At 35.1% G+C, this 246,327-nt stretch overlaps 10 protein-coding genes across 24 annotated transcripts; 6 read left to right on the top strand and 4 right to left on the bottom strand.

The window, feature by feature from the left end:
- Positions 1 to 39,039: 39,039 nt before the first annotated feature.
- ImpE1 (Ecdysone-inducible gene E1) lies at positions 39,040 to 88,320 on the top strand. The gene is made up of 8 exons (XM_014233872.3): positions 39,040 to 39,448; positions 50,194 to 50,652; positions 67,503 to 67,695; positions 70,073 to 70,204; positions 81,470 to 85,996; positions 86,058 to 86,254; positions 86,337 to 86,868; positions 86,934 to 88,320. Exons 2-8 carry the CDS (start codon positions 50,593 to 50,595, stop codon positions 87,002 to 87,004), a joined length of 5,712 nt encoding a protein of 1,903 aa, XP_014089347.2. The 5' UTR covers positions 39,040 to 39,448; positions 50,194 to 50,592; the 3' UTR covers positions 87,005 to 88,320.
- A 5,821-nt stretch (positions 88,321 to 94,141) lies between these two features.
- On the top strand, positions 94,142 to 142,732 carry LOC106616981 (uncharacterized). 7 transcript variants are annotated; one of them, XM_036365925.2, is made up of 7 exons: positions 107,983 to 108,147; positions 108,227 to 108,553; positions 122,726 to 122,910; positions 122,964 to 123,284; positions 125,292 to 125,805; positions 138,220 to 138,532; positions 140,595 to 142,732. In XM_036365925.2, the coding sequence occupies exons 3-7, from the start codon at positions 122,784 to 122,786 to the stop codon at positions 141,828 to 141,830; spliced, it is 2,511 nt and encodes an 836-aa protein (XP_036221818.2). In that variant the 5' UTR covers positions 107,983 to 108,147; positions 108,227 to 108,553; positions 122,726 to 122,783; the 3' UTR covers positions 141,831 to 142,732. The 7 variants fall into 7 exon arrangements, with proteins under 7 accessions (XP_036221849.2, XP_036221838.2, XP_036221818.2 ...); XM_036365956.2 differs by lacking the exons at positions 107,983 to 108,147; positions 108,227 to 108,553 and adding an exon at positions 94,142 to 94,317; XM_036365945.2 differs by lacking the exons at positions 107,983 to 108,147; positions 108,227 to 108,553 and adding an exon at positions 95,259 to 95,406.
- LOC106616982 (uncharacterized) lies at positions 126,708 to 133,174 on the bottom strand. 5 transcript variants are annotated; one of them, XM_036366162.2, is made up of 6 exons: positions 133,080 to 133,174; positions 132,994 to 133,017; positions 129,324 to 129,599; positions 129,086 to 129,246; positions 128,621 to 128,909; positions 126,708 to 128,542 (listed from the first exon to the last, which is right to left on the bottom strand). In XM_036366162.2, exons 1-6 carry the CDS (start codon positions 133,117 to 133,119, stop codon positions 128,142 to 128,144), a joined length of 1,191 nt encoding a protein of 396 aa, XP_036222055.2. In that variant the 5' UTR covers positions 133,120 to 133,174; the 3' UTR covers positions 126,708 to 128,141. The 5 variants fall into 5 exon arrangements, with proteins under 5 accessions (XP_036222055.2, XP_036222059.2, XP_014089406.2 ...); XM_036366166.2 differs by lacking the exon at positions 132,994 to 133,017 and having other exon boundaries at positions 133,080 to 133,171; XM_014233931.3 differs by lacking the exons at positions 132,994 to 133,017; positions 133,080 to 133,174 and adding an exon at positions 132,746 to 132,986.
- A 2,637-nt stretch (positions 142,733 to 145,369) lies between the features above and the next one.
- On the bottom strand, positions 145,370 to 148,569 carry mkg-p (monkey king protein). Of its 2 annotated transcripts, none has more exons than XM_014233920.3 (4): positions 148,423 to 148,569; positions 147,178 to 147,622; positions 146,415 to 147,118; positions 145,370 to 146,321 (listed from the first exon to the last, which is right to left on the bottom strand). In XM_014233920.3, the coding sequence occupies exons 2-4, from the start codon at positions 147,620 to 147,622 to the stop codon at positions 145,467 to 145,469; spliced, it is 2,004 nt and encodes a 667-aa protein (XP_014089395.2). In that variant the 5' UTR covers positions 148,423 to 148,569; the 3' UTR covers positions 145,370 to 145,466. The 2 variants fall into 2 exon arrangements, with proteins under 2 accessions (XP_014089395.2, XP_014089394.2); XM_014233919.3 differs by lacking the exon at positions 148,423 to 148,569 and adding an exon at positions 147,700 to 147,835.
- Tpt (tRNA 2'-phosphotransferase) lies at positions 147,730 to 148,377 on the bottom strand. Its single transcript, XM_070111879.1, is given in 1 exon segment — positions 147,730 to 148,377. A coding segment is annotated over 1 exon segment (633 nt). The 5' UTR covers positions 148,363 to 148,377.
- A 409-nt stretch (positions 148,570 to 148,978) lies between the features above and the next one.
- Hsc20 (iron-sulfur cluster co-chaperone protein HscB-like protein, mitochondrial) lies at positions 148,979 to 150,194 on the top strand. The gene is made up of 4 exons (XM_014233922.3): positions 148,979 to 149,046; positions 149,096 to 149,436; positions 149,499 to 149,611; positions 149,667 to 150,194. The coding sequence occupies exons 2-4, from the start codon at positions 149,116 to 149,118 to the stop codon at positions 150,052 to 150,054; spliced, it is 822 nt and encodes a 273-aa protein (XP_014089397.2). The 5' UTR covers positions 148,979 to 149,046; positions 149,096 to 149,115; the 3' UTR covers positions 150,055 to 150,194.
- Positions 150,195 to 150,312: 118 nt separating this feature from the next.
- l(3)72Dp (lethal (3) 72Dp) lies at positions 150,313 to 178,012 on the top strand. Of its 3 annotated transcripts, XM_036366196.2 has the most exons (7): positions 150,313 to 150,693; positions 150,933 to 151,018; positions 156,279 to 157,018; positions 173,836 to 173,886; positions 174,014 to 174,350; positions 176,814 to 176,911; positions 177,432 to 178,012. In XM_036366196.2, the coding sequence occupies exons 3-7, from the start codon at positions 156,690 to 156,692 to the stop codon at positions 177,802 to 177,804; spliced, it is 1,188 nt and encodes a 395-aa protein (XP_036222089.2). In that variant the 5' UTR covers positions 150,313 to 150,693; positions 150,933 to 151,018; positions 156,279 to 156,689; the 3' UTR covers positions 177,805 to 178,012. The 3 variants fall into 3 exon arrangements, with proteins under 3 accessions (XP_036222089.2, XP_014089423.2, XP_014089422.2); XM_014233948.3 differs by lacking the exon at positions 150,933 to 151,018 and having other exon boundaries at positions 150,313 to 150,498; XM_014233947.3 differs by lacking the exon at positions 150,933 to 151,018.
- Positions 178,013 to 179,842: 1,830 nt separating this feature from the next.
- Positions 179,843 to 198,337, top strand: LOC106616950 (gamma-glutamyl hydrolase). Of its 2 annotated transcripts, none has more exons than XM_070111878.1 (7): positions 179,843 to 180,470; positions 195,602 to 195,769; positions 195,881 to 195,931; positions 196,654 to 196,940; positions 197,519 to 197,625; positions 197,720 to 197,811; positions 197,864 to 198,337. In XM_070111878.1, exons 2-7 carry the CDS (start codon positions 195,639 to 195,641, stop codon positions 198,117 to 198,119), a joined length of 924 nt encoding a protein of 307 aa, XP_069967979.1. In that variant the 5' UTR covers positions 179,843 to 180,470; positions 195,602 to 195,638; the 3' UTR covers positions 198,120 to 198,337. The 2 variants fall into 2 exon arrangements, with proteins under 2 accessions (XP_069967979.1, XP_069967978.1); XM_070111877.1 differs by lacking the exon at positions 179,843 to 180,470 and adding an exon at positions 188,922 to 189,022.
- A 30,983-nt stretch (positions 198,338 to 229,320) lies between these two features.
- On the top strand, positions 229,321 to 231,446 carry LOC106616963 (integumentary mucin C.1). The gene is made up of 7 exons (XM_014233899.3): positions 229,321 to 229,390; positions 229,448 to 229,547; positions 229,623 to 229,924; positions 230,025 to 230,431; positions 230,489 to 230,815; positions 230,873 to 231,109; positions 231,166 to 231,446. The coding sequence occupies exons 1-7, from the start codon at positions 229,355 to 229,357 to the stop codon at positions 231,278 to 231,280; spliced, it is 1,524 nt and encodes a 507-aa protein (XP_014089374.1). The 5' UTR covers positions 229,321 to 229,354; the 3' UTR covers positions 231,281 to 231,446.
- A 2,391-nt stretch (positions 231,447 to 233,837) lies between these two features.
- Positions 233,838 to 237,234, bottom strand: LOC106616936 (mucin-2). The gene is made up of 4 exons (XM_036365823.2): positions 236,702 to 237,234; positions 236,217 to 236,618; positions 235,657 to 236,120; positions 233,838 to 234,049 (listed from the first exon to the last, which is right to left on the bottom strand). The coding sequence occupies exons 1-4, from the start codon at positions 236,750 to 236,752 to the stop codon at positions 233,935 to 233,937; spliced, it is 1,032 nt and encodes a 343-aa protein (XP_036221716.2). The 5' UTR covers positions 236,753 to 237,234; the 3' UTR covers positions 233,838 to 233,934.
- Positions 237,235 to 246,327: the final 9,093 nt, after the last annotated feature.

Raw genomic sequence — 246,327 nt, 5'->3', positions numbered from 1 at the left:
TTTTATGCACCGTTAGAGGGAATTAAAACCAGGGATATTTGTCAACCAGCTGCTTTGTGATTTCAAGGGCATAGTCTGCAAATTTTGCTGAATTAATCTTGTAACACGAAGATATGGCTTGCAACAAAGTTGAGGCTCTGAGTATTAAGTCTTTACCAATTCCCGTAATATCGGCATATGTATGAGGGTTATTGAAAAACACAACAACAGGACAAAGCAGCGGCTTTGCAAGGCAAATTTTACTTTGAACGAAAAATATGACTTTAGCATATTGCTGATTATACGCATATAGGCTAATTTGGGCAGCTACACTTAACTTTTTTATTACCTTAAGACATACAGAAAGACTCCCAAACAATGCATAAAATACAGGGTAAACTAAAGTATCGATTTAAGAATAACTACAACATAAATTAGTATTTCTTAATTTTGTTACATAAAATAAATACCTTTAATTTAAAAATCCATTAAATATAATTTCAATTCGTAAACGTAATAAATCGCCTGACCACTTTGTACTTCGATTTTGTAGTGAAATATTCACTCTGCGTGCACTTGCAGAAAAACTCGGTTTGCCATTAAGAAGCTTGAACTTTTTTATACTCTCGCAACCTGTTGCTACAGAGTATAATAGTTTTGTTCCCCTAACGGTTGTTTATATCACCTAAAACTAATCGAGTTAGATATAGGGTTATGTATATATAAATGATCAGGATGAAGAGACAAGTTGAAATCCGGGTGACTGTCTGTCCGTCCGTCCGTCCGTGCAAGCTGTAACTTGAGTAAAAACTGAGATATCTTTATGAAATTTGGTAGACATGTTTCTTGGTACCTGGAGACGGTTGGTATTGCAGATGGGCGTAATCGGACCACTGCCACGCCCACAAAACGCCATTAATCAAAAACAAATAAATTGCCATAACTGAGCTCCGCAATAAGATACAAAACTGTTATTTGGTACACAGGATCACATTAGGGAGGGGCATCTGGAGTAAACATTTTTTTTTAAAGTGGGCGTGGTCCCGCCCCTAATAGGTTTAATGTGCATATCTCCTAAACCGCTAATGCTATAATAACAAAATTCACTGGAAGCAAATGTTTTTAGAACCTCTACCTACAGTGTGAAAATAGTTGAAATCAGGTGGCAACTCCGCCCACTCCCCATATAACGGTACTCTTAAAAACTACTAAAAGCGCGATAAATCAAGCACTAAACACGCCAGAGACATTAAATTTTATCTCAGGGATGGTATGAGACGACTTTATAGGAACCGTGTTCAAAATTAGACAGTGGGCGTGGCAGAGCCCACTTTTAGCTGAAAACCCATATCTTGAGATCTGCTTAACCAATTTCAACCAAATTCGGTACATAACATTCTTCATATATCTCTATGTTAAAGTGCGAAATCGGATAACAACCACACCTATTTCCCATATAACACTATTTTGAATTCTATTTGATTCTTTCACTTTCCAGTACGCAAATCAAGCAACAATGATTGTATCGAGGTAAAACTTTGCGTGAATAATGCGTTTAAAGTATGCCACCTTGTGACCAAAAATTGTCTAAATCGAACGAAAACTGTTCAAGCCCATAAGTACTAAATATGTGGACCCCAGTGCCTACAGTTGACCTTCTACCGAAAATATCAGTCAATCCACAAAGATATCTCAAACGAGTATACCATTTGACTTTGCGAGAGTATAAAATGTTCGGTTACAACCGTACTTAGCCCTTCCTTACTTGTTTAAAATTATTTTTTTTATTTTTGGCCCATTGGCATGTCTGCGGATTTCAGAACAGTGGAAAACGAGTCATCAGACCGTCGATTGAAAAAGCGTGAGATAGCTACAGCCGCGTTTTCTCACTTCGACAACAACCGCAGCCGTAAGACCACATCACAGCGGTGTTTATCGCTGCATAAACTACCCACCGAAGACAAGTCAAACGGTACCGATTTTATTCGGCTAAGGCAGTCCAACCCTGTTTTGATTTCTAAAAAAAAAACAGTAAAAACAAGGGGACTACACCGGGGAAGCCTGCTCCGAAGAAGAAAAAGAAGACAATCATATTGACCGGAGAGGTGATGGCAATCGTTTTCTGGGATGTACAGATCTACAATGACTTCCTGGAGAAAGGCAAACGCTCATAAAACCATAATATGCCGATTTAGTGGGCCAATTCGAGGATGAATCGCAGGAAAAACGGTCCCATTTGACAAAGTGCTCTTTTACTAAAAACACGAACCGCTTAATAACAAAGCATATAATATTTTGAAGAGTCCATGTTCATGTTCTGCAGATTCCTCTTCAGCCAACAGTTGCCTTTAAGTACCTTAGATTCGTCTATGAAGATTTGATTTGTCTTTGTACAGCAATCGCCGCTGTAGAGTTGTTTAATTTATCCTCCTGTCGTTGTGCTTCGCTACCCAGATTAGGTCATTGCGCGATCAATTCGCTGAAAACGAAGTTTAGTTTTTTGCCAATTCACATATGTTCAATTGCGATCACTTCCGCGTACAATTCGGTCAGTTTTTTCGATCTTCTTAATGTACTGTAAAATAAGAAATGTGAGACACGTTTTGAAGCAACCTTTCTAACGAAGCATCCTGGAGGTCGCTTCCTGTGATATACGCGGAAAATTTAGTTACAAGTTGCTATCAAAGATGACGTCGATTATAACTCGAGTGATTAGAACAAGTATTGAATAAATGTCAGCTATTACAAAACAATGTATTTTCTATAATTCCAACATTTTTTCCAATAAACGCTCCCTACACTTTGGAAAACGAAAACGTTATCTTTTGAACGCACTGTATATCATATCGTATGAAATTTAAGATGGCATGTTACCGACAATAATTGACTAACGCGAGCATTTTTTCAATAATATTCATTAAAAGTTTTATGTGAACATTAAGCTTTGATATAAAATTTAGGTCTGAATTTTGTGCTAGCTAATTGGAGGCTTGGCATTGATAACTAAACACATAAATATTTAGATTCCAAGAACCCATCTGTCCTTTAGAAATCGTCTATGTTTCACTTTCCTTGCGATCATACGTATGTATGTATGTATGTATGTGTATTATGATGATACGTTTTGTATTCCAAAAGCCAATAAATGTTGCATAATTTTCAAGGCATGGTAGAAATGTTGTAACTATGCAATACCGCTTACGAATATTTATTTGTTACACATACTAGCTCGCATTGCATGTGTTTATAGATGTATGTACGTATGTACATATGTATTTATATGCTGTTGTCATTGCGTGCCTTGTCTATAGTAACTATTATATTTCATTTAAATTCTATGCAGCCGATGCGTCGCGATTTTCACCATTTATGTAATTACCCATTATACAAGTACGACTGCATTAATCCCCGAATGTAATATAATGTTGCACACCTATTCATAGCTATGTAAATAAAGAAATTTCGAATTTAATAAAAAGTGCATACATAGCATTCATACTACAAGTATGTAGACGAATGAATATTGATGTTGAGGAAATAACAGCAATGCCAAACCAAAGTCATTCCATCCAACTGGCAGGCGAATGCAGAGCCTTTTGCCATAAAATCAGTAGGCAGTAGTATGTACATACATACATACATATGTATGTGTGATAAGTGATTAACTTGAGCAGTGCGTACGGATTTGCAGACCGGTGACATATTGCTACTCGGTGTAATTCACAATTGTCCCACGTACAGCACTTTACACTATCTGTAACATACCATATGTACATTTATGCATCAGTACAGTATTGTGTTAATTATAAGCTGTTGTTTGAAATTGATGTAAGGAACTTTGATATTAGATCTACTCGTTAACAAAAAATTTACATGTTAGCGAGTTCAATTCAATACAATAGAGTGAGCGAATATCTCATTAACGAGTTAGGTCAGTACAGTATTTCAAACAAATCGTTGTCTTTTGGCTGGAACTACTCCTTATGGTCCTAAATTTAGCATTTTTCACAAGTCAATGCAACTTAATTTTGTTTTCTATATGACAAATGACTGTCAAAATGACATACAGAGTTTTCTATAATACAAAAATTTAATTCTTAAAATAATCTAAAAAATAATAGTTAGTATGTATGAAGTTGTCCCAAAATATTCTGGATCGTCTTTTTTTCATTCCAAGTAAGCATTTTACTTAACAATTTCAATAGCAATGCTGAGTATATTGGATTGGAAGATGTGAACAGAGACCTGTCAGCATAAATCCCATGCTCTATATAAGGGGTGGTCACGCCATAGCTTACTTCGATCCGTTGGGCTAATAGCATCTCATTCACTTAGCTTTGGCAAACATTGCTTTGTTGTTAGTTCAGTAGGAATATAGTTTTAAGTCGACGTATTATTTGTCATACAGAGAACTGCAATTTTTATTGATGCGGTTGTTGTGTGGCTCCGGAGTTAATTTTTTGGTTATCTCTGATATAGAGCAGCCATTGTCAGCCAGCGATTAATGAATGGCGATTATCCCGTTAGGTTCGAGCGAGCTACCGCGATCCAGACGTGCGCAACGGAAGTCTACTTGCTTGTTGTGATCGTTTTAAGTGCTGCTTTTAAAAATCCTGTTTTTGTTGTAAAAGATGTCCTGAGCCAAAGGGAGCCAATTGATTTTGCTGGTAGCCAAACGGACCCAAGTGAGCTATGACGTGAGTACCCCTGTTCTAAATCTCACTTTGGATAAGCTAGTTAGTGTTACCACAGCTGGATAGTAGTACAGGCCCTTACAGGTTTGGATGAGAAGATACACATACGCAGTTCAAAGTTAACAATATTGGCATTCTAGGGGAACTTAGCTTTTAAGAATTCACTAATCGGGAACCGTAATAGCTTAGGTTATGTGCTCACCAGTGCTCAATTACAATAATTGCAGTGGAATTTATTTTTTAAAACAGATATTGTTTTAGTAAAATTCACATAAAAACATGATATAACAAAACATCAAATATATTTTTATACACATATTTCTATAGTAGCACAATGTTGCATAATTTCTACACAGCACAGTCTGCTTAGTTCTGTGCGCACGCACACGCTTTTGTATCCATTTGTGTAAGCTTTTTTTGGCATTGTGCGATATGTCCATAACAATAAAACACACATATATACATAAGTATATAGCTAAAAATAGGAAAAATGGAAAAAAGTAAAAGTATTTGAATGCTTTTATTTATTATGCGTTTGCGTGCGTTTTTATTTCATTTTTATTTCCTCAACACGCATTACAATTCTCCGGTGACAGTTTTCGTTTTTAATTGCATTTTGTTTTTATTTTTTGTTTGGCGCCACGATTTGCGCTGGTTTTTTCGAAATGTCAATGAACGTGAAATTTTGGTCATTATGTATCCGAATGTACAGTGTTGCATTTAAATTATAGATTTGGTAATCGAGTGCACTTTTTCAAAAATTCAATTCAATGTGAATACAAGTTTACTCTTTGCATACATATTTTTCAAGTTCTTTGAATGAAATAGTGGGAGAGAAAGAAAGATGATTTGTTATAACGACAAATCTAACAAGTAAGGAAGTGCTAAGTTCGGGCGTAACTGAACATTTTATACTCTTGCCATTTGCAGGAATCAAATGTATTCAGGTGCTGGCAAAACTTTATATTAACTAACTAAGGAAGAGCTGAATTCGGGTGAGCCGAACATAACATACTCTTGTAAATTGCAAGGGTCGAACCGTTGCACACCTTAAATCCACTATTCGTTCAAAATTTTATCCGGATATATTGATTGGTTCTATATTTGTATACTGAAAAGTGAAAAAGTCAGAAAGAATTTTAAACTGCGTTATATGGAAAGTAGGCGTGGTGTCTGACTTTGCCTATTTTCACACTGTAATGTAGGAATGTCAGGATAGTATTACCGAACAAATTTGGTTGATATCGGTCGAGTACGTCTCGAGACATGGGTTTTTTAAATTTGGGCGGTGCCACGCCCATCGTCCAAATATTATGTTATTGGACTCTACAAAGACTTCTCGTACTATCTCGGGTGTAAAATTTTATGTCTCTGGCGCCTTCATTTATATATTTACCGCACTTTTAGTAGTTTTTAACAAAACCGTTATATGGGGAAAGGGCGGGGATATAATCTGATTTCATCCATTTTCGCACTGTCGCAATAGGGCCATTCTGTCTTGTCATCCCCATCATTTATATATATATATATAACTGTATTTCCATTTCGATTAGTTTTAGGTGATACAAACTACCGTTAGGTGAAAAAAACTATTATGTTGTACTTTGTAGCAACATGTTGCAAGAGTATAAAATTACAAGATTTAGGTTCAATCTGTTGCAGATGTATACGTGCTCTAACTAGGTAAAATTAGCAGAAAGTGAAAATAAAATCATTATGATTTAATGACTATGTAAATTATGCAGTTTGATATTAAAGATATATAGCCTTTCATGCTATTGTTGCATAGAGGCAACAAAAATTTAAGGTAGACTGAAGATATTTATAATTTGTATTTATATATAAGTACATACATAACTCGTGTTATTGCAGTTAAAGACCCTATGCCGAAGGCCGTATTAAAACTAAAACGAAATTCGGAGTAACCGAAGCCTTTTTTCAACATCTATACCACGCCTCTTACTGTAAAAGTTTAGAGAGTGCCAATTTGAATAAACTCTATTAGTTGCTCAAACCGACTGGTAGTACTTGTGATACAACCTCGCGCTAATATGCTCTTATAGTTTATTTTAAATAAAAAAATAAAAATTTGGCTAGTAATCGAAATAGTTAAGTTACACCACCAAATGAAGTGCCATATTGTATCAAATTAGACTCGCTAACTTTGTTGTTGCTTTCACCTGTAAAATGTTTGCTGAACTTTGGAAAACATTTGGTAATGTTTTATATTTATAATATTATAATTTATAATATATTTGTTCATTCGGACTTCAGAAACGTTAATAGAAATTTCTGGTAACGCTTTTGAGTAGTTAACCAGTGATTTTACCGATACCTGGCTTGCAGGTACTACTAACTTTAATCCACTGTTGTTGGACCCATAACTTTTTGTTAAAATATAAGTTCGTACGATACGATAAAAAACATATTTTTTATATTCTCGCAACATGTTCCACAATGTTTAATAGGTTTGTTTAGGTAACAGTTGTTTGTAATACCTAAGACTAATCAAGATAGATAAAGATTTTTTTTACAATATATAAATTAAGCACCAAAAAGACATCGGAACAAAACTTTACGCAAATAATGCATACAAACTGTGATACCTCTCATCTCTATAGTCAAAATTGTACTATGATTTTTAAATTTCTCCGATTTCAAATAGGTACTCAATACAATTAAAACAAGTGTATCTTTGGGTCGTTTACTGACTTTGCTGCTTTTTCTATTCATATGGTCAGTACGGATCTGTATTCGAATTTTATAAACCAGTTAAGAATAGCACTCATAGCATAAAGTACGAACGGTACAAACATTTCAGACTGCCTGGTTTTAGATGTGCTAACGTGTTTTAAAGAAGCCAAGGACTTATTTGGGTAAACTTCGACTTAAACTATTAAGGTGAATTTGTGAGAAATTCGATGTATTAGACCACTGATCCCTTGCTTACGAAGAGTGTTTGCTCTAGTGGAAGTCATTTTGGCAGACAATTCACAATGTTGACGAAAAGACAACTTTCGCTTTCATATTACTATTTATATTCCATTTCTTTTTCTTACTTTAGCTATTAAATGCTTTCTAATTAGAATGATAATACTTTTATACGATATTCAAACCAAAAATGACTCTATCGGAGACCTCTATGAGTGACAAACTTGGTTGTTTATTTTCCACAACGATTTCTAGTTTACTACTTTTACTGCTCTATTTCATTTAAGTATTTCTTCATTGTGAGTTTTTATTATGCAAATTAACTTTTATTTTCATTTAAACCATCAAAGCGCGGAGCTAACACAAAGCTGTCCGAAAGAAAAGGTTTAATTCCTTTGGGTGGCGACCGAAGAAATACCATATTTACACAAAAGATTTCTTAGAGAAGGTGATGACTAAAAAGCTGAATGAATAGAAGCACACCGTAGAACCAGTTGTAAATATATATATATATATATACATATATGTACGAATACATATTCGCGTTAAAATGAAAGAAAGAAAGAAGTTATTTGCGAAAGGAAAGGTCGTACGAATAGTTGATATGCAAGAAGGTGAATAATTAACGGTGAAATGACATAAAAAAGAGCGTATACTAGTTGTTGATTGTTAGTATGTATAGTAACTTAAAAATGCAGAAATGTAAACAACAATCGTAACTATAAAGTTATTAATCTTACAACAACAATAGACAGCAACGTTTAGGAGTATTAACCGTAACAAAATGCGCGAAAACACGATTTAAAACCTTATATATTGTCATCTCATTAAGCTATTTCCGAGTTGAAACGACAGTCAAAGCCAAGAGAAACTTGTATTATTAAAATTACTACAGATATAACAATACCAAAAATTGCTTAGAAATTTGAAAGTGCTAGCGTTTATAGACATTAAACAAAGCAGGGCCTTGGTTAGCAGTTGCTCTTTTTAACAACTATGTTAATGTGCATATGAGTTTGATGGGTGTTGTGGTAATGACCTATGTGATACAATGTCCTTCAAGGTATTTACTTGGTAACAGAATATAATTGTTAGTCTTGAAGTCCATTGATGCCACTAGGGAAAACCAAAGCGGAAATAACCTCTTACTTATTCTAAAACTATTGTACGTTAGCTACAAATAAGTCAAGTTTTTATGAAACTACCGATTAAATTTGTATGGAAAATGCCAAAAAATGATTGAATGATGGTTTCTAGCAAACTTTCAAACAAAATTTCTAGACCAATCAATCAAAAATAGTACGCAAACAGTGAGTCCTTGTCAAATGCTAATTTTTTCCATTTGTATATGACATTAATATTACTTAATTTTCAGTTGGCCTAAAAAATCTATATTACCTTGCTGATATGTCATCGCTCTTGTCACAGTAAGTCTTCATGTTACCAAATTATTTCACAAAGTAACAGAATAAACTGTCAGAAGTCTTCACGTAATTTGTGTGGAGAATCGGTTGCTCTAGAAGCCACAAGGACTGACTTTCCAATTTAAGGGAGTAAGTAACAAATATTAAAGCAAAGGAGGTAGATTGTGTATTCAAATCATGGTATATTACTACGTATGTATGTACATATGTGGAATATTCAGTATAAATAGTTCAGATAATACCTTACGGCACGTTATATGAAAGTTAATTGTAGAATATAATCGATATATAGTACATATCTGGTTTTAGTTTCCACGTTGTTGATTATCTTTCTAACTGCATTTGCCGTATGAAAAATGTGTATTATTTAATTAATGCAAAAGTTTGTGGAGATATTCGCGAAAGCATACCTAAATTTTTTTTATTAATACCTACTGCTCTAATTTTGTTTCCGATCTTCCGCTCGCTTACCGATTCATTTGGCTTTAATCAACTGACTGTTAACTTTTGAAGCGATAATAAAATGTTTCGTCTAACAAGTGCAAATCAATACTTCTTATTGGTTGGCATACATTTAGTTCTTTTGTTCAATCAACGATCGATCTGCTTTAAATGTCTGGTGATTTGCATAAATTGGTTCGCGCATGTGTATACTAAATCCTTATGAATATAAGCAACATTTGTTTTTGTATTCCTAAAATAGTTCAAACGATTAAAACTTAAATACGGTATTTGTGTAAAAATTTACATTTTTATTATGTTTTAAGTGATCGATATGGAATATGGGGCCTATTGTTAAATAAAAAATCTCACTAAGAAAAGCTAAGTCGATGGAAGTGAAATTTTCATAAACATTGAGTTTAAAAAGAAAGGCGAAAAGTATTAGGGATATATTAGTTTTAATACCCTGAACAGAGTATATTAAGTTTTCCACGAAGTTTGTAACATCCAGAAGGAAACATCGGAGATCCTATAAAATACAGTATATACATAAACGATTAACATGATGAGCTTAGTTAATTTACCCATGTCTGTCTGTCTGTATATATACAAACTAGTTCCTCAGTTTTTAAGTTATCGGTCTGAAATTTTGCCCCTGTCCTTTCCTGACCAAGAAGCTGCTCATTTGTCGGAACGGCCGATAACAGACCACTATAGCATATAGCTGCCATACAAACTGAACAATCGGAATCAAGTGCTTGTAAGGAGCCTTTATATTTGGAAGGGTAATATAGCTTCGGCGCAACCAAAGTTAACGTTTTTTCTTGTTAGAAGCTGAAATATATAATATTAATCATTTCTGTTAATATATTAAGGATAGAGATAATGTAAGCAGCATTGTATAAACCTACAAGTAACCAATCGTGAATTTTTCACTAATACATACGCAAACTAATGGCATAAAATAGGCATTCGGTACGGGTTGCCTCCAAATATTCTAATACTAAAACGTCCAAAATGCCTCAAAAAAAGGTCAAATATGCTACAGCGGTTGCCGCATTATGTTTTACAATTTATAACTTTAAGTATGTTTTTGCCACATTTTAAAATATTGTTATTATATATTAAAAGTATGCAAATCGATGAAAATATGGAGATATATGAAATCAGCTATATAAGAAGTAAGGAAAGGCTAAGATCGGATGTGACCGAACATTTTATACTCTTTGAACTTGCAAGAATCAAAGCCCAGCTGCTGGCAAACTCTATACTAAATAACAAAAAAAAAAGTTGCGAGAGAATTCAATAATTCGATGAAATCGTGAATAAATTACAATCAAATTTGGTATCCTCTTGACTTATTTTGAAGGCACGAAACTTAGACTTAGATTGCATTATTGGCTTTGATAATAATCCATACCAAATTTCTTAAGGGAAAACATCAAATCTCGTCATATTAAAAAGTTTTCAGTACCTTCACTTGTTTCCGATCATTCAGTTTGTAAGGCACCTATATGCTATAGTAATTAATTCGATCTGAAAATTTCAAATTTCTTGAAAAGATCTCGTCAAAGAAAAAAGTTTTCCATACAAGCACTTTATTCCGATCGTTTATATAGATATCGTCAGTTCCGACAAATGAGTAGCTTCTTAGGGAGAAAAGAACGTGTGCAAAATTTCAGATCGATATCTCGAAAACTTAGGACTAGTCCCTTTTTTAAGTCCTTTGAGGATTGGAAAAAACACTGGCATAAGTGCATAATATCTAGGGGTGGTTGAAGGGGACAAAATTGATATTCATGAATAAATAAACACTTTCTTAAGAAATAAAAAATTCGCGATACTTTTTGAAAATACCTCGTATACAGACAGATGGACAGACGGACTCATTTGTTTAAATCGGAAAATACTACAATATACAAAATCTGAGGTTGATTTCTGGTAAAGAGTTTCATCAGCGCCGCAGAAATGGCTCAGTGTTAAGAGATAAAATCAAAGTAAAGGACTAATCGTTGAGAAGAGTGTATAAGAAGAATATTTCGATTCAATAATTGTCAGTACATCAGTAGTTTTAGAGGACTCTGACTAATCATATAAGAGTATCATCTAGTAGGATCTGGTTTTAAATTACCGCCCGAGCAATATAAATAATTAATCGTTTATTTCATAGCGATAAAAACTGGGACAGTAATACCAAACACCTGAGTACATTTATGATATTAATGGTTTCTCACAAAGTTCTTCTGAGGTCAACAACCACTAAACGGCACTTTAAGTAGTTGTGGATATGCTTACAGGAAAATAGCTTCTGAAACTTATTGAAATGCTCATTCGGATGATACCATTAAGACTAATATAACTTATAATTACTAGTGCCATGGAAGAATGTACACTAATTATGCATCTTCAGTGCTTAATGTAACTAAATCTTTGATATATACCGTGATTTCCATGAAACTCAAATTTAGGAAACATTTATTTAAAGAAAGCATAGCAAATTCAACGGAATGGCCTAAGCACATAACCGGCGAACTCGAAAGCTTTAATTTAATTTTTGTACGCACAGCATCGATATATGCATTGCTATATATAATTATATATATACATATGTACATGCGCAAGCATGTACCACACTCAGCTGGTAGTAGATTTTTGATCGGCGGCTTTTCTGCAAAAAACCATTATTTGATTTAAAAAATCGCACATTAAACACCAACACTCCAATCTCGGTCACATTCATACTTGTACACTATATTCACACATTTTGCTGTTGGCAAGATGCCTCAGCACATAATCTTTGTAGGGATGCGCATGCTTGTCTTACACACCAAGCCGCAACAATGCCTGGCAATAATTAGTATTTGCCAGTGTGCCGGTTTTATTGAAAACTTTCAATTAATTGAAAGTGTTTACCATTGAGCATGCCGACTCACAACTAATGACATACATCAACAATGACTTCTATATCAGCTTCCTATGCCGCAAACAATGCATACATTTATACCGACATACATACATACATTTGAAGAAATATGCGTACCGTGAGACTAACATGCAACGTTATATTAATACATATGTACATAAGTATGTGTGTATGTTGGCTGTTTGTCTTCTGTTTTATACAAACTTTCACTTGACTTTATATATGTAATTTGCCATAAGCATATCTTCTCTTCTAGATTTCAATTTCTTTCTTCTGATAATATCGCTGGCAAAGTATGAATTAAATATTCCATTTGACTGTGTAGACGAATTGCAATCCAACCGTACCAACAATGAGCGAATGCATGTAAATAATGGGGTTTCCATTAGGTACGCACCGATCTCAAATGGGGTTTTTTTGGACATTCGAATGGCGTTTAAAGTTGCCACTGAATGATGCTGGCTTTAATTGCTGTCCAATATTTAACTAGAGAAATAATAAACATTTCTTATTAAAATCATTGTTTAATTGTTAGTACTCTTCGAAAATCAAATACAGATTTAGGTCAATAATTATAAAGATTTTATACTATGTGGAATAGAATTCCATCACTTTTGATGTTCGAGCCAAAAATTTAGCTCATCTAATGATGTCCAGTTAATGCTTACGTGGAATCTTTGAGGATTGAATTGTTTCATAACAAGCTATAAAGATGTTTTCTTAACTAAGCTATTCATGAATTTCTACAGCAACTATCATTTAACAAAATTACAGCATTTCTTTTGGAGAACCCTGTATATTTCTATGACTTTAATTAAATTTATGCAAAGACTAAAGTGGGTCGATTGCGGAACGTCTTATACTTATCAAAAATCAGAAGCTGAATGTTTGTGATTCTTCTGAAAACCCATGATCAATGAATGTACGATATATGGAAAAATTATTAAATCAATCTAGTATGGCCTACATTTATCGAAGAATAATTGCTGTCTCTCCATAAGATATTGACATTTTGAATCTGCAAAGCTATCCTGAAATACATAAAAAAGTACATATAATAAGTTCCTGTGTAATCCCATTCGAAGTTTTCTTTTAAAATTAGGTTGGATTAAATTTAAGGTAGAAGTCTGGTAATTTGCATTTTTTGGGAATATTTTATTTGGAAGAAATAAAATTCGATCAGTTTCACTTTTGTTGTTTCGTAGCACTGAAGTGAGTGAAGGAAGTGGGTGACCTAGGTAATTTGGTCGCTTGAGGACATCTGAAATACAAAAATTAAAAATATTAATGTTCTCTAAACTTGTCAACTGGTTGAATTAAAAAATTTCGTTGAAAAATAAAAAAATGGTTTACTTCGAAAAAAGTGATATTTTTTAAAGTAGAAATTGGGACGTAAAATGGAAAGTTAGCGATTAAAAAAGATCCTAGTTCCTGGGAGAGCTATTGATGAGTAGAATAATATATTCAAAATATAAGATCAATAGAAATTGTGACCAATTATTTGCTGTGGGTTCTTATAGTTATTTACTTGGTATTGTCTTGGTATATGACTTTAAGTTTCAGAACTAAAAGAGAATAACGACAATAGAATTTCTAAAACTTATATATATCAAAAATAAAAATTGTCGGGTTTTTTACGTAGAATTCGAATATCATTTTAAACTATTTTGATCTTTAATTATAATATAAATTATATAATAAATATAAAAGTCTAAAAATTCATATTAAGAATTCCTTTAAATTTTTTATCTTTTCGGATTTCAGGCGGATGAAAAAATAATAACTTTCATGAATGTATAACAGTCGGTATTGCTAAACATTAACGTTTTTGATGTGGTAAGATAATTTTGATAACCTGAACAGTTTGCCACGCAGTTTGTAACACCCAAAAGGAAACGCCGGAGCCCCTATCAAGGGTATAAGAATTATCAGCGTGAAAAGCTGAGTCAATTTGGGTATGTCTATCAATATATACGTGATCAAGTTTTTCAGTTTTTGAGATATCGATCTGGAATTTTGGACACGTCATCTTCTTCCAAGAAGCTGCTCTGCTCATTTGTAGGAACCGCCGATATCGGACCACTTTGGGAAGCAGCTGCTAGACATACAAAATATCTTTATGAAATGTTTCATAACATAGATTATTGCCCAAAGTACAATCTCTGAACAAATTGTTCAGATCGGATCACTGTCGCGAATAGTTCCCATACAAATTGACCGATCAAAATCAAGATTAACATCTTCTTATAATATTTTCTTGTTTTAACTATCAAAAGGAAATTAAAATAGTTATATTTATATTATGTTCCTTTAGAATTTATTATGTTCTAACAGAAAACACTTATAATATTTTAATAAGCAGAACTTTATTGGGCAGTGTTAGAAAATGTATATAGAGAAACCGATTTGAAATCAGAAATTGGTTGATTGATTTGGTGGCAACGTGGGTGTTGAAAAAATGCAAAGTCTCTTACTTTTAGGAAAGAGAGCATCGAATATATGACAGGGGTAGCCACACCTACACAGCGTACTTACTATTAAGCTCAATTTAGTGGAAAAGTGAAATTGGCAAAATATAGAGCAGACATTTATGAAAATTTAGCACAATACCCAGCCTTCAGCATATTGTAACGAAATGTAATCCACGGCTTCTAACGTGCAATTCTAAATTTGAAAGAAATTGAGCAAGTAACGTAAAAAAAGCTATGGAATTTTATCAAATCCACTGAATGGTTAAGGGTGCTTATTTGGATACCAAAAACCAGGGTATTCAAAATTTAATAGCTCGGGATAACTCTATACAACACAGGATGTAGAAAACTATTGTAATTTAAAATATTTCGAATATATGCAGCGAATAGACAGACTATTAAGAGTTCAATTGTGGGTCAAACAAAGCTATGTTCATGTACTGTACTTGTATTTTATGCGAAAAGCACAATTCAGTTTAATTTGCTCTTCCGTTCCCACTTCCAAACGACCAATTCCAAATTGCTGTACTTATGTAAATACACATCTTTGCATGAATGTATTGTGCATATAATTCTATCTGTGTCTAAAGATTATAATTGGAAAATTTTATGTGAAATTTTTATTGTGAAAATTTCCTTTATTCGCAGAAAAATTTCCTTGATTACAGCAATACGAAACATGTCAAATTTCTCCATATATACATACAACCACACATATCTTCAAATACATAACTCATTCACTGTAGCAGAAAGATCGAACAGCAGGCATAACATTAGCAAACGTTACCAACCGACCAACTCCCCCCGCGCAGCGCACTCTTAATAAAGACGTTTGAGTGTCGGAGACGTGTGCACCTCGCTAATATCACTGATCATTAGTTTTTAAATTCGATTGTTTTCACAAATTCACAATTGAAAATCATAACTGTTGTTATAAATGTACAAAACATACACACACACATCGGTAGAATAAAAATTGCAAATCTGTTATTTAGCTTACACTCTTTACTTATTATCTTTCTACGTGTATGAATAAGGTGTAACAATTCGAGTGAAATTGAAAAATTGAACTCAGTTCACTTTTATATTGCAAGAATAACAAAATGATTTACGAATATGCAAACGATTCGGAGTGGTTACGATAAAAATAAAATTGGGTTACACTATTTTTGTTGGTAATTTCTCATTCTTCCTCTTCTGCTGTTTCTTTTTCAAAAGTCAATTAATGTCCACACATTTTTATGTAGTAACGATTAGAATTTGGAAATGACTAGTCCGAAAAAGATAACACTTGTACAGTTAAAAAGCGATGTATTAATAAATTAGTTTAAATGAGCTCAGCGTCAAGCAGTTCCAACAAAATATATCTCGTTCTTGAGATATTTATTTTCTTAATAACTTAGAACAGAAAAATACCCTTGATTACCCGAAATAAATTTGGCATTGTTTTCATTGATTTGTGATACTGTGCACTGGCTGATTGCGAGCTTCCGCGGTATTCATTCCGCACGGAGATTTTGATATCTTCTAAGTATTTCGTTCAACTTTACTTTTAATGCTGTATACATTTTTATACAAAATGACGGATGTCGTGATATCTGATATCAAATAAAAACGGGTGCTTAAAGCACATAATAGTTGCTAGTACGTACGTTTTACCTTTATATAAAATGTTTAGCAAAATTTCGGATTTGGAAAAATGTTAAATTTTTTACAAAAAAAGTGACTCCAACTTGAAGTGAAAATAAAAAATTTTACTACAGTTAAAATTTTAAAAGGTTACGTGTGTATCCTCTGACAACCATCTTCGCCTGATTTGGAAGATTTGGCTTTGCGTAAAAACGTGTTTAAAGTTTTACGTGCTGAATTTATTTCACCCAAACGTCAACCAAAAGATCGGAATTGATGATATAAGGGATATGAGATTAAGACCAAGGTCTAGACCAACTTTATTCACGTTCAGCACTAAACCATTAATATAATCAGGTTTGTTATTCTAACGGAAATTATTATAAGTAGTATAATATAATTTCACATATTTTCGGCATTAAAGTATATCCAATATTATACGTTCAGTTATTTTGGCTAAGATATCTTACTTATTGACCGATGTACATATACAGAACGAACTCTGAACACCCCGTTGTTTTAAAATTCTTCTGTTTGTATTTTGACTTGTAGGTATATTGATTTGCCGGTCTTTTGATTTTCGGAATTTAAATTTCTAGATTTTGATTGTCGGCATTATGTTATACACCCGGAAGACAAAAAAAATATGTATAACAGATTCATAATAAAATTTAATATGGCATATATCAAAATATTATATGTATATTCCGGAATATTAGCAAAAATGAAGCTTGCTAACGAAATAAAAATGAAAGTCAACGATCAACCTTAATTCCACTTGAATGATGATTATATGGAACAACATGGCTAGAAAGAGCGGCCAAAACATTTTTAAACGTTGCTATAAGGAATTCGTCTTTGAAGAGTACGCAGGTTGCCTTTCAAATTTCAAATTTTGGCAACCCTAGTGTTGCAATATTTTAACTTATAACTCTATCGAAAATTTTGACATTTTAACTCAGCAACATCGATGAACTTAGTTCAAATTTGGCGATGAAGCTCCATCAAAGATCATTGTTTATTGATGGTATGGTGAATACAATCGAGGTCATTGATCGCCCGAAAACTATTGATGCTGTGCGCAAACTCATATTGCAAGTTTGTCATGTGACCTACCGTGAAATTGAGCCAACTATGTTATAGGCATTAGTGGGACCAGCATACATTCAATATTCCATGAACATTTGGTTGTAAAAAAATTTATTCACATTCGTACGCATACAATTTGTCAATCGCTCAAAAAAAGGCTGATGACGATTGGTCGAGAGAACAATGGGAGCGCTCCCACATCGATTGAAACAACTGCATTTTTGAGAACATCGATTTGATTTGATGAGTCATCAACCGCATACTAGTCCTGACTTGGCACCAAATGACTTTTTTTTATTCCCGTACGTATAAAATAAACTAAGAGGTCAACGGTTTTCGACGCATGTTTTGGAGATATCTCAATCAGAGTGGCAAAAGTGCTTTGACAATTGGTTTAAACGCATGCAAAAGTGTATACATCTAATAATAAAGTTTCGGTGATTAATATTTGTTTTTTTGCTTTCATCCCGAAATACAAAAGGAAACCCTCGCATTATAGCATCGGTGCAGCTGAAGTTAACCTTTTTATGTTTGCTTTTTATGTAATCAATATCGCAATATACTTGTTATCGTCATATATAACATATGGTATATGTGAGTTAGATAAAAGTTTTGAATTATACCCAAATTTAATTTTCGTCAAAGCGTTTTTGCGTTTCAAAACGTCTTAGAGGCCCAGTTCTTCAATATCGGTATTAAGTAAAAAGGCCATTGCGTACACATATTTGCAAACACTTGTGTTGCCGAATCGTTAAAGCTGACATGTGTGTACCGAACGAGCAGGTGGTTAGGACACAACCAACTCATTCATTCATGAGTAGCACGTAGGAGTGGCAGCGACATGCGCTCATACATATTTACATAGATAAACGTTGAATGGGCGTAGGCGGCAAACATTTTCAAATAAACATACATTAGCTGAAACCAAAGATATTGGTTATCGAACATAGATCTATTACTACTGTTGCTGCTGTAAGCACGCATAGCAACCTACAACAGTATCGGTAAGCGATGGCTGGCCGTCGCACAAGGAATGTCAGCGCGGTGGAGATAAAATATCCATTGCCGGCAATGTGAAAGCGGCCTTTATCTCTTTGCTGCTTGTACAAATATGTGTGTGTGTATCCAGCACCCATTCTCTGTTGCTGCCACTTGGAGTTAGGTTCATCGCCAACGGCGAAACACCAGCCGCTGTTCGCTGTCATTTGACAATTTTGCTATCGTTCATAAAGAATTAATGGTTGTCTTGTGAATTTGTGGCATTTTTAATGATCTTCGAACAAACATTGAAGCGCAATTTCTGTTGTTTATTTGTAATGAGAGTATTAGGTTTTTGGTATGCAAAGCGCCATTCCTGCATTTGTTGGCCTCTTGTGTATGTATGTGTGTGAATTTGGCTTAGCTTTGTTAAGCATCTTTTGGCACGTACCATCATTATGCTGGTAATTTTGTATCCATGAGATACGTACCCAATACTAATAGCATCAACACACTTACACTTTTGTTTGACATGTGTGTGCATACATATCTACACATGTAAATGGCATACAAATGGGAGTAACTAGAAAATATAAAATGCTACTATCAACTCAAAAAGGGAAAACATACAATACTTGCACTTTCATTTGGCATTTTTTAGCATTTTGTTTAGCCATTTCCAAGTAATATTGAAAAATAACTGTAATGATGATGAAAGTGTTGCTCGTCTTGCTTATAATGCTAATTAATTTTTGAGGTTTGCGATTTGAACTTTAAAATATATGAATTTGTGCGGATGAGTTTGTCTGTATTTGTGTGCCACAAAGTAAATACATATTGTGAACGTTTAAAATCGAAAAGTGAATTTTGTTTTGTTAAACAGGCTATTAGTTGTAAACATGTACATACCTATGTTATATATCCTAATATTAAGTTTTCCACAAATTTGCAACTACTGTAAGGAAACGTCAGACACTCTTTAAAGTTTACATATAAATGATCAACGTGACGAGCTGAGTCGATTTAACCTGTCTGTCTTTATGTATATAACCGAAGTTTTTGAAATATCGTCCTAAAATATTTCACATGTCATTTTCTTTCTGTCGGAACTGCTGCTATCGGATTACAATGTAATATACCTGATATACGAACTGACAGATCAATATCAAGTCCGTGTAGGAAAAATTTTTTTTGTTTGAGAAGATGTCTTCACGAAATTTTGCATAGATTATTATCCAAGGTAAGACTACATTTCCAAAATAAATTGTTCAAATTCGAATACTACAGGCTATATCTGTCATACAAAATGTCCGATCAAAATCAAATTAAAGGTCTTTGTATATCGTTTTATACTATAAGAAATGTACTTGAGAAGGTTAATATAGCTTTGGACCAACCGAAATTAACGTTCAATAAATAAATTAAGTTTGGGCAGGTGTTAACCAGAGATCGTTTTTATTTATTCATCATATATTATTATTATTTTAATGCCAAGTATCATAACTGTATCAAAGTTGTTTCTATATGGTTTTAGTGATGGAAATATATCCAAATATTTTGTAATTATATTCACGCAACATGTTGCACAGAGTATATTAATTTTGTACACCTAATGATTGTTTGTATCATCTAAAACTGAATAAACACAATCATTAGGTGAACAAAACTGTTATACTTTACTATATACATGCATATGTATATAAATGTTTAGGGTGGCGAGAGGAGTTGAAATCCGGGTGACTGTCTGGCAGTCCGTCTATCCGTCTGTCCTTGATGAAACTAGCTACATACGTTCTTGGCACTTAAGGGAGTTCGGTATAGCGTAATCGTACTACTGCCATGCCCACAAAACGCCATTAAATAAAAACCCATAAAGTGTCATACCTAAGTATTATTGTAACTTAACGAAACTGGGAAAAAGTATTTTTTAGTATTTCTTCATACAATCTGAAAATCGAGGAAATAAGATATTTACCTCGCCCACTCCCCATATAACGGTTATGTTGAAAACTACTTAAAGTGCGATAACTCACTTAATAAATGCGCACACAATCAGGATGGTAGAGAAGGGCTTTATAGGAGAGGGAGTAGAAATTAGACAATGGGTCCACCTAAAGGTAAAATTCTATGACCCAGGAACTACTTGACTAATTTCAACCGAATTTGGTGTGTGGGGTTACTCAAAAATACCTATCATACCCTGTCAAATTGGTTGAAATCGGATGACAACCACTCCCTCTTCCCTTCTCTTTTAAATTTCATATAATTTTTTCCCTTTACTGTATACAAATCAAACATCAATAAAGTTATCAGAATGAAACTTTGCACAAATAATGTCCTTAAGGTGTTCCATCTTACGCCCAAAAATTGTTATAGTCGGCTTATATCTTTTCAAGGAACCAGGCACCAAATATGTGGACTCTAGAGCACATGTCTAATTTTTTACCGAGCATATCGGTCAATCTGCGAGGTTTGCTATTGAAATTCGGGTCAATAAATCCCTTAGCCCCCCATATATCTAATATAAATATTTTGAAACTTTCGGTTGAGTTTTTACCGCATTTATTGGTCAATATGTAAAAATCTTAATGAAATTCATAAAGAATCTATTTCTAATAACAGCGTATTCTCTTGCTTGGATAAAAACGGGGCAATTCTTCTTCCAGTCCCCATATACTGAATATATATTTATTAGCAACAATTTTATACTCTTGCAATATGTTGCTCTAGAGTATAATAGATAAACCATCAGGATAACGACTCGAGTTGAAATCCGAGTGACTGTCTGTCCGTGCAAGCGATAACTTGAGTAAAAATTTAGATATCTTAAAAATACTAGATACATATATTCCTTGGCACCCAAGGGAGATTTGTGTTGCAAATGGCGGAATCGGACAGGTGCTTCACCCACAAGACGCCGTTAAATAAAAACACGTAAAGAGTCATAACTAAGCACTAAATTAAGGTACAAAACTGAAATTAGAACAGGAGATTGCAGTAGCTAGGGACACCTGTGGGATACAAAATTTTAAAAGTGAGCGTAGCCTTGTCTAGTTTATTGTATATATCTTTCAAACCGCTAAAGTTATATAAACGAAACTTATTGAAAGAAAGTAATTTGGCGCTTCTTTAACTCTGTGAAAATGGATAAAATCAACAACCACGCCCACTCCTCCTACAACGGTTATGTTGAAAAACACGTGTGCAATAAATCACTAAATAAGTGCGCCAGAAGCATAAAATTTCACAACCATGATGGTACGGAGGGGCTTTGTGGGATAAGTTGTAAAAATTGGACAATGGTCGTGGAACCGATTACTTTTAAGTTTAATCCTTTATTTCAGGAACAACTTGACTAATTTCAACCAAATTAGGGTTGAAAGATTACTCAAACGTTCCTATTAGACACGGTGAGAATAGACGAAATCGGTTGACAACCACGCCTACTTGCAATATAACAAATTTAATTCCATATGATTCTTTCACTTTCCTGTTTACAAATTAAACGTCAGTGAATATATTGGGATAACTTTGCACAATCGAAAATCTGTAAAGTGTCATAACTTAGCCCCATAATAAGATCCATGTGCATAAGACAAAGCTATCTTTAATTTAAAAAAAGTTTATCAAGTGGGCTTGGCCCTGCCCTGTAATAAGTTGAAAGTACATATCTCCTAAACTACTAATGCTATATCAACTACATATTTGTTCTAAATGTTTTTTGTCCTGGATTTACTATATCAATTTCAATCAAATTTGGTACATAACAGTGTTCTGACATTCCAATTTTACCGTGGTTGTATGACAAAATCGGACAATGACCACGCCTACTTCCCATACAACACAATTCTAAATTTTATCTGTGTCTTTCACTTTTTCTAGTATGCAAATTAAGGACCAATGAATACAAAAAATTGCCTCTAAGGTATGTCATCTCGAGCCTAAAATTGTTAAAATCCGACCATAACAGTTCAAGCCCCCAGATACCGAAGATGTTGACCTCAGTGCCTGACTGTCTGACTGACTTTTCACCGAAAATATCGTGCAATGTGTGAGATATATAGTTGATATTCGGAGAGAATCGTTTCCTGATAATAGTATTGGTGTATGTCAAAAATGGGTTGAATCAATAAGATATCGAGTTTGATTGTATTTTCGTTGAGCGATGGGTGTTGAATTCTTTCTTTTTCTAACCAACACCAGTGGTTACACCCGAACTAAGCTCTTCCTTACTTGTTGTTTTTCGTTTTTACTACTGATACTGTCATTCACTTGGCGCTGTTAGCGAAATTATTGCCATAGTCCGTTGATTATTTACGGTTATAATTGGAGCGTTTAAGAATATTGTCTTTTCTCACCAAATTTTTGGTTTTATTTCCACATACGAATGTGAGCTCAAACATTATTTGAAGGAGGCAATTTTATTTGGTTATAAAATATGAATTGAATTATAAAAATTTTTATACTCTCGCAATATGTTGCTACATTGTATAACAGTTTTTTTCACATAACGGGGAAATGGGATCAAACATTGTCTAAGCAAATACCAATACCAAATGAAATTTGTATCAAACATCAAACAACCCTTCCTATTAATAATAACTTCCTAATTTGAGTTGTTGCAATACTATAAGCATTTCTCAGAAATAAATTAGATACATGCGCGCATCATTATAATGCAATGAAATATTTAATTTCGCCACCAAACACCTTCAATCAGCGCCAATAAATAAGAGAAAGACAGTTCGAAAAGAAACCGAGATATATTGTTACTTAGCTACGAGAAATGCCAACGGAAGCGGCGTACTATAATTGAAAGAGATGAATAAGTTTGCGGAAAGGTTGTGCGAAACTACGAGCAAATCAGCTTAGTTCCATTGAACCCAACAAGTCGAGCAAGTCAATGCCCTGCTTATTCAATATTAACTCTTTAATATGACTTAGTTTTCACGCCACACACATATACTCAGTTTTATACGCACACACATACGCTCAAACTTGTTCATTGTCTATCAACAACTGGTCAAAGAATATAATTGATTTATGTTTCGTAACAATTAAATAACAACTTAACACTTTAATTTGGTCTGCTTTTTTATTGACAACAATAAACTGAACTGCTTTCTACCTTGTACCGTAATTATATATATACGACTACATACACACGCACACATTCGTGCATAAGTAAATATCTGCATATCTGCACATTAATTTATGGTCAGGGGTTATACAATCTCTGCCGCAGAAAGTTCGTAGGAAAAGTGTGATCCAATTTGTTCACAAAAAATTAAAATTCACTATAAACTTGGCTCATTATATATAATTGGACTTGCAAAGCAGTTGACGTGAAATGCCGAGTAAAATCAAAAGCCTCCATTATGCCAGGCATACCATATTTTATATACTCGTATATGTGTGGATATACCATATACAGACATCTACTGTATATTATTATGACACCAATTTTTTTGTAATTTCTTTTAATTTAATTTGTGCTATCATGTTCTCAGCATGCCTAATTGTGTTAAGCTACTCTCTTTGGAGGAGAAATGCTTCATTTACTGCCAAACAGCATTTTAGTAATATCTTAAAATCCACAAATAAGATCTTTGTAGTTTTATCGACACCCATTGAAATAAACACTGCACGGTGCATATTTGACCTAAATCGGATCATTGTAACTATGCTAAATAAAACGTTTAATTTAATATAAACGTAATGGATATCCTTTTACTAGACCTTACATAAGTACCTACTATACAATTTTCAGTACGATTTGCGAATTACAATATAAACGCGCTGTTTAATATAGCTCAGAATATTATGCAAACGTCCACAAGAATATACAAGTAGATTAATTTGGCGTTCTAAGAATTTTGCAAAATTCAGTTCGATATATGAAAAGATCGACATTAATATTTAATTAGCGTCAATATTCCATTGAGACCTAGTACTATTATTTTTAAGAGAATCGTTGTGTTAGTATCCTGGTGGACTTTATTTTGAAGGATAATAGCTAAAGATTTTATAATAAATTAATTTTTTCCGCGAAAATATTTTATGAATAACTAGTATAACCTACATCCGGTGTCCTCCTTATGCTTTACATACAATAAATAATACTTTGGTCAGTTTTACAACTTTCGATTGGCTTTTGAAAACCTAAAACTCTTCTTTACTTCCCGGAAGGCTTTCATCTAGGGGTTACCAGGGAAGATACCCCGTGAATAGGTATCTTATTTTAAGTTTCCCACGAAGTTTGTAAAACCGACGTAGGAGCCCTATAAAGTATATACATTTGTATATGATCAGCGTAACCAGCTGAGTTGATTTAGCCATGTCCGTCTGTATATACGCGAACTAGTCCCTCAATTTTTGATATATCGATCTGAAATTTTAGACAAGTCCTCTTTTCTTCAAGAAGCTGCTCATTAGTCGGAATCGCCAATATCAGACCAGTGTCATACAAACTGACCGATTAAAATCAAGTTCTTGCATGGAAAATTTATTGTTTGACAATATATCTTCACGAAATTTGGCACAGATTACTTCTCAAGGCAACCGTATATCCTCCGAACATATTGTTCCGATCGGAATACTATAACATATAATAGCCATACAAGTTAACAGAAAAAAATCAAGATAAAGATCTCTTTGTACCCATTTATGCTACATCAAATGCACCTGTGAATGGTATTATAGCTTTGGTGTCAAAGTTAACTTTTTTTCTTGTTTTTGCACACATTTCGCAAAATTTTCGGCATTATTTTTTTCAGAGGGGGAGTTCAAAATTTTATATTTTTGTAAAGATTTTATTTTACATGTTTGTCAGAGTGGTAATTATATTTCAAATCTGTCTGGTCTAAACATTTATAGATTTTACAATTTTTTTTATACAGCTTTTTCCAAAAGTTATCATTTTATAATAAAATATTTTTGTTCTTGTTGCTTTTATTTGATCAAAACAAATTTAGTTCTTATACATATTTATAAAACTACATTTAAATTAAAGCTGCATCCATAATTTCATTTAACTGTATAGCACTTATGCAAAACTCTAACAATTTCCAGATAAGCAAAAAATCCTAAAATATATTTCAAAATGAAAACTGAAATTTACTGCAAACTTGTCCTAAGTTGAGTATGTGAAAATCATCTGTCACACACTGCCACAAAAAAAAAGTTAAGTAAAATTATTTAATATCCAAAGAAAATCCATTTTCTTCCACTTTCATTTCCAGCCAATACCGTTACACCAATGAAGCTCGAAGCAGTCGACTACTGTGAGACGCTGAAACCAAGCACGCTCAAACGACCAGGTGCAGTGCGAACGAACGGGCAAGCAAACGAACGAAAGTTTTCAAAATTCTTTCTTTTGTCAGCAGCGAAGTTGTGATGCCCCACATGCGTACGCCGTTGCAGGTATAAGTGTGTGCGCCATTGGTAGGTGTAGTAGCAATATCAGCACAGAGCTAAACAAAGAAATGCTGCTACGCCTAGACAGATTCTTTACTATGGCCATTGCAGCAGTTGCGATTGCGTGCCTTCTCCACCAACAGTTAGCAATTGAACGCGCAGCAGCATCAGCATTTACAGCCATAGACGAATGTGGCACGTGTAGCCCCCGACGGCAATACGAAAATAATACATAAATACATGCTGTATATACACACATTATGTGCTTTGGTAGCACGCTTTGATTACCCACTGATACCAACTTTTGCTTTTCACTTTAACAAACAATAACAACATCAACAACGCTATCGCAATATCATTATATCTTCATAGCTCCAGGTAAATAAATATGTTCATTGATGTATGTATGTATGTATACATATGTGTATATCTCTCAGTGCACATATAAATATGTGCATAAGACTATGAAGGAATGTAAGTATGTATGACATTTTTTGTGTAACATTCGACACGTTAACGGCAGCAATTGCAAATTGCTGTTGTCAGTTTTAGTTGTTACAATTGCTCTTGCCGTTGCTGCTGTTGCTTTTGTTGCTCGCTGTTGTCTATTTATTTATAACCTGTAAGAAAACAAATTACATTTAAACTTTGATTTTTTCAATTTAATTTCATTTCGGTTTTCATTCATTTCAGCTTTCTTATACTCATTGTTGTTATTGTTATTAGCTTATATTGCATTGTTTGTTGTAGCAGTAGCGTTTTTTTTCTATTTTCTGTGTACGGCATTCATGTTTGCGTTTTCATTGTCCATTTCAGCAGTGGTTCAATTAAATCCGTTAAATGTTACACTTTTATTTCTTAAAAATGCTGATACACAACAACAACACACAGAATTATTTATTTACTACATATTTGAGTACAATAAAGCCATATTTTGTTGTGCATCAGAAGAAAACGTACATACATACATATACATATACATGTATGTATATACACTCTTCGCTGGTCTGTTTGGTACAAAGCTATTCGAGTAGTGTAACCTTACGGTGTTTACAATTCATAGTGTCTACTAAGCTTTGTTTGAAGCCTAAGTCAAAGGTATGTTAATAAGTCCATTCTTACATACGTAAATTCATACATACAGATAATCTCTAAATAGTTTTTCATTGTTTGATTGGAATTTCTAGTTTCAATATTATCTTTCAATATCTGAGGTTGTAGTTTACTTTTAGTGTTGAAGTGTGTGCATTTTGATTTCAGTTAAATGTTTCCAAGCGGGAGGAAGAGGGATGAGTTGAAACACCTTTACGACTTTCTTTAGTGGCACGAATATGCAATATTAATTGATAGAATCTCATAAGCAGAGATAATGGCAGCGGAAAGCCTGAGGATAGCTATAATCTTTGAATCGGTAACTTTTTTCTTCATTTTGAATTGTGGTGAAACATTTTACTATGGTGTAAGCAAATTTTACACTTTGTTGCGGAAAATAGAAAATAAAATTTTAACAATTGAGCTTCAAAGTAAATAGACCTAGATAGATCATTTCTGAAAAAAGAAAAACAAGAAAAAACTATATAATACTAATATGTTTAATGTATATATCTCTTAAACCGCTAAAGCTTAAATAACTAAATTTGCTCGTGGCAAATACTTTGGCACTTTTACCGACAACTTAAACATGGGATAATTCGGTTTATAAGCCCGCTCATACTTATAACGGTTTTCTTAAAAACTACTAAAAGTGAGATAAATCAATATCCCAGAGAATTAATTTTACACCCGAATGTATAGTACGAGTGGGTTTTATAGGAGCCCGGCTCAAAATAAAACGATGGGCGGGGCATCGCCCACACTTAAGTGAAAACCCATATCTCGGGACTCGTTCGACCGATTTCAACCAGGCTTGGTAGGTGGAATTATTCTGATATTCATATGTCGCAATCTGAAAACGAATGTATCGGGGGAACCCTTTGCACGAATACTGCCTTTGAAATTTGCCACCTTGTGACCAAAAGTTATTTAAATCAAACTAAAACTACTCAAGCCTCCAGGTACCGAATATGGTGACCCTAGTTCTGATAACGAACTTTTTAACGAAAATATCGGTCAACCTGGGAGATATATTATAAAAATTAAGGGAGAATCCCCTTCTGATAATAGAATGTCTGTGTGCCAAAAATGGGTTGACTCGGATCAATATTTTCTTTAGCCCACATATACCTAATAGAAAAATTTCGGAACCTCCCGTTCACTTCAGTTCAGTCAACATGTGAGTTATTTAAATGATATTGAAAGGGCATGCTTTTTTAATAACGATTTATATTTGTGCATAAAATCTGGTGAAAACTTGCCCTCGTCAAAACATCCGGTTGACTTTATTCCGTATATATTGGGGAAGTTGTTGTTATTGTTGTTGTTGTTGTTGTAGTAGGGGACCGTGGAAACGGATATTGGTGATGTAGTATGTGATGGTTTCGTCGAACAATGAATGTGGAATTCTTTCGCTTAATTTTTAATATAAAGCATCTGAAAGTTTCCCGGATAATTAATGTTGAATTCTTTCGTCACATTTGTATACTCTCGCAACATGTTGCACAGAGTAAAATAGTTTTGTTCAACTAACTGTTTAGTATATCACCTAGAACTAATCGAGATAGATATGGGGTTATACAATATATATTTATAATGTATATACTTGTATATAAATGATCAGGGTGAGAGGGGGAGTCTTTCCGTCCGTGCAAGCGATAACTTGTGTAAAAATTTAGACGCCATTAAACGAAAACCTGTAAAATGTCACAACTAAAAACTGAATTAAGATACAAAACTGTTATTTGGTGCAGGTCTTCGCAATGGCGGGGGTGCACTTGTGGGCTCAACATTTTTAAATTAATTATGATATTAATATTTTCGAATTTCCGGTTGACTTTATATCGCGTCTATAGGTCAATATGTATCGAAATTTCGAAAGAATCTTTTTCTAGTAACAGTTTATGTTCTTGCATGTGATTGTAATTAATGGATGCAATACTTCCTAATTTTATTTAAAATATATGGTATACGAAAATACTGTATATCACTTTACCTTTCGAGAATATAAAATGTTCGGTTACACCCAAACCTAGCCCTTCTTTACTTATTATTAATTGAGAACTTTAGGCACAGTGTTAGTCTTATACGCTACTTGCATTGGGTATAAATTCATATGTATGTACAATATGTATACATTTATATTTTCATACTCAGTTTTGAATGAATCTTTGCAGGATATAGTGTCTTCACCCGACAGTTACACCTTTCCAGGATCTCCACCAGCACGTTTACAAAATTTGTGCAAATGTCATTCTTTCGGCAAAACGAAAATTTACCCACATGAAATTTTAAAATTATTTTTTTTTGAAATGTTGATTTCAAGTTTATTAACTTTTTTTTTATGACATATTATAATTTTTACAATAATTCATGTAAAATTTTATAAAGATATCTTGCCAAATATAAAAGTTTATCATAAGAGGACTTATTTCCGATCGTTCAGTTTGTATGACAACTATATGCTATAGTGCTGAGATATCGGCGGACAAGGATGTGAGAAATATTTCAGATCGATGTCTCAAAAATTGAGGGGCTAGTTCGATTATATACAAGGACAGACAGTCATGGCTAAATCGAGTCAGCTCTCATGATGATCATTTGTATATTTATTTTATAGGATCTCCGGCGTTTCTTCTGTGTCTTACAAACTTCGTTACAAACTTAATATACCCTGTTTAAGGTATAAAAAATTAATAATTGAAATTGGTTTCTTCGTGAATGCATATATGTATTCACATTTATAAGTTGTCTAAATTTTACCAAGTTTTTGAGCCAAGTAAAAGTTTGACGTTCAGGTTCACCACGAAAAATGTCATATTTTCACTTTCCCCTGTCAGAATTTCCATTTGTCAAAATTTTAACTACCACTTAAGCTGGGGTAAACTCTAACGTTTAGGTTCATCTGTCAGAATTTTAAATTTTTTCCCGTTCGGCATCCAGCAATAAAATTTTTTCAGCGCTACGGTATAAAAAAAGGTTATATTTAAGTTTAGACTATGTTGAGCAAAGCAATTTTGACACCTACGATACTAATGTAGCAACTTATTCATTTGGTTTTAGTTTCGCCATGGCGGGTGGTACCAATAATTGTGTATATATACATATTTATCTTAATATTTATCAATTAATGTGTTACTATAAATATCTTCAAAATACAGTAATATAATAGTTTTTTTTATCGGAAATTCTTTCTAATATACATAAAGGTTTTAGTACTTGGGTGTATTAGTTTGACTTTTTAAACTCTGAAAAATCAACTGTAGAGAATTTTAATCGTGTATTCAGCTAGATGAGGTTAAAGTTTTAGGCGTCATCTTTGACAAAATTACGTTAGATCGTCAAAATAGCCATTTAATCCTGTTTGGATCAGTAAATGGTAAGTAGTACAAAAATTATCCCTACGATATAATTACAACAACCAAAGTGATTTACATGCCCTTTTATTTAAATATCGTAATATCACGCGAACCGAATAACAAAAATTATTAGTTAAGTTATTTTTGTGAGATTTGCAAATTATCAGTTTTTGAACTAATCCGCTTCTAAGCTAGCTGTATCACTACACCTTGAACAGGGTATATTAAGTTTGCCAAAAAGTTTGTAACATTTAGAAGAAAATGTCGGAGACCCTATAAAGTATATAAGCATATAAATGATCAGCGTGACAAGTTAAGTCGGTTTAACCATGTCTGACTGCTAGTTTTTGAGATTTCGTTTTAAATTTCGCTCATTTATTATTTCTTTAGAAGAAGCTGTTTATTTGGAACCGCCGATATCGGACCACTATAGGATATAGCTGCTATACAAACTGCTCGATCAAAATCAATATAAAGATCTTCATAAAAGATATTTTTCTTTATTATGTAAACTTAAGTCTACTTGAATTTTGTTTATATCAAACAAAGGGGCTAGAAGAAGCTATCAAAGTGTTTTTCGTTGGATGCAAATCGTTGCCCGGTTTCGTTTTCATATTTAGTTATACATAAAGTTGTTATAAGAAGTGCACATATGAAGTGTATTACAGCTTCGGTTCATCCGAATTTAACGTTTTTTTTTACAGTAAAATCAATTATTTATACACTTTCATTTTTAGTAATTAGTTATTCGATTTCGTCTATTATAACATTAAATACTCAAAAGCTCACTGTGAGCCTCTATTCCACCAAATTGTTCATAGACTGACAAAGATGACATTTGCATCTATTTTAATACAAATCTTTATTATTGCCTTCAAAATCTGCTCCTTTTGAACCAATACAAGCATGCTAATGATTAATCCAATTTTCCATACACTTGTTGTAAGCCTCGATTGGGATGTCCTTCAGTGCCTTTAGCGAATTTTGGTATTTTTGTTTTCGACCCAATTGCAGCGATATTCGTTAGATTTTTGGACAATTTCGACGTCATATTCATTAACCTACATCTTTTGGTCCATTAGGAAGATTTTCAAGCACTGTTGCTTTAACTTTTTGGATGCTACTGTCATTAACAGAGATGGATGAACGACTCGTAGCAGCAAGTTTTCGATGACTTCACGACTTTCATAGAATTCTTTATGCCACTCAAATACTTGTGACTCTTTTGCAATATTTTCAACGATTCCGTAGCCGTGATTCCATTGAATACACAAAATTTCAAGTAATCTCGATTCATTTTCAAAGTTTACTTTTACTTTAAATTTAAATGAACTGTTAAAAGTATTCTGTTATGTGTAATATCACTTTGTATCCCACTTCCATAGTCTCTCTTTCCAAACACGCTACGCAGAGTTCGAAAGAACATCTAATGGTATGGTATATTAACCTAAGAACCTCAAGTCAGTATTAAATAAATTCAAGAGAGTCATAAATTTGTATAAAAACATTTTGCGTCTGTATTTTTGTAGACAGAATTTAAATTTGGATATAAATTATATTGCATTTATTGTTGTTGCTCCTCAATTGATGATTGTACGACTTTATTGCGTAAATCTTACTTCCGACAATTATTGTGTAAAAAGTTTTCGTCTTTAAGCACCAGCAAATCAGTGGAGGCGAACCAGGAGAACTACATGTGCGCGAAGCAATCAACAAATAGATACAAAATAAATTAAAATTATGTTTGGGCGTGACCGACCCTTAAATACCTACTGAACGTTTATATATAATAAGTGGCCTCGGATATTGGTAGTTACTTTCTTATCATACTTATTTCATGTAAGGTATATTTACTTTCAAATATATGTATATATACTCTTGACTGTAATGGGCATAGAGTGAGCAAGGCGGATACCCTTAAAGTATATACATATGTACATATATAAATGATCAGTGCGACGAGCAGAGAGAGTATATTAATATATTCCTGTAGCTTCAATATATCGATTGTATTAATTATTTTGTCTGTCTAGTTAACTTTAAAGTTAATATTCCGTAGACTTCACAACCTTGCCTAATAAAGAACCGACTTTAAGCCTGTTAACCTGTACTTATGTTAAGTTCGAGTTTTGCTTCGAGATAAATTTCAATCAAATATTATTCACCGTTTCGACTGTGGAAACCAAAATCAAAAATATGCTTCTTATTCATGCCCTGCATAAGTGGGTTCAAGCTCTCCCTCATTTATCATGGCGCACACACTTACTGCATACAACGCAGACAACATTAATGAGAAAATTGCGGTACTTACTTGTTTGCTAATGATGTTGATGCATTTTGTGCGATTCCCTGGGATCTGAAACATGAAAGACAAAAGTTTTTTGCAAAGCGAGGAGCAGCAATCAAACGCCAAGCGAAAGGGCTGAGTGGACACAGGACGGTTTACTCACACAGCCGCATGAATTGTCGAAGGAGCATATGTATAGATATGTGTATGTACCACATGTACATACAAATTCCCAAGCTCTTGTCTGCATGTACGAGAATATCTGTACATAAAAAAGCCTCCGCCAAGAACAAACAATAAAGCAAATGTGGCATGTGGTTGAACGCCCACTTGCCATTGAGCGGCTGTAAGCATACCTGACATACAATTGAAACGAAGAAAGCTGCACTTTATGCGATGGGGCAATGAAGACATGGCGTTGCGATCGTTCGTCGGACCAAAAGGAAAGTAGTAGCAGTGGTTGAACGGGTGGAGAACGGCATGCCGATGTTAATCAAGTAAATGTGAATGCGAATACGAAAGCGAACAAGTGGATCTTAAAGTATTTACCGTTATTTAAACAGAGGGTACACATGCGCTAGCATGCGATTGGAAAAGGGAGCAGCATCGAAGGCAACAGCACACATAAGTATAATTCTTGGTAATTGTTCGTTGGCTTGTTTTATCGTTGCTGCTATCATATTTGCCAAAAAATACAAAAAATTACTGAAATGGGTTTTCAAAAAGAGTGGTAAGTTTTCTGTGTGCTTTCGCTTCGACAGTGGTTAGGGGATGAGTTCAGAAATTTTAAAGGAATATCTTATTTGGCTTATAAGTGTTTCCATGTCTATGACTGTTTGAGCACAACAATCAGACAGAAATATTTAGAATATTTTACTAAGCAGCGTCTGACATGATATGACCGGCTAATACTCCGACGAAGAAAAGTAAAGACTTTTAGGGCAGTATTAGCGATGTAGATGCTGTATAAAATATGATTAACGGTCGTTGTTACTCTGGTAGCAAGCTTTTAGTTCAGGCATGGTTTGAAGTGTTGAGAGAACTAGTCCTTTTAACGAGATATTATTGTCATAATTGAGATAAGCTAGCTCAACTTAAAAAATAAATTGTTACAAATATAGAATGCGAATATGTCTAACTTATAAAATTCTACTTGTATATTAACAAGGTTTATTCCAAGATATATCTTGTTAACGAATAAGGCTAGAAGCTTTACAAAAAAAAAAATTGTCAAGGAAATCGACTGGCCGACTGTTGTTTTTCGGTCGGTTTGCACAATTTTCACAATGCAAGAATCATTCAGCGGACTGCCGATTAGACTCAAGGTATATTGATGTATCCATGTTTCATCCATTGTAACAAAAAGATCCGGTACTCGTTCTTATTTGAGCCGTTGGTTTTTAATTCATGTTCAAAAAACGCAGCATTCGACGCGCGTAAGGCTTGATTCAAGAATTTTCGTTCTTTTCTTAACAGAAAATAATATTTTTTCAGACCGCGAATTAACTTTTTCCCATTGCAAACAAAATAGCGACAGGCGCTAGTTAGTTATTAACTGCCTATTGAATTAATGGTAAAATTACAAAATATTGAAGTAATTTAAAAATTGATTATATTAAAATTTCACATTATACTAGTATCTAGAAACCATGCGTAAATGCCCCAAAAACAGTTTAAGTTTGAAAGTAAAAATTTAAAATTACATTTTCTGTTGTTTTTTTTTTTAGAAATTTTTCACACTTTCGCTTCACAGTATCTAGAAGCTGTACTGCTACTGTGTTTCTGTGCCTTCTTCGATCGCCGCTTGCTGCTTTTTGGGTCGATGCGTTTTACTTTCTGCTTTAATTTAATATTTTGAGTGTTCTCGTCCATGCTCTGCGAAAACATTAGCGGTGGTTTCCATTGAACATTAAGGTTGTCGCCTGTTTACATTGTATTTGTGCGTGTATTGAAATTTACAACTACTTGTTGCAGATGTAAATTATTTGGAGCATTCCATTTCAGGGAAATAGTTATGCCACAAGTCATTATGTGGCAGTAATAGACTTGGATGAATTGAGTTGCATTCATTTTCTATACAACTGAGAAAAGTGAAATATATCGATACTCACTTCGAGAAATGTGGATTAAACATTAATTAGTAACATGGCATTTATTTATAATGGATGAAATTGTAGCCGTCTTCATAAATTTTATATGTTAAAAAAAGCAACAAAGTTAGTCAAGTTAAGCTATTTAATATTATAGCATATAATACAGGGACAGCTCAGCAAAGTGGTGCAACTGCTTATTATTCCATTTCTATTTAATTAACCCGCTAACTTTACCACTGTTCAAGATTTAACAAATTGGAAACCGCTGTTGAAAAAGAAAATTTTTGTTACTTATTGAGTAAGATTAACAATTCTACAAAATTTGATTTCTTTTTGAAAATGAGTGACGCTAATTTAGAAGATCTTCGTAAAGATAGGATTTTAGGTCCAATTTGGCACCTTTAAACATCTCATTTATTTGTGTATGGAAGCATTTTTTTGAAACCAGTGTACAAGGCAAGTTTAAATATTAGTAGCATTTCTAAAAGAGCACGAAGTGAATTCAGATATTTTGAAGTTAGACATCACCTACAAAAAACACGTGTATAAATTTCACAGCTGGCTGTCGCGAGCTTATAATCGAGACAGTGCAACGTCAATGATGATAAAATTGTTTCACATTGCATTCGCATACAGCATATTTCCCAGATCTCGACCCCAGTGACTATTTCCTGTCCTCATACCTTAAGAAAATCATCCTGGAAAGATGTTGAGCTACGTTGAAGTGATAGTCGATGAGTTGGACATATTTTCCGGATCTGGTCTCCTGTGACTTTTTCCTGTTCTAAGGTATAACCTCTAGAAAGAAATTGAGCGTTAAGAAGTAATCAAATATGTCTTTTATGATATCGGAAAATTGAAAGACTGCTATAACCAGTGTATCGCTTTCCAGAATTGATAAAAAAATGCGTGGTTTTTTTAGAACCCTATGAATTTTTGAGGCCACTTGTTATATATAATATTGTGTTTAAATGAGCTAAGCCTTCCCCTTGTAGTAGTAGAAACAATATAGGCACACCCTAGTAAAATGCGAACACTACTCCCAATCACACCATGCACGACCATATTACAGAGGATATCACCACAGAAGATACCACCACACACGATGACATCACCAAATAACAAAAAGGACGAGATCATGGCCCCCACCGCATTTGCTTAAAGACAATCAATTTGTCAACCTATTTCGACTATTCTACAATCTGACGCGCTACAACATCTTTCCTTTCGTCAAAGATTCGGAGAGCCACATGATTTTATTTAGAACCGTCCCGCACGCGATGAGGCTCCATTCAGCGACTCCCATTTCGATAATTTATTATATAATATAAATTTATATATTTTGGATTTTTTTGTGTAATATTGTACTAATTAAATTCGAAACACAAACTCAGTTGTGCAACAAAATAAACGCGAAGTTTTAGTTTTTTTAGGGGTGATCCCTAATATATTGGGTACAAAGTTATTCATATTGAATTGTTCACACCTCTATTGTATACTTTTTTTAAACTATGAGGGTTCAATTAAAAGAAAAAATCAGCCGCTTTGAAAGTTCTTGATGTTGCTTTTATATTTAACTTGTTGGAATATGCTGCATTATTATACTCTTAAAAGGGTATACTATGTTTACCACGAAGCTTGTTGCACGCAGAGGGAAACGTCTGTGACCCTACAAAATAAATATATAAATGGTCAGCTTGACGAGCTGAGACGATTTAGCCATTTCCGTCTGTTTATATATACGCGAATTTAGTCCTCAGTTCTTAAGATATCGATCTGAAATTTTTCATACGGACCACTATAGCATATAACTGTCATATAAACTAAGGAATCAAAATAAAGTTCTTTTATAGAAAACTTTTTTGGTAATAAGTTATCTTCACAAAATTTGGCATTAGTCTGAGGCAACGTTATAATCTCCGAAAAATATGTTCAAATCGGGCTGCCATACAAACTGAACGTTTAAAGAAACGTACTTTTTTATTTGTGAGGTATCATAGCTTCAGTGCAATCGAAATTAATGTTTTTTCTTATTATATATAAATTTGTAACATTAAAATTAAATTCCAACCGATATTACCGTTAGTAACAAAACCAAAGAGTACGGTAATATTAAGCGGTCTTCAGGCTCAGAACTTCGTTCGTTGCATTTCTGATTACGAATCGTTATATAATATTAAGACATCAATTCATAGGAATTGAATTTTATACTACAAGTAAATTTATCAAAATATTTAAATTTAAGCGGTGACAGTGCCTGTAGTTCATATGTATGTACAAACAGGTATGTACATATGTAATAATTTTTTAAGTTAAAAATATCATTTTCTTAATAAGAGCTCTTTCAAGAAGACTCACATTGATGTTCTAACGCATGTAGAAATAGTATTATAACAATATGTGTGTAAATATGTAGATATATGCAAATTCTAGCATATATATATGTACATACATGTGCAATACTGAGCAAACGTAATACGGTATGATTTAAAACTACTCGAGGCTCACTGTGACTAAGTGGCGGCGTCGATGAAGTTAAAGATTTGAAGAAGTGCTGTCGCCGAAAGAGCGGAAAATGAAGCTCCACATTTAAATATACATATGTATATGTATACAATCGTAAGCATATATGCACGATGGTATGTCTGTAACTATATGTATGTGAAATTACAAATCTCAATGTGTTCTGAATGTACCTGCTCATAATTGTTGTTGTAGCATGCAATTTTTATTACTTTAAATCTGCGAAGTTAAGGATGCAGTGAAAATACATTTCAAACGTGTTTTGCATATTTACTTGTTTATCTTGGCGGCTGTTGATTTCAAAGCTTCTTTCAATAGAGACGAGATCAGCAGCAGCAAAACATAGCGGTAAGTGGCGAGTTCACATGCATTACATACGCACATACTTGTATGTAAATGATATGCGCTTGTGCCTCAGTCAAAAAGCAGGCATCTATATTCTCGTGTGCTCATGCGCTTTGTGAATTTCTGAGTTCGGCTGCACTTGCTTGGCAAATTAAGCGAACGCGGAGGAACTTGCCATCGCAACGCTCCGAGCCAACGTAGACGATCAAACTAAGCCAACAGCAAAAAGCTAACAGGTAACAGCTAGCAACTAACCAACGGCCGAAGCAGCAACAACAGTAAAATCGGCCGCAGCAACTATTAACAGCAACACCAATCGCAAAACCAACAGCAGAAAGAGCAGCAACAGTAGCAGCAGCAACTATTTTCTTGCGATTTGACTTAATATACTCTCTGTGTGCTTGCTGCTGTTTCTTCATACACTGCAGCGTTTGCTGATCGATATTTTACTTCCTTCACTACCTCGATCGGATCTCACATTAATATGTATGTGTGTATGTACATATACAAATATATATGTACCTTAAAATGAGATTTGAATTTTTAAATCTGATAATAAGAAAAAATAGAAAACTGCAAGACGGTGGACCTGCCCGTTACAATTAAGAGCTTATACTTGACTTGACTTTTTTAGAGGTGTCTATAAACCAATTTTATAGAGTTCCAAGCAAGAAAATATTCTCTTTTTTTTAACCCACCCTAATGTACCAGTGTGCGCTGGTATCTCATTGTAACTTCTCCGCTTTTCTTTCTTTCTCTACGCTTTTGACTTACTTTTTTGCGTACGCTTCCAAGTCTTTCTTCGCTTTCTGTGATATCGACTTGTTCCAGGCGCAGCTGTGGTCGCTACTACTGCTTTTCTTCGTTCTCAGCATTGCTGTCGCAGTTTGTTTCGCTGTCGGCGTCGCTTTGAACTTTAACGAGCTGCGCGCTCGTGAGTGAGTGGTGAGTGCAGCGTTGACGGCCGCTACGACCATGACTTTGGCTTTGACTCTGAAACTGACTCTGGCTCCGGCTCTGGTTATGTCTCTTGACTGTGACTGTGAATCTGATTCGAGTGCCGCCGTCGTCGTTGGCTTGCTGTTTCGCTAGGCTTTTACAGTGCTCAGCACAACTGTTGTTGCCTCTTTATTGTTACTCAGCGCTGGTGTTTCTTTTTTATTTACTCGATGAATTGTTGAGTTTCGCTTTGCTGTTGTTTTTGCCGCTGCCGCTATTGCCACCGCTTAGTGGACTGCTGATTTGCCGCCGTCATGTTGTGGCATCTTCTTCAGCCAACTAGCTATCCACCCAGCCAGCCAGCGAGCCGACAGTCTTCAGCTCCAACAAAGCCGTTCTTAAATCCGTTGATGGTTGGCTCTTCTTCAGTTTGTTGCTGACCATCATATCGGTCGGACGTGTTAACGCATTGGGACATTTTCAAGTATGTTTGTAACGTGCACGCACATCTAGATGACTTGAAAAAAAAAGAAGAAAATTAAATATTTCTATTGAAATTTCGCAACATTTTCATTTGGAAATATTTTGACTGTAGCGAATCTTTTTATTTAAATTTGAGCTAGATCGTTTACACTAATATAAAAAATATTTCAGAAATTTATGCGATTTGTGTTTGAAAGTAAACTTTCTGAAAAAGTGAAATTTGTGCGAATTTTTTTGTGCGAATTAAAAAACACGGTTTTGAAATTTAAAAGTGATCTTTGCAATTGAAAAATTACACTGAAAACGCTTACGAGGTTCGTGTACAGAAAGACCGACAGCAGTTTTGCGTGCCGTAAGTTTTAAGCATTTTGTGGATCAATGTGTTATTGAAATAATTTCACTAAAAGTTAAGACCTAATTTTAAAATGAACGAACGAACATATAATACTGCAAGTATTCCGCTGATAAAGAATTCGATATGGCTTTAAAGAAACCAAGGATAATAGCAAAAAAACAAAATATTTTAGTATATGTATTGGCAGCAGGACGAAAGAAAAGAGGAAACAATTTATGAATACTCAAATAAATGCAAAATACAATTTTTAAAATGAAAAAAATTGTATCAATTCTGTAGTTTTGGATGATTGTTGGATTGATTTTGAAAGAAACTTTAATTTCTGGTATTTTGCACAAATGACAAGGACATTAGTATCGTAAAACTGGATGTATGTATGTATGACAAAACAAACTTGCAAAGAGAGAGTGAAGTATAATTATATGTCTATATAATTTGGGGAAATAAAAAAGTTACTTTTTAGAAAATCTCTACTGTGATAACTCTTGCTAAAAAAATATATATATGTTGGAACTCAACGCAGAAATAAGAAAAAAGTATCTATCTATTCAACATAAAGAATAAAAACAAAGTTTTCAAAATTGTAGGTATTGAAACTTGAATTAATAAATTTAACAGAAGAGTGCATATACTTCTTAAATGAAAAGTAATTTTCAATGCAGAATTACCAATTCGAAGTTGATATAATTAATAAATTATTGGTACTAAATATACGTTTGAACTAAGTAAAAAAAATATTATATAATTTTATCACATTATAGAAATTTTGTCAAGATATCTAAATTTTTACTAAAATTATCGCTGCACAAACGGAAGGACAGACGGTTACCCGGATTTCAACTCGCCTCGTCTTCTTGATCATATAAAAATATTCATATATTTTACTTATAAAAACAAATTTTACTAAAGTAGGTTTCTACGTAAGCATAGTTTAATTTGAAGTTTTAAAGCTGCAAGCCTCTAGTCATGATTCGAAAAGTGGGTGATATTAGATTGTCTCTCGAATCCTTAGAATAAAATGTGTCTGGTATGAACATATCAACACAGAATTATTTCACCTCCATATGTTGATCAATGATGTGTTGGCGCACTATTTCGATTGGAATACTTTTATACTTTGACCTGGGTAGTCTAAGTTTGTCACGTAGGTTGTTAATTTTTTGTTTGATAAATAAATGATGAGCGCGACGAGCTGAGTCGATTTAGCCACATCCGTCTGTCATTATATACGCGAACTAGTCTTAGTTTTTGAGATATCGATCTGAAATTTTGCACACGTCCTTTTCTTCCCAAAAACCTGCTCAGTTGTCGGAACCGCCGATATCGCAAGACTATATCATAAGCTGCCATACAAACTAACCGATTAAAATCAATATCTTGTATTGAAAATTTATAGTTTGACAATATATCTTTACGAATTTTGTCATCAATTATTCCTCAAAGCAACACTTTAACTTCCGAACGAATTCTTTAGATCGGACTACTATAGCATATAGCTGCCATGCAAAGTGAGCGATCAAAATCAAGAAAGAGACCTTTTAATTCCCTCTTATGCTATAGTAAGTGCGAAAACTCCACTTCGATATTATATCGTTTTCATAATTTAGTAAACCTCTTTCAATTTGTGGCACTCAAAATGCTATATCCAACGAATCCTTATCACAGTTACTCACCTCATATCGTCAAAAAGTAATTTTTAGAAAATTTTCCGATATAATAAAACATCCCGTAGAAGAAAGAAGTAGGTTCTAATAGCATTATTGCATTCTTCAGTAGCCGAGGTGGGCAATTTGCAACAATTCACTGCGACAAAAAACTGAAGTATACTTTTTTTATATATTTACTTATATCTTTTATTTTTTTTATATATTTTTGTAAATGTAGCTAATTAAAAACATATCTCACAAATACAAATGTTTATCAGTGTTAAGTCATAAATATGTATGTGCGCATGCGCACCTTTGACTGCAGACATAATTCAAGAATCGTTAACACTCGTCATTTCACCTTACACGTTTTGGCCCACAACTGCAATGTGCAGATTTTCGTTTTAATTTTCGTCTCTTACCAACTAAATATGCGCATTTCCTCAGAATAGCATGCGAATGGAGCGGATGAGTTGCCTTTGTGGCGAAGCACAAGGTATCTTGCCGCCACAGCGCCAGTGCAAGGCATGCAGAACTGTATTTAGTAAAACCTCTATGTATAGTGCAGCTGAAATATGTATGTACAAGTGTATGAGTGGCTGCAAAATCCACTTTTGGAAAGTGGTTAAACCAGCTACATATAGACATATGGTATATGCATGTGTATACATGCCTATGCTACTGCCAGTGCGGCTGTCACTATGTTTGTCAGTTAGTTTCTCGAGTATTGCGGTTCTTTGCCAAGGGTCAGATGCCACAACCACCACTATCGCCAATAAGGCGCTAATATGTGTGTCGTTTGAGGTTCCGTTGAAAGTGCTGGTGGCTATGCTTGGCCAATTGGTTGACTAGCTGACTGGCTGGCAGACTGTTTGACTTGTTGAATGACTAGTTGGTAATTTTATATCTTTACAATTTGTTTTTGTTTTTGGCATAAATATACCGCTAGTATAAGTAGAGTATTTTATTGTTATAGAAATTAGTTAGAAAATTGACAGCCAGATACATGGGATTTATATCTAAACTGCAATATTTATGGCATTATATACATACATACGCCTCGGAATGCCACTTCCAGGCAGCAAATTTAGACGCATCAAAAATATATTACATTGCCACCAACAATGAGAGAATGCAATAACTAACCACACTGCAAGCCATTGCCAAGGTAGCCGCTTGGGATGTTGCACATGAGCAGCGTCATTGCCATATTGGCCACCTAACGGTGTTGAAAATCACATATACCACTCCAAAAATACTGGCTGGCAGCACATAAGTAAGGAAATTTAGCTCTTAGTCGATGTTGTGCTTTTTACTTAGTCAGCCGTAAAGTCGGGTCAGTCAGTTAGTCAGCCATACACCAGCTCCTAGAATACTTGTGTGTATAAGTGGACAGTTGGCGGGCTGGTGAACTTGCTGGCAATTCATTAAATTCTATTTGTTGAGCTTCCTAAGCAACGAACAATCATGTAAGGAAACGAGCAACCTATCGACTACATAAGCATTTCCCCAACCAGTTACTCGCTGGCCATCAACTCATGTAAAATCCACCTTTTCTATCAGCTTATTTGTGCAACACGCCGTTTGCACTCGACGATTTGTCTGTCGCTTTGCCATTTTGCTTGGGTGACTCGCCAGTCTAAGTGCATGCATAGATGTGCATACATACAAACTTTGGTGCGAGTATGCGAATTTCGCTGGCTTACCTTTGTCTTCCTGCAATTGCCTTACATTCAAAACTTAGTTTAAGTGCTAAACTGTGAGCGTATACCGCGGGTGAGTTCACAAAACACGGCAGCACTCCATTTGATCTGTCCACCTACCTACTCAGTATGGATATTCGTTTGCTTAGCTGTTATACTATTTGTGGCTTATGCACCCTTCGCGCCACTGACCATTCGCCAAGCGTAAAGCGCACTTTCGTACTGCCACTCCAACTCTTCGCAGCATTCATTTTAGCACGAATATTCGAGTGTCTATGTGTGGTGGCAAGCATTGCAATTCATCGATCTGTCAGTTCGTCTGGTCATTACTTTGGTCATAAGACATTCCTCGCATTCTACGCCGTTGATTTGCATTCGTGGTACTTGTGTTGCTGCGCCGTTGTTCCAGCGGTGGTGCTTTTTGACAGCTTCCATTAAAATATTTTCTGCAGTCGACTCACGGGGAGCGACACGACAACAAGAAAATAACCAAATGATTGCCCGTTGCTGTCTGCGGTTTTCCTGTAGACAAAGACACTTCTTGAATATGCAAATGCAACAAAAAGGTGTATGTATTGTATATTTGTATTGTATATATGTAATTCAACTTCGAAAAAAATATCGCAGTTTTCGTATTTATGATATATGTAATTGTAATTGCATATCAAATTAATTATTATCATAAATGATCACATGTTCAATATGTGGCACAGAGAGTAATAGCAGGAAAGGATTCTCTCCAAATTATAATTATATATCTCACACATTGACCGATATTATCGATAAAAAGTTCGCAATATGAACAGGGGTCCACATAATCGGTACCTAGGGCCTTGAACAGTTTTGGCTCGATTTGGACATTTTTTAGTCACAAGGTGACATACTTCGTTTTTATTTCGTTATATTAATTGGTGCTTTATTTGTACACTGAATTGTGAAAGAATCAGATGGAATTTAAAATTGTGTTATATTGGAAATGGGCGTGGATTTAGTTCGATTTGCCCATTTTCACATAAGACAGGAATATCAGAATAATGTTATGAACCGTATGTATTTGGTTAAAATCGGTCGAACAGGTCCCGAGATATGTGATTACACCTAAAAGTGGGCGTTGACACCCTCATCGCTCAATTTTTATACCGGCTCTTAAAAAGCCCTCTTGTGTCATCTGTGTGGGAGGGATATTCACCAGATTTCACCTTTTTTCACACTATCGTAAGAAGGGTTGAATACATTTGTGCTGTGCAAATTTGAGTGATATAGCTTTATTGATTTGGAAGATACATATATATAAAAGAAACTTATTAGGGGAGGAGCCACGCCCACTTTTTACAGATTTTCAAATCAGAAGTGCCCCTTCTTAATGTGAATCGTTGGTCCGATGGGCCTATCTCTACTAGTTTTTACTTTCTTGCCAAGGAATATGTGTACCAAGTTTCATCACGATATCTTAATTTTTAATCAGCTTGCACGGATTTCAAGTCGTCTCGTCATCCTGATCATTTATATATACATCACTTTATATCTATCTTGATTAGTTTTAGGTGAAACAAACAACCGTTAGGTGAACGCAACTATTTATACTCTGTAGCAGCATGTTGCGTAGGCGCCAATATATTTGAGTACTTGTGATTTTTTCCTGCTCTCTCAATTCTCAAATGCATACAAACTCTCTTTTCATTGGTGTAATAAGTCGTTTACATGTTTTTTATTGCCAAATACAGCTTTCGAAGAAACTACATATGTAAAATTTATAATTCTACAATTGTTATAACATTTGATAAAATCAATTGAAATTATTATAATTAATTTTATTCAAATGAAAATTTCAACACATCCGCCTTAGAACTGTTGACTTACCGAGTGGCAATTATTTCATAAAATTTGTTCATTTACTCTGACTTTTCTACTTAAAAAAAAAAAAATAACGGCATTAGCGTTGCCGTTGCATAAAACATATTAGTTTGAGGAAGTATCCATGTGGTACTGCCTTGCAAACACTCTATGACTGACAATGTTGACATGATATTTGCAATTTTTTATAATTTCGTTTTAATTTCGTTTATAGTAAAATTGTAGCATGAATAACAAACAATATAAAAACTGAACCAAATTTTTGCAGTGCTGGTAAAATTTTTTTGAAATTATGATTATGTAAATATTTATAACTACCAATGCAATGTAATTTGTAATGTAAACGCTTTAAATACTTCTAATCTCTATCGAAAAAGAATACAACTAAAAATTTTAATATTTTTAAAATGTGTTTGTTTGTTAAAAATTAGCTGCATACACTTTCCAACTTCCAACTTTCTACTGTTACTGTTACCACAAACGAAGCGTTTTTGTCTGCTTTCTTTCTTCCAAAACAAAAAAAAATAAATACAAATACAAAATTTGTGAGTGACTTGCAGCAATTCATTGACTAACTTGCAACATATTTCAAGCAAATAATTAAAATAGTACTTTTTCACTTTTTAACGGAATTTCGTTTATTGCTGCTTCTGCTTTGGTCTTCAATTAGTTTAGCTTTTGCCAATAGCTATACATTTCCACACATACAAAAAAGTAATAAAAAGAGCTATGTTTATATAAGTGCCACAATTTGCTATAGTACAAGTGCTTTCCAAATTATACGATATTATAAGAAAGTCATTTATGCGAAAAGGTATATATAAATGATTTTTTAAGGGCATTTAACTTGATTTGACCTATGATCTATCAATGAACTCTTAAAATTTTTGGAGTTGCTTCTACTTTTATTAACATTGAAGACACACGCTTGTATAAATAGAAATGGTGCTTTTTTGCAAGTAATTTAAATTCCTCTCTCACTGAGCACTTGGGATTACTCGTGTGCAACTTTCTTTAATTGGAAATTATGACGAACGTGAGGTGGTGTGTTATCTAAAGTAAAGATTTTGTAAGAAAATAATGAAATTGCAAAAAACGCGATTTTGTAATTAATTTCAATATCGATTTATAAAAATATATATAACATAATATTATCATGTTAACATATACAATATTAAGTGAAGCAAAATCTTAATAATTAAATTATCTGTTAGGACGAAGGTGTTCTCTTTATAGTTGTCAACCTTTAAATTTCAAAAAGCACCAACAAACCGTTTTTTGACGAAAAAAACATTTAACGTGGAAATCAATAACTATATCTATAATAATAAAAATCACTCTAACACTGTTATTTCATCTTATTGCATATCTATGAGTTTAAAAAAGCCACTATATTTTTATCGTATTAAATAGTATTGCTTCAGGTTCGTTGCTTAAGTCTTTTGTTTACCAGAATATGCCATGTCAGCCTGAAATAAACCCATTAAGCTAGCCATGAAGTTTGTAACACCCAGAAAAAACTTCGGAGAGGATATATAAATGAACTGATCAGCATTAAAAGCTGAGTCGATTTAGCCATGTCTGTCTGTCTGTCTAACCGTCCGGATGTCTATATATACGCGCACTAGCCCTTCAGTTTTTGAGGTATTGATCGATGAAATTTTACACATGTGCTTTTTTCCCCAAGAAGCTGCTCATTTATTGGAAGTGCCGATATGGGAACACTATAGCATATAGCTGCCATACAAACTGAACGATCGGAATCAAGATCTTGTATGGAAAACTTTTTTATAAAAGAGCTAAGTTTAAAATTTTTAACACTTATGATTATGAAATATGTTCCTGCATTACTAAGAATATATGTACATTATGCATTATCTGCCCGATGGTCAGAATAACTGTAACCGAAAGCATAAATTGTATGCACTGAACTTAAATCCAGCAGATAAGTTTAGCCCTATGTGTGGAAACATGAGGTGAATTCAATAAAAACATATTTTATGAACGATCTCCAGTTTGATTTTATCTTTATCAGCTTATTCATTTACCCCAATAGGATATATATTTATAAGAGATACATACGTAGTATCGCTAGGTACCAAATATTGAATCGCATAGCAACTAAAAACCAAATTTTCAACATTTAATTTTCCATGAATTGTACTACTTTACAATATTCCTGAAGTCCAGGGCCTCGTTGTCATTACGTAAATCTTTGGCAAAATTAAAAAGGTAGGTAGGTTACACTATCACCACATAAGTAAAAATCGCGACTAGAAAAATGGCAAAGTCTATGGGTATGCCATATAAACATAAATCAAAAAAAGTACCGAAATTAGATACAAAAATATTTCACAAATTTCTAATTGCTTACAATTTCGATTATTTAAAATTTAACATGCATTTAATTATACAGAGAAATTCATACGATGATTAGAACGTAACAACATTTCTACAAACACACATAAATATAAACTTGAGTGTATGTAGCGTTGTATAATCAAGTAACGGTAACACACGCGCACATAAATATATATATAATATTATATACATACAAATTTATGTTAGTGTTTTCCTATAATTCGCTTAAGAAGTACTTAGTCACAGAAGAAAAATCAAGTTAAATTAAAACGTGTTTTGTTGTACTTTTCTTTAATTTTCACTGCACGAAACAAATTAAAATCAAACGGCTTGTAACTATAAAACATAATTTAAAAGCTTTGGTACAAGCATAACTACAGACTCACAGATAAAAATGTGCATATATGTTGAGGAATATTGTAAAAATTTGTTTACAAAAAGCCTTTTGTCTTTTGTCTTCCAGAAGTATTTTCACAAAGTTCACAGCAGATGGAAGTGCAAATAAGAGTGCAAGGCGAAAGAGCCGGTGGAATAGTGCGGTGAGAGCTGTTGTGCGGCGAGCGCGATCGCGCAGCCAGAGAGACGCAACCAACATTTCACTGCACTTCGTTACGGTACGCCTTTCACTTGAAAGTGGAAATTTTCACATGCAGACTATCAGTGTGCCACATTGGCCACCAGGCGCAGGCGCATTCGCCCGGGTGACTATTACAGTTTAACTGCCTAATTGAGTAACTAACAGGCAACTGCAGCGTAGCACAAGCTGATTGGTTTGTGCACTGACTGACCGACTGACTGACTGTATTTCGAACTGTATATATACATATATGTATACAAACACATACGCTTATATGCATGTGGCTGTTTGTGGCAGTGGAAGCGGATTGACAGCTGTACAGCAATGTGATCGGCTTGACCTCGCGTGGGTTAGGCTAATCGAAAGAAATGTGTCAACTAGTTGGCTAAGATGATAAGCGCAGTGTAACGGCATGTAAAATAGAGTAGCGTAAATAAATCTGGAATATTAGTGGCAAAATGCAATTTCCAGCACATTTACTCGAAACTTAATTAAGCTATAAAGATGTTGTCTGTGGCAGTTGCTTAGTTGGTACAGGGCATACGGTCACTTGTCTACTAACTTTCAGTCCCGAATATATGTATATATTTGTAAATATATGTATATAGTTACATATATGCTTAACTGTGTTAGCCTTTGGTTGCTGTTCTCACCTTTTGGGCGGGTAATAAAAGTCGCAATTTCAGTTTATTGCTCTGACCGAAACTAGTGTGCTCCAAATACCGCAGTAACTATAAAAAGTTGTGGTCACAAGACACCATCAAGTCATGGTCGGTGTTGAAGTTTTGTACGTCGTAGTAACTAAGAGACATAAACAATGAGTCTACTAAAAAAAGTAAAATTATTTTTTAAATAGAAAACAAAATCGTAATTCATAAAAAGTTGAACAAATGAGAAACGAGTTGAGAAAGTCAAGCGGGAATGATAATAACAACATAAAATACTAGCGAGACGAGTTGTCCGGTTAGCTGATGTTTAAGCTTCTATAAACACATACTCAATCATATACTCGTATATGTAGGTGCTGGCTTTCAGCTCATCACTGCTGTTCAAACGGTTTGAAAACCTAAACGGATATTTCAATGAAAATGCTTTGGCGGGAAAATTTTAAGCCTCAAATATGCATTTACACTCACAAAATCTAAAAAAACTGAATAAATCAATTGAGATGGTCGGTCCCATTGACGATAAAACACGACAACGTTTCCTTAAAAATTTTGTAATAAAAACAAAAAAAATACATTTAAAATATTTGTTTGCGTGTTTTTGAATTGAGAATTGCCTTTTTTATTTTAAACCATAATTGAAAATGTCTTACTTCATGTTGATGAAAATGTGTAAAAAGATTCTAATCCCAAATATATAATTAAGAATTCTTTATATAATATATTTCTTACCTTAATTTTTATTTACAACTTAATATTTTGTTTACTTTCCGATATACTATTCTAATTTTCCTTCATCCTTATCAACGAAACGTCGAAAAAGATTTGTTTGTGTGTGTTAAGGGATTCCGTTTCTTTCGAATAAAAATTATTAAAGTAGAAATAGTTTCGAATTTATGCGGTTAGCAAAACCTAGAAAAATTTGAATCGAGTTCGTTCCTTAAGTCTTTTGTTTAAATATGGAAATTGTGGTTTTCACTTAGAGAAAACGAGAAGGTGGCCTGCTGTGTGGAATAATTAAAAGAATAGTAGTTAATAAAAAACCAGGTCATAACATATAATTCAGATAAAATTGCAAAATTTAAAGAAACCATAAGCGCTTTTCAAATTTTTAAAATGTTCTCAATAAAATTGTCTGCTTTGCATAATTGAATAGACCTTTATGACCTTTAGTTAAAAAAAAATGATTTTAACAAGAAACCCAGCAGTTCTTTCTTTACGAAAATATACATATATACAAGAATATGCCACGCGTGTACCCTTTTGGGAGTTATTTTAAAAGCTCACAGCTGAAAAATCATTTCTAGCGTTCACCATCCAATGTCGACAGTTAATTAACTTGTTTGACTTATAGATCTTTTTAGATGATTTACTGTCTTCAGAAAAGACTGCAAATAATTGGCAATATAAAGGGTGTGCCATTTGACATTTAACTTGCTTCTTTCATTTACATTTTCAATTTGGCATTTTTTGCATTACTCAGCAACCTGCGCTTGCTCCTTTTGTCCCAAATACAAAACTAATTTCTTTGTGCGGAAAGCACTCTGCCGCGGCACTTTTGTAGTTATAAGCTTTTCTCAGCGTTTTCATTGCATTTAACAACGTTTTTTCTTGTAAATTATTTTATTTACTCGCTAAAAAAGAAAACAACATTTATAGCAAGACAAACTTTTTAAACGTACCGCTACGGTTCAGCTGAGTTCACTTCAGGTGAAGTTCATGTGAAAGCACTCAGCTGCATGTATGACCGTCTCTTTAATATGGATACATGTGTAGATTCGAACACAAACACATGTGCATTCATTCATTAAAGTGTGCAAACCTCTGACTAAAATGATAATATTTTTTTTATATGTATGTATAAAATAGCTAAATACATATTTGTGCATAGTCGAAAATTTCTCATTTTATTTTCATTATTTTCACACTCGCACAGATACCGAGACAAAGACATCGACGCGCCCCTATGTTTGCTGTCATCGCCGCCGTAACGCATACGGATCGTAACATAACGTGCTAAACTGAAGTTAACGTGCGCTTCCAAACGCCTCTACGTCCCTGCGATCTTTCGCTCATTGCCCAAACAGTTGTTCTGCGAGTGAGTGTGTGAAGTGATAGCTCATACAACGCCGTAAACACAACAAACAACCAAGCAAACAACTCAACAAACTGCCTTAAAGACATAAAATCCTACGAGCAACACCGAAATAGTCAGAGTAGCATTACCGCTAGCTGCAAACATTTGTTGAACATTAAAAAACAACACACGAGGAAATATTACTTTGGTGCAGTAGAAGCAGCAACCGTGGCCGTAGCGTAGTGTGCGCATCTCGATATGGCGTACACACGACAACAACCTGCTCGAAATGCTTTTACGGTTAAGCGAGTCTTAGTGGTAAGTGAATTCTACCAGCTTTATTGCTTGCTATTAAACTTTTATGTGTGTATGTAGTTTGTTTACAGGCTAATATTGTGTACGCAATCAATAGTTCTGTGAGTAATGCTTTTGATGTGTGTGCGTGTGTATATGCTACCCGCTTGTTTGTAAAGATAATTTAAGCTGTTTTCTAAATTTATTTTGGAAAAATGGATTTTCCGAGAATATAAAAAATAGCTAAAATAGCCAGACATTTAAACAAATTAAAGCTAAAGTTCTTTATCTAAATACTACATTTTAGTGAGGTTAGAAAATTCTATTTTATTAGTAGTTTAATCAGAATCTCAACCGAATATTCATAATAAGGAAATTTGTTAAAGAAGATTAAAATTAGTATAATACAAGTATGTGTATATATCAGAGTCTGTTTGGCATAACTTGCTACGGCCAAAAATATTTTCACCACTTTTTTATGCAGTTTACTGAAAATGTGAATTTAGAGTGAGTTTGAAAAATTTCAACAATCATTAGCATGTAAAAGAAATTCAAAATATATGTGTTCTAAAATGCTTGTCTTGGAGAAGTTTGAAGGTCGAATATACGAACTATAGGAATCTATTTAGCTTATAAAGAATTTAGACAAAACTCATACTCGTTTTCGGCATAAGTTAGCCAATATTTATAAGAGAAGTGGCTTGCCTTGTCGGATGAAACACAAAATTTTGAGGAAAAATCCATGTTTGTAAGAGTAAATGCATTTTTCCATGCTGATTAAGCTTAGACGCATAAATAATGTTTGCGTTAAGAAAATAGAAACATTTGCTAAAAATTTATTAGAGTGGTGTTTCCAGTGAAAATAATATAACCAAATCTTGATTTAAGACAATATTCACGTAAACATACTTGATAATATTACAATATTATTACCATACATACAACTATTTTTAAAAACCAGTGCACCATATTCGAATTGTTAAAATTATTCGAATTTTAGTCCTAAACCTTATGGCTTTTATACTATACGTTTTTTATACGAGTATATAAGCATGCCTTTAATCGATGAAATAGAACGTAATTTTTATTTAAAATGTATATAGTCAATTGAATGATTTTCGTATATCTGGCAAATCTCTTGCTAACATCTTAAATATCTCAATGAAGAGTAGACTGAAACTTTTATATAGTAAATCTCTAGAGGACAAAAATAAACTTCGTTATATAGGAAACTAGTAATATAAAAGTTTGTTTAAAAAGAGTGAGTTTTTATGTACAGTTGTATTTAAAATAATAAATACAGTGGTCGTACAATATAACGAATTTTATGATGTACTCGTACACTTAATTCGTAAAATCGAGAAGTTCTTTAAATCAAATGATTTTTTTTGTTTATAATAAAACTATATTTTCAAATAAATAACGAAATACATTCATCCAAGTATATATAGGTTACGAGTAGCATTTTCAAAGGTCTCCGGGTTTGATAGTTTCCAATAGCTAAAAATGTTCAACTTGATTTATTGTTCTTTCTTCCTTGTGCACATGCTTCTTCAGTAAGAACGTATGTGTTTTCAGGAATCAATTTTCAATAAATACTTCTTTGAACTGCATTAAAAATTGTGTAATGGAAGAGGTTATTATATTTAATTACGTTCCCACAAGTATTAGGTATCAACGTTGAGTCTTAAACCATTTGTAGATTGCCCGCTCCATTCATGCAATGCGTTTTATGAACGTATTCCGTGATTTCATTTTTTATAGTACCCAACGACTTTGAAACTTCATATTTTGCGAAAATGGTCTTTACTGAAAGCTCGTTAATGAAATCAACCATAAACTTTAGTTTATTTTCCAATGATAAACACTTTCGATTTCACGTTGTTCTTTAAAAACAAAAAAAAAAAAATATAATCAAGCGCACGAAAAAAGTATTTTGAACGAACTGTATTAAATTTAATTCAAAGTCAATGAAAACTTAGAATCAGTTTGTCGTTGACCTTCTTTTGATGCGCCGTGCAGTTATCAACGAAAGTAAAATATCTCTGTTTTGAGAATTAAAATTTCTGTCCAGCTGCAAAAGCCATTTAAAGTAAATTTTACTTGTTATCCATGTTTTTTTTTCTGAAATAACAATTTATATTTAAAGAGTTTATGTCCCTCATCCTTGCTGTTTTTTTGATTTCCAATAATAAGTAATTTAAGTTTCTACGACCTTGTTATGGCAGTTGTGATAATATTTGATTCATAGATTTTTATTATTTTCACTTTTAATTTTTTCCTTTTATTTTATCAAGAAATAAGGATGGTAACAAAAATTCGTTAGAAAAATGCGAATAGAAAAATTCGCGATAAGGAAACTCAGAGAGCAAAACATACGGTAAATATTATATAATGGAATTGCACTATTCTGCAAAGCTTTTCGTTAAAAAGAAAACTTCGTTGTACACAAGTTCGACTGTGTATGTGTGTTCAAGTAAAATTATTTTACTTTGTTTCTATATATCCTCAATTTATTTGAATGGGGGCAATACCCGAAGGCATTTGAAAAAATAAATTTTTTTAGATAGGAACATTTAGTAAGAAAATTATTACAAAATTTCAAAAGGAGTTCTTAAAAAGTGTAGAAGATATGCAACTTGAAAGTGATTGCGGTTTCTCTTTACACTGGCGTAAGAGGTTATGTAAAAGAAATACAAAATTTTACAAAGAGAGCCAAACTTTCGAAGGGTAATTTTTATGGTTAATGTTCGAATTTCCTGAACATCGTAATCTATCTGGGATAAAAAACCGTTTTGAGTGAAATAATGTTGGATTTTATGGTTTCAGATAAAAATTGCGGTGAAGATCTTTTACCAAAGTCAATTAATTTTTGACTTTTCATAACTAAGTTTAATTTTATTTCACCGATCATCACCTACATATTACATACATTTTGCGCTTTTTGTACTCTCGCAACTTGTTGCTACAGAGTATAATAGTTTTGTTCACCTAACGGTTGTTTGTATCACCTAAAACTAATCGAGTTAGATATAGGGTTATGTATATATAAATGATCAGGATGAAGAGAACAGTTGAATTCCGGGTGACTGTCTGTCCTTCCGTCCGTCCATCCGTAACTTGAGTAAAAATTGAGATATCTTTATGAAACTTGGTACACATGTTTCTTGGTACCGTAAGACGGTTGGTATTGCAGATGGGCGTAATCGGACAACTGCCACGCCCACAAAACGCCATTAATCAAAAACAAATAAATTGCCATAACTAAGATCCACAACAAGATACAAGACTCTTATTTGGTATACAGGATACCATTAGGGAGGGGCATCTGCAGTTAAATTTTTTTTTTAAGTGGGCGTGGTCCCGTCACCTAATACGTTTAATGTGCATATCTCCTATACCACTGAAGCTATAATAACAAAATTCACTGGGAACAAATGTGTTTAGCGTCTCTATCGACGGTGAAAATGGATGAAATCGGGTGACAACCACGCCCACTCCCCATATAACACCATTTTAAATTCCATCTGATTCTTTCACTTTCCACTATGCATTTCAAGCAACAATGATTATATCGGGGTAAAACTTTGCGTGAATAATACGTTTAAAGTATGCCACCTTGTGACCAAAAACTATGTAAAGTGAACCAAAACTGTTCAAGCCCCTAGGTACTGAATATGTGGACCCCAGTGCCTATAGTTGACTTTTTACCGAAAATATCGGTCAACATAGAACAAGGCGGCAAGATCCACAAAGAAATCTTAAACGAATTTACCATTTGACTTTGCGAGAGTATAAAATGTTCGGTTACATCCGAACTTAGCTCTTCTTTACTTGTTACATTTACATTTATACATATACAATACATATGTATATAATACTTATTCACAATTCTAGGAACTGCTGCGTAACTTTGTGTCAGATATGTGTCTATATAATAAGTTTAACCCACTGTCAAAAATTCGGGTTGTCAGTATTTCTCTTGTCACTTGTTTGTTCTCAAAATTTAATTGTGTTTTTACTGTATTTTAAGACTAAGTTGCCTCATTAGTTTGTAGAAATTTTCTTGTTGGTTTTAATTTACCGATTTTTCGCCTATTTTCGCGCATCTTTCTCGCCGCAAACTGTTTTTAATCTGTCTCACACGCATTCAAACTTTTGTTTTGTTGTGCTTGGTTTTATAACGCGCTTTTAAATCCACTTAAGCGTAGCAAATGGATTTGCACAAAGTTCACAGCATGAGCACACCTCTTAGCCACAATTTCGTTTCAGCCATTCATCTGCCGGCCGGCAAAACCCCATTCATTCAACATACCGGCATTATTTCTATTCAACCAAAAGTTCTCAATACGCAGCATTCTTTGTACTCACTGCTCACTGCGCAACATTAACAATTCATGTGCACTTCTTTCCTTCTGATTGCGTGTAATGATATTTTTATAAATGTGTGTATGTACTAAAACTTCCATATTCTTTTCATTTTTTCACATACATTTTTTGTTTAAAAATCCATTTAAGCATTAAAGTGGAATCTAAATAGATGACCTCAAAATTATTAAAACAAAATAATTTGGAATGAAAGTAATGTTAGTGGTGGGAATTTGGCATATCCACCCAGAAAAATACATCCGGTATTGGGTACAAGCGGAAATAAATGAGATCTAAACGTATACATGTAATTGGATATTTATTATAATCGATTATAAACTATTACAAATCATTTAAAATTTAAAAAAATATTAAATTAAATGAAGAAATTAATGTCTCTAGTCTCATTCCGATGACAAGTTCGTGAAAGCTCGAAAGGAGTCTAGTCTTTCGAGTAGAAAAGGGTATAATAAGATTATTCATAGAACATGCTGAACAAAAAGGAAGCTCCATGTAAAAAGATAAAATATCACATTATTCAAACATTCCTTTGCAACTAATCGCGAACTACTCCCGCACTTGTCGCATTTTTTTACAGGGTTATAAAATTATATATCCCCAATTCATCCTTGCAGGACAAAAACTGGTCCAAGTGGTTTTTGACGTCCTGATTTGAGGTGAAGGTTCTCCCATCCAAAAAATGTGCAGAGACCGGAGCAAGTAATACCAAGTCTGGAGAATATGGTGGGAGTGGCAGCACATTCCATTCAAGTAGCAAAAGCGAGTCATCAAACTTGTATGTCAACTTTTCTATTGACCAATTTTGGCCTCTTCCATTTGAGTGCATCCCGCAAATTGTGCAGCTGATCACAATACACTTCAGAATTAATCGTGGTATTGGCCGCCGCCAAATACATGATATCCCACTAAACATACAACATACATTATTTTTTTGTGACTATCGGCCTTCGATGTGGTTTGAGCTGGCTCATCCTTTTTAGACTATGATCTCTTTCGCTTTACATTTTTGTAAACAATTCACTTTTCGTCGCTAGTTACAATGCGCTTAAGAAATGGATCACTTTGATAAGTAAATCACAGTCGTTAATGCGACGAAGCAAATTTCGTTCTGTAAGAAGATAATGAATCCATAAACAATTTTATCTTTCAGTAATCTCTCGAGTTGTTATTCGACAATTTGCATTTTTGCATTTGGTGCAGTCTCAAGATCGAAACTGCCGGAACGAAATTTTGCAAACCAATTTTGGCATTAACGTTCAGTCAACACATTTTCTCCGTACACATCACATAATTTTTGACTAGCTTGAAGTGCATTTTTACCCTTTTCTTAATAATAAAACAGTAAAATATGCCGAAAATGCTTTCGATCTTTTATCTTTGATAGGGCACCAAAAAAAAAACTATTCTAAACACGTAAGAAAGGGCTAAGTTTGGGTGTAACCTAACATTTCATACACTTGTAACTTGCAAGGGTCAAAGCCGGCAATATACCTTCAATAAGGGTAATATTAAAAAATGTAGTGAAAGAGTTCAACTCGAGAGTTCGATGAAATCGTGAATGGATTACAATCACATCTGGTATCATATCACCTTATTTTGAAGGTCATAGCCTCCTTTAGTTTTATGACTATATTTTAGTTACCGTCAGTGAAAATTATGCAAGTCAGCCGGACGTTTCAAAATCGTGAATATCAGTTATATTTGGAGTAAGACAAGTTTTCGCCCGATTTTATCCATTTTCTCGGGTGTAAAATTGAATATATCTGGTCCATTTAGTTATTGATTTATCGCGGTTTAAGTAGTTTTTAACAAAACCGTTATTTGAGAGAGGGCGGAGTTATAATATATATTATATTTATTCATTTTTACAATGTCGATAGTTGTTCTTAAGGGATTTACCCCAAGCTAATTTGAGTGATATATAGTTGGTTTGGGAGGCATGCACATTAAACTTATTATAGGGTGGGGCCACGATTATTTTTAGGTGATACAAACAACCGTTAGGTAAACAAAACTATTATACTCTGCAGCAACATGTTGCAAGAGTATAAAATATAAGAGGTGTTATATAACGGTAAATCGGTTAAGTGTGAAGTTGCCCAGAAAAAGCTTTGCTATGAAAATAAGACTCTACACACATTTCACATTTAATTTAACCGCTAATTTTCTCAATAAAAGAAACAAAAAGATAGTTGCAAAAAATTTTTTTTTTTTTGGTAAAGTTCATAATGTGGCACAACTAATTATTTTGAACTGTGACGAAAACTTTTTCAATTGAAGGAAGATTAATCTAAAATTTTACGGGCAAACATAAATTAAAAATTCATTAGTCAACTAATTTGGCGTATCAATTGGATTTACCCTAAATGTAAAGAGTTTGTATGTTACAAATTTGAAAGTGATGGTGATCGACAATTTTTTAATTTATGGGTCAAGCTATTAATAACAGAATTTTTCGCGGCCAGTTAAAGTAATTTTTCGCTTTTAGTCAGTTGCTAATAGTTTAGTATAATAGCCATTGTATTGTTAGTGAAATTTAATTAAATATCAGAAATAACTAAATGGAATCAGAAAAAATATATTGTGGGACTTTTTTGAGTTAAAAGATAAGATGAGAAAGATAAGCTGATAAATTAAACGAAAAGGAAGGAAATGCAAATGATTTGCTTCAAGCTTATTTGTACATCATTTTAGATTTATTTATAATTTAAGTATTTCAAAATATGTTTACCTCCCTATTCACCTTGCTAGTGTTAATTTCTAATATAACTGTGTCAGTTATAGTTTATAAATGATAAGATTTTGTTATTTGCCTTTCTTTTCTGAAATAATAAACAATGTAAGTATTTTGTTGTCGGTATTATATTTATTATTAAAAGTGTAGCGGAATGAAAAACGGAAATGTACTACAGGTTTGTCCTGACTTTCGATATCGTCGAACACACACACACACACACAGAAACTTTTGGTCAGTTATACTTCCGAGTTAGCGACTAACTATTTTTAGAACATCAATAAGGGTCATAAAGAGTATATTAGTGAAACCCTATTTTACCCTGCACCAAAAGCAGGTGGTCCTGGGAACGCTTACAGAATACATGGCAGTGAATTTATTTCTGCGCATTCTTCTACAGTGTTTTATTACATAACAACTTATACTATTACAAAAGCATTAAGGTCCATACAAAAAATCACTACCCGACAAATACATCAACACAGAATTGTGCAGCAATTGAGTTGTCGCCAGCCTGATATGTGATGTCATTCACATTTGTTTTCAATCTTACCTCTACAATCGCGAGATAACGATATCAAAAATATAAATTTAATTGTATGGAGCAAAAGGTAAAATTTTTGAAATCGGAAAACAATTTATGTTAACTTCTTAGACTGTAAAAATATTGCTTGCTATTGCCGAAGAAATTGAGATTTAGGAAAACTGCTTTAAAAATATGTTTTCTAGTTTAAGGACAAGTCTAAACGCATGCATGTATATTTGTGGCAAAATATTTCAATAATGAGCACAGTACCAGTGGAAGAGAGTGGACCGCAAGATGGCAGCCATATCAGCAAGAGCAATCGCAATGGCACATAATCAGCAAAAAAGACGGACAATCGGGTATGGTGAGCAGATTGCTAAAACCCCGACAAATTGCGGTAGCTTGCATGCACCAAATGCGTTAGGAGCCCAGGCCTGCTCGAAGGATGATTGCGATGGCGTTGATGTTGTTGCAGCAATACATTGAGCTGCTGGTGATATTGCTACAGCCTGTAAGTGGCATGCGAGCCAGAGTCGTTATAAGTCATTTAGAGTGCAGACATGCGAGGCGAAGTCGTTTTGGAACCACTGCCATTTATCTGTTTCAATCGTCGTAAACAGTGTGTATGTGTGTGTGTGGATTTTATTTTCAATTTGCGTTTCTGCAATTCTACTGCATGCAACAATTTAGTGGCCTATGTTTTTGGATGATAAGCAAACATAAACCCAAACACACACACACACAGGCACAAAGACACAAAGCCGATGTTGTTAAGATCAAAAATGCCATAGGAAGCAGCAGATAGCAGGGGTAAGAGCACCATAAAACACGAATGTAATTTAAAAATGTTTTATGTGCCTTAATTATGTCTGACTGGATGGCTGTATATGTGTGTGTGTGTGTGTGCAGCATACGTGCAAATGTAGCTCAATAGCTAACTAGCTGACAGCGCGCCAGCTTCCAAATAGCCACCTAAAGCGGTTGTGTCTGCTGCATTACCCTACCTGGCTGTCAAGCTGGCAGGCAGGCTCGCTGCCTGTCTAACCAACTAACTAACTAACTAAGTAAGAAACTTAAGTGAGTTAGCTGCGCCTTGTTGGCTAGCTTTTATTGTTCTACTGCCGATCGTGAGACTCGCTTTGCATTTCCTGCTTATGCACATTCCCAGCAACGGCACACACATACATGAAGTACATTTTTTTATTAGAATCCTTCGCTTTTCTAGCATGCGAATGCAGTTCCACACACACACGCACACAATATAATGTATGCCGCTTGTTAGTGCGCTGCTGAGTGGTTTTATTGAATGTTTGTTGCAATTTGCATTAACTCCTTTAGCTGCGTTGTTCACCACTCGCACCGTCTAGTTGATTTTTTATTGCTGTCTATAAAAAGAATTGCAACACCTTAGAAGATAGCTTCAACAATGGCATCAAATGGCCGATCTGCATATTCGTATCTGTACTCGATTTTGCCTCGGCTGCAATCTGCTTGGCACAAAAACTCCGTTCGTTGAGTGATGTCTGTGCGTTGATTTGTTGTTGCTGTGTACAGTTTGAGAAGCTGTCACAGCCGCCTGTTAGGAGATGGGTAAAGGCCGCACTTGACGAAACGAACAAGACTTTTTCTTGAGTCAAATGCAAGCAATGGGGGCGGACAGCTCGCAGAAAGCGCCGACTAATGGGCGACTAGACAGACAGATTGCTTTATACCGATGTTGCTGTGGAATGCTTAGTTACGTCTTATGAGTACTTATAATTGCATTATGTTTAGCTGTATGAGTATTTACAAAAACTGCAGCTATTTTCTTTTTGCATTACTGTGTGCGCTAAGAGGAGCCTGCGGGAGCTGGGATTATATTGAATTATATTTGTATTTGGCTCGTTTGGGTGGTATGCAAATTTTATTTATTATCTTTATGGCTTTTCTAATGTGAAATCGTTTTTACAGGTATTAGATTGGCAATATTGCACAATTGTATTTTTTCTATAGCTTTTTTTTTTTAGTAGAGAGTGGTGTAAAAATAACCCAAGATGTTAAACTGTTTAATTACTCTCGTACTCTTCATTTAACAGCTTAAATTTTGGTCGTCAATCAGGTAAAAAATGTAAGATATTTCTAACTAAAATTATTAAGATCGATACAAATGTTAATCTACTACAGTTATCTGCAAATTGGCAACGTAATCTCTTTGCTAACAAATAATTATAGGTCTAGTTTAGAACACAATTTTAAAAAAATATGAAGGGATTCTACTAAAGTTCTGCAAGCATCCTCGGACAAATTGACATCTTACTTCTTTATCTTAATTAAAATAAATTGTTAATTACAAAATATATTAAGTTTTCAAAACGGTGGAACTAATTAACCATAAATATATACTATTGTGTGTAAAAAAAATTAATACTTTGGTACTGGGTACTCTAAAAAATTGGTTGATAAACTTGACCTTTTAATTGTAACGAGAAGGTCCGCGGCGTTATAGTTTTAATTTTTTTTCTTTTTATCAGATAGAAAAACCCGTACCTCGTTTCCAACTACTTGTTATTTTATTTCGTTTTCTAGATTTTGTGCGAAATTAAATGCTATTTAAAAAAGATCTTATACGATTTTTTCGAAAACCCAATCGTTTAAAAAATATTAACAGTTGAAGTTTTACTAGTTTAAGTCAAGCTTTACTTCTTTAGTCTTATAACTCAATAAAAAAATTGCAAACTTCATAGTCTTGTGGGAAATTTATTTTTTCTATCTGATAATAAGCTAAAAATATAAAACTGTTAGGCGGCGGACATTCTCGTTACAATTGAAAGCTCACAGCTGAAGTGAATTTCTTAGACGTGTTAATCAACCAATTTTTCAGAACACCAACGAACGAAAAAACCATAACCAACCCACACTAATGTATATGTAAATGTGTATATGAGTAGATTTAGTTGCATGTAGTCAATCATTTTCATTATCAAAGCCTATTTAACAAGCTTTTTTATTTATTTTTATGCCACCTTCTCTTCGGCCGCCTTTTTATTTCCCAAATATTTAACGACTTCTCTACAAAAACTTCACAGCTCCAAGTGATTTACACGAGAGAGTGAAAAGCAAAACAATTTGATCGCGTCAAAAGTGCCATCCAGATTGGCGCCAGCGACGCTGACGTTGTCGACTACACACGTAGAACGCATAAAGAGCGACTTTGAAAAAAAAAAATAATTTTAACACTTAAGTGTCTAAATAGAACCACGCGTCGGTCGGATATCGAAATTTCCAGGTATAATAAAATTTAAATGAGAAGAAATAAAAAACGAAAACACAAGAAAGCCAACACTGAGAGCCAACGCGTTGACTGCGTGGGGGTCAAAATTAGGTAAACAGAAAACTTCATCAGCATCGACTTTATTGGGTCAAACTGTTCACAGCGTACAGATTTCACACACACTCATACATACATACAATATGTATGTACGCTCTAATGTACATACGAATGAGTAATGGAACAATTAGTATGGCCCACACGTACAAGCTACTTCAAAATATCTCCAGAATTTCATCGACACTAGATTATGTTGCTTTCGGTTACTTTCTTCAATTGTTGCAGAAAGCTGCTCGTTTTAACATTGTTGGTGCATACATATACATATCTATTATATTGTATATAAACAGGCAATTTGTGGTGCCTATTTCAAATTTGTTGCTTTAAAAAAGAGTCATAAAATAAATTAAAAAACGTTTTTAAAATCATTTACAGCCTAATTAAAAACGAATGATTCACAGAAGCAAGAAACACACCTCTACATACATATGTGTACATACCTACATGGACGCCGGCTATGGCCTAAACACTTATAAACACAAAAGGTGATTAAGCAATTTAGACAACAAAAAACACCATAAAATGTACTGAAAAGTAGACTAATTAGAAACAACACAGGCATTCAGAACTGTCAAATCATTGGTTTTTAATTTATTTCAAACCTAGAAGATAGCCACTGGTGCAAAGCTTTAGCTACCGTTGAAATCGATAGTAGGTGCTTTAAACAGATGAGATCAAAGTGCGGTGGCATTAAGATGAATAAATTATGATATTTCTATTGAGATTGATGAAAGTTTAAAAATGTAATGAGCAAAGCGGCAGGTATGGAGATGGTATGGTATGGAAAAAGAGGTATAAGGTTGTTTGACAATACATTTCAGCAATTATATTCAAGGAAGTTCTAAACTTCTCCAGTTCAAAAGTTTGAATCAATTTCAATATTTTCCATAATTCTTTTTGCGCTCTTGTAAAAACTAATTGAAAAATTTGCAGAAGGAAATTAAAATGAATAAAAAGCAAAGCAAAAAAAGTATTATACCCTGAACAGGGTACAACTTTCGTTGTTGATTTAAGTGAGAACCTGCCGGCGACGGCCTTACCTCACGATGCTCCAAAGCACAACGTATCAATACAATGCGTTGATAAGCGCCCCAAATAATACGAGCTATTTGCAAGTATTAATTTGGTTACCAGTGGCAGTGTGTCTGGGCTCACACTACCATCTTGGTAAGATTCGAGGCCGACCTAAGACCTCTTCCGTTTTCGGGTACGGAACCCAGTTGCTTTTTGCAACTTCTTTTTAGAACTGAAAAAACAGTTAGGCTGAATTTTCAGTTCTTCCTGCATTTAGGTTTCAACCACAGCCACCACGAATCTCTCCAAAGGGGCCATAACCCAATGAGCAGATTGGACCGAAGTCCAAGGGATTTCTGCTGCCCGTGGTACCAGAAAGTCTCCGGTAAGACTGTGTAGCCGAAATTACTGCCAGTTGAGCAACCCATTACTCAATGACTGGTGACATTTGTCGCTTGAACTTCAAATGTCTTTTTATTTAGAATCTCATTTAAAGTCTATAATATCAAACATTAGTCGGATCCGCTTACACAATCAAGTTTGGAAAACAATGTGTTGAGAGGTAATATACCATACTCTTGGACCACAATATGCTCAGTTTTATGCACTATTAAAGGAAAATTAAAAAGGAACTTGTTTATATAGATAATACGTTGGACGGATTAAACCCCAACCAGCACATTGCTGGAGCCACGGTCCTAAAGATATGATTATAGTAAGTTTGGGTTTATTTTCGAAATTAAGATATGTTATGCAGCACTTTTTCGATTTTCTGTTTCGATCAGTGATTTTCTTTAGGTAAATACTAATAACTCTATGTGTGCACCAATAGTTTGTGTGTATATGTCTACAGCTCTATTATAAGATCTGCATAGATTCGTAATAGAAAATATTTAATAAATTTGTTATTTCTTAAATATTTAAATTTTGCCCCAACAAAATATTTATTGCACTTATTGCTGTGATCCAAAAATAGCTACCAGTTCGTATTCCGACCAATTTTCCCAGGATACTATTTGAATAAAATTTATTTGGTGGGCATACATTTTAAGCTAACTTTAATTAGATTATCGGGTTTCTAATATCAAGCAAACGGTAAAATGTTACGCAACTTGAACACAGCCCGAACAGGTTGACTGATTGCGTCGGCATTTGGTCAAGCAACCAAAACGTGGCGGCTGCGAACGGCGTGAGAATTCATTAAGCGAACTGATTTTTGCCGCTGGGAAGCCGAACAGACAGGTAGTACGTATGTGCATACACACAAAACTAGATGAAGATTTACATATTTACTATGTTCACAATTCACATATATTACGCCGGACAGCTACCGGGCGATGTAAGATGTTGCACACGCGCAGCACGTACATTTGTACATACACAGATATGAACCTGCTTGTGGGGCTAGTTGGCTGTCGGTTAACTGCCACTTTGTAATACTTAGTTTGGTGTGGCAATTTGAATGGAGCGAACAAATAACTTAGAATTAGTAAATTAAAATTTTCGTACGTGCATAGAGTACCCACAACCGCAAACATAATGCTCCGAAGAGTTCATTGGCCGATGGCGTTTTTCGCGAGCTTTGAGATTTTCGCTTCATTATGGCCGCATTTAAAGATTTCAAGCTGCCGTGCAATTTAAGTATGTATTTGTCTGACTAACCGAGTGGTTGGTAGGTTGATTGAATTTACGTAATTATAGCGTAAACGAAGCGAGGTGAACACATGTTACATAGATATGTATGTACATATGTATGCATGTATGTGTGTATATGGAACAGCCACTAAAAGAGGTAGTGATCGAGACACACGTGAAGCACACATATGTATGTATGTAAGAATAGAGCTAGAGCGGAAAAGAACAGCGGCGTGACTGTTATTTTCGTCACAGTTGCTGCCGCCAATCTCACAGCGATGCCAAGTTTATTCTAGACTTTATTCTTCAAATTTATTGTTATTGTTGAGGCCATTGACGCTTTTGGGCGTGTCCAATTACCGTTAATTTGCGCTGTTATTGTGTTTCATACACATGTACTCGGTATGCACATGGCAATTTGCTTTTTAAAACACAGAAAAGCAGAAAAAACGTTTCATTCATAAAATCGAAAGCCAATGCATACATAAGTATATAACGAGCGTCTGGCTGAGTGATGCTGGGAATATGCCGGTAATAGCTCAGTGAGAGAAATAACAACAAGCAAGCATACATTGACCGAAGGCCAAATATATTTGTTTGTGTATAAATAAAATTAATATCGTATAGTCGCGATCAGAGTTTCTTTTGGTTCATATTCCTGTAAGTCTGCCGACTTATGGAACATTTTTGTTTAAGTCGGATGTATAATCATCCACTGGCTTAAAGTGTTTTGTACGGATTTTTTACATATTGTATATGTGAGGACGTTTGAGGACGAGATATTATGTGTCAAGTCCTTAATTGCTTTGTGATTCAGAGAAGTCTCACTCTTTAAATTTTTTTAGCTCGAGTTCTACCCAGTGTAAAAATTTTAACTTAAGAACATTCTTATATACAATATGCTCTTATGTAAACAATTATTATCTGTATTATAAAACACTTATTTTATTAATTTGTGTTTATATCTTATCTAGGAACAGCAGATGGTGGATATATTTCAGACGTTTAACATCAGTAGAGAGTGTAGTGCCAACTTTTAAAAGCTTAAAATAGTTTAAACGGTTAAAGTAAGTTTAACCGTTTGAAGATGGCTAGAAACTATTAGTAAAATCCTTTATTTAAGTTGAAAACCACAATCGGACGGTGCGTCTACATATGTATGATATAATACAATATATACGCAGTATAAAGCTTTTTCAGACCATAAAATCAAATTTAAATAAATCGATTGGTTTCATAACTATCACATATATACATATGTACGTAAGCCAACATTATGTTTTTTAACATTTCACAGTATCATAGTAAATGGCGCAGGCTCTTAATGTGTGTGATTGCATTGAGTCAGAGTATTGATGTAATTAATTATTATAAATCAAGAAAAATACCTAAATATAATACGAGTAAATACTTACATATGAGTATATACATATGAATGTACCCATCTTTAACTGACTAAGATCTCATAACCATATGGAAACAAAATGGTAGCGAACTTTGCTGTTCTCGATCATTATAGTCATTCTACCATGAAATAACCATACATACAAACATATGTGTATTAAAGTAGTATAGGTACGAAGTACATAATTAACTAAAATACAGTTAGTTGTAACGCCCAAAAATTAATTACGGTATATTTTAATTATACAGCGATAAAACCATTTCGTGAAAAAACTTAGTTCAGCTAGAAGAATTGAAAACTCTATGTACATATCGACATAAGTATACATAGTATAAATACACATGTGAGTAGAAACATGTGTGGAGAGATTACAGGAACGTATTTAATAGAAAGCATACATAGATATGTCCCTGTCATTTTACTTACACACATACCATTTATTAGTTTATAATAATATCGCTAGAGAACGCAGTCTGTAAATGGATTTGGCAAAAATATTATCAGACTAGCTTATTGTACTGACCTGTTCCCTGTTCAAAATAGAACCTACAGATCTTAATTATGTACTATGCAAGTAAATGTACATATATATATGGCTAAGCAACTATGTAGATGACATTAGAAACAAATACAATGGTCTACGCCAATGGTTCAAAACAGAAGTTGAGCTCATAAGTACCGGGAAGATGGAAGAACGAATAGGGCCACAACTGAAGTATCTAATTGTAATATTAGAATCAAGACTTAAATTCAATGAGCACCTGGCGTACACGTCAGAAAAAGTAAATAAAAAATATAAAGTTTTATCAAGAATGATGGCAAAAAGCGGTTGCATGCGTTTCAGGCGGCGATTTCTAATCACAAAAGTAATGAGCTCAGTAATATTGTATTCGGCTCTAATATGAATCCAGACTCTAGACATCAAATGCTATGCAAGACTAATAATCACAGTACATCGACTTTCTACAATAAGAATAATTAGTGCTTTCCGGACTTTATATACCGACGCTGCTGCAGTATTAGCCATTATGCCGCCTATTGACATCCAAGGCGAAGAACTCGAGCGAACTCAGCTATCAGCACCTACAACTGTATCAACAAAGGCAGAGAAGATCCTCATCCAAAGGACGGTGGATCTCCAGACTAAAATGACTTCCGATCATAGATAGATAGACTGTCAGCAAAGTGTCAGCTTTAATAATGACAAAACTGAGAGTTTTTCAACAGATTAGGCGTCCGTCACACTCCGTCTTTCGATGTTTCCTTCTCCCCTCCCTATCAGTTGAACTGTTATACATATATATGTTTACATCATAGGCATTCTGGAAATAAGCTAATTATTACCAGGGACTATTTTGTAGAGTCGAATACCTCCTGTTCAAAGGTTTTTAAACATTTTCTGTGCACTCATTTCACGACACAATCTTCCGTATTTTATCTATGAGAGTTTTCGCATTAACCGGTATTTAAGTCTAATATTGGTGATATATTAGACTAAATTAGATTTTTACCATTCCTCTGAACTTGGCTAAGAAATTTCAAGGACGTTAGACCATTCGTCCATTTAATATAACAGCCTACCTTGAATAGGCATATACATTTATTTTCGATATAAATAATAAAAGAATACGCTTTAAAAATAAATTTTTTGGCAGCCATTTAAATTTTGTTTAAAAGGCGTCTGAATATTTATGAGCATTTACTCTAGCTATTGTAAATTTTTCAAATTTTCTACTTATGTACGTATTTAAGTTTTAGTTGTTTTTAATAAAGTATACATACTTTGTTCGTTCCTTATTTGCAGATATTCTTGTGTGTGGCGCTAAATGGTGCGATGCTCACCCAAGCACAACCGCATCGTGAACCTCGTTTGGGCTCCAAGTGTCAACATGATATGGATTGCACGGATTTCATCAAGGGCAGCGCCTGTTCGGCGAACGGCTTTTGCGAGTGCGCCCCATATTATGTGCAATATAACGCTACCAGCTGTCTATCGTGTAAGTATTACGATAACAGGTTCGCTATTCAAGCAATTTTGGTATTCCAATCATTTATATAGGTGCGAGCTCTTCAAGTGGCCGATAGCAGTTGATCTCTTATGCCAACTAGAAAATCAGTCAAGCAGTCAATCACAGTCAAATACAGACACGCGAAAAGCTAAACTTCCAATCCCAAGCGAGTTCATATGATATCACATGTCTTTCATCTGCAAACCCACACTTAGCCTTGTACTTTATGTGAGTTCTGCATCTAATGCACTTACAGCCGACAGCAGAAACCCAGCCAGCTAATGCACACTTTTCTCAATATAAACATATATGACCAGGGCGATGTTGCATGCAGCCACTGTAGTCAATCCTAATGCAGTACATTTATTTCTCATATCATTGAGAAGTCGTCGTAAATCATATAGTGGTTTATATATATAAAAGTATCAACAGATATATACATATATAATGGAGAGCTCGCTCGGCACTTTTCTGCGTTCATAGACTACAATGTATAGGTACATATGTAAATAAGAACATGTACCCAAGACAAACAAACTTAGCTGATAGCTAGCTGCACAAGCAAAGAGCGAATAATGTGCACATGGCGTGTGTCCCCGATTTTCATGCAACAATGTTGATATGCTGCAGCAACATCGTTTACATTAACATTGCTATGCATTTGCTGTTGTCGATCGTTGCAATTGTCAGTGCTGCGATTATTGTGTTGCAGCACTCATTCAGTTGTTTATTGTTTTTTATTACCTCTTTGGCAGTCGGTACATACCTGATCTGTTGACATACGAGTGGCTTTGGTTATCTGCTGTTGTACGGTGTGTTTTGTTGTCTGAATGCCAGAAAAGGCGTATTTACTTGAACATGGATATTTGACCCGCTTTTTGCAGCTGTGATGAATGATGATTGTCAGCGAACCTAACGATCGTCGGATTCATTATCTACTCGATATATTGATGATGCCACCATGTAGGAAACTAAGAGGTGACAGCAGCAAAGTTTTGTTTTGTGATATATAGAATTTTACTCTAATACAAAAGGAGATCAATAAAAATATCAAGCGTTATCTAGTTGCTTCTTTCATGCAAATTTGATGTAAGATCCAGTGTTTTAAGCTAAAAGTGAATTTCTTATTTCTCTACCAGTTCGCGGTGTTAAGGAATGTTTAGTTAGGCGTCAAACATAAAAACGACAAATTAAAATCCCTAAAAAATCAGTAAATCCTTAATTATATTTATGCTAATTGAATGATTACGGCTATCGGTAAAAATAAAGTATGATTGCAGTCTTCAGTTAAAAGGTTGCAGATAGTTTTTACTCGTCTTACTAGCACTCAAGATGAGCTTTAGTGATAACAAAAAGCGTAATCTTATCCGCATAAGACATCTGGTAGCACCTCAGGGCTGTCTGAAAAATGGGAATTCTTCTAAGATTCGCTAAAACTTTGACTATGTCATGTCCAGTAAATACAAAACCGCATTGGGTGCAGAAGTCTGTCTGAAATTTTTAAGGTAGACCCTCTTTATAAATCAATAATTTAACTCTTCTTCCGCTGTTTTGGCAATTTAACTGAGTATTCAGTTAAAAACTATTTCAATTTTCAATAGTACTCTCAGGATATTTTGCAAATTTTGCGCGTTTATGTAATAGTTCCAACTCTGAAAGAATCAACACAATATATTACTCTGCCTATACCTATGTATGTAGAATGCGCAAATATTTATTTTTATTGTTGGTATAGCTGTAGTTGGGTTGCGTTATTTGCTCGGTTATTCCAACAGCGCTGCCCTCGGAATGCTGCATTCCTTCCCTATTTGTCATCAGTACATATATGACTTTCTCACTGACCGCGAACCTTTCGCAGCAACAGATGCCGTTTTCTTCACACTTCAACAGTGTGCATTCTTGTGTTGCGTGCAACATGCCTCAACACATACCACATACAAGCGCACGAGTATTAGTATGCGACCGTTTAGCAGAAAGCTTGGCAAACACACCTCTGTATGCACTACCAAATTTTCTATTTGCATTCGAAATGCCTTCCAACACACCTAACTCCACGGTTGCATATCGACAAGTGCATATACTTGGGCATACAAAAGTATATAGATATATTTATATATTTTATGTATGTATGTATGTTTCACACCAAATATTTGTATATGCGCCTGCGCTTGGGTTTTTGTGTGTTTCTCCTTAATTGCCTCACCAGTCAAGTCGGCCTGCATCCCTGCACTCTCTTGACACTGTCGATTTTATTTAACTTTTCTCTGGTATTTGCTCTTCTAAGTAACACACACCATTAATTTTTTTTTTGCTAAACTTGTATAAGCATATGAATGCATTTTATTGTTCTTCTTCTTCTTTACAGCGCAACTTCTGGGTGGTGACTGCGTTCTGAACGATCAGTGCACAATGAAGGTGGCCAACAGCAGTTGCTTAGATGGCGCCTGTCGTTGCGTCGAGGGTTTCCTGCAGTTCCGCAAGCATACCTGCCTTGGACGTAAGTACGCTGAAAATACTAAGCACCATACCAAATCCAACTAGTATCACTAGAATATACTCATACAACACTACAGTAATCATGCTATCTGCACTTGTTAACAATAATTATTGTATTTAAGTATTAAAACAATTGATTCATTGAAGAAAATTTAAAAATCTTATTTATGTTGTTTTTAAAAACAAAAAATTCATCTGTTCATGTCAGAAATTTATTTTCAATAAATAACGTATTGAAAACTGAGAAGGTTTCGTTATTTATATCTGTGTGTAAATGTGGATATGAACTAGGTAATATGTTTTCTTGAAATATCAGAAAATAATTGGCTGCTTTTATATTTGAAGCAAATTAATCCAATATATAATATTAAGTTTGCCACGAAGTTATACATATGTATAAATGATGAGCGTGACGAGCTGACTCGATTTGAGATTTTGCACACTTTCTTTTTCTCTCAAGAAGCTGCTCATTTGCCCGAAATTAAATGGCTGCTAGTGGTAGTATTGCAACGATTTTATTCATGTTTAGCACCAGAACATATTATTATCAAGAAGAGAGGACACTAGTTTCCATATATTGCTCACAAATATACCGATATTTTCGCTGCAACGTCAGTAAAAAGTATGAAGTTTCTCATATACGGTATCTGGGTGCTTCAAATGGTATATTCCGATTTCAAGATGAGAATTGCCGTGCTAATTTTATTTAATAATTTATTTATACTTTATATAACATAAAGTGAAAGAATCAGTCGCGTATTTCTCTCCTTTTCACGTTTTCCACGCACGTTAGCAATTTTTAAATTCTAAACATGTAAGCTTGTTAAAATATCTATGCAGCCTTACCTACTTTGGACACAAGTATTACGTTTTATGAAGATATCTCAATTTTTACTGGCGTTAACGGGCAGACAGACATCCGGAAATCAATATTTAAATATATGTAGCACATATATATATTAGTCTATCTGGGTTAGGTTTTGGTATTACAACTTTGGTTCAAAAGGGTAATTTTGGATTGAAATTTTAAATGATTAATAAACACCAATATGGTTAACTGAAATCGTGAAAAACCTTAGACAAAAACCTACAAAGATTACACAATAATTCGATAGCAATCTAAATATAGGTTTGAAATGTATGTTTTTAATTTTGATATAGGTATATGTAATAAGACAAAGCAATATTACCTAAAAACATACCTCTTCTCTGAAATAATATGGAAGTAAGAAAAATATGAAGTCGCATGCATTGAATGACACTTAAGTGCGAACCTCTTAATTGGAAAAGCCGCTAATTGCATAGCAGACGCTTAAAGCTATTTCCGACATTTCTGTAACTGTCGGCATTACATACATACATACATATGTATACACATTATCTCAACTGTGGTACGATTGCTATCAAAAGGGGAGCTAGGAAACACGTTGCGTGTCACACGCATGTGCCTGTCAAGAGCTACTAAAGTATATTCACAACTGTGCGGAAAGAAATCTTGTATGTATGTATGCAGTCTCACATATAATTTATTCACAATAATTATTTAAATAATAGGTTAATTAGTTACCAGATAAATTCTCTAGGAATAACAATAATTTGTGTGATGTAAATGTTGTACATATATATAAAAATACTATTGAGTTTTAAAATTACTGTCACGATCGATACAGTAAATAGATGATCTAAAAGTATTTTTCGTCTTATGTAAATATGTACGTTTTTTTTGAAGAATAGCAAAAGTCAACAAGCCTATGCTCTGCAACCCATTTATGACGCCGAAGTAGGTGTTAACTGTTCACTTGATTCAGATCGCGATTCAAAGTGACGATAGAACAAACATACAAAAAAGTCATGTACACAGATATCACGACTTCTAAAAGCACTAATTTTTTTTACTTAATAAAATGTAAGTGTCAACAGAGACTTCATCACTACCATTCTAATGGGATTTGATTATAAAGAAAATGGTAACTGGACTAGTAGGTGCTTGAATTACTACACATACGAGTACTCATCCTACGCAGAGTAGAAGCTGCTAGCGCACGAATAGTTTCAAAGAGAAAATGAAAAAATCCCTATAGGAAATGTGTCTTATCGTGTGTCATTTGTAATTGATAATACAGCCTTAAAAGTTCGTATTAGGGTTATTTAAAACTATTCAGCGATTTGTCCCGCGGTAAGGCATGCCTGTCGTAAGAGGCGACTAAAAGCCAAATGCACTATGACTGTTATTTTACCTTGCCTAGAAATATCAGCATAGTAATGATGTTAGAAATAGTGTTATAATACTCAGCTTGAACTGATATTATAGACTTTAAATGAGATTCTAAATAAAAAGACATTTGAAGTTCAAGCGACAAATGTCACCAGTCATTGAGTAATGGGTTGCTCAACTGGCAGTAATTTCGGCTACACAGTCTTACCGGAGACTTTCTGGTACCACGGGGAGCAGAAAGCCCTTGGACTTCGGTCCAATCTGCTCATTGGATTCGGCCCTTTAGGGAGTATCGTGGTGGCTGTGGTTTAAACCTTAATGCTGTAAGAACTAAATTTTCAGTTCAAAAAAAGAAGTTGCACAAGCAACTGGGTTCCGTACCCGAAAACGTATGAGGTTTTAGGTCGGCCTCGAATCCTACCAAGATAGTCAGTGTGCCCCTACACACTGGACACTGGTAACAAAATTAATAGCTCGTATTATTTGGGACGCTTATCAACGCTTTGTTTTGATACGTTGTGTTTGGAGCACAATGAGGTAAGGCCGTCGAGGGCAGGTACTCACGTAAAACACACCGGACGTTGTCCGTCCGCCTGTCTGTATATATGCGAACTAGTCCCTCAGTTTTTGAGATATCGATCTGAAATTTTGAACCCGTCCTTTTCTTACGAAGAAGCTGCTGGTACTTTCTCGGATTGGCCGATATCGGACCACTGTAGCATATAGCTGCATTACAAAATAACGATCGGAATAAAATGCTTGTATGGAAAGATTTATCATGTGGCGAGGCATCCTCACGAAATTTGGCATGGACTAATGTGTAAGGCAACTATTTAATATCCGCAGAAATTGATCAGATCAGAAAACTATATCACACAGCTGCCATACAAACTGAGCATTCAGAATCAAGTTTTTGGTATTAACAAGAAACACCTGTGGGCTAAAGATTTTGAAAAAATGGACGTGGCCCCGCCCTCTAATAGGTTTGCGGTACATATCTCCTAAAACATTCTTATTCACCACTACCGACAATGTAAAAATTGATGAATTCACACTTCCCATATAACGGTTCTGTTAAAAACTACTAAAAGCGCGATAAATCAATAACTGAATGCGCCAGAGACATTAAATACATTTACAGCCAAAATGATACAAGAGGCCTTTATAGAACCAGCGTTCTATATTGGACGATGGGCGTGGCACCGCCCACAGTGAAATCACATATGTATATTTGGACATACTCAACCAATTTCAACAAAATTTGGTACATAAGATTATTTTAATATTCCCGTAGTACAGTGTGAAGTAGAACCACGCCTACTTTCCATATAGCCAAATTTTAAGCTCCATATGATGCTTACACTTTCCAACACACAAATCAAATGCCAATGAATATAAAAACTTTGCACAAATAGTGTCTTTGAATCAAAAAATTGTCAAAATCGGACCATAATTGTTCAAGGCCCCACGTACCAAATATGTGGACGACAGTGCGTATGATCAATCAATCAATCTGTGAGATATGTTATTGAAATTTAGGGAAAATGTTTCTTTTATAATAATGTACCCTTGTGTCGAAAATCGGTAGAATCGGATCAATACTTCCCTTAGCCACCATCTAATATGAAGATTTTCGAACTTTTAGTTGACTTGAAATCGTTTAGATTCGGTAAAATGTGTGATATTTTAATAAAACGTGTCCAAATTTAGCCTTTCTTACTTATTTGTTTAATGTTTTGTTCTCGATATTTTCTTATACTTGTACTACTGAAAATATCTAAATAAAATATAATTATATAAAAAATCGAACCTCTGATCCAAAAGAGGACATATTTTGTAAAGTTCAAAATTCATCGTTATAATCTTGTAGAGTAGCATTTTTAATGCACCATTTTAGTTCCGGTTAACTAAATGAGCCCAATTATACCATACAAGGCGGTTGGTATTTTTTCGTGTTTATGTATTATGAGATGAAAGTTTTTGAAGACGATTAGATAAATACTATTTATTTATTATTCAAGTACACGATATACATACACATAATAATACATATGGGTTATTTTATTAATTTTATACTACTTTAATGCCTCTAGAGACAATGCTATTAACAGTACGCTCCTTTGTACCTCATAAAATATGAGCCGATATAGCCTTTTGTTGACAAAGTTACCCACAGTTTGGTGATGGGTCGTTACTTTGATAGTACTCGACACATTCTGAATATGTATAGAATGTACGTATTTAATAGAGTTATGAAGACCTAAACTAAAACAATAAAATCGGTACTGTAATATATAGTTATCATACCTGTTATCGTTAGCTTCGTTGCAGATAAGCTTATATTCATAATCTTAAATATATTCTATATGTAGTAGTACCTCCTTTCCTCTTGCTAGAACCAGGATTGAACAAATCCAAACATGAAAGGAACTTTTTTGCATCCATATTCCAAGGCTTAGTAGGCGGAACAGACACACCTTTCATTTATTTTTTTAATGTTGTTGTATTAATACACAATCGACCGTCGTTTGACAACAATAGAGGCTGACCGTAAGCGCCACTACGCCATATACATATGCTAACGTAGCACTTCTGTACTGCTGCCTGAGCGGCAGTGCTGTCACTTGCAAAGTGGAGAAAGTTTTTATTAAATTAAAAAAGAGAAATGCATAACTCCAAGAAGCAAAGTTAAATACAACTGCAACAGCATATAGTTATGTATTGGCAGTAAGAATAGTAAATGCGCAATGTAAGACTCAGCATAGGATGTCGATATGAAAAAATCGGCACAGCAATTGCTGGCTCTGTTCCAGGAATCGCATGTACTTAAAATAACAGTGTAGCCTGTAAGTTGCAGTGCAAGCAAAATTATTGAACCTGGTACGAGCTGGCGCCAGCTGTGGTTATTACTTAGCAGCAATCGCAAATATATTTGTAAATATGCACATTCTACCATTCTAATATTGGTCATTTGGCTGCTGGTTGCACATGCACACAGGCTCCATAGATTGCCTGTTGTTGCAATGAGAAGCAATAGTCAAATGTAAATTATCACATTCGCTTCCACATACCAATGTAAGTATGCTTATGCCTACGTGCCACTCCTAAAAATATAATATATGAATGTAGGCTTCCACAAAAAAGTATGTTTCCGTTAAATGCCATTTAACGCCATTAACGCGCTGTCTGCTAATGCGAATCTTATAGTATTTATTTTATATAAATACATATGTATGTATGTATATATCACATTTATGTATGTTAGTTCATATGAATGTATGTGAATCTCATGTGTGCTTTCCGTGTACCTGCTTTTCCAATCTCAATTTAGCATGTAATTTCTTCTACGCCAATTGTTGCAGTAATCGGATGACAGTCAACGGCTCAAATGGTAACAACTTCCACTTTCTATTTGTGGCAATTACAGTTTTTGCATTTTCTCTTAATTTTCAACCGTTATTGTGATGCTGTCGCTGATGCTGCTGTTGCTACACACGAGGTAACAATCGCTGTTGCCGCTTTTGAGGTTTTAATTCCCACTAATTAACTTTGTGACTGATGTGACTACTGACTGATTTATTCATTTGATTTGTATTTGAATGAAATATAAAATACATACAATTCATAGTATTTCTCATTTTGCAATGAATCACTTCGGAAAAAATATGAAATAGTAAAGTTTTTGAAAAAATTTCTTAAAAATATTTAAAAAAAAGAGAGAAAATGTAACTTGCACCGCAACAATTAGTCTGTCTGTATGGCAGCTATATGCAATAGTAACTCGATCTGAACAATTACTCCGAAGATTACAGCGTACAGCATAATAACCTATGCCGAATTTCGTGTAGATATTCCATCAAATAAAAAAGCTTTCTATACAAGCAATTGATTCCGATCGTTCAGTTTATATGACAGCTATATGCTATAGTAATCTGATATCGGCGATTCCGACAAATGAGCAGCTTCTTGGAGCGAAACGAACTTTGAAAAATTTCAGATTGGCATCTCAAAAACTAAGGGACCAATTCGCGTGTATACAGACGGAGATGGTAGATTGACTCAGCCGATATTTATGTTTATACATATTTTATAGGATGTCCGACGTGTCCTTCTTGGTTCGAGGTATAAAAATGTTGCAAGAAAATTTAAAAAATTAACTGTGTACCGACAAGCAATAGACATTTTTGAAACCGAACGATTGGACAATTGTTGGTATCTTTCACTTTTATTTATGTTTAAATTTTTAAGCTCACATTTGTTATTGAAGGTGGAGACGAATTTATCAAATCGGTGATCATTTAAAACGGTATTCGTCCTTGAATTATAAATGTTGTAATTAACCAGAGATATATTTATTTTTATATGTGGATTCTTATATTGTTATTATGTTTAATTATTAGATTTCTAGCTACACTTTCTTCAAATTGTGAGCCGTAATGGTCTTCATTGCCAAGTTAGCGAGTATCTCGAAGTTATTTTATTTAATGATCTGACACAAGTTCTCATAATTTCAGTAAATTCAAAAATTAAACGGGAAACAATTCTAACCAAATGAGACCCATTAGCCCCTTGAAGTTGACTCAATTTATTACAGAAAAGTGAGAAATATAGCTATGTTAAAAAATGTATTTTTCAAACTATTGGAGCTTAAATGTAACGGTTTGCTAATTGATGATATTTTCAATCGATTCTCACAGCCGATTAATCGATTATCAATATTTTTAAAACAAAAATAAATAATAAACTAATGATTTTTATTCGTATGTCATTACATGAAAACTTAGCATAGAAACCAAGTAATAATACGTAAGTATGTATATGTAGTACACATAGATACTTACTTATATCCACTCTAAACTACAAGAATGTAACAAATAGGCAGCAAAGTGAACTTGAACCAGTTCACCTGGATTTTTTCCATCATGTGCATATGTTCACATGAATGTATGTATACCTCGTGACATATTTGCACATGGAATGACTTCCAACTGTAAAGTGTGTAAATTGCTCAACGAAGACGCACAGAAATGGCAACGCTCAACCAAAGGTGTACCGACACACACACACCCATATGAACACGTGCAGTTGTATTTAATAGCATACTTGACGGCAAACCCAATTGTATCGAACTAATACCCGGCAATTGAGTGTCATTGCTGCCGGTAAATGCGGCATTGAAAACCGATGCGCGAACATGCAACACATTGTCGTTTCAAAGACCGCATTGCTGCACGCACATGCGGCAACAAGTTGTTGCATTTATTGCTATGCTCGTGTGCATCATGCCCGGCGACGCTACGCCAAGTTAGGAAATGTATGCTATGCCACTTGCCACTGCCACATCTACCCGCCGAAAATGCATAGATACTTTTGTGAATTGTTGTCGATCTGCAATAACAGTCAGTCACATGACTGCTACTGCCGTGCGTGTTGCCTTTTTTTTCTTCGCCAGTTGGTGCCGTCGGCATTTACTGTTGTTATCAACACTGTCCTCATTCAGCCACATCTGCGTTTGTCGATCAGCTGTGTGCTGTTGCTCATCGGCATTGCGTGTGAATTACTTACCGCTTGTCTCTTCCGGCCGCCTAATGTGGTTTTGCTTTGTGGTATTATGCTTTTTCTTTGATCTCTTGCCTTTCTTAAGCCACAAAGCGGTTAGCATTGATCTCGCATGCGCACGCGACCGGAAAACGAAATTGAATCTGTGTCAAAAGTAGCGCGTGCGTGAGTGCGTGCAGCAGCGCAGTTATGTTCAATTGTATACGTTCATTGCGGTACGTGTGAGCTTTTAAGCGGTTATATAGGCAGCTAAGCAACCTCTGGGTGAAAAGCTGAATTGATGCTTGTGCGATTGGAACGATGCCAACTGTGTGGTGGTGTTCTAAGAAAAGCATGATTAATTTTCCTCGAAGTCATCTTCGTCAGTGGGTTAGAGGAAATGCAAAGTGGTCGTTAGTACCATGCGGGGACTATTTGCAAGCGGAACATATGTTGGGCATGACGATGTCTAGTCCGTTTACATTTAATTATTTTAGGCATAAATCCCACATTCCAGCATCGCTAAAGGTAAGACTTAGGATGACTAGGATTCCAAAAGAATTGCTTAAGCCTGTATAACGCACAAATACCTATAACCTATATCTTAGCTAGCGTAATCCTTTTCCAACATTCATCTCAACTTTTCCCTACATGGCTATTTAATCTGTCCCCAGATAAATGCTCACCTCCATATTCGACGGTCACTTGATTGACTGCTGCACTGTGCACACTCGCGCATTTGTACAAAAGTAGCAATGAAAATTGTTGCAACATACTTTCATGCATTTCCCGCAATCACAAGCATAATCGCGAACGCAATAAAAGCCGTAATGGCAATGGTAATCAGTATTGCATTTGCTTTGAGTATATAATTAAAGCTAGTTGTGTGAGTGTGCAACTGGAGGTGCAAACATATGTGTGGGTAATTTATCCATAACTTGTGAGATTAACTGGCAAGACAGTGTCGGGTAGAGAATATTTGTGTTCCATTTTTTGACACAATAAAAATGGCGAAGATTGCAGCTGACAGCGATTACAGTGCTATCATTTCCCGTACTAATTACATACTACTGAACATAGAGAGCTGCATACACGCCCCTATTGATGGAAAGAATTTTCAATGTGCTCACTTAAAAGTAGACGTCTTCAATTCTTTCTAAGCGCTATTATCTTTTAAAATATTTTAAAATTGTAAGCAACTACAAAACTAGCGAGTTGAATTCGAGCAAACGGAATATAATATATATACAAATAAGTAGATTTCTTCAATGCTATCAAGTTTTGTTTTACATACTTTAGATCAAGGGGTTAATAAATATTTGAGCATTGTTAAAAATAGCGCCAGCTGACATGCCAGCACTAGGTTAAGCCGGAAGTTTTTCCAGACATTTTGAACTCCTTCAAAATATCTTCACCAAATGTGGCATAAATTATTGTCTAAATCAGCATTACAAGCTCTGAAAACCAAAAATTTTCAATCGGACTACTATAGCATATGGCTGCCATACAAACTGAACGATCAAGGTCAAGTTCTTGTAGGGACATTTTTTATTTGTGTAGGGTATTATTGTTTCGATGCCACCGAAGCTAACTAAGTTAACTAGTAACTAAGCTAGCTGAAAATTCAAATTCTCTTGATTACTTCTAATATCAACTAAAAACGGTGAAGTTGCTCATATTTTCCCAGTAAGACCAACTTGATATTTTTTTAATCTCTAGAAAAACAAGAATAAAAGCAACCACTTTTTTCCTCCATCCCCATTAAGTCATAGTTAATGTTGAAAAGTTTGCCAATACGAAATGGCGCTAAAGACATCGATAATCTGCCATACACCAATCGATGCTTCATACGAAAAACAAGTGATCAGACACACAGCCAACGGCTGGGACGTGCCAATGATGCACGTCTGCGTCGTGGCTTCGTTTAGCTGCTGACTCGTCGTTGACGCTGTAAGGTTCGTTGACGTAAACGGCAACATATTGGCGACTAAGCAACAATATAGTCACAAAAATAACAACAGCAAAATAAAGCAACTGAAACTAAAGTGCGACGAGCACTTCAGCACATCAGCATTTGCCATTTACCATTCACCATTCGCTACTCAACCGCGAACTGCCAGCCAAACAGTCAATTTGCCCTAGTCTCCGGCTTTGCTCTTGAATTGCTTTTGTCGCCGTCTTAGCTGTGATTGTTGCTGTTGTTGCAGCTGCCCGCGGTTGTCGCTGTCTCGCCGCAATTGAACTTGCCACAATGAACCAATAACATTAACCACAACAATAATAATATTAATAAAAATTAGCAATGAAACTTAAAAAACCGATTGAAGCATAGAATAAAGCAACAAGAGGAGATTTATTGAACGCTGCACTTGAGCTGCCGTGGAAAACAGGTTGTTTCGGTTGACTGTCGGAGCTGTTGGAGCGGTTAGCTGTACGGACGCAAAGTGGGTCACCACAATGACGTACACACATATATATAAATGTAAATGCCTATATGCTTACGCTAGTATATATGGCGAATTGCCACATATGGCTCTGGTTGTTTTTTCTTTGCGTTTTGTATTATTGTTACGGTGTGCTGCTATGCAGCATTCCGAGATGCCTCATTGTTGCATTCACGCAGCATCCAAAAGCAACCACAATCCAACCACAAATACCAATAATATCTATGTATATGTGTAATGCAATTCTGTGTTAGTAAACATATTTTCCATGCAGGTGCAAAACGCCTTTGTAGATTTCAAATTCTTTTGCAACAATAAAAGAGAAGAAACACATAAGCTAATTTCGCATTTCCCTAATCTTTACCCTCGCAATACGCAATAACGATACGATAAAAAAGTAGATATCTAACTCTCTAGCCATATTGGCTACCAGCAGGTATAATTTTATAGAGTACCACAGCATTTAGAAATACCACAGATAGAATGTTTGAAGAAGTCCATCAATCGATATTTGGTATGATCATGAGACCGTCGTGTTTCTTTTTCAATGTAATATGATTAAGTTCGTTGGTTCTGATTCGCAAAGTAGAGATTTTTTTTGAATCAATTACCAGTGCAGAGTGAAGTCGTTCCGGTAGACTTCGGTTGATAGTGATTTTGTCCGAAAGAAGAAATTTGTTTGATTGTTTATTTTCTTACACCTGAGAGCAAGTTGTACATAACATGTAACAGGACTTTCATTCGAAAGTAAGCAAGTTGTCCACTAATATTACAAAAAACATTATAGGAACGCCTTGGTACTTGGAATAGCAGCAATACAGAGCCTATCACAAACTATCTTAGGGTAGTGTGAAAAGTGAACAGACCAAAAGGAATAATGTTTTATTAAAGTGCGAATGAAGTAACGTTGTAGAGAACATTTACCCCTAAAATACACGTTCTGGAACTTGGTAAAGTGGAATCGGCAGACTACAGATCAAATTAAACACTATTTATGCTCATATGCTTAACCAAATTAATTTTTTAATAAAATACAATAATATCTATTTTTACTTTGTTTTACTTCCAGCGGCTCTGCCTGGTTCCGTATGTTATAGCCATGCCCACTGTCAGATGTTTGACTCACGTTCCCATTGTGATTTTCTCATACCAAATCTGTTCGGTCGTTGCCAGTGCACTTCACCTGCCAAGCTTGTAGGTGGATTTTGTGTGGAGGGTATGGTTGTAGTGTCAACCGAAGCAGCAGCACCTGTGCCATCACCAACTACCACCACGACTACTACCACAACCACAGCTGCACCAGTTACCACAACAACAGCGGCCCCAGCGGCTGAACCAGTGCGGTACGACAGTGTTGAGGAACAATCGACTTTCGATGACATTGTCGAATCTCCAGCTAATTCTGACGCTGATATGGATTTGCCAACAACTACAGCACAACAGTTATTAACACCTGCCGCAGTTGAGGAGCAATCACATGCAATAGCAGCTGATGAAATATTGCCACAAGAAACCACTCCGGTAGTAGATGATTATCCCTATAAGATCGATGATGAGTATGATGGTGACGATGTAGAAAATCAACAACAGCAGCTGCAACAAGTTGATGCTAACGAACAACAGCAACAATTAGAGGATGAGCAAGGAGCACATTTCCCGATGAATGATGTGCATATTGTAGAAGAAGAACATGTGGAAGGAGACGAACAACCAGATCGTGTGGTAGACGATCATGAGCAAGCTGTTGAAGAACCATTTAAGGAGACTTCACAGGTCATACAACAAGAGCAACTGGATCATGTAACGGAATCCCATATAGAAGCAGATTTTGTAGAAACAGAGCCAATAGATGAAGCGGCACACGTCGCGGAGCAAGAGCTGCTGGATCATGTAGCAGAAGACCATAAAGAGTATGTGTCAGAAGAAGAAACCCCAGTTAAAGTGGTACAGTCCGTTGAAGAACAAGATCACATAGAACATGAAGATCATAAGGAATCGAACCATGTAGAAAATGAGCCAATTGAAGAAGTTTCAACCTTAGAAAAACAGGAAAAACCTGTTTACGCACTAGAAGATCACAGACCAGCAGATTCAGTAGCAGAAGAGACAATTAAAGAAAACTCAAATATCGAACAACAAGCAAATCCAGTCGAAAATGCTTCTGATGATAGTAATGTTGTTGAAGAACCATATGTTGCCGAAACATCCTTCGACAATGTGGATATCGCTGCGCAGGCTTTAAACGAACATGAATTGGAAAAAGAACCGGTGGGAGGCCAACAACACATAGGAACGGTACATATTGTTGAAGAGCAAGAGGAAGGTGATGCTGATAAAATTATCGAGGACAAAATACCAAATAACGAAGCACCACAGTTGTTCGAGGAACATGAGTATGTTGCAGAGCAACACACAACTCCTACACAAGAAGAGCGCAATGGTGAATCGGGACAGAATATAAAGACGGAGCAACCAAGCTTTGATAAAATACCTGTAGCGCAAGACTATGAAATTGAACAAACTACAGTGGGAGCAACGCAGTTAGATGTAATGGGGCACGCTGCCGAGGAAGTGCCTGAAAATATTCCACAGAACCCTCAAAACATTGAAGCATCTAATGTTGCCGATGATGTGACTGAAAATCTTTCTCAGGAACTTGAAAATAATGGCTCACCTGTTGTTGCTGAAACGGAGCATATTGCCGAAGAAATGCCAGAAAACATTTCACAAGAGCATCACAATATTGAGGCGCCAAATTTAATAGAAACGGAGCACATAGTTGAAGAAGAATCGCAAAACCTTCAACATAATAAAGCAACTAATGAAGCTGGCAATCAATATGAGCAACCCGCAAACGAAAAACCAAATATGGAGTCAAATCCAGTACCGCAAGTCGAAGAGGAAAGTTCATCTTCCGTTGGGACACAACCGCACAGCGAACAAAATCAATATTATGCTGTTGAGATGTCAGCGGCCACATTGTTGCCTCATGACGCCACCGATTCGCCAAATTCAATGTCGTCGGAACAGCAATATGTTGACTTTCACCCCGAAATGGAGATGTACGAAGATGTGGAGCATGAAGACGAGCATGATATTGCCGATGATACGATGAAATTTGATTATGAGACAGCACAAGATGAATTCAATAGTGAAAATACTGAAGCAAGCACTGCAGAAGAAGAATTCGCCGCAACTGACTCTCCTAATTGGGCTCAACAATCTGAGAATGCGCCAGTTATTTCATCCATGACATCGGAATTCGAATTGCAGCCTCAAGCGCCATCGCTTGCTGAGCATGAAAAGCAGAAAGAAGCGGAGGAATTCAGTCAACAGCATTTGGAAGAAAACAAAGTTGTCGAAGCACATGAAATTGAAAGTGAAGCACAACTTGCACAGCTACAGCCGCCACGTGCAGATGACAATACTTCGGCAATAGAAGCAGAGGCAATCAAAAATGTGGAAAATGAAAGTTTTACTGCTAATAATGACTTAAAAGAAAGTAATGTAGACTCCGAGCCTACACTAGCAGAACAAGAACATAATGACAATGCGCAGATTACCACTAATGTTGATGAGCCGGAGAAAGTATCAGCAGCAATAACGGAACGAATTGCGCCAGAAATACAGGCGGAGAACATTTTTCAACCTGACGATTTACAAGCTGAACCAAGCAACGATGAGGAAATTGTAAACGAACCACAACTGGCAACGCACGATTTTGTTGTAGAAGAAAATTTAGACGAGCAAACCAACAAGCATCAGGAAGGTAATTTTGCAGCCCAAGACGAACAGCATAAAGCTGATGAAGCTGCTTTTGAATCTACTGGAGCCATAACTGATGAAATTACTTCACTAGACAATAATGGAACTGCTAGTGAATTAGTTCATCAAGTTGCGGGACCTACGCAAGATCATCAAGACAACAAGCTAACCCCGGACACTGTAGACATTTTAAGTGTGCCGAATGCCGCTGAAATGACAATTGCTCAAAAAGAAAATGAAGCTGGTGCTAATGACCAAATAGATAAACATATTGAAGAACTTGCAATTGTTGACGAAGTTGTAGCGACGACCCAACTGCCGCTGATCCAAGAAAATGGCGTTGAAGCTGAAGAACATAATGAGATTATCACGTCCGCTGAAGATAACAAAGAAAACATAATGGTTTTGGGAAATGGAAATGAGTTAGGAATGAATAACGGTGATGAGATGAAGCCAACTGAGCAGGACTTGAAGAATACATTGTCAGAAAACGCACCGATCACTGAGGCTGGTTTAGTATCTGATAATGAACACGAACCTTTAAGAGTTGTAGAAAATGGAGATGTGGTTGATCAAGCACAACAAGCTGAGCAAACTACGCCAGATGATACTGTAATGGCAGTGCAAAGCACTGTTGACGTTAACAAGGCTGTTAAAGATCCAAGCAAATTTGAACAAATTACAAATGTTGAGGAAAATATTCCACTGGAACCACCCAGCCAAACCTCCTTAGAACATATCGACCCCATAGAAGCAGACAATTCTATTGGTTCCAATGAAGAAACGGCAAATCTCTCAGAAACCTCTTTAGAATTAGCGCTTAATGAAAATTTAGAAAAAAATACCGCGACCTTGTTACCCGAGATAGACTATGCGCCCGTTGAAAGTTTCGAAATGCTTAATAATGCACAAAACAAGCACACCGACGAACTGCTGGCTCACATTGATGACCAGACCGAGACGAATTTCATCGACTTTAATGATCACGATGAGTCGCTTCCACAATCGGTGACACACACTGACATTTATAATGAATCATTTGAGGAACACGAATCGATTGCTGATATACTAAGCGATCTTATGTCCGAAGATGTAACTACAGCGACACCATTAGAAGCCGTCACAGAGGAAGAAGGTGTTATGTCACAAGAAGATTCTCACGGTAATGAAAAGGAATATGTCAACGCACAGCCGGACGACACTGTGCATGCATCCGACGTAATTGCAGCTGACACGAATATTGTTGAAGAAAAACTGGCTATGCCGCCACAGATCGAAACTACAGAGACGCATGACGACAAATTAACCTTTTACCCTGAAGCACAAGACTTGAGCGTGCAGGCAAGTAATGATATTGAAGTGCCACAACAATCAGAACATGATACACATTCAACTGAGCTGAATGCTGAAGGCAGCACCAAAGTAGAAAATCTTGAGGAAACTGACCACACATTATCTCCCGAAGAGATGCCTTTTGATTTAACTTCTATTGACGATATTCATACGCAAGAGTTACAATCGGACAGTTTAATATTGGAGACTACCACTGCCTCGAATGCGGTATACAACGTGGAGGAAGAAGCATCAGGCGACGGAGTACAAGAAATCCTCAATGAGGAAGCAACCGCAACACCTGGTGATATCGTTGAAATTACCACACAGACTATGTTGGGCTTGGCTAGCCGTGTAACGTTAATGGAACCAGCGGCGCCAATAGTCACAACACTGAAACCACTTATGACAGAAGTATCGTCAGAGAGCGAGGCAACACCCGATCCAGTAAAAGAACTACCAGGCACAGAGAATATCTTGAGCGTCAAACCAAATACAGGTGAGTGAGGAGAAGTGATATTTCGCTTTGGAATTTAATCCGAATAGTTCTCTTTGCACAGAAATTCGTAAGCGTGTTGAATTGGGTACAGAAGCCGTTTCACTCGGTCTAACTTGCATGAATGACAGACAATGTCAACTGGCCGATCCTAATACGATTTGTAACACGCGTGGCGTATGTGATTGCGCATTGTCCAACACAGCAGCGGAATCGCAATGCAGTTCCCAGCGTACAGGTTGCGCTCCAGGAACTTTCCAGGTAACTCAAATTGGAAATATCAAACTTTTAAGAGTAAACAATCTAATAATGTCAAATACTGTTTTTCTTCTCAATTACGCAGTGCCGTTCCAGCGGCGTTTGTATCTCCTGGTTCTTTGTGTGCGACGGTCGTCCTGACTGCAATGACGACTCGGATGAGGAGTGCACAGTCAACGCGCGTTTAAATCAAACTTGCCCGCAAGAGGCGTTCCAATGTGAGCGTAGTGGGCGTTGTATTTCGCGTGCCGCGAGATGCGATGGACGCAAGCAGTGCCCGCATGGTGAGGACGAGTTCGGTTGTAATGCTGTGAAAGCGGGCGCATGCCCGCCACATACCTTCCGTTGCAAGAGTGGCGAATGTCTGCCCGAATATGAGTACTGTAATGCGATTATCTCCTGTCGGGATGGCAGTGATGAGCCACCTCACTTATGTGGCTCGCGTTCCATGCCGACTTTCTTCCTGCGTTTGTTGAATGCCGGAGGCCTGCTGGAGAACGAGGACGCCTATTGCCCGCATCGTTGTAGTAATGGTCGCTGTCGCTCAACAGCAATCGTTTGCTCGGGTCGTGATGGTTGTGGTGACGGCACTGATGAGCAGACCTGTTCTGTTTGTAGTAAGTTTTTTTTTTAGTTTTATAAGTTAATGGAAAATATTAAAATATTTGTGTGCGCTTTATAGGATGTCCGGCGCCAAATAGCAGCAGTTTTCCTAACTATCTTGCCAAACATCGCCCAATGCCATTGTGGTAGACTAGCGCCATCTCAGATATGCCCCTGCTACCCCAGCTCGTTGTATGATTCGAAAGCTGAAATAGTATGGGGGGCAATGTGACAAGGTTTTGAGCGACAACTCTTTCCAATGTTAGTGCTGAGCAGCATGGATCTTTGCAACAAACTTTACCGCCGTTGTAACCACTTGCGCGTACATTCATATTAAACGCGTTTTCGATATTCCATGCGGCTAAAATTAGTTATTAAGTTTATTTATTCTATACATAAAACTATGTCTTATCATTACAACTAAATACTTCGAAGCAATTGCCGCCTTGCTGGCGAGGAACAACGATTATGAAGTAACAAGCCATAGATTTGCACTTTAGCGAGCAAAATTTTGTTTATATAAAAGGCATGTAATGTTTATGCGCATGCGTACAAATTCTTTGACCCAGTGATGTTGGCAATTGCTCTCACACCCAAATACTACCACAGAAATTAACCATTCATGACACTTTTATTTATTTACAACTATTTATTCTCATCTCTAATTAAATGTATTTCATTTTCTGCATAAATTTTAGTATGTAGAATTAGGTTAAATGATGACCGAGCAGTTCGAAAATAACAACAATTATAAGCAATTTAAAATATTTTCCTTAATGTTAATAACGTAAAAAGAAATTGTATTAAAAAATCTTAAAAATCAGACGAACTAAAGTAACTTATCGCCAATTAAAGCAAACTCTTATCTACATTGTATTTGTATCAATTACCTTTTTTATATAATAGGAGTTGCCGTCATCTAAAACTACCACAAACAAAACAACGGTTAATGAAATGCTTTTAGTAATACAATGCTATCGATTCTTTTCTAACGTGTTATATGCGTTTTTTTATTCAAAGTACGGCAGATTTTGAAAAAAAACGAATCCCTACTAATATATAAATCTTAATTTGTAAATACACATGTAAGTAAAATATATTAAACTACTAAAAACTGTAAAAGCCGCTAGGCAAAGTGCTGACAATATATTATATATACAGACACACACAAATAATACATATATACATATGTACATGCATATGTGTATGTAAAACATATACATACATGTAATAGGTACGTCTAAGAACACAAAAAAAAGTATGTATTTAAATTTTGAAAACGTGCATTTAGTAAACTGAGTAATCTTCCAGGCCAGTTGCCAAGCAGCGGCGAAAACTGGTGAAATAAATTTATGTAGGTATGTATTTAAAATTGAAAGTGTTACATGGAAAGTTAGATAATAAATACGAATTGCATTTATTAATAATTAAAATTAAATAAAAGTGAAAACTTCAAAAAGTTTAAATACTTCGTTTTATTATTTTAAATTTTTTTGCATTGAAGAGGGAAAGGGTATGTTTTGCTAAACATTATTATACATTTGCTCAAATAAATTCTATTTTCGTTACTTGGGTCTGTAAACAGAATCAGATGAAATAATTTAGGTCAGAAATATTTTTATTGAAATATCTCCATCACCGGTCGACATAATCGTTTAATTTTATTTGATAGCTTAAATATTATATACAAAGTTCTTTACGGTTTCTAGCGACTAAGAGAACTAGTGGATTTTTCATTTTGAGATCAAATAACTTTACAATAGGTCAACCAGAAAGAAAGTTTTTGTTAAGTGTTATGTTGAGAAGGTATAGACCAATTACGATAACTCTTGTTACATAATTGAAACATGTGAGGACTATAAGGAGTGCTAAGTTTTGATGAATACTTGAACCACTTATTATACAGTTATTGAATATAATAAGAAATATACATGATTGTTGCCAGTTTTAGGTACAGTTGAATTCCAAAATAACCAATATTCGTTTTAACGAAACCCCTAAATAGAGAACAAGCAACTTTTTTACATTGAGTACCTTAAATATCGAACAACGTGGATTTACCATATCAGCACTCGGTTTAACGAACAACTTGAAGAAGGCTTATGTAGAAAAGGGGCGGGGGAAACATTCAAAAGAAACAGTTACTATGTTAATGTTTCTTTACGTTTTGTTTGACGAAATTGAAAATGTAAGCCCAAAAACTGAACATGAAGATGCAGTGAAAACTTTCGAACCATATATCCAGTGGACAAAGAAAAACAATGCCGATTTCACAAAACTTATTGGTTTGATTGAACTTCAGGAAGAGCCATCAAATGTAGTCTTCGTATTCTAACGAAGCAATCGACGATTTATTAATTTTTAAATAGCTGGATAAGCCTAATTACTGATATACAAATATTTTGATCTCATGAATTTGCATTTTAAGCATATTACTTCCTTTAAGGTAACATGCATATGCGCCATGAATTTTTGCTTATTTGTTTTTTCTTTTTAAACGCTCGCAACCTGTTGCGATACCTTATCTGAGGATAATATTGTAGTTTTGTTCACCTAACGGTTGTTTGTATCACCTAAAACGAATCGAGTTAGATATAGGGTTATGTATATATAAATGATCAGGATGAAGAGATAAGTTGAAATCCGAGTGGCTGTCTGTCCGTTCGTCCGTGCGAGCAGTGAAACTTAGTACACATGTTTCTTGGTACCGTAAGACGCCCACAAAACGCTATTAATCAAAAACAAATAAATTGCCATAACTAAACTTTACAATAAGATACAAGAGATCTGTGTTATTTGGTACACAGGATCAAGTTAGGGAGGCGCATCTCCAGTTAAACGTTTTTTTAAAAGTCGGCGTAGTCCCGCCACCTAATAAGTTTAATGTGCATATCTCCTATACCACTGAAGCTATAATGACAAAACTCACTGGAAACATATATTTTTAGCATCTCTATCGACGGTGTGAAAATGGGTGAAATCGGGTGACAACACCGCCCACTCCCCATATAACGGTACTGTTAAAAACTACTAAAAGCGCGATAAATCAAGCACTAACTAAAGTTAATCTCTAGTATGGTATGAGATGACTTTATAGGAAACGCGTTCAAAATTAGTCAGTGGGTGTGGCACCGCCCACTTTTAGGTGAAAACCCATATCTTGGGATCCGCTTAACCGATTTCAACCAAATTCGGTACGTAACATTCTTCTTATATTTCTATGTTATAGTGCGAAAATGGGCGAAATCGGATTACAACCACGCCTTTTTTTCATATAACACCATTTTAAATTCCGTTTGATTCTTTCACTTTCCAGTATGCAAATCAAGCAACAATGATTACATCTAATGTGTAAGATATATAATTGAAATTCATATAATAAAACAAATTACATGAAACTCTCGATAATACAATAGTATGCTTTTGTGTCAAAAATTGGCTAAATCCGATCAATACTTCCTTTAATATAATATTTTGCCAACACCTGAAATAATTTCTCGGGTTTTGATCCTTGCAAGTTGCGAGAGTATAAAATGTTCGGTTACACCCGAACTTAGAGCTTCCTTAGTTGTTTAATAAAAAATTGAAAAAAACCAATTATTAACTGCATTGTTCGAATATTTTACATATTTTTATAGAAAAACATACCTCGTTAAGCGTGTAGTCGAATTAACGAAAAACTCGATATAATGAACTAGCCTGCCAATTAATATATTCGCTATTTCGGAATACTGCTGTATTAATATAAATAATATATAAAATTAGCTTTACCGGCGGCTTCGCTCGCATAAATCCCTTCATACAATAAAATCAAAAAAGATCAGATGCTCCAACAAGAGTTAGAACATATTTCAACCGAGTTTTATTATATTTTTGTATACTATGTTGTTAGTTTTCCGTCTTGTGAAAAATGCGTGAATTACAGTCTTTTGACACTCGCGAACAGGCTGCATATAGATGACCGTGAGAGAGGCATTTTTTAAATGCACCCCTGCTTCCTGTAATGTCTGCCCTTATGCTTTGTTTATAGCAGCAGCAAAGCTGAGCTTAACGGGAAACTGAGCAGATTTTTATCTTTTTCTATATCTGGATTAATTCTTCTCGCCTGCGATTAATCTTGCGCTTCTATCGCTCTACCAGCTGCCTGTTGCTCAGCTTGCCTTTTTACACGAACTCGTGTCTGAAAAGGCGTTTTCGCTGCGCTCAACACATTTTGTCGCATTTCTCAGCTCTCTGTCAGCTGAAGATTCTCGTTTTCGTGTAACTTTTGCTTCACAGGCCCGTAACGAACTTCTGAACAGATTTTATTTACCTCCTGCTCAAATATAAACGAGACTTTATCCATAACTCGACAAGGACATGACATATGGCCATACCTTTTTTTGCTTAGGTTGGCAGGACTGTTATATGATTACATGTCAAATTTGAGCGCGATCTCTCCCATAGTTTTTTTTTTACGGCACTATAAACAAGTCAACCTCGAGTGTGTTTTTCGAATTTTACTATGGAAATTAACGTTGAGCAAAAAGTGTTTGTTTGAAATTTTGTTATTCCAATGGAATAAGTGCGACGAACGCAATGAAAATGTTGCAGAAGGCATATTGGGAGTCTTGCCTATCACGTGCACGTATTTTTGATTGGTATAAGTCGTTCAAGGACGGCTGTACATCGCTGGAAAACTTGCCCCATGATCGTCGTCCTGCAACGTCAATAAACGAAGAAAACGTCGAAAAAGTAAAGAAAATTCTGTTGGAAAATCGTCGTGTGACTGAAAGAGAGATAGCTAGTGAGCTCAACATATCAAATGGATCCGCTCATAGCATTATTCACGATGTTTTGGGCATGAGACGTGTGTCTGCTCGACTTGTTCCAAAATCCAGCTCATACGTCTCGTCTTGTACGCGATTATTTGACCAAAAACAACGTAAATATTGTTCCGCAAGCACCGTATTCACCCGACATGGCACCGTGTGACTTTTTTCTTTTCCCTAAACTCAAATTGCCGCTTCGTGGAAAGCATTTTCAGTCGATTGAAGTCATAAAAGAGAATTCGAAGAAGGAACTGAAAGCCATACCTAAGGATATAATAGGAAGATTGGAAAAAAAGGTGGCATATGTGTATCGCCCCTAATGGTGACTATTTTGAAGGGGATAAAATAAATATTGAAGAATAATTAACCGTTTTTGTTTTATTGAGCCAGTCTCGTTTATGTTTTCATCGCTTCAATGTTTTGATAAAATGGGAAGATGGCGTGATTATTATTTAATTTTGCCTATTTTCACACGGGAACATGAAATGCAATGAAAATCAACAAATCGATTAATGCAGAATTTTGTGAAGATATCTAGTCAAATATAAGAAATATATAAAATTCTATACAAGGACTTGCTTTTAATCGTTCAGTTTGTATGACAGCGATATGTTCTAATGGTTCAATAATGGCGGGGCAACTTTTTGGGGAGAAAAGGAAAGGGTTGCTGAGACAACACAACAACAACCATTGCCTCGCACAGTAATGAAAATCAACGACGATAGTTGAGTAAACAATCATCCAAAACAAACGCCAAGTTACGTAAACAATTCTGTAATCGTTCGATCACTGTGACCGCTCAATTGCGCTGTGTAAGCACTTTGTTGTTTCTTCCAGTTAGGGTAGACTAAGTATAATTTTAATTTTATAAATCACTTCATATATTAAAGTCAAGTCAGCTACACGGCTGTGAAGATTTAACTTGTACCAAGTTTCAGATATCGCGTATATACAAACAAACAGACTTCAAAGCTTATCTCTGGGTGTTGCAAACTTCGTGGCAAACTTAATATACCCTGTTCAGGGTACATATAAAAACGGCCGTTAGGTGAACAAAACGATTATATTTTATGCAAAATTTTGCGAGAGCTTAAAATGTTATTCTTGTAAGACTCGGTGTACCGGTATGAAAATGAAATACTAATTCTGAATAGGAAAGTAACAAAATTTATTCAAAGTATTGACCATTGACATTTTACACATTTTAACTGGCGAGTTGGGTAGTAGTTCCCAGCAAAGTACTTTGATTGTATCCTGAAACGATTTTGCTTTGTGTGCAGGTGCATGTCCGTGACTTCTCGCCCATTCTTTTAGTTTTTCAATCAATGAATGGTTTATATTGATCATCTGCTATTTCAGCAGGTTTTAGAAGCTCATGGTATACCACACCCTCCTGATCGCAACAAACACAGAGAACTGACCGTCGAAACCATCTTTTGCATGTTGCTGCTGATAGAACATTATCACCATATGCCTCGACAAGCATTCGGTGTGACTCTGCAGCTCTTTTCTTTGAATGGAAGCAAAAAAGTAATGTTTTCCGCAAATCCTCACTTTCCACAACAAAAATTGACATTTTCAACACAATGAAAAATTTTATGTTGTTCAATGACTGTAAAGTTACATATTGTATTTATATTATGCTTTTACTTTGTATAGTCAACCAACCGATAACCGCTAAATGAATGCATATATTTTAATTATTAAAATTATTATACTCCTTCTACAAACATACATACATATTAATATGGTATGGATTTATGTGTGCCGCATGTATGAGTACACCTGCGGCGACCCACAATACTTGTAAGTAGACATGTTATTTATCAAAAATATTACTATAAATTAGAAACAAAACACATTTTGTTGTAGAATAAATTATTTAAAATTAGTGAGACTTACAAAATGAGCTCTAAATATACGCGCCTGACACGCGATATCAAATTTATACTTCTTAATTTTTTTAATTTAATTTAATTTATAATATAAATAAAATTAATGTTGTTTTTTATTTTTTAAATTGAAATACAAATTTTAATTTTAGATATTTGAGGAAAATCACGAAAGAACGAAAAAGTCCGAAAAAAATTTAAAAAAGTACTTGTATAGTGGTAAGTTCCGCGTGATTGTAGGTGTATTTGTATGCTTGTACGAGAAAATACAAATTTGCATTTTTCCGTGTGCAATAGAGAAAGCAAGCAATATTCATATCTGTTTACTGAAATAATTAAACGAAAAGACAACAATTGCAAACCAAAACAAACAAATGCGAATTCATTTCGTGTTCCGCGCGCCTTGCAATTTTCACAATTAACACAATACAGCGCAAGCTCACCACAGTCTGTTGAGTTCGAGACCCTTTACAATCGAGAGTAACTGTTAGCATGCTGCTTTGCGTCCGGTGGTTAATCTGCCATTCATTCATATTAAAGCTCTTATAAAGAGCAGATAGTGAAAATTAATTGAAAATTTACAAAATAAGGTTTTTGATCCTTACTTTTAGACCGACGTGAGGAAAATTAAACAAATTAGTATATTAGTATGTATTGGTAAATTATGAATCGGAGAAATAGTGTAAAAAAAATCATGAAGAGTAAAAAGAACTATAATTATACAGCGTTGTATGCAACAAGTTATATTTTCGTCATAAAGGTAAAGTTTTGAAATCTCTATACTCGTATTTTTATTGTTGCTAGATTGTATGTAAATGAATAGATCTTAATCGTTGACCAGTACGAAAGAATATCTAGAAAGTTTAAAATTCTTAAAGTCTTACACAGAGAATAACATACACCTTTAATTCATCTAAGATATTTTGATAACTGGTCGAGTTGTCATTCAAGTCATCATGTAAAAATACTGATATTAGAGCGTATAGATTAAGTAGGCAACACTTTTCTCAATACTTTATTTAAAAAAAAAATACATGAATTATACGTAGAAATTAACATCTTATTATACAAGTATAACTAGTCGACTCAAGTCGATTCAATGACTTTAGAGATACACAAATTAAGTCACAAGGCGGTCAGAAGTCACAAGGTCAATTACATATTGTGTTTCATTATACCAAAAAATATAATCGAATGGATTTCAATTGCTCAATTTCCATTTTAAGAACAACATATAACGCATACTTTTTAGTGACCCCTCGGCTGCTGTGATTACAATCAAAATACTATTTGCCGCGGTTCGGGTTTTCCAGCCCACCAGGCTTTAATCATATAACCAGCAAATTTTCTACAGAGTCGTTATATTATTTGAACTCAAAATTACTACTGCTGCAAGTCTAAATAAGTTTTCTACCCATTTTTCAATACAGTATCCAATGTCTTACAGGGTATTTTTATCGTACAATTTTTCACCACACCGACTAACACTCACATTACTCACCGTTATACTCTGCTTGTCGCTCTGAGTACGCTACACCGGACATCCTTGAGGACAACAAGGATACGATTGTGCGATATGAGCAAATATTTAGTAATATCTCACAGCACCAGGCGGTTGTAAACGCGAATTTTCACTAACGCTGAACATTTTACGGTTTATAGGCTTGGCTGCTAACAGCTTGCTGTGTTCGGAATCAATACAAACAAATTGTTTGCAAATTCTCATACATTATGTATAACTAATACTAAGTGTCTGCAAGTGTTGCTGAAATTTCAGCATTAAATTTTAGCAATTGTAAAATTTTGTCGGAAAGTGGTAAAAGGCATGCGGTGGTGAAGTGACATGTGGGTAGGTTAACAAGCTGCTGTGCTCTCGTGTAAACCATTGCTCAAATTGAGTTTTTGCATTTATATATGTATGTATTATGGTGAGTATATTTATATACATATGTGCAATATGTGTCGTCATTGTCGCGGCCGACACTGCAGTTTTCGTCATCATATCCATAGCTATCGCTTTGTGCTAATGAATTGGTGACTACCCTGTTTGGAAAAAAATTGAGCTCACTTGAAATAAAAGGGAAGATACGTGAAAAAGTAAAAAGGAAATATAATTTGGAAAGCCGAATTGAAAAAATTAACTCCAAATACGGGATAAAAAACCAAAATTTAATCCCATAAAGTTGACTGAAAAATTAAAAAACAAAAAAATAATTCCAAGCATATTATTAAGATTTCAAAAAGGAAAAAAAATTGTTTTAGAATTTTTTCACGTTTGCGTACTTCGTGTTCTACTACTTGAAACTAGAGCTCGCACAGAGCTATCATCTTCAATACTCTAAAGCAATCTTCGGCAAACTTACACATTCAAAATTAAAGTCTAACTTTTAATCCAAAATTTTGGAATAAAAAAATTCACAACGTAGTTGAGAAGTCGAGAGTGCCCGCTATCAAAGAGATTGGCCTCCTACAAAAGCCCCTATATGGGTACCAGCACATATGTATGTGTCAGTTAATTTTGGTAGGTTAGGTCGGGCGCTACACGCTTTCTGCAAATAGTCACAGTAAAAGGGTTGCGAGTGCTGGTTTGTTCGCTTGTTTGGAAAAATGCTGACGTAGTAAATGAGTATTGAGAGTTTTTGTTGCTGTTGCTATTACTGTTCTTGGCGCGATTGTCCCACTGGCCTCGATGTGTGCGTGCTACATATGTATATGTAAATATATCTGAACAACTCAATGCCGCAATTTAAATATTTCAATTCGACTAACCACATGTGTTTGTAATTAGTACCCCTTGTTGCCCGAATACCTGCAACGAAATGCTAGTTTGCTATTATTATTATATATTAATAAAAACGGTATTTAATTTATACACTTAATATAGGGGTAAACTACTCGTTTGTCCTTTTTACTTATAATTACTGTTACCATGCCTTTGTAAAATTAGCTCTTTTGCTGATAGAAAATCCTGAATTCGGTATCATAACAAATCTTATATGATATTCTCAAATCTAGTCCGTTGACACTAATCGTTTCGTCACAATTGGATCAATTCTAAAGTATCTTTACATAATTCAGATTGGATAGATGGCTTTGCTACAGTGATTACCCGAAGACATATGGTTCGATCACTAACAAAATTTTCTGCATAATCTGTATATAGTTCTCCATACAATGATCCAAGTTTTTTGATCTGATCAAAGGTTTCGATTTTTAATTAATGTTTTACCGATGACGCAAAGCAATGTCTTGATAAGTATTACAGCAAATCTACCCCAGTATGTTTGTCGCAACCGTAACGATAACAATGAGACAACCCTTTCTGGAAGGGACAGTGGTGCCCGAAATTATCGCGAAAAATCATGTTATTTTGTTTTCTGACTGTAAATTGATATTAGTTAACATCATTGGCTTGTCAGAACAACTCGTAGATCATAGCATTGAAAAAATTTTCAAATAAGCGCGATTTTTGAAAATAAATCAATGCTCGATCTCGTTCAGCTTGTGATATGACCAATAAGTTGCTTGCATTCATAGAAATTATTGGTACAATTTTTCGGATATAGGTATGTTTTTTTACTTTACAGTATATAAATAAAGGATCAATAAAGAATCTCTGAATAAAACTTTGCACAAATAATGCTTTTAAGATATGCCAAAAGTTGTTGGTCACAGACCAGAACATGTGTGCCACAGTGCCAATGACTGACGTTCTAACTAAAATATATCGATCAATCTGTGAGATATATTTCTGAAATTCAGAGAGAATCTTTTCCAGATAATAGTGTGGCCTTGCGTCAATACTTCCCAAAGCCCTGATATACCAAAAATAAAGACTTTCGAACTTCCGTTGAGCTTTATTCCGTATAAATTCAGACAGCATCTCTCCTAATAATAGTATGCGCTTGTGCCTAAAATCGATTAAACTAAGTCGATGCTGACCCTAGAACCTATATACTTAATATAAAAATTTCAAAATTTCAGTTAGTTTTATACCTTGTACATTGGTCAGTACGTAAGATGTCTTAGCAAAAGAAGTGAACGTATAATATCGAATATGAAGGGTGCTTTCTTAGACATGTGGTAATCAACAAGAACTAAAACGTATATAATTATATGTAATTGTCGAGCTTAGCAATTTAGCTTTATCATAAAGATAATAGTATGCAATTATGTTTTAAAAATGACTTCGGGCAAGTAACTGCCGCTGCTAACTCGAATAAATTCCAACAGATAGGCCAAATTTTTGCAGCAATTCCGATCGTATGTCAGCATCTCAAGTTGTCAATTATCTCGGACTTATCTGCGTAGCCAAGCGACTTCATATGACAGCACAACAAATAGTCCAGCGGCGTTAAATCGCACGATCTTGGAGACCACCATCCTCCAATTCATTACTCATGGCTCTATAGCGTTCCCCATTGACTGTAACATTATTATGGCCCTCTACCAATTGAGCATACGAAACAGTGGATTGATGAGGATGTAACGACGTCTCAACAATGGCTTGTGGATTATCATCACTTCAAATGCGACAATTTTGTTTATTAACGTACCCATTTCATAACATCCATACCCAAAAGTGAGCTCATCGCTGAACAAAAAAAATAACGCCGCGCGAACGCAACCATTATTCGGGTAATAAATTTGAAATTTGATGAAACTTGGTACACATATTCTTTGGCACCTTAAGAAATTCGGTTTTGTCGATGGGACAGGTATCTGTGGTTAGAAGATTTTTAAAAAAATGTCCATTGTTCCGCCCCTCTCATATATAAAATGTATATGTCTCCCAAACTACTCAACTATATCAACTAAATTTGCACAGGACAAAGTTTTCCGATAATTCCTACGACAATGTGATAATGAGTGAAATCAGGTAATAACCACGCCCACTACTCTTATAATGGCTACCATGCAAACTGAATCATCGCAATCAAGTGCTTGCATGGAAAACTCTTTCATTTGATGAGATACCTTTGGCATGGGTTGCTGTCTAAGGCAATAATGCAATCTGCGAAGAAATTGTTCAGATTGGACCACTAAAATATAATATAATATATAGCTGCCGTACGAACTGAACTCAATATAGGGAATCCTTAATTTGCCGAAAACAAAACGATTTAGTGTAATTAAATACTTAAGAGTAAGGGGACATGTAAGGAATATGATATACCCATTTTATACAGAATTTATTTGTTCTATATGCTGTGTGTTCGATGCATCACTCTCATAGCTTTAAGGCGAAAACAGCTCGGTCAGCTATTCGGTATAAATATACACATTTATGGTATACGAGTATACTACAATTTTAACGATGTCTATTATATCTATTGTGGCCAGGTACTGTTTTTATAGCTTAACTAATTAATACCATCGTTTACTTCCTCATGTCACTGATGTATGCAAATGACTTATTTAGTCTTCGTTAAAACAAGCTTGTTCTCCACAGTAGCTATTTAATGAACTCTTTTGGTATAATGATAGCGGATATTAGCAAAAATGCTATAAATATATTTCATTGTATTACGCACACAATATTGCAATTAGTGAATTAATAATTATGAGTAAACACAGGGGGAAAGAAATAAAGTATTTTCAAAGCATAAGTTGCTACAAGGTATGAAATGCATAACATATACATACACACATACTCAATACAACTAAATTTAAGAACAAAATCACATTCAAGTCTAATGCACTCTTGCAACTCTTATTGTTGTTAATAAATATGTTAGTGGTACTTATTTACTGTCGCAAACTTGTGGCATTTATTGCAAACTTTGCAAAATGGTAATATCTGAACACAGCTGTTAATTTTTACATGCTATTTATTTTGGATTTTTGCCACTATGCGAGATTAATTTCAGTGGCATCCATCACACCGCCCACATTTAGCTGAAGGTTCATATCTCGTGACCTACCGATTTCAATCAAATTCGGCAGGTAGTATTATCTTGGCTTTAAATGTTACAGTGTGAATCGGATAACAACCACGCCTACTTTCCATATAACACAATTCTAAATTCTATCTGGTTCTCTTACTTTCCATACTGGACAAATCAAGAACCAATGTAACACGTTATGACCAAACATTGTCCAAATCGGACAAAAACTATTCAACTATTCATACCGAATAAGCACCCCACTTCCTATGTTTCATATATTATATTTTTATAGAAAATATTGGTAAATTTGTTGATATATGTATGTGAGTTATCTTAAGATAAAGATTTCAAACTTTTGCTTGGCCTTATACCGTATATATTGGTCAATTTGTTAGATACATATCTGAGTAAATTTAACTGAACTTATGGATATACTATAGTATAATATTTAAAATTAGTCTAAGAATTACTCAGACCCCCATATATATTTATTCAAATTTGGTTGTAATTCATTCATGATTTCGTCGAAAAATTAATGTTTAAATCTTTCGCAACATTTTTTGTTTGTCAACACCTGAAAGTATTTCCCCGGGTTTGATCCTGAGTTTCGTCTACACCCGAACTTAGCACTTTCTTACTTGTTATCAATACATAGTATAAATGCTTAAATCTTTAAAACTACGCAACGGATTTGATGCGGGTTTTAATAGATAGAGTGATTTAAAAGGAAGGTTTATATGTATAATAACATCCATTAAATAATTATATTTTTTCCGCTTACATTGCAAACGAAGGCTGAACGCAACGAGATTTATCAAAATAATGTACTAAGTATTGTACACAGAGGTCTACAGAAAACTCCGCGATGGTATATGTCTATCTCTTATGGATATCCCACAATAACATTTTTTTGTCATTTACTTTTTACGACAAATAATGGCTAATTTTCGAAGCGATTTTAATCAATCCGGCAGTAATCCTTATCCAATTAAATACCTTAAATACATTGTTAACCAATACATAGTGCGAGGAACACGGGCTGACGAAATAAATGTTTCCATAAAAAGATTCACCCTTTGGCCTTAAAACTAATATGAGGGTTTCGTCATATTCACGTGAGAGCAGGCTATTTCCAGAGATGCTGCTAAAAGTTGGCAATGGAGAGTTAACACAAAGGGAGGGAAGGATGAGGACCTGAGTCAACCTAAATTTTGCAAAACAGTTTCCGGTAAAGACATGTTTTGCAATGATCATTAATAAATGTCAGGGTCAAACCTTCAACGTTGCAGACTTAGATTAGAGCGTTGACTGTTTTTCACATGGCCAACTGTATGTAGCTCTTTTAAAAGTAAACTCTAGAGAAAACATGTTTGTACTGTCTAATGACAAGAAAGCTGTGAACGATGTACAATATATAAAGGCATTCTGTAATATATTAATTGTTGTAAAAATAAAATAAATGGGTAAAATTTTAAAAACTAAATAAGAAAATATGTAATGTATGAATTTAGATATTCCAAAGATAGCAGGAAAGAGTAATTTTTTTACTCCAAATTTAACATTGCGGGCCACGGGCAGTAAACTACTGGATCAATTTTAATAATTTTTTCAGTAATATATTCTATACCCGAGCGGGCCGCTATGTTTTCATATTTCACAGTTTTTCTGTAGTGTATCAACATTGCACAGTGCAAAGCCGGGACGGGTCTCTAGTTATATTATATTTTACACATATATACTTTTTACTTAATATATTTATACCCTGAACAGGGTATATTAAGTTTGTAACACCTAGAAAGAAACGTCGGAGACCGAATAAAATGTATATATAAAAGTTCAGTTTGACGGGCTGAGTTGATTTAGCCATGCCCATTTGTCTATTCGTCACAAGTTCTTGTAAGAAATCTTTTGTATTTGTCATGGGTACTGTAGCTGTAGCCTATGTCCAATTTCGTGAAAATATCTCGACAAATGAAAAAGTTGTCCAAACAAGCACTTGCCTCCGATCGTTTAGTTCGTATAGCATATACCTGCAATGCTTTAGTGGTTCGATATCGACAAACGACTGGTGTGGGACTAGTTCGAGTATATACAGACAGACGTACAATTATACATGTATGTATATATATACTAGGCGCCCTCCGCTGCGCTCCGGGACGATCGCTTCGCTCGCTCGCCTACGTCCGCCCCCCGCCGAGCGCGAGCTAGCTCGCTCTTATGTTAGTTGATTCTCGACAGCAGCAGAAAACTTTTATATATAATAGAGAGATATTTTATAGGTTCTCCAACGTTTACTTTTGGATGTTACAAACATAGTGGCAAATTTAATATATAATACTACCCTCTTTGAAGTACAAAAATTATTTACTGACATTGGGCACTAAAGGAAGAAAAAGAAGTTGAAAACAGTTTTAAGAGATATAATCGGAAAAATTGCTTGAACACATTATCATTTCAAAGATTTTGCAACATACTGAATAAATTTCAATATTACATTTTTAGATGAGCTGAAGGGTATTAGCGAAAATTTTGAAGTACATAGAAATAAATAATATTAACAATATCGACATTATAATCCAGCTATCATAAACTAACCACAGCTTTTGAGCGAAATAATCAATAAAACAAATAAATAATAATAAATTAATAACTAGTACTTATTCCAAAATCTCATTAAACGCAGTGAAACTAGACTTTTTTGAATTTGACGATGATACAGATTTCTATGCATATGTCTTCGACCAAAAATATAGCAATGTGGTATGTGCCAAATTACTATCATTTAAGTGTGTATATATGCTTATGTGAAAAATTACAGCATGAAATTAAAAAAAAAAAGAAAATATTTATAACAAGTAAGGAAGGCCCAAGTTCGGATGTAGCCGAACATTTTATACTCAAATGGTATACTCGTTTGAGATTTCTTTGTGGATTGACTGATATTTTTGGTAAAAGGTCAACTATAGGCACTGGGGTCCACATATTTAGTACTTAGGGGCTTGAACAGTTTTGGTGATTTAGACAATTTTTGGTCACAAGGTGGCATACTTTAAACGTATTCACGCAAAGTTTTACCCCGATATAATCATTGTTGCTTGATATGCATAGTGGAAAGTGAAAGAATCAGATGAAATTGAAAATGTGTTATATGGGAAGTAAGCGTGGTTGTATTCCGATTTCGCCCATTTTCGCACTATGACATAGAAATATAAAAAGAACGTTATGCACCGAATTTGGTTGAAATCGGTTAAGCAGATCTTAAGATATGGGTTTTCACCTAAAAGTGAGCGGCACCACGCCCACTGAATAATTTTGAACGCGGTTCCCATAAAGCCATCTCATACGATTTCAGAGATAAAATTTAATGTCTCTGGCGTGTTTAGTGCTTGATTTATCGCGCTTTTAGTAGTTTTTAACAGTACCGTTATATGGGGAGTGGGCGGAGTTGCCACCCAACTACTATTTTCACACTGTAGGTAGAGGTTCTAAAAGCATTTGTTTCCAGTGAATTTTGTTATTATAGCGGTAGCGGTTTAGGAGATATGGACATTAAACCTATTAGGGGCGGGACCACGCCCACTTAAAAAAAAATTTAACTGCAGATGCCCCTCCCTAATGTGATCCTGTGTACCATATAACAGTCTTGTATCTTGTTGTGGAGCTTAGTTATGGCAATTTATTTGTTTTTGATTAATGGCGTTTTGTGGGCGTGGCAGTTGTCCGATTACGCCCATTTGCAATACCAACCGTCTCACGGTACCAAGAAACATGTCTACCAAGTTTCATAAATATATCTCAATTTTTACTCAAGTTAGAGCTTGTTCGGACGGACGGACAGACAGTCACCCAAATTTCGACTCGTCTCTTCATCCTGATCATTTATATATATATAACCCTATATCTAACTCTATTAGTTTTAGGTGGTACAAACAATCGTTAGGTGAACAAAACTATTATACTCTATAGCAACAGGTTGCGAGAGTATTAAAAGAGCAAAATGACTTCAGGAAATATCACAACACATCAGGGTTTAATCGAACCATAAGTTTACTTTAATAATAACAGTTTTCCGGCAGCCGCAGACTTCATACTCAACAAATGGCATACTTGTATGGCAAACACTCAAACTTCCCATATACAAGCAATCTTGTACATATCTCAATTAGTTTCTAATCTCTATTCACATCCTGAACACTGAAAAGCGAAAATACTAAATATGAAATAATCAAAGAACTGCCCAATCATTTAATTAAATATTTGTAATAAGTGGGTGGAAGTACCATCAAAAAAACAAACAACATTGCTTACTATATACTGTACATATGTACAATGGATATGTTAATAAAACACAGTATGTTATAATAAAACTACGATTTTGCCAATTTTTACACCAGCTGGAAAGATATGTAAAAATCTGAATTAGTGCAAAAGTTCAGTATTTGAATCTGTTATACGCTTAGAGGAAATCTTGGCAAAATTTTACTTTCTTCATTTTGCCTGTCTTTGCCCCTTTCTTTCTAAAATAATTGAACAAAATATTTTTCATTTGCAGTTTATATTTTTTAATTGATATTTACCGCAATTATCATAAGAAATTTTTCGTAACACACTGTATTTATTCACATCAACAATGAAAGAGTAACAATAACGGCAATCAAACAAATTATCTGCACTCCGCCCAATGCAATAGTAGTACTCATTAAGAAGTGTTAGTAGCTTGTTTGAAATTATTTCAAATCCATACAAACACATGCATACGATAAAATAAAAACACCCTTGCAGAAAAACGTAGTAATTACGTACTGCTTGGCATATTTCAAAATGCATCTTTGGATTGAGTTTTACGATGTGATGCTCCAAGAGCAGAAAATTCCTCTCCACTGCATATATTTCTCTACTTTTCAATAAAATTTCAAAAATTGTTTTGAAGGTATAGGTATATGGTTAGTAGCCAAAGCACTAAAAACGGTAGAAAAATATTGTGTTATCGATATTTTTAATATTATATATTGGAATTGGTATTTAATTTAAAATCAGCCTTTTACTCCGCTTTTTTTAAGGCCAAAATTTGGCTGATCAAAACTGGGGAAAAATTCAACTTTTTTTTTACAAACGCTGCCATTTTTTAAATTTATGATTAGCGTGCCGAAGTGAATCGATTTAGTCATGTCCGTCTGTATACGCGCGAAGTATCCCCTTAGTTTTTGAGATATCGATCTGAAATTTTGCATTTGATATCGGATCACTATAACATATAGTTGTCATATTAATGAAAATGAAATCCTTGTATGAAAGATTTTTTATTTAACAAGATATCTTCAAGACATTTAACGGGTTATTACCCAAGGTACAATTTTCGAAGAAAATGGGCATTTCATTAATTTACATACAAGAATTAGGGTTTGGGCTTCATTTCTTCCAAGGGCTATGATTTGCTGCTCACTTTGAAGCAAATAAAAAAAACCCATTTTACTAATATTCGCTTGTTTACAATCACAGTACCGGATGTTAGAAACAGATAACGAGGGGCAAATATGGTAGGTTTCCGATTTGAATGCCACATAAATATAAAACTTGCACTGAGAGACCCTAACGAAGTCGATAACTATATGCATTGCCTATATATTTAGATTTGTACTTATTAATATACATACACATACGCTTATCTGTTTCTTTACAAATACATTACGTTTGGCGTATAAATCGTCATGTTCCTTCGATGGACTACCGACTTAGTTGAATTTAGTAATGCCCACTAACCCATATTGGACAACATTTATTGCAGCATTAAGTTATTGAAGCCATGATAACTAAGATAGCTTTACTTATTTTAGAGGTAACCTAACTTTCTGGGCTGGTTAAAGCTTCTCAAAAGGGTTTCTAGTGTTGCTTACAGTCCATGAATGCAAGATCCGATGGACCCATTTTATAACGAGAATACAAAACTGAAACAACTGGTATTTTGAAATAACCGGACTTTAATTCCTGGTTAGGTTTCATATTTTATCATTTTTAATGAAATAAACACTGCATTAAGGTTTTAACTCTGAGGTGCATCTTTGTTTCCAAGTTTTTAGATTTAACTTGGAAACAGCGAAGATTTTTTATCTTCAAAGGTAAAACAAGGCGCATATTTACACCCTGAAGCGAATACGAGATAGTTTTTTTGTGATAAATGATTGAAGCGGCCATCAAGTATGTCTAAAAATACAATAGGAACCAATATATTCATCTTAGATATTCTAGTTGATATACTGCTCAAGTATGAAGACTGCTGGAGTGCTTAAAAATCGTGTTTTATATACATAACTTCTCCAGAAGGGCATTGCCGCATAGTGGGGGCTAGGACCCCAAATAGTGCGATTGGACGACATTCAGTCCCATATCAACATATAGTGCGTTCATATATTGTAGTAGAAAGCACTAATGAAAAAATGTCACATTGAACCCCTGGAATAAATGCAGCAGGCCTATTTCCGGGAGAATACAGGTATTAGGAAAAATAAAGATGATGAAACATTTGCGAATGTTCAGCCTTCAGCCGGTTCAGACGGGTATCTTCCCATGCTCCCAATGTTGTAATTTAAAAGATATTGGAAGCCAGTTTTGGAAAATCTCAGCAGTTTTAATAAATCCATTGAGTTGTTAAATGAAAATCTTGTTGGAAGGCTCTACAGCCCTTGCTTTTCAACCAATGATAACCAAAAATATATTTATAGTCTGCACAGGGTATATTAAGTTTGGCGCAAAATTTGCAAGTTCCAGAAGGACATATGGGAGACCTTATAAGTACAATATATACCGTATATATTACGAAATATTTTGCACACTGAGCAGGTTCTTGGAGAGAAAAGGACGTGTGCAAAATATTTCGTAATATATACGGCACGTGTCCTTTTGGAACTTGCAAATATCGTCGGTTTCGTCGATCTCGGATTACTAAAGGATATATCTGTCATACAAACTGATCCATCAAAATCTAGTTCTTGTATTGAAAATTTTTTTATTTGACAAGATAGTTTCACGAAATTTATATCAAACACTGTGGTTTTAAATCGTTGACAGGTTAAGTTTTCAGACTTAGTTATACATTTAAATAGTTGCTATAAGAAATGCACCTGCAAAGGGTATTATAGCTGCCTAAAATAAATCAGAGATGGCAAAGAAGACTTACAATACAGCGAAATAATTATAAAAGTACAAAATGTGTAATTAAATATCTTAGCTTATGCCTTTATCTAACCTTTTTAACTACTGACTTTCTATGCAAGTCTGATATACATACTTACGTACTTATGTGCATTCAATATGTTTAAACTGCTCGAGGCTGCGAAATTGGCCGAAGTAACTTTATCCATAAGCAGAACAAGCGATGGTGCAGATGGGAGTTTCAAACATTTTTTACTATTTTATTTTAGTGTGATTGTTTTCGAAATTCTCGTTTTCCTTGCAATGTATACAGTAGTTATTTGTAAACAATATTTTTTAATAAAAACTATGAAAACAACAAATTCTTTGGCGTAATTGTATACGGAAAGGCGCACAGTAGATCAATTTGAGCTGGCATCGATTTTTTATATATATTTTTTATAGCTTTTTAGGTATTAGAATTTACTTACTACAAATTATTTGTTCATATTAGAGACAAATACAAATATATATATTTTTGTATTCATAATATGATGCCTTAATTGAAAATAACATATAACAAGTAATTCGACATTTTAACTCTCCATTCTTCTTTTAAATTTTACATATTCTGAAAAAAGGTTCTAAAAATCAGTAAATAGTTAGTTTTCCAATAACTTTCAACGCTTAAAGAGAGTATATAAAAAAGTATAAATAATATTATTGTATATTAAATTATAAAAATTATGAAAAATGACTGATCTTCTTTTTCTGTTTCGACATATTAATTTATTAACTCTACGTCTTCACTTTGCAAAAAATTAGTCACATACCGATCGGCTCGTCACTTTATATAATATTTTGATATACTTATTTGACACAATTCTTCAAATCGCAGGATGACATCTAAATACGAACTCATCAAACTCATCACAAGGCGCTTTCAGGGGGATTTCCTATTTTTGTTTAATTTTCTAGGATCTTGTAAGGTTCGAATCTTTTCGGTCAAGCAGAAAATTGTAACAGGTGAACACGGTCCAAAAGGTATCAGGCCATAAGCATTAAAAATGATTAACAATAATCCAGATATACGTATATGGTAAATTAAATAATTAGAGCTAATATTTGTTTTAAATTTGTTCAAGCTTTTTAAGTGCTTTAAGCAGAACTGATTGCATTAACAAAAACAGCGAAATAGTGAGAAATACACCATGCAACCCTACAGAGAAGGTTCCTTATATATGTATCCAAGCGATTGTTGTTTAAATACAAAAATAACTCAATACCATCGCCTTTAATATAATTATAATTAATTTTCTCAGCAGACTATTATTCGGTAATCGCACAAGACACTGTACCACTACCGACTGCAGCTGCCGTCATAGCTATTCGATGGCGATTACCACTTTCCGCCATTCAGTCTCGTCTGTGATACGGTCACGGGTGGCGTTCAAAGTGTTCGTGGCTTGACAGTTTGTACATAAAAACACACATGCAAATGATATATGAGAAAAAAAAATATTTCAGAAATAACGCCAAGTGTATAATCTAATGTTTTTGTATACAGAAAATTTGTAAATAAAATTTTATGAGTAATATACATTAGCAAAGTGCGATTTTAATATTTGCTAATAAATTTCAATTTGTACAAAGTGTGTGACTGCTGGAGTGCTGGAGGAAAAAATTCTACGAAAGGAACGCCGCTTATGCATATTCAGTTAGAAATCTGAGTGAGAAATAAACACAGAATAAGCTTAACAATGAAAACAAAATAATTAAAAGAAAAACTGTAATGCAATTTCTCTGCCCACTGCACGTGTATTTTCAAGCCACAATAACAAAGTGAAGATAAAGAGAAAAAATAAAAACAAACAACAGCATCAATTCAAATTCGCCAATTTGACGAGTGAAAAGCTTATAGCGAATAAGTGAACAAATAAAAGAGAAAAAACATATAAAACATAAATAAATAAAGACAAGGTACGAAGAAACATTTATGTTAATTAAAATTATGCGCTTTTCATATTTAAGTACATATATAAAGCAATAAATAAGTTAGTTTGATTTGTAGAAAAAAGTATATCGGCATCCAAAAATAATAAAACAAGAAAAATCGTTAATTTCGTCTGCACCTAATCCGGAATACCCTTCACAAATAAAGACGTTTCTATACAAGGACATACATTTTATGCTATAGTGATCCGATCTGAAAAATATCTTCAGAGCTTTGCGCTCAAAAATATTTCATAAAGATATCACGTCAAAAAAATTTTTTATATTTATAAGAACCTAATATTGATCGGTCAGTTTGTATGGCAGCTACATATATGATATAGTGGTGGCGGTTCCGACAAATGAGCAGCTTCTTATTGAGAAAGGACGTGTGTAATATTTAAAATCGATATCTCAAAAACTGAACGACTAGTTCGCGTAAACAAGCTCTTTATTTTCAATTTAAACCGTACCTAAATCCAATTTATTCTCATGTAACTTTTAGTATGTAACATGGGATTTTTTGAATTTTTCATTCAAACAAGTAAGCCTACAACCTTGAAAAAAGGATATTCTAATACAAAATTTTCCGCATTACAAAAAAGGTGCTGATGAATTTTTCCATAAAACCACGCCTTTAAAAGTCATTCGCAGTTAAAGCTATACATCAAATGCACTGAGGCTCAGAAACTTTCTTATTCCATAACTGACGGTACCATGTCGTATGAGTTACACAATTTATAAGGCACTTGTATGAAATCTCAATACATTTGATTTATAATTTTAACTGCGTATAACTTTTAAGTAAAGTTTTTATGAAAAATTATTTTTGTAGAGCAGATTTTGTATTAAAATATCATTGTTCAAAAGTTGTAGGTTTATTTGCTTTGGAGATAACAAATTTTGTAATAAAATTAAAAAAAATTCAACTTGGGAAATAACGTACACCCCAATGGACATACGGACAATTATACACATATTATGTCTGTATATTAGGGTGGGTCAAAAAACGTATGTTTTTTTTCGGAAAATTGTTCGAGAGACCAAGTGTACCTGCTTTCTTGATGGTCGAGATTTTCTCATACGACAAACGTTTTTTGGGTTCTAAACGATAAATAAAGAATAAAACCATCAAGTTTTTCGAAATTCGAAAAATTCCGAAAGTTATTGCTATTTATATTTTTTTGTATTTTTTTTTATTAATATTTTTTTTTCTTAACAGACCACAACGATTTCGCTAATATTTAATACTACGATTATGAGTGAAAAAGTCTTCTTTCATTTGATATTACTAATTTTTACAAGAAACAATGTTTGTAAAATATTCAAACAATTTTCTTAAAACAAATTCAATTAAAAACAACTTCGACAGCATTCGTCCCTTACAGTTTTTTCGTGGCATCTAAACGTTTGAATATTATAAACGGTTGAAGTTTGACTATTTTAAGGTAAATTTGTTGTTTTCTTTTGATCAACCGATTTTTCAGAGTACGAACATTCGTTTTTTTGACCCACCCTACTGTACATACGTTTACATATATACTGCATATCTACGATGCAGGAATGTTTATATGCTATTTTAGGTTTCATTGAAGAGCGTAACGTAGTAGTTCTGCTATTCTAAGGCCATTGTGTGCAATTATGGTGCCTGTATGCAATTCTCCATCGGCACAATGTATAATACATATTAACACAATTGTTCAATCATCTATTATATATATTATATATATAATATTTTTACGCAGTTTTTATCAATTTCATATGTACCGTACATAGTATTATGGAGCTTAGTTAGCAATATATTGAGTCAAAAAGATATTTATATTGTTTAAATAAATAAAATTTCCCATTTAATTACAAAATATGCCTCTCAAAATGTGTTAATTTTAATAGTTTCTCGAACGGGTGATGGATTCTTTGAGAAACTTTTTAATGTTATAGCAGTATTCTCAATCGTATATCTATGTAAGTATTGAGAGCTCTTAAAAAAGTGCCATTAAAGCAAAAAATAGCATATTGTAAATGATACAGCTTATTTGGTAATATTACGAATCTATTATTTACTTATAGTCTAAGAGCCAGTGGACGGCAGACTGTATGTATTTTACCAAAGGTAATATTTTGCTTAAAGATTCTTCGAAACCTACCTTACATGAAATCGGGAGCCACTAAGCCCAGCAAAGGTAGCTATGACGTCATTAAGGTAATACAGGTACGAAAATTAGAAGAGTTTCGAAAGTATTTTAAGAAAGCTGCACTTTGGTCATATCAAAGAGTTCAATCAATGCAGCACCCAAAATGAATGGCAGACAATTTTGTTAGTTAGTTAGCTTGTGGCAGACATTTTTTTAACAAATCTGATTTTTATACTCTCGCAACCTGTTGCTACAGAGTATAATAGTTTTGTTCACCTAACGGTTGTTTGTATCACCTAAAACTAATCGAGTTAGATATAGGGTTATATATATATAAATGATCAGGATGAAGAGACGAGTTGAAATCAGGGTGACTGTCTGTCCGTCCGTCTGTCCGTCCGTCCGTCCGTGCAAGCTCTAACTTGAGTAAAAATTGATATATCTTTATGAAACTTGGTAGACATGTTTCTTGGTACCGTGAGACGGTTGGTATTGCAGATGGGCGTAATCGGACCACTGCCACGCCCACAAAACGCCATTAATCAAAAACAAATAAATTGCCATAACTAAGCTCCGCAATAAGATACAAGACTGTTATTTGGTACACAGGATAACATTAGGGAGGGGCATCTGCAGTTAAAATTTAAATAGAGATATTAAATTTTATCTCTGGGATGGTATGAAATGACTTTATAGGAACCGCGTTCAAAATTAGACAGTGGGCGTGGCACAGCCCACTTTTAGGTGAAAACCCATATCTTGGGATCTGCTTAACCGATTTCAACCAAATTCGGCACATTACATTCTTCTTAAATTTCTATATTATAGTACGAAAATGGGCGAAATCGGATTACAACCACGCCTATTTCCCATATAACATAATTTTAAATTCCATCTGATTTTTCACTTTCCAGTATGCAAATCAAGCAAAATTATCTAAATTGAACCAAAATTGTTCAAGCCCCTAAGTACTGAATATGTGGACCCCAGTGCCTATAGTTGACTTTTTATCGAAAATATCGGTCAACATAGAACAAGGCGGCATGATTCACAAAGAAATCTAAAACGAGTATACTTTTGACTTTGCGAGAGTATAAAATGTTCGGTTACATCCGAACTTAGCCTTTCCTTACTTGTTTATACATATAATATTTTTAATACTTTTATTAGCTTATATTTAAAACGGCAGACGTTTTCTCCGATTGCAACAGTCGGACAGACGTCAATATATTAGATAACAGAATACAGGAAAACGTTAACTTCGGTTTAACTGAAGCTATAATATCCTTCACAAATACAAAATATTGCTTACAAGAACTTGATTCCGATTGTTCAGCAGCTATATGCTCTAGCGGTACGATATCGGTCGTTCCGACAAATGAGCAGCCTTTGTGTGAGAAAAGGACGGGAGCAAAATTTCAGATCGATATCTCAGAAAATGGGGAACTTTTTTTTATATATACAGACAGACGGATATGGCTAAATCGACTTAGCTCGTCATGCTGATCTTTTGTTTATACATTTTATTGGGTCTCCGACGTTTCTTTCTGGGCAAACTTAATATACCCCGTTCAGGGTATAACTATATAAAATATTAAATACAATGTACATATATTGAATTTTTTTAATTTTTATATAACGACATAATTGATGACGTACCCTGTATGGCTATATGTATATATGTCCGAATGTATTTATTATTCATGGCTTCTGATGAACAGATGCAGTCATTCCCATATTTTTATACTACAGATATGCCCGTATGTACATATATTTGTTCACCTAACAATTCTTTGTAATACATAAAATTAATCGAATTAGGTATGGAGTTATAAAATTATAGATGGAAATGATAATGACGACGAGACAAATTTGATAGAAATGTAATTTGATACAGGTAATAGCTGTACGAGAGGCTTTGTGGTTTAGAAATTTTTATTAAATGGTGTGACTCCGCTTCATAATATGTACCTCTACCTCGTAAATCATTACAGCGATATCAACCCAACTTACTGAAAATAAATCCTTAAACAGTTCTTTATATAGTGTGAACATGGGTGAAATTGGATAATAACCACTCCCATATCTATATAACGGACACATTGAAAACTACTACAAGTGCGACAACTCACTAAAGAAAGTCGTTAAAAGCATAAAACTTTACAGTAAAGAGTGTACGGTATGAAAAAGGAATGGAAGCTATGAAAATATATCTCACATATAAAAATAGTCGAAACCGTACCTTAACTTTTCAAGGTCCCAGTTATTAAACATCTAGATTTTAGTGTATATTTCTCACTTTTTACCGAAAATATCAATCAATATAGGTAAGAGTTATTTTAAAGAAATTCGTTGAGTATCTTTTCCTAGTAACAATGTTTCTTTTTGTTAGCAATGGCTAAAATCAATTCAATACTTTCCCTAGCCCATATAACTAAGATTGCCGAACTACCAATATTTGTGATATTTTAATGAAATTAAATTGACATACCTTTTTAAATTTTTTTTGCTAAAGTTGAATTAAATCGATCTAGGCCTTGGTCTATAACATTAATATTGGAGATCGAGGCTAATTTCAAGCATATCATCTGAAGTCTCCTTTGTAATAAAAAAGGTTCTGGCGATGAAGTACACGTTAAGTACAGGTGGTAAAAGAAAATTCCTGAACACCGTTTACGATCTAACCCAAGGGTATATAAATGTGGTTACCAACTGGGCAGAGAGATATAGATTAGCCATAAATACAATAAAACTGAGGTAGTTTTATTTACTAGGACATACAAAATCTCTGACGTTACTCTCCCCTCGTTGGGAGATTCTATTTTTCAACCAGTGGACAGGGTCAAGTATTTGGGAATTATCCTTGAGAAGAAGCTCTCATGGAAGCCAAACATCGAGGCATCTATCGCTTTCTACTGTTGTAGAGGAGCAATTGGGAAGAGGTGGAGCCTCCCATCAAAAGTGGTGCTCAGACTCTATGAAACCGTAGTTAAGCCAATAAGGTTATCTGGTGTATAAAACCTACCCCAATAATAGCACTCAATTCCGATTTATACGTTGAACTTGTATATCCAGCTAGTAGGTGCTTGACGCTGAAATCTGCTATTAGACTTAGGAAAGCTGGGTATATGAGAGGCCCTGGGCAGGGCCACACTGACATTCTCCACTGTTTCGTTTGAATTCTTTCCAACCTAGATCACTGCACCACAGAACCTTCTCCTGACGGTTCCTTCTCAACTTACACACTTGCAGGGATTTGTGGGTGAAGCAAAGCCGTTGGAGAAGAGGTGCAGTGAGTTTTTTACTTTAGCGTCTTTCACGCGGAGGTGGCTGCCATCAAGGCAGCAGTAAGTGTACATACTGCTCCGAAGGGCAGCTTCCTTCAGAGAACCGAGCGGCTATACTGTCTTTGAGCTCGCTGGATGTACGCTCAAAACCAGTCAAGCAGTGAATGACCTCATTAGTAATAGCTTCAAGCTTCTTCCATATTAGACTCGCATAGGTGTTCGGTCACAGCAGAATCGATGGAAATTACAAAGCCGATACCCTAGCTGGGTTCCCTTTTCCCCAATTTTATCCGTTTGGAGTTGAGTCGGTTCTCCGATGTCTGATAGCGTTCTGGCGTTGGACCTTTGGACCAGCAGGCGCTGGTTAACAACTAGAACTTGTGCGACTGCGATATAAGAGGTTATCCAAAGTATTGGCTCTTAGTAAAGTCAATTTCGTCACAATTATATTTAGGTGTCCTGACTGGACACTGTCCAATAAGTTTACACACGGTGCTGCTAAATATTCTGTCATACGCTCTTTGCCGAAGTTGTATGGAGGAAAGCGAGGAAGAATTATCTTGTCACTTCCTTCTCTATTGCCTTGTTTTTGCCAGACTGAGATTGAAATATCACGGTTGACACACCATTGGCGAACCTAGCGGAGTTGCTGGGATTGATACTAACCAAAAAGCACAAAACACTTCGTTGATCGATGAAGATCTGGTGATCCCCTTTATAGGAGTTTATGGGTAACACAAAGGACGAATATCTGATGATCCATAATATACATACATATGCTATCAAGATACTAAATACTACTTAACTAATTATAAAAAAAAATATTAAGAAATATTGAATTCATTTGCAATAATTTCTAAAATAAAGTTTTTCACCACCTTTGTGTCTCACAAATTGCGATTGTATAAAATGTTGGATTACACCCGAACTTAGCCCTTTCTTACTTCTTATTCTAAAAGTTTTAGATTCTACATATAACGTAATTACTAAAGATATAAAATATAGATGATTAATACTTTTAACGTTTATTTGTGTTAATTACAGTATATTCGATAGAAAGTAATAGTGTATAATAAGCTTTACGCGCTTTACGCGCTTTTCAAAAACAAATAACTAATATATAAAAATATACCGAGCTGGTCATCTTCGTGGTGGTGGTGGTAACCAGAAAATCCCAATTTTGTCTGATTTATAGAAATATAACGAAAACGCTTTCGATGGATTTTTTTTCTTGATTTCCAAATTTTTCAACAAGCAATAAAAAATATATAATTATTTTTAAATTTCAAACAATCATTTTTTCAAAATTAAAATTCCATAAAAAATATATTTCTTGCTAAATAAGAAGTATTCTATGTCCTTTCTAATAAAGGGTGTTTTTTAGGCAGGTGGTTTTCAAGAAGAAATATGGAAAGAAGAAATATTGTTATGTTTAAAAATCTAGCTTTATTATGAGCATAAAATGATTGTTTCGTTGACTCTATGGCATGTAGCGCCGCAGTGTTGGTGGAACCAAAGGTCATATATATGTTTTGCCACATCCACCATATAGTCCTGACCTTGCACCATCGGTTTCTTTTTGTTTCGATCTTTACAAAACTCCTTGAATGGTAAAAATTTCAATAATGATGATGATGTCAAATCGATCTGATTCAGTTTTTTGCTAATAAAAACCAGAAGTTTTATGAACGTGGGATTATGATGCTGTCTGAAAGATGGCAAAAGATCATTGATCAAAATGGGCAATGCATTACAGAATAAAGTTATTTAGTTCCATGAAAAACTTGTGTTTGATTGAAAAAAAGATCCGCAATTACTTAGTTGCCAAACCAATACATCAACATGCTCCAATTCAGACACGAAAAAGTTATTGGCCATGGCTCTATAGCATTTCCAATTGACTGTAACATTATGGTCGGCTTCATTTTTCATGAAATATGGACCAATTATTCCCTCTGCCATAGAGCTCATCAAACAGTGACTTTTTGTGGATGTAACGGCATCTCAACAATGGCTTGTAATTTATCCAAATCGGAAATTTTTGTTTATTAACATATAAATTCAACTAAAAGTGTGCATCATCGCTGTACACATTTTTCTTGTGAAAATAGGAACGGGCCCATTCACAAAACTCTTGCACAGATTGGGTTTTGTAAGCCCGCAAATCAAGATCCTTCAGCGAAATCTTCCATAAAACGGATTATAAGTGCTGCCCGCGAAAGCGGATGGAACGGGTATTCTTCGATAACTGTTCCACAGCAGCAATAGTGTCTTCGGTGCGCAATGTACGGCGTCTCAGAGCATGCGCATTATCCACTGGAGTAAACGTGGGGCGAAACTAATCCATAGTTGCCTGAATTATTGCACGGGCATATTTTCTTACACAAAATCATTTCAGTAGAAACTAGTAAGGAAGGGCTAAGTTCGGGACGCACAGGCGGGGAAGTATATACAGGCGTTGACAAAACTTTATTTTAATTGTAAAATGTTGCAATTAATTTAAAAAAAAATTCGACAAAACCGTGAAAGAGTATTAATCATACTTGGCTTCTTATTAATGTATATTATATTTGAATATCTCCACGACTCACCCCGCAATTAAGATAATTAATTAATTGACCGCTATATTTGGCGTGCAGTCCGCCAGAATGTCGATTTTCAATACGAACAATTTAGTAAGTATTCGTGTCCCGATTTCACCCATTTCACCACCAAGCTATAGTACATCCAAAATTATACGTTCACTTTACTTTGTCGAGATATCTCACAGGTTGACCGATAGAGTTGGTTTGAAGCCAACCGGCTATTTATATCTAATTGCAGCCTATTTAAATTACTTAAATGACAAAAAAGATCCCTATACATATATGAAAAACTACATAATACCTGCCAATTGTTCACTGACGTCGACTGAGTCACGTTGTGCCCATTCATCAAATGATATATTCTACCTAAAAACGGCATTGGCCCATTATAAACACTACCTTCCTTAATTAATTTATTTTAACGAATTAAAAATTATTCGATGCATTCTTATATATATATATAATTATATAAAGAGTTATCGACTGCACATCGATATTTATATAAATTTGTATGTTCACAAAATAGTTTTAATAGTAATTAGCAGTTAGCGTGATGCAAGCCATAAGCAACAACTCATTGTTTTATTTGAATAAACATTTTTATTGCCTGTCGCAACATAAAACAACTCTCGTAACATAGTGTGTATTAAGTGTTAAAAAAAATAATTTACAATAGTCATTAAGCTGAAGTTTCATGCATAAGATCGTGGAAAACATCATTATGTAAAGAAAAAAGAAACATGAATCGTGTAGATAAATTTCAGGGTCAACAGATTATTTGCAGATTTAATAATTTAAAATAGCTGCACAATATGAATGGCTTTAGAGATTTTTAAACTGCTGAAGTAATGTTATGTAGGAACAAGAATGAAGGTGAGTTTGATTGCATATTGTGCGATGAAATCATGACAACCGTTCGTTTGGTCATGGGTGCGTATACCGTTACTGACTAAGGCAGGAAAATACGAGATATATAACTAAGTATTTTATATTAGCCCTCACCCTTAAGCTTATTAAACAATTTCTGAATGGACAAAATTCGACTTGATATTAGGTTCTTTGTATATGGAGAGGGACAATCGGCATGCCTCTCATTTCTCCCATTGAAAGTCTTAAGTACTGAGATCCTCCCTAAATTAATCCAATAGTAGAGGCTAGAAATATCAATTCCTCATAAATTAAAAAATGTTAGAGCTTATAAGATGTCTTCCGAATCTGCTGTATAAGAAGGCTTTAACTTTCTTCTCAGCAGTTTGACATTATAATGCATTGTTCATAACCCTTCAGACTTGACCTCGGTAAAACAAACATGGGGCGTTTGTCTTATCAATAGCTTCTTCTCATGTCTTCCCAATTCTCTGCATCTAACATCTCTTATCCCATGTTCAAAACCCCACCATTAGATAACAAGATTTCTCGAGTCACTAAAATAATTACAACAATAAACTTTGTGAATCCACCATGGGGTTAAGATTCAATTTTATGAAAAACTTTTCATGCCAGAAACATGTACACCAGCAGGCTTTCTAGCGAAGAAACCGCCTCTGGTGGAATCATTGGTCCGTACTTTTTCAAAAACGATGATGGCCGGAACGTTACAGTCAATGGTGATCGGTATAGAGCCATGATTATTAACTTTTTCATTCCTGAATTGAACAACCATGATGTGGTTCCAACAAGACGGCGCAACATGTCACACAGCTCGTGCCACAATCGATTTATTGCAAGACACGTTGGTGACCTCCTAATTTCACGTTTCTTCTGATTTAACACCGCTAGACTACTTTCTGTGGGGTTATGTAAAATCATTGGTCTATGCGCATAAGCCAAAAACGCTTAACCATTTGGAAGACAACATTCGCGGTGTTATTGCCGATATACGGCCACAAATGTTGGTAAAAGTCATCGAAAATTGGACGTTCAGATTGGACTACATCCGAGCCAGCCATGGCGGTCATATGCCAGAAATCATATTAAAAATGTAATGCCACAAGATTATCTTTCGTATAAATAAAATTCATGTCAATCGAATAATCCATCGTTGTGTTAAAGTAATTCAAAGTTTTATACCTCTTAAAAAAACACCCTTTATTAGTCGCTGTTGATGTTTTTCTCTTTTCTAGATAGTCTATGTAAATTAATCCATTAAATTGACAGCTGTCTATTGCATTTTTCAAACTTTTACATTCAGACCATCGGGGGACTGTCGATTGGACTTTGGGGTGAAAAGATGAAACCATGTTTCATCCATTATCGTATCTCGATTCGGAATTCGTTAATATTTTTGCCAACTGTGAGGAACTCACTTTGCACAGAGTCTTCGCTTAGCCAAACATTTATGAATGATTTGTCCAACAGATTTCATTGGTGTCTTTAGAGTGCCAGATATTTCGATAGTTTTAATTTTATGGTCATCCAAAATCACTTCATTTGTTTTCATGCGTAAAAGTCTCTATTAGACGTCTACCACATTCATAGTACCCATTGCACCTTTACGGAAATTAGGAACCCATTTACGAATGCTTGCGCAGAACTTTGAAACACTCATTTCGTAGTTTTTTGATACATACATTTTCATCAAAATACCAAAACTTGCGTGACTCAAAATACTATTCCTCATGAACCAAGTATCCGACAGTGAAGTCGTAGACATATTTTTGGAAGGTAAGGTTTAACTTCGAAACATGTGGAATCCAGTTTGTGACGGTCTCTCTTGGAAAATATACGTTTTTCAGTCTGCCGTATAAAGTCAATTAATTGACAGAAAAAAAATTTGGGTATGTAAGCTCCCTGCATCTACCCTGAGACGTAGTTCAAGTGCGTGGAGATCAAGAAATCGACGGTATGGTCCAGTAGTAAGTCTACTGAAGTTCATAAGAGTTTTTTTTCTTTAGTTACAACAGTTTCACCGTTTTGGATAAATTAATTCATCAGAAATAATTATTGTTTTTATTTATTTAGGGAATTCGAACGTTAAGAGGTACAGCTAGTGTGACAGCGTTAAAAAAGGGAATTATTGGCAATTAAAAAAAAAAAATTACTGTATCGGTTGTTTTGAAAATTTCGAGGCATATTTATACATGTTTCATGAAATTTTTGAAAAATTAAGATAAATATTTTTTGAGCTGTACGATATCTAAAAGTACTACACTACGTGGATGAAACCTAAAAATAAACAAGTAAGAAAGCACTTAATTCGGGTGTAACCGATCATTTTATATTCGTGCAACTTTCAAGAGTATAAGGCCGGTTAAATATTCGGTGCGAAACTAAGTTCTCGCTGTTTGTCAATAGATGGCTGCAGTAGTTAGTGGTGACGATTTTAGATTTTGAAACAGAAGCTGCATTAGTGAATTAGTTTGCCATATGTGTCGTATACTTTTGGTTGTGCGAATATGTCCGATTTTGTCTTTCAGTCAAATAAATCGGCGGCTGAATGTCACTGGGAACTACAAAAAGTTTACGGCGGTGCTGTCCCAAGTGAAACAAAGTGCCGTGAATGGTTTCGTCGCTTCAAAGACGGCGGTTTTGATATTAACGACCGTCCGCTTGAAGGAAGGCAAAAAACCTGCGAAGACGGTGAATAGGAGACGTTGCTCGATGCGGGTCCGTGTCAAACACAAGAAGAACTTGGGAGTCATTCGCCAATCCATTTCAAAGCGACAACATACGTTGGGAAAAAACAAAAAAAAGTGATTCTGCAGCATGATAACACTCGGTTTCACGTTGCCAAACCCGTTGAAACATACATGTAAACGCTTAAATGGGAAGTCCTACCCCACCCACCATATTCCCCAGATATTGCAAAATCGGATTATTATTTGTTGGCAATGCTTCGAATAACTCATTTGTAACCATTTTCTTACAATAAAATTGCATTTGCATTAAGAAAATCAGCGAGAACTTACTTGTGCTCCAATACCTTCGGTGTTGGCAAAACATTATAATAAACAAGTAAGGAAGCGCTAAGTTCGGGTGTAACCGAACATTTTATACTCTTGCAACTTGCAAGGATCAAAGCAGGGAAAATACCTTCAGGTGTTAGTTAAAATTAATATTAAACAAGTAAGGTAGGGCTAAGTTCGGATGTAACCGAACATTTTATACTCTCGCAAAGTCAAATGGTATACTCGTTTGAGATTTCTTTGTGGATTGACTGATATTTTCGGTAGAAGGTCAACTATAGGTACTGGGGTCCACATATTTAGTACTTAGGGGCTTGAACAGTTTTGGTTCGATTTAGACAATTTTTGGTCACAAGGTGGCATACTTTAAACGTATTATTCACGCAAAGTTTTACTCCGATATAATCATTATTGCTTGATATGCATAGTGGAAAGTAAAAGAATCAGATGGAATTTAAAATGGTGTTATATGGGAAGTAGGCGTGGTTGTAATCCGATTTCGCCCATTTTCGCACTATAATATAGAAATATGAGAAGAATGTTACGTACCGAATTTGGTTGAAATCGGTTAAGCAGATCTCAAGATATGGGGTTTCACCTAAAAGTAAGCTGTACCACGCCCACTGTCTAATTTTGAACGCGATTCCTATAAAGTCATCTCATACTATCGCAGAGATAAAATTTAATATCTCTATTTAAATTTTAACTGCAGATGCCCCTCCCTAATGTGATCCTGTGTACCAAATAACAGTCTTGTATCTTATTGCGGAGCTTAGTTATGGCAATTTATTTGTTTTTGATTAATGGCGTTTTGTAGGCGTGGCAGTGGTCCGATTACGCCCATCTGCAATACAAACCGTCTCACTGTACCAAGAAACATGTCTACCAAGTTTCATAAAGATATCTCAATTTTTACTCAAGTTACAGCTTGCACGGGCGGACAGACGGACGGACGGACAGACAGTCACCCGGATTTCAACTCGTCTCTTCATCCTGATCATTTATATATATAACCCTATATATAACTCGATTAGTTTTAGGTGATACAAACAACCGTTAAGTGAACAAAACTATTATACTCTATAGCAACAGGTTGCGAGGGTATAAAAATTTTGTGAAAGAATACAACATTTATTATTCGACGAAATCGTAAATGGATTACAATCAAATTTGGTACTTTAATAAGTTATACAATATTTTAGGTCACAGACTCACTTAGTTTTATTACTATGTTTTACTTCGCGTCAGCTAAAATTGTATTAAAATCATCTTCAAATGAGATATGTATATGGGTTATCAACTGAAGAAGGTAAATTTAATATAATGAGTTGATGTAAAACGTCAACCAGAGGATTGCAATTCATTACTTTAAGGAAATGAGTCTAAACCAATTTCATTCATATTTCCACGCAATTTTTAAGAAAACTTTTTCATTTAATTTCATTAATACATCACACATTTTGTCAGGTGGAAAGTCGGAAATTATTATACAAGATTTATTAGGGACAGAGAAAGGGATTGAGTTAATTTTGACATTTCTGCTGTATTCTTGAGATCATATTTTCAAGCAATTTTACTGACTGATCGACATGTTCGGCATCAGTTTCGTTTGAATAACGAAAATTAGAATATATACCAGATGTAGTACATGGAAGTGGTATATATATATATAGTATATCGAATATTAAACGTTTGGTTAATTTTACTAAGATATCTTACATATTGACTGATATACATATATGGCATAAATCTAACCGGAAGTTTAAATACCTTATATTAGATATATGAGAGATAAGGGTAGTTTTGACCCGATTTTATCTTTGTTTGGCAATACAATATGCTATTAACTGAATAAAATGCTCCCTATGTTTCATTCAGGTACCTCACATACCACCACCAACATATATGGATAAAAATCAATCAAATTCAAAATTCTGTGATTAGTTATATTATTATATTATACTGTATAGGATCGTGAGGATAATGTTATTTACAGAACTTGATTGAAATTAATGAAGTAGTTCCGGAAGTATGTTTTTTCAGCTAAAAGTAGGCGGTGCTACGGCCATCGTTTACTGGGAAAAATGCTGTTTGAGAAAAACGCATTTAAAGATTAAATGATAGAGCTGATTGAATTGAAGGGTAGCCGCCTTTAAATGGCTGTAACCCAAAAACTGTTTAAGAAATCTAAATAACATTTTAGTATGTTTTTTTTTAATGTATAAACTATCGAAATATTTCACACTAGGTGTGCCCCTTAAAGAATATGCACCACACTCTCTGGGCGGCAAACCAAACTATCTACTATGGCGACCAAATCAGTGAGCACAATTGACTCGACTGATGAGGATAAGGAACATTTGCTTAAAAATGGTACGAAAACTCAAAGCAACACAAATATTGATTCAACGCCAATAAATGTTTCACCAAAAGGTAAATTTGAAAGCGATTTATAAATCATAAAACTGATTTTTAATGCCTCACAGCAGATGCCACTAAATCGCCGGGAATTTCTAAGGTAATCGTACAGACAGAGGTACTTTCATGTGCGGGACAGCAGTTATTGAAAAATGCGGTGTCCTCTTGTTGGCAAAAGGCAATGCAACGCCTCACAAACACTGGCAAAACAGGCAGTCCATCAGCCAAATACTTCAATTGGTCATATCGGGTACTACGCCGGAAGCAACTGCTGCTCTTACTCGCATTTGTGATATTCATTGTTTACTTGAGTAGTTCGATGCGCGGAAGTGATTATGCGGATGAGCGCATTCCTGTCCTGCACTATTCACATGTGCCTGGCATGAAGGGTACGTATACGCCCAGGTGTTTTTTAATAACTATTATATATTGATTATTTGGATAGGCGCAGTGCCGTAGGTATTTTTAGAACAGTACAGATATACAATATAAGTACAAGTATACTATTAGGTTGACATATTATTTTAATATGTTTTTAAATGGTGCATGCGTATTACTTTTTTGATATTTATTTATTTTGAAAATAATTTAAAAGCACTTGTAAAAATGGTATATTTATCAATCGCACATATTTTTTACCAATTTTTGAAAAGATATGTAGGTTTCTAATTGTTGTAAATTTTGTGAAGTCGATTACGTTAAAGAAAACGCTACAGCTTGCTGAGCCAATAAACCGATTGGAATAATTGAACTAACAAGAAGACACATCAGCTTTTAGTAATGTCATACTTATCATCTAATCAAATTTGACCCGGACTGACAAAAAGAATACATTTTCACGTATTTTAGCACAAATCTTTACTATCGTCTTATACACCAATGATTAAACAAAGTTTCCATACACTTCTTATAAGCCAAGGCTTGGATGTCCTTCAGTGCCTTTAGCGAATTTTGGTTTTTTCGTTTTCGGCTAATTTTTGGAACGCTATTCTCTAGATAGATTGACAGTTTCAACGTAATATTCATAAGCCGAGGCGTTAAATCATTGTAGTGATTCCGGTCTTTTCGTACGAATCTAGCATTGACAAGTTCAATATTTAAAACATTAACCAAAATGTGCTGAGTCGATCCATAAGAGATGTAGAGATTTTCTGATTTCTCTACGCTGCCCACACGAAGATTTTCAAGCACTGTTTCTTTAACTTTTTCGATGTTATCGTTATTAACAGAGGACGACACGCATGAGGCAAGTTTTCGATGACTTTTGCGTGGCGTCACTAAAATAATTCTGGAATTCTGCCCAAAATACATCTGTAACATTTTCAAAGATTCTGTAACCGTGATTCCTTCGGAAACACAACATTTCAAGCAAACACGTTGCTAAATTTTTCGACATGGAAAAAATCGCCAGACAAACTTTTCGCGTCGTAAACAAACAACTGCCATACGGAAATCAAACTTCACACGTACATAAAAAAGGTTCTACAAAAAGATTTTCATCGATGCGGTTTCCGCGCACAGTTCAAATGGACTAGTCCGGGGGAAATTTGAACAGATAGTATTTCAATTATATTTTCTATATGTTTCTACTCCTATCTTTTATAAGTTTAATGGGAATTATTACATTTTGCGATCGCGAAGATCTGAAAACATCTCTAATTTTACATTTATGTAGCTGGGCAACCCTTGCTTGAGAATGAAGGGAGTTTTTAGGCATTTGTCTAGAATTCTTTAAATGAAACTTCTTCATTTGAACATAATTAGGGAATAGCAAAATTAGTAACGCAAATGCGTTTTCTTCTTTGCTGCATCTGTACTCGCTCAATCAGGTGGTGTAACTTCCATGATATTGAGTTTTTCCTTGTTCCAAGTAATATTTTTTTCCTTCAGACAGAGCACATTTCACTTTTTGGTAATTTAATAAAATTACTAATAATTGTTTAATAATTACTAGTTTTGACCTTGCTAGATGTGTTAGCTTTAAGTGTATATATTGTAAGTTAAGTTACCTTAAAATCCTAAAGATATTTCCAATACTTTTGTATTGTTTTATAATTATTCGTATATTTTGTTATTTTTATTTTAGTTTTTGTATATTGTTTCATTTGTATTCATTTTGTGTCGTTTTACTCGTTTGTTTGTTCGTCATAATTCATTAGTTCTGTGTTATTTTCTTTCTTAATTTGCATGCTTTTGGCGCAATTGAAACAAAAAAAATCGAAACTTCAAAATTCTGGATTTTGCTCGCACAATTAAAATTTTGCAAAATTGCTTATTTCAATTTGTTGTAATAATGCTTGCTGTAATGTACCGTGCCACGTCCACCGCCTAATTATACAAACGTCCGCAAATGTATGTGCAACACATGAATGTGAAACAAAAATCTGCATAAGTAGTTTCCATCAACTCGATACTTTATCGCGCCAGCACGTCGCGGTTTAACAAGAGTGTTACTGCAAGGCCTTTACTGACACCACCGGCCGACACTGAGCTACCCTTGCCAGCGACCGCTTTGTCGACTCTTGAACTTTCTGAGACCTCAACCTTTGATCAAACAACACAAATCGCTGAATCTTTTACTGATTCTACTTCTCAAAATCCCTTCACTAATGACACATATAAAATAATGCGACCACCCACAGGTTATCTTGTCTGGAGTGAATCCTGTCGAATACCGGACGTAGATGTGCATGCGCCGGACATAATGCAACACTTCAAACGTGAGAAATACAAACCCTGCTCAAACAAAAAGCCGCTCACCACTGTAGCCTTCAATGCTACTTCACGGGAGTACGTGCTGCGAATTGAAGGGAGCGAAATCAAATCATTCAGTAAATCTGGGCGTATCCATTGCTGTTACCAATCGATAATGCGCAATGGAACTGGGACGAAAGCTGATATGGACTATAGGTAAGTTTGAACGCTTTTATATAATAATACCTTGCAGGTTATTTACAAGTATATGTGTATATATTTGGGATAAAAGTATACATATATATATATAATATATATATTCCTATATACCTATATATATACAAGTATATATATATATATACATATAATATATATATACAAGTATATATATATATATATAATCCTATATACCTATATATACACAAGTATATATATATATATATATATATATATATGATATATATGTATACATGTATCCCAAATGTAACTGTATCGAATTATTCGGAAAGCACAAATTTTTGAAGCGATCACAACTTAGCATAATGTTTTATTAGGTTCAAGAAAGGATTTTCTCATCTAATTTCACAAAGTATAATTGGTATATCGAAGGCTATATGGCCTCCAAGTCCAAGTATTTGCACATTATTTATTTATATGCATCTTTATTGGTGCCTGAGCCGTCGATAATAAACTAAAGTATCTTATATCGTTTTGGTTCATATATAAGTACGCTGTGTCTTCCTTGTGGTTCAATTTGACGTTTCTTAACTTTTCTCCGTTAATCAGTTTTCTCACTTTTCCTTGTTCAAAATTAATCGTTATTCGGGATGTGAATTTTCACAAAAACTTTTATAAGTCAAACTCACTCTGAAAACTTATCGTCAATTATGCTTCACCTAACAGCTTTTTGTAGCGTGTTTCTAGACAACGCTTTTTTTGTGGACCTGGTCTTGGTCCGAGTCCATATGTATGCCATATTCGTCTTCACAGAAGTACAAGTACGCGTTGCAAATTTTGCGCAACAGCTTCGACAGTGATGCTTTTCTGAACATTCAATTTCGACAAAGATGCCAGGTTTGCTCATAAAAAGTACTTCATAACAAAACAAGCATGCAAGGTCTAAGTTCGGGTGTAACCTAAAATTGTCTACTATCGGAATTTGCAAGTATCAAAGCCGGAGAAATATTTCAAGAAATGGTTCTAACGCGTTTATTTAGTAAGTTATCATTCTTTAAGGAGTTTTTAACATATCCGTTATATGGGCAGTTTTCACTCTATGAAAGGAGGTACCGTAAGGATTTGTCCTAACCTAATTTGGTTGATATAGCTCTAGTGGCTTATGAGATACATATGTACATTAAACTTATTAGAGGATACCTGTGCCGATTACCTGTATAAATTGTATTTTAATATAGGTTTTCGATTAACAGCATTTTGTGAAAGTGGCAATATTCCGATTACGCTCATCTACAAAACCATTCTCTCCAATTGGCCAAGGAACGGACGGACGTAGAGAAAGACAGTTGCCCAGATTTCAACTCGTCTCGTCATCATGATTATTTATATATACATATAACTCCATATCTATTTTAATTAGCTTTAGGTGATATAAACAACCGTTAGGTGAACAAAACTATTATAAGCTTAGCAACATGTTGCGAGAGTACAAAACTTTATTTTTCAAAAAACAATTTGTTGGGAGATCTACTTAGATGAATTATTCAATTTCAAACATTCCTTAACAAAATTAAATATATATATTTTTTCTTTAAACAAGTTCAATGTATTGTATTTAAACTACCAAAAAAGCCCATCTCCAGAAGTTAGTGAATTTAATATTTCTTTGTAACATAACAAGATATGGTAATAATAAATAATACATCAACCATGGCTAACTGCTACGCAATTGCCTTTGGTCAGTAGCCTTTATATATAAATGTGTGTACGTATAAATATATATGAGACTAGCGGTTATAACTTAATTTTAAAAGTACAATTAATGCAAGAAAAATCTTAAATAAAATTTGCAGCTATAGTTAAACGAGGTTCAAATAGTACTTATGTTCCATTGTACTGCTTCTCTTAAGTAAGTCTTATCAACTAACTTAGAACTTTTCAAAAACAAGTTTAATTGTCATAACGCTTAGTCTAATATTTTTATTTGAGGTGCATTTTGTATAGCAACTATATGCATAATTAAATCACAAAACGCAAACGGCCAACGGTTTTCACCTACTGGAAAACATTTTGCTGGTTTTTTCTAACCAAGTTTTTTGATATAAACAAGCTTCAAGTCAAATGAAGGTTATTTAATAAAAGATCTTTTATATAGATCTTTATCTTGATTTTAATCGGTCAGTTTGAATGGCAGGCAAATGCTTTAGTAGCCCCGTAACGGCGATTCCTAAACTATAACTTTATAGGGTCTCAGACGTGTCCTTTTGTGCATTACAAACTTCATGGCAAACTTAATATACCCTGTTTAAAGTATAATAATAGTAAGTTGTACATATATATATGAATATAGTATATATGTATATCAAAGATCTTATTCATATGTTATCGCTTTGTGCCGCCGCCATTACAGCTTTCATTATTTCCATCCGCGTTTTTAGTTTTCGATCATGAGTGATGCGCCGCAATGTTGGCAAGAGACTAATCACGAAATGATAATCGTCATCTTCTTTATCAGAGGGTTCCTTTCCGATTTCTTTAGTTTTACTTGTATCGTTAGTAAATTCTGTTGGACTTTTATTATTTATGGAATGCTCTGGTTCCATTATATTTGTGGAGTTCTCCGAAGTGGCAGCCGTGTCGGCAACTTTGCTGTTTTCATCTTCTAATATTTCGACTTCGTCTTTAATTTCAATTGACGGTATTTCAATGTTTGTCGGAGATTTGTTAACATTACTAAGAGGCGAGGTTTGTTGTGATTGTTTTCCAGGTGTGGATTCTTATGTCAATACAAAATCGACAAATATTATATTTTAGTCAAAAAATAATTATTGAATAAAAATAAGAGTATGAGTACCTGCTCCATTTCCCAACTGTGAATCTGTTAGTTCTATGAGAACGTCACTTATACAGCTCACATTTTTTCCTATATTAGATATTTTAGAGGTAAGAGGCGCAGTGCATATTTCATTTATATTGGATCTGCTTCTACATCGTGTGGAAAATTGAGCTCTCTGGGTTTTCCTCACTGCACGCCTTTTCCTACGCACTCTGGATCCGGTCTTCGCATATTTTAAATTATTGGTCGAATTTTTCGGAATTTGTTCTCTTTGTACTAAGGGTCCATTTACAGTTTCATTCGGTGGCTAAAATAAAAAAAAAATGTTTCATTACAAAATTCGCTATAATCATATATAAGAACAAAAGTTAGGAATCCTTGAAAAAAATATGTCAAGGCGGGTAAAAGCGTTGTAGATAATGGTACAAAATATTTATAATAATGAATGAAAAGTATAAAATTGAAATTCAATGCTGTACGTACCTCCATAGAAGCATTGTATATTATTGTTTCAACAGATTCATTATCCACTTCCATTTTAATTGGCCTATGAAGACGGATTGCCGAGTTTACTAATGGAGGTGAAACAGTACTTTCTTGCTGCTCTTGTTGTTCATTGACAGCTGCAGTTGAATGATCGTTTGCTGTTTGTAAATGTGTAATTACATAAGTTAAGCTCAAATGTATAGAAAGCACTTATATATATATATATTATAGTTACCTGTATGAAAAATCTGGGTCATAAACGTGTCTGTTGTAGGAATGACCTGCGAATATGATCTTGTTTTAATATATCTTGCGTGGCTACGCCTTCTCACAATTTCGTTTTCTTCTGAATCTGGACATGCTTTGAATTTCCGAGTACGCAAAAATTTTCGAATAAAAACCATGTCATCGAAAAACACCCATGATGGTTCAATCCCATCTACCATTTGTTTCTTCACGTCTCTACGGTATTGATCACGCAAGCTCTGCCAATTTTTACGAACCAATTCACCTGCAAGACATACTTTTAATTATAAATTGCAGGAACTGCAAACATAATTTTTATAATCAAATGAAACTTTTTTTAATTATATTATATTTATGTAAATATTATATGAACATGCGCATACATTCATTGGTGCCTGATTTGAATACTGGAAAGTGATAAAATATAAAATTGTGTTTTATGGAAAGTAGGCGTGGTTTTTGTCTGATTTCTCCCATTTTCGCACTGTAATGTAGGATGGTCAGAATAATATTACCTCCCGAATTTGGTTCAAATCCTAAAGTGGGCAGTGACATGCCTTTGTCTAAATTTGACATACGCTCCTATAAAGTCCTCTCGTGCCATCTCAGGTATAAAATGCTCTGTCTAATATTATTTATAGATTTATCGCACTTTTAGTAGAATTCAACGAAGCCGTTATTTGGGAGTGGGCGGAGTTATAATCCGAATTCACCCATTTTCATGAAATAGATAGGGTAGGTATTATAACTTGCATAGTTTAGGAGGTATGTACATTAAATTTATTAGAGGGCGGGGCGGCCACGCCCACTTTTTAAAAAATGTTCAACTATATATGCCAGTTCGTAAAGCAATTCGTTGTACTAAATACCATCATGGTATCTTATTGGTGCGCTTAGTTTAATGGCGTTTAATAGGCGTGGCAATCGTCCGATTCCACCTATCTGTAATACCAATCTTACTTGGATAACAAGGAACATGTCTACCAAGTTTATCAAGGTATCTTAATCTTTACTCAAGTTATCGCTTGGACGGACAGACGGACGGACGGACAAACAGATTCGGAATTGAACTCGTCTCTTCATCCTGATCATGTATATACATATAACTCCATATCTATCACGATTAGTTTTAGTTGTTACAAACAACCGTTAGGTGAACAAAACTAACATATTATACCCTGGAACAACATGTTGTAAGAAGTGCATTTTTAAGTAATATAAATAAATGCTTTTTTTGAAATCTTATTAGAATTGTGGTATACATACATTCGTACAAGTATATATATTGTATATATATATATTTTTTTTTTTTGATTAACAAAGTATAGTCGCATTTAGCATTCAGCATGAACCCGTAAAAGATAAAATGCTACAAATAATATGTATATCCCAGTATTTGATTTTTATCAGCATATGATCATGCATACATATGTTTGCAGGCGAAATTAATTGGTTTTCACTAAAATAATTGTGCATTTACACAAATATACATACATCCTTTTTTTTATGAACATAGTATGTGCATATGTATGTATTTTTTACGATTTCAGTATACATTTTATAGTTTTAGTTTATGTAGTTAACATTCTCTTCGCATTCATCCATTCACATAAAACACATAACAATTTCTTTTTGAAAATCGTTGAGAGTACTCTGAGAGGAATTTTTTGTTTCTGCATTTCCGCTGCTAGTTGCTTATGGCTGTATTGTAGTTTTACGTTCTCTGGTTGGAGCCAGTTCATAAACAGACTCTTTTGTACCACAGACCGGTTTATTTTGGGCGAGCGGACGACGAGGATAAACGAAGGGACCGTGGAACTCGTGCTCGAGTGGCACGCTTTGTGTTCTTGTTCGTAACAGCTTGCTGGTTCCCTTTTCAGCATTACTTTCAACTTTCAAATTCTTTGAATGGTTGCAAGAGCGCTCGGTTTCAAATGAATATATACCATTCGTTCAGAAATTTGAATTCTGTTATCTATTTTCAGTATGTAATGTGCAAATATGTATGCATAGAATAATAGAAATATTTTGAAAAATTGTAAATGAGGAAAAAATTAAGATACTCAAAATATCCAATTTAAATTTTTAATAACATAAGCAGCGGTATTAAATGTAATAATATAGGAGTATACATAAAATAATTCTAATAAAAATGGTAACTTTACATTTTTCTATTTACATAAAATACTAAAATGCTTCATATAAATCCTTTTCGGTTAGGATTTAGTTCGAATATCATCTTATTTAAAACAAGAATTGTAATTAATTCAAGGATGTTTTATAATAAATAGATAAAAAAGATTAGAAAATTCCTGTTATAAATTTGGCCTTGAAAATATTAGTAGCGGGTGTTCAATACATTCTGGTGAATTATGGAATACCCGTCATAAGTTTTTCTTAAGCGATTAGATATTATGCATTTTGTTCTACATTCATGCTAATTCATTGCAACTAAATGTGAGACCCAACATACAAATGAAATATGCAACACACTCTAAGTGTCGCGTAGCCGAAGCGCACAAACATTTGCGAAAATTTTATAAAAAGGAATGACAGCAAAACTCATTTTGAGTTGCATGACTCTTTTTGCTCATGTGAATGCACAGAGCGACGCCAAAAGAGAATTTGCCGATAATGAGCGTGAAAAGAGTCCCTATGTAAACCCAGTATTGTATGCATTCCAAATCCACTTGCATATTTTGTATGACCACAGTGTTCCCCCCTGCAAGGAGAACCTAAACAACATTTTGCATCTACCAATCTAAATCTAAATTTCATACAAGTGTGATTTGATAAATAGGTACATATGTGTATAATTATATGAATTCTATACCCCAATATATTAACTTATTTACACTCTTCTTTATGTATCGAAATTACCATACATTACATAATTGAAGTATATTGACATCCGTCGCTGTTTTTCATTTGATTATGGAAGATATTCACTTATGAAGAGCAACAAACTATCATTCGGATAAAAAATATTTACTCCATATTAAGACAAGTTTAATTCATAATTTTATTTATAATATTGCAATAATTATTTAGTTTGAAAATATATACATACATATCTATGTATGTATGTATATCTGGTAGTATGAAAAGTTCCCAACGCGATTTCTGTCATATAATAAACATAGCACCCGTAAAAGTAACATGCCACTTAATGTGGCATGGCCACAATATCATACACATATGTATATAGGTATTGGCTTTCTCAACAACCAAAAACAAAGTTGATAAGTCCATATATAAATAAATGTATACATTTATTTACATTTGATTTCTAGTTTTATAACTACACGCACTCATGATTTATTACGGGATCAAACCACAAACCGTTCGAACATAATATACTTTTCTGCAGGGTGTAAAAAAGTAATTGCGCAAATACTACGAAACACTCACTTGGTTTGCCTAACGCGTTCCCTATTGAATCCCAGATTCGGGTTTTCTCCGTATAACTAAGGCGGACTTTTTTTGTCTTATCCCATAGGATTTTATTTTTGCGAACTAATGTAATAAGTTTGGAACGATATTCCTGATTTTCCTCAATATCCATCACTGTCAATAAACCACTTTAACTACTGGAAGACAAGCACAACACTATTTCAGACTCCACGCAAACACAAACTGACTCAATGTTACTCACTTACGCCATGCAAATACTCGTGTCATGTCTGAAAGTACAGCGAGAGAGAGAGAGATTTGGAAAAATGCGCTTTTGCGAAAACATGCATACCTGTCTGAAATTCTGCCATGGACGTTTGTACAAATTTCATACAGTGCTGAGAAATAGCAAATTAAAATTATTCTGAATATACATAAGTATTTGCACTTATTACTCTCCATCGTGCTCTACTTAGTTAGTTAATTTATGTATGTATGTATTTTATTTCAAGTCGTGTATGTTAAAATGAGTTTTCATTTCATACAGCATTCCCCGTATTTTATCAGCTGGTGTGCACTCCCGCAAAGTGTTTATAATCAGTGTTGCATTTTCTTCCAAAAAATTTATAATACACAACTCAAAATGCCCGTATGTTTTACACACACCTGTAGAGTAAAATGCATATTGATGTAATAAAATAGTAAATTGAATATAATAAAAGTGTGCTAAATTTTGATTATGATGAGATATTGGCGTATTAATTGAAAATCAACTATTTTATAAGTAAATCGTTCAAAATATAGTGTTTTTTCCTTCCGGGATCAATTCGCGGAAAACTGTTTTTATACTCTTGCAACATGTTGCTACAGTGTATAATAGTTTTGTTCACCTAACGGTTGTTTATATCGCCTCAAACTAATCGAGTTAGATGTAGGGTTATGTATATAAAAATGATCAGGATGAAGAGACGAGTTGAAATCTGAGTGACTGTCTGTCTGTCTGTTCGTCCGTGCAAGCAATAACTTAAGTAAAAAATGAGATTAATAAAATTTAGTAAAGTGTTCCTTGGAAAAAAAGTAAGGACGAGTTTCTGGGCGTAATCGGACCACTGCCACGCCCACAAAACGCTATTAATCGAAAACCAATAAATAGACATAACTTGTACCATATCTCGGGATCTATTGTACTTGACCGATTTCAACCAAATGTTGTAAACAACATTATCCTGACCTGCCTATGTTACAGTGCAATGGACGATATCGGATTGAAACCACACCTACTTCCTATATAACACAAATTATAAGTGATCAAGCCCGCATCTATTGAAAATGTGGACTTTTTACCGAACTTATCGTTCCGTGTATGACATCCATGAGTGGAATTCGTAGAGAATCCTCTCCTGATAATACCATATCGGTATGTCAAAAATTAATTGAATCAAGTCGGTTCTCGTATCCCCCATATACCTAATGCAGTAAAAAGAAATCCATTATTTTTGCATGAAAATTAATGTTTTAATTATTACTTTTCGTATCCAGTCGTATTCAAAGGGTTCTAAACAGTTTTTTGTGCAATGTTTAGGTCCTGGACAATCGTAATCGATGTTTGGACTCGGCGATTTCCATTATTTGATCGATCTTTTTCGATAATTGGTCTTCCAGAGCTTGGTGCATCTTTGACATCGAAATTACCGGAACGAATCGACGAAACCAAAATTGCGCATAATTGGCTGTTACAGTATCAGGACCATAAACGCTATTCACATTTTCAGCCGCCTGGCTTGCGTTTTCGCCCTTATAAGTGCACAAGTTTTCTTCAAAATTATATTAATGGTCATGCCAGAGTTCTGACATTAAACGCAATAGTACTGAAATAAAATCAATACTTTCAAAATCACACATTATAAAAAATTGTATTGGGCGTCGGAAAACATCAACCGTAATTGGAGCAATGTAATATTTACATATGAGTAAACTTTTGTATTGCTCAACCCCTTGAGACGTGTTTGGCTAAGAAATGGCAAACATTTAATTTAAGGAGGGTTAAGCAGTTCCCAAAACATGCATGTTTATGGATGCTTCTCTGCTCATGGATTTGGGGTTTTCAATTCTTCACACAAAACTTGAACGCCGTTAGAATTATAAAACTGTATAAAAAGGATTTACTGAAGTTATATGAAATGCTTTGCGAGAAAAATAACTATGATTGGATACTGCAAGAAGACAATAATCCGAAACTTAGGAGCAGACTCTGTACTCAATTGAAACTAGATACTCATACTGTTACTTTACATTGGTCATCACAATCACTAAACGCCAGTCCAATAGAGAATATTTGGGCTTTAATGAAAACCAAGCCAGCTACTCCAACATACCTGGAGGTCGCTATCGGGCTATAATAGACAACGCGGAAGGTTTCAGCAAGTATTGAATAAAGTGAGTTGTAAAAACCAATGTATTTTCTTTAATTTCAAACTTTTGCCGCAATAAACCCTACCTACACTTTGGAAAACGAAAGCGTTGTAAATATCTACGCGGCCTAACAGTGAAATTACGTTTTTTCAATCAAAATATGGCTTTATTCTTCGACATAAAATCAATTAGAGGTGTAATATATTTTTTGATGATGATGATTATGACACTTTTGGCCTTTAAAATACTCATTTGTATGTATTGTGAACTACCCATTAATTGAAATCTTTTTTCCGGCAACCACTTTTCATGTATTTTTCATCTGGAAACAATGTTTTACCAAACCAGAAATTTACTTTTTTCATAGTAAACCAAAATTGCAGGGACACTTTGAGACAAATAACTTTAACCAAGGTGATTAAGATTGTTTGTTTGTTTGACTTTTCAGTTATGTGTAAGTGACTTAAAGTGTTTTGTGAATAGTAAGTGCTGAGGTTCTCGACGATAGATATCTATTGTGAACATAGTAAATGCTAAAATAGATCCGCGTCCTTTCTGTAGGTGAATAGTGGAAATGCAATCTCCTTGTCAAAAATGTATGAAATAAAATAAAAAAATATATATATATAACATTGACTAAATTATAAATAATCTTCGGTTTTATAATACAAAATCATACATTTGTTTTGCCAGTCCCAATGAAAGCTATTTCCGAAGACCCTTTTTATGCTGAAATATTAATGAACCTTTTGTTTTGTGCAAATATTTATTGAATTTATTTGTATTAAAAGAGGGGATAAAGCACTTTACATAACCAACAATAGATGTCTTCGCTATACTACTTTTCCGCCCCTATATTTGCGCTCCGCTCTCTTTTTAAGAAATTTACCTAAGATATAAAAGCAACAACAGAGTTATCCAGTTGAATTGATACAAGTACATATGTGTATACCGCGCTAAAGAGGTATAATCGCTATCTTTATTGTACCTAGTTTTGTTTTACACATTTTAAATTTAGTAATGGCATATACATAGAGCAAATTACTCTCAAAAATTTTAATAAAAAATAAAACAAACAATGATTTCCAAAACTTAAGACTTGAAATAAACTATAATTGTTTATAGGAATGGAAAGTAAGAGAATACTAAATATCACGGAAAGTAGAAAGAAGTGCATCGAAGACAGCTAATCTATATATATAAAAATGAAACCCATTTCCCGTTGTCAGCCCATAACTTGAGAACGGCTAGACCGATTTGGCTGTTGTTTTTTTGTAGTTTTCAATACTCTGTAGAAGGTTCTTACGAAAAAAATACATTTAATTTTGCATATTTTAAAAAACGTGCGTAACGAATGTCGTCGTCATTCACAGCCATAGACTATATTGAAAGAGCATCGTTTGTTAGGAAATGTGGTTACTTAATTAAATTCTATCGCTGTAATTTACTAATTTTTGAAAATTACTCGCCACAATTAAATGTACCGACTTTGACGGTAATACTAATAATACCAGTGATGATTTCATTTTAATGTAAGTATTTAATAATAATTAAATATGTATACTATGAGTTAGATTTCAGAACGCAAGTATACAAACTTCGCATAACCTATTTAGTAATCTGTGGTAATCTGACACACATAACCTATATTTTATGTTTATTTGTGTTTAATAAAGAATCGAAGGAAATTAGTATTAATAATTTTCAACTTTGGAAGTGGTTCGCTTGGTTATTCTTACATTGGAATTACGGTTTCGTTTTATTTCATAAATACAATTTTACTGTATTGAATAGTATGTAATTAATGTATACCTTAGCCACAGCAACGCGATAACGGGGTCCTCTAGTTTATAATATATAATATTAGCAGATCACTTGGTTTGCCGTCTTACTTGGGGGAAGAGGACCTTATATAAACGATGAGATGTGAACATCAAACTTTTAATATTATTTGACCCCAAAAGATTGACCCTGAGTTGATTTAGTAATTTCCATCTGTCTGTCTGTATATACGCGAACTAGTCCCTCAGTTTTTAAGCTATCGATCTGAAATTTAGCACCTGTCCTTTCGTCACTAAGAAGCTGCTCATTTGTCGGAACGATTTGCACCACTATAGCATATAGCTGCCATACCAACTGAACAATCGGAATCAATTACTTGTATGAGACACTTTTCTATTTGACGAGATACCTTCACGAAATTTAGCATGGATTATTATTTAAGACAATAATTCAATCTTCGAAGCAATTGTATAGATCGGATGAGTATAGCATATAGCTGCCATATTAACTGAACGATCGGAGTAAAATGCTTGCATGGAAACCCTTTTTATTTAATCTTCACGATGGTATCTTCACGAAATTAGATCGGAATCAAGTTCTTGTAAGGAACATTTGTATTTGTGTTATAGCATCGGTGCCACCGAAGTTAACCTTTTTTCTCGTTTCTAATACTTAATTTTCCAAATCGAATAATTTAAAAAGTTATATAAAGGTCTTGAATCAGTCTTGAATATGAAGTAATTAATTTTGATAAGGATTAATACTAATATATACAATATATAAAGAGCTTTTACAAATGCGGCATTTTAATTATTATTTTTGAATAAAAGATTTTTTTGAAAATATAATATAGCATATCTTCACCAAAGATAGTGTAGCTTCCCAACGATGAAAGCATTTATCTAATCCGTCAAGTGGATTCAGAGCCTATTCCATTCGAACAAACAAACAATCAAATCTTTCCTCTTTATAATATTTATTAGTATAGAGTGTAGATATAGATTAAGAGTGGTAAGCGGTCTTTGGATTGATAATTTCAAATCCAAAAACTATTTGAACCACTTGTATGGTGTTTTTCTAATATTGTCAGAATTATAGTAATGTAAGTCTTCAGGTTTATTTATGACATCGTTAAGTTCAGCGAAGTGTCTACTAATTAGCAAAAGATTCTCTCAAAACTATAAATTTATTCTATTTATAAATACTCTATATGTATATGTAAATTGTCATTAAAACTGAATTGTTTTTAATAAAAATTATTTAAATGTAATCTCTATTTCTTATTTGTTGTTTTTCAGACTTAGTAAATGTGTTCCTTTCAAGAAAAGTGTTTCTTTATCGCCTTCTATCCAAAATATTTTAGTACAATGTGATTCTAATAAGCGAAATGTATATAAAAATGGGCATCCATTAATAAATGAAAAACCAAAAGTGCGGGAGCGTTTAAAAACTTGGAAAAAGAAGGATACTGAACGTGGCCGGACAAAACCGCCCAGTATTCTAATGATCGGCATCGATAGTATATCTCGTGTAAATTTGATAAGAGCCATGCCGAAGACAGCCCAATATCTGTACGACAATGATTGGTTCGAACTAAGTGGCTACAATAAGGTAACCGAAAGTATATTATATATGTACATAAAGTGGCAATAAGAGATGAGATAATATATAATAATATAAATATTTCACTAGGTGTTAAGAGGTCTATAAAAAAATATCTGAATAATGTTTACCGGTGTAACTTGAACCTGTTGTTGTGGTTAGGGCTATTATCCAGACCCTGTTTGGGGAAAAGCAATAAGTTAACTGTCATCGAAGTAACATAACAGTAGGTCCAGGGCATGCAAAGAGGTGGTTAGTGTCGTTCGGGGACTCGTTGCATGCAGGACATAAGTTTTGTATGTTGGAGTCTACTCTGGTTAAGTAGGAGTTTAACTTGCTACAGTACCCAGAGCGAAGTTGCGCTTGGGTCAGTCTTGTTTCACGCGGCAACTCGAGCTCTTGTTCTGCAATGGGTGGTGTTTGGACTCCAAATACGCCATTCAGTGGGAGGGAGTCAATGAAGCTCCGCTGTGAATGGAGTTGATCGCGTCTGAAACTTAGTCGGTATATGGTGCTAGTTCGTCGACGTGTTGGCGGAATGTTCTCCTAGTGTTCCTGGGAGGCGCCTCCGCTTCAGACACGTGACTGGGGGGTGATTTTGACGAAAACATCCGAACAGGAACTGCTTGGAGAGAGGTGTGCTCCTTGACAGGAAGCTTGCGTTCCTCATTGTGTAAATATTCGATAGGAGACATAAGGGCCGTCTTGTTATAATCCGAAGTGCGGTGTTCTGGCAGGTCTGAATCTTCTCCATCTGCGTCCTGCTGCATTCGCGCGACCGTATTGGGGTTGCGTAGTTGATGATCGGCCGGCCGATTGCCTTGTATGTTGTCAATAACGTCTCTTTGTCCTTGCCCAAGTGCTGCCGCCTTGAGCATCTTGTTGCGTCTCAACACTTTTGTGACAATCTCGGTTGTGTGCGGAGAGAAGGAGTTCAGAATGTCAAGTGTGACACCTAAAATTTTAGGGTTATTTAGGGCTAGGGTCGGAATTTTGACGTCATCGACGAAAGGTCCAGTCAGTACTCCTTCGTCCATTTGGTAAATATGGTTACCGTGAATTTGGGAGTTTGGATATGTAGTGATTAAACAGAAACGGGAAGAGGACACCACCCTATGAAACTCCCTCTTTAATTATCCTTTAGATTGTTTACCTTGAAATAAGACCGATGATTGACGCCCGCTCAGATAGTTCAAGTTCCACCTCTTCAGAATAAAGCGTGGTTTGTTCGATATCCTCAAGTAGAATTGTATGGTTGACTAGATGCTATTATTAGCAGCATGGGGCCACATAACCTGGGGATTACTCCCTATGTGTCTTAAGGCCTGAGCATGTGTTAAGATGGCTTCAACCATTGCATGAATTGCATTTAATAATGGAATTATGGTGGAGCCTTTTGGCGCAAACGCAGCAGAAAAATTCATCCGGACCCGAGTTGGGCACAATGCCAGCACGGACCAGGGGGATACCGAGGAATGCTGCTAGGTGTTGCTCTAAAAATGATGATAGTTTCAACTTATTACTTACCAATCCAAACAGGGATAGATCCTCGAAATAACAGCACTTTACCAGATAAAATCCAGGTCAATTCCGGTATCGTAGAACCGGTTGTTGTGGGAATTGCAAATTTTATCCTCAAGCGCCTTGTCTTAGTGATTTACTTACACATAGCAAATTTTTTGAAAAAGCCTATAAGTAGTTTTAAGAGAAATTAGTAAAAATTTCACTGAAATGACATCGATACCGGTCGGCCTCAAGGCGTTCATAGAAAGTACTATATTAGATAACGATCCCGGGATTGTGTCGATATCTACAAGTCCTTACTGTGGAACCTCTTTGAATGTTTGAAATATAGGGAAGTAGAGCGGTGGTAAGCCCTTTGCCGCTTAATTTTCTGTTTGGGCTCATACTTGAATTTATTAGTTCGATTTTACGAATGTTTTAACAAGAGTTTTTTGAATTAGACATTTTTTCAAATTAGACTACATTTACAGCATATGACCTGATACTGAAAGTTTGTATCATTACAATATTTAAATATTTGTATTTACAATCATATTTTTTTCATTAGATAGACGACAATACATTCCCGAATTTTATGGCTGTACTTGCTGGTTACAATAAAGACAATACAGTTACGAAATGCCCTCCAAGAGTTTTGGGTGCCTTAGACAACTGCAGCTTGATCTGGAATACATTTCGTGAACATGGCTATGTGACAGGTTATGGAGAAGATGCAGCAGATATAAGTACATTCAACTACTACAAAGTGGGATTTACGAAACCGCCCGTAGACTATTACTTACGTCCATTCCAACTAGCTGCGGAACATCACTTACATAAAACATATAAGTCTGGTCTCACCTTTTGCCTCGGCTATCAGCAGTCTGCACAATTCGTGTTGGATTATGCCATTGAATTTGCCGCACGTTTCAAAGACCAGCCATTATTCGGTTTATTTTGGGCAAATTCTTTTAGTCACAACAACTTAAGTGACTGCTCTTCGATGGATGTCGTAGTCCTTGACTATTTGGAACGTTTAACGAAGTTAGGCATACTCGAACATATGATTGTCGTATTTTTCAGCGATCACGGTCTACGTTTTGGACCTGCACGCACAACCGCATCCGGTCATATGGAGGAACGATTACCATTTATCTTTATTTGGTTGCCACAGTATCTGAAGCAAAAATACCCTAGCTTTGTAAATGCTTTAAGTGTGAATAAAAATCGTCTGACCACACCGTATGATCTGCACATGACACTTAAGCATTTCCTCAGCATGTCCGAGCGTGTTGAAGATAAATCCAAGTTTCTAACTGCGGCTGAAGGCTGTCAGAATTGCCAAACGCTTTTAGAACCAGTGCCTTTGGATCGTTCTTGTAACGATGCAGCCATCGATGAACACTGGTGCACTTGTATACCCTACAATAAGGTGTATAAAAACTCGAATATCATACAAAAATTGGGCAATTCAACGGTTAACTCCATAAATGAACTAGTTCGTAATTTTCGGAATGGCACAGTCGCGTCTCAATGTCGCGCTTTGCAGCTTAACAATGTCGTGAGTGCGCATCGCTCATATGACGCTTTCAGACCGAAGGATGCAAACGGCACTGCTTTGGATGTGTATCGTCTACATTTTGTTACGAAACCGAATAATGCCGATTTTGAGGTAACACTGCGCTACAATCCAGAGACTGAGGCTATCCATATTACGGGTGAAATAAGCCGCCTGGATTCATATTACAAAGATTCGCATTGCATATCGGATAGCTTTGTGAAGAAATATTGCTCTTGTGCCTAGCGTAAAACCACGTCTTCGGCGACAAAAAATAGCACAACGAATAAAGCGCACTGATCAATGTGGACCGCCTTTCAACGTGAAGGGTAAACGTCTCGTTTAATTTATGATTTAATATGTACAGTAGTTAAAAATGTTACTTAAGTTTCGAAAAAGATTTGCCTAACTCTTAAGAAAACTCGTTTCTATAGTCTTAATATTTTTCTATATGCAAGGATTTTTCATTTCACTTAATGTTGCTAGGCTGAGAGTGAAAATCATAAATTTTTCTATTTATCATTGCAATTTAATGTCCGTACTTGTCAAGATTAGATCAAAAAGTCATTTCAAATTGGTGGAGGTGGCGTAATGCTTAAAGTATAGTGAAGGAATTTAAAGAAAGAAAGAGAAAAACAGAATTCGGTAAAATTCAAAATTCTGGAAAATAATGTTTTGAATGTTGGTCACAACTCTTGGCCGAAACAAAATGTAAAATTATGGTAAGAGTGTTCTTTCGAGAAACCATCAACGGGCAACAGCAGGATAAGAGTGTGTGCTACCTAAAACTGCGTGACTTATTGATCAATTGGTACAGGCGTGAGTAGGTTCATATATTATACATATAGATATATGAAGGAATGTACATATGTGCTAAATCACAAAATTTAACAATAATCGCATACGCTTGCCAAAACTAAATGTAACTACAAATGTTTTAAATGAAACAATATACAATAAATAAATTTAGCATATTGTAAGTAGTATTAAATGATAATCGAAATGCTTTAGTGTTATGCATACAACAATATTTAACTTAAGTATCCTTGAATAAGTATAACTTTTTACAAATGCTAATATACTGTGATTTGTAGTCAATACTTTAACATAAGGTGATAATAAATTAAATCATATTTTCTATAATCAAACATTTTTTAGTGATATAATACATCATAATCTTTCTGGTTTAGACGCTAAAGAGATTTATGCAACCTTCGGAAGTATTACCGCCAAATACATCCGATGTAGGTCTTTGAATATCATAAATTATTGTCGTCACGGACCTCATAGACGAAAAAAAGGAGTAAATCATACAAATTGCTTTTAATTAATTAAAATAATCTTTGACCTGGGGATGACATTGCAAAAAATTGTATACACTTAACTCAAGGAAATTCGGTAAAAAAAAAGAAATATACGATATTCTTCACAAATACAAAAGTTTCTTTACGAGAACTTAAAGCTGCAGTTCCTTTTCCAGACAAGCTTCAATGCGCTTGTAAACCGAACTTAATGTCCCGTCATTCATTTTGTGATGTTTGAAAATACTGCAAAGCTCTTGGCCTGGTTCACAGTTATAAAGAGCATGTACCAACTCCTTTTGCAATAATTGTTGTTCGTCCGATTTAATATCGCCAATGCTATCCTTAACTTTGTTTTTTACTTGTACCAGAGTCTTAAATTCAGGTATAAGTAACACAAAATTCTGTGAACGCGCGATACCTGCAGCATAAGTAATTTCAATACTTTCTCAAATATCTCAAATCTTTTGAAATTTTACTAGAAGGGTTTAAATGCAACGATCCGCTCTTATACTCTGTATGCGCCAGTCAATTGTCCTGCAGATAAGTGTAAAAACATTAGAGCTCCTAACTCAGGGTTTTATGGGAACCGTGCCCATTGGTTGATTTGAAGTTAGGAGGTTAATTCGGCTATGTTATAGATAGAACGTCGCATTTATATAATAGAATAGAACGTGCTGATCGTCTCATCGAATAACCGGAGCAAGACAAGTCATCAAACCCCAAATAATAACGGGGAAACGTTACTCGTAATACGTAATACCATCAAAACCGTTAGGATGGCAGTGCTTCCCAGAAATTTCGCTAAAAACTACGTGATTAGGCTACTGAAGGCTCAAAATAAAGCTTTGAGTTCCTCTGCCTGGATGACCATCAGCAGTAGGAATGAAGAGACTCAAATAAGGTTGAACGTTGACATCCCCCAAAACACTAGAAGGTACTCTGAGACGTCCATTGTAAAAAACCAAAAGCTTGTAGATTGTCCGCAGGTGAGTTGTTACTATAATTTAACATTAAGAGTAAGGAAAAGCTAAGTAACGGGCTAAAACTTTATACAATAATAAACAAGCAAGGAAGAACAAATCTCGGATGTAACTGAACATTTCATATTCTCAATATAAGCGAGGCTCAAAGGCGGCGAAATATCTTTATTTCAAAACTATATTTAATATTAAACAAAAGTGGTAGGGCTAAGTTCAAAATTCATTATTTGCTGAAACCGTCAAAGGAATACAGCCATAATAGGTATACAATTAACATATATTGTACATACATACGTATCATAAAATCACTTAGTTATATTAATATAATTTCTTCCATTTCAAAGGAGATATAAACTCAATCAAGGAGTCTAAATTTATTATATAAGATAAACTATATTATATCTGGTCTGGTGATCGGTAGCTGGGGCTTGATAAGTTATGATCTGATTTCAATCATTTTTAGACGTGAAACGTCGTACCTTAAGGCCACTGTTTGTGCAAAGCTTTGTTCGGGTGTCTTCATTGGTACTTGATTTATAAGTATACTATAAAGTGAAAGGATCAGATGAAATTTTAAAATCGGATATCTGAGAAGTAAGCGAGGTTGCAGTCAGTATTCACATTGTAACATAAGAATGTCCGGATAACGTAACGCACCAAATTTCTTTGAAATTGGTTGAGTAGTTCCTGAGGTAAAAAATTTCATCTAAAACTGGGTGGTGTCTCGCTCAATGTACTATTTTTACATTAAGTTCTATGCAGATCTTTCGTACTATCTTGAATGTGAAACTTAAGGCTAGGATGCCGTGCACCGCATTACAATTTGAATTTGCGGCTTGATTATAGCACTTTATTCATGGGTTCGCCTTCAACGGCATATTGTGGGCGGGCGGACCTCGTCATTCTAATCTTTTTGATATACAAGTATATATACATAACAGTACACAGATATCCTTATATTATACAGTACGGAATTGAGTTTCATGAATTTTGTAAAAAGTCTATTCAATCCTAACGGCGACTAAACTATATAAAACTCTTGCTAAAAGGGCTACGGAGTTAGCAATCAGGAAGTCTGATTAGATCACAAAACGTTTAGAGGACAGAACTAAAGCTTTTTGGAGAACGCACTTTACGGCTGCGGTTGCATCAGATCAATTAACCCATATAATATACTACAGAGTGGGTAGATTGAACTAAAGGGCAGCATAGACCTAAAACTATAATAAAGAACGAACTAACATCCATAGTGATATTCACCCTTTGCTCAATAAAAAAACTGAGGCAGCATGTGGCATTGCATACTAATGACTGTAGGTTATGGTGTCATATGCACAAAATCGGACCTTCCCCAGTCACGCCGTTAAGCCTCTTTAAATAAGAGCGGAGTGCATAATAGACCAGAGGATAGATAAAAGGATAAGATTAAAGATAGGGTAAAACATACTTGAACTTTCACTTTTTTCCGGCTAACTATAAAATACAACTTTATTCAACCTAATTTTACAAAATATTATATGTACCCTTTAATGTCAGTTTCAAAAATAAAAATATTGTACAATAAATACATTTGAATCGTGTCAATGATAGATAAAGATTTATTTGATGCGTTCGTTTTTGAGTTTTTCCTTTAGATTAAAGTTTTGCATGCTCGCTTTAAAACTAGCGAAGAACTTCCTCAGAGGGTCATTCTTTATTAGACCCACACCCTTTGTGTTACGCGGTGTCACTACCAACTCAATGGCAGTGGAATTATTTAATATGTTCAGAGTTAAGATGGCATTTAATTGTACAGCATATGCAGCGTTTTGTCGTCTTTCCGAGGTAAATTTTTTAGTTTGCTCCAACTGCAGTTCCATAAAAGTTTTATTATGGCAGCGCTGATGCATACGACCCGACCACTGATCAACTGAGCCACTTATTAGCCAAGTGTGAGAACCGCTATATTCGTCCAACCGCTGTTGTTTGTCACTTTGGGTGGGTGTGGCAGACTGCATGTCCAAACAGAAGATTTCTGTAATTATTTCGGTAATGGCTTCTAAATAATACTTAGCCCATAATTTGTAAATGGGCTCCGAATTGTTTTCTTCAATAAGCGCTACGATTGTTCGTAATTCTGAACGCGAGGGAGTGAGACTATAACTCAATTTGTAAGGACTATTGTTACTGCGTACGGTGCCGGTACTATTATTAGAATTATCTGCTGGCGAATGTTTGTCTGTTTTTTGGCTTGTGAAGTTAAAGTTTATATTCACCGATTGAGCCATCCGATTAATAATTCCGTAAAGCAGTGCCTCATATCGCTGAGCATCTGTTGAAATGTTTGCTTCTTCGTATACATCACAAGCAAGATTTAGGCATTTTCGAAAATATTCCAAATTGAGTTGAGATATCGATTTGCTAACATTATGGCCTAGAGCAAACGCATCTTGTACACAAACACAACGATCAGCCTAGAAAAAAAATTACGTATATTTTTATGTTTGGATATTTTTCTAATAATGGAGGTGTTATTGAATATTACTTTTTAATATATTCTCACTGACCTGAATCGGTTGTACAGGTTCGTTATTCATTATGGCCACAGCACACAATTGATTATTATAGGCTGGAAAACTGAAGATACCTTTTTTAAACTCATCAAGTGGTATCGTTTTCCCCAAATATGGAGATAAAAGCAAATTTTCGAACTCAAGGCTGCTATAAAACTTGAAGAAGCCTTCAATTAGTTTTGAAGTTGTCAATTCTTGTGGTATCGGCGATATTTTATCTTGAAGTTGATACGCATAATTCACACCCATTATCAAATTATCAGGAACATTCTCTTGCAGATCCTTAACTGCTGGCAGCACAGCCGATTGATTCGATTGAGGTTGTTGTAAATAAAATAACACCAATGTTATAAGGCAATAGCTGGTCATATTCCCTCGACCAATTAATTGTAACTGCTTAGCCCATATTTTAAGGAACGTAATTAATTCATGAATTCTGTTGTCGAATTGCAGAAGGTCCCGCACGAATTTCGTATTGCTCACACTACTTGGACAAGACAAATTTATGTCCAAACTGAATCCAGTGGGATTGTGCTTACATTTTATAATCGGTACACGAGCTTGGCGTATCGGAATAACTTCACTAAAGCAGTTACTACGTTGTAAAATATTATTGATACGATTAAATGTTCGGTGAATGAGTTTTAATGTTGTTTGGGTGGCGTCGACATGCTCAATATACAAATCGATGTCACTGTCTGTGAATGGAAAAAATTCAAAATAGAAATACCCAAATAAATTTGGGTCAACCACTAACCTCTTAAAGCTAAGCCACTTGCAATGGATCCAAAAGGATGGAGCCTTAGCCCTCTTAACGGCTGTAATTCCTTTTCTAGACAAGCTTCGATGCGTTCATAAACCAAACTTAAATTTTCGTCATTCATTCTGTGATGTTTAAAAATACTACGAAGCTCTTGGCCTGGTTCACACTTATGCAGAGCATTCAGTAATTCTTTTTGTAATGATTGTTGTGCATCCGTCTTTATATTTGCAAGGATAGCGTTGACTTTGGTGCGTAATGTCTTTTGAGGTCGTTTTGCTCTTTTAGTAGAATGCTGCAAAAGTTCGTGTTTCAAACATTCTTGGATAGTATTGAATTTTTGAGCACATATGGTACATTTAAATTCAGTTGTGTCATTGTTGCTAGTAGAATTTGTAATCATGGATTTGGATAGAGGTGCTTTAGTCGGTGAATGACTCATCTGTAAAGTTTAATAAAACAATATCGATATACGGTGTTATTTTTTTTTGGAAAAATTTACTATATAATGTACATTACATGTCTACAAAACCAAATTTCAGCAAATAACTAAAACCATAATGTTTTCTTCGTGCGCCTGTCTACAACTTTTTGGAAGTAGTCTTTAGATATGCAACCATTAATTCCCGCACACAATATAACATTGTTTGTGGAGCGATATATTTCCATTCTGCCGAGCTCCATAGCTTTTCGAACATCCAAATATATCAGCAGCTCGCAATCACTACGAAAACCACTAACAGCATTATTTTTTTGATTATATTTGCGGATGTCGTCGTACGTGGCAAAATGCACATATGTACGTTTCATAGTACGAAGTCCTTCCAAGAGTATTCGTTCCCAATAACGGTAGTATGTGCCATGTACCGCTATGTTAATTTCATCGGAGTTGTAAATGCGCTGAAAACAATGCGATGCCACTACAGTGACCATTGAGTGACCTTGGTTAGCACGTATTTCCCATAAGTTATCGATATTTTGCCTCAGCGTATAACGTTGCTTTTTATCTTTTTTTGCGATCTCTTGTAGTGTTCTTAAATTGATGTCTCTTCCAAATTTTGGGTGTTCCAGAATGGAGTTTACAGACACAAATCCGTCGGCACGTATGGGGATTCCTTCCTGTTCAGCTCCATGGCGCAACAGCCACGAGATTCATTTACTTAATTGAATTTCGTTCGACATAACTGAATAAGTTCTCTACGCAATGAAAACTGAATAAACTGATATTTAATTTACACTTACTATTTTCAATAATGCAAAAAAATTTGGTGTTCATTAATTCACAAATTTCCTCTTGCAAATAATAGAATTTGTTTGTATTTATGCAAAATAAAAACGAAAATGTGGAAGCCATGCTACCACACGAAAAATGTATGATGTAAATAGAAAATAAAGTAGCCAGACTGTGAAAAGGTATTTCGTAATCAGAAACAGTTTTAACACACCGCAAGTCACTTACCGGATAATTATCTAACAACGCTATTCTGTTAAAGTTTCTATCAGTTTCCTAAAGCCGAATTTACATCGTGCACGGTGTGTATGTGTTTTCTTCCGCGACAGTGCATTAAATGCAATAGGTTTACGGTAGTCACGACTTGCTACGATATAAATCAAATAATCCCACTTCAAATGACTACGACTTTAACACTAACTGCAAAGGTATTTCTAGTTTACTCGTGGTCAATGTGGTGCGATATGTAGAATTTCCTAAGGGGCTTACGAAAACTGTTTGATTAGTTTAGTTCCGTGTGGCAACACATTTCGTTTAAATGATTGAATGTCATTTAATTATGGTTTGTTTTGTTTTCATATTCTTTATTATTAGTTAAAGAGTTACGCGAATTAGATAAGCCTCTAGTACAAGTTGTAAGTAAGGGATCTCTTCTCAAAAACGAAATAAGTTCAAATTTTATAGATTTACTGCACGGTTATATAATGCGGCGTTTATCGAGATGTTTGCATACTATTCGTTTGGAGTTGAACAACAATGTGGATTGCGCGCATCTACCAAGTTTAGCTAATTTTTGCATTGTCCCTAAGTTTGTAGAAGAAGGGAAGGATGCTGTTATTAGAGCTGCAAAATCAAGCACAATTAGGAATTCTTCAAAGTATATTGCGACACAGCAAATTCGTAAATATGTGCCAACAACCAGCTCAATGGATGAAAACCCATGTTGGAACTGTAAAGAGAATGGTCGTAAAAATCATATGTTGTGCTTGTCATGTGGCTTCTTACAAGATGTAGATATGGAAATTGTAATACCAAATTCGATTTACTTTGTTATTCAGTAGTTAAATTTATAATTGTGATTTTTCAGAACTACTTTCATTTGCTTAATTTTCCAAACAATTTCCCATTGGAACAGCAAGAGCTAACGCGACGATTTCGACAACTACAAACCTTGGTACATCCGGACAAATTCAGCAACAGGTGAGTATAGTTTTTATGATTTTGATGTTCTGTTCTACATTATCGTTTGCTATAGAACATCGAGGGAGCAGAATAACTCTGCGGACTGGAGTGCCCTAATAAATAGAGCTTACAAAACTCTGTCGGCTCCAATAGAGCGTGGTCAATATTTATTAAAGCTGGAAGGGGAGCAAATGCCGCAGGATAATAGCACTTTAAATAAGGAGTTTCTTATGGAAATGATGGAACTCAATGAGGAAGTGGAGGACGCGAAGTCCAGTGAAGATTTGGAGCGCCTTAATGAAAGTATTGTGCAACAATTAAACGAAGCTGTAAAGGAGTTAAGCATCGCATTTGAGTCAAAAGCGCTGCCTGCGGCAAAGTTGCTACTAGTCAAAATGAAGTATTTGCTAAGTGTTCAGAAGAGTATCAAGAATAAGCTGCAAAAAATGATGGGTGGTTAAGCTTTCAGAAGGTCACCAATCTAACAGTGTCCTCTGAAATAATCATATTGGCTGTTTTTTCGTTAATTTTTAATACATAATAATTATATATAATTGGTTTAATAAACATATGCTTTTTGCTTGCTGAAATGGTGCACAAACATCCCCTTTCTTCACGGAATTTATTGCCTTATATGCGAAGTTCTGTTGATTTAATACTCTGTCGTTTATTGTTATCAACAAATCTGCTTTTAATATTATATTTTTCAGTTATTGTGTTGTCGGCAGCTATAAGTAAATATGTACATGTGCACAAGGTAAACATACAAACTGTAAAGAGAGAGAACGTAAAGAGAAAAAAAAACAGTTATACGGCAGCTATCAGCTGTTTAAATGAGTTTAGCAGCACAATAGAGACATTGGACGAGACGGATTTAGTATCGCTTAAAAGTGTGTCGTACTCGGGTAAAATAAGTGTCTATGTGTATAAATATTTAGTATTTGATTTCGGAGCATTCTATGCGCGATGTGTATAAAAAAAAAATTAAAGTACAAGTATAAGAAAGATTTTTCATGATCTCAAGCAAGTGTATTGTACTTTGTCTTAAAAATTTAATAACAAGGTTATAATAATCGCACTAGAGTTGCCATCAAGTGAATGTATGTATAAATATTAGGTAACAAATAGTGAACCAAACATAACTTGTATACATATGCTTTGACTTTGAAGGGACTTTCCTCTTAAACTACTTCAGCTTTTAAACTGCCGACATGAGTAACAATAGCATTGTATTATTAGAATATTCATAAACATTTTAACAATAAATTGATTTTGATGGTAACTATTGCAAAAAAATTAAAATATCTCACGCCAAGAAAAATATAACTTGTACACTTAGGCTGGCCACATTTTAAATGCAGTTATCAAGTAGGCGCCGTTATTTTTATCTGGTATTATTTGAGTATGGTCAAAATGAATTATTTGGTAAGTGAATTTATTTTGTGCGTCTGTAGATTAAAAGAAAAAATGGGGAAAAAACAAACATCTAAAGATATACAGGCTCGGGTTGTCAAATATTAGTAAAAGAAAAAAATTACTTGCGAAATAGTCAATATTTTAAAAAACAAACACATACTATTATTCAGTACATTATTGCTTAATTCAAAAAGACTGGTGGAGTTGGAAATTTCTTGGTTTCAACTAATTAAAAGCGTAAAACGAAACCAGATACGCTTATCGAAGAGAAATATTGCGAAACGTTTTTTATATTCCAAAGAGTACTTACAGCTGTGTTCATAAAAATAGCAGTGCTCATGAGCTGCAACTTTAAACTTAATTTTATATATCAAAAAGTAAATGAATGTTCACAAATTTAATTTTGTTTTAACTTTGTGATTATTTTAAACAAAAACAAATCAATTTATTATTCAAAATGTTGTTAATTTCTTTTACATTATTAATTTAAACAAAAAAGTGCTGTTTACAGCTATTCATAAAAATAGCAGTGAGTAATGAAAACAGTGGAATTAGTTGAAAAAAACATTGTTGAACTCCAAAAAACTATTTCAATTTGTTTGCTTGGGTTAGTACTTAGTCGTGTACCCATTATTTTTTATTACGGCCTGGCATCTGCGAGGCATAGAATCCATCAAGTCCTGGCAGCGCTTGACAGGGATCCGCTCCCATGATTTTTGAACAACCTCCTAAAGCTGTGATCGAGATGTTGGATTTGCATTTGCAACATATCGTTTAACATCTCATATGTTTTCAATTGGATTTAAATCCGGAGACTGCGCGGACCATGACATAAGATCGATCCGCTTTGAAGCCATCCAGCCTTTGACCAGTTTGCTTGCATGTTTGGGGTCGTTATCTTGTTGAAACGTCCATTTTAGTGGCATTTCCCAATTGGCATAAGGAAAAATAAAATTTTCTAATATGTTAACATATACAGATCGATCCATGATCCCATCAATCATGAATATAGGGCCCACTCCACTGTAAGAAAAACATGCCCATACCATAATACTCAATCCGCCGTGTTTAACGGTCTTCAAAGTGTACTTAGGATCATACTCTGTGTTAGGTGAACGTCTGACATATTGTCTTTAGCCCTTTCCACCAAATAACACAATTTCACTTTCGTCACTCCATAAAATATTTCGCCACTTTGTAATGGGCCAATTAAGGTGATTTTTGGTGAACGACGTTTCGAAACGTGCTTTGACATGTCTGGTGGCTAACAGTGGAACTTTTCGTGGATGGTACGCTTTGAGATTTTGTTCTTAAAGACGTCGCCGAATAGTAACGCCACTAACATTCAAGCTTAAGTCATTTTTTATCTTGCTGGACGATGCAAAAGGCTGCGCCCTGCTATATCGCACAATAGATCGGTCCTCATGAGGTGTGGTTTCACGTTGGATACCACGATTTTCGGGCATTTCTTTAAAGTTTAAAGCATTATGAATCATTTTAACAGAACATCCACATATTTCTTGGATGTCTTTATATGTTTTTCCCAGGTTTCTTAGTTGCATTATAATATTTCTTTTTTCAGGAGTACAATGTTTGCCCCTGCCCCCTATGTTAAAAAATATAAATTTATTTTAGTGTTTTCTAATGTTAGTAATAGTCACTAACACAAAACCACTTACTTTTTTATCAATTAAACGTCTTAACAAAATTTTTTTTGTTTATCAAGATACGCACTGCTATTTTAATGAACAGCCAAAGACTGGTGCTTCTACATCCGCTGTGATAACGAATTTTGGGCTTCTGTAATCTTTACAGATGAGTCCCAAATTAATTAATCGTCGATTTTTAAAAAAGATAAAAAATTAAATAGGACTGTCAGCATGGAGGTGGCTGCGTTCTGTTGTGTGGTGCAATGGAAGCAAGAGAAGTGTAGTGGGAGTACAATCAATTTAAATGGTGGCCACTGCTTTAATAAAAAATTTAGGTTATAGCTGCTCATCAGGAAATATGGGGAAATATATATATATATATATTTAAGACCTGATAATTTTTTGTGCGTTGTTGTTAATAATACAGATTTAGATAATCGAAGGAAAAATCTGCAATCTTGTGAGTAAATGTTTCAAATTATTCAGCGTTAATCGCAATGAGTGCAAAAGGCAAAGAAATAAGTGTTGATGAGCGGAAAATAATTTTAAAATTAAGGGATGACAGTAAAAGCTTTCGTGAAATTGGACGAGTTGTTAACAGAGCGGGAGTCGTCAGTGCGATACGTCATCCCGACTTTCAAAAAAAAAGGAAATTATTACTTCAAAGCCTCAATCTGGACGTCTTGGAATATTGACTAATCGGGAAACAGGCAAAGTTGTATCTCCTGTAAAGGTTACTACGCGTTTAACCGTTTCCCAAATAGCAGAAGATGTAAAACTACAATTTAAAAAATCAATATGCAGCGACACAGCAAAAAAATATTAAAAAGGGCTGGTTATCATAGGCGAGTGGCACTCAAAAAGCCATCCATTTCCTTAAAAAAATCGTATGAAGCGCACAGCATTCGCAAACGAACATATAACCAAGCCTATATCTTTCTGGCAATCGGTTTTATAGTTGGATGAGACCAAATATTGTGTATTTGGAATAAAAGGAAGACAGATGGTGTGACGAAAAACTGGTACGGCCTTTGAAGCGCGAAATCTTACTTCAACCGTAAAGCATGGTGGGAGTGGAGTTCAATTGAGGGGGTATGGCAGCAAGTGGGGTTAGTGGTATTGGGTTTATCGAAAATATAATGAATAAATTTGATTTCTACTTCATCAGTAAGACACGTTTTATCCGTGCAACCTCCGAGACGTCGTCAAGAAACTCTCGGCCGATGGCTGCGATACTTTTTCTATAGAAAGCCTTAGAATCGCATAGAATATGTGTAATGGTCTCCTTTTCTTCTACCTTCTGACAGCTTCTACAATAGTCATTATATGGCGTTCCAAGTCTACTGGCATGTCTGCATATTAGACAGTGGCCTGTTAGTACTCCTACTAGAGTTCTTATACCATTCCGTTTGGGTTTTAACAGTCGGCATGCGCGGCTCATATTCCATTCATGCCACGTTTGCTTTCTTGTTGAGCAAGTGAGGAATTGATTCCACTGAGACTGAGACTCAGCTAAGTTTATAACATGTTTGTCGATTCAAAATCTACAAGTAGCCAGAGGCATATACGAGTATATGCCCTCTTTACCGGAATCTATATGTAGGATGGTGCCTGGCAAGCTCATTCCTATGTTTTAGGACCCATTACAGGTTTATCGTGAAATAGGATGTCAGATCCGCTAAGATACCAAGGCATTCTTTCACTGTCTTAGACGAAATCCTAGGGGACATTAGCAATCTCAAAGCCGCCTGACTGTCTATATGTATGTATATACATTAACATATTTCTTGTTGTGATCGCACTCCCTGTCAGTACAAGAAGGCTTTCTTTAATTGCTGTCCTCCGCTTGGAAGAGGAGATAAGCTAAAAGATGAACTCAGCTAAGTATTCAGCAAAGGTGTAAGTTGATCACGTGTGTAGATTCAAATTAATACAGCTTCACAGTGTTCAAATGATACAATTTCCTTTCCAAATTACATTTAGTTCTTGCTATTAAAATAAAAATTAGCAAAAAAACGTTTCAGCGACGCGTACTTCCCCGTTTGCTGAAACGGTGAACTAAGCATAATTTAATAACAGGTTCTTTGGTACCTACACTGCAGTTGGCTGCGCTAAGTTTATTTTTATTGAATATATCAACTTTTTGTTGTCAGGTTTAGTATTTAAATATTGTCAAATAAATACTACATGTGCATTATGAGTGGACTATTATCCTAATTATAAAAAAAGTATATATTATATTATATGTATGTACATATGTACAGTGCCTCATAAAAGTCTTCGAAAATAATAGTTTGGTGGTTAAAAGAGCTCCAAAAGCTTTTTGTCTTGTATAATTATAGTTTGAAACCATTGTTATTACTCAAAATAAAGTTGTAACTGGGCTTAAAATAAAAAACAAACTTATTTGAACAACAATATGAATTTAAACTCCTTTAAGTATAAACTTGACCGAACCAACATCGCAAAATTAATCGCAAATTTAGTATCTAGCAGGCTCTGCATGGGTCCCGTTATGGTTGCTGGCGTTCTAAGCTGCCAGTAGCAATTTACGTTTAGTCTAAATAAAAATTTACTAGCATCCGGCCATTTTGTTTTTGTTTGTGAACAATCCGCTTAATTGTGTAAAATATCGGAAGAAAATTTAAAGAAAGCACATTCGAAGAAAGTAAAATAATATATAATCTTCGAAAGAAAGGAAAAAGGTTGCAGAATATATGAAAATCTACCAACCATCCACAACATTTTGCAGAGAGATCAGGAAGGCCGTAAAAACTTCAAAGTCGTGATAAAGTCGATATTGTGCCTCGCTCAGTATGCTGGAATACTTGTCAGTGATGAAGTTCTACGCAGGACGCTTAGAGCTGCTGGCTATAATGGTCGAACCCCACGAATAAAGCCGTTTATGAAAGATAAATTTGAAAGAACACAAAATAACATCTAAAAACGGCATCCAAGAAGCAATTCTCAAAGAGTGGGGAGAAATGTCTACGGGGCAAACAAAATAAGATTAAAAGAAGTTATAAAATGAATGAATATGCTACAAGATATTAATTAAGAGTAAAATTAATTTAAGTTTATATATTTTACGAATACTTTTGTGATATATTGTAAATTCACCGAATTTTTTGGTTCAGTGTTGTTACCTATACTTTTACAAGCTAAAATTAAAACTTAATTTTTGAGTTTAAATGAAAGTTAAAACTGCACTAAAAATTAAATAATATATTTTAATAATAAAACTTTTGAAGGAATTGCAAGCATTATTTTTCTTGAAATTAATTTTCCGACAATAATACATGCCCATAATTTCTTTTCTAATTTGTTAACTATGTATGTAAGGTATATCTAAGATAACGTTAAGTGGCGTGAAATTTTCTGATACCAAATAAACAACTAGTAATGTGTTTATTTTAACTGTAATTTATGTTTTATATTTCCCACCTTCCTTGCTATGTGCAACTTACAAACACACACAAATGTAAATATTCGCCTACTACACAAACACATCATTCAACACCATCGATATTATTTCCCTCATTTGATTTTGATTGTTTATATCAGTTTAATATTTTTTGCTCTTCTCCGTTTGCCTACACACACATATATGCATTACACAGCGCGCACAATTCGTTAATCAAAACATGGCGCCCAATTAAAAATTAAAACTTGATTGGCATGTATGGCACAGTGCGCTGGAAGTGTGTAACATATGAATTCAAGTGCTTAGCTCAACCGCTCCGCCGCTGCACCACCACACCAAACTACACACGCACATACATATGTAGATAGGTATGCAGTATATAGCGCGCGCTACTTCAAGCTGCTTACCTGTAAATATTCAAAAGTCTGCTACTCGCTGTCACAGTCGAGCGCTGAAGGTGCGCTCCCACAGAAGTTATTTTCGCAAGTGCAGAAACGTGATTAAAAACTAAAAATTTCACGTGCGTACATACATACACACACGCATAGCTGCGATACATTCATCATTTAACGCTTGACGCCCGCGCAATTACCTGCTTCGCCCAACAATGCGCTTAAGTGTGATCTTTAGCGACACCAATTCGTCGACCAGCGTCACAGCGACAACAGTTTTGACTGCCCTTTCGATTTTATCCGCGATTAATGGATCTGTCGCACGCGTCGGCGGTCGTCAGCTTGCCAGCAGGTACTTCGATATCAACGATGACGTAACGGTGAATGTCAATGCGGAGAATACGCGTCCAATTATCGGCATCCTAACGCAGGAAATTTCAAATTTCGTGCGCCGCAATTATCCCGATAAAGAGTACAGCAGCTACATTGCCGCTTCGTATGTGAAATTTGTTGAGGGCGCCGGCGGACGTGTGGTGCCAATTTGGTGAGTATATAAGCGTTAAAAATTTATACATTTTTAGAAAACATATTTATTGGCGGCTGATAATGTTCAAATGATAGTTGAGTGACTTACCATAGTGTAACGGTGCTATTGATAATCATATGTGCGCGTGTATGTAGTTATTTTAATTCCTCTGTTGACGTTACTCTTTTGATGACAGTGCATTAAATGAGCGAGTGCATTCTTGTGTACTTAAGTGTGAATGTAAGTACTTGTATGTAATTGTATACTTAGTATAAAGTATATATGTATGTATGTATGTGAATACCTTTTAAAAGACTGTAGTTAAACAGAAATAATGATTTTTACCTCGGCATTCTATATGTTGAGTGGGCCTTTATGTTTTTCTGGAAATTGAGGGTCCTCCTACACGTTTTCGTCATTTTTGAATAGTTTATGAATTTTATGAGAATATTTTCTGAGTACTAGTATAGGTTGGAAAACGGAATCGAACCCAGGCCCTTCGTAGGGGTAGTGTGTCCCTCTAACTACTACTCTATGGAGGTCCCAAGTACATACTCATATAGTTTAGCTTCAATTAAATTGTTTCGATATTATCGCGATTTTATTTGTCTAATCGGTTTTTTTGAGTGAGTGATATATTGAGTTTACCTATGTATACACCTTACATACCAATTCAGACAGAAGTGGCTGAAGAAGGTGGTCATCGACATACTGCTACGAAGTGCAACCTCTTTCAGGGAGGTGAGCATTCACTCCGACAGCAGAGCGGCAATACTAGCGACGAGCTCGCTAACTGTACGCTCAAAGCTAGTCAAAGCTGCCTGTCCTTACTAGAAATAGCAAAAAGCCACTTCATCATCAGACTCGTGCCTGGTCACAGCTCGCTGGAATCGCTGGCAACTGCAAAGCCGATGGGATAGCCAGATGGGGCACCCTTGCACCGCTTACATCGGAATGGTGCCGAGTTGGATCACAATTGGCATCTTGCGTTATAGCACTGGACCAATGGACCTCGCGGATTCTCAGCAGGTTCTCTGGCATAGAGTAGAATACAAGATATCTACTGAACTACTTGCCCTGAGCAAAGTCATCTTGCCGCAATCGTAGGAGTTCTTACTGAAGACTGTCCGATAGGCGGTAAGGCTTAAAACCTTGTCGGACGCAAGTTGTAAAAGTACTTTCTCCTTTGCCTTTGCTAGATTGACGCTAAAACACCTTGGTAATCTCACTTTCGTCGAACCAGCAGACATAGCCGCAATTGATATAAGCTGTCTCAACAATTTTGTGATAGGCTCAAAGCGCTTTGTCGATCTGTAAGGGTCTTATAATCCAGTATATAGGAGTTTTTTTAGGTACCACATTTCACATTTCGGGCATTCTAAGCTGTTGGAAAGGTTTACCTATTTCTAACTGAAAAACAATAATTAGTAATAATTAAGTAATTTAATGTAAATAAGACAAAAACTTCAACATACAAGTAGTTACTACATTAAAAATAAACTTTCCTTTTAAAAATTTTGTTAGTTTACCATTTAAATGGTAGAATACGAAGTACGCAAACGTGAAAAAATTTAAAATTCAAAAACAAATACTTTAATTTTTATACTCTCGCAACCTGTTGCTACAGAGTATAATAGTTTTGCTCACCTAACGGTTGTTTGTATCACCTAAAACTAGATAAATATAGGGTTATATATATTATATATAAATGATCACGATGAAGAGACGAGTTGAAATCCGTTGGTAGACATGTTTCTTGGTACCGTGAGACGGTTGGTATTGCAGATGGGCGTAATCGGACCACTGCCACGCCCACAAAACGCCATTTTTCAAAAACAAATAAATTGTCATAACTAAGCTCCACAATAAGATACAAGACTGTTATTTGGTACACAGGATCCCATTAGGGAGGGGCATCTGCAGTTAAATTTTTTTTTTTAAAGTGGGCGTGGTCCCTCCCTAATATGTTTAATGTGCATATCTCCTAAACCGCTAATGCTATAATAACAAAATTCACTGCAAGCAAATGTTTTTAGAACCTCTATTGACAGTGTGAAAAGGGTGAAATTGAGTTGACAAGCCCGCCCACTCCCCATATAACTGTACTGTTAAAAAATTCTAAAAGCGCGATAAACTAAGCACTAAACACGCCAGAGACATTAAATTTTATCTCTGGGATGGTATGAGATGACTTTATAGGAACCGCGTTCAAAATTAGTCAGTGGGCGTGGCACCGCCCACTTTTAGGTGAAACCCCATATCGTGGGATCCGCTAAACCGATTTCAACCAAATTCGGTGCATAACGTTCTTTTAATATTTCTATGTTATAGTACGAAAATGGGCGAAATCGGACTACAACCACGCCTATTTCCCATATAACACATTTTCAATTTCATCTGATTATTTCACTTTCCACTATGCATATCAAGCAACAATGATTATATCGGGATAAAACTTTGGGTGAATAATACGTTTAAAGTATGCCACCTTGTGACTAAAAATTGTCTAAATCGAACCAAAACTGTTCAAGCCCTAAGTACTAAATATGTGGACCCCAGTGCCTATAGTTGACCTTCTACCGAAAATATCAGTCAATCCACAAAGCAATCTCAAACGAGTATACCATTTGACTTTGCGAGAGTATAAAATGTTCGGTTACATCCGAACTTAGCCCTTCCTTAGTTGTTTAATTATAAACTTGGAATATTCTTTTTTTTTTAACTAAATTTTTGTTGTTGGGATTAGAAAATTGAAAAATATTTCTCATTAAGATTTTCGGTTGCTTAAACAACATGTAACTCTACATTAAAATATCTCACATAATAACCCAAACTAATTTGGCAAAAGAATATAAAAAAGGCGCAAATCTTAAAATTAAGTATACAGGATGGAGGTGGTCAAGAATACAAGTCCTCTTAATTTTATTAAAATATAACTTGTATCGGCTGATATACAACTTTAAACGTTTCGTTCGTAAAATCAGATCAAATTATTCTTAGAAAAAATGCATTTCATTCCACTGTAAGGTGAGAGTGCCAGGGAACTGATATGTTTTTTTGCAAAATTTGCTTCAAATTTGTCGAGTAGTTGTTGAAATAAGACCTAAAAGTTGGAGGTGCCACGCCCATTGCCCAATTTTAATACCTGTCTACTATCTATACGGTTAAATTACTGATTCAGACGGGCTTTCTTAGATAATTATAATACGTTTATTAGTGTTTAATATAACTGTATCAACTCGCTTCCTCATCCTGATCGTATTGAGATATATTTGTAACTATCTATATATCTATATCTATTTCGATTAGTTTAAGGTGTTACCAATTACTGTTAGGTGAACAAAACTATAATACTCTCTAGCAACATGTTGCGATAGTATATAGAATTATTAAAGAATGATACAGTTGTAAACACAGCCGTCCATTAAAGTTTTATTGTTATTATTGTTATTTTTTTCGGTTTTAGAAGTTAATCCATCAATATTGTAGAACTACAAATATAGAAGTGATATAATTCAATTCAACCATATTATGTCTATTAATTACAGTTTACATGTGTTTTTTATGAATTACAATAATAATTTAGTTCCTGCTTTAATATTACTGTTTTTAATAAGAAAAGTACCGCAAAATGTATTTCCATCTGCTGAATAACTAGAAATAAACACACATACTTGTATGGTTCTATTTATATATGTAAATACATTTAAAGGGTGTTCCAAGTGAACAGTTAACTGTGTTCTACCGATTTAGTTGTTCTAAAATAACATTCACTAGTAAGCCGTGGACCGGGTATTGTTCTTCCCTCCTTTGAATAAAACATTTGATTTTTAATAACATCAGCTGGTTTCAAGAACAACCGAAATATTAGTTTTAGTTTAGCTATTAGGTTGTTCTTTTAACCTCAGATAATCAAAGCAGCTGTGAGGCGTAATAAGTTTCAGTTGAGACATTTTGAACTCGAGTTCTCAGCTTACTTTCTTTGAAGAAACGTTTTTTCCAACACTGCCGGAAGCAGCAGTACTGTTTAATATTGTTGAGGTATAATTGTATACCCCTTTATATTAAGCATGTATGTAACACATAAGACATGTGTCTAAAAACACATAAGACTTAATAATTACCATATTTGGCAATAAAATGAAAACAAAAACCAAATATGTTCGGGGAATCCTTTTGAACACAACCATATATACCAGTACATACATACTTACTTGCATATGTGAATTGAGTTGAATAAATGCTAATTACTAACAATGACTATGTCATTGACCTAATGTTGTTATTTTTATAAAAGCTTACACATTTTTTTAAAACAATTTTTGTCTAATTTATACTCTGCCGAGGCTCAAGGCAGGAGCAATATCTTTAGGTTTTAGCAAAACTTTATATTAAGGGGTTATATCCACATGCAAGTTAGAAAAACACTATAAATTATTATGAAGTAATTTTCTTCAAAAAAAATTCACATTTACAGAATTTAATGTGCTTTAATAATCGGCAATTAATTTTGAAAAATTTTGGATTCCCTTGATTCAGCAGTCCATCTCCAGGAGGACCTACAAAAAAATATGTCTAGCGGTGAGGAAGATTTTTCTGCTTAAAATTATCTCAAATCCGAAAAAAAACATTACAAGTAATGAAATTCGATAATTATCGAAGGACAGATTGACGGCTCCGTTTTTTGTGGAAAAATTGCACTTCAGAGTGGCATAATAAATCGAAATTACTATGAACAAGTAAGGAAGATCTAAGTCCGGGTGTAACCTAACATTTCATACTCTTGCAACTTGCAAGGATTAAATCTGAGAAAAAACCTTCAGGTGTTGGCAAAATTTTAATTAAAACAATGTTGGAAAGAATTCAACATTCATTGTTCGACGAAACTGAATGGTTTACAATCAAATCTGTATTTATTATTATTATTGCTCATAGATTCAATTAGTTTTATAACTATATTTTACTTCTCGTCAGCGAAAATTATATTATAGTCATCTTCAAATAATATATATCTGACATAAACTCAACCGAAAAGTATAATTTTAATATATTGAGTTGATGAGCAAAACGCCAATCAAAGGATCAGAATTGATTATATTAACGATATGAGGTTTTACCAAGGTTTAAACCAATTCCATTCATGTTCAGCGCCAAACCACATATTTTTAAAGAACTCCGTTTAAATTTATTTAAATATCACTCATTCTGACCAACCTAAACGGTTTAAAGGCAGGTGGGAAGTCGGAAATCAATATATAGGGTATATTGTTGCAGTAAAGAACTGGGCTAATTTCACTAGCCTTTGACATTGCTCACTTATATTCAAAAACATATTTCAATGCAATTTTATGTAAATCAGTTAATTTTGTTAAGATATCTTACATATTAACCGATATATACGGCATAAAGCCAACCGGAAGTTCGAAAACCTTATATTAGGTATATGAGAGTTAGAGGTAGTATTGATCCGCTTTCGTGAGTTTCATTTAGGTACCTCATATTCCATCACCAATATATGGGGGATAAAGTCAATATTAGTTATATGGCTACTAGGGCAAGTTTTCACCGGATTTTATGCTTATTGATACATTGTTATAAGAAAAACACGCTCTCTCAATTTCATTAAGAAAACTTACATATTGACCAATATTTGCGGTATAAAGTTAGCCGGAAGTTCGAACATTTTTCTAATAAGTATATGGGGACTAAGGGAATTATTGATCCGATTCAACTCATTTTTGGCACACGGGCATATTATTAATTATAATATATTATATTTCACAGATTGACCGACATTTTCGATAAAAAGTTCGCAAAGGAATTGGGGTCCATATATTCGATATCTAGGGGCTGGAACGGATTTGGTTCGATTTGGATATTTTAGCTCAGAATAATGCTACCCACCGCATTTGTTTGAAATCCGTTGAGAAGGTCCCAGCAGATATGGAATATTGCCTAAAAGTGGGAGGTGTGACGCCCATCGGCTTTTAACAGTTTTTAACAGAACCGTTATATGCGGACTGGGCGGGATTATCATCCGATTTCATTAATTTTTACAGTGTGGAAAGGATGCTTAAGGTATTTGTTCTGAGCGAATTTGATTATAATAGATATGTTCATTAAACCTCTAAGAAGGCGGAGCTATATCCAGTTTTTCAAATTTTTAGCCCACAGGTATCACTTGCTATTACGATGCTCTGTGCCAAATTACAGTTTTATATAATATCTTAATCTATTGCTTAGTTATGGTACTTTATAGGTTTGTTTAGTGGCATTTTTTGGGGTCTCTTTTTTTTATCAAGGAGCACGTGTTTATTACGATATCCAAATTTTTACTCAAGATACATCTTGCACAGTGGGACGGACGAATAGACAGTCACCCGGATTTTAACTCTGCGTCTCTTTATCCTGATCATTTATATATATATATATATACATAACTCTATATCTATCTGGATTAGTTTAGGTAATATAAACAACCGTTCGGTGAACAAAACTATTATATCTAAGAAGGTCGTGTGAAGTTTACAAGCCGACCAGTCCAGCCGTTTGGGCTCACCTCATCTACTCTAAAATTTGCGTTTCGAGAAAAAGGCGTTTTGGGAACACACTAAGTTAAATAATTCTTACAAATACGCTCATATCTCCGAAACTCTTTGCCGGCTTAACGTATAATTTTCAGAGAATCGAGTTTTTGAAATTCATTAGCGGATATATTACCTTGAACAAATAACGAAATAAATCAGGGTAAATTTCCGTTATAACCAAATATTTTTTTTACTCTAGCCATTTGTGAGACCCAAACGCATTACTACATTCTACCTCGTACTTGAAATATTTTATTAAAATTAACCTAAGTATCTCAAATCAGATATAAATATGTTATATACAAATATATAATATGAGACGAAAAATCAAACCAAGAACTGAAAATCATTATATTAGAGTTATTAACAATATAAACGGGATAGACACAATTTTACTCATATATACTTTGTAAATTGCACTCGAATAAAGAAAATCATTATATGTGACATATGGGGCTGGGGTATTTCGAGGACCGATTTTGTCTAATGGCATTCAAAAAGTGACCAAAAACAACTATGAAGAACTTTCAATTGTTTTAAACCCAAAATTTCTGTCGATATATCAGAGTGTATGTTATGGAATACTCATTAAAACTCATCCACAGCGATTATTATGTAGCATTATAAAAGTGCTTGAAGAGTTGGGAAAAAAGCCATCTGACGCAGAAGATGTCAATGAAAAAGATAGCAAAATTTCTCGAAGTGTGATTGGAATTACTACCGTATCCACTGTATTCTTCAGTACTAGCTACCTTAAGGAGTACACTTAATAAAAAAACGTTTGTATCAATTGTTTTAAAATTTTGAAGGTACATAATTAGGTAGTTTTATTTGTGCAACTTCCGAGATATCGTCAAGAAACTCTCGGCCAATAGTTCCCTTTTTTTCTATACAAAGTCATGCGTCCACATAAAAGATGATCCGCAGTCTTTTTTTACCTCTTGGCAGCTTCTACAGCAGTAGTTGTATTGTACGTTTAGTCTGCTGGCATGTTTTCCAATACGACAGTGATATGTTAACCTACTAGAGCTTTTAGCTTTATCCGAATCTAATTATGATGTGGTGCCTGATCTGGCTAGTTCATCTGCTTCACAGTTACCAGAAATATCACTGTGTTTCGGTACCCATAGCAGGTTTATTTAAAATATTGTTTTTTTTTTTAATTTCACGACAGGTGGGAAATTATTATTAAGGTATTCAGAGATGCTTGCTGAAAAGAAACTAACCGACAATGAACGATAATCAGCGGGACAGAGGTTTTCAACCGCCTGGTTCGTATGTTGATTTAAACGGCTTGCAGACGATGGAAGAATATTAGCTTTGAGCTTTCAAGGTTAGGTTAGTTTAGATCCAATTGTGATAATATGAACAATATGGCGGAACCCGCCGCGACAGCCAGGGTTAAGACTTTGTGTTGCTCAATGGTTTTATAGCCAATACGTGCAAGAAATTTTGTTTATAAAATATAAGTTTATAAATTAAAAATTTCTAGCGTTTGTCTACATTGTTATAACTTAGCAAATGTATGGGCGAATGCGTAAATAGTTTTCTGAAGTCATGCGCTTATTATGCTAATTAGTTGCGAATTAAGCAAAACGCTATTTAATATGCTAATAGTGGAAGTTTAGTTTTTTATTTTTAGACCAAAAACAAACACAATCAAGAATTCTAATTACATATTTTAGAATTTTTTGTAGATTTTCACACTTGCACGTATATGTTTTTATACGCATATAAATACCGTTTCTAATTAATTTTAAATTCCTCCGATTGAACACAGATTGCTTGCGGCTTGCATACACATGTATATGTAAGTATGTACATTAGGGTCTCCGTTATTTCCCAAGTTGATTTTTTTTTGTAAACGCCCTCTGAAGTTTCAGGTTTTCTCCTAGAAACGGATCCAACGTAAACAAGCTCTTATTTTCACTTTAAACCGTGCCTAAACAAGTATACCTATTTATATTCAAGTACAAAATTTTTCACTCTACAAAAAAATTTTTGAAGATTTTTTTGACAAAACCACTCTTTCGAAAGACATACTCAGTTTAAGTTATACGTCAAACGCATGTCTTATGAGCAACACAGAATTTATAAGGCCCTTGTACGAATGCTCAGTATAACTAATTCGGTTTTTAAACGATAGATTGGTTCCAGAAAAAACCGTGTAAAAAGAGACATTGACCATTTCCCTAAATTGTGCAATTTAGATTTGCTCGAACCAGTAAACTTGTTTGTATCCATAAAAAGGGGATTCCTCTAAATTTGTGACATATGAAAATATTCCGTGCTAAATGGAATTTAAAATATTTTTCTTCATTGAGTTATAAAATTCAAAAGAAAAAACAAATTTACCTTAAAATAATAAAACTTCAACCACTAATAACCGTTTAGAGGTTAGGTTTACGACAAATACGTACGATACCATTTTGTAGAGCATTCAATTTCCTACAAAATCTATAAAACGAGATCTTATTTCAAGTAATTGGAAGCGAGATTTGAATTTTTATACTCTCGCAACCTGTTGCTACAGAGTAGAATAGTTTTGTTCACCCAACGGTTGTTTGTATAACCTAAAACTAATCGAGTTAGATATAGGGTTATATATAATATATATAAATGATCAGGTTGAAGAGACGAGTTGAAATCCGGGTGACTGTCTGTCTGTCCGTCCGTGCAAGCTCTAACTTGAGTAAAAATTGAGATATCTTTAGACATGTTTCTTGGTACTGTGAGACGGTTGGTATTGCAAATGGGCGTAATCGGACCACTGCCACGCCCACACAACGCCATTATTCAAAAACAAATAAATTGCCATAACTAAGCTCCGCAATAAGATACAAGACTCTTATTTGGCATACAGGATCGCATTAAGGAGGGGCATCTGCAGTTAAATTTTTTTTTTTAAGTGGGCGTGGTCCCGCCGCTAATAGGTTTAATGTGCATATCTCCTAAACCGCTAATGCTATAATAACAAAATTCACTGGAAGCAAATTTTTTAGAACCTCTACCCACAGTGTGAAAATAGTTGAAATCGGGTGGCAACTCCGCCCACTCCCCATATAACGGTACTGTTGAAAACTACTAAAAGCGCGATAAATCAAGCACTAAACACGCCAGAGACATTAAATTTTATCTTTGGAATGGTATGAGATGACTTTATAGGAACCGCGTTCAAAATTAGACAGTGGGTGTGGCACAGCCCATTTTTAGGTGAAAACCCATATCTTGAGATCTGCTTAACCAATTTCAACAAAATTCGGTACATAACGTTCTCTTCATATTTCTATATATGTGAAAATGGGCGAAATCGAACTACAACCACGCCTACTTCCCATATAACACCATTTTCAATTCCATCTGATTCTTTCACTTTCCACTATGCATACCAAGCAATAATGATTATATCGGAGTAAAACTTTGCGTGAATAATACGATTAAAGTATGCCACCTTGTGACTAAAAATTGTCTAAATCGATCAAAACTGTTCAAGCCCCTAAGTACTATATATGTGGACCCCAGTACCTATAGTTGACCTTCTACCGAAAATATCAGTCAATCCACAAAGAAATCTCAAACGAGTATACTATTTGACTTTGCGAGAGTATAAAATGTTAGGGTACATCCGAACTTAGCCCTTACTTACTTGTTCTATCTGATAATAATAAATAATAAGTAAGGAAGCCACAGCCACCCGTTTTCAACTATTTTCACAAGGTCAATAGAAGTGCTAAAAACATTTGCTTCCAGTGAATTTTGTTATTATAGCATTAGCGGTTTAGGAGATATGCACATTAAACCTATTAGAGGCGGGACCACGCCCACTTTAAAAAAAATTCTTAACTGCAGATGCCCATCCCTAATGTGATCCTGTGTACCAAATAACAGTCTTGTATCTTATTGCGGAGCTTAGTTATGGCAATTTATTTGTTTTTGAATAATTGCGTTTTGTGGGCGTGGCAGTGGTCCGATTACGCCCTCTGCAATACCAACCGTCTCACGGTACCAAGAAATATGTCTACCAGGTTTCATAAAGATATCTCAATTTTTACTCAAGTTACAGCTTTCACGGACGGACGGACAGACAGTCACCCGGATTTCAACTCGTCTCTTCATCCTGATCATTTATATATATATAACCCTATATCTAACTAACCGTTAGGTGAACAAAACTATTATACTCTGTAGCAACAGGTTGCGAGAGTATAAAAAAGAAAACTGTAAGTGGGAGGACCTTCACGTTTCAATTAAGGGCTCATACTTGGAGAGACTTTTTAGAGGATTTTTTCAGAGTACCAAGCGAAAAAAACATTACTTTTTTTACCCACCCTACTCTAATATACATATGGATATGTATGTAAATTCGAATGAAAGCTAATGCTCATACTTCCGAACTCATTATTTATTTGCATTTTTCAAAACCGCAAAACAGATTTATTGTAATACATGAGCAGTTGGCATCTGTTTTCCATATTCATTGCAGAATAAATGCCATCATGAAAATATTTGCCAAATTAAAACATGGAACAAGAAAAAACGTTAACTTCGGTTGTACCGAAGCTAGAATACCCTTCATAAATAAAGTTTCCATACAGCAACTTGATTTTGATCGTTTAGTTTGTATGGCAGCTAAGTATATGCTATAGTGGTCCGATACCAACGGTTCCGACAAATGAACAGCTACTTGGAGAGAACAGGACGTATGCGATATCTCGAAAACTCAGGTACTACCAAATCGACTAAGTTCGTCATGCTGATCATTTATACAAGTAAGTAATAATATATTACAATAAATATATTATATTTTATAGGGTCTCCGACGTTTCCTTTTGCGTGTTACAAACATCGTGGCAAACTTAATAAACCCTGTTCAGGGTATAAAAAGTATATTTCTGGTTTCGTTAGCATAATTGACCCCCGGTTAATTGATTTTCCCGCTTACTTCAAACACCTGATCGGTTAAAAATATATTACATACAAACTACGTGAAAAATTTCCCGTTTAATTGGTTTACCCGCATATTTGCGTATAAATATTTAAATATTATTTATATATAAATATAAAAAAAAAAAATTAACCCCCGGTTAATTGCAAAAATCTTTAGTTAAAAAATAATCTCTGACATCAGCATTTAATAACTGGTGTTTATTGGTGAAGATATTTTGGATGGTGCTGATCTAGAAGAGTAACAGAAAGAAGATGATCTTCCAAAGCCTTCGTCTGTTCTCGAAGTTTTAAAATACATGCAAAAATATATCTTTATTCAGAAAACAACAAACATTCAAAAAAAAAATAACATACTTTTTCAATTAACATTTTAAAAATGTAAGCAACGATCTCTTAATATGTGAACTTATGTGCTGTATATATAAAATAATATGAATTGTTTTTTTCTTTAAGTTTTTTTTATAACAATATCTTTAAATAAGTACATAAGTGCATTGTCTTGTTTTTGTAGCTTTTAGTTTTTCCTCTTAAAGTTAAAAATATTATTAAAATATCATTACTAAAAATTAAATACATACTTAAGGTGCACACATACATATGCTTTTTTAAATTGATTAGGCTGTTTAATTAAGGAAGGTTCGTGTAATTGAACGAATAGTTCAATGAAACGAGATTGCTGGTTAATTGAATTAAAAAGTGTGAAATTTTCGAAGTGAAACTATCTGGGAGATTTAATAAAAAAACCAGTGTTGCCAAGTTTGTTGCAATTCACTAAATAAAAGTAGTCGATAAATATGGTAACTATGCCTACAAAATCGTTAATTATTCTATTCTTATTCATGTATGGTATCATGAATAAAAATATGTAAATTTTTAGTTATGTTATTTTCAGACATACAAGAGTAAATATTAGGGCATAATCGAAATCAAGATAATTGGAACAACCGTTGTTGTTGTTGTTGTTGTAACGGTTACCTAGTCCCCGTTTGGGTGATAAATTCCAGATTCGTTGTCTTCGAGGTCATCCAACGGGAGGGCCAGGAAACGAGCTGTTTCGACGGGGTCGGACCATAGGGAGAAGGGTGTTAGATGGGTGGGGTTTGTTGGGCATGCAAAGAGGTGGTTAGTGTCATGCGGAGACTCATTGCACGCAGGACATGTGTTTAGTATGTCGGGGTCAACTCTGGATAAGTAGGAGCTTAACCTGCTACAGTATCCGGAACGAAGTTGCGCGAGGGTCACTCTGGTTTCGCGAGGCAACTCGAGCTCTATGTCTGCTATGGGTGGTGGTTTGACTCCTATTACGCCATTCACTGAGAGGGAGTCTGTGAAGGTGTTGATTGGTCCACTGTGAATGGCGGTCAGTGCCTGTCTGAAGTTCTACGAAAACACCCCAGTAGAAACTGCTTGGAGAGGAGTTCGTTGTGTTCCTTAACCGGAAGCATACGGGCCTCACTATGTAGGTGTTCGATTGGAGACATCAAGAGGCATCCCGTGATAGTTCGGAGTGCAGTGTTCTGACAGGTCTGTAGCTTCTTCTTCTGCGTGTCACTGCATCCAGGCGACCATATTGGGGCTGCGTAATTTAGGACCGGCCGGCCGATTGCCTTGTATGTTGCCAACAACGTTTCTTTGTCTTTTCCCCAAGAGCTGCCGGCAAGCGACTTGAGAATTTTGTTGCGGCTCTGTACTTTGGCAGTTATCGCGGTCGTGTGAGGAGTGAAAGAGCACAGACTGTCCAAAGTAACGCCTAAAATTTTAGGATTATTTACTGTCGGAATTTTTGTGCCATCGACTCAAATATATTCAGGTCCAGTCTGTACTCCTTCGTCCAATTTGTGAAGATGGTCGCTGTGGATTTAGTGGGAGAGAGTGTTAGGCTCCTTGCAGAAAAGAAGCGAGAAAGATCGGAGAGATAGCTGTTTACTTTTGAACACATGCCATCAATTCCATTTCCCGACGTCAATATCGTACAGTCATCAGCGTACGAGGTCACTGAAATTCCCGCTGGTGGAGTTTCGAAATATAAAAATTAAACAGTAGTGGGGAGAGGACACCGAACTGCGGAACCCCCTGTTTAATTTTCCTAAGTTTGGAGTTTTGACCTCGAAACAGTATGGATGAATGCCGACCGCTCAGGTAGTTCATAGTCCACCGCTTCAGCCCTGGAGGGAGCGTTGATTGTTCTAGGTCCTCAAGTAGCGTTGTGTGATTGACTGTGTCAAAAGCTTTTGACAATTCCAACGCTACGAGGATCGTCCTCTCGCAGGGTGGCTTCTGGTTCAGGCCATGAACTATCTGGGCGTTTATGACGCTAAGTGCTGTGGTGGTACTGTGCACTTTACGGAAGTCGTGCTGATGATCTGCTAGGCTCAGGTGGTGAGTGAATGACGGGAGTAACAAGGCCTCTAGTGTATTCACTACTGGGGAAAGGAGAGTTATCGGGCGATAAGACTCCCCTTTGTTGGCGGGTTTCCCAGGTTTCAGTAGTGGGACCACTCTTCCGACTTTCCACACATCGGGTATTTGAAGAGTGGATATCGACAGGTTGAGGACCTTGGTGAGATAATTTACTCCCGTTGGGCCTAGGTGTTTTAGCATCAGCGTGCTTATTCCGTCAGGGCCAATGGATTTAGACGATTTCGCCTTATTGATGACACTCTGAACCTCCCCATCGGTGAAAGTAAGTGGTGCGCAGTATTTTGGCAATTTGCGCAGCCGTCAGGTAACACGTCGTTTGGCCTTGTCAGTCGAAGGGTGCAGTGTAAATTGTCGGCTGAAATAGCTCGCGCACTTCTTCGGGTCCGAGGAGGCATGACCATCGAATTGAATTTTAACCCGATCGTCATGTCTTCTCGGATTTGACAGGGCCTTGACAGTAGTCCAAAGCTTACTCACGCCGGTGGAGAGGTTGCAGAACTTCAGGTGCTCTATCCATTTTGTCCGCTTATGATGATTTACCATTTGCCGAATCTCCAAATTGAGATCCCTTATTCGAGGATCACAGGGATCGGCATCGCGCTCGTTTGCTAATACAGCTGCTTCGGCTGGGAAATTAGGGCGGAATTCCGCGATTCTTCCAGCCGGTATGAAGCGAGCAGTAGCAGCAGCGATCACCTTGCGGAATTGACGCTCGTCAACAATGACGTCCGTAGGAATGGGTAGTGCGTTGAAGGTGCTCTCAGTAAATTCTGTGAAGCCGACCCAGTTAGCTTTGTTAAAGTTAACATAAGTGCGGCTGTCCACAGAAATAAAGTCAGGAGGTTTCTCGATCGAGATAATTATGGGCAGATAGTCTGATGCGAGAGTTAGCATAGGTCGCCAGGTTATACTATTTATCAGACCATCGCTAGCGATGGTAATATCTGGCGAGCTATTACAGGTGCCCATAATTCTGGTGGGGGCTTCGTCATTCATTGTGCAGAATGTCGAATCGTCTATCTGTTCCGCCAGCTCCATCCCCCTACGATCGTTTGACAGGTAGGAATGCCAAAGATCGTGATGCGCGTTAAAGTCGCCTAGCACCAAACGGTTTTCACCACGAAGTAGCGCATCTATGTTCGGGTAATATTCTGTTGGGCAACATGTAACTGGGGGGATGTATACATTAAATATTTCGAGCTCGACATCGCCTGACCGGACAGCTATACCCTGACATTCTAGGGTAGTGTCCCTACGGTCGATGTCAACATCGATAAGACGATACTGCACGGTGTTGTGCAATATGAAGGCTAGGCCTCCACCATTATCTCGCTCGCGATCCTTACGTAAAACGCTGAAACCTGCACAACTCAGAAGATCTGAGCGGCTGTTTAACTTGGTTTCTTGGACCGCAGCTACCGTTACGCGCTCCCGGCTCATGAATGCAACTATCTACTCGATCTTACTCTGGAGTCCGTTGCAGTTGAATTGTAAGAGTCGCGTTTGTCGCGGGTGTCCAGTCGTGATCCTAGGGGTGAGTGGGGTGCGTGTAGGTGGTGGTTGTTGCAGCTGTACTATCCGCATAGGCTGTTGTCGCACTGTGGTGATGATTGGCGACGCCACTGTATGTGATTGCGGGGGCAGACTCCTACAGCATGGGGCAACGTACGACGCACTCCACTCTCGTGTGGTGCGCAGACCAGAACACGACAGAAAGTGACACCAGCCAGTGCAAGAATTGCACTTGACTGATGAGACATTCCGGCGTATTGTGGTCTGACACACGGAACAGACTGTGCGAGGAACCAGAAGTTGCTGGGTGGTTCTCGCACGAGGATTGGAGCTGGATGAAGGTTGGGGGGGAGGTTGGTCAGACTGGGAGTCATGCTGTCTGTGTGAGCTCCTTAGGGCCGTGGAGGTCCTATCTTGGCCACTCGACTGGAGTGGCAGCGCAGTGCGCGAACATGGTGCAGGTTGCACAGCCGTTGAGGCAGATGTCGCATTATTGCGTTGACAGCATGGGGCCACGTAACTTGTGGTCCACTCCCTGTGTGTCTTAAGGCCCGAGCAGGTCTTAAGATGGCTCCATCCATTGCATGTATTGCACCTAACCGAGGTGGAATTTGGATGGAGCCTTTTAGCGCAAACGCAGCAGTAAAACTCCTCGGCTAGGCGTTGCTCCAATGACGACAAGCTTAATCTAAAACTAACCGATCCAAACAGGGTTAGATCGCCGAAATAACAGCCCTTGGCCGGATAAAATCCGGGTCAATTCCGGTACCGCAGAACCGGCTGTTGTGGGAATTGCGGAACAACCGTATTCACTTTTCCTTGAATGGATATCTTTTCTTTAATTTGAATGGATATCTTTAAGAAATTTCGTATGGGTTATTATCTAAGGCAATGGTGCAATCTCCTAAGAAATTGTTCAGATCGCATTACCATTGCATATAGCTGCAATACAAGCTGGCCGATCAAAATCACGTTCTTGTAAAGAATCTTTTGTATTTGTGAAGGGTATTATAGCTTCGGTGCAACCGAAGTTTACGTCTTTTCTTGTTTATGGCAATTTTTTTTTTATTTCTGCGCTAAACTGAATCACGGTTGTTATACCCTGAAATGGGTTTTCTTGCCACGAAGTTTGTACGAAATCGAAGGAATTGTTCAGATCGGCAAATAACTGCAAAAACCTGACCGATCAAAATGAAGATCTTGTGTGGAATCTTTTGTATGTGTGAAATATTCTTCGGTTAATGTTTTTTTCTTTTTGTGAAAAATATATATCGTGCATAGTACAATATTGTAAATATTTATTATAGATATATAGGTATTATTTTATTTCGTTGAATATTTTATTTAAATTGCGTTTTATGATTGCAGGATTGGTCGTGGAAGAGAGTATTACGAGGATATAATGTCAAAAATAAATGGGTAAGTGGTTTTATTTTTTGCCAAAATTTATCATTCTTCAATTTGAATTATTGTTTGTTAATATAATATATGTACGTCTACATGCCTCCATTTACAACCCTCTCTACTTCGTACTTATGCTGAACAGTGTATTGATGCCGGGTGGTGCGACATTCTTCAACCAATCTTACGGCTATGCCGACGCTGGCCAACATTTATACAACATCGCCATCAAAATGAACGAACGCGGCACCTACATGCCTATTTGGGGCACTTGCTTGGGATATGAGTTGCTCGTCTATTTGACGTCCAACGGCACAGATTTGCGCACCGATTGTTCGTCATCGGCACAAGCATTGCCATTGGAGTTCGAGAAGGGTTACAGAGAGAGCAGACTCTTTGCTCCAGCTAGCGATGAAGTGGTGAAGATCTTCAGCACATACAATGTCACGGCGAATTTTCACATATTCTGCTTTACGAAGAAGGTACGTATTTTGGTCGCAACTAATAAGTATACGTATGCACATATTTATATATTCATGTCTTCATGTATGTTTTTGTTAACTTACTGCTCATAATTAATGTTGTTGGTCATTATCTATCAAACCAAGTGGCTAATAAAATATAATGATAATTTAATAAACGCAGAACTACGCATTTAACTAGTAATCCATTGTAATTATTACAATGAAGAAATTACTAGTGACATACATACATATGTACATCGTATTTTAGTTTTTGAAATTTCGTGTATATGCACTGTTGGTTCGAATAAGTTGTAAAATTAATATGAATATAGTAACGGTAAATTGTAGATTAAAAGTATATTATAGACATTCTAACTAACTGGATTTAAGACAGATTGATTTTTATTCTAACAAAAATATTTTCTTAATTAACAATTAATAGAGAGAAATGTAGCCGAAAAAGTTAAAATTCGAGGATGCTGTGTTAATCGAAATTAGTACTATTCTTCTTTGTACCAATTTCGAATAACACAACATCCTCGAATTTTACTTTTTTTACCGTTTACTGTTGATTTTAGTAAAAAAATGAGCCTTCAGTCACTTTTTGTAATTATTTGTACATACCGGCCCCTATTATAAAGGCCTGTCTGACGACAAACCTGTAAAATTGTTATGTAGCGGGATTTTAAATTTCCCGCTTCAGACTTGTACAGAAGCCTTTGAAATTGATAAAACAAAAAGAAAGAAATAGTATGTTGAAACCTATCGGAAACGAAAGATAAAATAACAAACATTAAAGGAAAACTATTTTACGGACGATCTGAGGCTAGGAAAAGGGGGGGAGTAGCGTGGTTGAATTTGTAATGTTAAAAACGGTTTATCTCGATTTCCGGCAAAACTACGAGCCCAATGGAAACAAATTATATGGCAATGTTGTAAGTAATGAAGAGATCTATAACTTTTTATACAGACATTTTTCACATAACCTCAAATTAATGCGAAAAACTCAAATAACCAAGTTTTTTAATTTTTATCTTGTATACAATTTTTTTCTTTTACGAAATTTGGTGTAAACTTACCTTCCTATGTCCCAAATACACTGTATTTTTTTATTTTAAATATTAAGGAGGAAACGGTATTTCGACTTAAAATAAAAAAAACCAAATTTTCAAATAAAATTTTTTTGTATCCATACATATTAATAATGCCATTTCAAGGTAATTTCACAATGCCACTCTTACTGAAACCCACGTCCTTGTTGGCAAAATGCTGGGACGGTCGATTTTCACTAGGTTCTTTTGAGGCGAGTTTTTTACCTGCAAAATCATTCGCCATAGACAGGAACAGGCAGTAATCACTACCGGATCTAAACTATAAGAGAGATACATGAAAATCTCCCAAATAAGCTTCCGGAGCTTCTGGTGAGTCACTATCGATGTGTGTGGCCTGATGTTGTTCTGAGGAAGAGAATTCCTCTTCTATTGGTCAAAGTATTTTGCACCCAACTTCTGGGCGATTGTTTCTTTCAGACCGTCAACTTTTTGACGGTACAGATCCGAATTAAGATCGGCCGTAGAGGAGCAACTCATAGTAGATGATTCCATGCCAATCCCACCAAACACATAAAAAAACCCTCTTGATCGTCAATCTTTGCTTGGCTGCCGTGTGCACCAGCTCATTGCGATTCCAAGACGACCGTTTTCAGTTGACGTTGTAAATGTCCTACTTTTCAAAACCATTAACCATCTGCTTCAGAAATGGATCGATTTTGTGCGATCTAGCGCAAATTAGAGATTCGCTCCATAAGATTTTTTGGCTTAACTCGTGTGGCACCTATAACTATATAACGAGCAGTGTTTTGTATGCAACCTTACTTGAATGGTACGATACGCGTTTTTATGCAATGTTTAGCCCCCTGTCAGTTGATACATTCGCAATTATCGTAGAAAACTGTAAACAATACAGAGTCCAGCAATCACAAAACTGTCTGAGAAGTGTTTTTAGTTCAAAATCTTATCTTTCTAACCATATAGCTATATAGCGTAATCCGATCGTACTTTTAAAGCATATATTGGCTTAAAATGGGTGCCACGCCCATTGTCCATTTCGAAATCCGATTCACCTGCAGGCCTTTCATACCTTCTTTACTAAAAAATCTCGAATATACGAGTTCACTGAAGTTCTAGTACTTAACCTCCTCCTTAATTTCAATTGTATTGTAAAGCTTAGCTGTGGCCTCCGTGTTTAGATGTAAATTGGGCAACTTTGTATTTGTGCACGCTTTACATTTAGGCAAAGCATACCGCGGAAACACGTAGTATTATTGGCTGTAAGCTTAGGGTCTTAATTTAATTGTTTCGTATATTTTTAGGCACCATTTTATATTAAGCGTAATTTAATTGTAAGTCTCTATGAAAATTTATATTTGGAATTTAGCTTAACTTATAGGATTACGTAACGTTTTATATGCTTTATTTTTAGACTTTTGCAGACCATGGCTTAAATAACTCCTGGAGTGTGCTAAGCATAAATCACGACTGGAATGGTGCGGAATTCATATCGACCGTCGAGCACGTCAAGTATGTGAAGTTGCGCATAGTGGTTGTTCGAATACAAGTTTTTAGTTATATATTATATATAATATTATATGAGCCGGCTGACTTTACTCCATCAATTGCAATTGCTTGAAAATAAATTCTCAAGTATACCTGAACCATGCCAAAAGTTAATGTAATATATAAAATAATGTAGCCCTTCCATTTCTATGCCTCCCATTGATTTAAGTATGATTTTTTTCAAATATATTGTAGTAATAGAAGTAAGTGATTCTATGACCTTCAAAATAAGTAAATATGATACTAAAATTCATTATCATTCTTAATATAAAGTTTTGCCAACACCTGAAGGTATATCCCCGGCTTTGATCCCTTCAAGTTGCAAGAGTATGAAATGTTCGGTTACACCCGAACTTAGTCCTTCCTTATTTTTTATATTTTTCAAAGAAGACAAGCAGACCAGAAATATGTATTTGAACAACTTTGTAAAGTATTTATTTTCATATAATTTGCCTCAACACTCCTATAATTTAATTTATTACAGATATCCATTTTATGGCGTTCAATTCCATCCTGAAAAAGTTCTTTACGAATTCATTCCGAATCGAAATATTACTCACACCTCACAAGCGGTTATCGCCTCGCAGTATTTCGCAGACTTCTTTGTGAATGAGGCACGCAAGAATCGCAATAACTTCGCTAATAGCACCGAGGAAATCGATGAACTCATCTATAATTACCAACCAGTATATACGGGCGCTATAGGCTCCGCTTTTGTACAGCAGTATTTATTTGAAGCACGCAGCGCCGCCACAGTCTCAACGAATCGCACAGTCGCAACGACCGGCGCCATACAACTGCATTGTTTCCTGGCGCTAATTACGTTATTAATTTTGGGCGCTTGGAGGCGTGTATGACGTCATACCATTTATTGCGCTTCAAGGCTATTCGGCCATGAAGGCCGACACTCGTGATGCTACTAACTCGCTTTATATGTTCATTATTAATGTTATCAAATGCTTCGAAAAGTTCCTACATAAATCTTCAAATAATGGCAGCTTCAAGTGTGTATGTGTGTGAGCATCACACGTCAATGAAAAGTAAAGAGGCATTAATGTACGAAAATTTACTGCTTTGATAATTATTTGGGTTGGCAACTAAGTAATTGCGGATTTTTTTTTTTAAATCAAATACAATTTGGTCATGGAACTAAATGACTTTATTCTGTAATGTATTGGCCATTTTGATCAATGACCTTTTGCCATCTTTCAGGCAGCATCATAATCCCACGTTCATAAAACCTCTGGTTTTTATTAGCAAAAAGCTGAATCAGGTACGATTTGACATCATCTTTAAAGAAATTTTTACCATTAAGGAGTTTTGTAAAGATCGAAACAAAAAGTAATCCGATTGTGCAAGGTCAGGACTATATGGTGGATGTGGCAAAACATTCCAACCAAGCTCCAATAACTTTTGCCGAGTGACCAAAGATGTGTGTGGCCTTGCGTTATCATGATGGAATACAAAACCTTTTCGATTTACCAATTCGGGCCGCTTTTCTTCAACTGCATTGTTTAATTTCGTTAGTTGTTCAATATAGACAACAGAATTGATCGTTCGGTTCAAAGTAGACAATTTCTTTATAATCCCATCAAACTGATAACAAAACTTTCTTTTGATGAATACCATGAATACCAGCATTTGATGTTGTTTGAGCTGATTCACCTGCCCTGCATCGCGATCTTTTCCGCTCGATATTGTTGTAAACAACCCATTTTTCATCGCCAGTTATCATTCGTTTTAAAAATGGATAATTTTTATTACGTTTCTTTAGCAAATCGCAGCTGTTAATGCGTTGCGTTAAATGCGTTTCTTTCAGTTCGTGAGGAACCCATGTATCGAGTTTTTGAACATAGCCAAGCTGTTTTAAGTGATTTTGAATGCATGTATATGATACCTGAAACTTCTCTGCAATCTCACGTGTTGTACTATGACGATCCGAATCGATTATTGCTTTGATTAGGTCGTCATCAACTTCAACTGGACGACTAGAGCGTTTTTCATCTTTGAGTGAAAAATCACCAGGACGAAATTTGGCAAACCAATTTTGACACTGCCGTTCTTTTATGGTTTCGTCGCCATAAACAGCACATAACTTTTTGTGAGCTTGCGATGCGTTTTTCCCTTTGCGAAAATAAAAAAGCAAAATAAGACAAAAATGTTCCTTTTGATCTTCCATTTTTCAACGAACGCCAAACGAAAACTTCGCAACCGATCAAAAAACTTTTTTTTAATGATTGACAACTGAATTGTCAACTATCAAATAACAAAATGTGCTTTACATTTGGACTACGCCAGCAAAACTAAAAATTCAACTGAAGCCATCTATGAGTGAAATCCGCAATTACTTAGTTGCCAACCCATAATTTAAAAATATTTTGTTATTTAATTTTTAATTTAAACATCATCTAAAAGTAATCGGAACATATTGGCTTCTTACTAAAAGGTACATACCCTTACATACTTATATAGGCCCAAAACTAATGTCTCATGCTTAAGCTTGTAAATATGTATACCTAAATACAAACATACGCCAAAAAGCATAATTTTATACTTTAAGCAAAATTGTCACTTAAAGCACACCACAAAAATTTACTCCAAACCCCATTACTGTAAACGATGATTCTACGATTTATATGTTCAGTGGAAAATAATCAATACCATTATCAGTAGGTGCAAAAAATAATAATAAATGTAATAAATAAATTAAAAAATTAAAACTGTGTAGCAAGAAAATAATCAAAAAATATCCTTTTATCTTAAGTGTTATAATTAAAGCTAACGAGATATATAGGTATATGCAAAAGTTACATTTTCCATGTAAGAATATAAGAAGAAACGATGAACTCTTAAAACTCTAAAACCTAATGATTACCTAATTGTGCAAGTAGAGCTTTGAAATTTTGATTCATTTTCCACCACCTTTGCATACATAAAGTACAATAATTCCAGCTTTCTGTTGCCACCAATATTGCTTATAAGCAACTTCTCTGTTTCGCATCGTTTGAAATCGCTTTTACAAACCGTATGGTAGGATATCCGCAAAAATTGGATTTTTCCCGTAGAAACGAGTGAGCTGAGAGTGAGAGAGCAACGCAGGGTTACCAATCTGGATATTTTGTAGTAAATAAAAGATAAACTTGAACATATTTGAAATATTCTTAAAATAACTCAAATGCACAGTCGAATACATTTATTTATAAATAGGTAAACTATTTTTAATAGTTGGATTTTAGTTTTGAGCTTTTACATTATGAAAAATTATAACTAAACAACTAAATGTGTGAAAAATAGTGTATACAAATAGAACAATGGCACCATTGGTGAAATGAAAACAAATGAGAACAACTGATTTCTGCGTTGCAACTACGGGCATAACTTCTGACAAATTTGGTTTGATGCGGGCGGTAACAACGGAAGGGACGAATGTCGGTGACTGTTTGAGCTATAACAGTTTTGACATCGTGTTATGAGTATTTAATCGGAGCGAAGTTGAGCGTGTCGGTCGTGCGGAAATTTTGGGGTAGTTTATAAAAAAATAAATAAAATACTTGAAAAATAAATATCAAGAAAATAATTACACAGTTTTAAGAACAAATAGTAAAAGAAAAAAATACAAGTGAAAAAATTAATAAACATTTTTCTATTGTACCGCTAGATTTTTTGTTTGTGCAAGTTGCTTAAAAAGGTTTTAAAGAGATTTCAGAAAAGGGTGAAGAATTAGAAATCGATTTACTAGAAAGGATTGCCAACCAAGAAATTACTCAAGGACCAGAAAATATAGAGCACTTTATTGCTGAAAAAAGTAGATGTATCCCAATTGAAATGGAGAAAAAGACCAATCGACATTCAAGACGTTACTTGCAAAAAGTCTGAAATTAGCATAGTACAATAAATAAGCCAATCCAATATTTCGTCACGAGTTTTGATGATATAGTAATCAAACTGATTCTGCAACATAGCAATACACATATACGCCCTCCAAAAGTCCGGAAGTGAACCCAAATACTTAAGTAAAGATTTCTTGGAGTTTTGTTGTACAGGGTGGCTCACGTATTGTGCTACAAAAACAAACCGTAATAACTTTTTTTAATCAATACATTTATTTTTTTTACTGTATAGAAATTTTTATTTTATTTTATATAATTAATTATTTATAAAAATTATGGACCTTAGTGCAGTCAGGTCAGGTGACCTTGGGATCCAGCGGAAAGTGGAGTTTCTTGATATTAATTTGTTTTCAAATTTTCGTCCGTAATAACCGGTCTGGCTATGTGTGCAATTTTTCCATTACTATTGAAAGCTACACGTTTTCGGCGCACTTCTGGGTAAAAAAAAGTTAATCAACATCTTTAAATAACGATGCCCATTGACAGTTACTCTTACACCGTTTTGTTCAAAGAAGGATTATTGGAATTGTGACCGTCTACTAACTCCAAGTTTCGCCGATAAGTTGTGAATCGAAACTCTTAAATTTGCCTGAATCGTAAATGCGATACTTCCAGATTCGACAAATATGTTCACCAACCTCAAATGGTTCATCTACACTGGACAGTGCCGCCAAAATACCGCCTGAATTCCCTTTGGACGGAAATGACGGGCTTCAGAGGTTCAGGTACCGCTGCACTATCCAAACCATCTTTTCGGTATCTCAAGCATTAATTTTTAAAAAATTTAAATAATAATCTGCTAAATAAAAAAGTTCGAAGAGGTCGCTTACTCACACAGAAAAAAAGTTATTACGGTTTGTTTTTGTAGCTAGATTCGTGAACCACCCTGTATTTAGGCTTAGTCCAGCTGCCAAGTCTTAGAATGGAAAGAACTGAAATTTACCGCCATAACTTATTTGATGCCGCGAAATAAATTTGTGAAAACTTTTCCTGTAAATCGAAGCAACCATCTAAAATTGATACTAATTATGACAAATTATACAAAATTCGTCTACTATTATCGTTGCTTAAAGAAAAATGCATTCATTTCCAAAGATGTGCACAGACATTAAAGAGCTTTCGGTTTTCGGGTTATTTGCATATTTCGGGAAGATCATCTTTCAAACAGTACAACCCCGCTATTTTTATTTTGACTTTGCGCTCTACGTTGGTAATGGAAATTGCCCTTCATATGGACTCGGCATATCATCGGAGATTGTATTATACCTGGCATCCGCAGTACCAAAATTTCAAAATTACAAACTATACTTTGATAATTGGTACGCAAAATGTGAATATTTGTCATCGGCACGTTCCGAAAAAGTCGAATGGAAAGTGTGAACTAAAGTCTGAGTCAGATTTGAGAAAGTTTGGCAGGGGATCGTATGATATGAAATATGAAGCTAATTTTGGCATTTTTTTAATATGTAGCTAATCGGGATATGTAAACGTTGGAACGGGAAAGAAAATAAGTTTGTTGAAGTTCCGAGCTTTTGTTTCCAAATATAATTAAAACCTGGAAGGAGTTGATCTTGCCGACATGTTATGAAACTGTTTAAAGTGAAACATCACTGGAGCTTAGGCCCAGCAGTTACCAACCCCTTTTCTAGGAGACATCTTAAACTCGTTAATCCATTGGCCAAGCATGGATATCGCAACTGAGGTCTTAAACGCTACGCCGATATTTTCCACTTCTACTCTAAAAAAGAGTGTCCTAGTGTTATACAAAATGTAGAAATCGGCCTCACCTTCTTCCTCAGAGTTCGAAACGCCATCATGTTTTCGAAGATCTCTCTAACTCGAAGCGATATGATGAAAATGGCCATTGGATAGTTTGGGGAGAGAAACGACAATGCCGTTTTTGTAAAACCGAAACACCTCTTTAAAAATGCGTAAAATGAGGTGTTCATATATGTTACAATACGCACAAGAACTGTTTTTTATCTTAGCACACTAAAAACATAAAACATTTAAAACAAACATATGATAAATAAAAAGAAACATCTTTTTCTTTGCAGATATTTATATGTATCTCCCAAAAACCGCCCTAAACGCCCAAAGTTGCTTATAAGCAACTTTCTATATCTCGCGACCGGATAAAGCTGAGAGCTTTTCATACAGTTGATTTAGGTGCGGGGCTGGTTTAGGTAGGTCGAGTGAATGTCTCACCGCGTATCTAGGCCTTTAGGAGACCCATTGTCTGCTGGCATATCTGCCAATTAGGCAATGGCCTGTTAGCACTTCAATTAGAGTTCCTTTTAAATTTTAATAATCGGCATGTGCTGGCCATGTTACATTTATGCCACGTTTGCCTGCGTGTTAAGCAAGTTAGGGATTGGCTCCACTGAGTTTCGGCTATATCTATAACATGTTTGTCGATTATATATCTACAAGTAGCCATCGGCATATAAATTCGCTGGTTTTCGGAGTCTAATTTATGCGCGATGCCTACACTGGCTAGTTTGTCTGCTTCACAGATCACCCATTGCAGACTTATCGTGAAATAGGATGTTAGATCCCCCAAGAGATCAAGGCACTATTTCACTATCTTTGATGAAGCCCTAAGAGACTTTAGTGATTTCAAAGCCGCGTGGCTATCTGTATACATATATAAATATATTTCTTGTTGTGGGCACACATCTTGTCAGAACAAGAAGACTTTCTTTTATTACTGGCAACTATAGGGAGGATCCCTTCAGTCTAAGAGTTGACAGTTGCTTACAGAACAAGTCTGTGGGCAGTAAATGTAAAATAACATTTAGCGCCTGGATTGGCGTTGATCTAAGATATCCACTGATACATATACTTGCTGCTCTTTGTATGCTTTCCGTACGCCTTACCGCGTGTGTCTATTCCACTAATATATAACATACCAATATACCGAATGCCATAATCTGCTTTACAACTGTTGTATAAAGCCAATGAGTTACGCAAGGCATTAGTCCCCATTTGGGCCTTACCATCCCGCAGTCTAAGCAGAGAACGTAGAAGAACCAGAGAACGTAGAAGAACGAGAAGGTGCAATTGAATTTTTTATGATGCTCGATTGGACGGCTAACAGAACTGAAAACGTCAGATCAGGGAGTTCACCATTTCCTGTAGTATTCGCTGTTGTTTAACAGAAATGAAAAATTATAACAACGTTCTTTTGCAGAAATACGTATCTCCCAACATAAAGAGAAAAATGAAATGAAATGAATGAGAAAAGAAAAAATACAAATGCCACTTCACATATGCATGTTTATTTTTTGCCATATAAACGATTTTTATGATGAAAAATTGATAAAATATTATTTTTGTGCACAAATGCTACATTGATAAAATATGAATGATTATGGAAAAAATGATATTTTACTATTTTCATAATTTTCCTAATTTCAATTGTTACAGCATTAATAATTAATGTATGTATGTACATCAATATGTTATAATATATAATATAATATAATAATATACATACATATATTATCACTTATCAATACATACATGTGCGCGCACTGCTCTATATGTAAGTATGTACAAATGTACAAATATGCGTATGACCTTGCAAAATAAGTAATGCATGCACAAATCTTCATATGTACATATAAGCGTACAAATGTAAGTATGTCAGCCAATAGGAAAAATACAAACATTGTTATACAAGAACAACAATTGTCTCAAATAGCATGAGCATCGTCAGAAATCAATATGGCAGCCAAATTGACAAATCCTAAATTTGTAGTAAATCACACAACAACAACATTTTCATTCCTGAAGGCTGGCGCACATGCAATAAGCTAACGCTTTACACATCTCCCCGAGCATGCGTTTGCCCCAAAGCCTCTTTTTGCGATCATAAATTGAACAACTTTTTGATGTTCCCTCTAGAAAGGAAAAGTGACAACCCTGCAAGCCCACAAAACACAGAAAAAGTGACAAAAGTTTCAACAAAGTTTTGGGTCGATTTAAAATATTTTACAATTCTAAAATATTTTTCAGTTACTCCCAAAATCTGCGTCAATATGTATGCATGTTTATATTTAAACATATGTATATATTCACAATGATTTATAGGCAAAGCGGTTAGAGCGGCAAGGGAAGCGAGGACAATCGGCGAGCCTTCGTTTATTTTTCGGCACATCTCGGATTTTTTACCAACAATACAATGTTGTGACGCTTTGTCGTCGCGTCAGTCCTTTGACAGATTGACTCTTTGACATGAAAGCAAAAAACGTGAGCTTCGATCATTGGTTGACCGTGTCAACGGAGATTTCACATGAAGTAATGAGTGTACATATCTACATACATATGTATGTTGTTTGTAGACAAATTTACAAATATTTTTATACTCTCGGAACTTGTTGCTACAGAGTATAATATTTTTGTTCACCTAACGGTTGTTTGTATCACCTAAAACTAATCGAGTTAGATATAGGGTTATGTATATATAAATGATCAGGATGAAGAGACGAGTTGAATAAGACGGTTAGTATTGCAGATGGGCGTAATCGGACCGCTGCCACGCCCACAAAACGCCTTTAATCAAAAACAAATAAATTGCCTTAACTAAGCTCTGCAATAAGATACAAGACTGTCATTTGGTACACAGGATCACATTGGAGAGGGGCATCCGCAGTTAAATTTTTTTTAAGTGAGCGTGGTCCCGCCCCTAATAAGTTTAATGTGTTACTGCGCGATAAACCAAGCACAAAACACGCCAGAGACATTAAATTGTATATCTGGGATGGTATGAGATGACTTTATAGGAACCGCGTTCAAAATTAGTCAGTGCGCGTGGCACCGCCCACTTTTAGATAAAAACCCATATCTTGGGATCTGCTTAATCGATTTCAACCAAATTCAACCGATTTCAACCAAAACCAAATTAAAGTATGCCACCTTGTGACCAAAAATTGTCCAAATCGAACCAAAACTGTTCAAGCCCCTAAGTACTGAATATGTGGACCCCAGTGCCTATAGTTGACCTTCTACCGAAAATGTCGGTCAATCCACAAAGAAATCTCAAACGAGTATACCATTTGACTTTGCGAGAGTATAAAATGTTCGGGTACATCCGAACTTAGCACTTCCTTACCTGTTCTTTCATATTTCTTTACATGTACACATGATATGAAAATGCCGACGGCAAAACACAATTCCAATTTTGTGACTCCATAATGATGTCAAGTACATGAAATATTTTAAGAAATATATCTTCTAACTTCTCCGATTTTACCACAAACAAATTATAAGCGGATTCCTAGAGTTTTACCCCTGCGAAGCGCAAAATAACAGAATTAAGCATTTTGAATGTGAAATAAGAAAAAAAATGCTAAGAAATATTCGCTAACAGATTCGTATATTTACAATGACCAAACGACTTTGTATATAATTCTGCATATATAGGGTGGCTCACGAATCGTGCTACAAAACTAAACCGTAATAAGTTTCTGTTTAATCAATGCATTACATTTATTTTTTTTATTGTATAGAAAATTTTTTATTTTGATATTTTATTGTAATAGAAATGTTCTCATTTCCATGCTCAGCCACGCATCTGCGACACCTAAATAGAAATTTATTAATTGCGGGCTGAAGGGTTGAAATCGGGATTGTCTCAATTATATATTTAATGAACTGCTTCAATTCAGGGAAATTTCTGGGTTTGGTTTTGTACGCCTCTTGCTTGACATCACCCCATCAGAAAAAACCAAGCGGTCGCATATAATCTTGCATGTACAGTCAGCGTCAATATAAAGTATACAAGTCCATCTCAAATCGTCACATAATTTTTTTCTTAGTATTTAACTCCTTTTCTTTTTTAAAAGTTGCTCTTTTCTCAACAATATTTAATACTATCTGTTTTAAACAAAAAAAAAAACTCAAAATTCCAACAACAATTTGAGTTCAGCAGCAAAAACAAATTACATTCCATATTTAACGCGTCAATGTTAAGATTACAGCCGTGTTGTTTTTGTAAAAATCGCAGTGGAAAGCAGCGGGAGCAAAAAATTTTCCTTTATATTTTGTTATTTGATTCAGTTGGTCATTTTAAGAATCACTATTCACACGTGCTTGTAACCAAACTTTTTGTGCAAATATTTTTTTTTATAAAAATGGGTAAACAAACCTCTGTCGACACGCGTGAACTTGTTATAAAATTACACAAGGAAGGAAAAACGTTGAGAGATTTTGTCGACTTAATCAGCAGAAATCATAACACCGTAAAAGAAATGATCGACAAATACAATAAGAGTGGAAAATTGCAGAATATTGATCATCGTCGAAGACCACGACGGCTTAATAATACCCAAATTCGAAGTATAGTACGAACGGTGTAAGCGAATCCCTTTGAAAGTGCTGTGCAAATAACGAAAAATGTGTCAGAAGTATCAGGCGAAAGCGTAAGTGCCAGTACAGTACGTAGGGCCCTGCATGAAAATGACATCTATTGTCGAATGCCCTGAAAGAAACCATACATTACAGAGACCAACTAAAAGCGACGTCTTGAATATGTAAAAATTATGAAAATGAAGATTTTTCTTTCTGGAACAATGTCCTGTTTAGCGACGAAAGCAAATTTGAGATATTTGGCAAAAAAAAGCTGTACAAATTTGGAGAACCAAAAACCAGGCATTTGCAGAACAAATTTTGATTCCTACCGTTAAGCATGGTGGTGGCTCGGTAATGGTGTGGGGTTGTATGGCCGCAGGTGGAGTCGGAAACTTAGTGTTCATTGAGGGGGCAATGAATAAGGACGACTACCTTAAGATTTTAAGGGATAATTTGTCACCCAGCGTTGAAAAATTAGGCTTGGATGATTCTTGGGTCTTACAACAAGACAATGATCCGAAGCATACTGCTAAACTGGTATATTCTTCTGAATTTATTTGCCGCGCTTTGGTTTTATGATAGTAGCGGACTCTGTGAATCGATCTATTAACTAAATAAATTTTTCGTCAATATATTATTATTACCGAACTATCATTTAAACCCCTTCAGTGATCCGCCACTGTGGACAACTAATGGCGAAGCTCATGTTTTGGTTTTTATGTCATAGAGTCAATGTGTCGATAAATTGACAACTGTTTGCGCGACGACAAAGCGTCAACACATTGTGTTGGTGGTAGAAAAGCCGAGTTGTGTCGAAAAAAATTAACGAACGGCCGCCGATTGTTACCGCTTCCCTTGCCGTACGTATGTTAATGTAAGAGCATGCATACAATCGACGCAGATTTTTGTGAGCCACGGAAACATATTTTAAAATTGTAAAACAAAAGCTTTGTTGCCACTTTTGTCACTATGTATTCTTTATTTTACGGGGTTGTCACTTTTCCCTTCTCGAAAGAACATCAGAAATTTGTTTAATTTATGATTTTTACGATTTGAACGTTTATTTACGTTCTCTGACTTCGACACTTTTTTATCGTTATGAGTGTATGTATGTAGGGTTTGACAACAATTACGTCCTAAAATGGTAGTTTACATCTAATCCTCTTAGTATGTGATTATTTTCATTATACATACATTCAAATTAGTCATTAAACTTTACACACATATTTGTATTTCGAAAGTTTATTTTAAGAATTCACAAAAGTATTTGCGTGTCAATTTGCAATTTACAAGAAAATTTGACAGTTTTTCTACGTTGCTTCTTCTATTTCTCCTTTTTATGACGTCATTCTTGGTCGCAATCAAGAATGATAGAAACAAGATTACGCCATCGTAATCATAAGCTTTAGAATGAGTGGAGGCATTATAGAAACAAAAACAAACCTTTATAGCTTATGATTCTTGTTCACATCTATCACAGCCTAAATCGAAAAAAGTAATAGTAAATACTTGGTGTAAGCTTGTCTTTTAACATTCTTGCTCTTAGCAGAGAGTATATCATATATATGATATACGTTCTCTGCTCTTAGTATATGATATCGATCATTGAAATGGCGAAATGATGACGTTATAACTTCACAGTGAAATGATTGATTCGTCGCTTCGTTTCGTTGTATACAAAAATTCCCAGGCACACACTACATATGTGTGTGCACTAGAACTTGGCGCCAATTTTTATAATGCGCGGCTAGCAGCCGATTTTAAAGTCTTGCACTTTGTTAGTCTTGAGTTGAAAAACAAGTGAATAAGATCCGCAGTCAACTGCACTTTGGTGAGTTCTCTTAAGCATCTGTACATCCATGATAGGTGTGGAATTGAAAGCTTTTTCTGTATTATATGTGTACATACATACATATATATGTATATGTTATTTAGCTTATATTTTGGCAAACGAAATAGCTTTTTACATATTCTTGACCTTCGAGAAAACACAGTGCAGTGCTTCATCTCATTTTTTGGCTTTCCTTTAATTTTTGTTGCTATTATATTATATATACATATGTATGTATACTGTCAGCGTCAAAAGAAAGTGTACACCTTTTTCTCATACATTTCAGTCTTTATCTCAGTAGAAAAATATTTAAAAAATTTCAAATAAATTATCATTTATGAATGATCAAATATTGTTCTTACAAAAAATTAACAGCAATCCAAAAAAAATCCATAAATACAAAAACAATACGAACAAAACCAAATATTCTCAGTATTTCACGCGTCAAAACAAAGTTGCATATTTATTTTACGCAAAAAAATATACCGTTAGCCATAGTTCTTTCTTTGTAATTGCTTCATTCTAATGTTATTTAGTATCCTTGTGTAGATAGAATTTTATTTGCGTTTGGAAATTTGACAAGAGCACATGATCAATTTTAAGAAAGACGGAAAATCTTAACGCGAAATTGCTTCGATGATTGGAAGAAGCCATAACACAGTGAAAAAAATTATTGATAAGCAAAAAAAAGTTTGGAGAATTAGAAGATTGGACACGTTCGGGTACGCCAAAGCGTGTCAGTGATACAGAAATGCGATCAGTTGTGAGAGCTAAAGATAGATCCAACTGTCAGTGCCGTAAAAATGCCTGAGGAAATGTGCAGAACATCCGCACTGAACGTAAGTGCCAGCACGATCAGGCGAGCGTTGCATGCCAATGGTCTCTATGGACGGGTACCGAGGAAAAAAACACACATTTCTACACAGAACCAAAAGCGGAGATTGCAATTTGCTGAAAAATATAAAAATAAGGACAAATCGTTCTGGAATAACGTAATTTTTTCTGACGAAAGCAAGTTCGAAGTTTTAAGGAAGAAAAAAAGTACTAAAGTTTGGAGAAACAAAAATCAAGAGTTTGAACAGAAAAATATTACATCCACTGTATAGCATGGTGGGGTTCGGTGATGGTTTGGGGGTGCATGGCGGCAAGTGGAGTGTAAAGACTGGTGTTTATTGATAGCACAATGAACTAAATAGATTATCTAAACATTTTAAAAGAAAATTTGCTCCCCAGTATTGAAAAATTGGGCTTAGATCAATCCTGGATCTTCCAACAGGATAACGATCCTAAGCATACGGCAAGAATAGTAAAGGAATGGTTGCTTTACCGTACACCAAAACAGCTGGATAATCCCCCACAATCACCTCACCTAAACCCCATTGAGCATCTGTAGGAACATTTGGACCGGAAAGTAAGAAAAAGGAGCATAACCAGTAAAAATTCTCTGAAGGACATTTTACAAGGGGAGTGGTCCAAAATTTCCCCGGAGGTAGTGTCCAACTAAGTGGAATCAATGCCAAGGAGGCTGGAAGCAGTTATCCATGCAAAGAGAAGACAAACAAAGTATTATCTTTTTAATTTTTCTTAAACTGTACACTTTGTTTTGACGCGTGAAAAACTGAATATATTTGGTTTTGTATGTGTTGTTTTGTACTTGTGGATTTTATTTTGGATTGCTGTTAAGTTTTTGTAAGAATAATATTCAATAATTTATAAATGATAATTGATTTAAAAAAATTTTAATATTTTTATACTGAAATAAGGATTGAAATGTATGAGAAAAAGGTGTACACTTTCTTTTGACGCTGACAGTATATGGCTTTACGGTAATTGGATGTGCTTCAGAATATCGACTTTTCACGTCCTTGGGTATTTCTTCTGAACGTTGGTAAAATGTACCATTTCCTGTGCGTGGTTGACGGTTTATATACACAAAATTAGTAGTGTGTTAAGCAAAAAATAAAAATTATTTAAATTAAAAAATTAAACATATTTTTGGCGCCAAGTGGAAAGTTCATTTTTCTATACACACTCTAATATATCTACATATGTACTGTTATATGCATGTTGCTGCAGATAATGCTGTAGCTGCGCTATAGAAATGTACCGTTATAAAACCAACTTCCAAACTTTAGTGGCTCATAGCCAGTTTGGGCTATTTATTGCCGTCATTTGTAATACCCTGAAGAGGATTATTTAAGTTTGCCACGAATCAAATGACGGAGATCCCATAAAATAGAAACACATGTACTTATGTACTTATATATAACTGATCAGCGTGACGAGATGAGTTGATTTAGTCATGTTGGTCTGTCCGTCTGTCTGTAGACATATACGCGAATTGGTCCCTTAGCTTTTGAGATCTGAAATTTTTGTCGGACCACTATAGCATATATGTATATAGCTGCATTCAAACTGACCGATCAAAATCAAAATAAAGCTCTTTTGCTATAAGATATGCACCGGTGAAGAGCATTATAGCTAACGTGTTCTCTTATTTTAATTTTTATACTCTCGCAACCTGTTGCTACAGAGTATAATAGTTTTGTTCACCTAACGGTTGTTTGTATCACCTAAAACTAATCGAGTTAGATATAGGGTTATATATATATAAATGATCAGGATGAAGAGACGAGTTGAAATCAGGGTGACTGTCTGTCCGTCCGTCCGTCCGTGCAAGCTCTAACTTGAGTAAAAATTGATATATCTTTATGAAACTTGGTAGACATGTTTCTTGGTACCGTGAGACGGTTGGTATTGCAGGTGGGCGTAATCGGACCACTGCCACGCCCACAAAACGCCATTAATCAAAAACAAATAACTTGCCATAACTGAGCTCCGCAATAAGATACAAGACTGTTATTTGGTACACAGGATCACAGTTAGGAAGGGGCATCTGCAGTTAAAATTTTTTTTTAAAAAGTGGGCGTGGTCCCGCCTCTAATAAGTTTAATGTGCATATCTCCTAAACCGCTAATGCTATAATAACAAAATTCACTAGAAGCAAATGTTTTTAGCACTTCTATTGACGGTGTGAAAATAGTTGAAATCATTTGGCAACTCCGCCCATTCCCCATATAACGGTACTGTTAAAAACTACTAAAAGCGCGATAAATCAAGCACTAAACACGCCAGAGACATTAAACTTTATCTGTGGGATGATATGTGACGACTTTATAGGAAACGCGTTCAAAATTAGACAGTGGGCGTGGCACAGCCCACTTTTAGGTGAAAACCCATATCTTGAGATATGCTCAACCGATTTTAACCAAATTCGGTACATAACGTTCTTTTTATGTTTCTATGTCATAGTGCGAAAATGGGTGAAATCGGACTACAACCACGCTTACTTCCCATCTAACACCATTTTAAATTCCATCTGATTTTTTCACTTTCCACTATGCAAATCAGGCAACAATGACTGTATCGGGATAAAACTTTGCGTGAATAATGCGATTAAAGTATGCCACCTTGTGGCCAAAAATTGTCTAAATCGAACCAAAACTGTTTATGCCCCTAAGTACTAAATATGTGGACCCCAGTGACTATAGTTGACCTTCTACCGAAAATATCAGTCAATCCACAAAGAAATCTGAAACGAGTATACTATTTGACTTTGCGAGAGTATAAAATGTTCGGTTACATCCGAACTTAGCCCTTCCTTACTTGTTTTTTGTAAGTTTGCATCTTAAACTTATGGAATTCCTTTGTTCGAGTGTTACTTTCAAGTCCACCTAATATACAAATGTTTTACGTTTAATCACGTAAGATTTTGCAAATGGTAGCCATGTTGTTAATGCTGATACTGCAGCATGTTGGAAATATGGATTGATATCTGTAGCAATATCCGTACAACAATAATACACATATTCTCGCATGTTAAGCAAATATAAAGAGTAGATATACTTATATATATATTCTTCAATATTTTATTATTTTTTAAATGCGCATAATTTCTTAGCAGACCGATGTGGCATTTTTCCTTTTTTTAATCAGCGGACACGTTTCCTTTCACACGCGATCAAAATAAAGCGAGTCCGATGCGGGTGGAAGTATAATATAATATAATAAGAGATTAAAGCAAATTACTGTAGCGATAGTGACGCTATCGGTCAGTGAGGCTGGTATTTTATTATACATTCGCAACTTGCTGCTTTAGAGTATAATAGTTTTGTTCACCTAACGGTTGTTTGTATCACTAAAACAAACGAGATAGATATAGCATTATATACACATACTCGTATATAAATAATCATGATGACAGATGTTGTGAAGAAACTTGGTATACGTATTTCTTGGTACCATAAGAAGTTCAGTATTGTAGATGGGCGCATTCGGACTATTGTCACGCCAATAAAACGCCATTAATGTATAAAGTGCCATAACTAACCCTCAAATTATATTTATTAACCTTATTTGGTTCAATGAATCTCATTAGGGAGAGGGCATCTGCGGTTTGAAAATCTTTAAAAAGTGGGCGTGGTCCTGCTCTATAATTGGTTTATGTATATATATATCTCTCAAACCCCTTAAGTTATATCAACCAAATTTGCACAGGACAACTCTTTTTAACACCTCCAACGACGGTGGGAAAAAAGGTGAAATCGGATGATAACCGCCGATAAACGCTTTTGTTTAAAACTACTGAAAGTGCAATACCTCACTAACTAAACATGTCGGAGACATTCAATTTTACACTCAAGACAGTAAGAACGAGCTTTATTTGAGCTAATATAGTAATTAGACAATGGACATGACGCCGCCCACCTTTACCTCAGGAACTAACACACCAAGACATATTCGGTGCCCAACTTAGCGTAAACAGTGTCTTTGTGACATCTTACGTCTAAAAATTGTCGAAATCGGAACATAACTTAAAGATTCTCGAACTTCAGGTTGACCTTATACCGTATATATCAGTCAATAGGTAAGCTATTCTAATGAAGCTAAAAATCATCTCTTTCTATTAACTGTGTATCCTTGTGTCTAAAATGGATAAAATGGGGTGAATACTTGTTCTAGCCCCCATATACCCTATATAATCATTTTCAAACATCCGGTTGCCTTTCTGCTTTATACGAGGTTTGTTCAAAAAGTATCGCGAATTTTGTATTTCTTAAGAAAGTGTTTATTTATTCTTGAATATCTATTTTGCCCCTTTCAAAGTAATTATCTGAAGATATAGTGGAGTTACACTATTATGATGCGATACACGTAGCCCGCGAAAAGTCAAAATTGGCGGTAATTTCTGAACAAACCGCGTATTTGGCAAAAAACAACATATTAATGGTGCCGCAGTCACCGTATTCCACAGACCTGGCCCCCTGTGGCTTTTTGTTTGGTTCTCAAAACTGAAGAGGCCCATGAAAGAACGACGCTACGCTACGGTTGTGGAGATAAAAACTACATCGAAGGAGGAGCTAAATAAGATTACAAAAAATTACTATTTTAGGGGTGATTACTTTGAAGTAAAAAAAATATATTTTCATGAATAAATAAACATTTTCTTTATAAATACAAAATTCGCGATACTTCGTGATGGCAAAAATGGATAAAATTGGGTTACAGCTTCCGCTTGGCACTATACCGTATACATATATCGGTAAACATGTTAGAAAAATTAAGTGAAAGGATATACTATAGTTAAAATCGAAAATGCGTGAAATCGGTCCACCAGCTAAGATGTCTTTAACTTAACAATGATCCAACGCTTTTTAAAATGAAAAAAATGGCTTTATTCTTCGGTGTGTCTTCATCTAATGTACTGCAATTGCTATAAAGGTCCTCAAATATTTCCATACTGGTGTGAAACTGCAAGGTTTGCAAAATTGCTGCTTGTTTCCATTTCGACATTTGAACAAGATCGTTATCCAGTGAGTCACTACGGCTATTGGCCAAATGTGGTGAATATAGTGAGTGTGGGACTAGTTCATACCGCAATTTGTTATACATATATTCTTAGCGAAAGAGTAATAAGGTCACCTGACTTTGATCTTAAAGTTCAATCGATCCAATAAAGCACTTCAAAATTATTTATTGATTGTTTTACCATATTCAAGGTAGTCAGCTTTGGAAACCTCGTCCAACTTTCACCAAGCAACAACCAATATGCGAATTACCGATAGGTTCCATTGTTATATCTTTGTTTCATTGATTGTTACAAATCTGTCCAGAAACTTGTCCGTGACATATTGTTCTTTGAGAGTCAAACATATTTGTCATATGATAGATGTGAAGTAGAGGTTTTAAGGAAGAGTATAGATCGAAGATCCGACTTGTACTTTAGAATCATAAGTTTATATGGGAGGCGAATATAAGCTATTTTCGACTTTTTTCATACTGTCGAATAGGATAGAAAAATAAAATGTCACCACAAAGTTTGGGTTATATATTATAGCTTGACTGGTTCAAGAGATTTGTTCATTAAAAAATTAGAGATTTTTTTCCATACATCTATAAACACTCACTTGTATCATATATAGTATGCAATTTCCGACAGTTGAATGACAAAATACGTGTATGTACAAAATAAAATAAAATTGTCCCACATTTCTGGGTATTTGTTTTCACATTTTTCAGGTTTATATATGTACTCGTAAATACATCTATTATTATTATGGATAAACCTCTTATTGGTCTGCTGTGTATCGATCGTAAGGATGGTATGAGCCAGGACGTTTGCAGTTACATTGATGAAAAGAATGTCAAATATTTGGAAGATGCGGGAGCTGGTGTTGTCCCTATTTGGTATGTCATATTTATAATAATTTTATTGAAAGAACTATTTATATAATTTGTTATACACAATTTACTTCTCGTTACATAAACTGCTATACAAATTTCCGTTCTAAAATAAAGGATCAATAGAACCACCGACTATTATGAGTACATATTAAGCAAGGTGAATGGGTAAGTTACGAATACATATATTCATATTGTTCGTATATCCACAATTGAATCGAGATCCACATATTATTTGCGAAGTTGAGAAGTATGTGCTGTTGTTGTAGCAGATAAAATATTTGGACCAGGCTATAAATGTTTAAACTTTATAAATATTGGTTAGCTTCATCACAATTGCGGCGTTTAGGTATAAATATATTTAAACACCAGGCTAATAACCAATAACTATATGATAATGAATATAATCAATTTTTAACAATTTTCTACACTTTTACTAGTATCTGTAAAATGATCTATGTGGGCTGAAGTTGAAGCTTCATAAATTTTCGTAGCCTTTAGTTCGTGCTTGGACGAGTTGAATAATAGGAGTATAACATAGAGAAGCAATATTCAAGGAGTTATCAAAGTACAATAGTTTGGAATGACTACGAAATGAGTTGAGTAAATCTTTTAGGTAGTCTTATAGCAAGATATTGAGAGGTTACTTCACAATTTCTGAATGCGTACATGACTTATCCGTAAAAATCTGGTCATATTGAAAAACAATTATGATATATTGAAAAAAAGATTAGGTATAGGAAGCTATACTAACAAAGTTTGTGATCAAATCTACTTTATTTGGTAAATGTCCTCTTTCCAAAATTATAAAGCGATATTTAGACGACACCGTTTTATTGAAAGTTTTAGGGTTAATCGTGTCCAAAATATTTTTGTTTTATCAATATCAGATTTTTCTTCCGCAGAGTTTTATTGCCGGGTGGTGCGGTCTACGTCAATACACACGATCCTGCTCGTTTGGATTTAACAAATTATTGTGTTAGCGCCTCTTTGATTATTATTCGGATAGCTGAGAAAATGCATAAGAAAGGTGTTAAGCTACCCATTTGGGGAACTTGCCTGGGATTTCAGCTTTTAGTACTCTACACAACCAATATGGCGGATACACCTTTCGGCACTGATGTGCGCGACAAATGCGAGTTTATGAATTGCTTTTTAGCAGTGGAATTTTTACCAGGTATTATTAGGTTATAATCGGTATATCATTAATGAACAGCACATTAAAGCTTGAAGTAGTAGCCACATATATAACCAACAAATCTCTTAACATTATAATAAATAATTTCATGGCCCTTATGTAATATATGAAATACTACATTTTCTCCTTGATGAAGGGACGTATCCTCTGCAACAATATTAACAATAATTTCTCTTACATTCTTTGTTGGGAATCTTGTTTAGCTAAATAATCTGGCATGATTTTACAACTATTGTCAATTATTCCTTATATAATATTTCTGCTTAACATTCCGATATTAGTGTTTTCTATATATTGTGACGCCCTTTCAGATTAATTTTTTCGACAAAACTTTCCTATATTTTATTAATTGTTTTTTCGGGGCGGAAACGAATTCCGAAAATATGAGATTTACAAAATTGGTCCGGTCGTGCTTGAGTTCGTAATTTGTATACCTACATAAGTAAATAACTGAGGTTTCAACGTTGTTTTATCGCCATTGTGTGTACGATCTTACCTTCTATTCCTTTCTATTTAAAATTAGAATGTAAAACATTTTCTTTTATTGTATATTACAGATTTTCGTGATTCGCGACTTTTTGCCGAGTTACCTGTTGAAGTAGAGAGCATAATGAAGAACAAACCATTCGGTCATCATCGCCATAAGTATTGCGTGAGTCTTAAGGTAATGATAGGTGTAGATTTCTCTCTTACTTATTTCAATTATTACCTACCCGAAGGAACTTTAAGTTAATCTTATTTAAAATTTTTCAATAAAGACAGCAAAAAGTTTTAATGACGTGTGGCATATATTGGCGAAAAACAAAGACACGAAAGGTTTAGAATTTGCTTCCATTATAGAACATCGCAGGTAATTGAACGCTTACAGTGAAGTAATCCTTACAAAACTATGCACTTCACAGATATTCGTTTTTTGGAACGCAATTTCATCCAGAATCGGAATGCTCGCCAAAATGCAGTAAGGTAAAAGAGTATTTATCAATGTTTTTTGTGGATCAGTGTCGGAGCTGTGGCAATCGTTTTGAAAGTGATGAGGAGGCGAGGCGCCATTTAATACAAAATTTTCCTACAACCATTTCCGGGCAGCGAGTATTTGGCGAATCAATAGATTATCCTCATCAAGAGAGTCTGCAAACATTGCCTACGAATTTACTCTAATGTTTGTGTTTTAGTTTTTTAACGGTATGAAACTATTTTAATTATGAGTCATTGAAAATAGTTTAAAATATAGATATACTTGTATATACTTATATATATAATTTACAGCGAAACTAATTATGATAATTCTGTGTTGTATGTTATACAATATGTGGTTTTGAAAATCAGTAAGGGTTTAATTAGTTAACGCTATAAATAAAAAATGAGATAATCTCACATTTATTTTTGTTTTTATTGTAAGTTATTAACTATAAGGGCGAAGGCGGTCCAATAAAATACTTTGCCTCACCGCCCGATGGCTCCACTGTATCAAAACAAATTTACTATTATACAAGTAAGGAAGGGCCGAGTTCGGATGTAACCGAAATTTTATACTCTCGTAAAGTCAAATGGTAAACTCGTTTGAGATTTCTTTGTGGATTGGCTGATATTTTCGGTAGAAGGTCAACTATAGGCACTGGGGTCCACATATTTAGTACTTAGGGGCTTGAACAGTTTCGGTTTGGTTTAGACAATTTTTGGTCACAAGGTGGCATACATTAAACTGTCTAATCACTGTCTAATTTTGAAAGCGGTTCCTATAAAGTCATCTCATACCATCCCAGAGATAAAATTTAATGTCTCTGGCGTGTTTAGTGCTTGATTTATCGCGCTTTTAGTAGTTTTTAACAGTACCGTTATATGGGTAGTGGGCGGAGTTGCCACCCGAATTCAACTATTTTTACACTGCAGGTAGAGGTTCTAAAAAAATTTGCTTCCAGTGAATTTTGTTATTATAACATTAACGGTTTAGGAGATATGCACATTAAACCTATTAGAGGCGGGACCACGCCTACTTTAAAAAAAAAGTGAATAATGGCGTTTTGTGGGCGTGGCAGTGGTCCGATAACGCCCATCTGCAATACCAACCGTCTCACGGTACCCAGAAACATGTCTACCAAGTTTCATAAAGACATCTCAATTTTTACTCAAGTTACAGCTTGCACGGACGGACAGACGGACAGACGGACGAACGGACAGACAGTCGCCCGGATTTCAACTCGTCTCTTCATCCTGATCATTTATATATGCATAACCCTATATCTAACTCGATTAGTTTTAGGTGATACAAACAACCGTTAGGTGAACAAAACTATTATACTCTGTAGCAACAGGTTGCGAGAGTATAAAAATAGCACAACCTCGTAGACGACCACTGTGAATTCAGATCTGAAATATCAGCCGATTTGGGTTCTTAGTTTTGTTTTGACTACACGTGGAAGCACATCCGAAGGGTTTGAGCCTAATGAGCGCATCCCGTTAGCCAGCAAACGAAAAAAACGCATTTTTGATCATCGCGGCAGTTTTCTGAATTTTTGCGTATTTCAACGCTTCTGATCACCCTAGGCTGATAACTAATGCTGCGAATGAGCTCATTATTAATTCTACGACGAAGTTATGAGTTATGGATAACAATCATAGTTGATATCCGACCTAAGCTCTACATATAATCGCTTAGTCTGATAAATGAATAAGAAAATCAATATAAATCCTATAGGTATATTCATCACATTAGTGCTGGGGGAATGTACTTACCGACACCTATCATTTTTGTTACCGAATGACATAATGGTAATTAATATATTCTACCTTAATTTTACTCTTGCAACATGTTGCTGCAGTGTATAATCATTTAGTTCACCTAACGGTTTTTTGTATCACCTAAAATAAATCGGGAGTTCAAACCCGGGACACGTTTTTTCGTCAAGCGATAACTTGAGTAAGAATTGAGATATCTTGAAGAAACTTGCTACACATATTCCTTCACATCCAAGGGAGGCTGGTATCGGCCCATTGCCACGCCCACAAAACGTCATTAACCGAAAACGTTTAAAAAGCAATAATTAAGCCGCAAATTAAGATACAAAAGTGCAATGTGGTGCAGAAGATTGCAGTAGTAAGGGGCACATGTGGGTAGGCGTGGCTCCGCCCTTAAATGGTTTAATGTAGACACCTTTCAAACCGCTTATGATATATCGACAAAACTTGCTGAGAAGTAGTCATTTTATCAACGGTTATATTGAAAACTACTAAAAGTACGAAAACTCACAAAATAAATAAGCCTAGAGAAGAAAGAAGGGAAGAACTTATAGGATCTGGTATAAAAATTGGATGATGGCGGAAGCAAAGCCCACCTTTCGGTGAAAATCTATATCCCTGGAACTACTCGACCGATTGCAAACAAGTTTGGTGTGCAGGTTACCCAAAAATTCCAATTACATCCGATTAAGCCCTTCCTTACTTGTTGTATTTTGATATCTTCTATTGAGTTATATGATACTCATTTATACTTAACTGAAGGTCTAAAATTTAAAATATTGGGCATATGGAGGAACATTAACAGGTGGCGCGAATAACTTTATGTATATTAGGAGTTCGGTTTTAGGCCGATTTCACTCATATTTAGTAAATGATTAAGAAACCACTTATTTGCATAAAAATATCGCACATATTGACTTCAATAATTTGTTTTCAGTCAACTGGAAAGTCGAAGACTTGAACTGATTATAAGCACTGTCGGCATAGGGACAGATAATTATTAAAGAAATGTTCTCTCTGATTTTATTTAAGATAACTTACATATTGACCTGATATATGCGGTATATTAACCTGAATTTAAACATTTTCGCCACAGGGACACATTATTATCAGGAAAAGCTTCTCTCTAAAATTTATTATTTCATATCAAATACAGACCGATATTTTTTTTATAAAGTCCAATTATACCGTATCTGGGGGCTTCAAAATTTATGGCCCGATTCCGATGTTACTATACTATACTGTAAAACGAAAGAATCGTATGTAATTTAAAATTGTGACGTATAGGAAGTAGGCGTTATTGTATAAAAATTGTGCCCGTTTTCCCAATCGAAACATTAAAATGTCGGGTTAATGTTATATACTAATTTGGTTGATATTGGTCGAGGAGATACGACATTTTACTTTTACTTTTAGTTTCGTATCATATTTATTAAGTTATCTCACTTTTAATAGTTTTCAATATAACTGTTATGTTGGGTTGGGCGTGATTATCATGTGAATTCGCCTACTTTCACAGTGTGTAAATTATATACCGGTGTACCGGTTTTTGTGAAAATTAATTTTGAATGGGAAAGTAAAAACGTCAAAGTATGGACTATTGCTTTTTATACATTTTGACCACCTTTCTGGCAATTTGTGGATACCATGCCAATAGAAATGTTCGTCTTTTGAAACAAACCAATCAGACACCCAATTTCCAACTGCTGCGTAGGAATCGAAGTGCTGCTCAGCCAATGCGTGTCCGATCGATGAAAGCAATTGGTAATCGGAAGGGGCCAAGTCTGGTAAATACAGCGGGCTTGCAACATGGCTGACATTTGCTTTTAACTCAAAGTATCATTTTCATCCAATATTGCTTACAATACGTCTTCCACGTTCTTCATTTCTCATATCAAAATCATTATATCTGAACCTGTGAAACCATCTTTTGCATGTTGCTTCTGATTGAGCATGATCACCATATGCCTCGACAAGCATTCGATGAGACTCTGTAGCACTTCAAATGGAAATAAAAAATTAATGCTTTCCGTAATTCAACACCTTCCGGTAAACAATTTGACATTTTCAACACAACGAAAAAATATGATGTTGTTTGTTCAATGACTGTACGGTTATTGAATATATTTAACAGATGTCATGCCAACAAAAAAAAAAAAAAGAAGAAAAATAACCTTCAAAACGTTATGCTATCTCATGCTGAAGAGGAAATGCCTTTAAAATGGATCTACCAACACGATAACGATCCGAAGCACACGGCCAAATGTGTACAGGATTGGTTTAATTACAACAAAATAGAGGTTTTGAATTGAAGAAAATTGCAAAAATAAGGACTCTCTCTTTACCCAAGTCGAACGGCATTGAAAAACATTTCTCAAGACATTTTAAACAATTTAATTGAATCCATGCCACGAAGATGTGAAGCTGTCACAAAAAACAATGGATATAACACCATATAGTAACAACAAACACTTTTATTTTTTTACTACCTATAATTCCTATAATTATTTTACCGTTATATTGTTTCGCGTATTCATGTAAAAGTGTCACTTATGTGTTTATCCATTATTAATTATGACAAGTACTTTATTTAAATTACTCCGTAACACCTATTTAACTATGCTCGCACGCGACGGTAGAAATAAATTTGTGAAATACACACACACACTCATAAATACACCTGAAAATAATTTTCGTAAAGTGGAAACCCAATATTGTGTAATAAAATGTAAATGTACCGCAAGTAACATGAGACGCGGCACCGAAACCCGTATTCAAGCAAAGGTATGGGTGCGGTTAGGCAACAGGTCAGAAGTTGGCAACAGCACAAAAGGAACTCATGAAGATGGGGAGAAAGATTTACTAAACAATTTACCTTTTAAGAAACCGTGTTTGTGTGAATATTGTCTTTTGATTTTGTGTCTTTTTCCACTTGGGGTTCAGATTGTGCCGACTTCTTGGCAAAAAAAATGCCTTATCAAAGTACAGTGTTGCTCACGAATCGTGCTACACAAACAAACCGTAATGACTTTTTTCTGTGTGAGACATCGACCAATTTTTTTTATTAATTGACAGGGTGTTATTTAAGTTTTTTAAAAATGAATGCTTGGGATACCGAAAAGATGGTTTGGATAGTGCAGCGGTACCATGCTTTGCAGTCCGTCATTTCCGTCCAAAGGGAATTCAGACGGGATTTTGGTGGTACTCCCCCGAGTAGATGAACCATCATGAGGTTGGTAAACATGTTTGCCGAATCTGGAAGTATTGCTAGAAGAATGTACTATCGAGATCCGTATGTCCGTGTTCAAGAAACATCCGCCGCTTATGCTTTGTCGATTCAGGCAAATTTAAGAGTTTCGTCTCGCAACTTATCGCCGCAACTTGGAGTTAGTAGACGGTCATTAAAACGGATAATTCATTATTACTTAAACCTGTTTCCGTACAAAGTTCAAATAACAAGCCGGTTAATCTCTCTAAATTTGCCTATTCGCCTGTAATTTTGTCAAAAAATGATTGAAAACAATAACTTGATAAATTGCCAGTTTATGTCTGATGAGGTTCATTTTAATCTAAACGGAAATGTAAACAAGCAAAATTGCTGTTTATGGAATGAATCAAACCCAGAAATAATCCATGAGACGGAACTTCACCCGGAACCAGTCACTGTGTAGTGCGCTGTTCCATCAAGGTGTTTTCTCGGGACATACCTCTTTGAAGAAAACGCTGTAACAGTAACTGTCAAAGGCCACCGTTATTTAAAGATGTTGAATGCGTATCCCTTTCATTAGCGTTTGGTTCCAGCAAGATGCAGCAATTACACATATAGCCAGACCGATTATACCGATTATCAAGAAACTCCACTCTCCGCTGGCCCCTAAGGTCGCCTGCGCTGACTGCACCAGACTTTTTTTTATGGAGTTATGTCAAACAAGAGGTGTACAAAACTAAACACAGAAATTTGACTGAATTGAAGCAGTCCTTTAAAGCGATAATTGAGGCAATCCCGACTGCAACCCTTCAGGCCGAAATTAATAATTTTCCAATTAGGTGTCGGATATGCATCGCTGAGCATGGAGGTCATTTACGGTCCATAATTTCCAAAAATAATTAATTATATAAAATAAAATAAAATTAGTTATCCAATAAAAAACAAAAATAAGTGTAATGCATTGATTGAAAAAAAGTATTACGGTTTGTTTTTGTAGAACGATTCGTCAGCCACCCTGTATATACTATATTTTTATTTTTCGCCATTTTCTGGTTCATTTCTTCCATCGCGGAAATTCACTTGGCAACGATGACGATTGGAGTGAAAATTGATTTTTTGCTTCTCTGCTGAGACTGTTGCCGACGCTATTAAATGCTTTCAAAATAAACTTGGTGAAGATTAAACTTCTTTGGTATGATTTGCCTAACTGAGATGTTTAGATACTCGATTATGTTGTAACTTTTCGAGTTAGTTATTTAAGCACAATAAGCGACAACTTAATTTAGGATGTTCATATTTTTATACTTTCGCATTTTTGCATTATTGCACAGAGTATACTAGATTTGTTGTTTGTAAAACTATTCGAGATAGATATGGAGCTATATACATATATACGAGTATATAAATAAAAATTATTAGGCTGGCGAGACGACTTGAATTTTGGATATCTTTCTGCCTGTCCGTCCGTGCGAGCGCTAACTTGAGTAAAATATGATGCATGTATATCTTTATGAAACTTGTATTGCAGATGAGCGCAATCGCCTCCAACTAGGCTTTAAGACCTAAGTCGATTGAATTTACTGAGAGCAAGCCCGTCTAGCACCTACCTCTTCATATGTATTAACTCCCTCTATAAATATGTTAGAAACCTTGAACTTTACGAGCACGGCAGCTTAAAGCCTACAACGGAATTGATGTAAAGATTGCACAACGAGCGTGGTACCGTGAAATTTTCCACCTCAAGAAGGATCGGACCGATTTCGGCCAACATCGGTACATATAACCATCTTGGAAGAAAACTTTGCACAAAAAGTGTCCTCAATGTATCCCTAATTCCTTACTGGGAATAAGTGCGATTTCTCTAGTTCTCACAACGTAATATATGTAACGGTATCAGAATAATCTTATGCACAACTCTTATTAGTTTCCAACATAACCGTTATATGGGAAATGGGCGTGGTTATTATCCAATTTCAATTATTTTGCCAGTGTCTATGGAGTTATCGAAAGGATTTGTTTTCAGTACGATTGGTTGATATAGCCTTATAGGTTTGTGAGATATGTAGATAACATCCTTAGGGATGGGACCATACCCACTTTTTAAATAACAGCACACTGGTGGCTCTCTTTACTGCGACTCACTGTACAAAATGACTTTCATATCTTAATTTGGAGATTAGTTCTAGCATATTATAGGTTTGCTCGTGAATACCAATCGTGCGCTTAAAAATGGCGACCGCTGCTTTTCAAAACGTAAAAAAATGAGAGGTCTTCAATGTTTTGATCCTTTTAGCATTGCTTCGCTTCGAAAACTTTTTATAAGCATGAACTAACTCATATAAGAGAATACAATGAACTTATCTGTCAAAGCAAAAGTCTGAAACAAATGTTGTATGAGAATCAGCCATTGCGAGGCAACAGTCAATATGCGTTTCATTAGAACTGAAATAAAGGGTGATCCATTTCGAGCTTCCCTACTTTGTTAAAGAATAAACAAAACACAGAAAATTAAATTTTCATTTGGAACGTTTGTTATCATTCAAAAAACATTCTTTGGCATTTATTTTTCGAAGATTATATCTTTCAAATATTGGCCGCGGCTACGTCTCAGATGGTCCATCCGTTTAGTTCAATTTTCGGTGACTCGTTCGATCATTTCGACTGGTAACTGGCGAATTACACGCCTGATGTTTTGCTTCAAGGTCTGAATCGGTGGGATTGTCCGCATAGACTTTAGAATTTACATATCCCCACAAGAAAAAGTCTAACGGTGTGATATCACACGATCTTGGTAGCCAATCGACCGGCCCAAAACGTGAAATTATTTGCTCACCAAAGTGTTCTCAATAAATCCATTGATTGATGCGATATGTGGGAAAAGGGCGCCACCTTGTGTAAACCAAATGTAGCCGAGATCAGGAGCTTCAATTTCAGGCATCAAATAGTCGGTGATCATGGCGCGATAACGGTCGCCATTGACAGTAACGTTCTCACCGGCATTTTTTTTGAAGAAATATGGACCGATGATTCCACCGGCTCACAAACAACACCAAACCGTTGTTTTTTTTTTGATGAAACGGCAGCTCTTGAATCTCTTCAACAAAATTTGTATTTTGAACGCTCTTAATTTTAGATCTCGACGTAAAATGCGAATATTATCCAATAATGCTGGGTCCCAAGATGGGTGGTGGTGTTGCGAATAGTACGATTAGTAGGCCGATTATATTGAACGTAAGTTGAGCGACGCACGCGAAACACATTCTTTACTGAACGTGAATTTGCGGAACAAAGTTGAACGATTTATTAACGTTGTTCAAGCATAAATTCTTCTAAGATGAAATGCTAAACAATGCTGAACATAAATAAAATGACAGCGTGACACAATTCACGTGTGATCTGTCAAAAAAAGGCTATTGAAAACCTTTACTGGGATTACGCGTTACTTACAAACCGCGACAACAGTCTACATATTACGTTCTATCGAATGTTTTATGTGCATGTTGTAAACTGTTAAATATTTTTTTTAAGCCTAAACTGAACAAACAAGCCTCTAGTAGTTCAGATTGCCTTGATATATATGGTAATTATAATATTAAATCTAATTAATAGAAATACTAATCTTTTTAGAACAAATAAGATCTTCTTTACTTCCCTCTTAAATATTCAAAACCAGCATTTAGTGACACTAATTTCGAATCTTCCAACCATCCAACGGATTATAACGTGTTCTGTCGTATCTGATGAAGAATAAGGAGAGGATGATACTAAACATTTAAGTTAAGGAGTTATGAATAAGTCTTGATTTCGTCTATGTTTTTCTAATAGGTCAACTTGAAGAGCAACATTTCACTCGACTTTTGGTCAAAGTTTGTGGTCAGTTATTTAATAGTATCCGTTTTTCTGATTCGTCATTAATAAGAAATTAGAAACAGTAATATATTCTTCAATATGAAAAGTGTGTACATGTGTGCTGTCTTAGTAACAAAATATGTATTACTATTATTAAATGTATATACAAGCATAGAATATCGACTGGGATATTCATATCAAGCACCCTTCTTGAAATATCACACCAAGCAGTCAATTAAGAAACCTAATAAAAGGTGTGAAATTCTTTTGCTGCGCCTACGCAATGTCGGCGCGACTGGTTAAGGACCTCAAGCATATCCATGTGTGAAGCAACATGTATGCACACATATTTATACCCTAAACTGGGTATATTAAGTATACAACGAATTTTGTAACATCCAAAAGGAAACGTCAGAGACCGTATAAAGTGTATACATACGAGAACGAGTATGTAAATCATCAGCGTGATAGCTGAATAAGCTATCAAGAAATTTTATATATGTAGACTGTGGTCCATGGCATCAGTCTCCGAAAAAATTTTTCAGATAAAGCGATTATAGCATATAGCTGTCATTCAAATAGACCGATCAAAATCAAGATAAAGATCTTCTAAAAATCTTTTTTCTTTATTAAGTAACCTTAAGTCGACTTGAAGGTTGTTTAAACCAAACAACCTGGCTAGAAAGAACTAGCAAAACACTTTCCTTTAATTGCATATAGTTTTATAGTTGCTTATAACAAATGCACCAGTGAAGGGTATTACAGCTACGGTGCAGCCGAAGTTAACGTTTTTTCTTGTTTTGTATACTCGTCTACCTCGTCACCATTTATATGAATTCATTGTCATTAAACATAGTACGCATAAACAGAAATAAATATTAGGTGACAAGTGATAAGTGAGCTGTTTTATCCATATTTCTATAAATATTATATATAAATGGGGTTTTTTAGAGTTGTGGTTTCAAGCTGAAATGAAACGCAGATGGTTTAATGTTATAGCCAAGAATTTAGCTTTATTTTAAAGATGGAGGTTGATCATTGTGTTTGAAGTATGATTTCGAGCAAGTGACCGCCGCGGCTGGTTAGAATACCAGAATAGCAGTAAATTTTCGACCACTTTTTGCAGCAACTGGAGCCGTATGCGCCACAGGCCGATGATGCGAGATAATGCGGTTACTAAAAATTTCGTTCAATAAATTTATTGCTTCGTTGGTTGTATGGCATGTAGCGATATCTTGTTAGAACCAAAGGTCGTTCACATCAACGTTCCCCAATTCAGACACGAAAAAGTCAGTAATGATGGCTCATAGCGTTCCGCATTGACTGTAATATTATTGCCGCCTTCATTATTGAAGAAATATGGACCAATGATTCCCTCTTTTTCGATTATGTAACGGCGTCTCAACAATAGCTTGTGGATTATCATCACTCCACATGTGACAATTTTGTTCATTATGAAATGACAAATCCAACTGAGTATAATTAGTGTAACAGACGTCAGGGAGACCATCTCCGAAGTAAGTATAGCCTCATTGAACAGCCCCCTTTAAAAAAAATTCGATTTTATACTATATATAACACATAGTTTCTACACATTATCTCCTCTTATTAGTTCCTATTTCGGAAGAATATTTCATAATACAACAATAATAATAACAATAAAATAGAATATAATTTAATTGAGGTTTGTATCACATGCACAAACAAACGCCCAGCATTCTGATGAATTCCATAAATTAAATGAAAAATTTCAAGCGTTCGATTCTCGATTAAGCGGTTGCTATGTGCAACTATATTTTATATATCACATTATAATTTTCAGCTCACCCTCCTCACTGGTAGACATACATATGTATATTTTCAGCGTCAACATAGCTACTAGTATTACCATTACTTTGTCAACGCTGTTTGGTTATGCCCCAGGAAGAGGAATATCAAGTGATGTCAGTTAATTTGTTAAATTTGGAACAAATTAGGAGGACAAAATATTCCTTTGGAAACACTTTTGCATATTTATGAAAACTTTAACAAAAAGAGGTGTGTAACCAAAGACTGATTACCATGTAAGCTTCACCTCAGCTCGATTGAAACAGTTAAATCGATATTGAATGCCCATGACATCTAATAAATATTGTACCATTCGGCCGATGTATAGGTCACTAGGGTGAAATTTCAAAATACATACACCTAATAGTATAACATATAATACCCTAAAAGTATACACTAATTTTGGCAAGCATCATAGCAGGCAGTTGCCACACGTGTAGCTTGTGAAGCGTGCAGAAGCTTAAGGAGGAGATTCGCGAAGTACGTAAGTACGAAATGCCTATCGATAAACAGACTATGAGCGTTACGGCGCAACCTCACTCAAAAGCACAGGTATTTGTGCGCCTAATTTCTTTAATAGCATACATATATCTAAATATAGGGTGATCCATTTCAAAGTTACCTACTTTTTTAAAGAAAAAACCACAGAAAATTTAAATTTAATGGGGAATGTTTATTATCATTCCAAAGAACATTCTATGGCATTTATTTTTTGAAGCTGCTCTCCTTGAAATGTTGGCCGCGGCTACGTCTCAGATGCTTCATCCGTTGGGTTCAATTTTCGATGACTCGTTCGAGCATTTCGACTGGTAACTGGCGAATGACAAGCGTGATGATTTCTTCCAAGGCCTGAATCGAAGTGGGATTGTCCGCATAGACTTTAGACTTTACATATCCCCACAGGAAAAAGTTTAACGGTGTGATATCACACGATTTTGGAGGCCAATCGAACGGTGGCGATTACAGTTCTTGCACAAGCTGTATTTTGTACGCTTTTAATTTAAGATCTCGACGTAAAATGCGTCAAGTCGTTCTATACGTCAGTCCAAATGCAGCGAACGGCGCCGTATCGGCTCTCCACGGTCTTCGTGTACACTCTCAGTTATATTTTTTTCTCTGCCTGCTGGACGTGGTCTATTCAGTCGAATATTATCCAATAATGAATGCTGGGTCTCAAGATGGTGTTGCGAATAGTACGCTCAGTAGATCGACTATGTTGAACATATAATAAGTTGAGCGAAGCACGCGAAACACTTAGTTTGCAGAACGTGAACTTACTGAACAAAAATAACATGACAGCTTGACACGACTCACGTGTGATCTGTCAAAAAAAAAAAGCTATTGAAAACCTTTACTTGGATCACCTGTTATCAATGAGCGGCAACTCGCACTCTCGTGATTGTGCGTGGCGAATTTAATCGCCTTTAATGCCACTTGAGTATTTCCAATTTTCGTTCGGAGCATATTTGGTGTGTATGTACATATGTTACACGGGTAATTGTGTAGCACGTGGTACACAGAAGTTGTAAGTGGCGAAACGGTTTGGATAAACTGCTTTGACGTGATATTTTGTTTTCCAAGTAAATGAGTATATTTGTGTGTGAATAACGTGTGTCTCAATTCCTCTTCCCAACGTGGAGCAAATGCATAAAACAATTGAAAGCCGGTAAGTAGCACGAGCTGATTTGAAGGCACTGGTACGTTTTCCTTGGCACCCCGATGAGGTTGATATCACGGATGGATAAAATCCGACATGCCGACAAAGAGCCATTAAAAAGTTAATAAGTGCTATATGTTAACTACGTCCAAAATCATTCTACAAAAATTTAATTAATTACACATAAATCTATCAAGAGAAATTCGTGGTTTAAAATTACAAAAATTTACGAAGTAAGTGTGGAACCGTCATTTAATTGGTTTAATGTATTTATATATTATATATTTCACGAGCTCCTAAATCTATATCAACCAAACTTAGTAAAAACATTTTACTCCATTTCTTGATGCAATATAAAAATTGGTACATTAGGTCAACTAATCGCCCAATTTGAACCAAATTTGGTGAAAGAAAATTATCTCAACACTCTTATGTCACACTTTAGAAAGAGTCGAAATCAGACTTTAGTTTATCAAGCCCCAGAGAAACTATTTATACTAAAACTAGAAAAAACTTCAACGTCATCGAAGCTTTAATACCCTTCACAAATAAAAATGTTTCCATACAAGAAATTGCATTTAATCGGACAGTTTGTATATACATAGTAATTCATTCTGAACAATTTGCGCGAAGATTGTACCGTTGTGTTGGACAATAATCATGCCAAATTTGGTGAATATATGTTTCTCGTCAAATAAAAGAGTTTTTCATACAAGGAGTTGATCTTGATCGATCAGTTTGTATGGCCGTGATGGTATATGCTATAGTGGTCCCATTCGAACAGTTTCTTCGGATTATACCGTGGTTTTGGATAATAATACATGCCATGTCTTGAAGATATCTCTTCAAATGGAAAAGCTTTCTAAACAAATACTTTATTTCGATTGTTTAGTTTGTATGACAACTATATACTAGAGCGATGCGTTATCGACGGTGTCGACAAATAAGTAGCTTCTTGAGGAGAAAAGTATGGGTGTGAAATTTCTGATCGATATTTCAAAAACTGAGAGACTAGTTTGCGTATATAGAGATAAACAGAGGGACATGGCTAAGTCGACTCAGCTACTGACGCTGATCATTTATGTTATTACATTTGTACTTTACAAGGACTCCGACGTTTCCTTCAGGGTGTTACAAATTCCGTAGCAAACTTAATATACCTTGTTCAGGATATACATGTCGTGGTAAGTGCAAGCTATCTCAAAAAAATTAAGCCAGAATATAATATTTCGATTAACATTACTTGTATGTGATTTGGTAGCAAAGTTTATGGGTACAGGTAAACCATATCCCCTTCATACGGCACTAACTGACGTTATACAGTTTTGTATTATTTAAGTAGAGGTACATTTTTCAATAGCTTTCTTTAACAGCTCTTGCGGGAGTCGTGTCAAGCTATCATGTTATTTTTGTTCAGTATTGTTTGGAACTTCATTATGGAAAGACTTACGCCTGAACAACGTTTAAAAATCGTTCAACTTTATTACGAAATTTCACTTTCTGTGTTACGCGCGCGTCGCTCAACTTATGGTCAACATATTCGGCCTACTGAGCATACTATTCGCAACGCCATCACTCATCTTGATACCCAGCATTATTGCATAATATTCGACCGAATAGATTACGTCCAACATGCAGTTAAGAAAATATAGCTGACCGTAGCTGAGAGTGTACACTAAAATCGTGGAGAGCCGGTACCGTTCTCAGGACTCGGACTGACGTATGGAACGACTTGGAGCATTTTACGTCGAGGTCTTAAATTGAAAGCCTACAAAGTACAGATTGCGCAAGAATTAAAGCCGCTCGACCTTCCCAAACGACATCGTTTCGCTCTATAGGCTCACGAAAAGTTCCAAGAAGATCCGACATTTTCGAGCCGAATTTTGTTCAGCGATGATGTTCATTTCTGGTTTAATGGGTATATAAACAAGCAAAACTGCCACATTTGGGACGAAGAGCAACCTTAAGGGATTCAAAAGCTGCCATTTCATAAAAAAAAAACGTTTTGGTGTGGTTTGTGAGCCGGTGGAATCATCCGCCCGTATTTCTTCAAAAATGATGCTGGTGAGAATGTAACCGTCAATGGCGATCGTTATCGCTCCAAAATTACCGACTATTTGATGCCTGAAATTGAAGCTCCTGACCTCGGCTACATTTGGTTTACACAAGGTGGCGCCACTTCCCACACATCGCATCAATCAATGGATTTATTGAGAGAACACTTCAGTGAGCAGATAATTTCAAGTTTTGGGCCGGTCGATTGGCCAGTAAGATCGTGTGATATCACACCGTTAGACTTTTTCTTGTAGGGATATGTAAAGTCTAAAATCTATGTGGACAATCCCGCTTTGATTCAGGCCTTGGAACAAATCATCAGGCGTGTCATTCGCCAGTTACCAGTTGAAATGCTCGAACGAGTCATCGAAAATTGGACTCAACGGATTGACCATCTGAGACGTTGCCGCGGCCAACATTGGAAAGAGATAATTATTTAAATTTTCTGTGTTTTTATACTCTCGCAACCTGTTGCTACAGAGTATAGTAGTTTTGTTCACCTAACGGTTGTTTGTATCACTTAAAAGTAATCGAGTTAGATATAGGGTTATGTATACAAGTATATGAATTATCAGGATGAAGAGACAAGTTGAAATCCGAGTGACTGTCTCGCCGTCCGTTCGTCCGTGCAAGCTCTAACTTGAGTAAAAATTGAGATATCTTTATGAAACTTGGTACAAGTATTTCTTGGTACCGTAAGACGGTTGGTATTGCAGATTGCCATAACTAAGCTCCACAGTAAGATACAAGGCTGTTACTTGGTATACAAGATCACATTAGGGAGGGATATCTACAAAATTTTTTTTAAAGTGGGCGTGGCCCCTAATAGGTTTAATGTGGATATCTCCTAAACCGTGTTAAAATGGGTGAAATCGAATGACAACCCCGCCCACTTTTCTTATAACGGTACTGTTAAAAACTACTAAAAGTGCGATAAATCAAGTATTAAACACGCCTGGGACATTAAATTTTATCTCTGGGATGGTATGAGACGACTTTATAGGAACCGCGTTCAAAATTAGACAGTGGGAGTGGCACCGCGCACTTTTAGATGAAAACCCATATCTTGGGATCTGCTTAACCGATTTCAAATAGTTTCCGTATATAACATTCTTCTTATATTTCTATGTTATAGTGCGAAAATGGGCGATATCGGATTATTCGCGCCTATTTCATATATATATATAAATTCAATCTGATTTTTTCACTTTTCACTATGCAAATCAAAACTTTACGTGAATAGTGCGTTTGAAGTATGCAACCTTGTGACCAAAATTTGTCTAAATCGAACCAAAATTGTTCAAGCCCCTAGGTACTGAATATGTAGACCCAAGTGCCTATAGTTGACTTTTTACCTAAAATATCAGTCAATTTGTAAGATATATAATTGAAATTCATATAATAAATGGTGTTGTCGGTAAATAACTGATGCAACAGTTCCTACTTCTACTTATTAAAATATATAAAGAAATCTCAAACGAGTATACCATTTGACTTTGCGAGAGTATAAAATGTTCGGTTATTTAGCTCTTTCGTACTTGTTTTCTTTAAAAAATTAGGAAACCTCGATATGGATCACCCTATATATGGTATATATAAATAATCAGGATTACAAATTAAATTATGAGCAAGTGTCTGCCGTGCAAGCGGACCAGCAAGCTTGAGTAAAAATTCACATGTTGTGATGAAACTTGGTACGTATTCCTTGGCACCTGAGAGAGGTTGGTTTTGCAGATGGGTGGAATCGGATCATTGCCACGCTTACACGTGACACCCCCCACCTGTAGGTGAAATTCTATATCTCAGGTAAGGTTATCCAAAGATTCCTATTAGAAACTGCAAAAATGGGCGAAACAGGATGACAACCACGCCTAATTTCAATATGTAACAAACTGTTAAATTCCGTCTGATTCTTTCACATTACCGTAGGCAAGTCAAACATCAATAGAGTTTTCAGAATAAAACTTTATACAAATGGTACCCGCAAGGTATTTCATCTTACGTCCACAAATTGTCGAAATCGCACCTTATATTTTGCCAAAAATAGGTAAAAGCAGGTCAACACTTCCCTTAGCCCCCATCTACCTAACATAAATATTTTAAGATACGGTTCACTTTATACCCTATCTATCTATCTATCGGTCAATATGTAAGAAGTCTTAACAAAATTCAGAAACCATCTCTTTCTCGCCTTAAATGGATGAAATCACGGCGATACGGTAAAGGAGAGTATAAAATGTTCGGTAACATCTCTTCCTTAATTGTTATTTTATTACATTTACAATAAAAAAATAGAAAAATAGATAGAGAAAAATAAATTCTATCGGGACAATTTTTTGGTTTTGGATTATTCGGCACCAAGTTATGAAGTGATCGCATGCTTACTATTTTTGGGACACGTTCAAATAATTGCTGTCGATGCCGTATTTTTTAATATATCTTCGTGCAATTCTTATACGGCATTCTTCGAATTTCATACTATATTGTACCATTGGTCTTAAGAAAGAGATTTGAACTGTGTGCTTCAATTCACAAAAAATATTTAATTCGTAATACATTTTTTTATCGAAAGTGTTTTGTTTGTTTACACTTTTGCTTGATGTTGACAAACTGCTAAAGTAACAAAAGAATTAGTTGAAGAATGGTTTTAAACATCTAACAATAGTGAGAAACCACAAGCCACTATGCCAAATGCGGTAAATTTAGAACATCTAATTACTACCTAAATATGTCTAAATTTAGAATCGGCTTCTACACAAATTTCTTTCACTTCTCTCCTGCTTATAAATGAAAAGTTATATTAACGATAAATGTCCTCCATTGTCAATCTCATTTACGAAGCTCGTATTGCCGCATCATAGCCATTTATTTGTTAATGAAGATAATAATGCTGTTAAGCCACAGAGCGTCGACAGCTAATTTTAGGTCTCTTTTATTTACCACTCTGCGTTTAATTTATTTTAATGGTGAATCAGCCTCGACTAAAGCGTGGTTTTCGCATCGTGGGCTTTAATTCGCTATCTCACGCTCAGCAGCCAGTTCTCCCCACCTACACAACTATGGTATATATGTACATATATGTATTCAAAATTAAACACTACCTACCCGTACAGTTTTTCGAGTTGCGCACCGGTAAGTTTTTTTTAACGCCCTTGTACTCATTTTCTCATGACCGAGAGCGGCGAAAAACGCATAAAAATAGAAAATAAAAATAAAACGAACTGCATACGGGAAATTTGTATCTTCCATTTGATATTCCTATGACGTCACTGAAGACATTATGTATGCAAGTGCCAGTCATTCGGAAACTGTAGCGCGTGCATTCGAATATTTATCATGACTGGCATGAAATGAGTGCGGAAAATTGTTTGTCTGATTACAACGCACAGTGACAATTCGGCGATCTATTTTCGTTTGTCCGAAATATTATATACTGGAAAGGGTTGAACTCAATGTGAACCCCTTAGTTTGGTCAAAATGTACACAAATGCATTAACACGATTGAGTGAACTGGCAGCTGGTTGGATAGTTAAATGACCTTAGCAACACACTCATATTTTTCAGCCTTTCAATGCAAATATATAAGCATAGTTTGCAAATTCGTTTACATTTTGGTTCAAGCTACCACAATACAGTAATGTTTTTTAAGAGAAGGTGGCTGCTATCAAGGTAGCTGTAGATGTACTGCTTCGAAGTGCAGCTTCCTACGGAGAGGTGTACATTCTCTCCAATAGTAGAGCGGCTATAATGGTTTAGAGCTTGCTGACTGCGTGCTTAAAATTAGACAAGGATCTTATTAGCAATAGCATGAAGCTCCTTCTATATTTGCGTACCCGATCACAGCGGAATCACCGAAAACTGCAAAGCCTTGCTATAGAGTGTACCTTTATTCTGATTTCATCCGATTGGAAATGAGTCGGTACTCCATTGTCCACTTGAGCTCTAGCGTTGGATAAATTGACCTTCACTGAGTCCGGACAGCGCTGGTCCACAGCTAGAATTTGTGCGGCTGCGAGATCCTTCTGGTCTAGAGTGAACCGTAAGAGGTCTTTTGAACAATTTGCTTTATATGACTTTCTCGGCGCAATTGTTGTTGTTCTTCCTTATCTTCTTATTTTGTGGAACGTTTGTTGCCAAAGCGGCATGGGGGAAGACGAGGTCATCTAGATACGTTCATCTCTACGGCCCAACTTTGTCGGATTGAGATTGAAATTTCTCGATAGCTGGATTGATATTAGCCCCTTTAACAAATTTGTGGTATAAACGATTCGTCGATCCATGAGGAACTGGTGATTAATTTTTAGGAGTTTTTGGGTATCACAAAGGGCCAATATCCACAGCTATTCGATCAGATCCATCGGTATCTTTGACGCGAGGATCAACCACACCATTTATTGTTTAATAATAAAAATTGTCTTGTCTTTCTTTGTTATTTGGACCGTTCATAAAAAATATATTTTAAATCTGTAAAAAGAATTTTGGAAGCACTGAAGAATGCCGCCATACCATTATATACATTATATATTATAGTCGCTTTAGAGCAGAGAAATGAGCGAAACAATGGCGGCTATCCAAATTTAAATGGTTATATGCAGGACTGAATATGTGCACGTGTAAATGAATATATCAAAATTAAATTAGTTCAGGTGGAGTATAGTTGGACAATTTGGAATTTAAAAAGGGAGTATAAATTTTATCGAGTAAGAATTAGTTTAATTTCATACGTAAAATATGGACATCCGTCCATACCAAAATGTTCAGTCAACTACTGATTGCAGACTGACTTCAGCGTTGCTTTCTCCTAACGCTCTTTTAGCACATGCCGCGGTTTTGAGCATTCCTGGTTATATGTATCCTGTGGCTAATTGATGGTGGTTTGATTGATTGGACGTTAGGTTGTGCATAAAATATCTAAAAAAGCACAAATAGTGATCCTGACATAAGGTTCATCTTTCTCTCTCGTCAATAGAGCAAATCCAATATTATTTTTCTTCACTGCTTAACTATTTTGGATAGTAAAGTTATTATTTGAATTTGAAAAATTATAAGCTTATACATGCTGTAAGCGAATATAATTGAAAAAGCTGTTTTTCTGGCTTCGACATAGTTCATATATTTTCTGGAATTAGAAAACTATTATGAACCTTTATTATTTACCAATACTTTAGAATACGCCTTAAAAATACACAAGCATACGAAATCCTATATCAATTTATACTGTATATGTGCGTGCGTCTATGTGTAGGGTAAAAAACGTCATCAGGCTGTGGAGCTGAATAATAAATACCTCTAGCTCTGTTGACCTAGTTAGCGTTCGACGAACTTCGTGGCAATGCCTATAAGTGCACTTGCACATATAACCCAGCTCACCCTACTTCCGAAGCCTTGTGCATATACAGATCTAGTATACCATATATATATTTATAGTATATTATATAGGGCATTCCATTGCACTTGCATTTGCGAGAGCAGTGTACAATACAGCATACAGGCAACGAGAGAGACAAGGCTTACGACACCAAGTTTCAGCTCTCGTTTCAGCGACGTTTTGTTGTGTGGGATCGTTGAACTCGCCAAGTGCAACGTAAATGGCCGCAAGGACTCGTGCCAAATACACAGTTATACATGAATATGCATATGCAAGCACTACTTGTGCAATTAGGCCACTGACAGAGAGTTTGCTCGTATAGAACGAAATTTAAATGCCATCTTGTGCAGTTATTTTGTTGTGTGTATGTGTGCGCAACCAACGGAATGGCTTTGTAGGTCACTTTTAATTTGAAATTTATTTTCTATGACGTAGAGTTTACACACCGCATACTTATATATATATATAATATTGTACATATACAATATGTTTTTAGTACATTTTGGCAACCAAATGTGTTATTTATGCACCTTAAGAAAAGATGTAAAGGTATCAACAACTTAGCAAATTACAGAAGTAAATAGAGCAAATATTAAGATGATACATGTAATTTCACTTAAATGTTTTATTTGTTATAGTGATAATTATTATTCATTAATTTTTATTAAACTATGAATGTTGAGATCGTTGATGGCGAGCGGCTATCTGAATCGGTCGGGGACGAGTGAATGAGCGACTTTAGATTCTCTGCTTTTGGTCCCAATCCTTTTATGGTATGGTACCGAAGACTAATCTGACCGCTCGTTAAGTTATGATTTTTTCCAAGATTCTTGGAACTAAAATATTATATTTAACCCTAGTAAAATAACGATACGTCGAAAGGATGTACTCGTTTTTGTTTACGCTCTCAGACTTTCATTTATATTTGGAGCAACTTCAACCGCGAAGTTTGGTCAGTCGGTCTTTATGGCTTTACCATATGTGTACCTTATAAGACTGAAAATAAATGATATAAATGATCTCAGTCAAAAAAACGAATAATTTAAAAGTCTTTGACAGTCTTAAAATCATTCATAAAAAATAAATTAGCTTACTTCTAGTATAAAGGACTATCAAATATGAACTAAGCTAAGTCTCCGATTTCAATGACAACTATCCGTTCGGCTATCAATATCGTATTCTTTTAGGCTACCTCAATTGCAGCACCAAGAATTATAGCTGCAGGAATCGCGGCATTACCGACGTCAGCAGAAGGAATATATGGTTAAAAGCTTTCTTTTTCAAAGGGTCGTTATGGAAAGACCACAGAGAAATCAAAATTTCAGAAATTTTGCTGGCTATTTGTAGGAAGTTGCTGAAGAATAATATCTTCTTGAAGAATGCAGTCTATGAGAAGTCCATTTAAAGTATGTTTTTGTCTTCCCACCAAAAATTTTCTTAGAAATAGATATTTGCAAATTTTGTTACCTATTGCCTTCTCCATACGCCATGTTGCAATCGGATTTATAAAATTTTGAGGGGGTTTTCCATTTAAGATTTGGCGTAAAATCTGATGATATTTAAACAAATATTAAAATTGTTTTCTTATAATTTTGTTTACACATTAATATATATGGCAACTTTACCAAACGAGAATGATATAAATGAATGAAGTTGGTTCGGAAGCGTTATATATATATACATACTATGGACTTATACATAAATATACAGATACAAGTATGAGTGGTTTCAATGAACTTAGTGCAGTGAGGACGTCATTGTTTCAAGGCCCAATAGCAGCGTTGCCGGTGTACACAAGTGAGATATGCCTTAACAACTCCTCCATTCATCAGTGCAATTTAAGTATACTATAGAGTGATACATTAAGTAAATTCATCTGATTGCATCTATAAGTAAAATAATTATACAACTATAAATAAACTACCGGTGTAGATGCAGACCAACGGTGTCAAGGAGCATTCATAGGTGGAACCATCTCGACTCAACTATTCAATATGCCTATAACTACTTATTCCTTTAATTGATATGCAAGTAGGAGAACACGTAAATACTTATGAATTGCATTACTCAGTTAGAATTGCACACATATTTAGAATCAAGTATTTGTAAAATGAGCCGACCGGTTAGCGTTTCTTTCGTTCGGTTAGCTTTGGCATCCGGCAGCAGGCTTTCTATTGCTCAGATTATGCACAAATTGGGTCACGGCTATTGATGGATATGCGTCAACCAAAAGTGCATTACTCGAACTTTCTGCATCTATAAGTGCGTCGTTGTATTTTGCGGATGCGCGCGATGTATTATCTAGGTGTCAACTTTGCAACAAACGGGTTGATTATTCAGTAATTTCACACTTCGTATATTTGTCTGAAAGTTGGATAAAATTCCTTTCCTCTGAGTAACGCTATATATAATATTATATACAAGTATTGAGTCTCCAAGTCTCCTAATGGCCTTTCTGCTGGTAAATTTTCTGAAGAACATGAGTACCCCTTTTACAGGGTCATGTATCAGTTCACACCTAAAAATATTATTATAAATTATCATATATATTTTTTTTTATACTCGAGACTTTAATGAATTCAAAACTATATGTAGAAAAACCTCCTTACTTGATGAGGGAGATAGAGAACGCCCCCTGTTAGGATTTATGAATAGAATATCTGAATCAACTTGTTCTAGCTGGTCTAAGGTAATAACTTTAGAGCGGAATATGACTTCAGTTTTGAAACCAAAACTTGTGTAATACCAAAAATAATTTAATTCGATCATATTAATTATTTTTTTCGAGCCATAATTCCAAATTTAAAATTTCAAAACTATTTGAAAATTGTGTTAAATTTCGAATACATTTTTTGAGCTGTTTGTTTCTTTAGGTTAAATTCTCGATCTGCCTGCATAGACAGAGTGTCCCATTAATAACCGAGTGTTTTGGATATAGAATAAAATGCAAATTAAGTTATAAACTTGTACGCATGAACGTTGATTCCAATACATGAGAAATAATATGCATGCACAAATGCTTAGATTCATCAAAACTCATATACATACATTAATACTATTGTCATTGCAAATCCGTGACGTACCTACCCCTTTCACTTTGTAGCGTCATATGCAATTTTTCTTATACTTACAATTTATCGGTCAAGAAGCTCAATTTCATTCGTATACCTATATTTATGTGGTATATTAAATTGACTACATGAACGGAGGAATTTCGGTTGGCACCGGTTGCATGCGTTTGTGTCAGAGCAGAAACTCATTAAATTTTCCTAAATGACATTATTAAACAATTTCGGTGCAGCGAATTCAGCCTTCGCCGTGAGGTCGAGTGAGATGCCGTATTCCGTTGTATTTTTGCGGCTGACGTCAGTCATATTAATAGTGCTTTCTGGCATTTTATCGATTGTAACATAACAAAATGCTTTATATAGTGTACATACGTACTGGTAGCGCAACAGTGCGTATGAGTGACATTTTACAGAGTAATAATGATAATATAAGGCCGGTTTCACGAGGAAGTTTAAGAAATTTATTGACAATATTTGGTGTGAAAATCACAAACACAGAAAAACAAACAAGGAAATTTTTTTCCAAATGTGTTTTGGTTAAATAAATGTAAATTTTTTAACACTTATTTTAATATAAGATAATGGCTAAAAAGTGTACAATCAACATCAAATTTGATTTGGATTTATTTTTTTCATAGATTGGTATATAAGGGTAATTTATAATTAGTAAAATAATCTCTTATTTCTCTTTTTCTCCTAAACTATACTTAATCTTGATTAAGTACGAAGCTTTGCTTAGTTAGGGACTAATGCGCTTCCTGACCACTTTTAGATAAATATTTAAAATTAAAATTACTTTCGTTGAACTATTGGAGCCCTGAATCTGGGGTTACTCTGTTTTTGTCAAACCAAATGCCATTATTTTTGGCTTTCAGCGCTGCTCTCTCTTCTTTTTTGCTCTCTTTCTTGTAATTTACGCCTATGTTAGTTGCATATAATACAATATATAATATATTATCGATGTTTTTAGCAAGGAAAAGTTTAGTAATGTCTTGGGTTCGGGTGACGTCCATGCATTACGTTTTCAATTAACAATTATATTTTCTTTTATGTCATTTGCGCACCGGGGTACTATCCTTCACTGTAAGAAAAGCAGAATAAACTGGCCAAATCTACATTTCACAAACATATATATAATACATGGATTTGCAAGCAGCTTCACAATGTATCTGCGCACAAACAAAATTTCGTGTACAAGCATTGCATTAGGGCCAAGATCATTCTCCTTAATATGTGTGCGGGACTGAATATTAAACAGTTACTCCTTGCATTTCACTGACGTCACAACATTGACAACAAAAGCTTTAGTTATTCAAATGCAAAGTACTTTTATGTTTATCCACCTATCTGTGGCTGTGGAACACGAAAAATATTACACTTTACAAATAATTACACTCACTCACTCGAGCTTATAGTAGATGAAGGTCACTGCGACACTTTTGCGCACAAATGAGTTTAAAGGACACTAATGCTTTGAACATGCGTTGAAATAAGTAGGCTCGTTGTAAACAATAGAAAAAAAAACGTAGACTTCGGTTGCACCGAAGCTATAATACCCTTTTCAAATACAAAAGGTTCCTTAAAGAACTCGATTTTGACCGGTCAGTTTGGATGGCACCTATATGCTACAATGATCCGATCACAACAATTTCTTCGCGGATTACACCGTTGTCTTGGATTAGAGTCCATGCTAAATTCCGTGAAGATAGCTCGTCATATGAAAAAGTTGTCCATATAAGCACCAATCGTTCAGTTTGTATGGCAGCCGATAACAGCGGTGACGAGAAATTAGTAGCTTCTTTGGGAGAAAAAGATATGTGTAAAACTTCAAATCGGTATCTCAAAAACTGAGGGACGCGTATCGCTTCCGTCTCTCTAGGATGTGGCTAAATCGACTCAGCTCATCAGGTTGATCAGTTATACATATATACTTTATAGAGTCTCTGACAAATTTGTGGTAAACTAAATATATCATGTTCAGTGTATAATTAACAATTTCGAAAACAATAATAACTTAGGCCTTAGATCGATTTTCGAACAACTGCTATTAGGCCTGAAAGTATAACAGTTGCGTGCAGTTGAATGCATTTTTCGCCGAGTTTGAGACCGTTCTCAACAATCTGCCTAACCACAAAATCCGGTTGAATACATACCGGGTCTGCCAAAACAGAATGCATAACACTTGACCCAAAATTGGCGCGAAAGTTTCTATAAAAAAATCGTTTGTTTTCATATGTGCATATGGCCTTGCATCGACATACTTTCTTTATATGAATATACACTTGGCGCAGTAGAAGTGTGACACCGCACTGTCACTTGAGCGCGCTTCAAGATTTGTACAGTATTCGCGAAATATTATACTTCACAGCAAAAATATATAAACAAATTAAATTGTTCTTTTGGTCACCAGTAATGATGCATGTGATAAATGTAGGCTTCAGTTTTTTTGGTACGAGTCTAACATTGACAGACTCAACAACCAAAACATTAACCGAAATGTTGAGTCGATCAAATATTTATGTTCGCTGCTAAACACACGCTAATCGACATATAGAGATAAAACTTATCTTCTCTTCACTTTACTTTTAACGTAGTAGTTGTCAATTCAACACGAAAAGCTTGTCATAAATTGCTATAAAAATGAAACGACAACCATTTTTGTTTGTTTGATCTTACGTATATGTATATTAAATATAGTTCTAACCATATCTATGATTGGTCTCGTATTCTTAATATGCCGGCCACCACTGTATTTTCGGAATCGAACAACTTTTTTTATTGCAGGACAATTTTTTTCCTTCCATGATGTGCTAAACCTAAGTGCTTCAAAGACCTTCGTGATAAATATATTCGTGCATTATAAACTGTGTAGCTATTTTTGACTGAAGGCGATAGTCTGGGCTAATTGAAAGGCTTGAATTGGTTTTTGAAAACTTACAAGTGCACTTAGTAGTCTTAGGCGAATAAATGCTTGCACATATACATATACTTACATAAGTACAAGTATTTAGTTGCGATTCCTGTTGCGTATAAATGAAACTAGGTCATACGCGTTCACCCTCCACACATTCATAGTTACGCGTAAAAAAAAGAATTTGGGCTTCGCCTTAGCAATCCCTGTAGTGAATGCTTAAATTAGATTACAATATATTATATAATGTAATAGTTTTGTTTCTAATACTCTATTCAGGCGAGTACGAACTAATGCTCTGCCACATGTTAGCAGAGTGTGTCAGTTGTAGTAAGCGAAGTTGTCTCCATTTGATATGGCACTATATTTGAGAACTACTTTTGACACCGAATTCATCCGAAATTAATGTGGCTCTACTTATAAGTTACCTGCCCGATTTTTTTAAGATCATCATTGCAACAAACAACCTTTGACGATCATGTGTAGAACACCTTAATTGGCATAGACGGTTGAAGTTTTTGAGGAGAAGTCAGCGAGTTCATCAGCATAACAGACAACTTTAAAATTCGTCACAAAGATTAAGTAATCAGGACTAACTCGTTGATGATAATGATCCAACAAAAATGATATAAGGTGAGGGTCGTCTCTTAGCTTCTTACTTAGAATATATAGTAGTTTTGTTCATATGAATAATAGAGATGTATGGAAGTCAACAAAAAAAGGATGCTGAGCAAACTTATATCTGTTTCTGCAAACGATATCTTCAGCAAAAATTTTGATTTATTGATAAAACTTGGTATTCAGGGTTCCCGATAAGGTTGGTATTGCACATAGACGATATACTATACGAGGGCGGTCCGATAAGTCTTTAGCATCACCGGCCGATGGTCCCACGATGGCAAGATAATTTTAACGATTTAATACGATTACTACATTTTCGGTGCCGGATAATATTAAAATTTCAGGCGAATTGGAAACATGGTTTGGTTTTGACCGCGTGTGGAAACAATTTTATAGGTAGAGTTTAGAACAATGGAATAAGTGCGGCAGCGGTCAATGATTCGACCAGGCAGTGAAGGCAAAAACCCTAGTATCGGCCAAAAAAACTTTTTCGTTTAGAAGCATTAAGATGTCCCTGCATGCGACGAGAAACTTGAAGTATAATCGATTCAACCAACTTTGTAGACGTCCAGGTAACGTATTTTTCAGACGTACTACCATAAAGTAGTTGCAACCTCGCTGGATCTAGTGTAACTAGCGAATAGTAAACTACGTTGAAAAATAATTGACATTTATTTCAAACTTCAAGTGTTAATCTTTTCTGTGATACATAAATATATATTCCTTACTTATTTTCACAGCCATCCTGGAGGCATGCAAATTTCAATAGAGGGTATTTTCTGTTGGCCTCCATTTTACCCTCTTGACTCCTTTATTAATATATGTAATTTTAACCAACACATTGGTTAGGAAAACTTATAGTCAAAAAGTTTTAGTTAAATATCGTAAATTGGGTATACATTAAAGCACGTTCTCGTTAGTCAAGCGCTATTTTCTGAAGAAGAAAGATAACGTCATATTTGAGGCAGATAAGACTAGCAGATTGCTAGACGCCACAAACAAGATTTGTATAACTGTAATTACACATACCTTTAGATTATGCGTCACCTGTGTGTGTGCAGCAGTACCTGGAATGGGTGAGATTATTTGATTATTTTGGTATCTTTTATAAAGATTCCACGACACATCACCTGAAGTATGTGTGTGTGTATGCTACATCTATGTACATGTTATGCTTTCATTTATGAATATATAAATATGCGTAAAAATTTCGCATTTAGTTCATTACCAAAATTCGCGAACGACACTTGTGACCATGAATTCAACGAAGAGCTTAATTTTTATCATCGCGGTTGGTCTACCTTGCTATTTTACATAATATACAATGGAAATTATTTTATATATTCTTCCGACAGTTGTTATTCGTTGTTGCACTTGCAAGAGGAGTTCCTGTGGTCAGTTCTCCATATAATAGTCAAACTAACTCAGATCTTTGCACGGAACGGAAAACCAAAGGCTTTTTCGCCGACCCATCTGATACGGATTGCACCAGGTAAGCTAGAACCAATCTATACAGTTTTGACATTTAACAAACCAAATATTTTCAGATATATCAATTGTTATAACCTAAATGGCAAGTGGCAGACGAAACTATTGAAATGTCCTGAGGGGCAATTCTTTGATGCTTCTTTGAGCATCTGTAGCAGTCTATATAATTGCCCACTTTGAAAGCAGACTGTAACTGAGATGTAATTAGTCGGTCAATCTATAACATATTATATTAAGTTGTCGTTTGTCTCTATAGATATGCGTAATTTATTGTATCTGATTTGTATCAGTAACGTCACGTATATAATATATAGTACCGTTAAAAATGCTTTTTAGGTTATAACATAATTAATGTAAATAAATCTTAACCATTACTTTATAATGGGAAAAGTCAAAGAGCCGCTATGTCTTTACAACTACGCGACAGAAGACTATGTAAATCTCTCAATGGGAAAAATGGGAAGTCAACCTGAAGTAATGCAAAAGTGGTTCCAGGGTGAGCGTCGTTCGGTTTTTAGTGACCTGCAAGTGGCACACACCGTTGCTGTGACGACCCCATTGATGATGCGGAAAAGTATCGGTCAATATTCACATTTTTTATTTTAATAAAATTGAGTAAACATATTTTCTAGACCACAATATGACTGAACATTAAAAATTAATAATTCTTGTAGATAATAAGGGATTTTCTTTTAAAGATATTTATTCCCTGGCACTCTAAGAGTTGGTATTGTAGATGGCCGAAACATTATCAATAAATAGCAATATCATAACAAAATTATTGTAGTTTGGTTTTTAAATGGGTGAAATTGGTTCCATATTCTACATATAATGATTATCGAAAATGCTCTCAGCTCTGACCTTCTCCTAATCTCTAATATATCCTTAATATATCGTATATAATGATTTTGGACTTGCAGCTGATGATATAAGTACCATATTGATCAATATTTGTGATATCCTAATGATTTTAAGTTAACAAGTTTTCTTCTCCATAGTATGACTTAGCGGTGTATATCGGGTCATACCTTGGACTAGCCCCCATACTCTTAATATAATGATTGCGGACATTCTGGACACTCACTAAAAAGTACGTCAGAAGCACTAATTGCCTCAGTAGAAGTCCTATACCTCAGTAACTACTCTTACCAATTTCAACCAAATTTGCTGCATTACATTCATCTAAGGTTCATATAGTAGAGTGTGAAGCGTAATCTGACCACAACCATGTTCACTTCTCATATATAACAATTTTAAATTCCGTCTTATTCTTTCATTCTACATTATATAAATCGTGAATCAATCACGCTATCGAAATAAAATGTTGCACAAATACTGCCTTTATTACATCCCACCTCTAAAAGTTGTCGAAATTAGATCTTAACTTTTCAAGCCCTCATATACCGAATACGTGCCTATGGCTGACTTTCTACCGAAAATATTGGTAAATCTGTGAGATATAATATTGGAATTCGGCTAAAATCTTTTTATCATAAGAGTAGACTTTCATGATCATATCGTTTCATTTCACTTCGCTCTCACAAATAGTGAAAACGAATTAGTCTAATCTAGTAGTAATAGACTAGTCTAGAGAGCTGCCTTAACGGCAAATATTCTAGCTATTAAATTTAGAGATATACGAGAGTATATTACTGATTTTTATAAAAAATAGAAATTTAAAAACTTGGCGCTTATGTCTTTTTTGCGCACCGCCTTTGCGCCGCTAATGCATACGGATAAGAAGATATAAAAATATGCTATCTAAATTTATGAAAATCATGAAGTTATATATCTTAAATCTAGTTTACAAAATTATGTACACGTGAGAAGATAATATATTTTGTATATGGTTTAAAGAGAACTAACCACATTTAAAATAAACGGTACCTCATCAAATATTTTATACAATAGATTACTCATTCCATATCCGCAGACCATATAGCACGCAATTGAGTGCTAATATTTATGGCATTGATATAATATTTTATGACGAAAAGTTATCTATTTAAGTACCTACCATAGATACAGCGCTGCCATAAAATAATTTTAAATTGTGACCAAAAATGTAGCAGAAATTATTATTTTTTGTGCTTTAGTGTAAATATTTAGTTATTTGTTTGGGAGAGCCATGAAATTTTTCAAAAAATCAAAAAAAATACAGAGCTTTGCGTCCACTATGTTTCCTATATAACGGAGACAATTTCTTCTAAATATAGACATCTGGCACGTGATATAACCAAAATTTTATTAGATTTTACAGTACACATTTCTATCAAAACGCTATAGAGACTTTTATTTTTTTATTTTATTAGATTTTACAGTACACATTTCTATCAAAACGCTATAGAGACTCAAGGCCCTGTGCATAAGGGGTTGAACTCCAAGAAACAGGCTGTTAAGGGTTCATCATGCCTGCAGCAAAGGCATTTCGGTCGAATCTGCCTTGCACTCAATAATGTCATAGCTGATGGGAACTCTTATACATAAAAACTGAGGGTACCTTAATATCGAGACTGGCCTTCAACAATATACGACCGAAAGCGATTATTGGAGCTCTTAATAAGTTTGAGGTCGAAGTTAATATTAAGCATTTCATCTATAGTCTCATTTGCGACATAAGTTCAAATAAAAATAAATTACTTTTATCCCTGATGTTACTTTTCCTTCTCTGAAATGCTCAATTTTTCAACTGGTGGACAGGGTGAAGTACTTATCCTATAAAGGAAATGAAAGACTCACATGCGGTGCGGCTAAATATTTTTTCGGACGGAGGTGGAGTAATTTTATCACTTTTTGCTTTATTGCCCGGCTTTTGCCAGACTGAGATTGACTGAGATTGATATTAACCACCTTAACAAATTTGTGGTAAGCTCAAAACACTTCGTTGATCCATGAGGATCTAGTCATTAACTTTTAGGATTTAATGGGTAACACAAAGGACCAACTAATGTCCGAGTGAGATCCATCGATTACCTTATTATATCTATCACAATAGTAATATATTTTTTGAAGGTAAGTTACTATCCAATAGAGCTTGACTAGCGATAAAGTAGCCATACCGAATTCGTGTTGCAACGAAGTTATTCGTTTTAAACCAATCATTTAGAATTCAATTGCAGCAGAACGGCAACGCCACATACATGTGTGCCCAATTACAGTGAATTATCTAATCTTCCGGTACAACGACTGTAAATTTTTAAAGTCTCGATAAAAGATTTAATAACAAATATTTTGTTCCGCAATAAGCATTATTTATATAGCATTTATTATTGTTCTACATGCTGTTTTACATACATACATATATACCTCCTTTGAATATCTGTATGATCTATGCAGCTAATGTTTTTGGGATCTTAAGTTTTATGTCAGCAAAAGTAAACATAATGATTTTGGGCAGATAATAAACTAATGAGGTAGGGTTTCCGTATAACGAACTGTTATTGAGCCCATACAAATATAAGTATATACATATGACTTTTTACATGTCTATAGGTTTTCCATGTGTTGTTGTCAGCCATTTCCCGTTGACATTGGCTTTATCGACTTTTAAGTTTACTAAATCGGCGCTGCAGATTCAGTCAGCATTTGCAGTTAGAGCTAAGTAAATGAAGCGAATAAGTGAAGTCACTCTATTTCTTGTGGTAAGTAAGATCAATGGGGTCCTGAGGAAATTCGATGCATATTCTGTTTTTTGCTAGGCACTCGCGTTTGGAAGTGTATATGGCGAGTGTGATAAGTGCAACTCTAATAATCCTGTAGCTTGTCACAGTGAGACGGTCTATTCGCTCTGCCTTAATGGTAAGTTTTTTTTGCATTCCTCTATTGTAGTAACTAATTTGAATACTAACTGTCACTGTTTTAATTGAAATTCAGATCAACCAACAATGAATTTCGTCACATGCCCCACAGATTATATATGTACAAGCGATGTGTTTGTATGTTATCCTAGAAATTCGTCAGTTGCTAGTTGCACTAATTCAACTGACGACGGATCGTCTCAATGTGGCATTTGCGCATCTAGGGGCAATTTGTATGCATGCCTTAACCAAACGACAATTGCGTTCTGTTTTGGCGATGATGTGCCACATTATGAGTCGCTTTCTTACTGTCCAGCAGGCACTGTCTGCGATTTGAATGCGGAAAGTGGATTTTGCACAGCCGCGACAAAATCTGCGGTATAATACTATAAGAGTTTATAAGAAAAAATTTCCATACATGATCAAATGGTATTGACTGAATTGTATTGAGTTATTTAATTTTTGTTTCAATCCTCAGCCAAGTTGCAGACAAAGTCAATGGACAACTTCGACGCCAGCAGTAACAACTAGTACGCTGAGCTCGACTACCACTACTTCAACAACCACACCAACAGTTCCAACAACAACAAGTCCAGTAGCCACAATTACAACAACTCCTGTATCTACCACAACAACAACTTCTGTACCAACAACAACCCCTGTACCCACCACCACAACAACTCCTGTATCTACCACTACAACAACTCCTGTACTCACAACCACAACAACTCCTGTATCTACCACAACAATAACTCCTGTACCTATGACTACAACAACTCTGGATTCGACTACAACCACTGAACACGTTCTTACACCTGAGGAAATTTGCGAAAATCATGACGCATCCGGTACCATAGCATATCCTGGTGATCTTACGTGTAAAGTGTAAGCAATTTTAATCTTTTCTTATTTGATATATGCAAATAAATTTCAAAATTTCAGGTCTATTCAATGTAGCGAAACCAATAAAGTATGGAAAGCAGTAGTAAATACATGTCCTGCGAATCAGTGGTTTGATCCTACTTTAAAGTTTTGTACCACAACATATACGTGTCTCACTCAGAGTACTTCAACAAAAACCTCTACACCAGATCCAAACACTACAAATTTACCAACAACAACGCCAACTCCAACTATTCTGGTACCTAACACTACAACAACTCTGAATCCGACTACTACCACTGAACACGTCCTTACACCTGAGGAAATTTGCGAAAATTATGGCGCGTCGGATACCATAGCATATCCTGGTGATCTTACATGTAAAGTGTAAGCATTTTTAATCTCTTCTTATTTGATGCATGCAAATAAATTTCAAAATTTCAGGTCTATTCAATGTAGCGAAACTAATAATGTTTGGAAAGCAGTCGTAAATACATGTCCAGCGAATCAATGGTTTAATCCCACTTTGAAATTTTGCTCCACAACACATACGTGTCCCGTTCAGAGTACTTCAACAACATCAGATCCAAGTACTGCGCGCACACTTACTCTTGAGGAAATATGCGAGGAACACGGCGTGGTGGAAACCATTGCCGCACCCGATGATAATACTTGTAGAAAGTAAGCAGCTTGAATATTTATAAATTTACAACTTCAGTGATATAATGAAATTTCAGATACATCGTCTGCTCGAAGCCTGGGGCTAATTGGATTGCTCAGGAGTATACTTGTAGGAGCTATTTTAATCCGACTACAAAAAGATGTAGCTCTACATATGTCTGTCCAACGTAGAAGTTTCGGCGGACCTAAGAGCGCTTATTACAGAAATATATTCAAATAATAGATATTGCTAAATAAGTTTCTTAAAATACTTACTTCCTGTTTTCAAATTTGTAAATTTCCCGACAAGAATCACACACACCGATTCTAGTTCACTTATAAATTAATAAACATGATACCTAAGAACATAAGGTAAATTAAATTTTCATTTATGGGGAACATATGTATGAACAAGTGGCTAAGGCGGTTGTATGACGCATCCCGTGTACAAATTGTAGCTTGAGTATTAAAAATGTGTAGCCGTAATGACTAAGGAAATTTTATGACTGATGTCTTTTGAGAAAGAAAAAGAAGTTTCATTCATTATTTTGATTGACACTTGCCTCAGCAAGATGGAGGATCAGACTTAGACGGTTATGTACAGTTCTTTGTGAACCCATATCAAACACTACGGCAGTTAAATATCAGCTTTTGTCAAAAATGCTTTAAACTTATCACAAATCTGCTTAGATGTTTTATTTCCGCTATTTCACCTGGACATCTAAAAGTAGGTGTTTTAGCATTGATCTGACAAAAGCGGGATATTCAAGGAGGAAGTGTTGATGATGATTCTATCTCATCTTCCTCCAAACAGCCAATTCCCCTGGCATCCGGTAAGATGTTCAATATTACTGCATGAATACCGATCGGACAGTGTCCAGTTAGACCCCTAACGATTTACCCTGGACCGGAAGAACCTAGCGACTGCACAGTTGCTGGTAGTTTACCAACGCTTGCTGAACTGGTTTGAGGCTTAATAGTCTAGCTCCTACACGTTCCCATTCCGTAGTTAATGAGGCTGAAGTACCAGTCCTAGCAAGGTCATCAGCTTTACAGTTCATAGAAAATCCAGTGTTGACAGGCATCTGAACCAGTCTAGTGTTCTTTGACTGAAAATTTTAACGGATATCAATATTCTAACCGAACAATCCAAATAATAGTCTAACAAATCGGTCCTAGTTTTACCCTGCATTGCTACGATCGTCATGGAACAATTTTATTGCAGTCGAATCAGTTTTAATACTGTGGCTGAAAAATGTAGGTGTATTAGGACCAAGCAACATTTAGATGCAAGCACGTGGTAGAATATTCTATAAATTTTCCATTTAAAAAAATAGGATACTATGGTCATGAATAGGCTTTTCCTTAAAACTACAAAATTGTCTGAGAAATAAGTACCATTAAGAAGGGTTTCAGCGGTTTTTATACTTTGAACAGGGTATATTAAGTTTGCCATGATGATTGTTACACCCAAAAGGAAACGTTGGAGACCTTATAGAGTACATATATCCCCGTCTGTCTGTCCGTCTGTATATGCGCGAACTAGTCCACTATAGCTGATCAATCATATACGAGTATATATTTTTCTACCAAGGTTTTGCCTTGGAATACGTATATGACTACTTGATACTTAGAAAATGTCGTATAATCCTATGCACTAAGATCCCTCCAAACATCTCTGTCATTTGCGGTTTCTTTATAATTTTGTATACCGAACTTCTTCATACCTTTCTCGAGTTCGTCAATCGATCTTGATCGCGGTCTTCCCCTTGCTATAGTGGTGAATGTTGTGGCCTCTATAATTTTCCTCTGTGCTCTCTTGTTGTCCTTTCTCTTACATGACCGATCCATCTTAGTCGCTGGGCTTTGATGAAGCGTATGACATTTTCACCTTTTAAAATCTGGTATAGCTAGCTCATCGTTCCATCTTATACGCCACTCGCTATTATCTTTTATTGCTCCAAAGATTTTACTTAGGGCCTCGAACTTGTTATAAGACTCGAATCCTAGAATTTTATTCCTTATTTTTGCGTTTGTCCAGAAACCAGTGCCGTTTCTGTGCCACTATACATATACAAAACAAGTCATATGTCTGTTTGCGAATTTCTCCAAAGTTCTTCCAACGTATTTCTTGAAAGGCCACGATGTCCATCTCACATTTTGCAAGTTCAGGCGATTTCATTCATTTTACCAGCTTGTAGCTTAATCTTTATATCTCATGAGCCAAGTTTCCATTCATTATACTTTTTCCGAGGCACTTGTGTTGCTTTTACGACAAATCATTATCGCCGAGTGGGTTGTCAACCCTACGTCGACGAAGCGGAACTCCAAACATATGATAGGTTGTTATACCTCAAGCTGTCAGGTTGCCATTTCTTTTTAGAAGCCTTCTATTAGGGTTATGCCGCCCATAATCGGTCACCAGAGCTTCTTTGGTTATTGACAGGGTGCACCGACTTGTAGGTGAGGTTGACGGTTAGATAGGAGAGGCTTTATAATCGCGTCACTAACCCATTGTCACCCTAAACTGACAGTAGTATTGACCGAAAAAGACTTGTCTTATCGTGAGAAAAGTGTAGTACGCTGCTATCTAAACTGACCGATCGAAATAGAGAAAAGGATTCTCCCTTTCATGCTCCAGTGAAGGGTCTCAGTGCAGTGAAGGGTATTCTAGTTTCAGTTGTCACCTTACAAATTTACATACGAGAGATGTAATACTTACTCAAACTCAATTTATAAAATGGATAAGTCAGTAAAATGCAAAATGTTTTATTATTGTAAATATTACATATGATATTTAGAAAAATTTGAAATTATTTTTTAATTTCTTAAAATCAAATGAAATGTTAACAATCATCCGGACGTTCCGTTTGACAATTTTGAGTTGCTGCATTAAAATAGTATTGGCAAATGTACTGATAGCCTAAATATTGACCAGAAAGCCGGTAGCAGTAAATATATCTAAAAAACAAAAAAATAATTTTGATTAATAAAAAATAATTACAGAAGGAACAAACTTGGTTAAACCAATGACACAATAATCATTATTTTCAAACACTTCATAAATTACAAGAACAATTTCATTTATATTGAGTGCCAAACCATTTATATAATTTTAAAATTTTTTTTAGGAAAACGTGTCCACCTAATTTCATTAAAATATCACAAATTTTGACCAGCCAAAACGGTTTAATGCCAGGGAGGAAAATCGGATATGATTATATAGGGTATATTAGGAGGCAGAGAATTGGAAGGGCTAATTGCATTACTTTTTGACACTTATTTTATTTTAAAGCAATTTTATAAATATATAAATGTGTATAAACATAAATATCAAAATAATGCATGGGAGCGAAAGCAAGTTTTCGTCGGATTTGATCGATTTTAGACATAAGAGTTAGTTATTATCATTGTCCTTTAATTCCAGAAATATATCTAATAGATTGACCGATATTTTCGACAGAAAGTCAGCTATACGCACTACGGTTCACAGATTCGGTATTTGGGGATTTCAACAGTTATGGTCCGATTTGGCGATTTTACGACCCCAGATGGTGTACCTCAAAGGCACTATTTGTGCATAGTTTTATCCGAAAATATTCACTAGTGCTTGATTTGTGTACTGGTGAGTAAAATAATCATAATCGTGGTTGCGGTCCGATTGTGCCCATTTTTACAACTTAATATCATATTTTCAGGACAATATTATGTATCGAATTTGGTTAAAATTATTTTTGACCCCGCATCCAATAAAGTCTTTTTGTACCATCTCGAGTGTACAATTTATTGTCTCTGGCACGTTTTTAACAACCCGTTATATGGGGAGGAGGCGGGATCATCAGCCGATTTCATCCATTCGTTCAGCTTCGATTGGGGTGCTTAAGGGATTTTGGTTATTATATCTTTAGTGGTTTATAAGATAAGTTCATTAAATAAATTTGAGGGTGGAGTCGCTCACATTTTTTTAAATTTTTTATTTAGAGCTGATTTACTTTATAGGTTTTCATTTAATGGCAAGGGAGACGAGTGCCAAGTTTATTTACGATAACTCAATTCGTACTTAAGTTATTGTTTGCCCAGAAGGACAGACGGACGGACAGACAGACAGTCACTTGGATTTCAACTCGTCTCAGCATCCTGAACATTTATGTATATAGAACCCTATATCTAACTCAATTGTTTTTAGATGATACAAACAACCGTTAGGTGAACAAAACTATTATACTTTGTTACAATATGTTGCAAAAGTATAAAATAATAAGCTGAAAATAATTCTTAATATAAACCGACAGTAATATCGACCGAAAAATACTTGTTTTATCTTTCTGTAAGGATGCGTTAGAGTAAATTTGGTATTCAAACGACACCATGGAAAGTTCATGCTTTTAGCTGTATAGTTTTAGGACCATTCTTTATTTTTTTTGCTGTACCTATCAAACTGTTCATTCTTTGGTAAGCGAAATTCTGTTTCTTTACCAGTAAAAAAAAGGTTAAAACATACATACAGGTGAACTAATAAAAACATTAGAAAAACTGTTATTACATATATTATATATAGATATACACACCTGGCACATGTTGTGTCACCATCTTGTCTAAACTTGCCTGCTTTGCCCATTTCAGCACAAAATGTGGTGGCATCTACAGGGGGTTTAGTTGATCCTGTTGTTGTAATGATTGCTGTTTCGGTTGTTGTATCGGTTGTTCCGCCTGTTGTTGTATCAGTTAGTATTGTATTGGTTGATATACCTGTTGTCGTAACTGCTGTTGTACCTGTTGTTGTATCGGTTGTTGCAACGGTCGTTGTATCGGTTGTTGTATCTGTTGTTGTATCGGTTGTTGTATCTGTTGTTATATCGGTTGTTGTATCTGTTGTTGTAATAGTGGTCGTATCTGTTGTTGTAACAGTTGTTGGAATGGTTCCTGTTTGGGTTGTTGTATCTGCTGTTGTATCGGTTGTTGTAATGGTTACTATTCCGGTTGTTGTTTCTGTTGTTGTAACAGTTGTTGTATCAGTGATTGAACACGATGGCTACAAAAAATAGAAAACGAATCCGATTACAAGTATGTTTGCATATAAATATAATATTAGAAACTGCCATCTATTGATAATTAAATCCATACTCACAGCAACAGTTAGTGCAGACGAACAAATTTGAGGGTTATTCAAATCACATACATATCCCAAGGGACAGTAATCAATGGAACTCGAATCTGGCGTTTGACCATTATAGCAAATGGCATAGATGGCTTCGTCGAGACAGGCGAAATTCTTCTGCGCAGATGCACACGTTCCACACTGATCTTCATAGCAAACGGGTACAGCGCCCTGTGCGGTGGCCTGACATATAGCTGCGTCGGCTGTGCAAACCGTGCCCGTAGGGCATGGAGTAGAGACAGCAATCGGCGTGTCGTCTACACAAATAGCAAAGTTCTGCTCATTCAGACAGGCGGCTGCACTCGCAAAACACTCGTTGCATTGGCCTGTGAAAGCTGCGTGGCCGAAGTGTTCATTTGTGATGAAGAGAAGCTACAATTGAAATGACATGGAATACTGTTAGGATTGACGTAAAATATTATCATCTCATGCACACACATAAATACTCAACTAACATTTGTAAGCACAACAATAAGTAACCGCTTAAAGCTCACGGGGTGGAACATTTTGCTTCGCGTCTGTCGAAATTGCTTGGTTAGCGAGTAACTATACTTTTCTATCTGTTTTAAAATTTTCCTAATGCTCTTCTTTTTTAAAATTGCCAATCAATTATAACCGTACATATTGTCTGGTGATATATACGAAAGTGTGCAAATAGTATGACAATGTTCAGCACTTATCAACCAGATACTTCTTGGCCCGTGCTTCTTCACCGGTAGCAACCACTAAACGTCTTAATAATTAGAATTACACTTGTGCCTTCCGCTTTGGTCATGAAGACTTTATTTTATTAAAAATTTTACCATTTAGGGATTTGAATACCCGATCTATCGCTTGCTACTCACACATTCGGCACACGCGGTCTTTTAAAAGTTGCCCCAGCAAACGGTTGAGATAAATAACTGATTTAACAAAATAATATTCGCCAGTTATAAAGATAAGACACATTTGGAAATTTCTGGTTAATTTTCAGATAAAAAGAGATATTTCCAAACACAATATAAATGCGTGTTTACTCCATGTAATCAGTTGAATCATAAAAGGAATCATTAAAATAACGTGTGAAAATAAACACTGATAAATATTGTTTCCAAGTTTATTTGTCTAGTCTGATTTCCTTTAACACTTGTATATATTTTATTGCTTCCATGCCAAATTTTTGGTGTATTACGTTTATGTGTGCTTTAGAGAATGGCAAATGGTAAACTCTTCATGGTGTTACGGAAGTACCATCGTGAGATATGTATACAGTGCGCGTCACTGGAATAGCTCTCGACTGAGTTTATTGGGAATGCCTAATTTTATTATTTTGAGTTTTTATTGCGTTTATGATCGGAAGTCATGAACATTTTGTGATTGGGTAAAAATAAAAACAACTCTAACGGTATTGTGAATTGATTGCATTTATTATGGCTTTTAATTAGTTGGTGTTATGTGTAAATGATCCACCATACTTACATAAGCCGTCTTCGATTCGCCATTTCTTTGCACGCTGTCCTTGCACTCTCTTTTTAAAAAAATCGCATGTAAAAGCTACAACAAAGTTATCGAATTGAATTCGTACAAGAGGGTACGCTAATACCTAACTAAAGTGGTATAACGGCAATCTTGAGTGATACCGAGTCTTGTTTGGCGTAGTTGAGATCAGTTTCACTATTGTGGATGCCTCGAATGATAAGTGAAAATACAATATAGTTTTTATTTTTTGATTTTAAAAATTTAAAACTCAAAAACCCTTATCACAGTTTAATAAAAACAAAATAAAGGAATTACTAAAAAACTTTTTGACGCGAAGAAAACAGAATTCCTCCACCAAGAAAGAATTGTAGCAGAATTGCGCATGCGTCAGAGAACATGTTAGCATAGGGTGTTGCCTGTTTATTTAAACATCTCGTATAGTTTGTTCGATTTACTATTCTCCAACACTTGGCGAATCGAAGACAGCTATCATATTTTGCTAAGCACATCAGAGATAAAATAAGTTTAATTTAAGGGACGCGGAGTGTGCATTATAAATATATTTGCGGTGAAATGCCAAAAGCAAATCTTTCGTTTCACACCCTTTACAGCTCTTAAATTTGTTAATATTTTTGTTATAGCTCCGTTACTTATCCACAATATTACGGAAATTCAGTACATACCCTTTTTTACTTCGAGGTTGATGTTCAACTTCAACAAAACAAAAATTGTGATTACATTAAAATCTATCTACGGGCTTATTCATTTATTTCGTACGTAAAATGTTTACTGACGATTGTTTGTGATGTGGAAGTACGAAATAAAATAAGTCAAACTTAAGGCTTCTATTTATATTTGCGCTGAAATCGTGTGTATTTTAATATTTGATGTGTGATATTTTACACGGCTATTAACCTATTACCCTATTTTAGATTATTAAGTTTTTTTAATTTTTTTTAGTTTAATTTGTTTGCATAATACAAATTTTATATTCTTCAACATGTTGCTACAGAGGATGACGAGACGAGTTGAAATCCGAATGACTGTTTGTCCGCCCGTCTGTCTGTACAAGCTGTAACTTGAGATAATATTAAGATATCGTGTTCATTGGCGAAAGAGGGAACAAATATGTAGATGGGCGTAATCGGATCACTGCCACGCCCACAAAACGCCATTGAACGATAACATCTAAATGCCATTACTAAGCCGCAAATTAAGAATTGATCTAAAGAGGCGCACCTGCGTTTTGAAAAATTTAATAAGTGGGCATGGTCACGCCTTCGGGTAAAATTTCACAGGAATAGTGCGTTTGAGGTTAAGGTTTAGGTCTAAAAATAGTCAAAATCTGACTATAACTCTTCAAGACTACAGATACCGGAAATATGGCCACCAGAGCCTATTTCTGAAGTTTTAGCAAAAATATCGGCCAATGTGTGAGACATATAATCGAAATTAGGAGAAAATCCTTTCCTTTTAATAGTATGTCTGTATTATGAATATAAAACTAATTGAGTACCTATGACCTAAAATATAACTTATTATAATAGCAAATTTGATCGTAATTCATTCTCGATTTCGTCGAATAATGAATGTTGAATTCTTTCGCAACATTTTTATATGTTGCAACATGTTGCTACAAAGTATATAGTTTTGTTTAGCTGGCTGTTTCTATCACCTAAAAATAATCGAGTTAGGGTTATATACATCTATGAAAATGATCAGGATGAAGAGACGAATTGATATCCGAGTGACTGTCTGTCCGTCCGTCTGTCTGTGCAAGCAGTAACTTGAGTAAAAATTTAGGTATCCTAATAAAGCTTGGTACACGTGTTCCTCGGCAAAAAATCGAGGTCGAGTACGTAAATGTATAATCGGACCACTGCCACACCCACAAAACGCCATTAATCGAAAACTTATATAGATCCATAACTAATCACTTAATTAAGACATAAAGCTGCAATTTTGCAAGGGAGATCGCAGTGGTAAGGGGCATCTGTGGGCTAAATTTTTTAAAAAAGCGACCGTTGCCATAAAACTTACCACATTTGCTTATGGCACATTGCTAAGAACCTCTACCAACAGTGTAAAAATGGATACAATCGGATTATAACCCCGCCCTCTCCTCTTATATCGATTTTGTTAAAAACTACTAAAACTGCGATAAATCAATAACTGAATGCACTCGAGACATGAAATTTTGCACCCACGGTGCTACTAGAAAGCTTCATGTATGTACTTGTATGATATATTTCTGGAATTCTGAGAAAATATTTCTTTGATAATAATATACCTTTATGTCAATAGTTACTTCTTTTAGCCCCCAAATACATTTTATAATATAAAGGTTTTCGAACTTCCAGTTGACTTTATGCCATATATATCGGCCAATGTGATAGCTATATTAATGAAATTGAGAAAGCCTGTTTTACTTAAGTTTACGCCCGATATGTAAAGCATATTAGCAATCTTGTACTTGCTATTGTTTAATGCCAAAAATGGGTGAAAGGAAACTCCAATTCTAATAAATTAAATTATTCCCATTATCCTAACGAACTTTATGCCGAATATATTGCTCAATGTGTAAGTTATCTTAATATAATTGCGTGGAAATATGTTCTGGAGCAACTTGTCAAATATAAAATCGTTTAAGGGGGTGATCCCATGTGATGGGCTCGAAAAATCGATTTATTTTTTGTTTCATAAATTGATTTCCTAACATGTCTAGAATACGGTAGTAAAGTGATTTTTAAAAATTCGGAGTCGTTTTAAGTATACATCGATTAGAAAAAGGAGCTGTTTAGAGCGGTTCTAAGCGTACTTGAAACTTCAAAAGCGTTTTTCTCAAAACTCTGTTTTTTAAACTTTCCTCCATGTTATCTCAAAAACTTGACTTGACCGAATGACTGAAATTTCTAGGGCACATTCAGCATATGTAAGCAGTAAATGCATGGAATGAACGATTATCAATTACAAATTCCAAAAATTTTAATTTTGTAACGCAAAATTCGAAACTATTTATTATCTACCAAAAGTCCAATTTTGGTATATTAATTTGATAATAATTCATTCCGTGAATTTTTTTTCCGAAAAGGCAATCAGCCGAAATCCTGGAAGAAGTGCGAGCCCTTGTTTCGAGGCAGGGGTGTTCTGCACACTGTAACTTATGTTCTATCTATAATTTATATAAATACTGTCGAAATATGTGTATGTTAATAAATGATAATAAGCTTAAAGCTGTATTTATTTACTGGTCACAGAAAACAAATCCTGAAAAATCCCTAAAAAACAGGCCGTTGACTGCATTAAAGCCAATCTATCAAGTATCCATTAAATTTAATTTTCGCAAAATAAATTCGAGTATTTGTAGAACATTACATAAAAATCAATCATCATCATTTTCCATACGAGCATGAATTTCCTTTTGTCTCTTTGGTTATAAGATTGTGACGTCAAAAGATATACAGAGGCGATTATGGTAAACAGAGACATACCTAAAGTCACGTATTCATTTTTATAGCTGCGAATCGATTATATATATGTGTGCACTAAATAAATAACTGTACATATATATATAATATATATGGTATGGTATGTATATATTCTCCATACTTTTTACAGCACGTAAACGCTCAATCTAGTGCGGTTTTATTAAATACTTGAGCACGAAACACTAACGACCGTAAATTAAACCTTAATTGTGGGCCTGGAAGGTATATGAAAAGAGTATCCAATAAATTTTTCAAAATACAGCGATACGATTTAGAGCACGAACGGATACTTCCATACATCGCAAAAGTCAACATCTAGATTGCTGACATCAAGTGACGTATAAGTCTTTTTCACTTTTAGACCCGAACTAGCGTTATTTAGCTAGGCTTTAAACAAAATATTTAAGGTTCTTAGAACAAAGACCAAAAATAAGTAGAGAGAAAGGACATTTCATTGTCATGCACGCTTTTTATATCAGCTGCTAGACTATTATTTTTGCGACATTGTTCTCCTTCGGCGCACAACTGAAAATAAATAAGCTATATCATTAACCAACTAACAATATAACATATTTTCTGCATTGACCTCATTTCCTTTTTGACCACTGTGTTGACTAGTCAAGCATATCATGTCTAGGACGGCGATTTCCTTTTTACATAAATATGTGGATCTGCTTGTATGGTTATATAAAGTATTATAATTATTGTATGTGTAAGTGACGAAGAAGAAATCTACAGGAAAACAACAATGCAGTCACTAGTTGGTGCACACATTCGTATCATATTTATTTTCAAGTAATGTACTAGACATATTTTTATATCAGTGTAAGTAGCAAGTGCGTATTTTAGCAGCCATAAACAACATTTTGCGCAGTACCTTTGCCATTTTTAGCGCACGATTAAGCCATGACTCTAATTAGCATTCTTAATATAGCTTAGAGTTGGCAGTTAACACAATAAATTGGATTATATTTATATTATATTTATGAAAATAATACAAACTACTTACATAAACAATGTAATTTGGCTTCAAACTAAAGAAATTACGGAAACAAAGTTTTATTTCGAAGCTATTGTACAAGGTGCGTTCCAAAGTAAACAGTAAAAAAGTAACAAAGTAAACTCTAGTGGCGCCATCTATATGTCGACTAGTGCGTTAGAATCTGCTATCCTTTATCGACTTCCAGTAAAACTTACATGACATTTCATTTATTGGAAGTGAAGTTATTGCATTTTAAGTGTCAGTATGTTTTTGTCATCGGTGCGAAAATGAGCTTCGAACAAAGAGCCAACATTAAATTTTGTTTTAAAATTGGTAAAACTTTTACCGAAACGTTTATGGCGATGATTGCCTATCCCGTAGCAGAGTGCACGAGTGATTTCAACGTTTTCAAAGTGGTCATGAGGACATAAATGACGATGAACATGTGGGCCAACCAAAATTCGTGATCACCGAAAATTCCATCGAAACTGTGCGTGAATTCATAAAAAATCAGCCGAAATCATGGAAATAGAATTGAACATCTCCAAAACATCGATTTATCGCATTTTGACCGAATATTTGGGCTTACAAAAGGTGTGTTCACGGTTCGTTCCGCACAAATTGACTGACAACAAAAAATTGCTCAGAATTCAACATCCGAAGGAGGAAAAGAGGCAAAAAAATACTCGAATTTCCTTTACAAGATTGTGACTGGTGACGAAACGTGGTGTTCTCAATATGATCCCGAAACGAAATGCCAGAGTGCTGAATGGAAGGCGCCGGACGAGCCGAAACCCCAAAAAAAGTCAAAAGTGAAGACAATGCTCATTTGTTTTTATGATTCTAAGGGTATTGTCCACAAAGAATTTGTTCCACCCGGCTAAAACGTTAATGCGGTATTCTACCTTGGAGTTTTGAAGCGTTTGGTGCGCCGTATTCGACGTGTTCGGTTCGAATATCGCGAAGATGGAAATGGCGTTTGTTGCACGATAATGCGCCGTCTCAGCGATCGACGCTTGTGGCCGATTATTTGACCAAAAATCACATTTTAAAAATCAACCACTCCCCGTATTCACCTGATATGGCCTGATATAGCATTTGCCGATGAAAGGAAAGCGTTATGCAGACGTGGAGGCCATTCAAAAGGCTTGCACCGGCATACTGGCGGCCATACCGGGCAACGAGCTAAAACACTCGTTCGACATGCTTTTGGACCGTTCAAAAAGCTGTATTAAAGCAGAAGGAGACTATTTTAAATAAAATTAATTGATTTTTTCGATAAAACCATTTGTTCTGTCTTATTTTCAAAAGTCCTGTTTACTTTGGAACGCACCTTGTACATCTAGTTTTAATAGCTAGAGTAAAAAAAAAAATTGTTTGACCTTAATTACGGCATTTCAGCGTTACTGAGTGATAGCCTATATATATATAACTAAACAACTTGACGAACTGAGAAGATTTAACAGTGTTACTGAAGGACCAAATTCAAGTTCTTATGTGGAGTCTTTTTTATTGGTGAAGGGTATTAAAGATTTTCCTAAGGTTAGGGGATATTTACGTGTAAGGTTGCATTGTAAATGCTGCCGTAATTATAGCCAGTCCAACCAGTGTTCGATTCGCTTTTCTCTTAAGTTTAATATAGTAATATATAAATATATGAAAGAAAGCTTAATTTGACCTTATGTATAAATCGTTTATTTTAAAACTCTTTGGTATGATTAGAACAATATATCAGTAAAGCTAGTAGTTCAATACTTTTGACACCGAATAATTTATCGGATTTCAAGAATTTCTCAGCGACGTTGACTTTGACTTTGTACGGCCTAGTCAAAAGTTTAGCCTTACAGCATTTAATTGGATACTAGAGAAAGATGTGGTTTGTTGAACGCAAGAATTCAAATCTCACTCTAAATACTAGAGTAAAGTCGTTTTGATGAGCGCAAGAATCTTCCTAGATATTCTACCTATTATCTCGAACCTACTCCCAGGCCGGTCATAATGTCACATTCTCATTGCAAGTTTAAGTTGCAGTTTCAGTGAATCCACTATAACTAGGCACCCATATGAGTCGTTTGGATGGCAGCTAGTTGCAAACAAGCGTGTGAGTACTGGGGTAGCAACCGCTTCTTGAAAATGCTACAGAGCTCTGGAGGACTAAACCTAAACATTTAAACATATAAACACATAATAAACATTTTAGACTATGTATTTCTTTTCCGTAAGCTTAAAATCAGAGAACGATGACGAATATTTAAGGCTTAATATCTCAAATAATCACTATGACGTATCGAATTTATCTTCGAATGTTTGTCTGTCATGCATTATCAGATATAACTTATTGAGACGTATTGATGAAATTTTGAACAAAATCTGTGTTATTTGATGATATTTAAATTTCCGCAACTTAGTTGTCGATTAGTCCACGTCACAATCTGGGCCCGTTTGGTGGACTTTAAAGCACACATACATATGTACAATATATGTTTCAATAAGCGAAATATAATCTAAAAATAATGTAAGTATGTTACTATTAGCAGCATGTCAACAGCATCAGTTGATTTTATTCTATACTGTCTTACAAATAACCAAAGAGTATATACATATATATATGTATGTACTCATATAAATATGTAGTCTTTCCAATGAATCGAAATATGTCTGGGTTCAATCAATGTGTGTATGCAATGATCGAATATGCTTTTAGCAAACAGTATACAACCTTCTCCATCCCTCTGCGCAATTTGCTCCTACAAATTTTCATTTTTATACATGCTTGGGAATTAACTACATAATGTATTTACATACATACATACATACAGGTGATGACATATATATGCTATGACTATAGAGTCCCTAGCCTTATGGGCTTATGGGTAAATAATCTGTATTGAATTATGCTACATATCCATATCTGTGTATAGTTTATATTAAGCTGTATTGGTATTTCTTTTTTAGATAAATCAGGTCAATGGGTTTTATTACTGTTGCAAGTTTTGATATTGTGAAGTGGAAAGTTTTCGCTCCGTGAATACAACAATCAGATCGATCGAAAAAGAATTAAATCGTACACAGTATTACATATATGTATACTAGGGTGGATCAACAAAATTAATGTTTTTTTCGCTTTGTATTCTGAAAAATAGGTTCTTAGACACCTCCAAGAAAGTATCTCCAAGTTTAAGCTCTTAATTGTAACGGGAAGGTTCTCCGCCTTACAGTTTTCTATTTTTTTCTGCTTTATTGCTCTATATAAAGGTCTTTAAGGATTTTTTCGCAAACCTAACCGTTTAGAAGAAATTAACGGTTAACACATTTACACATTTTTTTCGTCTTTATAAATTTTATAACTCAATGAAAAAAAAACATTTTAAAATGCGAACGTCAAAGTTTAATTGGAAATGTACTGCTCTACAAAAATGGTAACTTACTTTGTAAATATACTTAATATGCTTAACATAATCGAAAAATTATATGAAACCCATTTTCTAGAGCTGAAAATCTCCTACAGGAGTATGAGGTTTGCAATTTTAAATGTTTTTTTTCATTGAGTTATAAAATTTATAAAAAAAAACAACCTTGCCTTAATATATTCAAACTTCAACCGTTAATGTTTAGGTTTACGAAAAATGCAAGAGCTATGAAGTGGTTTCATTCAATTTTCTACAAATCTATGAAACGAGATATTTTTTTAAGTAGTTTGAAGCAAGATATACCGTTACAATTTCGAGCTCATACTAGGAGAGACTTTCTTAGAGATGTTTGAGAACTTGTTTTTTAGAGTACCATGCGAAAAAATATGCGTTATTTTTCCCGAACACCCACGAACGTACATACATGTGTATTACTACATTTATACCAAAAATATATATAAGCGAATATTCTCCTTCCACACTTTAATACACAATCATAAAATAGATTAAATGAGCATTGATTCGTGGTCAAAAACTCTTCGCTTTCCCCAAATTTCTAATACTACACTACATTTTTGTGGTAGTTGTGTGCCTTTTTAGGGGAAAACTTTTCCATAAGTGGATCAGAGTGATTTCAAAGTATTTGTTGGTGACACCAAGTTTTTCCTTTGTTAACATAAAATCAGGATTTTTAAGGAAACTAAATCACAAGTTGCTTTAAAAGGCTTATACAGACGGCTTAA

Source organism: Bactrocera oleae, chromosome 6, assembly GCF_042242935.1.
Source record: "Bactrocera oleae isolate idBacOlea1 chromosome 6, idBacOlea1, whole genome shotgun sequence".
Taxonomy (NCBI): Eukaryota; Metazoa; Arthropoda; class Insecta; order Diptera; family Tephritidae; genus Bactrocera; species Bactrocera oleae.
The sequence above is the reverse complement of the archived record's forward strand: the minus strand, read 5'-3'. Positions and strand labels throughout refer to the sequence as shown.

Bases quoted from the DNA above. Each gene is read 5' to 3' on its own strand.
- ImpE1 (XM_014233872.3), top strand. From the start codon at position 50,593: ATGGCGTACACACGACAACAACCTGCTCGAAATGCTTTTACGGTTAAG. The intron at 50,653-67,502 runs GTAAGTGAATTC...CCTTATTTGCAG, and splicing joins CGGTTAAGCGAGTCTTAGTG to ATATTCTTGTGTGTGGCGCT. The intron at 67,696-70,072 runs GTAAGTATTACG...TCTTCTTTACAG, and splicing joins CGCTACCAGCTGTCTATCGT to CGCAACTTCTGGGTGGTGAC.
- LOC106616981 (XM_036365956.2), top strand. From the start codon at position 122,784: ATGGCGACCAAATCAGTGAGCACAATTGACTCGACTGATGAGGATAAG. The intron at 122,911-122,963 runs GTAAATTTGAAA...AATGCCTCACAG, and splicing joins AATAAATGTTTCACCAAAAG to CAGATGCCACTAAATCGCCG. The intron at 125,806-138,219 runs GTAAGTTTGAAC...GTTGTTTTTCAG, and splicing joins AAAGCTGATATGGACTATAG to ACTTAGTAAATGTGTTCCTT.
- LOC106616982 (XM_014233931.3), bottom strand. From the start codon at position 132,899: ATGGATATTGAGGAAAATCAGGAATATCGTTCCAAACTTATTACATTA. The intron at 129,600-132,745 runs GTGAGTGTTTCG...TATGTCTTGCAG, and splicing joins GAACGCGTTAGGCAAACCAA to GTGAATTGGTTCGTAAAAAT. The intron at 128,910-129,085 runs GTACGTACAGCA...TTTTTATTTTAG, and splicing joins TATACAATGCTTCTATGGAG to CCACCGAATGAAACTGTAAA.
- mkg-p (XM_014233920.3), bottom strand. From the start codon at position 147,622: ATGAGTCATTCACCGACTAAAGCACCTCTATCCAAATCCATGATTACA. The intron at 147,119-147,177 runs GTTAGTGGTTGA...TTCCATTCACAG, and splicing joins AAGTGGCTTAGCTTTAAGAG to ACAGTGACATCGATTTGTAT. The intron at 146,322-146,414 runs GTCAGTGAGAAT...TTTTTTTTCTAG, and splicing joins AACCTGTACAACCGATTCAG to GCTGATCGTTGTGTTTGTGT.
- Hsc20 (XM_014233922.3), top strand. From the start codon at position 149,116: ATGCGGCGTTTATCGAGATGTTTGCATACTATTCGTTTGGAGTTGAAC. The intron at 149,437-149,498 runs GTAATACCAAAT...GTGATTTTTCAG, and splicing joins AAGATGTAGATATGGAAATT to AACTACTTTCATTTGCTTAA. The intron at 149,612-149,666 runs GTGAGTATAGTT...CGTTTGCTATAG, and splicing joins CCGGACAAATTCAGCAACAG to AACATCGAGGGAGCAGAATA.
- LOC106616950 (XM_070111878.1), top strand. From the start codon at position 195,639: ATGGATAAACCTCTTATTGGTCTGCTGTGTATCGATCGTAAGGATGGT. The intron at 196,941-197,518 runs GTATTATTAGGT...TGTATATTACAG, and splicing joins AGCAGTGGAATTTTTACCAG to ATTTTCGTGATTCGCGACTT. The intron at 197,626-197,719 runs GTAATGATAGGT...TTTTCAATAAAG, and splicing joins AGTATTGCGTGAGTCTTAAG to ACAGCAAAAAGTTTTAATGA.
- LOC106616963 (XM_014233899.3), top strand. From the start codon at position 229,355: ATGAAGCGAATAAGTGAAGTCACTCTATTTCTTGTG. The intron at 229,925-230,024 runs GTATAATACTAT...TTCAATCCTCAG, and splicing joins CAGCCGCGACAAAATCTGCG to CCAAGTTGCAGACAAAGTCA. The intron at 230,816-230,872 runs GTAAGCATTTTT...TCAAAATTTCAG, and splicing joins GGTGATCTTACATGTAAAGT to GTCTATTCAATGTAGCGAAA.
- LOC106616936 (XM_036365823.2), bottom strand. From the start codon at position 236,752: ATGTTCCACCCCGTGAGCTTTAAGCGGTTACTTATTGTTGTGCTTACA. The intron at 236,619-236,701 runs GTTAGTTGAGTA...TTTCAATTGTAG, and splicing joins TTATTGTTGTGCTTACAAAT to CTTCTCTTCATCACAAATGA. The intron at 236,121-236,216 runs GTGAGTATGGAT...TATTTTTTGTAG, and splicing joins CGTCTGCACTAACTGTTGCT to CCATCGTGTTCAATCACTGA.